Below are 275,428 nucleotides of genomic sequence, written 5' to 3' on the forward strand. Positions count from 1 at the left end.
TTTGTACCTGTGACCGACTGGAGTCTGACATTCTGTCTGTTGTGGTCGCGTGAACGCATCGTGCTGAAACCCAAAACATTCTGCGGCGCTGCCTTCCAGCGTGCGTGACCCTGAAGACGCTCGGCCTCCTCTTTATAAGACAAACACCGGACTGAATGTGACACTGAGCCGATTCTGCTGCAAACAAACCGGCGCTGTTGTTGCCGTTCAGGGTCGGTCTGGGTGAGAAAAGCAGTTTTATGTAGGATGATTGTGGCTGAGGGGGGGTCGGGGGGGTTTCCTGACATATTTAGAGTTGGAGGGACCACATGATTATTCACAAGCCTGAAAAGACTACTTCTTCCAGCAGCCCCACAATTTTTTATGCTTCTCCTGCTCAAGTTCCCTCCGCCCTCGTCATCTTCTGCCTTCTGGCTCGGCTCCTCTCCTTCACCCACTCTCTCCATTCTCATTCACTCTGCCTCGCCCTTTTTTTTCTGCCCTCTCCACATTTCCACTTCAGCTCTCCCCGCTCCATCTGTTTCTTTCTTATTTTCCCACCTCTCCTTTTCCTGCTCTTTCTTTTTTTTTTGGCTTCCTTTCAGCGCTGCTCTCTTTCTCTCTCCCACTTTCCTCTCCTCCTCGCCTCCCTCGTCTCCTCTGCCCTCTCTTCCTCCTTCCTCCTCTTGTGCTTCTGTGCAACCTTGAAGAAAATGGATTAGAGATGGAGCGGGAGGGGAGGGAGAGAGCCGGGGAGAGAATGTCGCTTTTGTGTTGAAATGCTATCTCACAATGAGGCAAACAAACGTGTGTGCTCCTTTCTGTTCTTCTCCTCTTTTAACATGACCTCCTCTCTCCTCCAAGGTGTTAGACGACAGAGCTTTTAGAGCAGAGATGTGCAAAGAAATCGGAGATGCTGCAGAGAGAAAACAGCGGTGAACGCACAGGAACGTATGTCAGCTCTAAGCCTATGCTAAGTTATGCATTCACTCCTCCATGATCTTCTGGCAGCTTGACATGTGTGTGTGTGTGTGTGTGTGTGTGTGTGTGAGGACATGTCCGGACAATTCAGCTTCTCAACTTCAGACTTGGTTTTAGTGTTCAGGCCAGAATCAGTTTTAAGTCAGCGTCAATGAGCGTCCTCTCAGTGTGTGTGTGTGTGTGTGTGTCTATTAATAGTGAGTGAGGTAAGCTGCTTGCAACAATCAGAGCCTGTAATGGTCAATGTTGCCCCTCATGACCTACTTTACACACACTGCAGAACCACACACACCACGGGTGTGTGTGTGTGTTAAAGTGCCATCTGCTGCGGCCTGTTCAGGGCTGCCTGTCTGCACGTCTTGCAGACTCGTCGGCCTTCATCGCAGAAGTCACTTTTCTATCCAGCTAAACTGAAGCAGCCGACATGTCTGCTGGGCCCGGCGGTCCGAGGCCAGACGTGTTCAGACGTAATCGAAGGTGGAGTTCAGGCGTTTGGGTCGGGGGGTGAAACGCATGACCGGCCGATTCAAGGCGCAAATAAAAAGATGCTCGTGGTTCACCTGAGCAAGAACGTCGTCCTGACTGCAAATCCTGCAAACAACTGAAAGAATTTAACTTTAAAAAAAACTGCAAGTTTTTCGCATTTTACGCAAATTAACCCAGTGACAGTGTTTTAGGTAATGAAATACAGATTTCTTCAGATATGACTGAAAACTTTAATGCTTTCACACATTTAAACAAAAACATAACAATAATAATATGTTCCACAACTTTGGTGAAAAGATCAAATCCACTGTGAACTTTTACATTTTTTCTGTCCCCATGCTCTTTGGTTTTTCACCGATCACTGACATCTCCATTGAAGTACAAGATAGTCAACCTCTTTGTGTTCAGCTCAGTGAATGACCCGTGGGGGGGGGCGTGCGTTATTAGTGATCCCTGCGGAGATTTTCCTTTTTATTGCAAAAAAAAAAAAAGAAAAAAAGTTTATGTAAAATGTCGGCCATTTCTGTTATTCTGTGTTTATACTGAATTAGTTTTTTTCGGGATGGCAGATTTACCAAATGCCCCGGAAGGCCGAGCTTCACCTGAGCTTCAGTGTGCAAGGTTTGCAAAATGAAGCACTTTGGGAACCCATTTTTCACTGCACCATTTTTTTTTTTTAAATAAAGAGACTTTTATTTTTGTTACTTTGCAATATGTGATATTCCATCTGAGCATGGATAAATGTTTAAAACGTAATAAATGTGAAAAAGCCTCCATTTGTCATTCTGTCAGACTGGAGTAGATCAAGAGGATCCTCTGCACACCTACAGACTGAAGCAGAAATCATTATGAATCGAATCGAATGGAAAACCCCTAATGAATGAATGCATTTGACAAATGGAACGAATAAAGGAGGGTGTTGGCTTCTCTTACACACCTGGCTCTGGAATGACGCGCAAAGTTTTCCTCTGAGCTGAATGTTATTAAAGAGTCCGAACATAAGAGCCGTCGGAACCAGAACAGACAGACCAGAGTTTATAATGCTGATTATTAACACAAACACAACTTTCAAATGTTCAAATGTTAATGAAGTGGAACTGTTTGATCTTATCAGCACGACGTGGTTTAAATTAAAGTTCCAGCTTTCACACACAAACAGAAGCTAAACGTGGGAAACGTGTGTGATTTGTATCGGCTCATTCTGAATCCATCTGTGTGCTGATCAGACGGTAAATTACAGTTTGACTGGAGCCTAATGAAATATGAAGCTGGGTCGTGGTGGTAAACATTAAGACGAAGACAGAAACATCTTCCTCTCAGCTCAAGGTGAAGAGCTGCTGCCACCGAACGAACCCTTTCCAACGCAGTCTTACATCCAATCTTAAAGGTTTAATGAGAAAGTGTGTGTGTGTTGTCGAGAGTCAACAGAGTGAGACACACACAGCTACACACAGCTACACACAGCCTGTCTGAAAAAAATCACAGTACCGGTATGATAAATAACACAAGGCGGCACGGTGGCATCGTGGTAAGTGCTACTGCCCCATAACAAGAAGGCTGTGGGTTCGATTCCCTGGCCTGAGGCCTCCAAAGACATCATGTTTGGGTTCATTGTCCGTAGGTCTGAGTGGTTGTTGGTCTCCGACTGGCGACCTGTCCATGGTGACCCCGCCCCTTGTCTAATGTGAGCTGGGATTGGCTCCAGCTCCTCCTGCGGCTGCTACAGAAGATGAATGAATAAATAACCCCCCCACGTCACCCGACCCCTTCGGCAATGTCTCCATCCTTTAATGCACTATAAATGTGTTTGTGTGTTTAAAGTAAATATTTCCATGTTGAGCGCCTCAGGATTCAACACATGACATTAGAGTTGTGCGTCACTGTCACTCAACGCGGCCACAATCTGATCTGCACCACCACGGTTTATCCCGACACGACTAAACTGTTGGTTTGTTGTTTTGCTTTGTTTTTTTAATTAAATGACGCTTTAGTCCTCTCTCTGGAGCTTTCGCAACAACAGATGTGTGAGCCAATCAGAAGAGAGGATCGGATCTTTTCCTGGACCGGACGTTAGACAGAGTTCAGCTAACGGCCGATGATTCTTCACATCTTTCAGAATAAAACGTTTTAAGAAAAGTGGAGCAGGATTTTTTTTTTTGTATTTTTCTGTGCTGTCAATATTTTTCCTTTCTTTGAAATGACAGTTTACAGACGGACCTTCGGCAGCTCTTCAGCCGTGTCTATGAGTTTATCCGATCGGTTGATCTCTTTTACGTCATGAAAAATGAGTTGCGGGGAAATACAGCCTGTAAACCGTCAGCGACGGTGGCCTGAATTTGAACCTGCACTTTAAGTCGACCTCCTTTCTCTGCATTTTTGCTTTGTTTGTTTTTGTTTTTTTCAGCTGTCAGAGTTTTATACCAGGAAGATGCTGCTGACTGCTGCGGTACCAGCAGAAGTTTGTATCCTGGAGGGACTCACGCTGAATTAGGTTCTCTCTCTGTTTTTGGGGTTAGCCATGAAACATTGATGGGGGGCTGAACTCTATGTAGGCCAGTCAGGAGGAGCTGCAGCTTTAATGTACTTTAATGTATTGTAGTCCGCCCCGCCGGGGCACAGCAGGAACTCTGACGGGGAAGACCACGACGTGGTTCGGTTTGGGAGCCAAATCGTCTCTTGGTTTCTCTCCTTCTGTCTCTAATTGGTTTTTCAGGAGTTCAATAATTGACTTGTTTTTTTTTTTTGTTTGTTTTTTTTTTTTTTTTTGGGGGGGGGGGGGTAAAGCGAGGAGCAGATCCACTCTGTTCCAATTAAAATCTTAATACTTTCACATTCTCCCCCCGGCTTCCTGTCTCTTCATGGTTTTGCTTTCTCTTCGCCCCTCCCAGCATTCATCTTCTCCCTCCCTTGATATTTTATCCATCAGGCAGTGTAAAGTGAATTCATATCAATGCTTTATGAAACTTCTGTAATGCAAGATAATTACTTCCTTACTGACACGGTTGGTTCTTGAGTGAATAATTAAGCAGCATCACTGCCGTATGTTTGCCAGAGAGTCGGATTTTCTTCACGCAGCAGCATGAAATGTACTGAGCTATGACACTTTGGAGCATCACACAAAGGCCTAAATAGCAGCTCCAGTGAAGCGATTTACTTTTTGATCGTGGCGTGTTGAATATTGATGGCAAAAATGTAATTTTCATCTGTCTTCAAGGTGGAGGTTAGAATTAGGGGCTGTGGTCTCGGGGCTCCTGCAGCGGTCCCAGTGTGAAATCCTTTCCTCAATGTTGTTCCTTCCTTTCTGACATTTACTGACATTCGTCATCTTCTTTTATTCATTTATCAAACACCTTGAATACTAAATATTACAGTCTCAGTCTGTAAGTTTCACGTTTTCCCCTCCTAATGCGGTTTGTTCTGGGTTAAACATGATGGCTGGAGGCCAGACTGAACACACTGGAGGCTTTGAAACAGCAGCTCACAAACCGACGGGTGGCGTCATCGTGGGCTGACCCTTGATCCTGATGTTGCATTATGGACTTCCCCTAACTGAGTTAGTCTGTTAACATCCACCGAGGGAGCAAATTAACCGTCATCATCTCTCCCCCATTTCACACATTCCGAGTTATCATGTGAGGCCAGTGAAATTCATATATTTACATATATAGCGGCCGCACACGCATGAAGACAGCTCCAACTGTGTGGGATTGTACATAATGTCCCACAATGAGTGGGTCTTTAACTTGCATCTTCTCAGCTTCAAGTAAAAACTAACATTAGACAAATCATCTCGTCATTGACACTGACGGCCTCCTCAGCTGGGTTTCGATTTTTAGTTTGCTTAGATGTAGAGCAATTAGACGCAAATGAAATTTCCTGAGCGTGGTGTCTCTCTCGAATTTTATATGAAAGATAAAGTTCATCGTTTAACCCTCCGAGCCTGAAGGCCTGCAGAGTCAATTAGTTGAAGGTTTTGATTATAATCTGGTTCCGGTTTCTCATTTTCTTGCGTAATAAAAGACCTAAAGGAGGAGCTGAGTCAGTTTTATAATAAATACTGAGTCAGTTTGTTCCAAATCAAAAAACACGGCTCTGCAGACGCTGCAAACGTCCGAGACGTAGTCAGCTTGTGATTTGTCTTTGGCGTGGAGCACAGGCTGGCTGTGCATCATCTCCTAAGAGGATACACGCTGCGGTGCACATGACAACGGAGGAAAGGAGAAAAAAGAAAAAAGAGTTGATGCTGCTGCTTCCTATTCTACGTTGGTATGTAAATCACAGGGTTATCCAGCCAGCGGTCGGTGTATTCCTCTGACATCTCCACGTTCATCCTCTCTCATCATCATTCTGTTTGTGTCTCTGTTCTCCACCTCTGCTGCTTTTCTCCCTCCCACAATCAGCCTCTCATCTTCCTGACTGCGGGTCTGTTTTTCTGCTCTCCTGCACCCCCCGATTTACACACACAGTCCCGCACCTTTTCTCATTTACTTAATGTGGATTTTGGTACGAAAACAAAAACAAAAAAAGGTAATTCAACACAGGAGCATGAGATGTTTTCACATGAGGCCTTTGGGCTCGACTCGTTAAACGCACATTATTAAAATAAACTAAGATTGTGTCGACCTTAGACAGTTGTGATTAAGTTAAAGGGGCGTGTTTCAACCTCTCTGGAACGTTTATGTCCATAATGTGCAGTGATCCAATACAGAAGATGGTACATACTCCTGCAGGATTGGACGGCGGCGCCTGGTGGGTGGGGCTATAATCAGCGAAGACTTGGACATCCACCTTTAGACCATATGGACCTTTAAAGTCTGCATTTAGACCACATGTGTCCTGAATAAAGGAAGAGATTTCAGAAAAAGTGAATACTTATTTAACTACAGAAGTCGAATATGTCAAATATTCTCTAGTTCCAACTCTCAGGAGAAGGTCAGCTGCTTTTATTTGTTTTCAGTTGTTATAAAGTGAATATGACACGTCACCCTCCGTATTTGTTCAGTATTTCACGGACTAAACCATTAATCCCTGCGATAATGAGTAGATTTACAGATAATGAAACTAATCCCTCACGGTTCCATCGTGTTTCGCAGTAGAAGACTCGGTACATGTTTCCTCTACAGAATCCCTCCACGAGTTTCAGTGTCTGTTCTTCTTCCTTCTCCCCCTTTTCTGAAATCAAATCTCCAACCGTATCACACCTTCTGTCTAATCACTCTTTCTTCATCTCTCACTTATCTCCAGCCCATCCTTTTCAGTCACTTACTGCAGTGTGTGTGTGCGAGTGTGTGCCTCCTCCAGCTTGCGGCTGTGTCTGTGGCCTTGAGAGGTGAAAGACAATGCTGGGAGCCCCTCCCTGCCTGCCTGCCTCCCACACACACACACACACACACACACACACACAGGAGGAACACAAAGACCCAGACTGTAGCGCTGCTCTCCTCCTCAACCTCGCTCTCTGCACCACTCCCACACAAACACATTCCCACAATAAGAGCCACAAAAACACACACCGACTCTCCGTGTTCGCTTTGACTTATTGAAGCAATAACCGTCTCCACATCGCCAGCGCCTCCTCGGGTTCCTACGTCTCCCACAGCCCCCCCCCCCACCAAACCCTGGAGCAGCCCTGTACCTACTCCTAACTTCCCCCAGGAGCCCCACACGCCTCCACCCGGCCTCCTGACGACACCTAAGTCAGCTCTCATTAGCGCCCCCATCTTACCCCACACCTGATGGATTTACCCCCAAACTCCACCAAGTGCCTGTTTCTGCCCGTCCTAACACCCCGACACCCCCAATCTACCGAAAACTCCCCCCTCAACTCCTCATACACCACATTTACACCTCCTTCACTAAAAGCTGCTGAGCTGAAACCACGTCAAGTCGAGCGAGCGGTCACGTGCTATTAAAAAAATAATCATCACATCATGAAAAAAATTTTTAGCCCCGCCCTCTTTCCCTTCTCTGCTGTCCTCGTCAAGTTCGCTGACAATCAGGAGCTAAAAAAACAAACAGATGTTTACATGCTGTATATGTTGATGGACCAATGTGATAATAAATTCAGTTGCAGCATCTGAAATCACAGCTTCGAACATTTTCCCCCCGTGGTTTGAAATTTTAACGACTAAATGATGAATAAAGGAAAAAGGAAAATCTATCTGTAGTAAATATAATTATTTACTGCAGGCCCATCATCTCCAAACTGAATCAGTCTGCTAAATCATGCATTTTTAAGTCGAGTGTGACAAAGACATTTAAAAAGAGACGTCTGATTATCGGTTAATATTGATTAACATTTCATGATATATGAGCCATCGTGGATGTTGTCCACCTCCATTGTACTGATGTTGATGCAGGTTGTTTTAAAGGTTTACTACCTAAAACTTCCAATACAAGCAGCGGCAGCGGAAAGCGCTTCTTCTTCTTTATTTATTTATTTTTTATTACATCCGAACCAAGAAGAGCTTAATATAATTAATTATCGATGATCAATTCAATATATCAATGTCAGCATCGGGACTAAATTCAGACATTATATGTGCACAGTATGCACCAATATATGATCACACTGTTTTCACCTAATGGAGTCACTCGGAGGAGAGTGAAGGAGACGTTTCCTTGACAACCATGTAGGGGTTACAGAGTACACGCTACAGAATCACATAAGATATTATATAGAGTATTTGCTGGTTAAAGACACAGGATGTTTAACTGTTGTGCTGCTGGATCGTGTTTTATCAGAAACGGAAGACAGACCATGCTCCGAATGTGGAAGAAAATGTTTAAATTCCAATTGATCAATAAAATGTGAAAAAGGTTAAGTAGACCAAGTTTGCAGAAGTGGAACTTCATGCGCTCCCCTCAGGTCTGTATTGACTGGTGATTCTGTTCCCGTCTTACAGCCACGAGACACAAAAAAATAACAATCCTATTTAAAGCTGCTGATATTTTCACTGTAAAAATCGCTAAACGCATAATGAGGCATTAATGAGATTCAGCTAAAATCCCTCATTTACATGATAACAGGTTTTATGTTAATTAATGCTCCTGATCGGAGCGTTTCTGTCTGCAGATGTTCAGTCCACATCATCGATGGCAGTTTTATTTCTGATGTTTCCCTGCTCTTTCTCAGCGTTAACGACGCTCATTTCCATCGATATCCTCAAGAACAAAGTCCGATAAGAGTGTGATTAATCTTCTTAAGCTTCCATCCATCGTTTCACATCCTCCATCTTTGATGGCGACATCGAGAGTCACGTCTCTACAGCGGACACTCTGATTGGTTGTGGTCTCGCCCATCAGAGGCCAAAGTGAATCCATCCTGTATTTTTCTGACCTCAGAGTGAGGAGAAGTTGATGAAGCAGAGAATAAAGACAACAACATGAACACTCAATATTTAGAACTTTAGAGACTCAGAGGAGCTAAAAAGTTGGTTTGCTTTGTTTTGTTTTTCTGGTTTATGAGCTATTATCTGTTATTAAAGTGTTCAGAAGTCTTTATGGACTGACATATAATTTGTGCTGACTTTTAGTGTTTTACTCACTTGGTGACATTTTTTAAAATGCCATCTTTATCAGGGAAAACACAAAGGTGGGACGTCTCCGGTATTTTGATTTGATTTATGGCTCATACTCGAACGAGAAGGTTCAGGTTCTGGTCAAACAACGTCAGACGATTTGATGTGCGTTCGATGTTGATTGGTCAGGTGTGTGGTTGCGTCGCAGATACACAACCGGGGCCAAGGCTGCGGGGTGCTGGTACCACCCTCCTATCTGTCTTCAACAGACAAGGTCAAGGACTGCCGTTCATAAAACACACTGCCCAGCCTCCTCCTGTGTGCGTTTTCACCCCTGACACAAAGACAAGCCGGCACCTTTCCTGTTTGTTCCTGCTGGTTCCACCTTCATTTATCTGACCTTCACATCAGTTAGCCCTTAAAATGTAAAGCTACAATCTGAGCATCCACCGTTTACGGAGGGAGGACGCTCTTACAATCTGTTTCATCGGACAACAAATAACCACAGTGAACTAATCGACGAGCAAAAAGATCAATTTGATGATCAAGTCATCATTTAAGCCATTAAATAACTTACATTCTGTCACCCTTTTATTTCTTTAAACTTTATTATTATGATACCTTTATTTGATGATGTTTTTCTTCATTGTCTCCACTGAACCTTTTAATTACTTGTGTGCATGTCTGTGTGCGCACATGTCCTGCCGGGGGGTTGTGTGTCAAATAACGTTGTTATAGTGACTATTGTTGCTATTATTTCAGGTTTATGCTGACAGATTATTTTTCAAATATTTACTCATTACTTACGTGAATAAAGAATAAACACACCTGTGCTTTAAAAGGATGTGACTGTGAGTGAAAGATCGCACATCCTCCTTCCAGAGATGTCGCGACATGGCTCTGAACCAACAGAGGAACAGGACGAGGAAGAGGTGCATGCTGGTTTGTGAGAGAAAACCGTTTTATCCTCCGACTCTGAGCCGCCCTTCACTCTGCACACCTCGGCTTCAAAATCCCAAAACGTAAATAAATGAAGAAGTGAGGAGGACTGAAATCCCTAAAAATAGAAGAATCGGCTCGTTCATCGGAGATAATACAACAGAATCAGGACGACGGATGAGACGTCTCATGGCTGTGGAGGAGGGAACGTCCACGAGGGAGAATAAACAAATACAAAGTCCCTGTAACTCCGATTACACAGCGTGATGAGCCACAACAGGAGACTGTTTTTAACAGTCGAATCTGCACTTCATTTAAGAACTGAGGTGGGCGGGGCTTTGCTGTGACATCACAAAGTCGAAGAAGTCCTGACGGGTGGTTTTAAAACTCAGTTTCTGAATACAGGCTGTGAGCATTTCTCTGTGGACTGAGACCTTTGATACTTTTACAATATTAATCTACAACCTGGACCTGATTTGCATTAAGACCACATGGAGGTCTACCATTTAATTCGTTCACAGACAGATTCGGAGTCTGGAGGCTCAGAGGGAGTAGCGTTACGAGCGCTTCCTGTTGGACGCACATCAGCAGCATAAATAACCAAACAAAGCTCAGCACGTTACACAGATTACACATGTTTGAGTCTGAATGCACAGAGAGGAATCGAGCTAATAGTGTTAGGACAGGATTTATCTACTGATGCTGCTAAAATCCACCGATGAATACTGCGCAGGTTTGTGTGTGTGTGTGTGTGTGTGTCATGGTACATTATCTGAACTGAAGCTCTCTGATGTGTGGATGGTAATCCTTACCAAATCTGTGTTAAAGTTTGTGTGTCCGTCGTGTGCGTCAACATGTGTAAAGGATGAAAAGCGTAAATCTGCCCCCAGATTTGTGTGTGTGTGTGTGTGGGGGAGGAAGCAGAGCAATGAAGATGATAATTATTTTCAGGGTTTGGTGGGTTTAGGTTTTGTGTGTTTAACTATGTGAAGGATTGAGGGCAGATGATGGCGATGGGTGGAGAAGGAGACAAACATGGAAACGAGGAAATGGAGGAGAAGCAGAGGAGCTTGAAGCCGTGGGTGGATGGGGCCACAGTGAGCGGAAGCTTAAACATCTGGGTGGTTTGGATTGGAGGGTCAGAGCCCATCCACCCCTCCGTCTCTCTAACATCTGTCTCATCCGGTCCACCTCCGGGCCAGGCCTCCACTCTTAACCTCCACCCGGTGTGCTCCACAGCTCCTCTCATCTCACGTTAGCCTCAGATCTTCTGGTTCACTAAACTCTCTCTTTCTCTCTCTCTCTCCTCACATCTTCGATTCAGCGAGACTCACACTTTGCAATGAATCCTGGACATATACACACAAACAGCCATTCACACTTTAGAGTCAGCACCTCCTTCTCGCTGCGCTAATCACTGTTCCACCGTGCCACCTGAATGAACTGACTAATAAATGTAAATAATTAATGCTTCGTTTGTGATGGCAATTTAGATTTCAGCGTTTCCGTTGTGTCACACTCACACTTCCTCAAATGTATATATGTGTGTGAGTTTATTGTGAGAGCACATCATCACGCACTGAATAAACCACGACTGAACTAACCACAACAGAAGGAACCAGATGATAACACAAACACAAAATAATCACATGCTTCAAGCAACAGTTAGCACAGCTGAAAGAACCAAGATCCAAAGCCCCCCAATCAGCCCTAACCCCTCAGTTAGGAGCTGCTGCACATGCACGTTTCTACCATTGTGTGTGTGTGTGTGTGTGTGTGTGTGTGTGTGTGTGTGATGCCTTATGTTCCCAAGGAGGGGGCCGGCTGATAACCACGGGTACAAATTTCAGATTGGGACACATTTTATTGAGCAACCTTTGGATGGTCAACCCTTCAAATCATAAAACAACAAGAGAGAGCACACCCTCACCTCGCCCCCCCCACCCCACCCCAATCTCTCCACACAAACACACACAAACAAAAGAGCTATGGCAAACACACACCTTGAACCTTGAGGGTTTGTTGAAGTGGGTCAGTGTGGACGGCAGGAAAAGGGTGGAGGGTGAGAGATGTGTGACACTCTGACAGGGAAAAACAAGGAGTGGTGTTGATGGGGGGGTGGGGGGGTCGGTGAACGACACAGTTCAGTCCACACACACACACACACACATGTCCGTTTCTATCAATCTGTAACAGCACAGACAGAACGGAAACCTCCAACTTTCCAGAAGACGTCTGGTCTGTCTGCTCTTTAAACATCGCTCCGGGCCTCCAGCGTCAACGTGGGCAGAAAAAGGGTGTTTGGGGGGGGTCCAACTTTTTCTCACTTCACTCTGTCGTGCTTTTAAAAGTTGAGAAGTTGATTCCTGCAGACAGCCTGTGTGCGTTTGACTACATTCCTCTTGACTCTCTCTCTCTCAGTTTCCAAAACTTCCTTAATTCATCGAACGCACACACACACACACAGCAGACACTGTGACGTGAGTGTGAACACACAAGTTGTCGAAGAGACGCAAGCGTACACGCAATGATAGTAACTTACTGAGGAAACAACACAAATGTCAGAGCATTTTCAATTACTCCTTTCTGATGAATGAGGTTCGTCCTGCTGCTGAACCAACAACGCACGGCCCTTAAATGAAGGCGACATGAGTCAGAGCCTCCAGCTACACATACAGCATCAAGTTCTCCAAGCTAAACACTAATACGCTCACAACAACAGGGGGTAATGACCTGCTCGCCTTTTTCATTTGCATAGCAACACCAGTTAATTAGCAGCAAGCACAAAGTTGAGCTGAAGCTGATGAGACAGTAATGAGTTCATTCCTTAATGGAGGGACTGGACAGATTAAAGTTTGGACCTGACTGCGAGCTACACGTTCAGAAAGTTATTCCGACCATGATATCTGGGAATCACCTCGATCGACCAAAGTGTTTACCATGACAACTGATCCCGAATCATCTGGAGGCTCATTTCACATCACCCTGCTTCCTGATTGGTCGGAGCTCCAGAAAATCACACCTGCTGTCGCTGCAAATTGACTTTTTTTCATTCTCATAAAATCAAATCAAAAGTCACACAGCGAATTGGACGCCGCGGCACGGACGACAACTGGTTTGTTCTGGACTCCGTGGAGCTGACATCTCACAGCTCCAGAAGTCATTACAGCCAGGAGGGAGGCTCCTGCTCTCCACTACAAGTCCACCAACTAATTGCAATTACAACAATGACACAGTGCACACATGCGCACACACGCAATACAGACAACTTAAATATCCCAACAGGTTATGTCAAAGCTGGTGCTCCTGTGAGCAAATTGTTAGGCTAGTTACGACTCTCACTCCCTCTGTGTGTGTGTGTGTGTGTGTGTGTCTGTGTGTGTGTGAGTGTGCATCTACCGTACCCCCATGTAGTGAAACGCACACACAGTATATAATGAGCATTCAGTATAAACATATATGCGTGTTTATCTGCAGCTTGATGAGGCAACTTAGTGCAAAAACATGCAAGCACACAGTAATGAATGTGCATAAATCAAATACACAATCATGATGCAACGAGAGCATGTATTAACATTAACAAGCCCGCACAAAATTGGTTGGAAAAACACAAAATACAATGGTGCGTACAATGGAAATGTCACATGTTAATGCATCTGCATTTTTAATGTTGTTTCCATTAAGTTGGACGCTGGTTACTACCGCAATGACCTAAAAGTGTGCGTGTGTAGGTGTGTCTGCCGGAGAAATGAGAAATCTCCAAACAACGCACTGCTGTAATCTGCAGTTCACTGGGCTTCAGCAGCATGTCATTTTCCGTTATCCCTAATAGATTTAGGGGCGAGTCGAGTCATAACTTTGAGCTGGTGCCACATTCGAAGGTCTGACAGAGAAAAAGAGACTAAAGTGTTTCACGAGAGTCTGCAAAGGGAGCCGAATGTCACACATTTCGCTTTAGTGTTTTACAAAGTGGGCCATGATATTATTATTTCAATATCTAGATTGGAAAGAAACAAGCTTTGTTATGTCTCATGGAAGAACACTGTCTGTTGTTATTGTATTCATAAGCAGCTTAGACTGCCACAATATGATATGATAATAATTGTAATAGAAATAATAGATTTAGTTTGTAGGAACCTTTCAAAGAAACAAAAAATAAAATATGAAGTTTAAGCACGAGGCATAAAACACGATATTCTGAACGTGCTTTCTCTGCGACAAGGCGACAAACTGAAAAGAGATCCGAATTAATTGTGCCTGCTAAAAGACTTACATGAACGCAGAACTCAAGGGTCATAATTAATAATTAGCATTCATCTTATTTAACTGTCTTTATTGGCTCGCCTCATTCCAATGTTAATATTTTTACAGCTTTGCTTTCATTATTCTTTTGCTGCTCATTTCAGATTTTTCCTCCACTTCGTCTCAGTGAAGCACAGTTCAGATTTCTTTATTTGTTTTTAATTTGTAATCAGGAGGGACGGACGGCCGTCAGTCTGAGCTGACGTCAGGGGAACCGGCAGGAATTTAGCCGGGCTGCGGTCAATAAAGACGAGAGCAGAGCTGAGTTTAGCTCCCTGCCTGCCTCCCCACTCAGGGACGACACACACACACCGGCACTAGGAAGGAAGCTGCCTGCCTGGAAATCTCCACAACACTCACACAAATATAAATATACACACACACACACACACTCACACACGTTGGTGCTGTAGACCAGTGGCCCACATAGTCTAATGTGTTAAAGCATTGCATCAGAGGAAAGTAGGACAGCGGGAAACAAACGACAGGATGACTTTGATCCCCTTCCTCCTCATCATCATCCACCAGCCCCCTCATCCCTGCTACCCGGAGCCGAGCTGGGGGGTTAAGAGAAGAGGGTCTGAACTGCAGGATGGATGGATGGAGGTCAGGCATCCAGCTGAATTAAACGGAAAGGAGGGTGTGCTGGATTAAATCATCCTCTCTGTCGCTAGTGGCCTGGATGTTTGCTAAACAGACAGGAGACCACAGGAGGGACGGTCACCGTGTGTCTGCATCGTTTGCTTTAGAAAACATCAACCTGCTGCACCGGCAAAGTTCGGCAGCAGCTCTGCTCCTAACGTAGAGAGGAGTCCAGGCACCAGGTTCATTTACAATAACCACGTAATCCAAAGTTTATGGAACAGTCCAGTATTTGTTTGTCAAAATATCATATTAGCTTCTAACAGGTGACACAGCACATCTCTGAACTACGACCAGAAAGGTGCCGTTCGCTCACAGACGCTTTCATCTGAGTTGTCTTTAAAGGTCTGAGGAGGAAACGTCCGGCTGCAGAAGATTCCGATTTTCTTCTGCATCCTTTTGCAGTTCACAGAGAACATCTGTCTTCTTTGTCTTCGGAGTTAAGTATCGAGGGACATCCCACTCGTACGTGTTGCAGCATTTTGATTTATTTCACTCATGGCCATGATTGATTTTCAAGGCCTTTGGCATCACGTCCAGCGAGCCAACACGTTTAACGATACGATACGGATTAATGCAGGTTTGTACAGTTCTGACGGATCCTTAAGATGTGGAGTGTCAGCACAAAGTGTGATCTCAGCCATCTTGGTGTTCTCCAAACCACAAGGAGGAGAAGGTGAACCTCTATCATGATGGCACAGGAGACACAGATTAAAACACAAAAACGACTTGGTTATGTTCCGGGGGAGACGCAGGTTTAAATATATTTAACAACAGAACAAACGACAGAACAGCGAGTGACAAAGTTCCCTCCTTGGGTTCATTCATACAGTGCTTCAAGTCTTTGGTATGAGCTGAACGCTTGTCTCAGTATTCCAGATAATACCACCAGATCTCATATTCTATTCAGTTTTTCTTGTAATAGAGATGATGTGGCTTACTGTAAAGGGAGGATGCAATTTACATGATCCGTCTACTGAAGACGGCGTTGCAGAAGGATCCTAAATAATACCGAGGTAATGCTGCGTTTAAAGGCGAGGGAAATAAAGATGAAAGGATGAAAATTGCACCTGAAGCTTACAAACAGCAATTTTTTTTTTTTTTTTTGCATAAGCAAGTGTAAAATGATCCTGAAATGATCCTCAGAGATCGGAATATGATCCGTGAGCGCGTTCGGAAAACAGCGAGAAGTGCTAAAAGCTAGTCTGTGAAATGATGGACGGATGGAGATGGAGGGAAGGAGACAGAGAGGAGGCTGGTGGTGGGGGGGGTGGGGGGGTGGAGGAGATAAGAGGCATGCAGGGATGTCAGGATGAGAGTCCACTAATCTGTTTGACCCGCTGTGTGTCTCTCTCTCCTCTATTAGAGAGAAAGAGGGAAACTGGTTTTACTGGAACGTGTAATATCAGCGGTCACCGGCGACGTCGAGCTCTGGATGTCAGCGGATCAATATATTGGCGGGCATCCCTCCACCTCCCCCCGCCATTTTCTTCCCCTTGTTTCCATGCACTCCTCTTCTCTCTCCTTCCCACATGACGTCACCTTCAACCCCCCCGCCTTCTCCATCTCTTTAGTTCATCCCCCGTGGAGAGGACCTGTAATGTCATCTCCATCGCCTGACAAGCCCTCTTCATCACTCCCCCTTTTCTACAGAACAGGAGGGCTCCAGGAGACGGAGGCCCGGCACTTTGCTGCTGCTGCTGCAGACGGCAGCCTCTCGGGTGGAGAGGTCAGCAGCACAGAGGGGAGGGAGCGGTGTGGATGTCTCTGTGGAGCTGCAGGGAGGGGGTGAGATTGAGAGGCAGTGGAGGGGCTACTTCTGAAGACCCTCGGAGCCAGAGAGAGAAGCAGAGTGCGCACACGATTTTTCATACATGCCCACACACCTTCCTGGGAAGCGCCATGAGATGAGGCTATGGCCAACGCGAGCAGGCCTGGTGACCCAGCTCCAGCTCCAGCTCCAGCTCGCCTGCCGGCCACAGTGAGCTCAGTTCAAGGTTAGACCCTGTAGCAGCGGGTGAATGAATTCAAAGCGACAGCCGGAGTCACCTCTGGCTCTGGTTTCCACCAGCGCCTCATTTAAGAAGGAAACACACATCTTTCAGTTTCACCAGACTGCTGCAGATCTAAAACACACAGACACTCATCCGTTTCTCAGTTTGTTCAAATGCATTTAAAATTATTAAATGAAGGCAACAGTAACAACTCTCTCTCTCTAGTTTCATATCTGCTTTCAAAACTAAGACGGCCGACAGACAAATTAAAAGCTGCTTCAACTGCAGTTTAAAAACTATGAACCCCCTTAAAATCTCCCTTCTGCTGCGCCCCTAAAAACCCCCTCAGTGGGGTCATGATTGCGTGCTCACAGGATAAATGATAGTCAAATTAAACAAAGCACTACGTCACCTGCGAACAGTCTGTGTGTGTGTGAGCGGCCAGCGGACTTGTTTTTTGTTTTTTTTTTGTCTTTTTTTTTTCCGGACTCATCAGTCCGTCTTCAGTCACGGGTTTCAAACTGTCAATCTCCCTCGCCACAGTAAAAGCTTTTCACTTTGCTTGTCATCGTCAAGTTGAGTGGAGTAAAAAAAAAATGGTGGCGGTCAGGCGCTCTTTAAAGTGATTTAGTGGCTTTTCTGAGCTGGACATGGATGTATGTATGTATGTATGTATGTATGTATGTATGTATGTGTGTGTGTGTGTGTGTGTGTGTGTGTGTGTGTGTGTGTGGACCATCTGCTGTGTTGAACTGAGCTGCCTACTCCAGTTGAATGCGCTGACAGCTTGCTGGTTAGGAAACACCCACCTGATATTAACTCTGGAGTCAGATCAACCACAAGCTCTTTGGCTGTGTGATCCAACCGAGGCAGCAGCAGCAGCAGCTCCTCCATCACCTCCATCATCTCCTCGCTGTCAGAGGAAAGAGCTGCTGCCGCCCCAGTGAGCTCCCCAAAGCGCTGAGAAATATTTCAGCGCTAAAGGAGATCACTCAACGTGGCGACGGCTCTTGCAAAGGGACCATTAAAGTTAACGGGTGCATTAACAGGGGCTGTCGGACTCGAACATGAAAGCGAAATAAAAATTCATCGATGTAGACCAAAATTTATGGCAACTTCAAGCAAATCATATTTTGACTTAAAAAAAATAATAACAATAATGACCCCAAGGAAGTCTGAGTGTTTCTCCTGCAGGATCCATCAGCCGTACCAAACCAAACCTCAACCCGCCCGAGTGTTTTCCCTCCCGTGCATTAGAGGAAAGTCGCTGCGTTTCCTTCTGTCGGAGTTTAATTGAGCAGAGAAGGCACTCGGACTGCGCCTCTTCGCTCCTTCTGAGTGTTGTGGCATTTGGACGCCTACAACCCTCCTCTGGCTTCTGGATGAGGAGGAGGGAGCAGAGCAGAGTGACCTTTTAATGACGGAGCCTCACACACTCAGCCACCTACTGTACTTCCACACACACACACACACCCCACGATGCCGTCTCCTCTTACTCCCTCATCTCATGCCAACGTCTTTCCAACCAGCTTCCTCCCCCACCTCCTTATTTTCATATAGTTTCACGTCTGTTCCCGTCTTTCATTCAGCCCCCCCCATCCCCCATCCCACACCTCCTATTAGTAAACTGCATTTTTATTTTTTTTTTTTATTTGTTAACTGACAGTGAGAGGCAGAAAAGTAAAGGTGGTGTGACTCAAAAGACTGAGCTTTAATGCTCCACCAGGGTTTTCTTTTCTGCGTGCTTATGCATGAAACTCTCTTCACTTATCCAAACAGCTGCATATTCTTTTAATCATTTTATGATTTTATGTGTATGAAATGCGCTCCATAAATAAACTTGCCTTGTCTGACAGAAAATCTCATGGATCGATGGATCAGCAAGTCGGTCTGTCATGTTGTTGCGTGTCATTTCTGCTGCCTCTTTAGCTAAACAGGACAACCAGAAATAAGTTCTCTTCATTGGGAAACACATTGATCGCAGTTCAACACCAAGTTTCAAAATCCGGCTGCATTTAGTCCGACCTGCATCAGAACGTCCCATTTTATCCAAATTTTCCGAGCCAACTCTTAATTTTGATTAAATATATTTCTGTCAATGTGTCATTTCATGTTTTACTTGCACACGTAATTAATATGATGAATCTCAAGTTTGTATTTTCTTTTGTGCCGTTCTCTCCGTCTTGGTTTATGTTTGTCTATGTGATCATGTGTTGTGTCGCTGCGGTTTGTTTTGTTATACAAACGTGCGTTTATTCTGCGAACTACTGCGTCAGTTCAGCGGCGATGGCATTAGGAGAGCAGGAGATGAATAAATCTATCAATAACGATGAATAATGGTGCTGTCTATTTCCTGGCGCGGGTGACACTTTGGTTCAGGCACAAAGACGAGCTCTGCTCCGCAGGAAGTGGAACAACATCATTTACAACAACTCAAGTCAAATTGAGGCCAAATGTTGCTGTCAGGTAAAAGATAAATACGAGTCATTTTTCCTCATCTGAACGTACCGTCACACTGAACAAATGATTATTCTTGAGGACATTGCTGCTTCAGGGGGCTCATATTTACAACCTGTACGTTGTGACACGAACGCAGCAGATCCATTAAAGCTGATGTGCTTTAAATCAGCGCCGTAAAATCATAATTATACTATACGAGAACAATCATAAAAGTTAAAAAGCTTAAAAAAGGTGATAATGAAAAACAAGTTAGGATATGAATAAATGCTGAGTGAAATGGACAGGAATATTTTACAGCAACACTGATTTGGCAGCAATTATAATGATCAATCAATTGTTAATTTCATCCTTTAAAGAAGAAATTTAAACGATTATTTGGCTCCGGCTGCGGCGGCAAGAAAATGTGTTAGAGAGAGCAAGAGGGAGAGAGAGAAAGGTCTTGATGGAGATTGGTTGGAGCACTTACTCCTGCCTGGCACTAAACCATCAACTCAACACACACACACACACACTCACTCACACACACAAACACACACACACACACATTTGTTAAATTAGAAGGTTATAGCCGTATCCTTCCAGCGTTATGAAACAATACGGCTGCCTTCAAAAGAGAGAGGAGTGAGAGAGTCAGGTAGAAAGTGTGAACGTGTGGGAGGACAGAGAAGAAAAAAGAGACGCTGAGTGACAGAGGAGAAGAAGAAGAAGACGAAGACGAGCGACGGCTCAGTATGAAGCAGCAACATCCTCCTCCTCCTCACCATCATCATCCTCACCACCATCATCATCATCATCATCATCGTCATCCTCCACATCACCATCATCATCCTCACCACCATCACCATCATCATCATCATCATCGTCATCCTCCACATCACCATCATCATCCTCACCACCATCATCATCACCATCATCATCCTCCTCATCATGATCATCATCACCATCATCATCCTCCTCATCATGATCATCATCACCATCATCATCCTCCTCCTCTTCCTTCTCATCACCATCATCATCCTGTTCCTTCTCATCACCATCATCATCCTCATCATCATCCTCACCATCATCATCCTCTTCCTCCACATCATCATCATCATCACCATCATCATCCTCTTCCTTCTCATCATCATCCTCACCATCATCATCATCATCATCATCATCATCCTCATCATCACCACCATCATCCTCCTCACCATCATCACCATCATCATCATCATCATCATCATCCTCATCATCACCACCATCATCCTCCTCACCATCATCACCATCATCATCATCATCATCATCATCATCATCATCATCATCATCCTCACCATCATTATCATCATCATCATCATCATCATCATCCTCATCACCACCACCATCATCCTCCTCACCATCATCACCATCATCATCCTCACCATCCTCCTCCTCCTCATCCTCCTCGTCCTCATCAGCATCTTTATTATTAGCTTTATTATTTATTACGTTTTTCTGAGGAGCAAACGGTCAGATCTACATCCTGCAGATGCTGAAGAGCTTTTGAAAGAACATTCATGATATCTCTTGAAGGTGATTATAAAAAGAAGTGTTGAAGTCAATGGGGAAATGGCCGTACTAATCACTCACACCATCTTCTCCTTCAAACGTGGCTTCCTCTGGTTTCAGAAACAAAGATGGCTGACAGCCAAATTGCAAACTGGAGGCTTCAAAACGGCAGCTTAGAAATCGATGGGTGGCATCACAACGAGTCAACCGTTTTAAAGACGCACACAATGTGCTGCTTCTACGTTTGTGATCATCAACAAACCAGACAGTGAGATTTCAGGATGCTGTTGTTTGAAGGCTGAAATCATGACGAGGTTACAGTGATGAAGTTCATCAGATGAAAAGGTCTTTATTTTTTATTATTTATTATTATTGTTGTTATTAATTAACTGTTGAAAGTTAACGGTGACTTTCAAACAAACAAGACCTTCTTTGAGATGTTTGTTCAGGCTAAATGAAAAGGATGGGAGGTGATGCGGGGCGGAGGAGGAGCTGTGATTGGGCAGTTCCTGCCAGTTTTCTCCTCCATCTGAATCACATTCACTCGTATCAGAGCACGCCATCACTACAACGAACACACCACACATCTACACCCGCCGAGCGTTTTAAATACCTACAGATTCTTCTACAGATCTGAGCCAGCAGAGGCAGCTTCGTGGGGTGAATCCAAAAAAGGCGTCACTTACCGTCGTCCTCCTTGCTGTGTGCGTTCTGGGAGCTCTGGCGGACCATCCTCTCCCCTCGGCTCGGCTTGCTCGGGTCTGACGCTGCTCCCAGATCAGCTGCTAGCCATGTAGGCTCGCTCATCTCTGCCTCCTCCTCGCTGCTCAGTGAACTGTCATCCTAAACAGAGGAGAGCAGACAAGGAGCTAAATTTACCCCTCCTGGTTCACATCACATTGTAGAGTAATCAGACCGTTTAAACGCTGGATGCCGCAGCTACAGATGCAGATTGTTTGGTGAAATAAGACGCAAACAGCCTTTTAATTGATTCACAGAGGAAACAGGAAAACAGAGCATTTTCCTTCTTAGATCCATCCAGCCAGTGTTAGTTTCCCCACAAAAACAAAACGAGAATTAACAAAAGCATTGATGTCTGAAACTTTTAAACATTTAAATCCACATCAACAAATGAAAACTAGATGACAAGTTGGAAATAAAGTCATTCAGAATGTCTTTTTGAAGTGGTGGGGGGAGGAGCTCAAAAACTTCATGTACGGCAGCTGTTCTCTTCAAATTGTCTTCATGGTGCTGACACCAGAACTTGGTCGGGAGAGACGAGCAGACGTCTGACACAATTTTAAGATTTGTCTAAATAAAGGCTTCTTCCGAATTCAGTTCCCTTCCCAATGAAAACACTTTAAATTATGCATTAAACTTAAACCTTCTAGATTTTAGTCGACTAAACCTACAATAGATGAAAATCTGACGAAAAACTAACAACTAAAACCAAATGGCATTGTTGTCAGAAGGCTAAAAATAAAAATAAATGAAAATTCCCCACCAAAATACTTCGAAACTTATGATGACACACACACGCACACACACACACACACACACAAACGTTAAAGTTAGTTGGTATTTTTAAAATGTCTTAACCTTCACTCAGGTCAAATCCTTCAATCTAAAGCAGCAGATTTTTTCTGCAGTAAATTCCTGATAAATCACACTGATGTCATGTGGAAGATGAGAGGGAAGACTTTCTCATTAACACCGTCCCCTGGAGACGGCAGGCGGCCGACCAGATTGTTTACTTGTTGTCATTTGTCACCTTCTTCCACTTCCTGTTTTATTGTGACGTGTCCAACCTTTCGCTCTTGTTCCAGATTGACACTTCCTGCCTTTGAGTGTGTTTCCTGCTCCTGTGATTATCAACGCCGCCCCTGATGTGTTTCACATGTGTCTAATGGTCTCCTCCTCCTCCTTCCTCATCCGGCGGGTTTGACTGGTAGTGAACATGCAGAAGAAATCCTAGAAAGCGCAGAGACGCCTCCAATAATCTCTGAAACGCTGTCAGTTAATTTAACTGATCTGTGCGGCTGCATAAATCCATCCAAACTCAGATTAGCTGTGAATGAAACCGTGTTCGCCCGCTGTTTTAAGCCATTTCTAATCTTTTTATGTACCACTTCGTCGGGCCTCAGTATCCGGGAGTGACAGCTGCTCAGAGGAAACCAGAAAGGCGAGGCAAAGCGGCGGCAGGCGGGCAAATGAAACACAACACGGCAACGGCCTCTCAGCGCGCGGCACCTGAAGGCCTCGCCGGCGGGGCCAACATCACACTGAGATTCTTCCTCTAAACTCAGAGCCGTCCTCCTCCCCCTCCGCTCCGTCCAGACGTGCACACAAAGCGTTCAGATCGATAGAGCTGAGAGAGATATAAGCTCGGTTAGCTCACCGACTGACAGCACCAGAGTGGAGATTTCTGGATTTCAAAGGATGGAAGTGGAGTTAAAGGGAAATTCAACCATTTTGCGTTCACTTTCAGGATGCCGTGGAGCGGCGGGGAGTGGGCAGAGTCTGTCTGAGCCAGGAATCAAACAGAAACAGGAATCTGCAGACATTTTAACACAGGACTTCACTTCCTGTTCTGCCCCTCAACCCCAACAGCAGAAAGAAACGTTTGGCGTTTGATTTGGGTTGGGTTGAAGGAAAGATTCATCATCATGGTTAAAAAAGTGACAACTACTGGACTTAAACAGGAGACAAACCGCCGCCGTCCGTCCACACTGACCTGTTGGGATCACATGATAAAAAAAATGGCAGCAGTAAAACATGGGCCATAACAAGCTGCTGAGTAGACTCTCATCAGGTTTGGATTATTAGATTGCCGTCAGTGATCTGCTGCAACATGTTACGACAGGAAAATCTAAACATCCATCGACTCGGCCGTCACACCTTTACTCTCCGCCTCCTGGCCCCGGAGGACGGATTGTGGGCTGTCAGACCACATCATCCAGAACCTCCATCCCCGGCACTCGCTTCACTATCAGTCACTATCTCGCGCGCACACACACACACACACACACACAAACACTAATGAGCCTAACCTGTGTCTCCATTTGGGGCCGTAGCAGACTGACAGGTAAACAACAACATGACGGTGACGATGGCACAAAACGCACAAAACAGAGCTGACAAAAGAAATCCGAAGTCATATTTTCAGCTTCTCTAAAGAGCCACATCATTCTCAGAGCGGGACGATGATACATAATTCAACAGTTCACGTGTGACAGGAAGAAAATGTTGAGCTAATGATGAGAGCTGCTCTGCTGCAGGAGGCTGAGGTGAGGAGCGACACACTGAGCGGAGCGGAGGTAAAGAAAACAGATGCACGCAACAGCAGGAAAAAAAAAAAAACAGACAGACAGCTGTCCGTCATATATATTGTCAACATTTATGTTTTTATATGTATACGGACACTTTCGTCTCATTGTACCTATCAGATGTTTACTACACCAACAAGAAAAATACTGTTCATCACAGCAGACACCATCTGTGCTAAATCCAGATCCTGACTTGGTGCTGGTCCGTCTCTACCTGGACATCCTCACCTTTGAATTATTCCTCTGAACAGTCATCTGTCACCGACAGACAGTCAATCCTGTCTCCAAAGTCTCCACAAATCAGCACAACTCATTCAGTTGCTGCTGCGACTTGACGCCCAGCAAGAAATCAAACAAGTGCAGTTTGAATACTTCTTAAACAGGCCCTTTCTCATTAAAACATTAAGTCCAAATGAAAAATCAAGAGCCTATCCACATGCGGCAGCCGAGATGGATTTAATTATACATTTGTTTTTTCATGTCTGTCACATGCATCAGAATAAGCCTGGACTCAGAGTCGACAGTGAAACATGCAATATTACCATTATGATGTAAAAATGACCGTCAGCATGTCTTTTCTCTGTTTATGTACAATAACTCACACCGGCCGTGTGTCCCCTCTTTTACGTTAAAATGGGCGCCGACGTGATAACCAGCACGGGCGAAGGCCACCACGTGTATGCCTGCCTGCCAGCGTGTCTCCTGTAAAAGACCTGTTGTTTCAATATTACAAAGAGTAATCTGGAAAAATGCTCTGAGCCACCTTCTGCTGAGAGACAGAGAGAAATCAGCCTGAGCATGGAAACAATATTTGATTTGGAGATTAGCATTAAAATTTAAAGCTGCAAGACTTTTCTATCAGGCTTTGTGGCGGGAGGCCTCCTTTTAAAGTAACACGCCACATATCGACTGCGGATAATTTCCACTTGATCCCGATCAGACGAACAGTCTGGACTTCCAGCAGCTTCACACATTTGTATTCACAGTGTTTGGTGAGTGAAACACAGAGCGCAGACTGAAGAGCCATAATTTCCTCTTCCTATTTATTCCAGGCTGACACCTGTCTCTGCTTCTGGACACACCGAAACACACACATCCATTTTCCCAGAAGGGAGATTTGTCTGCAGCTGCTTCAAGTGGACGATGGAAAGCTTTTACAAACTGAATGTCAATCCGAGCTGCAAAACACGGCTGTGCACACTCAGACCTGCCTCACCTGCCTGCCGGTAAACCACATGTTTACCGGCAGGCAGCATCCATCCGCTGCCGGGACGCCTTTTAAATTACGTCTGTTAAAATTTCTCTCTGAATCAGCAGAAAACTTTGTTCCTTTCACTGCTCAATCAGTTTAAAAAAAAAAAAAAAAGTGAAACTGCAGGAGATCCTGGTGTTTCTATTTAAAGAAATACACACACACACACACACAGCTACCTCTGCAGCTCCCGTAGAGTGTGTATGTGGCAGCGCTGACCCATATCTGTCTATTAAAGATAGTTCTCACAGGAGGAGTTTCCCTGGGCTCATCACACTGGATTAGCCTCCTCGCTGCAACCAGGCAGCCAGCCAGAACGACTGCGCACGCCGGCGAGGACGGGAGGCAGGACTGGAAACACCCGGAGAGCTGCGTCATTAAATCAGAGAGGCGTCAGTCCAGAGCGCGAGTCATAGAAATAGATAAAAGGGTTCGTTTTCAGGTGACGGGCGCTCAGCAGATGACGAAGAGGATGGAGGGGATGCTGGTCCTGGATCAGGCCTCGTCATCCGTCAGTCTGAAGCAAAAACTGTTGCCCGCTTGATTTATTAGCACAGATGAGTTTACGGTCTCGGTGTCACTTTTCAGGTCTTGAATACAACATGGTGGATTAGAGTTTATTCAGTATTATAATTATTATTAACATTCAAAATGGAACCGGTTTATAATTACAGGGCACTGAATTTAAAGCAGCTAATATACAGAAGTATGGAAACAAAGCGCAGAACTGTGAGTTAACGCTGGTGTAAAAAAACATGGCCGACCTGAGTGGCCAGTTTCCAGAGCTGAGATCTAAAAAGACGTTAATCAGCTCGGAGTCTCTTCGCAGGCCGTTAACTCACCACAGCCGACGAGAACGAATCCACGCTGACGAATGATCAAATGAGACCTTATTTTAATCTGCTCTTAATTCATTTTCAATTACCACCATCACCAGCTCTCGTTACCTCATTTTCAATTACCGTATAATCTTGGCGGTATAATCAGTGGTGAGCCGGCGTGTCTTTGTTGTGGCGCACGGCGGCCGAAGAACAGATCTGGGATTAGAGCCGCAGAAGCTATCTGACGGGTAAATCTGTCTGACTTCACTCTTCATAAAGACTCCTGGAAAATGAGCCGAGGAGTCTCGTTGCTCAGGCGGCGTGCCCTAATGTGGAGATTTTCTGACGTTTTCTTTTTCCTTCCTGCCACATAGTAGAGAAGTCTTTCCTCAGTAGTGTGTGTGAAAGTGTCCATCCATTACCATGCACACACACACACACACACACTGCAGTTTAATCAGGCTGAAACCCTCCTGCACCGATCTGCTGCCTTCATATATTCACCACGGTGTGGATTAATCCTACGCCCAGCACACACAGGCCACCGTCCACCTCCGTGTTCAGCTCCTGTCTCTCACCACATGCAGATACACACACAGACACACACACAGACACACTGGGCGGGTGGATGAGAGAATTTCATGCCAGCGTCTGATTCTTCAGTCAGATTATTCGATATGACACTTACAGATGTTCGAACTGTCAACTGTTTACTCTAACTGCAGTGTTTCTCCTGCCGCCCCCCCCCCCACCGTCAGCCAAACTGAGGAGCTGAAAGTCTCCTCTTCTTCTTTGTATGGTGTGGTGTTTATTAATGGTCTCAGTAATGAGCTGTCCTCATCTGCATACAGATGAACAGCACTGTTCCTGCCTCATAGATTAACACACCAACACAATTCGGAGCAAAGGGACCGACTCAGTAACACACTTTAATCTCTCTCTCTCTGTTTCTAACTCTTTCTCTCTCTTTTTTTTTTAAGAGTCTAAAGAGAATTAATTACGCAGCACACGCAGATGGGCTTTATGTATGCAGAGACACACACTCCTCCAACAGTGCGATGCAGCAACAGTGTCGAGATGAGTGGCTTCAAAGTTCTTTGTTAATTTACTTTGTTAATGAGAGCAGGCTCAATCTGTTTGTCCCGCTGCACGTTGATTCATTCAGACGCTGCAGCGGCTTCACTTTCTAAACTTATAAGCAGCAAAACTGAAGCAGTTTGTGGAACTGATAAGTGATGATGACAACGACCGTGGCGAAGCGTACAAGAAGTGCAAAGCAGTAAAACAGGCCCAAGATGAATAATTAACAGCTGCTTTTTCTGCCATTGTCTATTTTATGTCTTTGGTTTTTTTTTACCAGAGTGAAGGTGACAGGAGAAACAAAGGAGAAGGTTTGTAGAACAGAAGAAGACAACAAGAGGAGGAGAAGGAAGGACAGCTCAGTAGATATAAGTCACCTAGACTCCAACAGACTACGCTAACGGGGCAGACGGTGAAGATGGGAGGAAGAGGAAGACAACAGTGAGGAAACTGAGGAAGAGGAAGAGTAGATGTGGAACAGCAGGAGGAGAAAACTGCCGGAGGACAAGTAAGTAAAGTAGGAGACAAAGATGAGAAGTTGTGCCAAGTGGAGCAGAAGAAGAAGACGAAGAGGGACGAGGCAGAGAAATGAGGGAGGAGGGAGAAGAAGAACAGGAAACAGAAAGAGTGACACAGGACGGATCAAATTCTTCCCTCAGCCGAGCGAAGAGCTGAGTGCAGATTTCAGAAGAGATTCCTCCATCAAACACTGACGAGGTTCACAGGTCTGACTGTAGGTTTTTATGGCAGGAAATATAAAAACCATATTTTTTCAGACTGGCTCCACAAACCTCTTGACAGAAGTCTACGGACGCCAGGATACAGATCGTTGCTCTAAAAGTGGAGCACGACGGGACTGCAAATTACCCTGCACGTGTGTGTGTGTGTGTGTGTGTTTCCAGAGAGCAGAGCAGCCGGATCTGGTCCTATGGCATTGCTAAGCTAATCAGGTTAGCCACCGGACAGACGGAAGGAAGCATCTTTCTCTCTGCGATCATCTCCTCCCTCCATTCACACCCTTCCTCCCCCATCTCCTCATTCCTTTCCTCCTCCTCCATCATCTCTCTCCTTATTTCCTTCTGTTGTTCCCCTCGCTCTCTTCTTCTGCTCCCCCATCAGCTCCCCTGATGGGAGAAAGCAGATTTCTCTCAGGAGTTCCCTCCTCCCTTGTTCCCTCCCTGACAAACATAGCTGGTGACTTGACAAAAGGTCAGAGCAGATACATCACTGTATACCTCTAAACAATCTTCCATGAGCATGAAAACACATCTCCAATAGAGCCGCTGTTATTTTACCAGCTAATTAGACATTTTGTTGGGTTTCTGATCTGCTCCACAGCAACATTGCAAACCTCCAGCTCCCAGCCTCTGAAGTTTCCCCTCTGTAGAGAGTAGTAATCTCTCGCCTTCAGCGCCGGTATCCCCACAGACAGAGCCAACGGAGGGCTGTGAAGACTCTTTATCCGCGCACACTACACAGCAATACGACGTTTTACCCCCCAGAATCCTTTTTAAATAACAAATCAGCCAACCATACAAGGGGAAGCGCTGAAAATCTAACTGTGTTGATTAAATACAGCGCAGGCTTTTCAGATTAACTCAAAACTCAACAGCTCCAGGGCGCATAAAAGTGTATTAGTTTATTGTGGGCCACCAATTACTGATTCTTTTCCACTATCAATTAATCTGTTTTTTGTTTTTTTTTTTTATGAATCACTCAGGAATCAGAACATCAGAAAATAAAACAGCAGCAAATCCTCACATGTGAGAAGAAGATTAAATAAAATAAATTGTGCAATCAGCCAACAACAGGAACTTTTACGTCGTCTCTGGTGTCCGTCCAAAAGATCACAACCTAAGGAGATGGATGGCGTGGGCCGCCGCCATTTTTGAGATATATATGAGTGGGAACGACCTCTGTCGGGACTTTTATTGATACCAGATCTGAATAAAGGCTCTGTGTTTTTTACTGGACTCACAAACTCTCAGTTTGTCCCCCATCAGAGCCGGGTAAAATGAAATTCATTAGGAAAATCAATTAAGGTGGACATTGTTTCCGCACATGAAGGAGATGGGGGGGGTGGTGCGTCTTCCCTCGGCTCAGCCTCTTTGTTCTCTTTGTTTTAAAGGCGGTGGTGGTGCAGAGCCGGACCCTGAAGCCTCCCTGGTTTGTCAAATTGGCATCCTTCCACCCACCTACCACCCTCCCCCAACCCGTCAATCCCCCACAGCCTCCCACCTCCTCATTTATCTGCCTTTATTTCTGCATACCACCCCCCCACCTCCCCCTCCCCCGACTATCCCTTCAACCTGCCAACTTCATCCCCATCTCTCGCTGCCCTTCTCCTCATCATCAGCCTGCCATCTCCTCCTCCCTCAATACTCCTTCGCCATCACCCCTCCTCCCCCATCATCCCCCTCTTTCTCGCCCCCCCCCCACCACCACCACGGTTGCAGATTTTTTTAGCCCCACCCTTCTGGCTTGCTCTCTTCCTGCAGTGCTCTTAGATATTCTTCATCTACAGCCATCAGAAGTAGGAGCTTCTCTCGCTCTCTCTCTCTCCTTTATGTCTTTGCCTCGCTCTCCCTCTCCCCCCATTGTGTTTGTTGGTTTCCATGGAAACTGATCCAGGTTGGCTGTTGCCTATAATGATGGCGATTCGATGAAATTCAGACTCATTAAAACAGATAAAATGAACAAAAGCGGAAGTACCGGCTCCAATCGTCATCATCACACAGATGACTGTAATCTTCAGCAGCTCTCATTACACACATTACAAACATCTGATTCCTACAGTGTGTGTGTGTGTCTGCGTATTCTGCTGCCGAATGAATCTGATGCACAAATCATCAGATCTGTGTCCATCAGGTAGTTTCAGGCGCTGAGTGACCCGTTTGTTTTGACTTCACACTGCGAGAAGTTCTGCAATTTCAAAGGTTTTGAGCCGCTTTGAGACAAAAGCAAACCGAAATCGGGGAGAAGTCGAAAAGATACATGAGGATGCGATGCCAGCGCGTCCTCATGTCTCCACTGACTCCAACAGTTTTTAAACTTTGCTTTGCTTCACGACGTTCAATAGATATAAAAACCAGATGGTTCATGTTGAGACTCAGTAACAGCCACATTCAGATATACAAAAAACAAACAAACAAACAAAAAAAAAAACTAACATGCAAAGTAAAAAGGCTAAAATTATAACCTGAAATTGTCTGAAAGAGTGAAAGAGTTGGAAAACATCGACGAGTGTACGGGAGTATCAGCAAGAGCAATCATAGCAGAAAGTTATGTGTGGGCTGAATATGAGACAGAAGAAAATGAGAAAACAGGGCCGGAGGGACGTTTTCTGTCAAAAAAGTTTATAACTAAGAGAAATGTAACATCAGAGTGTCATCTGAACGCTAACACACACACACACACACAGTGAGGTCAGCTCCAGCATTTTGACACAGAGACATCGTGATGTGACCCAGAGCCGTCGGCCCCTCCCTCCCCCCTCGTGGTTTAAGGTATCACACATATCCGTCCGCATTCACAATGTCCAACCAAACTTCCATGTCTGTGGACTGCAGGCGGAGACTGAAAATCAGTTCACGGTGACCACGACGCTCAGCCGAGGCCGTTTGTGACTCTAAAACTGCGACAGGTTCTTTTCCTGCCATCAGGCTGCAGCAGAAACTCAACCTGTTGAAGACGGACAACAAGCGACGGCAGCCGTGTTTCACAGCACGAGCCAACGCATCATTCCGACCGACACTCGACGGCACTGGAGGAAAATTAGGGCAGTAAGTCGCAGTCAGTCAACGTGACGGGCAGTCAGGATTCAGTCTGAGCTCTGATTGGAACCATCTCTCACAGAGATCGATGAGGCCTGGAGGGAAGAGCAGAGGGTCATTTCTGAAGTGAGAGAGAGAGGCGAAGATATTGATAAGCAGCAACTGGACACACACACACACACACACACTCACGTGCTGCAAGGCTTAACAGGGTGCAGGCCAAGGAGCTCCACTGCAGAATATTGATCGCTGAAAAAAGCAGCAATGAGGAGGAGGTGTGTGTGTGTGTTTTGTCCATGTGTGCATTTGTAGAAAGGGTGTGGGAGGTGTCGGAGGTTGGGGGGGGGCAATGCCATCGAAACATACACAAAAACTCCCCCAATCCTACTGAACGCACCGCCATCAGTGATGTTCAGACAAAGACAACGGTTGGACAGACAGGCAGCTGTGGAGGGTCTGTGAGCTCAGCAGGCTCTGTCAGGTTATAAAAAGCCTCGTACAGTATTCAGAGGAGACGATCAGCAAGAATCGATAAGCTGCCGCTGACCTTCGCTGAGCAGAGACACAGAGCGGCCGGTCACATGACAGCAGGAGTTTTAGAAGCCACCGGCGTCCTGTCACCACTCCGCCGTTCTGATGGATTGACCCAACTCTGCGTTTGTCGGTGGATTAGACAGAGAAGAAGAGCGTGCTGCTCTGCACGCACTCAGAGCTTCACCTCGCCAAACAGTCCGGCCGAGGGGCCTTCTCTGTGAATTCGGGAGCGCCTCTTAAAAACAGGGATCCATAAAATCTGAGCCATGCTTGGATTTAGCAGCTCCGCCGTTCAGCTCTCACGGCCGAGTTACCCAAAGATCACTGAGACGATTATTCAGAGAGGCAGCAGGGAGACGGCTGAAAAGCTAAAAGTCTGTTTGTCAGAAACATCTGTGTTTGATTTATCCACTTTTTACTACAGGTGGCACATTAGGAGACATAATTCCTGCATTAAACATCATTAGGGCCGGGCAATTAATCTATTCCATAACTTTATATTCCATATTTATCAATTTGGAAATGATTCATGTCCCACTTTCTGCGTCTCTTCAAAGTTCATCCCTGTATCCACATCTGGGTTACATTTCTGTGACTTTGTATGTTCAGTCACCAGAGACTGAGTGAGAAGTGACACTCAGCTTCTTCCTGCTGCGATGGGAACACCGCAGAAGAGAAGAACTGAGAACTGTCTGCCTGCTCTGGAAGTAACGAAGAGCAAAAGGACGATCTCCAAATGAAGGTGATCAAGAAAAACAAATAATATATTTGTCAGTGCTGAATACAGGGAGACTAAACTGTTTCAGTCCAACCATCGATTTGTCTCTTTCAATAAATCAATCAATCAATTACTTGTGAATAGAGCAAATCTTTGTCCAATAAACAGCTACATGATTCCAATAAAGACAGCAGGACTGAATGACTCCATCTATTTCAGAATGTTTTCTCTTTTTTTTTTCAAATCTCTTTTTCTCAGATGACGAAACCTCTCACAGTCAGTATTGACCTGTATCCAGGATCCGATCTCTGGTTGACATCAAACAAACAAAGGAAGCTCAGGTAATTTCAGCAGTTAGCGAAGGAGCCAGAATCAGCTGATGAGCGAAGATTAAAGCGTGAAACTAAACAACGAAGTGCAGACTGAAAACTGACGGGCACCACTGCACCGGACTGCTCCTGTGGTTTACACGGATCAGATCAGTGTGTGTGTGTGTGTGTGTGTGTAAGGGAGAGAGAGAGAATTAACACTCCACATACGTCGAGATCGAGGTGTGTAATGCTGAAACTGGGGGGGAGAGAGAGAGAGAGAGAGAGAGGCATAGTATGAATGGAGTGAATGAGGCAGAGATTGAGAGATATCTAGAGAAAGGAGGATCACATTCTCTTCATCTCACAGACAGATCGCGACCTTGTCCTGATATTAGATAAGCACTTAATGTGTGCGTTTGTGTGTGTTTATGTGTGTGTGTGTAGCTCTGACTAAAGGCATCCAAACCATGCATGTGTATTTACACTATCAGTGTGTGTGTGTGCGTGCGTGTGTGTGACTCCAATACATTCTCAGTTCCTGCCAAACAGCTGACTTCAGGTTTCTTCTCCTCAGGTTGTCGTGTGCTGTACAAATTGTCGACGTCTCTGCAGTGACTTGTGTGTTACCGGCTGATAGGAATAAATCTGATTGGCCGAGGCTCCAGGTTTCGCTCCTCATCCTGTCTCTCCCGTTTCCCTCCCCCATCTGCCCCCTCCTGCTCTGCTGTAAACGATGCTGTCGCTGTGTGCGATTCTTGTGTGTTTTTCAAACTACAGACGACGACAACCGAAGTCTGACCATTCAACAGGAATATGGTCGCTTTCAGACAACATGCAGAGACTGATACGACTCCACATAAGGGCGGCCCAGACCCGAGGACGTGCAGTCATAAATACAGTTCTCTCCGTCCTCCTCTTCCTCTTTCTGCTTATTAGTGTGAAACCAAATATCCACTTGAAGCAACCAAAATCTAATTTTACAGGTCAAAGAGAGCATCCGGATGTCAGGGCTCTTTGCTGCTCCACATATATTTATGTGGAGTGGCATATATTCATGATCAGTACGGTCCAATATCATCGGATTGAAGATAAACATCACATCCTCCATTTCTGCTGGAGGCGGCGGCTAACTTTTGTCTGCAGCTGATGAAGCCTGAAGACTTAACTGTGTGTTACATGTGAGTCTAAATTAAAGGCTCCTTCTTCTGAAGTTATCTCTTCACCAAGTTATATTATATATATATATATATATATATAGGTGTTTTGAATCTTGGACACTCTCACTCACACACACACACAAACACTCTCTCGAACCCATACAACAATAATGGTTACGTACTGATCGCACAACCAGGAGGGGGGACGGTACCGGTGGCGACTCCATCACGGAATAAACTTTAAGACGGGAGACTTCATCTTTGATCGAATTAACTCGCTGGACGCGGGCTGTCAGAGCCGGGCTAGTCTCGGCCGCAGCATCGTGTGTTGCTTAGCAACAGGCACCGCTTGTCACACCGATGGCTAAAAGGCACTTGGGGCAGCAGCTGAGAGCTGACTTGTTGGGCATTTTGTAATTCTACGATATCAACCTGCAACCCCGACCCCCCAAAGGTGAACAAGAGTCACTGGAAGAGAGCCAAGCTGTAAGAGCAAGGGGATACATCATTACGACACCAGAGCCGATGGAAGAGCCTACTACTGTCAGTCTGTTTGACCACGGCAACGCCACTGAGGATGAGTTCCTCGCCTTCCAGCTGACCAAACTCAACATTTTTATTCCAGGATGCAGCGTGTGTGTTTGTGTGCGTGAGAGGAAGAGAATGAAGTTGCCTACATTTACTCGTAACTTGGTCATAAGTCTGTGTGGGCACTGCTCTTTCTGTCTTTTCTGTCTTTGTGTACATATATGTGTGTGTGTGTCTCTATCACCAGCATGACTTATCACCATGGAAACTGATCTTTCACAGACCAGACAATGTATAAAAACAGAGTCCGATCCCCAAAGGCTGAGGTCATATCACAAACGGCAGCTGAGAGATTGGTGAGTAACAGAAAATGAAGCCTGATGGTTGCATGAACCAAACACACACTACACACACACAAAAACAACACTAATATGATCAGCTCTAAACAACCATCGCCACGGTCACATGACTTCACCTTCATCACCACTCCACCTCATCGCTGACCTCTTCGACAAAAGTTAACAGCCCTTTGTAGAAACACAACAAGGCTGTAAAGCAGTGAGGACCAGTGAGGAGATTCAAGGTCTGTTTAACTATCTGATGTCCTCATTTAGACACTTATTAGCTACGACGGGGATATTTACTGCGGGGAAATATCTGTAAACGTTTTCTTAACGAGCTTTGTCGAGTCTCGTGTTTCAACACGACGTTCATTGTTTATAAATGGCGGCCCCGTCTGGAGGAAAACAGACCATAAAGTGGGCTTCGTGACAGCAGTGATGCCACAAAGGTTTGGCGGGTTTTGTTTATTTTTGCTGTCAGGTTTGCTCAGAATCACCATGTTAGGATAACTTCACAAAGCTTCCTGTCGGTCAGCTGAAACCTAAAAAAACTGAAAAAGGACAAAAGCATGTCACTTTATAAACCGTCCCATTTCTCCTCATGTCGGGTGTTGGATCATTGTCAGTTCAAACTGAAACCACAACAAAAGGTTTAGCACATGAATTCTAAGAGGGCAGATTCACATTGAAGCTGAACAGTATATTTGAACAAGTAATATTTGACTACTTGTTTGTGTTTTATCTGTCATCTGTTTTCATGACTGTGAACGTATATTCTCCTAATTTTATCATCTTTCACCGCGATGAGCACTGACACAACAATCTACTTCATGCTTGATTATCTTTGACTCCATAAAAGAGAAAAATTAAAGCTCCACAGAGCAAATTGTTTAAATAAAAAAGGCTCTGACATCCTGATTGTGAGGCGTTATTCTGCCTCACTCGTTTTTACTTGAGACATCTTTTCACACACGAGGAGCACAGGCGCCACATGTGCAAATGAAAAATTTTACACAGAATTTTAAAAGTGTAAAATTGTGTAAAACCAATAAGGATTTAAAAAAAAAAAAAAAAAAAAAAAAGTGAGGACATAACAGCCAAGCTGCACACAGTTTTAACACCAAAGGCCTAAAAATACTGAGCAGCCTCTGCTAATCATTGACTCACAAAGTAGGGTGAGGGAGTGGGAGCTGTTGTAAAGTGTTAAATCAACAGTGAGGGTCAAATATAACAAGGTTTCTACAGCGTGTTTCTTCATAAAAGAGGAAGGCGTGCCTGAATGCACCGAGGTCAAAGAAAGGACTTTTTCCTCTGACTTTCTGCAGATTCCACGGAGCGACGTGTGAAGCTCAGCTGCTCCATCGTCACTCGACGAGTCAGTCGCTCACCTGGTCCGACTGGAGATAAGTCAGTCCGTCAGTCAGTCCTTCTCCAACAGCCAGCAGGAGCATGGATGCCGGAGATTAGTCGAGTGTCCAACACTCTGAGGCCCGCTTAATCCAGTCGGTCACAAATCTGCCCCAAGCATGACGATTAACCCCCCCCCTCCCGAAGGAAGCAATCCAAGGGAGCACACATTGTGGATTAGTTCAGGCAAAGGTCACTGCCGGACCAGGCCAGTTTCACCCTGCAGACACATATGTGCGTGTGAGTTTCACCTCGTAACCACAGCAGAGGTCGACATGTGCAGAAACTGAAGCACTGAACGCTGAAGCAAAGGCAGAAAAAGGGCGCTCACATGATCTGGATCTTCTCCAAGCAGAACTGGACCAGAAACAAAAGAGCTTGGACCTCAGCGAGCTTTTACGCTGCTCCTCGATGTGTACCTTTCCAGTGCCGGATTAGGGCCAGTGCTAATGTTGCCATGGTGTGAAGACACAAACAGATTTTGGCTTTTATACCCCCCCCCACCAAAAAAGAAAAAAGAAATACTTATTGTTGAACAGATCCAGCTGAGGCCAACCGCTCAGCCAGAGGGGTGTGAGTTGGTACTGGACTGATAAACTCACTGAATCCCAACCACGTGGCCCGCCTCCCACCGTTGCTGCAACATTAATTTTGTCCATCGTTTATTTTCCAGGCAACAAGCAGCTCTGACGTGCAGACCGGCAATGATCAGCAGTCGGGTCGAGCAGATTGAGTCGTCCATCTTGACTGCAGCCGGGCTCCCTCGTGACCACGGCCCGCTATCAGTTTATGCTATTACAAGTCGGCAATGAGACAGAGATTCGCCTGGAGGAAGACGAGGAGAGGTGGAGGTGGAGAGGGCTTCGGGGAGCAGTAGAGGAGCAGTGGAGGAGGAGGAGCGGGGCGGCGGAGTTCAGCTCCAGCTGTATTATAGAGCCGATTTCTGCAGGGACTCTCTGGTTCCAATGGTTGAGCGCTGAGCACACACAGGAGCGGCGCCGCGAGGCAGCCTTTACACGCCATAGACAGCCGAGGTAATTACACAGAAATACTTCCTGTGTAAGCCACTGCAGGATAACATACACAATACTTCATGATTGACACTTCTATCCCAGGGACCTCATAATATCACACTCCGAGTTTGAGGTAGGAGGCAAATCCGACAGCTTCAGACAGCCTGCAAACCGCTTTCTCCTTCGGCCTCCTAAGGAGCGCCAAAAAAAAAAAAAACACCCGACCTCCAACATAATCCCACCAAAATCAGGATTTAAAGACTGCTGTGATACAAACAGTCCAACTGCATCTGTTTATACTAGAAAACCTCAGAAACCTCGGGAATCGTGGCGTTCTGGATACAAACCTAAACACCAAAATTTAGAGCTGCACCGTGTGAAGTATGAAAATCACAGCGGCGTAAAGGTGAAATGTGTCATGTGCATTGTTGTGTTGTGTCCAGTCTATAGACCACGTTCAATAAATCACCTTTTCCGTGAAAATAAAATGTGAAAACACAATCTCAGTGGTTTTTGTTTTTTGTTTTTTTTTTTAAACTCCACCCATACTTAAGTCCTGAGTCTGTTTATGGCCCCTCTTTGTTCGCAGCCACTCATTTTATTACTTTGTGACACAGCTACAACCATCAGCACAAAACACAGCGCCGTCCTCTGAAACATCTTCGGGCCTGCACTTAAAAACGACTAATATTGACAAAGCACACAATGATTAACTGTGGAACAGCACAGGTATGATTATAATGTGTGACTTTTACTTTTCCCTGCTCCACCAACAGAGCAGCTAAATGGTTTGATCTTCTTTCAAAACTTCAGTTCTGAAACAAATAATAAGAATTCGAACTGTGCAGGAGAAATAAAGAAACCTCGGGCAGTTTTGAGTGTCTTTATCTACAGAAGAAAGAGGAAACCACCAAATATAACATGAATCCTTTAAACGTCACAGGTGACCTGAGCGACAGCGAGCCAGGCCACGTAGGAGGAATTATTCGCTACCGTCAGGAAGGCTCTGGAAATATTCTCTCCTTCAGAGAGCTACCACGACTGTGACGTTCTCCGTGCGGCCGATTCTCTCTGTTTATTATAATAATTGATTTTATTTAATAGCACCCTTTATGGGGGCTCGAGGTCACTTCACATCACAGAGGATCAGCGGTGACACGCACAAAGACTCGGCCTGCCGCATGAATGTGTTTACATTCACGAGTGTTTAGCTTGACCTCTCCTTGTTTTATAGCTGTGCTGTAAAGGCCGGGGATTTACACTCCGCCTCAGGCGACGCAGCTCGACGCCTGAGTTTGTGCACATGACGGGCCGAGCTCGCCAGTTTCACAAAACAAAAACCGGCAGACAGCCCGACATTGGGGTGATAACCACTGGTGTGGAAATGAAGTGTACCCCACTTCTGTGTTTGTAGGCAGAGAGATTTTGATTATTGCATCATTCAACACGTGCTAGACACAGTGATGAAATCCAAAAAATGCAACATTGAATTTATCATAAAACTAAACCTCTGAATTTATTATCATTACCAAGGTTTACAGGAAGAAAATGATAGAATTTAGATATTTGACTCTTCATACATTAATAACTGTAACACACATTCTGTCAACAGTTTAGACATTGTTTGAGGAGCTACTGTCACAATTTCTGATGGATTATGGGAGTGTTTTCATTCATTCATGGTTACCACGCAGCCTTTTTTAGTGAAAAACTAGATTAACTTGTTTACAGCTTTGCTCTGATTCACTCAGATTTTTATGTCACTGTAAACTGATTTTCACGACTTGTTACAATGAAATTATGCTTAAGTTGTCTGTTTCACGCACATGCTGTGCGTTTGTGTACTATTAGCCATGAATCCATTTTCATCCATCTAGCTCCAGGTCATTAAGAGAAATGCCCTCAACATCCCCCGATGAGCAGGATGAGGAATTTCCGATGCACTTTTGTTTCCTGACCTAACAAGAATGTCCAGATGTAAATATAGACCAGTCTTTGTGAAGCAGCACTGCAGCCATTAGTATCTAACGTTGCGTGTTCTACAACAAAACAGCAGCTAAAGAATGAGAGATGATTCTGTTTTAGTTGTTTTGTTGTCCAGATCCAAAGCAAACAATGGAGCCAACATCATGTGTCACAGCCAATCAGGCTGTTTGTATAGTTATTTATTTATAGACAGAAATAAAGGTCAGTTCGATACTTCCAGTGCTGCACACCGTACCTTTATATGAACCGCCTGCATGGAGCTGAGGTGAGCGCTGTCGCTTTGTTGGTGACTCATCTGCAGAGTTTTACATGGCCTTAAAACTGAAAATATCAACTTTTTGTTTGTCTCTAATGGCTTAATCTTCTTCTCTGGTGCTGCGCTCTGTGATGAAAATTATATCGAAGCTTATCAGCACACAGGATGTGAAGTAAATCACCCTCTGTGTGTGTGTTAATATCTACGCACAAAAATGGATGAATTTACTGAAGATATCTCCGAGCTACATGAAGGCAGACAAGAAGTGGTGGTGCTTAGGCTGATATAAAGGTGAGCCTCTCCATCTACTGCTCATTTAACTCCATAATTTTCAATGTGCATCAGCAACTCCTTACTCATGAATGTTCCCCCAACAGAGTCTCCAAAAAGAATCTTACCTCTAATCTCTACACTGATTGTACAGTACGTGGACAATCCACGTTAAAGCCGGCAGAATCTCTGCACACAAACAATGAAATGTCCACCCAAGAAGGCGCAGACATGCTGCTGTTGTAGTCTGACAAAGCCAACACAATAGCCAGCCTCTTTTTTTGTCAACATGGCTCCTCCACCACCTCACACTTACAACAACCAGAGCAGATTGTTTACAAAGCCGGCACGTCGGCCAAAGTTTCTGTTTCTCTGTCAGAGAATAAAACCGGCACTCTGCACAAAACGAAGAATCGGAATCATCAAACCGGAGAACATCAGAACAATCGGGTGTTTTCATGTTGTCAGCATTTTGTGTTTTTCATTTTCCTGACAGATGTGAAATTAGCTCCTCTGACTATTACTGCGATATTTAAATGTCCATGTAGCTGACCAGATAGAGCCGCTCCACACATTTGTCATACTTGCTTCAAATAAGAAACTGCTGAGTAGATTAATTTCAGTTTTAAATGTTCCACATTGTCCAAAAGTAGACATCATTCAATTATAAAACAGCCTGTATTTAAAAAACTAAGCCTTAAAACGACCCGTCAGAACTTCTGCCACTTTGTGATGTCATTTAAAAAAAACACCCTTTTTAGCCACGCCCACCAATCTTTTTTTTTTTTTCATTAGTCAGCCATCAAAATTAATAAAATAAAGATGAATTAAAGAACTGAAACAGAAAAAGGAAATCAAACTGACATGGAAGAAAAGAACAATGCAGAGGTCCATCCAGGGAAAAAAAATGGAGGTGATATTTCCTAGAAACACAGTATGACTTTCCTTCCAGGAAGGACCGGATAAAGGTCAAAGTGTCGAAACCCCGACGTCCAAAATCAGACTCTGAAAACTGCAGGAACTTAAGACATGAAAGTTTGATGATTCCCAGCACGGTGCTCCGTGCCTCAAGCTGATTGATTGACAGAAACTTTATCTACTTTGATTTCTGTCGCAGAAAAGTTTAAGTTTAGGTTCTTTTTACGACTCGTTGCTCGTGCACAGATGTCAAGTCGATTCTAGGAATGTGTGATGGGCAGCTTCTGACAGGAAGTGACGTCGAACAATGAGATGATGCTTCGTTGGCCAAAGGGAGTTAGTGACTGAACCTCAGGACGCCACACAAACAGGAAGTGAGCACATTGACAGAAAGGGAAAAGTCACAAAAAACCCGAGACAACAGACTCCAGAAATAGAGGGAGCGTAACCCGGCAGAAGGGAGGAGGAGGATGAAGGAGGAAAAAGGGGATTAGTGCCCTCCTGCTGATCTCACTGCCAGGTCAGGAGGAGAACCGGAGTTATTTTGGAGCAGAGCTGCGGAGCTAAGACGGCCCGCACACGAGGATTTATCCTGTCCGCTGGCAGACGGCTGAGGGTGGAGACTGTAACACCCTCGGTGCTGGAAGACAGGAACACGACGAGAACACGATAGAAACACGATGAGAACACAATAAAAACACGACGAGAACACAATAAAAACACAACGAGAGCACGATGAGAACATGATAAAAACACAACGAGAGCATGACGAGAACATGATAAAAACACGATGAGAACACAATAAAAACACGATGAGAACACAATAAAAACACGACGAGAACACAATAAAAACACGAGAACAAGATAAAAACACGACGAGCGCATGACGAGAACACAACGAGAACACAACTAGAACACAATAAAAACACAACAAGAGCACGGCGAGAACACGATAAAAACACGAGAGCACGATGAGAACACGATAAAAATATGACAAGAGCACGACTAAACACGATGAGAGCTGACGCGAACACAACAAGAACACGATGAGAGCACAACGAGAACACGACAAAAACACGATGAGAACACAACAAGAACACAATGAGAGCACAACGAGAACACGATGAAAACACGATGAAAACACGATGAGAACATGATGAGAACACGTCGAAAACACGACGAGAACACAACGAGAATACGCCGAAAACACAACGAGAACACGACAAAAACACGATGAGAACACGATGAGAGCACAACGAGAACACGACGAAAACACGACGAGAACACGATGAGAGCACAACAAGAACACGACGAAAACACGATGAGAACATGCCGAGAACGCGATGAGAACATGAGGAGAACACGGTTAAAACGCAATGAGAGCACGATGAGAACACGCCGAGAATGCGATGAGAAGATAACAAAAACATGATAAAAACACAATGAGAGCACGACGAAAACACAATGAGGACGCAATGAGAACACAACAAGACACGATGAGAACCCAACAAGAACACAAGAACAAGACGAGAACACAATTAGAACACAATTAGAAAACAACAAAAACACAATTTTTCATTTGAGCAACACGGTTGATCAAATTAGGGACAAAAGGCACGAAACGCAGTGAGGCGGATCTTCTGGTTTCAAATTTAAGTCTCGTTTCTTCCAACTGAAACTCAAAATCACAAGTTCATCTAGTATTTCACTCAAAATCAATGATAGAAAAGCCTGAAACGCACAAATCCTCACGGCACACAAAGTAAATGTTCAGACGGTTTGAGACCGACTGTTTCTGTTCTAAAACACAGAAAGTAAATGTACCGTTGTGGGGAATGAAAATGTGACTGTCGCATCCTGAGCCTGAAGAAGGCCTTATTCTGCTGGACCTGACTGAAGCGTCTCAGGAAAGTGTCCTCACAAAGAACCATCTCAGACTCGTCAAGCTATCGGAAAACTTCGGTCCGTTCACCAGCAGGAGAAAAAGTTCACACGTCCAAACCTGCCGACTCACGATCAATAGTTCCTGTTCGTCAGACTGACTCACGGCCTCGAAACACTGCCAGGAAAACTGACAGTTATGGAGTGATGTGAGTTTTCAACCGGCAGCCCTGCTGACCAGCTGATGGTTTCCCGGGAGACGCTGCCATGGAAACGCGTGTACAGTGTACAGTGATGCTCCTGATGAAGGGCCCCCCTCCAGAAAGATCTCAGTAGAACATCATCAGAACACACAGAGATCAGATTTATGACTGAATGAACGACAGACACACAAACACACAAACACACTGTCTGCTGTAGAAACCCACTTTCATGGCAACAAACCTTAAAAAAAAGAGGAAAAGGTCACGACTGAAAAATTCAGATTATTATTCCTTCATTTTAGTCCAGAAACGGACACAAGAGATGACAAAAGTTCAGTTAGTTTTTATCACTTTGGTTTAAAATCAACAACTGTATGATCTCACACACACACACACACACATAATGGTCCATTCACTAAGAGCCCACTGTTTCAATGCTTGGCACGCGCCGCTGATTGTTCCTCGGTGTGTGCGCGCTCATTCCGCATCAACACACCCACCAAACAAACACACACACACACACACCACGTTGAGCTGTCCACCTTCCCGCGCACGCGCGCGGGTCAGTGCTCGGCTGTCAGGAGCTCACGCGCCCTCCTGCGGCACGCGGTCATGAATGACAATCACGATCATAACCGTAAATGTCGCAGGACGGAAGCCGGTCGGAGACACACGAACGGCGGCGGCGGCGGCGGCTGCAGGCTGAGCGGAGCGGTGACAACAACACAATTCAACTTACTGACCCGCTCCGGACAGCAAACACACAAACACACAAACACGTGCACGCGCGCGCAAAGTGCGCTGCCGAGTAAGACTAACCGGCGTTTGGCTCCGGCGGTTTTTGATTTTTTTTATTTTTATTTATGTTTTTATGTTTTTTTTTACAGATGTAGTTTGGCATCCATTGTTGATCAGGTGTGTGATCGATAAGCAGGCGGCTCTGCGGAATAAAAATCGAATAAATAAAATCAAAAATCGCCTTCTTACCTTCACTTCTGTCAGATTACAAACATGAATCCTCCTCACGTCTTCTTCTTCTTCTTCTTCTTCTTCTTCTTCTTCAGCTGTTCGTTTGTCCGCCTCCAGCTGCTGTTGTTGTTGTTGTTGTTGTTTTATTTTTGTTATTTTAAATGGACAATATATCCTGCTGGATGTGGGGAGGGACTGAGAGCGCACGGCAGGACCCTCAAGACTGTGGCAACCGGAGGGGGCGGGGCCACGGCGATGACATCACAGAGAGAGCGAGAGAGAGCGAGAGAGAGAGAGAGAGAGAGTAGTTGTACTGTAATGTACTGTAGCTGGACACTGACTGAATCCATTAAAACAATGGAAATCACATTCTTCTTCCTCCTCCTCTTCCTCCTCTTCTTCCTCCTCCATCCTCCTTTGATTTGTGACATCACCCAGAGTTGACTGGATAATTCACAAAACTGAACCCCCCCCCCCCTTCCCTTCTGTGCAGACAGGTAGGAGCAGAGAGAAGACAATCAGACGGGGAATCAAACTGAGGAGTTCACCTGCTCATCGAACCGCTGGGCCACCGCGTCTCCCTCAAAGTTTTAATAAATTCAACACACATAATAGTGTATCATCACGCATATTCAGGGTGAAAAACAACCTGAGGGAGCTTATTTTCAGCTGTCAGGAGCTGTTGTTTATTACAGGGAAGTGAATTAATCAATTCTTTAAAGCAAAGATTGAGCGCTAATTTTCCTAAAGCATGAGCTCCATGTCTGTGAATGCAGTGAAGGAACTTATTAAAGGTATTAAGTCTGGGTTATGTCCAGAAACATATTCAGTGTGGTTACAGTGACCTTGACAGTTGACCTTTCACCACCAAGGTCTGATTAGTTGATCTCCGAGTCCAACTGGACCTTTCTGCTGAACTCCCTGAAGGCGTTTTTAATAAATATTGTGTGTTCGTGGAGGTGACGGAGAGGTGGTGCAGCAGTAAAGACGCATACCGTGTTTTCCAGTCTGGTCAGGTCTGACTTAATCACACACTGAGAATTAAAAAACAAGCCCGTGGCGGCAGGTACGACGCTGCAGATGCTGCTTTAATGTCTCCTGAATGAACACGGAGCCGTCACGCACCAACAGGACGTTTCACTCAGCTCGTTCAGGCCTCGTCCCCTTTCAGAACGCTGACCTTTACACTGGATCAGCAAAGGACTAATGTTTAAATACACACCAACCACCATACATACTCATCAGGTTGCCTGCCTCTGTGTGTGTGTGTGTGTGTGTGTGTGTGAGGCAGAACATCATAGCCACTGGTACATTTCCATGACAAACCTGCCACCTATAGACTGAGAGGGAAACTGCGGCGTAAGAAGCCGGAGCACGGCACAGTGTGTGGGCCGAGAGGAGACTGAACACCGTAACACAACTGGACTACAACTACAACTTTGAGTGTGAAGCTCTAAAGTAGCACAACAAAAGCGCAGATTTTCATTAACATAAATAAATTCGGCAGCAACTGAACAGGCAGAATTAATTCCCCCTTTTTTTTATAGCACTTTCATTCTTATACGTTTCAGAGGTGATGTTTATTTTCAGCCATGACCTGCAGTCTCTCCTGGAAAAGGTGTGACCTTCCTTCCACACAGATACAGAGAACATGAAACCACGTCGGGATCTTTCTCTTCAGCGGCAGAACCGACAACCCCAAAAAGCCAGCATCGTTCAGTGCTGTTGGTTTGTTTTGTTTTGTTCAATTTTCCTCACGCTATCTGACCTCAGGATCTGACCCTCCTCACCGAAGTGTTCCCCACCGATGTCACCGTTGGTCTTCGTTCCCATGGAAACTGTAGTCAGATGAAACTGAAGCGCTTGTCATCAGTGTCCCAACAGTGCTCCTCCATCACAGGATGCAGCGTTAAAGATCAGCTGAGCACGCTCCAAATCTTCACCTGCTGCCTGACAGTCAGTGATCATGTCATCATGGAGTCAGATCCACTGAGTGCTCACATATTACTGTAGTGACGGCGCACTGCTGAGTCCTTGTCAGTGAGGGGCGTCGTTATGTTGATGGCATTGATGGTATCGCTAAGACAAGCTGTAGGGATGTGAATCTTTCTGGCCGTTGTGTTTCTCCAGCAGATGATTGTTGTTTTAACATTAACACCTGTGTGTGTGTAGTAAAGAAGGACAGCTCGTACAGGTTTTCTCTCCTCAAGCTCCAGACGTCTGTCTTCCAGTTGTGCTGAACAAATGTTGTAACGATGAAGTCAACAGTTGGACATCTCTGGATTAAAGCAGACCTGACTGGATTAAAGCGACCCATATGAAGAGTCTGAAACACGACTTAATTTTTTTAAAAAGGTTCTGATTTCCAGGAAAACCTGATTCTGGATCAGCTTTGATGTGGACTAAAGGACTCGGTCACAGTTTCAAGGTTGTTCCAGGAGCCCGGCTTTCATGTAACATTTTGTTCTGCTGTCTTCTCAGCAGTCTTTTAGTAATTATAATAGACCAACCCCCAACCTATCTCCCCTCTGCATACCCCCCCCCCCCCCCCCCCCCAACACACACACACACACACCCCTCCTCCCAAAAATAATGAAATGTCTTTTCTCTGGAGGTAGCTGAAATAATGGGCAGAGAGCGGGAGAGGGGGAGACCATAAATGATAATGAACCACCTCATTCTCCTTTTTTAATTCCTTCTGATTCCCAACCCCGGCCTCCCCCGGCCCCAATACCTCCCCCGGCCCCCCTCCCACTTGCATCCCAACGCAGCCTTCAAATTTTCTCCTCTCTTATTTCCACCCTGGCCGAGCACATCCACCTACTCCCATCCTCATTTTCACTTCTCCTCCTCCTCCACCTCTGACTCTCCATCTTCCTCCCTCCCTCAGACAGACAGCCACCGCCTTGCCATCTCTTCACCCCCTCCCCATCCCCTCCTCCTCCTGAAACACTTCCCCATACCCCCCTGACAGGAAGCATCCTGGGTAATTTCCTCCTCTTATTGAATTGGTACGGGGAGCGGATGGAGGGAAAGATAAAGGGATGGGCAGATGAACGGTTGGGGATGAGTGCTAATGGAGCCGCTGTACGATTCACATGCTCCTCTTTTCTTCTTCTGTCATTTGACTCATTTTCTCTTCTGGGTTCAAAGCAGAGATGACCCTCTCTCTCTCTCTCTGTCTCTCCCATGTGCTGTCATGCTCGCTCACCGGCTCTTACTCTCTTGCAAAAATAAGCCAGACAAAAGACTCCAACCTTTTTTTTTTTTTTTTTTTTTTTTACAGAATGCTATTCAACTATGTGCTATTTCTGTGTGTGTGCTGCTCGGCGCCTAACACCATAATCAGCACACAAACACACATACACACAACTAAAACGTCATCTTTCATACAAGCCTGGATTCTGTCAGTCCGGTCTGACCAATAAAGATCACATACAAGTTCTGTGGAGGGGGTGTTGGGGGACGGGGGGGGGGGGGCACGGACATCCAAAAGAAATCTGCAGCAGCAGACGACTCATGACATGAGTTTTTCAGAGGAGCTGGACGGAGGAGAAACTATCAGAAGAGAAAGGCCGGTCATGATGACGATTGAAACTCATTCTCTTGATATTGTTTCACGGTTGGTCGTGTTTTTATTCTTCCGTGTATTCTGTATTGTATTTCATAACGACCTTTTTGTGTTATTTGTGTTTTTCAGGTAATCATTTACGTCATGTGACACTCGGGTACGCTGCTCATGTTATTTTTCCTTATTGTGTCTCTTCTTGTGTATCATGAATTGAAGCGATTGCACAGATTGCATCCATTTCCTGATTTGCCCACTCGCCCACTTTTGGGCCAAACAGTTTGGCCCCTCTCAACCACAGCCGCCCACACAAGTGCATTATGGGTGTATATTTATGACATTCAAATTGACCTTTAGCTGAAAATCCAAATGAGTCTTAATTAATTAATGAGCTGGGATTTTTATTATTGATCAAGCTGCCAATTATCTGTTTGATTGGTTGATAAATTGTCTGTAAAATGGCAGACAAAAGCATCTGTCACTTTAAAGTTATATATTTACTATGGCAGAAGGAAAAAAGTGACCTATGGTGGCTGAAGAGGGACAAATCCACTTGGAAATGATTCATCAATAATCTGTTTCAGCTCTTCTGATATTTTTTTATGTTTTTATGATTTTAATCTCTTCTTGATTGACGACCACACGATAGTTCAGCCTGAACAGAGAGATGTTGGATATTGGCATGGCACTGCTCCTGGGAGCTTAGTATTGATAACGATCAATCAATCTGTCAAACACCGATACGCTCCGCTCATCGTTCACCGGCGTTCCTCCTGAGGACAGACGTCAGCTAACTTCAGCTCCGCAAACGCACAATTATCAGGAGTTAAAGGGTCAAACCGCAAGAAGAAGAAAAGTTTGAACGACCTCAGCGTAAACAATGGAGAGAAAGAGCACAGAAAAAAAAATGTCAAGAGGAAATATATATTGCGTGGGTTTGTTGTTTTTTTTTTTTTTTTGTATAGATTTGCTGGATCCAAACACGAGGACGATAATAAGAATCACGTCTGGACATTGGTATGAGCTAATTAGAGCCGCTCTGACACCAAGTCACCACACACACACTGCTACAACTGCTGCAAAATAACTGGAGTCAGAGGTTGTTGTAGGTGTGAGTGCTCATCCTCATGAGTGTGTATCCGTGTGTGTCTGTGTGTCACTGTGTGTAGATGGGTGTATGTGTGAGGGAGAGAGGGGGCGAAGTGATGGAGCTGGGTGGGGGAGTATTGAACTGTATGTGTGTTTCTCAGATATGCAGCCTGTGTGTGTGGTTGTGTGTGCGGTTGTGTGTGTGTGTGTGTGTGTGTGTGTGTCTAGATAACGGGTGGGGGAACAGAGGGCTGAGCTCGTTCCAATTAAGCTGGGCCTCAGAGCATCGAGTTAATTAGCTGAGGAGAGAGAGAGACACACACTGAAGTGCCAATTTGCCCTGGAATGTCAATATATCTGCCTGTCTGTCCAAGACGCACACACACAGACGCACACACACACAGGGAATATGAGTGACAGCAAGGGTGTGATAGTCACAGGGGTACAGGGTGGTGGTGCTGTGGGAACAATATGGAATATACCAATCACCACCCCCACACAGACTCACACACAAACGCGAACATGCACGCATATCGCACACAAACACACAAAAGGACCTCCTCCAGGCTGCACATGACTGAACCATGTGAGGCTGAAGAAGCTGCTGATCCACCTCACCACCACTCAAGTAACAAGTTTCACACATAGTTTCTGTTTCTGTGTAAATCGCGACGTCAGAAAATGTGTCAGAGACCCAGACCGGTTGGAAAAGTCAGACTGTGTTGAAGTCTATGGGAATATGGCCAAACAGTGGGAAACATTTTCCTGATGAGTTTAGGGCCATTTCAAGTCTTCAACACAACACGGTCACATTTATAAGAAAACAGACCATCAGGATGGAGCAGGATGGAGCACAGAGCAGGCCAGATCCATCCTTCACTCCTCCTGAACTCCGCCTTCTCCTCCAAAGATGGCTTCCTCCATTTCCACAAAAACCAAGATGGCTGACAGACAAACCCGCAGCTCGAAAACCGGCAAAGAAAAGAAATCTGCTCTCTTTCTGCCATTCAGCAGACAGTAAATCCAAAAAGCCCCCCAGAGCTCATGTCACACAGAGTCTCCAGCTGGTTAACGGCAGCTTCACGTACCTTGTTGTTGCTCATGCACTGCAGCTTCAGCTGTTTCATGTAGGTGGTGGTGAGGGGCATGTTGTAGTCTATCACCTCCGACGCCAGAGACCTCGGCTGGTCGTTCTCTGCGGAGAAAGAGGGGAGATTTTTAGGTGTAAATCACAAAGAAAGGCAGACAGCTGAGCTTCACACTGACAAATATAGACTCAGGTGTGAGTCTGTCATCTCGATATTTTCCACCCGTTGTTAAATTATTGTGTCAGTGTCTTTTTCTACCCTCTGAAGACTAAAGAGGTGCATTGTCCTTATTTTGAAGTTTGAAGTAACTTTTTGCTGTTGCTGATTATTTTAGGCACACAGTCTTGTCCTCACTTGTCTGCCTTGATAATAACAGTCATGGTGACATTTGCGTACTTACAATAATAGGGACAATGAAATTTAACATTCATTAACCAACAGTAAAGGGTATGAAACTAATGTGTTGAGTACAATAGCACATTTTTATTGCTTCTTGGAAGCAATGGGGTTTTGCATAGTAATTAAAGCAGCCGACTTTCATTATCTTAAAACCACAATATAGAATACAGAATAAGCAATGCTTGGAAATCCAACTAAGTATGATTCATATACAGATGTACAGTGGAAGGAGACAACACACACAATTACCAAGACATCCGTTTGATTTTTGCATAAATTGAGTTTATTTGGATTTCAGTTGTGTTCTCAGCTCGGAGGCAGATCTATGATTTGGTATTCTGTAGTTGCCGTCGCTGAACGCATTTGTTCAAACATTGATGAACCAATCCGAGAAAAACAGAGATGAACAAAGCTCTAAGTAGCTGGAACAATCAGAAATTTTAGCAATTAGTATTTCATTCTATGTTAAATCGTTTATATCTAATAAATAATAAATTCTGCAGTTTCTGCAGAACTGTATTCAAGAAGAAAATATTTCACGTCAGTGTCCGTCATGATCTGATGTTACTTCAGTTGGGGGCTGAACCTAAAGGGATGGATTCTGCAGACATTAATCGTGATTCTCCAAGATAAAAATTACAGTGTAAGGACATGTAAAGATCCAAACCAACAGACTGATATATTTAAAGGTGCCCTTGATGGCATTCAGGGCCATCTTAAAACACTGAAGAGACGCTCACTGCAGTTTGGACCATTTCACTCAAACATTCCTGATCCCAAGTGAACAAAATCTGCTCGACAACACAACCTTAAAAACCGGCATGGAGCTGAATCAGCAGCAGTGAGTCTCTCCCGAGGTCATCTGTTTGGGGTGCCGTGTCACAGAGCCGACACTAGAGGACCCCGTTGAGCTGGAGGTGGAGCCACACAAAGGGGAGGCAGAGCGACTGAACCCCGAACCACAAACAAAAGATTTCCATGAATAAATAAATAAAAACACACGATCTGCTGCTCCCCTTCATGTCTGCTGTCAGCAGTCTATCTGCCGACCTCATAAAGGACGTGTCTAACGTCTGAAGAGTCCACATGAGGACGGAGCCTGAGATCAATATGGCTTAGCAGAATAGACAAAACTGTCATATTGATTGGTGATTGATAGTCTTGTACAAGGACATGAGAAAGTGACAGTGTGTGTGTGTCCTCCAGAGAACTGACTCCTTGATAACTGACCATATGACCAAAGCCATCATGTGAACCCCTGCACGGTCCAGACCCGGATCCTTCTGAACCAGATTTTCTTTTGTCTGTGGGGGGGCAAAGTTTAGAGCAAGAAGTCCAGGTCTAGATCTGAGACCTGATTCAGGTCTCAAACTACTTCGTCCTGGTGTTTTAGCTCTGATAAACTAAACTAAAACAGTGGAAGAAGAAGAAATCATTTTAAAATAGGAACAGCAAAAGAAGAAACATGTTTAAATACAAAACAGCAGAGGAGACGAGTTTATGACCAAAACACTAGAAGAAGAGACGGACCGTAATTACTTCAGTGTCTTTTTGGAATCGACCAATCAAAACCAGCTCCGGGATTCTGGATCCGTCACAGATCTTTGGTCCGTTTTATTCATCTGATATTCAGCTGATGTTTATGGTTTAATTCAAGATTCAGTTTCACAAAGTTGTCTCAACAGGCTACTTAGAGAAAAGAAAAGTCTGTGCACACACACACACACACACACACGCAGTCGGCCTGCTGCCCGTGTCAATTAAACATGGCCTGGTCCACACTGATTAATAGCATTTAATAATTCACAGCTGAACTTTAGTGGGAGTCACTTCAACATCGCCATAAAAGAGCTGAGGTTGTGTGTGCACGTAAATGTGTGTGTGTGTGTTGTGGAGAGGCTGAACCCCCACAGGGTAACAAGGCAATTAGTTGCTCCCTCTCTGAATGGCATCCAGTCATGACCCCCCCCCCCAACAAACACACACACACAGACAGAGTTCAAGTATCACTGATGTTGCCATTACTATCTGTGTGCTTGTGTGTGTTTGAATCTTTTCTCTTTATTATTCTTGTCTCTTGCAGTCAGTGGGCACTTCCTGTTTGTGTTCACGTTGTGTTGTAAAATAATATGAGTTCCACAACTCCACGTGAAGTGAGATGATCTGGTGTCGCCCTCCATCATCAGTGCTTCCTTAGTTTTGTGTGTGGAAATGTCTTTTTCTTTGTCAGTTCTCTGTGTCGTTGTTCAGTATAGCCAGCAGCAGTGATCCCCTCTCCCTCTCTGCCCCGGCTCGGTGGAAAATGAGCTTGTTTCCTGGGCCATTTTCTTTGTTAAAAGCCATTAATTAGGCTAATTGAGGAGAGAGACAGGACACTCCAATGACTCCCCTGTTTAATGAGCGACAAGGAGAATTAACGGGGGGGGGGGGGCGCATAGGGAGGAAAGGAGGGAGCGAGGGGTGGACGAAGGGTATAGGGATGGGTGGAGGAGGGGAAGGCAGAGATGGGACAAGAGGCCCGGAGCAGAAAAGAAGAGGGGGATGATGACGAGGAAGAGCTGGAAGCTGGATGTGGGGCTGCGTGGGCAGGATGCTCAGAGGAAGGGTGGGGGGGGGGGACCTCCAGAGGCACAATGCAATAAGAAGGACTGCAGCTTCATGATGTTTTTACACTAAATAAAAAATTGTGACAGATGTGGAAGTAAAGCATCGGGGGGAGGGGGGGGGGCTAGTTTTAGAAGAAATCTGAGGAAACTAGTTGACTGGAGGAAGTCCAGTATAACCAGCTCACAGTCTGGATCTACTTAAAATCCTCATCCTCAGCTGCAGGAGCTGCAGAGTTACAGAAATCTCTTTGTGTTTCCTTGTCGAGCTGTGACGGAGGGATTGTGACACAAAGAGGGGATTTCATAGTAAAACAGCCGCCGCCGTGGAAAACCTTTTGGCAGGACGAGGACTGCTGAGGCCTGCTGAGGCCTGCTGAGGGCTTTGCTCACCATTCCTCGGGAAACACACAACATCGAACAGCGAAACGACAAAATCAAACATCCTCAGTGTTTTTGGAGACGCGCAGCTGCAGCTCACAGGAAGTTCTGTCTCATCTGAAGTCCGATCGGGTTGAAACTTCACTGATCGGCCAACGAGCTGCTCATCAACATGACAGGCGAGGGGGCGGGGCTAACAACTCAGCTTTTATCAACATCCTGAGTGACGGCCGACAGTAACAGCTGTTTATGTCTTTCACATCCAACATGTTCTGTCTTCACTTCGAACTACAAATAACAGTTTCAACACAACATTACATTTGGTGACAGACTGCAGCACAGCTGGCAGCTTGACGAGGTTGTCAAAAACATGTACGGATGGAAAATGAACTAATAAAGAATACATATAAATAAATACTAAATTATAATAAAGAAGAAGGGCGAGTGGGAGTTCATTAGGAACAGCCATGAGTTTAAACACTGACAAATATGTTGCTATATATACGCGTGTGCGTGTGTAAGAATTCTAATCATACATCATCGTTTGATGATGTTTTCTTTTTTTCATCTGTGTCTCGGCTGCACTGCAGCAAACCGTGTTTTTGTTTATTCTGGTCCACAGCGTATTTTGTTGTTATGGTTTTGACCGAAATGTGTTTTTTTTTTTATTTTTTTAAAGCTTTTAATGCCAGAAAAAGTCCAGCACACTTTCTCATCCTCAAATACTGAATGTGGATCCGGTATCAGCGCGTCAGCCCAAGTCGACAACATTCGACAACCCTCTACTGCACTGAGTTGTGTTTAATCCCCGAGACAACATCAGGGCGTCACAAAATAATGAAAACCAACAAAGACCATAATTATACTCCATTCCATTTTTAGAGCTCCACAAATCATTACCCTGTCATCGAGCTGTTTGATATTCTGTCAAATTTGTCAAACTATTTTAATCAATTCTTCAATGGTTTCAATATTTTCTGTTTTTAACTACTAACGTAAATATATGTGAGTTCTGGACTGATGGACAGACGAAGAAAGACATAAAAGATAAAAATATATCTAAAAGAATAAATTCTTTCTTCGGACGCTTTCTCACTTCAGACTTTCAGATCTTCTACCGTCTCACCGACTCGCTGAATTCAGCACAATTTTAATTTTTGCATCCCAGCACAGTGATGAAAGTGACGGGAGGGTCGTCAGCAGAGTTCATGTCATGATGCTACACATCAACACATCACACTCCGCTGTGTGTCGAGACTGTCTGTGATTTCGGACACAGAGCTCTGCGTCTGACAGAGGAAACAGTCGCCTGGACGGTTCCACCGACAAAAAAAAAAGTCTCATTTGCTGCTTGTACCTTTGTAGTCTTGTCCTGTGGTGCTGATGTGCATCCTCTTCTGACACTCGCCACAACTCATCAGGAAGTGAGTCACCGCCTCTCTGGGCAGGAAGGCGTACGTCTCTGCTATCTGAGACGGAGAGAGAGAGAGAGAGAGTATGTTCAGAATAGAATAGAGTAGAATTTCCTTTATTGTCATCATACTTGGTGCATGACGAAATGGCATCAGCTTCCACAGTGCAGTGCACAATCAAGTAAAAAAGCTGATGAAATCTGTACAAAATTCTATACTATAAAAGAATATGATAATAATAGGTGACTGAATTAGCTGAATTCGCTGGAATAACAAACAATTCTTTTCACGTAAAGGTGCGGGACAAAAGTTTTATCAATAAAATTAACTTTAAACTGATCATTTGTCAGGTGCGTCTTGCTCCTCCCACCACCTTTAGCGTGATTTGAGCCAATCACGGGCAGGGATTCCCCAGGTCTATTTGACAACATGGAAATAAAATGTAAGAATTAACCTTACTACTGCACCTTTAAACGTCCAGACTGTCCAAAAGTAGATCTCAATGTGGCCTCTGATTACAAATCAGATCTCTGTACTATATTAATGCTCTGAAAGTTCTGCACTCTAATTTAATCCGTCACGGCACAGCTTCAGCAGTCTGACATCAAGTGTTTACAATTGTTTATTAAACCACTAAAACACTTCCTGTTGTGTTGTCTGCTCTTTGTCATTTGAGCAGCGCCGTCGACGTCTCAGCAAATAACAGAGCTGGTCCTGGATGGAGAGACGAGGCTGTTATTACCTTTTTCAAAACGTCTCGAAGAGAAACTGCTGCAGTGACGCTGAAGATATAAAGTCTATAAATCTGTGTGTGTGTGTGCGTGTGTGCATAAATAAAACATTTATTGAAGCAGAGAGGAGGAAGGGTTGGAGATATCCAGTGTTGGTGGTTGAGGGTAGCTGTGTGAGAGAGAGATAGAGTGAGTGTAGGAAGGACGGGTGGGGGGGTGGAGGCGAATGTCACTCACAGCCTTTGGAGGCCGAGGACCTGCAGCTATGTGACATGGTGAACTGGCTGCTGGCTGTTACTGTACTGTAGATATGTAGAAGGACACAGAGGACGACGGGGGAAGTCGGGGTGGGTGGGTGGGGGGGGCATCTGGGATAAACAAGTCCAACGAATACATCAAAACAAAAACCTGCCGTCAAAGACCTGAGGGCAGCAGGGGCCAAATTCTTACTGTGGATTCATGAACTTGTATTCTACAGTTATTTCTTCTGTTGTTTTTCTTTTTAACCGTCTAAACTTGGTCATCTTTGGAGCATCATTGCTTTGAGATGTGCAACTTGTTTTCTCCTCTAACTAGAAAATCAATTTTCAAAAATGGGGGTGGGGGTTATCGCTTCTATTCTGTAGAGCACTTTTCATTTTCCAAGTGTCCGTCTATCTACACTGACAATACAAGGCACAGAATGCATGACTGATGAAGGAGATGAAATGTAATGAAAGCATGAGTGGAACCTGCACTTCCTCTCTTCGACCAGAAGAGAGCGATGTCAGCAGCTGAGACAGAGCCAGATCCCTCACCGAGCCGCAAAAGTCTCCAAATCTATCTTTAAAATATTTGCTCCTGAATTCACTCTCGACTCTCGTTTGCAGAGGTTCTGTTTACCAGGGGGAGTTAAACAGATCGCATCCTGAACACCAGTGATGAGGATGATGACAACGAGGACACTTCCATTCTCTGCCTTCAAAAATCTGTTAACTTTTATTTTATTAACCGTCCAAAGTCTCTAAATTGTTGCGGCAGAGTTTCCAGTTTAATATCTTAGGACAAATAATTTCTTTCACAAGTCGCTAAAGAAATAAGAAAAGGAAGAGACGGTCTTTTTTTGTTTTTTCTGCCAGACACGAAAAGAGGAATGAAGCCCAGACGAAGAGGAAGAGAGAAAGGCAGAGGAGGCCGGTCGGTGTGTCACACAACAGACAAAAGTGAAAGAGATGATCCACCTCTACCCGATCGAGGAGATGACACAGTGAGAGAAAAATATTCAAATAAGAAGGTTTCGGATTCAGAGTGTGCTCATGACTGTGAACCTTTTCCTGCTCTGAACATGAAGCAGAAATAAAAGTGTCCTCACCGCTTTGTAGGTTTTCTTCTGGCCGGCGTGTTTGGGCACTTTTCCCGGATCCGTGCTGATCTCCACGTGCATAGCGTAGATGATGTCGAAGAAATCCTCCACCACCGCCACCCGCTTAAGGGAAGAGTCCACGCCGGAGTCCACACACTGAGGACGGACAGAGAGACAGAATGAGTTGTCAACCACAAAAATCTGACCTGAAAATGTCCCATCAGGACGTTCAGGTTCTCAGCATCACATGTTTAACCTGAAGAGAATGAACGGCGTTCTGTTTGTTTGACCTCTGACCCTTCACACACACACACAGATCCTGATGGATGGTCTGAATTTAATGGCTGAAAAAGTTTGATGGTCAGTAATTTGGACTCTCTGAACGTCTGTCAGCGACAGAGCCTCATTTAAATCTCATCATCGTGTCAGAACTCACCTGTCGCTCAACAGTGTGAACTAAAATCACGACGTATAATTAGACGTTAATGTCTCAGCAGCCTTGAAATAGACACATAGACACACACACACACACACACACACACACACACAGGTACAGCTCTGGAAAGAAAAAACTCCAAAGGCAAATAAGTTTGAGTGTGTTTATAGACAAAGAGAGAAAAAGAGAAGAAGAGGAGGAAGACAAATGCAGGGATGGATGGGGGGACTGTTACCTACACACACACACACACATACACACACACACACACACACACACACAGCTCCTCCCCCACTGCACACAGTGAAGACTGCTACTGCCATGGTAACCAATGAGAGGTGACCTCACACAGCAGGTATGTGTGTGTGTGTGTTTGTGTGTCTGTGTCTGTTTGTGCAGACTTTATTTTTGCAACAGTTCTTGTGTGTATGTGTGTGTGTGTCTGGTGTGTGTGTCACGCCTTCTAGACTACTGTTATGTTCCGTACTGACTCAGTTATTGTTAGATACACACACACACTCCGTCTCGATTGCGTTCAGTGTTCTCAGGTTTGTACAGACAGCGAATACGAAGCAGCAGCTTCAGAGAAATTCAGTTTTCTGTCCAAAGAAACGGTCCGGTGTCAACAACAAGACCCCTTGACGGAGACCGACAACAGGACGTCCTACAGATCTCCTGAGCTAACGAGTCAGGGATGGAGTGCGGCCATTTTCCCATAGACTTCAACACAACCTGACTCCTTTTTACCCCCTGGTGGTTTTTAGATAGAAAGCAGGTTCAAAATGAATGACGGGTCTTCTCTCTTTTATCTCGTTATCAGTTTTATTATTCCACAGTAGAAATAAACCTCAAGGCTTTACAGGCAGCACGTTCTGCCGCTCGCTCTGATGGCGTGGCGGGTTCAGAAGACGAGGCTAGAAGAGACACTTTTCTGCTCGCTCACGATTATTATTCCTCATATCAAAGAAACAGGACGTGGATCTGAAGCAGTTCTTTCATAATACTGCTGTAAAGTAAGTGTTTTAAACGTCCGCTCTGAGAGGGACGCACGTTTCTGTCAGGAAGAAAGGTTTAAAGATGGCGGCATCCATTAGAAACAAACAAACTCTAAGTGAATTAACGAGGTTAACAAACCTTCATCAACCTGCACTTCCTGCTCCTCATCTCCTATGCTCCCTTCTTTGTCCCCTCTCCTCCTCTTCCTCTTCCTCTCAGCCTGGCAGTTGTAATGGCATTGGGGATGGGTGGAGTAGGAGGGTGGGGGGGGGGGGGGCACATTAGAAACATCCCCATTGTGATAAGCTGCAGCTGGTCACCATGGCAACGCTTATTACCTGCACCCCGAGACAGGGGGTGGGAGAGAGCGAAGCAGTAATGGGTCGAAAGATTGGGTCCTGATTGTGTGCAAGTATGGATGTGCAAGAGCGCGCACGTGTGTGTGTGTGTGTGTGTGTGTGTGTGTGTGTGTGTGTGTGTGTGTGTGTGTGTGTAAAACCAAAGGCTTTAGCTCATTGACTCTTCATTAAAAGCTTGATATCTGGTGAAGGCCGTTGGGAACACAGCGTTACAATAATGAGACACACACACAGACCTGTCCTGGTGATCGTCCAGCTTCCTGTCAGCTGACAATCGTCACAAACCTAACAGGTTGTTTTATGTGATGTGATGAAAATACCTTCAGACTCAAAGGCTCATGGGTAAAGGCCACAGGTGGAAATAAAGATGGCGCTTCTCCACCCTGACTGACTCCGCACACTCCTCTAAACTGTCAATCAAAGAGGCCACACCCTCAATTCCACACAACTTCACAATATCACAAAGCAGGTGAGATAAATAAAATCATTAAGCCAAACATGATGACAGGAAGGAGGAAGAAACAGTTTTATGCTACATAAGAGCGTCACAAAATCAGTTTGACTTTTTATTTAATTTATTTGTTTTAGATAAAAGGAACCAGCTCGGAGCGTCGTGGCTGATTCTTACTCGGACGGCTCAAAGACGTCTGTTCGAGGTGAAATCGGCCGGCTCTCCAACCACGACGCATGTTGTCAGGGCAACGCCCTCCTTTGTGGATTTCAAACGGTGCAGGTAAAGTCAAGGTCTGTCCGAACGGCAGCGAGGAGCTGGTTGCCGAGGCGACGCTCGCCACTTGTAAAAACTTTAATTTAAAAAAATGAAACGATACTAGAAATAAAAAGATTAAAACCACTGGAGTTCTCATGCAGCCTCACTCTCTCTATCAGCAGTCGCAGAGTGTAAATCTGTAAAAATAATAAACTGATAAGCTGATCGGTTTGTTTGTTCCCACGGTGACACAAGACCTCAAACGTTACACTGAGGTTTTATGTCCTCCTTCGGTTGTTTACAGAGCACCAGGCCAGCAGTGTCCTTTCCCAGCACATCACAGGACGGCCAGGCCAGGCCGCTACACAACACAGCTCCAGGAGACACACACACACAAACACACAAAGAACTGAGGGAAGCGTGAGGACATGTTTGTCCTCCGCTGTCTGCTCCCATGTTCATTGTCTCTAATACCGGGGCAGATGTGACATAAAACCAGCACACACACACACACACACACACATCAAGCGATAAAACCTTCACATGCAGGAAAAAACTGTGCACCAATGTGCATCGATTCAATTACACACATGCACAGAGATGCAAACCAACATCACCCACACACACACACACACACAACCTCCCCCACCTCTCCTCCTTGCGGTTGTAGGGCACATCACCGGCCCGGGACTGTAGCTTATGTGACAGCACACACACACACACACGTATGTGGGCCATGGGGCGGGGGTGGGAGTGTTTAGGGTACACCTGAAGGCACAGCAGACAGGACAGCACAGCATGTGTCGGACAAATGAACACACACACACACACACACACACACACACACACACACACACAGAGAGCAACCCCCACCCCCGCCCGCCTCTTCCTCATGGCCGGGTCAAAGTCATAGAGGAGAGAGAGGAAGAGGTGCAAGCACAGAGCTGCCTGTCTGCAGGACACACTTGAGTGAACGCACAAACCAACACACAAACATGCACATCTCCTGCGGCTGCAGCCCAAGCACACACACACACACATCCATCCTGAGCTGCAGCCATGATGGCGACTTGTCCTGTAACGTCCAGAAAGCGGAACTATTTTTAGGCCCTTTTTCCTCCAACCATGCAGGCGCCATCATTGGGGGGGGGCATTTCCAGGTCTCATCCCACATTTTGAAAACACAAGTCTCTCTGTGGGGGACACCACACACACAATCCTGCTGCCAAAAATACATACTACAGCAAAACTGTGAATAATCCGCTGCTGAAAATACCCCCCCCCAAAGAAAACTTAAAAGCAGCTATTTTAGGGATTTACTTCCTCTTTAGTGGCAGCAAAGCAGTGCTTTAAGCGTTGTTACCCCACAACAAGAAGGTTGTGGGTTGGGTTCCCAAAGACATCATGTTTGGGTTCCTTGGTGACTCTAAACTGTCCGTAGGTCTGAGTGTGAGTGTGAGAAGAACTACAGCTTCAGCCCGGCTGACTGGTCCGGACTTTACAGAGTCTGGTTCCCAGCAGAGACAGTCTGAATCCAGTCCTGGTCCTGGTCCGTTATCTTCGGAGCTGTGAGAAGGTGAACCGAGGAGAACTGGAGCCGTCACACAAAGTACTCAATTTGTGTCTTCTTTTTGTTTCTCCCAATGAGGACTGTTGGATTGTGGAGGACTCTCTGTCCCAGGAAACTGTCCTGTCTCTTTCTCACTGCAGATACGAGAAGGGCATAAAAAGCCAAACAAAAGAATAATTAAAATAAAAAACTAGAGTGACTTGTATACTTCCACCACTTCTAAGTTCCAAGTCACATCCCTGTTTGTCCAGAGTGTCATAATAATATCTGTTTAATCGTCACACTGATGTTCATATTTCACCCTCAACCAAAATCTCAGCGTTTTGTCTTTAATTTTGAAGAGCAAAGTTTTTACAAAGATGATTTCCATCAATTTTTCAGATAAATTGATCCTTTTTCTTCAACATCGTCATCCTCACCTTAATATCTGAGCCTCCTCCTGACCAGCTGCCCCTCCACACATTGTCAGCCTCTCTCTCTCTCTCCTTCTTTCATTTCCTTCATTTTATTTATGTTTTTTTTTTTTTTTTTTGTGGGCTCTTTCCCTCCATTCGTCTCTCCATCACATTTCCACACCGGAGCTGTTGCTAGGATACACATGGGGTTCATTCAGCGAGAGCTAACTGCCCCTTCCACCACCAGCCACCCGCCTTCTCATCCTCTCCCCCTCCACCCGACACACACACAAAGCTCACACAAAGTGTGTGCTGAGCCTCCAGCAAGCAGCCGAGACAGTTACACGCACACAGCCTGCTGACACACCTACAGTGCACGTGCAGACACACGTATGCACACACAAAATCAACACAGACACACAACAGCAGCTAGACAGGAGACTGATCTGGCAATATAATAGATATTTAATACACACAGTGTCGTATCGGGGGGGAAAAAAAAAAAAAACAAGTCTGGGCGCAGTTCGACTTCACACAAACACACAAAAATACCTGGTTGCGTCATTACTGGAGACAGTTTCCCTCCTGATACCTGAACCTGTATCAGCTGACACTGACCTGATAGAAAGAAGCCAACAGCTGTGCGCTACCAATGCTGTGTTGATGTGTTATAATTGCTGTCATTGTTGTGTTGCGTGAAAGGATGCAGAGAATCATTCACTATCCTGTTTGACTTTCGCCACCTTTGCTGCCTTTGGCTGCACTGCAAAACTTCCTGTCTGGGCCACAGTCGGCTTTCAGAGCAGTGAAGAAGAGTCCGTGTGTGATAAGACTGCAGAAACTATAAAGTTTACTGATAAATATCAGACTTCTGACTCAGGAGACTGATGTGAGGAGAGAAGGATGGCATTTTCAATCCTCAGAGGGCTCAACAGGTAACACAGAGTGGATTTCTATTAAAAAGTGAGCTCGATCAGATAAACCAGAGTCGAGTAAGCGTTCTTAAACGACTGCGTATTAGAAAGTTTGTCAGTGTGTTGAGGGGTTTGTCAACTTCTCTGTAAATAATAATACTATTATGTTGATCATGAACTGGTGTTTCTCAAACCTTTTCAGATCTAAAGGACTAAAATTATCTAACTCCAATCGTAAAAAAGGCCCAAGATCCTTTTATCCAAAGCTGCATCTGTCCAGTTTCAGTGCAGCCGAGGATTTTGTTCTAAGTATTAAATCCTGCGTCGATGAAATAAGTGCAGAAACTCGAACTAACTGCTCGGTGGACGTTCAAGTTTTAGTGGAGGAGGTTCTCTCTGAAAAGATGAGTTTTTCAAGAGAAATGGGGGGAACGTCAGACCACAACAGTCTGGACTAAGATGGTCTCGTTTGCAGGGATGGAAATGTCAGAAAACTTCATTGGAGGAGATGTGTCCAAGTGGATCGTGCAGACCCTTGAGGCGGACAGGCCTACCAAGACCTGGACCAGGAGCTGGGGGGAGGACTGAGTCCGGTAAGGCTGATGCTCCTCTCCAACATGACAGAGACAGAGATGCAACATGGTCAGAGAAGGAAAGGTGGTTTCTTGTTGAAGCTCGAGGATTAGAAAAGAGAAATCCCAAAGAGTCCCGCTGACCGGGAGGGGAACCTGGACCTCAAAGTCTTTTTGCTTCAAAACATTCACACATTCGAGCATCAGATATGGTGACAACATCATATCAAGACGTTCCACCTGATTCACGGTGCTGATCTCAGAGCAGCTCGCTGTTCGACGTAAAAAGTTATTAAATGTAAAAAAAAATGTAAAAAGAGCCTCCATGTGTGTCAGAACGAATCTGTTGGCATTTAACTATTTTTCATAAATTGACGAGAAGAACTTATCTAATTACGTCAGTGAGGAACTACAGTTTGTTTTTTCAAAGCATCCGAGTGTCAGATGGTTTAACAGCAGGTGAGTGTTCAGGATCAGGATCAGGAGGAGGATGGGCTGAAAGCATCATCGACAATGAAAGGAGGTTTCAGTCTCAGTTTTGATAATAGAAAAAGAGAATCAATATGAACCGATCGATCGGTGATGATATGCTGACAAGACATCACAAAGGAAAAAAAAAAATCGATGTAAAATATTTTCAGTTCATTCTGAAACTGAGTCGGGACAAATTTGCCTCCTCAGAACGCCGTCTGAGAGATCTGATGTCATGGGTAGACCTGGTCTGACTGGGGCCGGAGACACCTGAGAACACTTCACCTGCATGTTGTTTGTTCATGTGTTCATCAGTTCTACAGTTTTTGTCGGTCGCACAGATTCAGATTCAGATGATGACGAAGTAGAAACATGAAATGAGCTGTTTCTACAACATGACAGTCTATATCAAATATAACAGTTAAGATGAAGATGTTTCCAGTATAATTATTATTATTATGGCAGTAATGATTGTGGTAATGATGATTGCAAAGCTGCTGCTGCTGCTGCTGCTGATGGTGTTGATTACAACCGCTGCAGACATAAGGACACACTCGCACATCTGAGAAGAACTGAGCTAATTATCCAGCCTTGTTGGCAGCAGCACAGAGAAAGGGGCATTGTGGGAAATAAGGAAGGTTTCAGTGGCGGCGGGGTAGATTTGTGGGGAGGAATGGAAGCTGGAGAGAAGCCGGAGGGAAGCCGGAGGGAGGCTTGGTGTGTGTTTTGGAGGGGGAAGGTGGATGAACAAGCAGAAGGAGAGATGTGATAATGAGAAGCCCATTGTCCCAGAAGAACATCTCCCTGTGCTTCCTCCTCCTCCTGCCAGAGACCAGCTCGGTTTAAACCACAAAAATCTCCCCTTTCCTCTGAAACAGACCTATCCAGATCAGAAAGAAAAGGTCAGCTCCGGCTCAGACATTTAGGTGGCAGGAAAGGAAACAACAATCGCAATACTCAGGAGGCTTTTAAAGAAGTTTCTGAAAGTGGCCGACTGGACCAGGTCGGTCCGACGGAGGACCAGCACACAAACTTTAAAAGGTTCGGTCTGAATAAACACAGCTGCAGTTCTTCATTTGATGGACAGATTCCGGCAGAGCGTTGATCTCCTCAGAGTTTCACCGTCTGTGAGTGCGGTCAGTAATTTCCTCCCACTGGCAGATTTGTTTTGCCAACTTTTATTAGAGCATATTGCGAGCGAGCACCTCGGCACAACAACACGGGAGCTGGACGGACGCCCCACCTCTCAGACCGTCGGTCCAGACTCACACTTTTCACACGTTCACTGCTGTTCCTCTAAAAGCTGCAGACTTTCTGAGAACTGCACCGGATTGGAAAAGGGAAAAAAAAAAAAAAAAAAAAATCAGTTTTTGGCTTTAGGAGGCTGATATGTGTTCTTCACCAACAGAAGCTATAAAGTCATTCAGTCAATTCTGTTTTTATACCATTTGATTGTATTTTCTTGACTGAGTGTCAGCTGTGTGAACATTGTGTTACATTAACAGAATGATCTGAGCAGTCGCACCATTCACACCATCAACAGACAGGCTGCTCGGAAAAGAAATCATTATTGAGCTGAGTTTGCTTTTTTATTTCAATGGTGGATTCACGGTAACTGGAGCTCCTTAAATAAACCATATAATCATAATGACATGAACTAAAATTGAGTTCATGCATTTTTTTTCCAATTCAAAACATCTGTCACCTTCCAAACCAAAAACAGTTCATGTTTAATTGTTTAAACTAAACTTTAACATTTAAATGATGATGAGCGGTGAAACGTTTTAAAAATGTCTGTCGGTGTTGTTTAGAAAGAATGAAGCAATCAGAGTAGCTGAAAAAACGTTAACTTCGTTCAACGCAAAGATAGAAATATTTCCAAATATTACATCAAATTTTGAGATGTTAAATTTGAGAATCTGCTTTCTAACGAGCTCAAGCTGGTTATTATGGTTTACAGATTTTTTATCAATGAAATAAGGAAATTCAAAGCCCATTTTTCTATTCTTTTCTTTTCTTCTTTTTTAATCACATCCTGTATTTCAGTGAACGGAAGTCTTTTTCCACGACATGTGTAATTAGCTGAGGTTGTGTGGATTCTGAATATGTTGAGCTCTTGGTGACATTTTCAGTGATTTATGGGAAAAACACAAACCTACAGAAAGTGTGACCGTGAAATTAGTGACAGCAGCTCAGTTCAGTCGACTCGTCCGATTGCTCTTCAGCACAGAAAGCAGCTAAAGAGCAAAAAGTGTGAACAGATGAACATTCAGCTGCAGACGAAGAGACAAAAACGGCTCAATTTTACAAAAAAAAAAAAAATGGCTTCAGACATCCTAACCCTAAAAAAAAAACATCACACCATGACCAAATATAATATCCCAAATCGCAAGAGCTGCAACTTAACCAAAGGGGGAAACTTTGCTTTGCTAGCATAAATATTTTTGGTGCTACAAAGACGTCATTTTTTTATCAAAAACAACATTCTCACTGAAAGTGCACATCATGATGGCAGCAACACAAAGCCAAATCGTTTTTAGTTTTTTGTCTTGTTTTTTTTCCAGGCTGGATGCTGCACTTTTCAAATCTGGACGCCGGACGTGTTGATTATCTAAAAGGGCGGGCTGCGACTGACTGGTCTCATTCGTTAACATGCAGGCTGCGTTCAGGTGGAAGAGGGGCATGATGGGAAGGAGGAGGAGGAGGAGGAGGAAGGTGGAAATTGAAGGTTTGCAGTGTAATTAAGACTGGTGTTAATTTCTTCCCATCGTCTCTGTGACCGAAGAAGCCGTTCACCATGGCAACAGGCCGTCAAACAAAAATAAACTTGTGTGTGTGTGTGTGTGTGTGATGCACACACATCCAAACAAAGCAGGGAAACTTCTTTTTTTTTTTTTAAACCTTTCTGCTCTCCATCTTTTCCTTCAGTTAGACTCAAACTGATTAACAGCTACCGAAAATCGCCTTCATCGCTTTGGGATATTTTTATGTTTTACAACAAGCACCAAAGGATTACATGACCCACTACAGGATGAACACGTCCTCACACACGTACAAGTTTAATTAAAAACAAAAATGTGGCTCACAGAAAAGGAGGGAGGAAAACACGAATAAATTACTTTAGGACCATATCTGTCAACATATTTGTGTTTTAATCTTTTTTTAATCCTTTTTTTTTTTTTTTTTTCAGTGAGCAGTTTAATTAAAATCTCCTTTTATTCCACCTCTCACAGAAATAATGAAAAAAAGCGACCACAGTGAGGTTTGAGAAGTGAAAGTGTGTATTTAGATACGACTAAGTTCATTACTTTTAATTAGCTGAGGTTACAAAACGAGTGACTGGGTTCATCACTTTAAACGCAGACGAGCTGCGGCTCTATTTACGGCCCAGGCGCTGAGCTGTGTTTACTGCTGGATGCTTGACGACATGGCAACCGGCTAAATTCATCCACAGCAATTAAGACTTTGAGCACAATCCGCAGAAGAAGTCACGTTCTGTTGGCTTTTTTTTTTTTTTTATCCAACCAATTAAAAAGAAAAAAAAAACTTCTCTTGAGAACTTTTCAGTTCTTCAGCCGTGTGAGAACAGACGCCACGTTTATCCTACCAATTAACCTTAAGTGTGTTTGACGATGAAACTTAGCGAGCAAGGACTCTGTTGTCAGATGTCAATTAGCGCGACACTGACAACACATTAATTTCGCAAGACTTATTTTAGATGGCCAACAGTGCAATTATGTGCGAACGCTTCCTGATTTTTTCACTTGTCACAGTTTCAACGAGAAGGAAAGCCACAAAACCTTTGATCTAATCGCCCCCTTGATGTAAATCCGGCTTCCGGCGTTCCCAGTTTCAATGAGACCTTCAGGATAAAGACAATAAGAGAAGCAGACTCTGGGTCTGAAAAGTGAATCCAACGGTGAAAGGTTTTTAACCTTCATTGTACTGAACACAGTTGTTTGGAAAAAGAAGTCAGATTGTGCTGAAAACGGATCTCTGCTGCTTTTTAATTATGTCTCCATCAGAGGCTGAGGAATAAAGATACCATCATCAGTTTGGATGTTAGCAGAGATGCTGGCTTCTTCCCCCCTTTTCTGTTTATTGGGAGCTTGGCAGGTCGACGTCAGTGTCTGAATCCTCTCGGTTGTTTTAGTTGTTTTGATCCAGGTAACTGATATAACCAGCTTCTTTATCTCCTCTCTTCAGTCATTATTCACTGTCTGAACTTTTTTTTTCCCGCTAAGAATGAACAAAAATCATTTCCCATAATGCATTTAGCCTTCCTGACAGATGAAAAATGATGCCACCTGATTTTGTCAGAATAAGATCACTGATTGATCACAGACCAGCACATGTGCGGAGAAATAAATCTGCTGCACATTGCTCTGAATGTTTGAAGGATTTAGTAGAAGTTTTATTTCACATTAAAAAAAAAAAAAAGGCTGGCATTCGCAGATCCCCAGCATTGGTTTAACGTCACACAATGAAAACATCAGCTGTTTTGGCAGAAACGCACATGACAGGCAGGAAAAAGAGACGCTGAGGTTCACACCATTTCCAGACCACATCTGGTTCCTGTGAACACACAACTACTTTATCAAAAACACAGAGCTTTGAAATATTATTATTAATTTCATCCTAAATAAATGACACAAACACACGTAGACTCACACACTCTCAGGACTCACATAATTACCCCACCAGTTAGCAACACACAGCTGCTAAGCAGGAGATTTAGCTGACCACAAAACACACACACACAGTCAGTCGACCCTTCTGTTTTCAAGCAGCGACACACTCCGGCACAGGGGAGTAGCCTCCATTGTGTTTCCAGACACCTGACACTTGCGCTGATCTGACAAACAAAGACAACAACTCTGAGTGTGTGTGTGTGTTCGTTTGTGGTCTTAAATATGTTTAAGTGCAACCTTAATTACTGACCCAGAGACATTCAGACAGACCGACAACACACACACACACACACACACACACACACACACACAGAGCGGGAATCATCATGGCTGACGGCCAAGCGTCACCTGACCAACTACTTCCTGTCTGCTCCAAAAACAACATCAGACACCCTGAATGACAACCATCAGAGTCTGTAATGACCTCCTGTCTCTGTAACTATAATATCAAAATGTATAACATACAGTATCAACATCATCACTGCGCTGTCCAACTGTTGAAAATGTTAAAAAGGTTATAAAAGGGAACTTTTAACAAGTGACAGTTTGTCTGCTGTGAGTTGTTGCTAGTCCAGTTATTGAGTTAAATTAACTACAGCAGGCCAATCAGCGGCAGAATTAAAGTTTAAACAGTCAGCATCGTCTCGACAGACACATTTCAGATACGTGCAGAAATTGTTCATTGCAGTGAATCCAGGAACAGTCGAATGTTGACCTTTGAACCCCCCCAACATCTAATCAGTTCATCGCTGAATGGATGTGTGTGGCAGATGTAATGAACGTCCCCTTGGAGGCATTCACAGGAACATTAGGGCAACCATGATCTTGACCTCCGACCTTTAACAACTAAAGCCTGATCAGTTCATCTTCGAGTCCAGGTGAACATTTTATCCCAAATTTGAAAAACTGAATCGAGCTCTGAGTGATTAAAGTTCACAGTGACTTCAGTAGAAACTGGTTTACTCACATTTAAAAGAAAATCTTCATGTTTCCCCAAACTTAAGCAAAGTGCCTTAGTTGACTAAACCTACAGGCTATTCTCCCATAAATCTCTGTAATACAAACTATTAAAAAGGAAGTAATAACAATAACAACAACAACAACAACAATAATAATAATAATAATAATAATAATAATATACTTAAAGCAATTATGAAAGAAAAAGATGAGGATCTTTTTAGAGCCACATTAAGACAAAGTGCTTTTACTATAAAATTGACCTTTTTGGAAATGTCAGGTAATGCTGCAGATATTCAGAATCAGCACAACCTAAACTAAATATAAATGTCACTCAATAAAGACTTATGTTCACTGTAACAGGGAATGATAGCTTGTAAAATGAGAAGCAAATAGGTATTGAATTTTATAGACGATCTGTGTAAAGCAGAACGACCAAAGAAAAGTTCCACTCATGTGATTGGGTCATTTCTATCTTTATCTGATCAGCTCAAAATATCTGACTGTCTTTATTCTGTCAACACAATAAACTCAGAAACATACAGGACCGATCCAGAGACTTGATCCAGAGATTGGCTGTGACATCATCCACCGGAGCCAATAGGACCATCCAAGATAGCGACATGACTCTAGATGTCAGTATCAAAGATGGAGGATGAGAATGGACGGATAAACACACAGAAGGAATCAGAGAATCGGACTGATCCAGATCTGAACCAACTTCATTCATCAGTCTGATTGAACAACGACACACCTCCAGCTCCAACCAACGTGGAGCAATAACACTCTAAAGACGATGTGATTTTCAGCAACACAGGCTTCTGTGAGCTCAGACAGTTAAATGGTTTAAAAGCACCGACCTGATCCAGCAACACATAAATATCTGTATTTATGAGGTTGTTATGATCATCAGCTCTTGGTGAGATTTAGAGAGAGCAGAAGAGCAGAACCACGTTTACAGATAAATACGACAATTAAAAGTTCAGTTGGATTAAAAGCTCTCTACTTGAGGTTGAGGCCGAAACGTGAGCCATTACGAGGTTAACAAAGGGGGCGCTAACTTTACCCAGAAGGCACTGAGGCCTCAGTTTAAAAAAAAAAAACTCCTCTGTGCAAGTTTCTTCATTTTTATGTGTCTATTGTTTCAGAGCTCTGTGCCCGAAGCTTCACCCAGAATTTGGCCCTCATATAACCTCTGACACACACACACACACACACACACACACAGGCTTATGACAGGTTAGGGTCAAAGGGAGGGTAGGACACACACATACACACCAGAGTCCAACCAATTCCTGTCAATTTAGGGTTTTTATAATGACAGAATAAGGGGCTCTTTGAGATAGAAGAGATCACTGGGACCTGATAGAAGGGGCCACCCCAATTAAGCTGCCACTGTTTCTACACACACACACACACACACACACACACACACACACACAGCCAAACTCCCAGATGCACACGACAGCACTCTTATCGAGTTTGTGTGTGCGTGTGTGTGTGAGTGAGCAGACCATTGGTTCATCCTTCCTCCTCCTCTCATGATCCTACACTGTGTCAAATTGTCTGTGCTGCAGCTAACAGACCACACACACACACACAGAGGTTTCATTCATCCATCTGTTTACCTAAACATACCATTTCCCATCCCACTCCGGCGCTGATAACGGCACAGATGAGCCTGGTTTATTGGAGTCATTTCCAAGTCAACGCAGCTCGGAGCAGCTTTTAGCCATGTGGGTATTGTTCTCATGCAGTCAAACTAAACTAACCAAACAAGCGGCCGGGAGGGAAAAAGACTGAGCAGCAATTTGAAAAAAATCAAATCTTCAAAGAGATGTCGTCGATACTGCAGCATCATTTAAAATGAAGGACAAGCTGCAATCACGTCTGCCACACGAACCTCCACTGGAGTCGGTGTTATAATAATTTCCTGTACAGGGTTTAAATTTTAATACGTAATCTGTTTAGAAATACAGAAATAAGAGATGGAGAACAGAAGTTCATTCGCAAGTCTTTCCTGAGCTGATAAACAAAGCGAGAAGTTTTCAGACTTCAGAGAGGTCGCCCCCGATGGTCATTAGAGCAAAAAAGGCTGCGTCGTTTTTTTGATGAACGCTTTGTTCACACGTTTCTGCTTCATCCTGCTCCAACTGCAGCCAGCGGAGAGAGAGAGAGAGAGAGAGAGAGGGGGAAGCAGTCATCACATGTACTTGACACCAGCGTCTAGATACCAACTATTATTAGTCCCAACAAACCACTCAGTGTTTCCTCCTCTAACTGGAGCCTGAAAGGCCTACAGAGTCTGTTTTCAAGCATCCAATGCCAAACTTCTTTTTTTTTTTTTTAAGCTTTACGATAATTATTCCAGCAGCTGAGGCCGTGACTGCAAAGTTGCCCTCATCCTGAGTCGCTGTAGCCGTTACTGTTTCCGTTACAGTTTTTCACAATATAAAAGCAACACAAAAGTACAATTGCAACTTGCAGGTGTTTCCTTTGAGGGGTGTTCTGAGTATGAACCGTGATTCTCACAAAGTCTATTCTCTCATGATTCTCGTCCCACGAAACCCCACTTTGAGGAAGATGGATGAAAGTATGGGCAGCAGCTGGTCATGAGACCCCGTATGTCACGTCCGCTGAGGAGTAAATACGAAAAAGGTGTTTCAGCTACCCTTTAGCGCTTCTATATCAATGTTTCTGGAAAACCACCTTAAAGCATTAAAAACATTTTTTTGACGATACGGGGTTCGAAATTCGCTGGTTTTTTGTAGCACTCTCTGAATTAGGGGTGATGGAAACGCTCCCTGTCAGATCTGGATGTCTTTGCATGATGCAGTAAAACTCGGTTTCTCCCTTCAGAAGACAAAAAACAAAAAGGCTGGAGAGGACAAAGGGAGAAATTCAAACGCAAATGGAGTCCATTAATGAGCGAACATCCACGGCTGAATCTGCAGCAGCGCCATTATGATCAAATCACTGATGCACGTATAATCATTAAACCATCTTCGTATAATTTAGTCGGATAATTTACTTGTTGGAAAACAGACAAGCTGATGAAGCTCGAGGTCAAACTGAGAAAAACTGTTCGGTTGCGACGGATCTTCACTCGACGTTTGCACAGATGCTCCTGGGTCCACCTTCACATGCAAAAAGCTTGTTGCACTTATGGCGACAAGGGCAACCGTACTTTTGAATATTAAATTCTTTCAGCAGGGTCTGCGTGTGCTTGTGTTACATTAGTGTGATAAAAACATATGAGGCAACATTCGTGGAATTATGTCAAACAGGGAATTTTCTTAATTCTTTCCTTAATTTCTCCAGAACGAAGAGCAGAACCAATAAACATCAACTCTGTGATCTGTGATTGACTGAGTTTCAGTTCCCATCCCCGCTCAAGCTGCTAAACTGTATATTTGTATTTTGTATTTGCATTTTTAGAAACTGTTGGAGCGACACGCAACAGAAGAGTAAGAAAGACAGAAACGTTATTAATCCATGAACCAATGAAATCCAATTAACATCAAATGTGAAGATGATCACACAAAAAATCCAAAATACAACACAATTAAAATAAACAAGTGAGAACAAATAAGCCAAGAGCTGCACAATCCACACAGCCGTGACTCGGGTGAACGACCCGATTGTCTGACTCTTAATTATCCGTCTTTACTATCTTTATCTTTCGTGAAGATGATATTGCTCAAACATCAACACACTTTTTAATCCCTGAAGCCAAAACCAAAGCCTAAAACTTCATCCTGGTTGGAAATGGTTGAGTCCCTGCAAATAATATCACAACAAGAAGGTGAAAGCGCCCTTAGCTAACCTCTGTTGTGAAATACAAATTGATTTGACTTTAACCACTCTAACATTACATGACATTAAACGAGGCAGATGAGAAGAGACACACACTCCTACATAAACGGTGGCTCTGCTTCTACCTCAGGACAAGTTTCTGCTCCAGGTCTCAAACCAAACGCTCCCCCACCAGCCAGATGGGCGGCTGCTCTGCTAATTAAGCTAATTAAAAAGTGCCCTCTGAAGTAACTGAAGGAAGGTTTTCCCATCAGTCAACCCCTCATTTTTAAAGAAACAAAGCCTTCTGTAGTCAAAACAGTGGGAGTCAGAGCAGGAACAGGAAACAAGGTCACCACGGTGGCTGTGGCGTTTCATCACGGAAACACACTGGATCCGTGAAGTGTGCGTCGCAGTTGCTGTTGTTGTTTTGCTGCAGTTTACAGGGTGATTAATTAATCAAAATGTCCATCACATATATCGGATTCAGCCCTGACACACTGTAGAAACTATGGTTTTGTTTCGTTTTTTTCCTATTAGACGCACAAATCATACATAAAAAAGTAAAGCCAAAGTTGAGACATTTCTGTTTCTGACTAAATCTTGTTGCACCACGTACAATGTGCCTCCATTTAACATGGACGCCAAAATAAAAGCCACGGCCGACACATGTGACTCACACCTCAGGAATAAACACAATTATACCAATTCTAACTTTTCAATCATCATTAATCTGCTAAACACATTCTTAACCCGCAAATTTATCTTTTGATCAGTAAAGTTACAGAGAAGAATAAAGGATCCATAACAACGGTGACATAATTTAGTGTCAGATCTGTTAAAACCTCAGACGTTCAGTTCATAACATCAGACGTTCAGCTCTAAAGAACAACCCTGACAGAATACATGTATTTTCCCTCGAGCTTAATTCAAACTCAAAAAACATCCACTATGTTTCACTTTGAACGATTTGTGAAACATATTATTTTCTTTCAACTGAGCTTTTATACCAAACAACAAACTGGTCAAATTGCACACATTTATTTAAAGCAGCGCAGCAGACACATCTTTAAACTGATGATTGTCTAAATCATGGGTGTCAAACTCAGGCCCGCGGGCCAAATGTGGCTCACGTGATCATTCCAAATATGTATTCAAGCTGGCCCGGCAGTATATAGCGCATACACCGCTAATACTACAAATCCCAGAATGCTTTGTGGAGGCACGTCAGCCGAGACCGCTCAGTGCCCCCTCCGTTTCTGTTGACAATCATTAGCATCCATTCTACCAGGCACACTGGACAAAGTTATCTCACCTGCCGTGTTGCCTAGTGCTCAGTTTGCTGAAAAACTCAGAGTTTACCCAGCGATTTGCCGACTTTGAAGCCCAGAAACGCAGATTCGTGCACCAGCCAACCTCTAGTTTGGTGACACGCTCAGGTCAAAGTATGAGTCTGTGGGTGCTCCCCAGGCTGCTCAAAGGCTCTCTGTGTGGGTTAGGGTTAGCTGATTTCCTCAGCTCAGAGCCTGACCCACACATCGAGGCACTTACATCTAAGGTGAGATGTCAGCTATCGAACCAATATCAGAGTAAATCAGAGCAAACTGAGCTTGAATGAATGTTGTCTTGATGCACTTTTTCTCCTCCATGCATTGACTGTTAATAGTTGAATTTTCATTGAAGGAAATTATTCTTATTTTTGGTTGTTTTGTTTTTGGCCAGTTAAACATTTACATTAAATAGGAACTTGAAAGGCTACAAATGGAGAGAGACATAATAAGAAACATACGACTGATATGTGTTTTATTTCAAATTAAATTTCTCGTGTTAATGATATTAAGCTTTGGTTGTTCCAGATTCAATGTTTAAGCAAAACTAAAGTTGTTTGCATATGAAAAGGTTTAACATTACATATCTGGAGAGAAGATGCACAGTTGCAGTCAATTTTTTAATAAATATTGAGTTTGGCCCGCGACTTCGTCCCAGTTTTTAATTTTGGCCCACTGTGAACTTGAGTTTGACAGCTCTGGTCTAAAATGTGCAGACAAGACATCGAGGAAGCCCGGAGCAGGTCGCACACAATCACATGGACAGTGTGTGACTGACTAATCACATACTTCATCAAAACCACAAACAACTTTCAGTTTGATCTCTTGACACAGACGAAGAGTTCATCAAGGTTCGAATGAATCTAAATGACACACCAAAACTAAAACTCAATGAAACATCACACACCCCAACTTCGGTAGCCAGGTGTCGATGAAAGCACGCCAGGTCTGAATGTGATGTCATAGTTTCAGTAGATTGTCTTTAACTGACTGTTAACTTCCTCTCAGACACAAAAAAAGCCACAAAAAAACAACAAGCTGACGAAGAGAAGCCAGACAAAGGCCACAATGAAGGTGAAGTTCAGGTTCAGCTGACCAACACACACAGACACACATTCACTGTCTGATTGGCCGTTGTTGCTGTCGGTCACACATCTCTCAGTGTGACTCAGGCGGGAGGCCGATTTGATCCATTAACACAACAAATCTAAGCTCCTGTGTAGTTCAACACATCATCGCCTCGCTCCACAGGTAGCAGGCAAACACACGACTGGAGGATGAGCAACAAATCTGTGTGTGTATCCGGAGTCGGAGATTTCTGACCCCACAACCCTCTGACTGTGAGGCTGACAGCAGCATCCTTTTCTTGTGAATTGTTCATGAAGTTTTGCTTTGGTTTTTATTTTTGTGTGTGTTAAATTGCATTTAAATATGAAGACAAAGTAAAAATAACCGATCCGAATGTTGATCCAAATAACAATCATGGCGATGATGCAGTGAAGGAGCATCCCCGCTGAGAGGGACACACACAGACACACAAGCACATACAGTGAGCTGCAGTCTAAACACAATCTACTGATACTGAACAGATTCATATCTACTGCTGCTGGGGGGGGGCGGTCATCTCTGCCAGGATCCCCTCTCTCCTGCTCACCTCCTGATGTTACTCTGAATATGAAATGATTTGGGACAGGGTGAAATTAGCTGCGCAGTAACCATGCCAACCATCGCATCAAGCTCCCTCCCGTCTCCACGGTGATCCTGCACTACAACAACCTGTGTGTGTGTGTCATTCTGCAGCTGCACGAAGACAACTTTCTGGCTCCAGAATATCACCAACATGTCACACACACGTTTTTAAGCCCACACCTTGAAAATACAGACAGTTCTGCGTAAAAACAGAGCGAATGTCACGATGTGGGATCAGACCGGCAGAGTCCGGACTACACAATCCGCCCTGGGCTTTCATCAGTGCATGCTACAGAAGTGAGAGAGTCCAGATGGCAACAGGTACATCATCTCTACCGTTTTCTAACTGGAAATATCCCCAATCTTCACCGTGTTTAAAAATAAATGGAGACACATCAATCATCAGTATTGCTCACTGATCTGTGCAGAAAGTGACGCCTCAGTGATGATGGAGAAGGTGGAGCCATCAGAAAAACATTTCCTGAGCTGATAAATCCAAATAGAACTAGGACCATTTTTCCATAGACTTCAATGCAATTGGAGTCTTCTCCTAAAGGATCCAGCTTTAAAGCTACGTCGCTAAGTCCGTGCGCCAAACCTCCAACTGTACTACAACCGACAGCCAACAACTTTTGTTTTTCGGATTTGGGTGAATCTCTGGATTATTAATTATCTATCAGTCAGTTTTTGTCTATTACATGTTCACAGAACACGAGCTGATGTGTTCTAATGCCTACAGCCATTAAAACATTCACATCTGAGAAGCTAGCAGCAGAAAACATTTGGTATATTTTCCTTGAAAGGACTCAACGTGTACATCTTGAATGATAAAGCAGTAATAGATGAGCTGGCCTGGAACAATAATGTGAATTTCTTTGGATAAAAAATAAACACATAACCTTTTCATGTATTTATGAAACACTTCATACGTCTGTTTTATTGCTCGTAACCGACGATGCAAAAATGATAATCGACCCCAGAACAACAACAACAACAACAACAACAACAACTCTCTCTACACAAACTGCATCAGGTTTGTAATTAATTGGTCTCACCATCACCATTAAAATTCCTTCTTTAGCTGCAGGATGTCCAAGATCTTCAGCACTTTGTCATTTCTGACTCTGTGATGCCTAAACGCACAAATGAGCACACCTCACACTTTCTCAACAAGGAGCTTTCATGAAATTCTCTCACCCGAAGGGAAGAAAAACAGTCTGACACGTATCCCGTCTGGAGTCACTCCATCGCCAACAAAAACAACTCCAGACTCTCAAAAACAGAAGCAGGATCGATAAATCGGCTTCACGAAAGTTAAAAAAAGAAAATTAAAAATGAGATTCATCTGTTTCTTCTGAATTCTGAATCTCTTCCAGCTGTAAACAAACACCAGAGGACAGCATGTGATGATGTGGGAGTAGGTGCCACACATGGCGGCCCAGAAGGGTCATTTGGAACAGAAATAAACTGGACTGACAGGACAAAAGTGAAACTGGGAGAGATAAATAAACACAACCAACTGAGGATTATTAAAAAAAAAACAACCTTTTTATGAATCTCAGGAGGATTAAACCAAACTGGGTCGACTCTTCAACATGTCAAGCAGACCATCATGGAACAAGTCTGTTAAAAGCCTGTAGGTGTTTCCTTTTCTTGGTTTCATGTCATCAGAAATAGAATATTGTGGGTTTGTAGTTTTTTGTTGTTTTTTTTGACAAACAGAGAGATTTCTGATGCCCTGAAACGGCCAGCTGTCATTCCTTCTCTTTTTCTTTCCTTTGACAGCCATCAACAAAGGGCAGCACGAATGTGTGCAAAAGTGTTTAAACATAAAAAAGCACCAACAGGCTCAGGTCTGTGATGGAACAGGTGTTTGCTGTAGTGGTGGCACCGAGCCAGGGAAAGTTGTGTTGTACAGCCTGAGGCCAGCACACACAGGCAAATAAGGGTAGCCCATGAAAACGGGACACACATGCACGCACACACGCAAACCACAGACACACTCAGTGAAAGAGGAAGGTGCACTAACCGTCGCCTTGATGGGGACGTACAGCACCGGCCGGTCCGACTGTCCGTGCTTGGAGTCCTGCAGGGACCCTATCTGGAAGCCCTTGGACTTGACCCAGAATTTGAATTTGGCGTTGATGTGGTTGTTGCTTTTCTCCCGCAGGAACACCCCGTGGCTGTTCTCCTCGTCCCCCTGGAGTAAGGTCTGCAGGATTTTGTTGTATTTGCGCCGGGTGACCGTCTTGGTCTTGCCGGAGTCCCCGTAGGTCCGCAGGCACCATTCTTGAAATTCGCCGAACATCTCCGCCCCTGCTGCCGCAGACGCGGACGCCGGAACCCCGCCGCCGAAGCCGCCGGGACTCCGGCTCCTCTGCTGCTGGTTCTGGAGCTGGTGGTTGGAGGCGGTGGAGGCCGCCACGCTGCTGGCTTTTCTCGTTGTCATGATAATTTCACAAAATAATAACAGTCACAACTTAAAGCAAAACAATTTCTTGAAACAATCCCGAGCCCACTTTGAATCCGGTTCGACACCGAACCGACGGCCTGTCCGTCTCCCTCCGTCTCCCAAGAAATTTGGCGAAGGTAAAAAAAAAAGAAAAACCTCATAAAATAAAAAAAGATGCTCAAATTTCCGCCGAAACTGCGATAAAACGAGTCCAAATGTTTAATCGACCTCCATTCCTGAAGAAAAGCCTTCCTCTGAGAACAAACCCCATGTGGTTGGTTGTTTAGTTTTTTTTTGTTTGTTTGTTTGTTTGTTTTTGGCTGTTTCTTTTTTTTTTTTTTTTTTGGGGGGGGGGGGGGTCTTAAATTAACGCCAGAAGACGAGACGTTTGGATCCGACCTCCTCCTTCCTCCTTTTACGCACCGATGGATCCCGACGGAGGGGACCAATGAGCGCTCACCGGGATGCCGAAATTGAACTCCACGCCAGAAACCCACGTTTGGTTGTAATTCGGTCAGGGAGGGGTGGAGGAGGTGGAGGAGGTGGGAGGGGGTTTAAAAACAATGACTGACAGACCGGGCGGGCGGTGCAGATCGGAGCTGCGTGCCCTCCTCAGACACACCTGTTAGCGGCGTGGGGCGGCCGGCCTGTCCCGTGGGGGACGTCGGTCACCGCCTCCCCCTTCTTCTTCTTCTTCTTCCACCTCCTCCTCTTCCTCTTCCTTCTTACAAAGCAGATGAGCCTGCCTGTTTTTTATTATTATTATTATGACAAAAAAAAACGGAGGATTTCTGTCCGGTCTCCTCCGCGCCGAGCCGACGGAGCGCACGGAGAGAAAAGACGAATAAAAAATGTGAATTGTAAAAAAATGTGGGGAAAAAAAGAACAAAGCCTCCTAAACGTATTTTTTCTCAGTTGTTGATCCGTCGAAGAGGCCTCCCTGTCCCGGTTTGTGGCGGTTTCCTCCCCGCAGGCTGATGGGAGCCGACCGGACACCTGTTTGAATCCTGCCCGTCCTTCCTTCCTCCCTCACGGCGCAGCGCTACGCCTCATTTCCTCCGTCCTCAAATCAACCATTATGTCCCACAGACAGAAAATACACCACCGACTCCGCCGTTTCTGCAGCAGCACCGACCCGAAGCTGCGACACACCGACGGTCCGGGCCGGTGAGGAGATCCGGATCAAGAAGCAGGAAGTGTCCAGATGTCAGGAGGGGGTGTAACTCTGCCGGGGCAAGAAGGGAGCCAGAAGAGACAGAAAAAATCAAAGAGAAGTTCACAGAGATGAAGACCGAAGTATTTATTATCTTTACAACGAAATATCTCATCAAAAAGTTCATTTCTACAGCTCAACCCAGACAGGGATCAATTAATACGGATGGATTTAAAATAATTTGTAAATAATTATAATAATCTGATTTTTTAATCAAGTCAGGACGTTTTCTTTGAAATTAGATCATTTTACACTCTTTCTACTAAAATGGGACAGAAAATAGTCCCACTTTTAAGTGAGATGAGGGCATTTCCTATCAATTTAAATCAGATTATGATGATGATTTGGTCATTTTCTGTGAAAGTAACTTCCCTTTAAATCCAATTGGGCCATGTCCCATGAAAATAGTCCCACTTTTAAATCAATTTAGGTCATTTTCAATGATTTTAGACATTTTCTGTTGAAATGAAAATGTGTCAAAAGTCAAATTTTGACATCTTACACTTTGAAGTGACCAACAAGTGCACAGCAGACCAATAGAGTTTCTGTGGCTCTAACAGATAATTAACACATAACAGATGCTACCTTGTAATGACGAGGGGCTGAAGCCTGGGAGACATTTAATTATCACACATTAAAGCTATTGAGCTGTTTGCTCAAGGTAACTGCAGATTAAAATACAATAACAATAAAGCTTTATGAGGAAATGGGACCTTTAACTGTCTAATCATATAGAGATATACTTCCATAGTTTCCCTTGTTTGTGTTGGTGTGTTTACACTGATCCTGTTGTCGTCATTTGTATTGGAAATTCAATCAAGAAAGTTTGAAGTTTTAAACTTTTTTTTAATTCTTTCGTCATGTTTCGTTGTTGTCTTGAATGCACGTGCGGTTCAAAGGTCAGTTTCAAAGAACCCATGAAAAATAAAACCAATCTGCTTCCCAATGATGTCAGAGCTTCTTTCTTTGACGACCCCTTCAGTTAAATTACAGAAACTAAGACATGTAATTGGAGGTTTTGATCCCAAAGTGCTTCTTTAGAGCTGTGACTCCACACAGAGGGGATAATGTGTGTGCCACGATGGGATGTGACCAAAACATTGCACCTGGTTATACCTGGATCTGAAGGGGAGGAGATGAGCAAACAGACGCTTCTTTGTTTTTCTTTTGTTTTGCTTTGAGTCCCAGCCGTGTCTTGCCTTCATGCGGCTGTCAGGTGCAACCTGGTGGAGCGAGCGTGCAGAGACAGCAGGAGATCAGCCGGCTACCGTAGAAACAGCCACACACTTCAAAATAAGGAAGCTGGCAGTGAACCCAGTCTGCTGAACCCCCCCTACACACACACACAACATCCTCCAGCAGCCTTAAAGAGGAACACCACTGTCTGACAGTTCACATGGTCTTCTTCCTGCAGCCGGCTTTGTACACACTGATTCTGACTAATGTTGGTGTTAATGTTCACACAGCAGTATCTGCTATGCTGTGTCCTCAGCTGCCTCATTATTCCTGCCTTATAAACTGTGGTGGTGGTGGGGGTGGGGGCTCAGTCCGACCTGGAGCTGCTTCACTGGCGCTTTGGGGACTCACGTGTTTTACAAATCATCATTTGAAGTGTTGAAATGAACCTGAGTGAGAAGGCACAAAGTCTTCAGATGAGCAGATAGGACCAAAATAACAGAAAAATTATAATGGACATCAGATCATCTTAAAAAAACTAATTTAATATAAAAGTGCCACCTTCATTTGTTTCTCCAACGGCTGTCTGGCTGCTTGGATGGTAGATGGCAGATACTCTTTTTTAATCCAGCAGCTCACTGATGGAGTCAGCAGCAAAGTTCATGAGCTTTCTCCTTTATCTGAGGTGTGATACAAAGACGGGTGAGGATGGGGGTAAAGGATCTGCCGTTTCTTTGTTTTGTAACTTAATGACTCACAAATGAGTCACACTTTGGCTCATGTGATCTTCAAACCAGCAGGATGGCGGGATTGGTCAACCGCTCTCAGGACGGAGAGTCCCACACGAGGTTCAATATCCAGGACCCCCCCCATCCACACAGCCACACAAAAGAACTGACGAAACCTTTTGGATGAGAAGTGAAACGTCTTCCAGAACTTAAAAGCCTGAAAATCTGCTCCAACATCATCTTAAAGAACGCCGTAGTTGACAACATTGTCCAACTGCAGTGATTTTAATGTGAGGGCTTAAAGAAACAGTTTCGCCTGAACAGGGACTTGAACCCTGGACCCTCAGATTAAAAGTCTGATGCTCTACCGACTGAGCTATCCAGGCTTCAGGTGAGCACAACCAAGTCTGCAGACTTCTGGGAATCTGTTGGCAAAAGACTATTATTTATTATCTTGCAAACATATTTGGTATTTCACTGCAAATTTCTAAATATCATCACATTTCTGCGTTGAATACTGAGTGGCATGAAAAGAATATTGAGACATTTGTCCAGCTGAGTTGTCCCGGTGAGCCGGAGCAGACAACTGCTTCATAATGGACACAACATATAAATATATACTGTGTGTGTGTGTGTGTTTTAAGGTCGGTTGGGACTCTTCTCCTGACTTATACGGGTGTGTTTATGTGTTCACATTTTCAAAGGTGGGTTGCTGTGTATGAAGGCTGTTATAGTGGCTCCTTGGAGAGCATGTGGTGTCAACACACACACACACACAGAGACACACACAGACCCAGCAGTTAAAACATAACATCCCTTGTTGGTCTCCAGAGAAGAGCAGTGGAGAGACAAAGGGAGCAAAGAAGAACATGAACTAAGTGGAGGCCACAATAACATGAACACCAGTAAGATATAATATCTGCCCGTCTAAATCCAGACTGGATGAGCGTATTTCCAAAATTGTAACGCAACTGTGAGCATTTTTGTTTTTTTACAGGTAACTGAAGTTGATCTGAATCCAAAGTGGACTGTTAGATTTGTGTCTGTGTGCCTTATCTGAAGGCCCCCGGCTCTCCCCGAAGGAATAAGGAGATGGAGAGAAAAAACAAAGAGAAACTCGAGCGAGAGGATGAAAATAACCTCCCACCATGGGAAGTGAAAGTGTGTTTCAAAACACTCGTGTCTCTCTTCCCGCTCCCCCCTTTTTCTCTCTCTCTTTCTGCCGTTGTCCAGGAGGCCAACGTTCGCCCGTCGAAGGCAGCTGGTGGGAAACCAACTGAACACTCAACACAACAACTTCAGACGTTATCCAGTTTTAAACATCAGGACTTTGAGGCTTGACGTTGAAATTTATGGAAAAAAACAAAACAAAACCCAAAACAACCACAGCTGAGCAGCAAAGTTCTGTCCTTTATCCAAACGCTTTTTTTAAACAACTGTTTACTTATGAAACAAAGTGAGTTCAACATTTGAATCTGTTCTTTAATTCACCTCAAGCTCCATTTCTGGCTTCCATTTCTATCACCATAGAAGCTAACATGCTAAAGGCTAGGGCTAGCGGGTCTAATTCCTTTCTGATACCGAGTCACTGCAGGCTCCGTCCACACAAAGCTGACACATATAACCACATATTACCTCATCACTTATGGATGTAACAGAGCTGAAGCTTTTCCTAACACAAACAAATGCTAACGAGGCTATATAGTGATGCTAATAGCGAACGTTAGCATTGAACATTATTCAATGTTGAGTCCTAAAATAAAGAAATAATGAAAGAGCTGATCTAAAGTCAAATTCAAGGCTAACTTTAATATTATTTTATTGTCTTCTAAGAGTTTATATTGGCTACATATATTCATCTTTTAAATGTAAATGTATTCCACATCCCGAAGAGAAACACAATTTCTTTTCACGTTAAATTTAGTTTGATTTTAAATTCAAGAATACAGATTACAGCAAATATGTGTGCTGTAAGGACTGTGGAGAAAAGAACTGATAATTTTAATGTCTGCGTTTTAATAAATTAGGAGTCGTACTGCAGCATCACAGATTAGTGTACGGTTTGGTTTTTTCCTTTGGGGTTCTCAGTCCCACAGCAGTTCTTGGTTTGGACTATAACAGTGCATGTGTGCTGACTCCAACCTGTGGAACTGTGCTGCCTGTTGTTCCTCCATCGGCCTCTCTGTCACAGGAGTGTTTTTGAGCCCATCCAGTTTCATCCACCCTGGACAGGATTGTCAGATGTGTCTGGGGTCGTCCTGGGTTGGGCCTCTTGGATTTCCTTCCCTGTGAAACTGTCCCCTTCTTCTTCCTCTTTCTCATCTAAGGGTTTGACACACACACACAAACTTTAAGTGTTGAAATCGCCACTGATATTTTTGCTGAGGCCTTGCAGAGTTCGGGGAACTGTCCCAGAGCAGGAGCACGAGGAAGTGGTTTCTTCAGGACCAGCAGAGATGAGCAGTTCTCCACAACGCTGAAAAAGAAAATAGGTTCTTCACTCCCACTCGTCACCTTTTGTCTCCATTTCTGCTTTTTTGCATTCATATTAAAATTAGTTTAGTGTTTGGGTCGTTCTAGAGCTAATCTGAAGTTTCTGTCTTTATCTGATCAGGAGTTCTGCTCATTAATGATGAAAAATTAGCTCTAAATATCTGATTTGCTTTATTCTGTCAACACAATTAACTTCAGAAACATTCAGGACTGATCCAGACACTCTGATTGGCTGTGACATCACCAACCCATAAAATACTTTATGTTGTGTATGTAGCATGAACCAGCATCATGTGTCACAGCATTTATGCCCCAAGCTCATTTTTGACAACTTTAAAAAAAACACAAAACTGCAATTTCTCAACAACAGCACAATGAAAAACTGATGAGTTTCAAATGATCCCAGTCACGAACCGTTCTGAGTTTTGTGGATGGAGCTCCCTGATGAGAAGAAGCCATCTGTCCTGCTAATGTGACAGACAAGTTGAACATCAGCACATCTAATTTAAGGATCATCTATAATATGATGGCTCGCCTGAACAGGGACTTGAACCCTGGACCCTCAGATTAAAAGTCTGATGCTCTACCGACTGAGCTACCCAGGCTTCAGTTTTAGTCAAATTCTCACTTCTTAAATGCGTGTGCAGGCAAAACTACCCTGGACTTGGCTTTCTGAACACACAACCAAACTGTGACCTTCAGGACACTTTCGGGCAGCGCTGTAGTTTATATGTGCCAAAGTTGACCAAATAATGCAGGAATGTCTCTTTCAGACTTCTGAATGTGGAAAAGAGAACATTTTATCATCTGATCAGGGACCTGAACTTTAAAACAACAAAGAAACAGTTCAAACTCTGGAGTTGAATGTGGTAGTTGATGTCAAAGTCCAACTTCACAGTTTATAATGAGAAGTGCTAAAGTGAAGCACCTGAACAGGGACTTGAACCCTGGACCCTCAGATTAAAAGTCTGATGCTCTACCGACTGAGCTACTCAGGCTTCAGATGGAGCATTTATGTGCCTATATTTTCTATATTTACATCTGAGAATTTCACAGCTTTACTTGTCAGATACCTTTTACAGCTCCAGTCGGACCAGACCGACTGCTTGACCTCCATCTAATGAGGATTTTATCTGTTGTACAAGAAGCCAATTAGCAGAATCAACTCATCCAGTGTGGAAACAAATGGTGTCTTTGTGAGGCTTTTCCAGATCAGCAGGTAACTTATTGAGCTGGCTGGATTAATTCTTCAACTGTCAAAATCTCCCTGTTAGATCATTCATCTCTATTTTGTTTTTTCTTTCGGAGGCGGGGAGGTCAGAAGGTCCAGGCCCCCCCAAAACTGCACGGACTTATTGACCTTTATTGTCTAAGTGTGTGTCCTGTGGTGCGGTCTGAAATAGCAGCGTTGTGCCAGTGTTGAAGGGCGAAGCCTCTTTTAGCTTCATTTCTCGTCTGCTGCATCTGTGGCAAAGAAAAAACTCCACATTCTGACCCGGCAATGACCGAAGCGCGCACACACACACACACACACACGCCTCCAGACACACATACACACACTCAGAGCTATGCATGCCTAAATGAACATTCACCCTGCACACAAATACATATGTGCTCACTGTCATGAGCTAACACACACACAAATATGTAAACACACACAGTGTACACAATACAAACATGGACTGAAAAGATGAATCGGTTTGAGACCCACCTTCACACAGATATGGACACAAGAACACACACACACCCTGGCTGCCTCGCCTGCTCAGCTGGCTGGATCTCTCAGTTGCCATGGTGCCAGTCAGCTGGAGGGAGTACGAGTGGGCGTCGAGGACGAGGTCTTCAGCTGACTCCTGGCTGGGACACACACACACACACGCACGCACACAACTACAAAAACACACACAGAAGCACACTCATGCAGATGAGGGCAGAGTAATGTATGCAGCTATACAAACAAACATAGATGTAAAAGCATGCAAACACCTGTGGGCTGCCACACTGAAACAGACACACAGACACACAAAATGAGGGAGGAGCAGCGACAATGAGATGTACAAAGGCGTTACACACACACACAGATGAATGAGAATATAAAAGATGACTGAAATATTTGCTTAAACAGCTGATCTTATCATACCTGTGAGGACCTTCACCTTCAGTCCATCACAGCCCACATCCAGACCTAAAACTGGATCCTGATCCGACACCAGTCAACACACATGCTCACTGTCCTATCTGACAATAAGCACAAAAAGGACAAGTTTAGTCTTCTCTCCGCAGACAGAAACGTTGCTCTGCGTATAATTTATTAAATGTTTCCTGTGTATTATCAGGAAATAACACAAAAGATTGAACTGCTTCATCCTTCTCCAGATCAAGAAGAGTCCATCTTGACACATTCAAAAAAGATAAGACAACAAACCTGTATTAACAAATTACATAAAACTACAATTAGAATCTCAAAGAAAAAGATAAACAAACCATATGTTACTTACATAGTACTTTTCAAACACAAAGATTAAAAATTAGCTTTGAGGCTTTATTCATTATTGCTTTTATTATTATTTGATGATAAGGAAAAAGCAGTTTTCCATTTTTTTTTTATTCGCTGGACTCATTTTGTCCGTTTGTTGGAGCAGAAGCCATTTTTTCTCTGATAAATATTTAATTTGGGGACGGATCTCTTTATGTTTACTGTAAATAAAACATGAGAACATTCATAAGCTTGTTTTTCTTCGCATTGGGAGTTGGGAATAAAAACTGCAACAACAAAAAATGCTTTTCAGTGATAAAAACTCCAAGTTCACATGAAGTTTTATTCATCTCAACAGTTAATAATCAATGAAGGTTCATAAAAATGTACTTTCGTGTTTTATTTTTATATCCGCTGATACTTACATCTGTTCATAACTGGGACTTGTCATTTGGTTTAATTTTCATTCCTTTTTTTCTAGGGGTGTAACGATTCACTTTAACAATGATTCGATTCGAATCATGGTTTCATCGATTCAAGGACGATCTTGGTTCATTTAGAACGATTCAATATTTAATCCACAAAGTGACTTGAAATCAATTCAGTAACTTTTTACCCAAACTTTCAACCAGTGTGACTCTGAAATAAATACCTGGACGCTGGAGGTTTCCAGGTGAAAGGTGACGTTTCAGAGATCCCTGTTGTACAGGGCTGAAAGTACTCCGGCACCGTGCTGGATCTCAGGCAAGTGTTGTTGGACTAACATTAAAAAAACAAACCTGTTGATGTGGGACATTGTCCAGCTCGAGCAGTCATTTGAGTTCTCCTGTCAACAGAATTAGAGTAAATCAGCTTTCCCTCTCAACCAAAGTAACATCACTTAAGTACTGTACTACAGTACAGCTTTTGCGTATCTGTAATTTAATTGAGTATTATTTATTTAATAATAATATTAATAAAATTCATCATTTTTACTCCACTACATTTCTATTGATGCTCTCCTTACTCGCTACTTTTGTGCTAGTCTAACATTACTGATCATTGTTTCAATTCTAATGGTTTTTGTAACACACACACCTCTGTGTGTGTTCCAGATAAGAATATGACCACGATGTATAATCCTCATCCTACCTGGATTATTTCTCCACAAAGATCGGCTCATTCTTCATTTTACATCGTGGCCGTATTATCACCTGGAACACACATTAGCTTGTAGCCAGAGTTTGGATGTCTTCTGTGGACATCAACAACTTAAATAAACCTCCTTGTCACTCTCTCTGTTACCTGACTGCAGCTGGAGGCCTCTCCTCTCTGTCTCTTCCTTTCTGATGGAGCTACCAAACGCAGCGGTTTCTGTCCAAGACAACGTTTTGAGTCGGGCTAAGCTAGGCTAAGCTAAGCTAGGCTAGGCTAATGGACGTTAGCATTAGAGCTGGACAGCTAGCTTACGTTACAAGCTAACTGTGCTGTTTCTAACCTTGCTCTACGTTTCTCGTCGCAGCTTCACCGTCACCACCTTTTAAAAACATTTGTTCAGAACATTTCTTAACCCTTTATTCTCTTTTCTTTTCCTTTCTGGTCTCCGAACCGATGCTGACCGGACATTTTCCTACCGAACTCCAGACAACAGGAAACAGCCTGACATAGCAACAGTAACCAAGGGGCGGGGTTTAGCGCAGGATCGGTGGGAGGGGTCAAACTTTGATGCGTGAGTTTGACAGATGAAATAAATTAATAAAGCACTGCAATTAATTGATTGAATTGTGAAATACTTTACATTTAATGAACCGGCATATTAAATTCTGTCCGTTTTTCCTCCATAAATAAGTCATCTCAGAGGGTGATTCCTTCTGTTTTTTTTCCTGGTCCATATTCTCCGGTCTGGTCCGGTCCACTCCGGTCTGATTCGGTCCGTTTTAATCTCAAAAATCAAGTTCAGTCAACATTTCTTCAGGAGACGTGCCTGGACTGTCGGTGTTTGGTTTAATCTCATGGCCCCTAAGTAGATGGTTGGCTTCTACATATTTTCCACACACACAGGATCGAAAAGGTGGCTTGTAAATTTCTTTCTAACCCCATCTCCTCCGCCATGCTGCGTTTTGTTGTAGCGTTGCTCTGGACGCAAGAATAAATAGGGAAAAAATAGTTAAAGAGGATTATTTTCATTTATATCATCTCTGAGATTAGTTTTGTCCAACCAACAGTATATAAATTGCATGTTGCATGCTCTCCCTTTCTCTCTCTCCAATGAACAGCTAAATGTTAAATCACAATAAATCACAATAAGAGCAGAAATTGAATAAAATAAAAACAAAGAGCATTTCCTCTTTTACATCGATGTCCTCAAATCACTTTATATGATAATAATCCACAGAGCAAATAATAGGACAGTGAAAAAGGGAATAAATCACAGAACTTGTTCCAGATAATAAAACTGTAAACAGCAACATTTAGAGAAACCAAATAAAAACAACAAATATAAGCAACCATATAATCTATAATAGGTAAGAAAACTGTACATCTACTTTTAGGTGAACCCAGCAGGTGTGCGATTTGGATAATGAGCCAGATTATCTGTTGCTCTCCTTTCCCGCCACACCAGAGAACAGACAAACCGCTGTTGGCTGGTTGTGTTCAGATAAAACCTGAAACTGTGTCTTTGTGGTTCAAACACAAACGCTACCTGTTCAGCTCAGACAGCATTTAGAAGCCCCCCCCAAAAAAGATAACCTCAACTCTAGGAAGCAGCCGGCCTCATCCAGGACTGAGTCTGTGCACGAAGACCTCCGTAATGGGATTTAATTCAAACACACACCAGGGAAGACATTTGTTTTATTTATTGGAGCGACTCAGACTGATGTCTGTCTGTAAAGACCCTCAAACCGGGTCTGGGTCTCTCTTAGACCAAAGAGATAGAAGCAGCTGGAATGGACTTTTCTGTGTTCATCAAAATGTTTCATCTCTTATTTCTGAGTCAGGCTCAGAGCCAGGATCCGAATCAGAATTAGAATCTGACTCAGAATCAGTAACCAATTTGGAATTGAAATCCAAATCTAAACTGGGATCAGGATCAGGATCAGGATCAGCCAAACTCTGATGTCATAACAACCCGCTGACCAATAGGCTCGCCTGATCTGAGTCCATTAAAGTCTGCATTACTCTATATGCATAGTGTGATTACTGTGTGCTGCAGAAAACACGCAGACAGACACACATTAACATATTGCATACATTAGCATGTTTGTGTATCTCTGTCACCCTCACAGCTGCCCAGTAATGAGGCGCTCCATCTGAAATATGTTTATTCATCCTGTGTCGACTGTTTTCTTTCCACGGACACCGCCTGATGGTGAAGTGTGACCCCGCCTGCAGCAACATGCCTTCATTTCAATTTATTTAATCTTGCCTCACTATGACAACAAGACACAATCAAAACACACAAAAAAAAGGAAAAACAACAAAAAGGAAAAACACAATCAACAAGTCAAAGGCAGCACAAATACAAAAAACAAAACAAAAACACTTGCTGGAAGAATCACAAAAAAACACGAGATTACAAAACGTAGAATCAGACACACACACACACACACACACACACACACCCTAAGCTCCCTGTTTAGTAGGTTTCTTTCAGTGAAACCTGAAATCATTGTGTTGCTGTAATTCCGGCACATTACATTGTTCATATTTCTCACAAATACATTCACAAACACACAGATCCCCACTGTGTACACACACACACACACACACACACACACACACACACACACACACACACGCCCACACATATTAATGAGCCGCAGTGTGAAGTCTGTTTACTCACCCCTATGGAGGCTTCTTTGCGTTCTTGAACACGCTAGTGAAGTGTGACTTCCAACGATGCTCTGCCAAGACCAAACACTGAAATGAACACAAAAAAAACACAACATTGTTGTTTCACAGCAGTGTTTAGTTTTTGTGCAGTTTCTGGTCATTATTCAGTTTCTAGTTTTCACTTCATTACTTTGTTTGTCAGCATTGTTGTCAAATAACACACATGGATGATTGTTAGAGGTGTGAAAGGTAAAAGTTGAGGTAGCTGTTCGTGTTCGTGACCTCACTGACCTTCATCGTTATCCTAAAGAGTGAAATCAAGCCCTGATAATGATGATGACAACTCCTGGAGCTGAAACTGTTTTTCACTCTATCAAAGAATCAACAGAAACTTCACAGTTTCACAGACAGCTAATCAGACGATAAAGAAGAATTCAGACTGTTTTTATTTGTCTCAAATTAGAAATTGATGAACAGATTCATCAATAATTACACTCGTAGTTGTGACCCGCAGTGACGTTACGATCAGGTGAGTTGGATAACGTGGATTATCTTGTTGCCATGGATACGTGTCAGCAGGTGGGATGTCTGAGGTGGCAGGTGAATGTTTAGTCCTCAAGTTGTCGTGTTGAGGCAGTAAAAAAAAAAGACTAAATGGTGTGTCAGGGCATCTGTTCCCGGTCTGGGAAGTGGTTGGAGGAAGGAGAACCTCATGGGCCACCGATGGTCATGGGAAGTTGAGGCTGGACCGTTCTGACAGAAGGTGTGTGTCTGTCTGGTTAGTGGGGAAGACAGTGTGACGCTTTGGACAATGTCCTGCTGGGAAACCTTCGGTCTGGCCCTACATGTGGATGTTACTTTGACCTAAACCTGGTTCAGACCGAGTCCCAGTTTTAAATCAGGAGCGACAACCAGATGAAGGTCTTGACCCGGTTCTACATCCCCCAGATCTCAATGCAGTCCAGAATCTGTGTGATGAGCTGGACCGACGAGTGTCAGGGTCTCAACATGTCGTACACAACATCAGGCAGGTGGTCATAATAAGACACATTTCCCTGAAGACCTCTCCTCGTTTAAATAGTTCATTTTGAATCATTTAGGATAATCAGTCTTTAGATGATGAGTCTGAACAGAAATGATTATTTTTCCTATAACAACTCCTCCAGTTTACAGCTGCAGTGAATCATTTGGTTGTTTTGATACTCAGGTGTGAAATTTGTGTTTTCTTTATTTTAAACTCATCGTGGCATTTTTATCTGCATTAGAGATGATGATGATGGTGATGATGAGTCCTTGTCCCGGGCTGTTTCTCATTAACCAGCAGCGCTCTCTAGTGGTGAGAGACAGTATAGTTTCTCTGTGGGGGTAAAAGAATTAAATAAAACATCTCAGAGTGGTTCTGTGTGATTTCTTTCAAAGTGTCTTTTTGACTCCTCAAGGTCCTCGGAGTGCAGAAGCTTGAATGAATGAATGAATGAATGAATGAATGAATGAATGAATGAATGAATGAATGAATGAAGCCCTCATCCCTACCCAGCTCCTGCCGGTGGGGCGCATTCAGGTGAATAAACAGGTCATTTTCTAAATTATTCATCCAGAGTTTGCTCATGTTAGCAGGCTGTCTGTGAGTATATTAGCACCCCGGCTGGATGGATGACACACAAACACACACATACATACAAGGCAACGCACACAGTTGTGCAAACACACAATACAATCAACTAGGAAGTGAGGAAGTGAGGAAAAGAAGTGAAGTGGGGGGTTGAAAAAGGGAGGGAAGGTGAGCAACAGTTTATAACAAGCACCGTGGGTGGGTTAGAGACAGGTCTGGTTATTAATGAGGTAACCTCACACACACACACACACACACACACACACACACACACACACACACACACACACAGGCACTGCTCCTTCCGGGTGGTGCTGCAGGTTTCACAGTCAAATAACAACCTGAAGCTGTTAACAGGTGTGTGTTTGTGCAAGTGTGCCAGTGTGTATCTTAGTGTAGCAACCCTGTCCTCCCCACTCGGAGCTGCTGCTGCTTCTCTGTGCTGGATGGGGGGGTAGGAGGCACAGAGGTGGTGGCAGAGGGGGGAGGGGACTGCCTAGGGATAACATTATATCCCTGTGTGTGAGTGTGTGTGTATCCTTGGGACAGGCCCACCGTAACTGTGCGGCCACACAATGGGATGGGTATGGTTGCCAAGGTAACTCCATCAGCTCAAGCAACCGTGGCAACTGGTAGCTAAGTAACAGGAACCTGGCAACAAAATGGAGAAGGGGGAGTTCGACAGGTACCTCTGAGGGTGTGAAATTATGGGGCTGCTGTGTGTGTCTGTGTGTGTTAAACTCAGGTTCCGCTCACATTCAGGACCCAATTTACAACATGTCCATTTCCACTGACTCATTTGGAAACACACAAAGAGGAGCCAGGAGCTGGAACGTTTGGACCCATCTTCAGCTCATGTCCAGTGATTACACGCACACCTGCGTTTTCCTAATGGCTGTCTACTTTCCTGGAAACAGGACCAACATTTAAAATATTTTTTCCTGAGGGATGCAATAACAGGGCAGAGACCATGAACCTGTTAGGAAAATGTTTACTGAGCAAATAAATCCAGGAAGAACTCGAAACATTTTCACATAGACTTCAACACACTCTGACCTTGAAAGTCAGAGACCCCCCTGATTCCTGATGCCTTGATAAAATGCAGCTGAGTTCTGTTGCATAAATTTTCATCTTTCTCTCTATTCGGGTGTCTGTATCGACAAACACTTCAGGTTTGCAGCCCCATTTGTGTGTGTGTGTGTGTGCGTGTGTGAGACAGTGTACTATTTGAGTATATGGTGGCAGTTTTCTCACAGTTTGGGGCAGGAAGACATTAATTACCATCAGCAGAGAGCAAAACCACCTTCTCAGTAAATCCACATGGTGGGTGGGTTCTGTCGGCCGAGACAGGCCTGCCCTTATCAAAAAGATTCACACGCACACACACGCACACACACGCACACACACGCACACACACGCACACACACACACACACACACACACACACACGCACACGCACACCATACACTTCCCCAAGGCTAGTTATTCCCCCTCAAAGTCGTGTTCAGGTGTGCTCATCATAAAGCCGTCAATATCAGGTGGAACAGGAGGGGGGGGGGGGGCGCAGACAGGAAACCAAACAAGGTCAAAGGTCATGTGTGAATTCTGAAGTTTCCCTTCATCAAATCAATCAATCAATCAGGTCAAAGGATTGAAGTCATCCTGCATAAAGAAGGAGATAAAGGAAATCTAAATCTATACATCTATCGATAAACGAGTTCCCTGATCAATACTTCATGAGTAGGATATTCATTTTGGGATTATTTAATGTGATCTAGCAGCAGCTGCTCGGTCCTCGTCAAAGTCAAACTCACTCACATCGTCACACCTCACCTCTCAGTCATCAGTGTGTAAATAAATATCAAACTGTGTTACTAATAATTAGAAGTTGAAGAGACACACAAACACAAATACAATGAATAAATAACATAAAGAGATAAGAATGATATAAAGCAGGTAGAATCCAAAATGACGGAGCGTTTCAAGGAAGTCATTCTTAAAGCGGTTTGTGCTGAAGGACCTGAAAGCAGCTCTTCCAAGGTCAGGATGAACTTCAATATGAAAGTTCAAATGTTCCAAAATGGGGGAGTTTCCTTCAGCCATTATTATTATTATTATATTCCCCTAAAAGAAATATCAGCGGGGCAGATAGCTGAAAACATACTTGTTCAGTTTGGCTTTGAACTGGTTCGTAGACTCGAGATTTTCAAGGTTAAACTTGATGGTCCTTCAGTGAATAGCAGCTGTATGATGAATGAAACTTAGTTCTCCACAGTTACAACCAACCAGCAGAGAAAGAAAAAAACGAAGCCCATGCTGCAGAATAACAGGCTTCATTAATGTAACGATTGGGTGAAGAGTGCCAAAGAGGATTTTTTTAGATTTGAAAGGACTTTCCTGCGGTGAAGCCTGTTTGACATGTCTGAACACAACCTGCCCTAACAGACCCCCACCCTGCATCATGACCTCTGATGAGCCCCCTCCCCCTCCATGGGCTTATCTTTACACACACAAGCATCATCACTTTATGTAAAACCCAACAAAAGACCACCCACCGCTCTCTGTCTGTCCCAGGGACAAACACACAATACCTTTGTCTACATAAACAGACAAGGAGTAAAAAGAACTGGTTGTGAAAGTGAGTCAGATTCTATTGAAGTGTATGGGAAAATAGCTTACAGGCACACATTCTTGGCAAACAGAGCTGAGGGGACTGTGACATGTTTACTGATGGCAATATGATAAGAGCTTTTACGAAGAACTGGACAACACGAAGAATAAGGTGCTTTCTTCTGCTTTGAAGATCAAGACAAGTTAAAAGTCTGAGTCTAAAAAAATTCATGTGGAAACAAAGGTAAAATTAAATGTGTGGTTCTGATGTTGCGTAGTTGGGAGATGTGAAACAAGAAGGAGACAAGATTTAAGGTGATAAGACGTGACAGTGATCCCTGAGCCGGGGGCCTCCACCTCAATTTGTGTTCGTTCAAGAAATGAGGAAACGGATATTCTGTTTTTGACTCTGCTGGACAAAGAAAATTATAAATGTGGACAGGTGTAGGTTCTTTACTAATGCTGTGGAAGTAACAACGCTCTCAGTCCAGAGAGCCTGAATTCGGAAACTGAGCCTTAAAATGAGCCGTCCGAACTTCTGGGAGTTTGTGATATCACAACAATGTGATCACAGCCAGCAAGTCCTGGCGCCGCCATCCAACATCGCAGGGTCTGGTTTTCGGAGGCCGATATTTCCCACAGACAGCACAGTCAGTCATGGTGCCGTACGCCCACAGCTCCTCCGAGGAGTGGAATGGTGAAGGCTAGTAGACACATGTACTCTGCCCCAGGGGGGCATTTTTAAATGTACCAGTTTGTGTCAGTTATCACGTTTCATCTACCTCTCCTCTATTAGAGCTGCTAATTACTATTCCTCAACATCAGGCTGCCCCAACACGCCTCCAGCTGATCCAGGACGCCGCTGCACGTGTGCCAACAAGTTCACGTCTCTCACCGAGGCGTCCTGCTCGATTACCCCACTGACACACCTCCACCTGTCCTGCATGGTACCCATTCAACCTGGTTCTGTCTGTCAAACACAATTTATCTGACTGTGACCATGATGACTTTAACCTCATGGCGAACAGAAACAGCTTAAAAATGCTACTTTGACAGGGGAATCGAACACATCTCTCCGGTGTGTTCCGACGTCATTCGACCACCACCTCGTCCATGCGTGGACTTTGCTAATTCTCGGAATGACTACAACCCTTCCTTGTTGTCTGGCACCAAAACTCCACGATGAGTTTGCAGGCGATGGCCCTGATGATGATGTCAGGACTCAGTCAAATAAAACCGGGAAGAAAAATGACAACTTTTGTGTTGTTTGTCTTCTTGTGTGAATTAAAACAGAGAACGTCTTCCTCTTCTTCTTCATTTTTATTGGTAGATTTCAGTATAAATGACTGGAATTAAATAACAGGACTTGTTTTTGTGTTTTGCTTCAGTCACTGCGGGCTGGCAGACAGACAGACAGACACACACACGCACACACACACACACACACACTCAGCTGAAGCAGTCCATGCTGGCCTTGGCTCTCTCCATCTCGTGCAGGAAGTTGTAAAACTGGGGGAGTGTCAACTCTGGAAGAAAAAAGGAAACCAAAGCAGATAAACCAGACTGAGCTGAAGTGAGAACAGCTCTACTAAATGACACAACATAAATGAACGTGTCTTGCTACTTCTCATTTTCACACTTTGACATAAACAACAACAACATGTGTGGTGGCTTTTCTCGTTTGTCTTTCGCGGCTCTTTAAAGCGAAACTCAAATTAGGTGAAGAGTTTCAGTCGTGGCTGCTGAGGATGAACAGATGAAGATGACGCTCTTTTGGAAACAGTTCATCACATACATCTCTTTTATTTGCACGACTGTAACTGATGCCTGATGTCTGTTGTGTGTTGTGTGTCCTCTGCTATAAATCAAACATCCCCTTGAGGGACAATAAATACCTCTGGACTCTGAACTCTGGTACTTTCCTCGTGCAAATAAGATGCATCCCAATTCCACAATGCACAACTTTTTTTGCTCACAGAAAGAAGAAAAAGAGGTTTTAACGCCCAAATATACAAAAAGGTTAAATCCTTAAGATCTCTGTTGTTTTCTTGCTGCCAAATTAGTGAATTAGTGCTAAGGAGTAAATCTTTGTGTTAGTTGGCTGAAGATCAGCTGTAGAGACCGACCACTTTATTAAACCTCCAGACGAATGCAATAAATTTATTGGTAACGGCACAAACTCTCTCACCCATGTAGACGTTCTCAGTGGAATTCCCCCGTCGCACCACCAGCTTCAACTGCAAAAAGGACAAAGAGAGGAGTCATTGGGTGTGTGTGTGTGTGTGTGTGTGGTGTTTACTGTGTGCTTTCATACCTGCAGAAAGATGTTGCCGACTTTCTGGATCTCACTGGTGCCGACGGTCACTGTGTGGGACACAAAACACACCGTGAATCTCCAGTTCCATCAAACAGAACCAATACTCAAAGAGTTGTCACCTCAAAAGGTCAGACACACATGTTTGTGGGTCTGTTAGATGAATTGTGTACTCAACATAACAACATTAAATCATGACACATCAGAGCTCCCCTACTTCTAAATCTTACAGTCCAGAAGTTATCGTTTTCTTGTTGTACAAAGAACCTTTCACCTTCATCTTATGTCTTTCATGGAACATGCCAGTTTGATACATTTCCCCTTTCTACAGACTTCATTTCCAATTATCTGATTGCACAAGCCACTGGTTGGAAAGGACGACTTTGTATCAGGACACATCAGAATAAAAAATACGACATAAAAGTCCAGTTTCCACCTGTCTTTCTTGGGAACTGGTAAAAAAGAGAAGTGAACCAGAGTAATTTTTTTTTATCCTTGACCAGTTATTTACATTTTTAAAGATCAGTCTTATTATTTTTTTAAATCAAAAACTGATTAAATAAATACATTTGTCTCTAGTCACCACTCAGGAAATCAGCATCCAGCTCCTCAAACACTGTTCACCCTTTTTAAGGAGTTGGCTATTTGGTGAACACGCCACAATAAAGGAGCTGGATGTTCTACACTTTATGTACGACAGTGTCCATATAATTATATCAGCTGTGCCACTGGCCAAGTCTCCAAGGGGCCGACCGGATGCAGCTGACTCAGTGTCTGCATGCAGAGACACAGGCCCTTTGTCTGCACTGAGGTTTTTACATCACAACACACAGCACCATGCTGCCCTGACACTCCCTGTCCTCTCCTTTCATAAGCCGGAGCCACCTCAGAAGCACTTTAACGTGACGCTAATGATGCTACTGAACGGCTCGTATTTCCATTTCAATCTGATGTGCGTCGTCACAAGTCATTAGTTTGAATGAACAAACAGAGGCCTCACAGAGACCTGTCATGTGGACTATCAGAGGACTTAAGACACGCTAACGACAGTTAGAGCTTTGTGCTCATGAATATACATAGTAACTCTGAGCGGAGAGAGAACAGCCTACACAGTGTGTGCAGAAATAAACTTGGAGTCAACCTATAATTTCTAAAGCTAAATTTGTTGCGGTTTTACCTCCAAACTTCCACTCCATGTCCACCAGCTGGTTGACCATCACGGTCTGTCTCACAGCCAGTCGGGACAGCGCAGCATAGTGCTCCCCCCACTGCAAAACAGGGCTTCAAAACATCAGATGAACGGTTGTGCTTTGACAAGAAAGATATTAGAAACACGGTTTATGTTCTGAGGCATCAGCAGGCTATTTTTTCTTCAGTAATTAATTGTATTTTTTATTTTCCTCCATTAAAAATAAATCAAAAGGTACCTTCTGTGAGAAGTGAGCTGCCTTGTCTTCGTTCAGTCCTGAGGTACAGAATGGAAAACCACACAGGGTCATAAGAAAAACACAATCCAGCAGCTATACTTAACCCCCGTTTAAGAGCTGACCCCGCTCAGGAGGGACCCGGTGATGAAGGGCTCGGGGGCCTACCTAGAGCCACAAAGTCTTCTTTGATCTGCTCGGCTGTGAGGTTTTTCTTCAGGGCTCCTGAGGAGGAAACAGGAGTCAATGCTGTCACTGAGACGGAAACTTTGTCAACGTAAAGCTGAACTTTGATCTGTTTTGGATTTACAGTGTCATGGGAAAGTTCAGAAGTGACATGCATGAGGCTGTCAGGCCTTGAGGAGAAAGGAAGGAAGGGTGGATCTGCAGTGAGGTTTGAGTTTTTGACTTTTGTCAACGGAACACTGGCTACGCTGGAACTCCTCCTGCAGAAATAATGCAGTGATGTCAAACAGGAAAGGCAAAAATCAGCTCCTGGTCTGTGCGCCATCTGGATTTAAGAGTCTCTACTAAACTGTTAATTACAACCCACTGTGGCCACCTATGTAGACTCAGAGCCACATAGGAGCAACGGCAGCTGTGATTGGTCTACATGGACTGCTAGCACTTTCTTATGCTCGTAGAGAAAGTCATTTATTTAATGTCAAAATAGCAGAAAACTTTAAAAGCATAAACACGATGGTATCAATAGGTGAAAATGACTAAGGTATAAACTGATAAGACAGGCCAGAGGAGAACCAGAGGAGGACCAGAGGAGGACCAGAGGAGAACCAAAGGAGAACCAAAGGAGAACCAGAGGAGGACCAAAGGAGAACCAGAGGAGAACCAGAGGAGGACCAGAGGAGGACCGGAGGAGAACCAGAGGAGGACCAGAGGAGGACCGGAGGAGAACCAGAGGAGAACCAGAGGAGGACCAGAGGAGGACCAGAGGAGAACCAAAGGAGAACCAGAGGAGGACCAGAGGAGAACCAGAGGAGAACCAGAGGAGGACCAGAGGAGAACCAGAGGAGGACCGGAGGAGGACCAGAGGAGAACCAGAGGAGGACCAGAGGAGGACCAGAGATGTTTGTGTGTTTGTGTTTGTGTGTGTGTGTGTGTGTGTGTGTGTGTGTGTGTGTGTCTCACCCTGTGGCACCAGCAGGACGCTCTTCATCAGGTTCCTCAGAGGACCTGCACTCATCCCATGTTCCCCAGCAAACTCAGCGAGCTGCTGCATGAAGCCCTCCGTCTACATACACACAAAATCCGTGCATTCATTTGTAATGACCATGACACATGAAAGGAAAGGCAATGCAGTTATCAAGGCTGGTGACTGAATGCCAGACCCATTGAAATCAAAATTGTGTGTGTGTGTTCACCTCTTTAGGCTCCAGGAGGAACTGGAACAGAATTTCAATCAGTCGATGAAACTGCTACAGGAAATAAGAAAAGGAAAGTTGTGGTTTGCTCATGTCACGTCAAGGAAAAACAACACAAAAACTTTTTGAGTCTTTGTTGTGTATTTTGTGACTCTTGTGGACTCCTTGGTGTTTCTCCCTGGTGGGTTTTCAAGTCTTCATCGTCTGTCTGTGGTCTGCTGGGTCTCAGACCTCCATAAATACAAGTGCTGGTTTTAGTAATTAGAGTAATTCTGATGACAATAAATCAGTATTTTAATTTAAATAAATTCAGAGTACACGATGTTACTGTAGTACTTTTAAACTGTGTTAGTGTTGTATTTACTGTAGTACTCATTCTCATTCATGTTAATGTTACTGTAGTATTTATTATCACATCACTTGAATCTCCTGCTGAGTTCACTCACAGCTCTGATCAACCAGATCTTCCTCATGTATATAAACTCAGACACAAAACAGTCTTTCTCTCTCTCTGTCAGTCTGTCTGTCTCTCTCTCTCAGTCAGTCTGTCTGTCTGTCTATCTTTCTCTCTCTCTCTCAGTCAGCCTGTCTCTCTCTCTCTCTCTCTCTGTCTGTCTGTCTGTCTGTCTCTCTCTCTCTCAGTCAGCCTGTCTCTCTCTCTCTCTCTCTCTCTCTCTCTCTCTCTCTCAGTCTGTCTGTCTCTCTCTCTCTCAGTCTGTCTGTCTCTCTGTCTCTCTCTCTCTCAGTCAGTCAGTCTGTCTCTCTCTCTCTGTCAGTCTGTCTGATTATTTAGAGGAAGTCTTTAATCCCTGTCATCATGTGAGCTCAGATTAATAATCCTCCCCCACCTCCCCCGTTAAAACCGTCTGTTTACCTGCTGGTTAAGTTTGTTCAGGTTCTGGAAGTCGGTGCTGACGGAGTCCGGTAAAACGTCTTTAGTGAAGTGAAGCTGCATGTTCCGTTGTTTCCAGTTTTTTGTTTATTATTTGGTTTATTTTTTTTTTGCTGAAAAACGGTCAGAAACTCCTCCGCTCTGTTTTGGACTCCTCTTCCTGGTTCTCCAATGCGCATGCGCACCAAGCGGCAGCCCCAGTCTTCCGGCCGGAGGAAACTCAGAAATAAAATCAGAAATGAAAACATCGGTGACAAAAATGCGATTTAAACCTGAACAGACTTCACTTTTAACGCATCTTTAATCTGGATGTTAGGTTGAAGTATTAATCAGGTGGAGGTGGACAGAGGAAAAGTTAAATTCATATTCTGTCGTTAAAACAACGACGTTAAAAGGTTCACTTAATGATTTTGGCTCCATAGTTAACAGATTAAGTAAAATCAAAATAGCTATCTTCACCTCAACTATAAAACATACACTTTAAGTAGAAAGTATTAGAATCAAAAATGAACTTTTGCAGCAAAAATAAAAAATTCTCACAGGTTTTTCTACAAGCTACAAAGCTGTGGCTGCACTTGACTTCTCTCTTTACATTCATTTAAACTCTGTTTCTTTCTTATGTAAAGTCAAAACACATGACTGTCTCTATAGTTAAGTGATAATAATACAGGTTTTAACATGTACTGACGTTAGTCAACACTTTTTAAAGTAAGCATTTTTCTTTTTTACATTTTTGCAGAATAAAAAAAGTTCTAAAGTATAATTTATCACGTTTCACCACCGGTTTAACACATCTTAACACATTATTACTATTATTATTATAAACAATATTAACACATCAGATTTATCATCTGAACACTTTATTTGATTCTGTCACGGCTGTCAGAAAAAAAAACTTTTTCCACTTTCTGCTGATATAAACTTTATTCTGTTTGAACCAACTTCTGAAAGTGAAACCCGGAGTGTGTCAGGGGGAAAACACACACACTTCCTGTCTCACTCAGATTTATAACGAAAGAAGATAAAGAGAGGTTGAGTAATAACCACAGAGTGGGGGAAATGAGTAGGGTGGGGGGGGGGGGGCGGAGGAAGAAAGTAGTTCCCACTCTCGTTTTTTTTACATGAAGGGGACAAAAAGTGGGAGGTGACCTCCTCACCTGGAAAACCCTGAAGGGACCAATCACCGCAGGTCGGATAAGTGTGAGAGGGCCGAGCCTGAGGGAGGAGTGGGGGGGGGGTTGGACTTCAGCCAGGCTGCAGAGAGGAGGGGGGGTAAAAAGGAGAGAGAGAGAGCCTGGCACACATCAGGAAAAGGAGAGAGAGAGAGAGAGAGAGAGAGGGAGAGGGAGATCTGCAGCAGCATGCTCCACTAAGAGGACGGAACTAGACCGACCTGATCCGGACCCGACCTGAAGTTCAAGGCTGCTCTTATCAAAGACCTCCTCTAAAACACCCGCCCGACCTCCAGCACCGTCTCCCGCCGCGGATGAGAGCGAGAAACTCGGATTGTTATGTAAGTTTGAGCCGTTTTCGGACTTTTTTTGTTTGTTTTTTTTTCAGGATTGAAAGCAGAAAATTGCCGAGAGTGTAATTAAAGTGTAACTAATTAACACTTTAGATTGTGTTGCGGTGCAGTTTGTGGAGCCGGACGTGACCCTGTGTGTGTCTGTGTGTTGTGTTGAAGTGTGCAGGTCGCTGGTCCATGAGCTCCATGTGCACACTGAAACACACAGATGTTTGTGAAGTCGTTTAACAATCCGGCCCACGCTGAGCGTGCACGCGGCTGCAGTTTGTGTTTGTGTTGCTTTTATGCTAACACAACTGTCTCACAATAATGCGACAGTTTGCTGACTGGTAGTTTGATTCAGATGAGTCAGAATTATTTGATCACGATTTAAAAAATGAAGCTGATTCAAGGTTTTTTTTTTTTTTTTTGCTGAGGTGGTTTCCTGGTCGTGCCCGCGCACTCCTCCGGTGCTTGAACACGCACCGGCGTGACGTCACCGTTTACCTGGTTGGGTTATGGTGTCACCTGGGGGGGGGGGGGGGCGCTCCCTGCGGGGTGACAGTGCGGGAGCTGGCAAGCAATGATTCATGAAGGGGGCGGAGTCAAGTGGAGGAATGCTGACATCACTCAGGTGACTGAGTGTTGGCGCCAAACGAGCTGTCAATTATAGCTACCTGACAGGTTCCACAATAAAAGCACACAAATATGTAATATTATTATGTGTTCTCATAATTTAATAGGAAAAAAATCAGAGTAGTGCTGATTTGTAAAGGTGTGTGTGATGTATATATCATTTCTCTTCGCTGTAGTTACTGTTCATATCCACTCTCAGCTGATGAAAATGAGATGGTGGCCAAAGAGTTTGGGTTGACATCTGGCAGCAGTGAAATTCAGAAGCTGGAGTTTTGTTTTTTCTCTGCTGTGGACAGAAGTGTTGAGCTGACCTGCCACATCCCGAATCCAGGGTTAGGGTTAGGGTTAGTCTTTGGCTGCCAGTTTTATTTTGGTCCTGATTACATCTGCAAAGAGAGAGACTGGATTTCAGGGGAACAGCTTGTGGAGCGATAAATGAGTCACACTGTTGTTTTAATGGGATGATGACAGTTGTCATCAGTCAGAAGTGGAGGAAACAATCGTTAATGTTTGTTTTACTTCATACATTAACAGGTTGACAACGTGCCATGAGGAAAAGTCAATCCCGTTAAGAGACAAAACTTTGTGCAAGAGCCACGGTATGATAATTCAAATATGTTAGTTCATAGGTTGTCATTTATATTCATTGTTTAAGTCGACAGAAATTAAAAGGCATGAAAGAACTGAATTCATTTATGTTGTGCATGCAGGTGAGACAGAGCATTTCGTATTTTTCCTGTGACTGCGTGCAAGGTTGACAGTTTTCATTAAAGAGATAATGAATTGTATTGTATCTCCCGTCATCTGCGTCAGAACAAGTCAACGTGCCTGCAGTGCCTTGAGTGAGCTTTGAACATGTCAGCAGGAAGGACACTACACCTTAATTCAGCTATAATTTCCGAAGCAATTATTTTATTAATCCTGAGAGTTTGCAGTTTTTCCTGTTGCTGTTGTCACCTGCCTGCAGGCGAGCTTGTTGGTAATAATTTCGTGCCATATTTCCACAGGAAGGGGACATCAGTGTTCCTGTAGCACTTTTTTAAAGATGATTGCTCGTTTTGCTGAAGCAGGCCATCGTGCACTGGGATGCTCAGTGTGTTATTAAACAGTATAGCTCAGCTGACTGTGCCTGTGGTAGCTAATCATAGTTTTACGCTCGCCCACACACTCAACATGCCGACATTCGGCCACGTGTGTGAATCTGAAGGTGGCTTGCATGCTGACAGACGGCTCTTGTGTGTACTATGAAATCAAATCCCGCCAACGCCAACAATCTGCAGCATTAGCCGCCATTCACTGCTGGTTAATGCAGCACGGCATGTTTTACTCATACACGCTGCTGTGGTTGAAAATAAACTCATATGCATCAGCGGTCAGGGTGTGAGATTAATGTTTATTCACTGACGGCATTCAGAAGTTACCCAAAAACAGACCAGAAGTAGTAATGATCGTCTTGGTGGGTTGTCATAATGGCAGCAGGTGTGTTGACGCCTTCGGTCACATTGATCTGTGGTTGTGGGGAAAAACACAAGACGTGATGACGAGATACATCATCACACATCTGCATGTGTTTAGATTCACTGTGGGCAACAGGTTGAATTTAAATTAGATGTTCTTGTCTTCCTGTCATCCAAAGCGGGTGTATCATGCACGGTGCAGGAAGAAGGCTCACGATAAAGTCTGTAATGACTTCTAATGTGTTTGCCTGGAGGCGGTGATTAACTTAAAGGCGATTCTCCGGCTTTGCTTCAAGGCAGAAGTTGGATTACTTCTTCTAATCGCTCATTTGTCCTGGAAGTAAGAGATGTCTGTGTGAGCTCAGTCTGAAGTGACTGTTGATTGGTAGTGATGGAGAAATAAAGTATGAAATGACTGTGAGGCACCGCCCGCTGAAACCTTTTACATTAGAGGTTGAAGGTTCAGATCTGTGTCTTCCTCTCAGACTTTGGCTTTGAGGCTTAGAAATAAGTTTTGGTGAGCACACAAAGTGCTTGTCGTCCTCTTCCTCCTCACACACAGTGAACAGGTCCATCAAGCCAACATCAGCCTCTGTTTGTTCAAAATGCACTAAATACGGCAGGTTAAAGTTCACAACAACGCCATACGATACAGCGACTTCAGTATCCAGAGTTCAACATCAATTTCATGAAATCAGTTTTAACAAGATGACATTTTATTTCTCATCTCCTCCTTAAACCCTTTACATCCCTCAGCGCCTCCTCAAAAAAATCAACACGTCTGCTTTTTCAGGCAACAAGCTCGCTCCCAGCTGACGGCGTGCCCAAAAGTAGAAAACGTACAGCGAAGTGCGTCGCTGGATTTGTTGTGTTGCAGCTCTGGGCCTTAATTACCGGCTGTAAAGATGTAACCTCACTTCCTCGACACAGCCAATCACCAGCATTTTTAGATAACAGCGCATCAAGCATGCTGCAAGCTTATTGGTTCTCTGACGACATTTTTTGATACTCAATGGTATCGAGGGGGGAAAAGAAAAGTAGAACTTTGATACCCAGCTGCTGATAAAACTAAATTTGACACAAACTTATACACTGACTTATAATGCGTTCACTCTCTCTCTCTCTTTATATATATATACACACACACACACACACACACACATACACATACACACACTATGATTTGTTAGTCCTTGCTGGGCTGAATGAGTTGTGAGTCTTGATGCGATTTGTGTGTCGACGTGGTGCAGGTCCATCCTCAGCTGTGGTTTCTCCTCATGTTTGAAAGCTGTGTGATGGTTTTTGGTCTGGCGAATAAACACTTTCCTTTCCATCTAGAGAATACGAAGCCTGCAGCGTCTCCGGGATATTGCACCGGCCACACCGGCCATATTGTAATTTCAATTATTTTTCAAGTAATTGTGCAACTTTCCACACAGTGAAGGTCTGTGAACAATGTTACATGAGCAGCATCGGTGAGGTTTGAAGTTCCGGTATTGACTTGATTGATAATATGCAGATTTTTTTTTTTTCCCATTGACATGTGTTTTTTTTGTTTTGTTTTGTTTTGTTTTTGTTTTTTTTCATAAATGATATTTTTGTTCTGCACCACGATGGTCTGAGTCAAACCTTCATTTAGCTGCTCTGTAAACTTTCACCACCGTATTTTGTTTATCGTCGTCCTCGGCTCCACCTTCTCCTCCGAATTTGGTTGTTTCCAAAAACAAAAGGATGGAAACAGGCAAATTACATACTGGAGACTTTGGAATAGCAGCTCCCAAAGAAATGGCTGGTTGACCACAGAGAGCAGCGGATACATAATCTATAATCTGGTCACGTGACACAGCTCCGGCGTGCTGATTGGATGATGGCTGACTGTACGAGCTCAGGCCGGACAATGGGCAGCAGAGTTTAAACCGAAGGGCTCGATCTGAGCTGGAAGGGGCCATAAAGTACATGACAGATGAGGAATGCGGCCCCCAGAGAGACCCTGAGGCTCTGCCCCCCCTCCCACCTCCAGCTCACTCACCCACACCCTCTTTTGGGGGGGGGGGGGATGAACAATCCCCTCTTGCAATGTGGTCCCTAATCTCTCGCCACCAGACACAACTTTGATGTGCCGCCCCCCCTCGCCGCCTCCTCTCCCGTCTTCTGTGTCCCCTTTTCAGGGGCCCCTTGGTCTACCCTCCATCCTTCCTCAGTTCTTGGGTCTTTCTCACTTCCCTCTCTCTCCCCCTCTCTCTGTTTCTGCACAGACACAGTTACAAACGTTTTGCACACGGGGCTCGACGTGTAATTTCTCTTTCTCATTTAAATCTAATTTTTAATTTGAAGCTTTCTCAGACTTCATTACCTCCTGAGACTCTGACGCTCCATACAGTTGAGTTTGTTCGGGGCCTTTAACGATAAATGACTCCTGCTTTGTATCAAACTCCTTTCTGTCTCTGCATGCACACAACACGGAACAGAATAATGATGGCCATACAATGTGTTTGTGCAAGAGGGAACTAATCCAGACCCGAATGTGGACTGACAGTGAGCAGGTACCTGTTTGGTCTGTGGGTGAAAGGTCAAAGGCATGGGGAGTGGGAGCGGGAGCTGGAGGGGGTTGGGGGGCGAGGCTCAGCTACATCCTGTATGAGTGATGAACTCCCTCACCTCTGCGTGCAGGGAGAGTCCCTCACTGATTAATATGCACGAGACGGTATGTGTCAGAGGGCAGCAGTCTCTGCAGACTGACTCACACCGACCCCCCCCAATGGGATGTGTGAATCGCCGTATAAATGTATTCAGTCACATTGTGGTGGATCACCTTCCAAATGGGGGATTTGCGGGGGGGCACAAAGCATATCCTTGGAGTTTCAAGCCAGATCACAAAAGCTCGCTCTGGATCCGTAAGAGTAAAGTACACACGTGTCCGTGTCTTTGGCTTTTCTGTTGGGTGTTTTGTCTTTACCGTGCAGCCAACAGGATGTGTCTTGTCCTTGTGGCCCGATGAGGAAATACTGCCCCGGGGGTGTTGGGGCAGAGGGGGGAGTCACACACACAGCTACAGACTGAACTGCAGGATTTCTGCTCAAACCAGCACTGTGGGAGACTTTGTCCCGTTTGTCACTGCAGTTTGAGCACAAGTGGAAAATTTGAAGCGTTAAAGGCGAGCTGAGAAGTGGAGGTTTCCGTTAAAGTTGGTATCATAATAACGTAATGGAAGTGTGTGTGTGTGTGTGTGTGTTTGTCCGTCCTCTGTGCAGGATGCACCTGGTCATCTCATTTAAGTGTTTCTTTTGTGTGCCGTGGTGAAAACCTTCATATGCACATAAAAACACACACCAGGTCTGTGCAATCTGCATCCACAGCTGTCAGTGAGCTGTGTGAATTCAAAAGTTTAAAACATCTTCATCAGCTGTAAGTGATGTAAAATATTCTTATTTGATACCAGTTAGTCACATTTTTTTTTTTTCAACTTTCAGAGTTAGCAGCGTTTGTTTACCATGAGATGTCCAGATGTTTTTGTTGTTTGGTGCACATGAGCACAACTCTTGATTTCACACCACAAACCAGAATAGATTCCTTTTTGAAACTGAGACCAAAAGTTGTGTTGGTGTTTCTAATGTCAAGGAATGATTATGTTGAATGATTCGTGTCATCCAGCAGCCGCTTCATAACGCACACGTATGGCAGACTGTTTATTAAAATGGACTTTGGATCTGGAAGAACCTCGAATCTGTGTTTCATCTCTGTGCTTGTGTGTGAGTCTGTGTTGTCCTCACTCTACGCTCGGTCGTACTTGATGTTTGGCACTTGAGTGTCACATTACGGCTTTGCACAAAATAAAAGCGGTAGTTTGGAATGAGTCTTACATTTCTCATAAACTCTCATCTTGGAATATTAATTTTGACTGAAGATGCTGAAACGATCAGCTATCGTCACGTCACATGACTTGTAAATATAGAGAAAAGTGTTTCCACCACCGGCTTGTGAAATGTTTTAATATCAACATCTGAAAAACCAGCTTGTTAGAACGTAAAAACATTTTAGTGATAGTTGAAAGTCCTTTTTGAAATTCACCAGGTTTTTATTTCCCAGTTTAGCTTTTGCCCATTTTGAAGGGTGATTGAGACGCACCCACTGAGAGGCTTTTGTGTTCCCTCCAGGTTCCTCAGCTTCCTCCCACAGTCCAAAGACATGAACATGAACCGCAGACTAAATATCCTGGAGGTGGGAATGTGACCTGGGCCGTATCGTTTCAAAAAAAAAAAAAAAAAAAATCTTTAAAATATTGAATTATTTCCGAATTAAAACTACAGAGAAAGCCAATTTTTATTTCATTTTGATTTCCCTTCTGAGATTTTAAACAAAAATTAGGGTTAAAGTGGAAAAAGTCCTCATTTAGCATTTTCTCACGATTGAGTCAAGTTGGCGCCGGTTTTGTCGAAGTACAGTTACCGTACGTAGATGTCCAAGATGACGAACGAGCTCAGACCGCTCTGAACTACGGGAGCCTGAGGAGAGCAGGAGTGAAGCGAGAAACGACCATTCAAAACAAAAACAAATGAATCTGTTATTAAAATCTTTCCCAGCCCTGGATGTTTGTACCCCCCCACCCTCAGATAATATCTGCAGCAGGCTTCAGTATAATCCCCTGATACACAGCCGGACTTTCCACCGTTGCATTTTGAAACTCAACCTGACGGAGGTCTGCAGGCATTTTTCTGCCGGCCGGTTCACCGAATCCACCAATTGGTCTCTTCCCTGAAATTTAAACACACGCACACACAGTTGCTCAAACAATAAGTGCTGCATTCTTACTTTCAAGCAGGAACACACACAACGCACACATTCACTTAATCTGCTCTCTCACTCTTAGACGCACACACACACACACACACACACCCTGTGTATCTGTTTACTTCAGGTCTGTATGGACATGTCAGGTCTGCTCCCAGCCTTCCTCTTGTCCCACTGTTTTCTCGCTCCACTCGCTTGTTTCTTGAACAATCTTGAACGATTGGTTATGTCTGTTATGTGGCACTTTAAAGTTGAGCCAGAACTGTTTCTGCTTCAACATTTCATCAAAATGCCTCGCCTCCCATGTTTTTTTGTTTTTTTTTTGTTTGTTTGTTTGTTTGTTTGTTTGTTTTTTAAATCTTGTCTCATGACACTGAATCCGATCAGCATCACGTTCAACGTTGGTCCAGGAGATCGTGGAGTGAAGTGAAATTCAGAGTGTCGGACTGGAGCGTGCAGTCAAAATAAAACTCTTCTGATGAACGTGAAGCTGCAGTTTGAAGAATTACGGTTCCACATGAATGAAATGTGTTATTTTACTGTCTCGCGTTGAGATGATGCTGAACCAGGACTCCAGGTTTGATTCCTGCCTTTTGTTTGGTCCAGGTTTGAAAAGGAGTCAGGACAAACACTGGACCAGTCCACCGCCACAGCGATGCCTTCCAACAAGTACTCAGCTGCCATCATGGAGGAGAGCAACAACATGACCGCCACTGTGAGTCGCACACACACCAACACACAGATTTCACAATAGTGTTCACTTTCTTCTGTGCAAAGGGAAACAAGCTATTTAAGGCCAAATGGTTAATAACAACCACTCCTTCTCATTAGCCCAAATACACACACACACCACTCCCTGAACCATAAGCCTGCTGTGGTTGAAAGGAGTGAGTGTGTGTGTGTGTGTGTGTCTGTGTGTCGATGCCAAGGCAGATGCCTGGACAAGAGTGCAAGCATGTTATACGAATCTAATTGAGAATGCATTCATATGCGCGCACGCACACACACACACACCACAGCTGCATTTTAACATGAAAATAGGGGATAGATGGAAGCAGCAAAGGAAAGGAAACAAGGAAGTGCAAAAGGAGCTAGGGTTCAAGTATTTAGAGGACACACACACACACACATACACACTTAATCGCACTCTGGTGGTCCGTTAACTCTCCTTCCTCTTTTTTTTCTCCATCTCACACTTCCTTCTCTCTCTCTCATTTATCATCATCGCACTTTTAATCCCGCTCTTGTTTATTGTTTGCCCGTTTCCAGAGAAACCGGCCTCGCTTCCATCTTATTCATGCGTGAGGTGCAAACGGCAGCATCTTGAGGTTCTCGCTTCTAGCTGAGGTATCTTAGCGGCACAGCTAATCCAAATACGGCAGAAGGCCTTGGCGTGGACCAGTTTGTGGTCAACGTGCACTCACTCACCTGTCAGTTAAAAAAAAGCCACAACATCAGCTCCACATGAATTCAATCCGAAGACTTCTCCTTTTATTTCCACGTTTGAACACACCGGCTGATTATCACCTCGTGGGGATCGTATCGTGCTGCAACCTGTAAGATAAGAGTGAAAGTGAAACAAAGTTCTACACAACACGCACACACACACACACTGATGGGATCCTGAAGGTTTGTCTAAGCTGTGCAACACAAACAATCTCAGACGCACACTAACATCAACATTTCACACCAGGCCGAGACTTCGCAGACATCGCTGCTCGCCTGAAGCCGCCCGAGGCAGAAGGGAGAGACAAATAAAACACACTCCTGCTGTTGTAGGACCCCCCCCCACCTCCCCCACCTCCCCCGGTGACGACTAACTGCGTGCTGCCTGTTCTGACAGTCGCTTCAGATTTGCACGTCTAATCATTTAGGCCTCGCCAAGATGTTTTGACAGTCGGAGCAGCAGCCCTCAGGGCCCGACTGACGCTCGCTGCAGAATGTGTGTGTGTGGCAGAGTTCCTGCGTGCACACACACACACACACACACAGACTTATAGAATGCATGATGTATTAGCTAATACACACATGCCCCACACACTTTTTTTTTTTTTCGAACTTGCTGTAGACCAGTTTTGTGTAACACTGGTCGCCATAGCAGCAGGCGGAGGAGGAGGACGAACACGAAGACGAAGTTGCCCCCGTCCTTTTTTTTTTTTTCTGTTTTCAAAAGGAGACCAGACTTCAGAGGTGGGGAGCAAAGATTTAAAAGATTTAAACACAACTGAGCCCAACAGAGGGAATAATGGAGGAAGGCGAGGATGAGGAGGGCCGGGGTTTTGTTCCCGTTCGGCAGCGCAGAAGGAATTTGAAGTTGAATTTCTTCTTCAGGCTGTCGGAAGAAAGAAAAATAAATAATTAGAATCAGATGAAGCGGAGCAAGTAAAATCTTGGTGGAAATTATCAGCAGCTTCCTCTTCTTTGGTGGACTTACAAGCTATTGTATTTTTTTTTTTTTTTTTTAAGGAGGACAAAAAATGGTTAACTTAATTGTGTTTGTTTTCCATCAGTATGTCGTAAAATTCATCCCACCAGCAGACAACACCCGGACGATGTTCCGCTGCATCACTGGAGCAATGGAGCTGCTGAAATTTAGTTTCTTTTTCTTTATATGAGGCGAAAAATAAAGAAGATGCAGCTCCTGTTGCATCCAAAGTGCAGACTTTAACGGAACATTAATGACAATTACTCCAAAATAAATCAACCAGCATCAAAAATCCGAAGCTGAGGCTTCATGTGATTGTTTTTTGTTTTTAATTTCAGTTCACAGAGCAGGTTCGTTTTTATATGTGACTGAAAGTAACGGAAGCAAAGAAAATATCCTTAGAGACGGAGAACCAGGGGGAGCAGAAGATAATGTTGGTAAAAGCAGATATAAATCTAGATAATAATTTTCCCTCCACGCCCCCCAGCTGTGAAACCTCATCAGTCAGAGATGGTTGTCACTGCAGCCTGATCTGCAGCTGTTAGACAGAAAAAACCGTCTGTAGTACAAGCAGCAGGCCAATCACTGATTCAACTTTTAATAATTATTATTTTACAGATTAACGCCAAAGACCTGCTTTATGCTGCTCTTCCTGGTCTCAGACAGCTCTGCTCGCTTTGGGTTCAAGCTTTTACTGGAGAGGCCAAAATGATTCATTCAAATAAAGGTTAACGCTGGAAATCTGAAACTGATAGCTAAACGGGCCGATGAAATGTAGAGCTGGTGATCGATATGGAGGGGGAGAGATCGCTGCAGCGTTGATGATGTGCATCTCTTTATTTTCTAAGAGAAACGCAGCTCATTTAGAGCGATGATAACAGTTAATCGATCTAATTAGCAGCGTCAGACTGTCAGCGTGACTGTAAAGTCCCTAAACACCAGCAGCTGCCTCCGTCCTCCCCCCTCTCACGCAGCTCTCAGGTTTAACACCACAAGCGTGAAGCCTCAGCCCCTCCCTCCCTCTCCTGCCGCAGCTCTCGCTCGCTCTATGACCATCTTGAGCGCACAAGTTCAGCAAGTTCATTTATTATAAGGGAGGTTTGCCATCAAAAACACACAGACGCACACAAATGTTCCCTGTTTTAAGACAGCGAACAAAACGGCCAATCTGACAGTTCTCCATTTGTTTCACAGCTGCTCTCCTCTGGGCTCCACTGAACACTCCTGTACTTTTAATGCAATACTCGAAAACCTTGACTTGATTTATCACCACTGATCAAACTGACATCCACCTTTTAAATCTGATAAAGCTGTCAGTCTGTTCCTGAGTTTACTGTGTTCACAGAGCTGATTTTTCATCATTAATGAGCAGAAGATAGAAACGACCCAAACATATGAGAGGAACTTTTCTTTGGTTATTCTGCTTTGCAGCTTAAAAACAAAGAACCACCTGACGTCTGTCTTTTCTTTCTTCTTTGTTTTATCAGCTACTACTTCCCATTACATCGAACAGTGAAGTCTTTATTGAGTGACATATATAAATATCCGAGGTTGTGCTGATTCCGAATATTTGGAGCACTTTACTTTTTAAAACTTTTAAAATGTGGATGTGGATGTGGATATAAAAAGCTTCGATAAGATGTCATTTTACAGATCCCCTTTAAATTTTACGACCGCACCTCAAAAGGAGTTGTAGAAACACAAATGCAGTTTATTAACTTTTTTTTGGTTTGTCTTTTCTTGTTGACACAGAAACAAATCAAAGGTCTCTTGTGTGGAAATTACATCAAGTCTGAACCAATCCTGTATCTGCAACTGTCACAGATACAATAGACCACAGAAATCATTGTGGGGGTCAAGTCGTCGGACCTATAGCCACCACAGAGACCTCAGCTGACGGGAGGGAGATGAGGTCTCCTGTTCCCTGGAGCTGATCACAAACAAAACACATGACTCACCCTGGCAGGTGCTGCGCTGTCAGATGTGTGGGCATGCCCGACGCTCTCTGACATGGGTGGGTTTGGTTTTCTGTGCGTGTCGGGCAGCTGTCAGGAAGATTTGATTTACAATCGGCAGAAATATTGATGCTCCAGCTTCAAGGCCGGTTGTTGTTGTTACCAACGCTCCCTTTTTGTTTTTGCGTCTAAATGCCGGGATAATTATTTGTCTTCTGGCTTCTTAAACAGTGAACACGCTCAGGACAAAAAGTTGAAGCTTATTTGGGTTTTCATCAGTTGTCATGACGACCACAGTTGAAACTTTTATCTGAAGATTTGGGAATATTGAGCATCCTCATCCTCAGCTCGCGGTGAGCCGGCTGATGAAGGTATGTTGCTTCCTGTTTGTTTTGGCCTGAATCCAGCTGATGTACCTAAAGATGAAAGATCTTGCTCCGTGTCTTCAGCTCAAATTGGTATTTTGATGCTTTAGGTTCACATGAATTGGAAAAAAAAAAAGAGTTGGTTCTGACTCTGACCTGAAACTACTGAAGCTCAGTCAGGGCAACTGGGCAGACCCTGACACGGGTCAGGAGGGTCAGGAGGGTCAGGAGGGTCAGGACACAAGCTGCAGATCTGGTTTCAGATCTCGATCTCTGTTTGTGACCTGTCGGCTGTAGCTGTGGAGAGCGATGCCAAGTTGTTGTTGTTTTTTTTTTTTTAAACCAGAAAAGCTGATGTCAGCTAATCTGATGTTTGGTATGGCTTTAGTTCAACATTACCTCAGAGCCACCGTCGGACTCAGTCAAGATACAGTCAGTTAAACTTGCTCTGTAGTGATTTCAGAGTAAAACTTGTCAGATTGTTTAGTCTTGTCTGAGTGTCGTCCTCGCTGCTTCTCAGAAATTCTTTGGCTCTTGAGGAAAAACATTGTCAGATCGTAAACTTGTCTGTTTCAAATTGGGAGAGTAATGGATTGATTTCTATTCTCTTCTTTGTGGGAGACTCTATAAAAATGTTCTTGGTCATTATTTAGGAGATGAGCTTGTTAATAGTGTTTGATCGTGGCATATTTAAATGTCGTGGCGCTGCCCGCTTTACGTCTTCTTGACCCAGCTTTTCCTCCCCTCCCTGAAGGCGGCGGTGAACGGCGATGCATCTCCGACTGAAGCCCTGTCGGAGAACGACAGCGGTGTGGAACTGACCAACGAGAACAGCCCTCTGACTGCAGCCGAGCCGCCCTCCCCCTTCAGCCCCAAACAGAACGGAGACGCCACCTCGCCCCAAGGTCACACACACACACACACACACACACACACACACACACACAGTTATTACTTCATTATATCTGCATTTCCTAAGACTTGTGTCCTGCTGCAGGAAAACGTTGAGTTTGTCCTCTGCCATCTGTCTCACCAGCTGTTCATCTCTCTCTCCACAGATGATAATCAGTGTTCACCAGGAAACAGGAAGAGGAACAGGAAGAGGTCGGAGGGGGAGGAGGAGAGTACCTGGAACTCCTACAGCGAGGTGCAACTGCAGCCACTCGCCTGATTCGTGGTGAATAAATCATCCGTGTCCGTGTGATATTTAATCCTGTGTGTGTGTGTGTGTGTGTGTTTGCAGGAAAAGGCCTCAGGAGCGTCTCAGCTGGGCTTGAGACAGAGACCTCAACCCAGAACCATCTTCCAGGCCGGTCTGACGTCGCACCCCAACACCAAACCTCGCAGACAGAACCGCAAACAGGAGCACAGCACGTTAATGGTACACAAACACACACAGGAGTGGTAACACACAAAGTTGTGTAATGATTTTTCACTCTGCAGCTTCCTTCAGAAAACTCTTTCCTTCTGGGCTTTAACTCCATTTTTACTTTTCTTTCTTTGTTCATCTTATTTAGTTTCCGTATACAGTCAAGCCAAATGTAATTTTCTAAAGTTAAAATTCGAAGGATTTGCTTTCTGCCTGTGTAGCTGCAGCAGTTGCCTCCACCCACATATGCTCGGTGGCTGGGTGACCTGATGTCCTGTCATAGCCTTAAAAAGAGCAACCATTCAGTTCTTCACTCCAACAAAAAGTCCCTGATGGTTTGGTGACCTTTGATAGAATGTTTATTGAATTCCTCCCCTCCTCTCTGTGGCATTTGTAGGAATTACAGGTTGTATAGTTTCTGTAAAGTCGGAGGAAGAGGACGACTCTACTTTTATTTCATAGCTGTGACGTGTCCAGTGTAAACTACATAAATATTCACAGCATAGAAGCCGACCCAGAGGAATCTTTCCTTTTACACAAACGGGCCCTTCAGTCTAACGGATCCCTCCTCTTCCTCCCCGTCAGTGCGCCGGTGGCCCTCGGACGGCCGTGGTCTCGTCCGGCCAGGTTCCCGAGGCCCCACGTCTGGAGCTGATGGAACAAGACTCCAAAGACTCGGCCCAGAGCAGCAGCAGCACCACGTCCAGCTCCGAGACCCAGCCAGAGTACAACGTAAGACGTGTTTCTTCACTGATACAAATAGATTTATGGAACCCAAAGAAGCAAATGTGGTTCCAAATATAACATCATCTTCAGAACTTTGACAGTGACGTCGGATGCTCCTATTGGCTGCGGTGTGTGGCCTAGCTGTCAAAGTCTCTGGATCAGTTCCTGTATGTTTCTGAGTTTACTGTGTTGACAGAATAAAGACAATCCTTCATTAATGAGCAGAACTGGGAATGATGAAAAACTCATTTACTATCCCGCTGTTACGGTGAGTGACAGATCGAATCAGCTAATTCTGAATATGTAGACACTTGGTGGCCTTTTTACAAAGAACAACTTATGAGGAAAAGCATAAATGTATGGAAAAGAAGAAAAGCCTTTATGTGGATCTAAAAGGGTGGAATAAGATTTTGATGCTGATTCTGTATCAGCAGCTGCTGCAGTGATGTGGACCCAAAATGCTTTGCACAGATCAGGTGAGGAATCGGGAGAGATTTCAAACGGAAAGCAGAAGTGGTGAGGGGGTGTTGAATTTTACGGGTAACCTGCAAACGGCTCAAATGCTGGGAAAGTGTTGAAGGAGCGTCAGATGGAAGGGAAGCGTCCATGACACGAGGCGAAGGAGGCAGGAAGCTGCAGCAGAGAAAATGTTTTAAAAAGGGGAAGTGGAGGTTTGGCAGCAGCCGAAAGAGGAGGAGGGTAATTCCCTCCACAGAACCTCCTCCACTTGGGGTTGTGTTGGTGCAGGTGGCTGTGCGCACACATACACATACACACACACACACACATACACACGCCTTGTTTGCTCAGTATCAATGGTTCCATTCAGGTCATGACAACCATCACACCAACGCCTGAGTGTGTGTGTCTCTGTGTTTACGGTTACACAACGTGCACACCGCCTCCATTCACACACACTCATGCTTGTGAAGTGTGTTTTCACAGGATCCCAGCTGAACTCAGCAGAGCGTGGCATCCTTCAGTGGAGTCAGACTCCATTACGAAGCCTAATGGCTTTTTGCTCCTTAGACAAACGTGGTTGGTTTGTTGTTGTTGTGTTTTGCTGCGATGCTGCTGTTTTCCTTAAAACCTCTGCTCACAAAGAGGCCGAAGTGCAAAAGAAACCACCTGAGCAAATAAGTAAATCTGAGTCATTTACAGGCAGGTGTCGAGTTCAGCTGTTTCATCTTCGTTAGAGAAAGATCATTTATTGATTCATGAAGGGACATTCGCTCCTCTGCAGTGATATAAAATATCAAAACGTTCAAAGGTCTAACATTGTACAAAGGTAAACCTCCATGTGGATTAAAACTCAGGTCCAGGTTCTGGTTCTGTATTAATACGGTGAAAGCATCAGAGGTCAGGAGCTGTTGACACGTCTGAAAATTTGCGATGTCACAACAAAGCAGTCGACCCCCCCAATCCCAGCTCACCTGGATCCACCGGCCGACCCTGAAATCTGCTTTATATTAACAGGTAGTTCAAGTTGAAGAGGTAAATCCTGGATATTTAAATACTCAAAACTATTTTTTTTATTCTCTTCACGGTCGACATTTTCTCTTCGCTTGGAGTCTTGTTAACGTATCTTGTTAATGTATTTGTTGGAGTCGTTGATTTGGAGGGCCGGATTTTTTTTATGCACACTTAAAGTGTCAGATAGCATATTATGAAAATTGTTGCATATTTGGGCAGTATTACGATAGCCCATCACTGAGTTATTAAGAAAATCTTTTTCTCTGAGAAAACAATCATTTATCTGCTTGGTGATTTATTTTTTTATTTTTATTTTTTTGACACCGCTTCCAAAATGGCCTTTTCTTTCTTGGTTCACAGTTTTTGGGGAACTTTTTCACCACCTCTTTTTTTGTCCTCCTTTCTTTGTTCAAAACATGTAGGTTTTGGCATCAGTGAACTGCAAGTACAGACTATTATGTTTGTCTCATGTTTAGCTTTTGCAGAATAACAGATATAATTACAGGTTTCTGTCAGTGTGTCAAAACATCACTTCACTTTTCTGCGAGACAAAAGTCATTTTCTGTCCTGCTTCAAATCAAATCTTTAAGAATCTGTCCACGTCATCTCTCGAAATCAAACCTTTCATTGGGATCTCTTTCAATAAGTGCAATAAGAGAGCTTGCTCTGGTGAAAAGCGTGGCCTTCTCACTCAATCTCTCCCTTTCCTCCCCCATCCAGGACAACAAGGGTTTTGGCATTGGTGAGCTGGTGTGGGGGAAGATCAAGGGATTTTCCTGGTGGCCGGGCATCGTGGTGACGTGGCGTGCCACCGGCAAACGGCAGGCCAGCCATGGGATGAGGTGGCTACAGTGGTTTGGAGACGGCAAGTTCTCTGAGGTGAGGGAGGGAAAGAAAAACAGAGGGGGGGTTCGGACACGTCCTACTTTGTCTTGACGTTGTGTTTTTGTCTGCAGGTTTCCGCTGACAAGTTGGACTCCATCACTGCCTTCCCCAAGTTCTTCAGCCAGGCCTCTTACACCAAGCTGGCCTCGTACCGCAGGGCCATCTTCCAGGCTCTGGAGGTAAACGTCAGGCTGTTTTAGCAGCAGCTGCTGCTTTTTCTGTTTATTAAAATCGTCTGTTTGCTCACCAGAAGGTTCATAAGGCCTCGAATGCCAGCGGAAATTTAGCAGCTCGTTTATGTGGTTGAAAGATTTCCTTGGAAGGACAGCTGAGTGTGTTTAAGTGCAGCCAGACTTCAGGCCTCCAGGTGCTGCCGTTTGTCTCTCTCCAGCAGAAAAACAAAAAAATTCGATTCTCTTTTTTTTTTTTCCAATGCCGCTGATGTTTCAGCCTCTGCGTCTTTAAGCTTCCAAACGCCGTTGTGCCGTTGCCTGATGAGGTCACCCCCCTCATTCAGGCGTGAATCCTGACGCTGCGTTAGTGTTTTAAAAGTCAAACTGGAGGTTTGTTGTTAAAGATGATTTGTCTTAAACGTCACCCTGGATTAACCTGAATGGTTTATTTTCCTTTAAAAGTAAACTGGATTTAGATATGAGTTTATTTCGACATTTTATTTAACAGTATTTGTTTTAAGTGCTGCTCTCAGTCTGTGATGTCTGTGACCCTTCGCTCTCAGATGGCCAGCGTCCGGGCGGAGAAGACGTTCCCTCCCTGTGAGTCGGACAACCCAGAGGATCAGGTCAAACCCATGCTGGACTGGGCCAACGGAGGCTTCCAGCCCAAAGGAGAGGAGGGACTCAAACCTACGCACAGTGCCAGTGAGCAAAGCGGCGAGACTTCACGGCCGAGCTTAATTTATGCAGAGAAGAAGAGAGAAAGTGATCTATCTTTGTGTGTGTCTGCAGACAGTAACCCTCTGGACCACCACGTCCTCGATGTCTCACTGCCGGAGTATTTTCCCAGCGCAAAGCGGCCCAGAGTCAGTCTGTGTAAGAACAAAGCCGCCCCCGAGGAGTCCTACTGCAGAGGTAGAGGCCAAACTCACGCTCCATGTAAAATACGTTTGGGAATATGAGATTTTATTTCATTTTTATTTCAAAGTAAAAGTTTTTAGTTTTTTTTTTTTTCCTTTTCCTTATGAAAGACTCTAAAACATTATTAGCACAAGTGAAAATGTATAAATACATATTTTTTATTTTTTTTGGCTGGACCAAGAGTCATCTTTAGATCCACGTGATGGTTTGTCATTGTGTTGTTAGCAGAAAGGAAATCATGTTTATTTTTACTAATGACTGATGTAAAGATGATGTCTGATCGCGGCTGTGCAGGCGTTGACTGTGTGTCTGTTTCAGAACAAATGGTGAATGAAGTTCTGAAGAATAAATGTAGTATCGAAGGTGAGGACTCATTTTGTGTTTCTGTTGTGTTTGACTCACGTGGAGATTAGAAACTGTGTTGTTTCATTTTTACTGAAGTCAGCTGTTGGGTTGTGTGTGTGTGTGTGTGTGTGTGTGTGTGTGTGTGCGCAGAGTTCTGTCTCTCCTGTGGAAAGATGAGAGCAGCAACCTTCCACCCGCTGTTTGAAGGAGGCCTTTGCCAAACATGCAAGGTAGAGCAGCATCACCAGTTTGTCATCAACATTATCAATAAGCACAAATATCAGTCTTAATAATGTTGCTGAAACAATCAGCTGATGTTTATCATGCTTCACAGCCCAAAGTCATAAAATGATTCATTTCACGCCTTCAGCAGTTTGAGCCTCTTGTGAATTCAAGCCAACGCTGAAGATAGATGACCATCTGAGACGCTACTGGCTTTAAAAAGAAGTCAAATAGATTTAAGAGATTTAATCGTAAAAGAGAAACATGTTTGTTTGTTTTTCGTGGAAAATGTAGGAATTGTATTCACGAGTGTGTGTTTTAGGATGTGTACCTGGAGATATCCTACATGTACGATGATGATGGTTATCAGTCTTACTGCACCGTTTGCTGCGGAGGTCGGGAGGTGTTGCTCTGCGGCAACGCCAACTGCTGCAGGTCAGACACACACGCAGCGACATCATTCACCGCCTTCTCTGCCTGTGTGTGTGTGTGTGTGTGTTCACCTCCTCTCCTGTGGTTCCTCCTCCAGGTGTTTCTGTGTAGACTGTCTGGACATCCTGGTCGACCCCGGAGCGTCGAATAACGCTCGCTACCTGGACCCGTGGAGATGCTACATGTGCCAGCCGCTGATGCAGTACGGCGTCTTGAAGCGGCGGCACGATTGGAGCCTCAAGCTGCAGGATTTCTTCGCCAATGACAACGGACAGGAGTTTGTGAGTCACTTTTTTTGGTTTCATTTTGACAGGACACGATTTAGATTTATCACCAAAAGTGGCAGATTTGAAATCTCCCTAAAACTTTTAACTCTATCTTTCAGGAGAAACCAAAGATTTACCCAGCAGTGCCCGCCGAACAGAGGCGACCAATCAGAGTTCTCTCCCTGTTTGACGGCATCGCCACCGGTGAGGATGAGCCTAATTTGTTGACTGACCACATCGTCTAAAAAAATCTGAATTAAAAACACAGATCGTCACATGTCGCTGTTTCTCTCGTTTCTGTTCTCAGGCTACCTGGTTCTGAGGGATCTGGGCTTCAAGGTGGACCAATACGTGGCGTCAGAGGTGTGTGAGGACTCCATCTCCGTGGGAGTGGTCAGACATGAAGGAAAGATCCAGTACGTCCATGATGTCAGAGACATCACCAAGAAAAATGTAAGTGAGAAAAACTTCACTTGCTCCTGTTGAAATGTTTCACATTCCAGGAATGAAAACACGACACCGACAGACTAAAGCGGGATTTTGCCTGATTAAGCCCACAGAGGATTATCCCAAAAGGCAGTTACAGCTCCAAAAATCACAGTTATTTTCTCCTTAAACTGCAGAATCTTCTGCTGACGGAGTAAAGTTGCATCAGTCTGACCTATCTAAAAAAAAAAACAAGGAACAAACGGATGTAATTTTCATGTTTTAGCAGTGAGCAGCAGTGAGTGAGCAGTCTTTACTGAGTGCCGTGTAATTAGCTGGTGTTGTGCTGATTGTGGTGACATTTTCAAAAATGACAACTTAATAAGGAAAAATACAAGTAATGGAAAAACAGGAACGTTGTGTGTGTTTATAGAAAATAAATGTAAATATGACGCTGTAGATGATAAGTACTTCTGTACTTTAAGTGTATTTTGATATTGTAGTTTTGGCATGGAAGGCCGGGCTCTTCCCCGAGTTAAGTGATCCAAACACACACACACACACACAGAGGCAGACAGCTGCAGTGATGTGGAGGACAAAGAGCAGTTCCAGGAACCCTTTCACTTACACGTGTGTGTGTGTGTGTGTGTGTGTGTGTTGAGTTCATGCCCCTGCTCTCCATTATCTGTGACATAAGAGATTAATAAGACCATCCAGCCCTCCTCCTTTTCTCTCCCTCATTCTCTCCATTTCCTTTTCTTTTCATTGTGTTGACTGAAGGATTTGGGGGGGGGGGGGGTTGTGTAAAGGGGGCAGAGGTTGGCAAAGCAGATGTGTGAGCAGATGTTAAATTGGCAGCCATGATGTTTTGTTTTAAAACTAACTGAAGGTGACAGATTGTTTTACAGTTGCTTTTTGTTTGTTATAGACTTCCTCAGTGGTGGTGCTGTAAATATAAAAAATATTTTTATTTCTAACTTAATATTAACTTAACCCCCCCCCCCCATATAACTCCAAAATGAAACCAATCATGTCACACAACTCCGGCTGTATCACACAAACCATAACAAACAGCTGTCTCCTCCTCAATCCTCCCTTCCTCCCCAAAACGTGATACCAAAGGGATACCTCCTCATTTACTTATTCCTGTTTTCTCTTTTCTTGTATCTCAGCGTCGAGGCAAGTCAGCTTTACTGTCTCCATGAGGCTAAATATTGTGCAACCAGTGGTTATCCTCACAAACTCAAAACCATACAACCAAATGTAGATCTGTAATAACAAATACAGGTTATATATATATGTGTGTGTGTGTGTATATATATATATATAAAATAAAATAAAAGTTGTGTTTAAGTAACGGTGGAAAAGAGACGCTTTCACTTTACCTGTCATTGTGTTGTGTAGTAGTCTAACACTGGGTGGTGCTGTTGTGTGTCAGATTCAGGAGTGGGGTCCTTTTGATCTGGTGATTGGAGGAAGTCCTTGCAACGACCTGTCCATCGTCAACCCCGCCAGGAAAGGCCTGTATGGTAGGAACCTGTCGGGGGGGTTAGGGTCACAGACAGTGTTGTCGACATGTTACATCAGGTTTGTCTGTGACTAAACAGGCAGCGAAGCTGGCGTTTTCCCAGACTCTGATGATGTATTGTCGTTCCAGAAGGCACAGGGAGGCTGTTTTTTGAGTTTTACCGCCTGCTGAGCGAGGCCAAGCCCAAAGAAGGAGAGGACCGGCCATTCTTCTGGATGTTCGAGAACGTGGTGGCCATGGGCGTCAACGACAAGAGGGACATCTCACGATTCCTGGAGGTGAGTCACACAAATCTAACGTGTAATTTAGTCTGAGTTTATTGTGTTGACAGAATGAAGACTGAATCTATATTTAGAACATTTGAGGCTTTGGAGCTGATTTTTCATCATTACTGAACAGAACTCCTGATCAGATAAAGATAGTAACTTCAGATCAGCTCTAGAATGACCCAAACACATGCCAGGAACTTTCTCTCTTTGGTTATTCTGTTCTCTTTACAGATTGTCTCAAATGTTTTTTGGTTTGTTATCCCTATCCCCTGTTACGGTGAACAATCCTTTTTGAGTGACTTATATAGTCGTTAGAGGTTGTGCTGATTTGTATGTCAAGACTTAATGAAAGTCTTTAAGATTACAGCTTTATCCAGGAAAAAAAACGTAAATCTAAGTGTTAGAGGGTGGAGTCGCTAAAGAAAGTCACCTCTTTGTTGAAGGAGTTTAGGGATGAGCGCTGTGTTTTCTATATTTGCAGTGTAACCCAGTCATGATTGATGCCATCGAGGTCTCTGCTGCTCACCGCGCTCGGTACTTCTGGGGAAACCTGCCCGGCATGAACAGGTCGGCATGAACAACGCTTCATGTTAACTGTCCTTACAGCGGATCTGAGACTAACATGAATTGTTATCTGTTGTTCAGGCCTCTGTGCGCCTCTGGGATGGATAAACTGGAGCTGCAAGACTGTCTGGAGCACGGCAGAGTGGCAAAGGTCAGATTTCTCCAGAATAATCATGAACGATTGTATTTCTGCAGTTCTTAGCTGCACAGTTGCTGTTTGGTTGCATTTCAAGGGCGTTGTTGTCGTCTCGCAGTTTGGAAAGGTGCGTACCATCACAACTCGCTCCAACTCCATCAAACAGGGCAAAGACCAGCACTTCCCCGTCCTGATGAACGGGAAGGAGGACATACTGTGGTGCACCGAGCTGGAGAGGTGAGCCGAGCACGCACAAACACACTCATGGAAGGCTGTAATTAGATGACACTGGTTGTAATGATTGTCGTGTAATTTCTCCCCTCCAGGATCTTCGGCTTCCCTGTTCACTACACAGACGTGTCCAACATGGGTCGTGGCGCCAGACAGAAACTCCTGGGCCGGTCCTGGAGCGTCCCGGTCATCAGGCATCTGTTCGCGCCGCTCAAAGACTACTTTGCCTGTGAATAGACACCAGCAGATGGACGCCACTTGTCTATACACACCATCTTTTTCTATTGCGGCGCTGGCTTCATGTGCAAAAAGCTGGGGTCGGCCTCACTAAAAAAATAAATAGAAAAATTAACAGTGTAGCTGGGAAACTAGTAAAAGTAGAAGTTAGTTAGCATCTGATGATAACGCACCTGCAGCCTCAAACACGCATAACACACACTAACACACAGATAGGCAATTGCAGCGTAGGTGAACACCTTGGCTGTGGTTTCTCACGACAATAAACGGCGTCTGTGAGAGGGAAGGTCAAAGGTCAGGTGAAAGTTGAGCCAGTTCGTCCCACTGATGACATCATCTGTCGTTGAGGCTAGCAGAGTTAAAAAAAAGAAAAAAGAAAAAGGAAAGAATATGACGCCTTTTCCTTTTGTTTTATCTGTTAGCAGTAAGTCTGTGGAAAGATTTTTTTAGAAGGCTTTGTTTTTAATTTGACAACACTTAAAGGCTGTTAAATATATATATATATATATATATATATATATATATATGCAGCACCAATGGTACAGCTTTTCAAATCAAACTCTTATTGTTCATCTCGTGATCAAAGTGGCTGCTAACTGTTACAAAGACTTGAACCAAAGTCACCAGTCTTGACAAAACATTGTATATTTGTTTTAATTCTTTTTTTAATCAGGGTTTTTGAAATTGTCTTTTTAAAACACCAATACATGTTACTACTGTTTTTATTCCCAATTGATATTAAGAAAATAAGTGTGAAAAATAACTGTGCAAAGTGGCAAAAAGTAGAGCAACAAGATAAAATAACTATTTTGTTTGCATGCTGTCTTTCTTACTTAAGAAATACTGTCAAAGCCTCACGGGAGCTGTAGTTGTGAGAATCTAACAAAATAATGCCATAGTACCTCTTTAGAGTGAAATGTAGAAGGAAATGTTTTTCAAAAGACCAGTGGGAAAAAGCCCTCATGGAGAATTAGAAGCTCGTGGACCAGAGGTCAACATGGACATGAGACAGGAATCTGGTTTTCCACTTTTATACTTGGATTTTATTTGTTATGAAAGAAAAAAATTTTTGTTGCTGAGATGAGCAAAATAGCTTAGTCCAAAATTACCTTTTTATTAAAGATATTATGTTTAGATAGATAGCGTGAAACAGTCAGAGTGACGTGACAGAAACTTCTCCCTGAGAGCTGTATATAAATACTTGAAACAAGCCAATGAAAATACAAGCATCAAGAGAAAGTTGGGTTTTCTGGTCAAGCATCCTAGATGACATTTATCCTACTGTAGGTATTTTTAAAGAATAGAAAAAAGTAAGATTGTTTTAGTTTGTTTTAACAGCTAGATGCCAGTGCCTCCATGTGTGGATGGTTTAAAAAAAAAAAAAGTGTAAATTTACAGGTTTTACAGTCATTTATGTCCCAGAAAGAAAGGAAGAAACTGAAACACTGGTGAACACACAATATTTTTGTAAGACAGCACTGACTATTTTTTTTTCCTGAAAGGGGTTAGAACTAGTTGACAGGAGGACTGCTGTGATGCTTGATTCCTTCCCAAGTCTGTGTGCTGCACATACTTTTCTGTGCAGTATGTTTGGTGCTATTTCAACGCTCTTTAATGGTGACAAATGGTATGACTCTTTTGTTTTCCTTCACACAGTGATCTACCAGACAGTCGAATCGTGTATTTTCTCTTGGGCCAAAATTACAATTTGATGTAGTCTTTTTTTTTTTTTTTTTTTAAGTACCATACTTGTTATTTCGATAACTGGAAGATGTTTTAATGCTGTCAGCTGCCACCAAACCAAACTAAACGGGCATTACCTCAGGCAAAGGGGCAACTGTGCATCTCTCCTACAGGATCTCAGCTCTGTGAATATACTGAAGCTCTCTGCTCCCCTATGTCCTGTATATAAAGCTTATATTTTTATCACTGGAACTGTTTTTTAGTTTTTTTATGTTTTGTGTACTGTATCAATAGAAAGGTTTACAAGCGTTAATTCTCCTTTGACAAAGAACTACAATATTTTTATACAAAATGCACAAGGTAAATGAGGTTTTTTTTTTTTTTTTTTTCCATGTTTAACTTAATTAGGAAATGGACCCTTAGAGTGCCAACAGGAAACTTTTTTTTTTTTTTTTTTTTTTTAAACTTTTAAAGTAATTGAAAAACCAAAAAGTAATTGTTTACACATTTTACACACTGCTGAATCGAAATGTTTTCTTATGGCTTTTAGTAACAGCTCTTTTACATTGAGAATACTTACAGAATATATTAACACGGTTTAAAGCTTGCTTGAAATCTGTACTATTATAGCACAATATATAGCCTGTTAATCAATAGCTTTTTGATACCTTGTGTTATTAAGATGTATTTGTAGACTTGAGTGTAAATGAGGTCCAACAGTTTTGGTTTTTTTTTGTTTGTTTTTGTTTTTGTTTTTTTTTTACTACAGCCTTTTGTGCTTTATCTTTTATCAGAATCACATTTGCAGAAACGTTTCAAAAGAACAGATTCTGTGCTATTTTTATACTTTGGACTGTTAGTGGAAAAGTGATTTATTGTTCTGTTTGTGTACGTCTTATAGCATTCTATATAACATTTTTTACTCAATAAATCACAGACACACTAAAAACCTTTGACACTGTTTTGTTCGAAATGCTTATCCTTTTTGTGTGAATTCATCTTGTGTTAAATATTCTTCTCAGGCATTAAAGACTGGTTTATACAGGTCTGTTGAGTTGCCAGTAATTATTTTTCTTCATTGGTTAATCATGATTGGATGCGTTTATTTTCGATATTATCCTCCAGCATTTTTCAGAGGCTCTGTAATCTTAACAGTAATGACAAATTTTCAATATACCTTACTATTATTCTACTGTTCAGACGTAAAAACTGTAATTATTTGCTCAGGTTTGGGCTGATAAAGATTTGCTGGCAATCTAAGAATGTAAAAAGTAAAAGTTGAGCGAAATGCTGCCCACTAACTCTAACCCAGCTCCCAGTGGACGGGTTTCAAACTAACTGCAGCCTTTGACTTAGTCTTTTCACAGCTTTTTTTAGAATACTTTTTAATTTTACTTCTGGTAAACAAATAAAGAACAAATAAGAATCTCCCTTTGGGGGCCTGATGGGGAAGATGGCTGCAACAGCTTTTCTTATCAGTGAGTTACATTAACAACTGGAACCCAGATTGTGTTATAATGTGCGTAGTTGGGCCATCTGGGTCAAACACCCAGTGACAGAAGGTTTAATTCAGTTAAATAAAACTTGAATTCAAGCATTCGGATTCAGGTTTAGTTGCTGTGTCATATGTCATTTTTCAACATTGAGCTGTAAATACATTCAGGCTCCTTATTAGCAGCTAATTTCAGACTTTTCTCTCAAACCTCGCCATTTTGTAAAGTCGTGTTTGTGTTACACAGCCTGTTGCTCTCGGTTAACCCGAAACCTTTCTGTTTTTTTATAAAAAAAAATTTTAATTATTATAACGTTGATATAATTTTTACATAAAAGCGCATTAAAAATATTGAAAACGTATTGAAAAAAAAAAAGACGTCAATTAATGTCGAACAAAATGGAGGAGGCCGCAGCTGACGTTTGCCCTCAGTTAAACCGAAACTTTTGTTTATTATTATTAATAATAATATCATCATCATCATAAAGCTTACATCATCTTTAGATGAAATTGCATTTATACATTTTTATATTTTTTAATGACGAACAAAATGGCGGCCACAGCTAGCAACAAACGCTATCAAGGAGATAGCTTGGAACTGTCGGCCGTTGGTGAACGTGAGTCGCCATTTTTAGATGTTTGTTGTTGTTGTTGTTGTTGTTGTGATGGTGGTGGTGATGGTGATGGAGCACACGCAGGTTGCTTGGTTTAATGTTATTGATGTGTCTCTGATCCGGGGGGGACCGCGGACAGCTTGGCGGGGGGAGAGGAGGAGGAGGAGTGGGGGGCGCTGTGGAGTCTCACGCCGGTAGTTTAAAGACACATTTGGAGCCGGAGCGGTGAAGGTGAGTGGACGGCTAACTGTCGTCTTACCGCAGCTTTTTAATCTTCTTTTGTGGAGGTTTTAGGCGTCACATTTGGCGCAGTCATTCTGATCGTACACGCCAAGTTTAAGCGACACACGTAACAGTTTTTTGTTTGTTTTTTTTTATCTTTGAGCCACGTTAGGACACGTTCCGTTACGTTACTGTTTACGCTGCGTAAGAAAATTAGCTTGCGTTACATTAGCCACACCGGCTAGTGTTTTGGCTCGACCTTTGCTCGTTTATTAAAGGCCATATTAACCGTTTTTCGAAATTAAAGTTACTTAGTAATAACACACACAGCCTCTGTGTGTTCTTGATTAAACTTATAGATCAGTGTTTTTTGGACAGTTTAGGGCTTCACTTCCTGTTTGCGTGATTAAGTCGCAACCAGCTGTGTTTTCGACCTGTGTTTGTTATTTGGTAAATGTTGAGTTGAAAGAAACACACAGGTCTTCATTAATACATTTTATTTTATGGCTAAACTACTTTACCCACCTGAGCTAGCTCGTAGTTCGGGGACGTTTAGCTCTCAGTTTAATGTTTATGTGCTCTTGTTTGGACTCTTTATCGTTTCACTAACAACCGGCTGACTCCCCGCTAATAAAACGTTTGGCTGATGCCTTCTTGTCCTGCTGGTTGTCGCGGAAGTCGTGACAAAAGCGTTGCTCAGATCACCGTTTGTTTTCATTGAAGGCGACATATTTAAATAAACCGATCCGCTGGCCGTTCCCGCGACAGCTCCGATTCTACAACGCGCCTGCGCTGATTTCAGCGATCCTATTGGTCGGTATGTTACTTGCTCTGACGTGATTGGCCTAAACACGGAAGCATGTAATGAAGATGACGCACGTGGTTGCGCTCACATCCGCATGTTGACTTCGAAAGTTCCTTCGATAAAAGTAACAGTGAAAATGTACATGTCTGTAAACTGGAACAAGTGGTCAACCTAATTGCCTGATCACTTTTAAAGCCACTGACATGAATTTATGTAGTGCCACAAGAAAACATTAACTAGGTATAAGCTAAAGGAATCAGAATAAGTAAGTACATTGGCAAACTCAAGAGTCTTTAGTAGTAGCTCTGTTTTCTGATTGCTGAAACAAGAAAAAACATCAGATTCACATTATTATTTCAATATATTGTGTTTGTATTTGTATTATTGTTGGTGAAGTGTGTTTCGGTGCCAAACAGAGCACACTTAAAGCCTTATTCTGACAGCTCAAACCAGTGATTCTCCTTTTACCATATAGGATAGTTAGTCTTTTCAGTGACACTGTCCAAAAAGTGTAAGACCAGTAGTTTTAACATGTATGGACAGGTGGGAGTGATGTTATTTTTAAGTGCATAGTGTAATATAAAATAACTCATTCATTTTTTGCATCTGTTGTGGCTTCTATGTCAGAATTGTTTGTTTGTTTGTTTATTACCAGATTAGTGTTTTGTTTATCTGACTCTCACGTAAAGACATTCATGTGGCATTTGCGCAGGTCCATCCTTTTAAGAGATGGCAGTGAATGTACTTGCGGAAGCAGGATGTTTATATAACCGCTATGAGCTGCTGGCTTGGCTCAATGACACCTTACAGACCGGCTTCACCAAGGTGGAGCAGCTATGCACAGGTAGGTCAGTGTGTGTTTGTGTGGTTGTGTATGTGGAATTTATACCTCTAGAGGGAGTCATGAGTTCTGCTGTTATATTGCATATCAAGTGGAAAATAGAGGGTTAATGTTTTGTGATAGCAAGCCACAAAGTTTTTGTTTGGGTTTGTGGATATGCAGCTCATTACTTGACGTGAAAAATATGTTTTTTCAGTATCATCTCCATGTTTATATGGCTGGTACATGTTTGTGCTTTTAGGCCATCTTATCCTTTAATAATTTCCCATAAGGTCAGTGTGAAAGATAAAATTAAACCCATTATATTTTCATTTGTAAGTGACCTGACGTTGAAGTTGATGTTTAAGACAGTTTCTTTATTTTAATGATTTCAGACATATCTCAACTGTTAAACTGTATACAGTTTCATTCCTGGGACCAGTACAGGAGCAGACTGGATGATGTGCTGTTGCCTTAGTAAATCAGACTTTGAATATGTTTAGTATTTGGACTTGATGGCATGTTTTTTCAGGTGCAGCCTATTGTCAGCTGATGGACTGGTTATTTCCTGGATCTCTGGACCTCTCCAGAGTCCGGTTTCAGAGCAATGGCATGGTGGACATTATCCACAACTACAGTTTACTGCAAGCTGCATTCAGAACAGTTGAAGTGGACCGAGTGAGTTTCTCACCTCACAAATTAATTAGATTATTATAGATTAACTCGACATTCAGACAATCAGCGTTTATACTGGCTGAAGAAAATAAAGTGCAGCACAGAAATACTGAAGTTATTGAGTTCACGAAAAGTATCTCCGCACAGTTTGTTACTGAGGGAGCACTTACTAATATTTATTTAACGTGTTGTTGGCCAATTAAAGAAACCTAATTCAAGTCACCCTTTGTCAAAAATATTAATTTGCGTTTAATTAGCCTTTTTCCAATTTTCAAGGATGAATATATATGGGTCAAACAAAGCTGCCTTCCCCTGCTTTGTAATTTTCTTTAATGTGTTAATTTTGAAATACAGTATCAGTCAATATGAAATCTTCAAATTAGCACAAAATCCTGTATTGGTTGAATCATAGTACTGATTTCTCAATATTAGTTAATTTAAAGATCAGAAGGCACCAATATGGTGTATATGAGTTTTGTCCTGTCTCTCTCCAGCACATCCCAATTCAGGCACTGATGAAGAGGAATCCTGTGGCGTCTCTGACCTTCCTGCAGTGGTTTAAAAAATTTTTTGATGCAAACACCAATGGCAGGGAGTACCACGCCTTGGAGGCCAGAGGGGGAAGGAGTATGGTTAATGTGGCTGACTCAGGTGAGAGAAATGATTGTCCTTGGATTTTTTGGTCAATGCAAGGGGCTGAAAGAAATAACTAAAAAGATGTCTTCACTTTAACAGAGATGTTTAAATGTGCTGAATGTCTGTAATTCCATTCCAGATGACCTGTCTTCCAAAGTGTCTGATCAGGAACTAATGGACAGCCAAACAGTGGATGAACCATATCCAAAGAACAATTTGAACATGAGCACAAATGTGGTAATCATGATATCTGACGATGAGGGTGATGTTGGGAAGGAACAGGAAACTGAGAAAATGACGATAACAGTAAAAGGAGGATGTAAAGAGAGTCAAACAATGATGAAAGAAGAACAAGCAGAAGCAACAGTGGATGGTGATGATGCTTTTTTGAGCTTCATCAGAAAATACTGTTGTGACAATGTGGGTACAAGTACAGCCTCTGATGTCTCTGACCTGTCGGTTTCTTCCACGTTGAGACACCCTCACCAAGAAGAAATCGTCAAGACCTGCTCACGCATTCCATACTGCCTCTACCTTTACATGGGGGTTGAGCTGGCCAGAGGATGGAGGACAAGTGTTGTTCTAATTGGCTATTTTGACCAGAACTCAGGGGCCAGTGTGGTGAAGCTGTTGAACACACTGCAGCTGAGTGTTGACACTGCTGAGCCACAAACTTCAGCAGGCACGGACACCAACAATCCCACTTCTGCAAATGTGACATATTCTGACATACGCCTCCTGATTCAGATGCTGAGGAACTCTGGACTTGTTCTGTCCAACCTCTGTGTGTTTTACTGTGATTCTCCACGTCCAGAGGTGAGTCAGATGTTTGTGTCACATCTCAAGATTTACAACCCGATGCTGGTGTCGCTCTGTGGCCTTCCTGGGATTGCAGAAAGAGCGCTCCAGAGTGGCCTCCTTGCTTCCTTTAGTGGTGTGCTTGACTTGGTGAGAGATATCCACAATCACTACATCACCCACTCTGCCAATGACATCCTGAAAGAGCTATTCACTAATACAGTGTCTTATAACCCATCCCATCCCATCTCTGAACAATGTTTATTCATCAGCTGCACCGTGCAGAAGATGGTGAACAGCTGGAAGGCCTTACTGGAGTATTTTAAGGCATCGAGCCAAACAGAGGCTAAGCTGATCAGAGCTCAGCTGATGAACCATAGAGTTAAACTGCAGTTCATCTTCCTCGCTGAAAACTTGCAGCCCCTTCAAGCTATTCAAAGACTTCAGCAGTCCAGCTCAGCAGAAGTAGCTGTGGAGTTTCAGCTGGTTTCCATCTTGATTCAGACCTATGCAGTTAAAATTTTCCAACCGTCTGCTGCCGTGTACTTTCTCAAGAGACGAGACCTGCAACTCCTCTGTAATGAGAAGGCACTGTTCTCCATGGTGGACATGAAGGTGGGCTCCCGTGTCCGTGAGTTCCTCCGGACTACTACTATTGTGGATCTAGGGGAACAGGACAGGACGAACTTCTTCAAGAGTGCAATGGCCTTCTATAAAGCAGCACTGCAGAGTTTAGCGCAGAGTCTTCCTGAGCAGTTTGGGGATTTGGCGCTGAGGAACATCGCCACAGCATTGAAAAATCCTGTTTTCAAGGTAAAAAAGACATCCTTAATTTTTAAGATTTAAGTTTTTAAAAGTGGGACGTGGGGCTTCCATTTATATCTTATTTGTTCACCCAGAATTAGTAATGTAAAAAACAATAATTTAACAACAATTTAGCTTATGAAAAGGAGATAAAGTATAAATGAAGCCACTGTAAAATTGCTTTGCTTACATTTTGCACAAAGTAGCCCTGTACAAACTTACTTCAGATTAGATTAAATATCTACAGTGTGTTGTGAGCAGACGTTTGTTACAGATGTTTTTGTTGATATTTTCTTCTTCTACTTTGCACTAAGCTAGCTAGCAGATGACTGTAGCTGTGTATCTGTCAACATTTAATGGACTTTGTGTTTGTGTTAGTTTAGGATTGGCTTGTTTAAAATCAGATAGTTTTCATTACCTTTTGCTGCGATCTGTGTGTGTGTGTGTGTGTGTGTGTGAGACAGTAACTAATTTAGGCTTAATTTGTTTTACAGTGCACCATGTTTGAATTCCTGGAAACCTTAAAAAACTTTAACTTTAAAATCGGTCCCTAATGTTATTTTGAAGTAATCTATTTTCCTTACTTGTGTTTTACCTTTAGGATTATAAATTAGTCAGAAAAATGCTGACAGAGTTGGGGGTCCAGCTGGGTCTGTATAAGGCGGATTCTCTGCGCATGCATCAGATGATTGAGAGCTACTTGACTTTAATTTACAAAGTGAGGAGGCAACAGCTGAATGGAAAGAAAGAGGGCCACTGGTGGGCGAAGGTAAACAGAGATTTCCTTACAGCTCTTGAATGAAATGTCTAGATGTTTCATAGTGTTGAACACGCCAGACAGAATGCATTCCTTTTCTGGGTTCTTACAGAATTATAGAACTGTATTTTTCCTCTGTTACACTCATTCATGAGCAGTAAAACCCTCTGATTCCGTGTACATTAGATTTGGTTCATTAGCTGGTGTAGAAATATTTTCTTGAATGTCAATCGTCGTTACAGGAGCTTTCTCAATTCCTCCGTAGATGCCGAGAAAGCAGTCTCCTCTGCATGGACTGTTCCTCATTCTTCTAGCTCTGCCCAGCTCTCTAAAAAAGACGCAGGTGTTTGACAAGGTAACTGTGAACTACAACCTAAAACTAAATTGGCTGGCTTTCTGAATGCAGGTGCCATGGGAAAGTGTGATGAAATCAGCGAGGGAATTGCTACACCTTTTTTTTTTTTTTTTTTTTTTTTTTTTTTAAGGGTTAGGGTTTTTTAATGGATTAGTTAGTGATAAACTAAGATGGTGACACTTTATTGAAATAATGAAATGTGAGTTTGTGTGACTTCTCCTGTCTGAAGGTTTTACAGAGCACCAGGCTTATTCCTGAAAGTAGAGAATCTCCAGCGACCACAGCTCCACCAGGCTGGAGGGCAGAAAGAACCCAGCTTCACAGAAAGAAACTAGTTCCCCACAAAGGTCATCGTGGCATGAAGACAGTGGAGAGCTCATCAGAGAATGATGACGTCAACTCAGTGACCACAACCAGCCAGTGCTTTGTTCCCAGTCCCTACGTCGTGGTGGACTCTGACACAGAAAATTCCTCCGGTAAGACTTACAGGACCCTAATCATGTGGAGCTTAATCGATGAAGCAGATGTGAGTCACCCGCAGAAGTCCTTTATCATTATTAAGTGAGGGTGTTGTATTCTTATCAGATCTGGTCGACATCACTGAAGATAATAAAATATCTCACAAGACCATGCCAGATGCACAAGGTAAGGAACGTGTGTTATTGTTAGAAGATTTAACATGATCATCATTCTCCAAGGTCCCGTACTGTCATGAAGGTGTGAATGGATAGAAGCATGGCCTTATGAGTGAATGTAATTACCTTGAGCTCGTCGTTTGTCTGTGTTCGTGACTCGGATGAAGACCAGATCACATTTTATAACACTAGCTGGTACTGCAGGTGAACGGAATCAATCACCAGAGATCGAATACATCATAAGCTGCAATGATGACGACAACATGGATTTAACACCATCCGCCTCAGCAGGAGTACTGGTAAGGTTCTCTGTAATGTTATTTAGATGAATTTTGTTTGCCATTAATCATTTTTTGCACTCATATCCCCCTACACTCTATCAGGCGAACACAGTAGATTCATTAGGTAGTTATAAAATAAATCCAAGTCCAAATTACTTTTAATAGAAGGTTAATTGGTTGTTAAATCAAAAATCCTTCTAGAAATATTCAAAGTACATTAAGCAAACAAGATTTTAGCTTTTGAAAAGGGAGAATAGTCAGCTCTAACTGCATCAATTCACGCCTGATTTTAAAATGAAACAACCCATAATTGGATCCCACTTACTGCTTTATATGCAAACATGCAGGTAACTGGTGGTGTTGCATTGTCAACATGCTCGTGGGTTTGAGGGCGTGCATGTGAGAGTACAGAGCTATTGAGTGAGCGCTTTCTTTGTTAATGCTCAGCTCTGCGGTGAAATAAAGTCTCATCCATTTGAAACGGTGAATCTTTGCAGTTCATGGTGAAACTGTTGGGAATAATCAGTAACATAAACCAGAATTAAAAGGCACTGTATTATTCATTATTACCACAGGTGTGAAAGGGACCTGTCAGGAGATTTAGAAATGAACCGATATGCTTCATTTAGACAAATCACAGTATTAAACTTAACGTTCATGGAGTACCAAATGGAACTCATTTGTTTGTGGGAAGTTATATCAGATTTGTTCAATCAAATGTAATCAAATCAAATGTAATGTGTCTGTGTGTTCAGGGTGTAAGTGGGGAGCTGGTCTGGGGGAATGTGGAGGGCTTCCCTCCCTGGCCAGCCATCATCATCCCCTCTGAGAATGTGACTGCAGGGAAGAGGTTGTTGGAGTGGTATGGACAGAGGAACATCTCTCAGGTGAGTCAGACATTTGATGGACAAATATATTTATACTCTACAGCCATCAGGCACGTAAATGTTTCCTCTCCATAGAGAAGCCACGCCTTTTTAGTCGGCCTGTGCGTGTTGTGTATATATACACAAATGTTCACTGTATTGTTTTATCTCTCCTCGTATCTGCTTCCATTCTGACATCTTGGCCCTGATTTCTAGGGCAGTTTGCATGATCTGACATCATTTGCTGCATTCGATCAGCTATTCTGTTCCAAGTCCTTCGCCACCGTGGCCAACTACAAAGAGGCCATTCTCCTTGCGCTGGAGGTCAGTTTGGGAAGCTTTCTGCAGATTTTAATCTCCTGGTCTGTTGGTTATTTAGAGGAGGATCAAAGGAAGACACAGCTTTTATGTAGATGTTCATGTGTGTTAACATTTTTGTTCAATCATCAGGAGGCTGCACTTCGTTGTAAGAAACATTTTCCTGTAAATCCTGACGACACAGATGAGCTGCAGAAGCAGATGTTGGACTGGGCCCTCGGAGGTTTTCAACCTACAGGAACAGATGGATTCAAACCAACAGCTTCTGATGACGGTATAAACACCTGACTAAGCTCTGGGTAGCTAAAACTAGCCTCGAGAGACCATACGATTTCCTAATAACTCACAGGACACGGTGCTGCTTTTCAAACAGAAATATAATGCATGAAAAAGTAGAGCAACCTAAAAAAAAAAAACACATCACAATCATTATGCAAAAAGAACTGACTCATAGTAAAAGGAGGGAATAAGTATAAAAGAAGGCTGAAACAAAATAAATGGAACTTGTATCTGACATTAGGAAGGGTACAATAAAGATGCACTCAATAAATTTAGTTTAAAGGGGGTATATATGAGGGTGTAGGCTATTCAGCAGATAGCACATATCAATATTATATATAATTACATGTGATGTTCTTTCTGCAGGTGCTGCTAAGTTTTCCCACAGGAAGACAAATAAAAAATCCCCTTCTCCACCTACGAGCCGGAAGAGCAGTGTGAGCTATAAGTTGAAAGAAGTTTCAGTTTCCTTGAAAAATCTGTTGTGCAACCCCAAAGACACATACCTCCTGAAAGGTGAACTTAGAAAGACACAGGAAGACAGATTTTCTTTTGTGGCGAAAGGCCCCAAAGGAGGGATGGAGCGAACGGGACCAGGAGGAGGAGCAGCAGAGAAAGACAGGAAGAGAGGAGCAGACAAGGGTGACTTAGAGGGAGGTAGATCTGAGGTGAAAGGGGGCTGGGGAAGAGAGAGAGGTAAAGGAGGGAAAGGCCAGAAGAAGAAAAGCAGTCCATTAGATGGATTTGATGACGACATGTCACCTGACTTTGTGCCGCACAAGAAGAGGTACGACACTAAAATTCACAACAAGGGCGACGAGTCGGCCAACGTCTACACCCAGCCGGACCAGAAGCTCAGAGGTACACGACAATACAAAATAATACAACACCTCTTACACGATACCTACATGTCTGCTCATAACTACACCAGTTTATCTGTTTTTGTTATTGCATTGTACCAATTAATGTAAAATGGGATTTTAAAAAATGTTGCTGGAGATTTACTCAAACAGTTAATCTGAAAACAAAGAACAGTCGTATGGTCAGACCTGTTGTCTGCAGGTGTTGGACTCACTGAGCAACAGGTTTTATTTTATGTGGGAGCAGTAACATGATGATGATGATGGGCATCTGAATTTGTTCCTGGATGGTTAATTCTGTTTCTGTTCTTTACAGAGGAAACCATTCGAAAGATCACACTCATGAAACTGGACATTGAAGGTGGATGATTTTACTTCTACGTTTCTCCCTGTTGATGCATAAAAAATAATTTTGTCACGCTAAATGATGAAATGATCACTCAAATCCTCATCAGCTCAGATGATCAGTCACTGGATTAATGGCTGTTTGTGTCCACAGGATATAAAAAAAAATACTCTCATTAAGCTTTTACTCATTTTAAACAGATTAACAAGAAAGATGTTAGTGTTGTTTGTTGTATAGAGATATATATCTAAGTTCTTTGTTTCTGTTGTGTGTACAGACTTCTGTTTGTGTTGTGGAACTGAAAAGATTGAGATATTCCACCCTCTGTTCAAAGGCAGCCTCTGTTTAAAGTGTAAAGTAAGAAACCATGCACTTCTTTTCTTGTGACTGAAGCTTGAAGCTCAACACATTCAGCCCGATCATTTCAGTGATTAGACCTGACTCTCTGCTCTCCATCTGCAGAACAACCTCACAGAAACTCTTTACCGTTATGATGAGGATGGGTATCAGTCCTACTGCACCATCTGCTGCTATGGACTGGAGGTCATACTGTGTGGGAATGACAGCTGTTGCAGGTCCGTCTCTGCTCCCCACTTTAATAATATATAAGCTGAAATGATCTTCTCTTACCTTCCCTTTCTTCATCCCCTTCTGCAGATCTTACTGTGCGGACTGTCTGAACATCCTCGTCGGTCCGGGGACCTTTGACTCTCTGACTCTGTTGGACCCGTGGATCTGCTTCATGTGTCAGCCTCACCAGGCCCACGGAGCCCTGACTCCCCGGGAGGACTGGAGCATCCGTGTCCAGGAGTTATTTGCCAACAACAGCGCCATGGAGTTTGTAAGTAAACAACACAGCATTGCCATTTTTATATTTTTTTATTTGGACTACAGTTTGCATACACTTTTTTTATCATGTTCAAATGATCTGTTGTTAAAAAGATCTGAATCTCTTTGTTTCTTCCCCTGCAGGAGCCACACCGTGTTTACCCGTCCATCCCCGCCAGCCTACGACAACCTCTTCGTGTTCTCTCCCTCTTTGATGGCATTGCAACAGGTGAGTGCACGGACTGAGGCTAACTGAGTGATTTAATTTCTGAAGAGGTAGGTTGTATCAAATGTTTCCGATGCTGTGAATGTCACAAATATTGACAAAATGAAGCGTCCTATTCATTTAACAGTTCACAGCTTCACAATTCAGGTCACTGGCTGGAAAGTTGTTTCATTTTGCTGGTTGAGACAAACGTTGAACTCATGAAATCTAGAGTGAAGCAAAGAGTTCTTCATCTTCTCAGGCTACCTGGTGCTGAAGGATCTCGGCGTTAAAGTTGAAAAATATGTTGCTTCGGAAGTTTGTGAGGACTCTGTTGCTGTGGCAAGTGTCAACCATGATGGGAGGATCATACAAGTTGGTGACGTGCGGTCAATCACAGAGAAAGACGTACGTATAAAGAAAAACACTTGTATTATGTATTAATCATGCATTCATTGTATCATGTCTGTATTAATATTTTGATCATGTAGAATGTTTCATCTTCGTCGGGCCAGGGTATTTACTAAACTGACGGCTGATCTGCAGCTTTAAGTAAACAAAATTTGGTTGGATGTTGAATTTCGCCACCTGATTGACCTTTGACCCTCCAGATCGAGCGGTGGGGTCCGTTTGATTTGCTGATCGGTGGCAGCCCCTGCAACGACCTTTCCATCGTAAACCCCATCAGAAAAGGCCTCTACGGTAACTAGATGCGTTCAATGCACATCACCTTTCAACAGACAGATCAAGAATTAAAACATAATAAATTTCTCATTTTAAATTGAGTCCATTATTCCATCTGGAGAGGAGCAGCTGTCTCATTTAAATATTGAGGAACACTGATCAAATGATGAAACCAATGGTTAATAATCTTCACTTTCAGATGTAATTGGTGAATACAAAGCTGTGATTCTGTTGATCATTTTTAAAATCCCAGTTTTCAAGCAGATGTCTTGTCAAAATAAAAGCTCAAACTCTCCCCCCTCCCTGGCAGAGGGCACCGGCAGGCTGTTCTTCGAGTTTTATCGCATCCTCCAGCTGCTGAAACCCAAAGAGGGAGACTCTCGGCCATTTTTCTGGCTGTTTGAGAACGTGGTCTTCATGAACACACACGACAAAGTCAACATCTGCCGCTTCCTCGAGGTTTGTACAGTTTACTTCTCTTTAGGCTCTTTATCTTTTTGGGTGATGTGAGGGTTAATCCAGGCCTCCTCTTTTCCTATGTTCCTTCTCCTGTATCCACTGCTGCTTTCCTCCTCTCTCATCTTCCCTCCATCTGCTGTTTATTTTTATGAACTTATCTGGCTCTTGGACAGTGTAACCCGGTTCTGCTGGATGCGGTCAAAGTGAGTCCTGCTCACAGAGCACGTTACTTCTGGGGAAACATCCCAGGGATGAGCAGGTATTTCACATCATTACTATTTTTTTTTTTTTTTTTTTTTTCAGTTTTCTGCTCTTTGACAGGATGGGAAGACCACACCCCGAAAGAGTGAATAAAATAGACCTTTTGTGTCAAATCATGTTAGTTTTGTGTCTCTTTTTGTCACTTCTGAAGTTCTGGTCCAGGTTCTCCAACGTCCGGGAACAGACCTCACCCATCATATCCAGTGTTGGAGTTTAAATGCCTCTGTTAAACAATTCTGAAAATGTGTATGAATTGTCTGCTCCTCTTCTCTCAGGCCCATCATCGCCTCTCGGAAAGACAAGCTGAATCTTCAGGACTGTTTAGAGATCGGCAGAGAAGCGAGGGTCAGTGACTGGACCTGCTGTTCTGGTTTGATCTTTCCTCCTTTGTCATCTGCCGATCGCAATTAAAACCACAATATGAACTGCTGCATGTTGTTTTTGTTCCAGGTCACTAAGGTGAGGACTATCACCACCAATCCAAACTCTCTGAAGCAGGGAAAAGGTCTGAATCTGCTGCCGGTCTACCAGAATGGCAAAGAGGACATCCTGTGGATCACTGAACTGGAAAAGTAAGTCTCATGGAGCTCCTCTTTCTTAAAGAACATGCATTCTCAGTCACCCGTCATCAGTCGACACAATTGTCTTTACTTAATGAAACAATCAGAGATGGAGTTCACTCGTCCCTCCCTCCTCACAGAATCTTCGGTTTCCCCAAACACTACACGGACGTGAGGAACATGAACCGGCAGCAGAGGCAGAAGGTGCTGGGGAAGGCGTGGAGTGTCCCGGTCATCCGTCACCTCTTCGCCCCCCTCAAGGACTACTTTGCCTGTGAGGAGCTTTTGACCGCCTCCCTCTCTACTGCCCCCATGTCCTCACCTGACTCCCCAGACCTGCAGCTCCTGAAATAGGAGAGATGTGTTTTATACTCTGTGTGTCTGTGTGTGTGTGTGTGTGTGTGTGTGTGTGTGTGTGTGTGTGTTTCTCTACATGTGCTTTGTGCGACTATAAACAGCCTTTGTGTTCAGTCCAGCTCATGAACAGGCTTTTGTGGACCTCATCCCCGAGGCCATGTCTCCCTTCTGTCACACATGTAGTTTTTCTCCTGGACCCAAAGCTGGTCTTTGTGTTGGCCAGAAAATGGTGGACTGTGCTTTCCCGGATCGGAGGTCTGTCAGTGCGTAAGGTCAAGCTGAACGGTGCTGATTGGCTGCAGGACTCTGTGACATCAGCCACCGTCTCTGTGGTTTGTATTTTACATGAACCGTATGACGTTCCACAGGTATTTGAAGTTTTTAATCTGTTTTTTTTTTATGAGTCATTTTGAATGTGAGACATTTTCTCCTGTTAGTCGAGTTTTCTTTCAGATGTGTTGGATCATGAGTGACTGAGCTGATCTGAAGTCTGTCTCACTGCTTTATCGTCAGTTCAATCACGTTTCTTGTTTTCAGGAGAAAAACAGAACTTTCATCACTTTTCTATTACTTTTTGTATTAGATTCAAATCTAGCGTGGTTTTAAAGGTCTTTGATATCTGTGTTTTTAACTGGAAGTGTACATTTAGTATCTTTATTTTTTTAAAACACAAGCAGATCTGTAAACTGACAGTTATTTTTATTAGTAATTATTCTGCCATTAATAATGATGTTTTTACATGTCGTCAGATGCCTCAAGAAAACATTTTAACTTTACTATGTGACAAAATAAACGTGAATTAATTTGCCTCTGTTGAACTAAATAATTACCTCAGGGAAACAGAAATGACAATGATTGTGTGTATTGAGTTGTTTTGAATGTTTGTTTATTGCTGTATTCTTTTGAAGTGTGTGTGCACCGACACTTTCACACTACTTACTTACACACACATCCTGACTGAGTGTTTTATAAAAACTGAGATGTGTTCCCCATTTTTATCCATCTTTGATGACTAATTGAATGTATTTTGACTTGGGATTGTTGAAAAGACCAATACAAGAATAATGATTAAATAAAATTGATCTTTATTTCTATTCATCTGTGATAAAAAATAAAACTGTGGGTTTGTAGTAGTTCTTCATACTATAATTTTTTTTCTGGCAGCTATATATATATATATATATATATAAAGATATAGTCATGGTCAAATCATGAATAAATGATCTAAATACTTTATTCCAAAGATCATTTAGAGTTAAAGCTGACTAGTGACCTCAGTATTCGTAAAATCCTGTCATGAAAATATTTCAGGATACAAACAGTCAAATATAATTTATCACTATCAGCCAAAGAGCAGGAAACGCTTCAGAGGGATTCATTCTGTTTATGCACACAGATGTTTTATCAACAGAACATATGTGCATACATCACGCATGTCACATAATTCAGGCTAAAAATATTATCAGATAACAAGGCTGCTGGACTCCTGATAAAGTAGACACACCGAGCGACATTCATTTGGGAGGGGTCAGTCTGTTTGCTATTTTTCATCCAGCATCACTCACCTCACTTCTAAGAAAATAGAACCATGTTGAAAACGCAGCTACAGAGCCAGGAATTTTTATTTTCAATGTATTTATATTTTATTCTGTCTGAAGATGATTTATTGAAAGATCTGGATCTTTAGCAGATTTTATCTACTAACAAAACAATTGCAGCGTTTGATGTCTCCTCTGAGGACGCCTTCAATCAGAGCTGAGTGCAAACAGCTGTGTCAGCTGACTCTTTTTAAACCTCCTGAGGGAGCGGAGTGGACTTTTCTGACTGGCGCCATGGGAGAGGTTTGGGCTTTCCTGGTGTGTGTGCTGACTGCCTGGATTTCACGAGGTATTTTTGGCCCCTTCTGTTAGAAGCTTATGTTTAAAGTAAATAAAATAAAATGGCAGTGGAGCACATGTAGGGTAAGGTGAAGGGCGTTTGGTCAGAAATGTCATTTTTAGCTGCAGCAGGTTTCTTGTTGTTTAGTTGCACTCTTAAGATTTAATGAACCAATGTGGACTGTTCACAGGCTCCTGTTTGCCGATCAGTGGCACAAATGACGGCCTGGCTGATAAACCTCACAGGGGAATGCGCGGTAAGAAAATCGTAGGCCTAATCTTTACTGAGCTGCATTATGAAATTAACTTTCTTTGAATTTGCTTACCTTCCTCTTTAAATTGCAGACTTGTTCCCCAATGATAACTCTATAATGGAGGCCCTTGGACTTTACCAGTCAATGGAGTCCATGTTGGATCGATACGCTAAAGAAGGTGAGAAGGTGCTATCAAATGCAAATTGAAGACTAGTTGGCCCATCTTGGTCAAAAAAACCAAGTGAGAGAAAAACTGGTCGTTCAACCTTTTTTAGTTGTTAACTGATGCTCAAATATCGTCCCTTCAGTACAACTGGAAACAAATGAAGTGGAAGCCGGGATGTTTGTCGGCCGCCTGACAACAGGACAACAACTGAAGGAGGTCAAAAGTGACAACAAGATGGCCGACAACAAGGCTGCGTCCAGCATGACTGTTGGCGACGATGCGACTGTCGGCAACAATGCAAGTGTCAGCGACGATGCGACTGTCGGCGACAACGCCACGGCCAGGGTGCTGCGCTACGGCGGCGACAACGCCACGGCCAAACAAGCTGACAGTTACAATGACGGCGACAACGCCACGGCCACGGCGCTGCTCTATGGCGACAACAACGCCACGGCGCTGCTCTATGGCGACAACAACGCCACGGCGCTGCTCTATGGCGACAACAACGCCACGGCGCTGCTCTATGGCGACAACAACGCCACGGCGCTGCTCTATGGCGACAACAACGCCACGGCGCTGCTCTATGGCGACAACAACGCCACGGCGCTGCTCTATGGCGACAACAACGCCACGGCCAGACAAGCTGACAGTTACAATGACGGCGACAACAACGCCACGGCCAGACAAGCTGACAGTTACAATGACGGCGACAACAACGCCACGGCCAAACAAGCTGATAGTTACAATGACGGCGACAACGCCACGGCCAGGGTGCTGCTCTACGGCGACAACGCCACGGCCAAACAAGCTGACAGTTACAATGACGGCGACAACAACGCCACGGCCAGGGTGCGGCTCTACGGCGACAACAACGCCACGGCCAGACAAGCTGACAGTTACAATGACGGCGACAACAACGCCACGGCCAGGGTGCTGCTCTACGGCGACAACAACGCCACGGCCAGGGTGCTGCTCTACGGCGACAACAACGCCACGGCCAGGGTGCTGCTCTACGGCGACAACAACGCCACGGCCGAACACACTGACGGTCACACCAAAAATGCTTCAGCCATCATGACTGTCAGCAGCAACACGAAAGCAGACATGGCTGCCAGTGTGCACGTGGAAGGCCGTAAGGAAGCTGAGAAGGCCCCTGAAAGCGGCGCACAGGCAGACTCTCTAGATGGTACAACCTGATCAGAGTTGGCTTTTTAAAGTAGAAAGGATTGAGGGACCATGCAAGAGTTTATTGTGCATCTGCGATGTTGCTGCTTTGAATAAACGTAACATTACAGCCCTTTTTGTGTTGACTCTCAGATTACTACACTTCTTTACAGTAGCTTTTCTAACCCTGGCCACTTCTATGCTATACTGGTCCCACAGCCATCCACACTCTTCATGCTCTGTGCTGTGGGATGGAGTCTAGAAAGATGCGAACTCCCCCACAGCAGGTTCAAACCCAGAATCTTTCAGAGGTCACCGTAAACTAGTGTGCGTCCTTCTCCACCTTTCATTCAGTGCACATACAGGAGTGTGTTCTGGTTTCAATGTACCAACTCTTTGTGACGCAACTTAAAAGTTCCGTGCAACTTTTGGTCAAATGACCTCTTGACCTCTTAAAAGCACACACTTTAACAATTTGGCTAAGTAGTTTACAGTCATCTGCTTAAGATGTACCTGCCAATGGCACTTTCTCCTGAATACACCAAAGAATTTTAAAATGTGCACAAATTTAATTTCAAGGACAGTTTGATTTGAGGCACCTAGTTTCATCCCTTGCTGCTGCAGCCAGGATCTTAACCTCCCTCTGGGCATGTGTCTAGTATTTCCTCTTCTGACAATGTTGTCACAATGTGATAATGGCCAAAATAGCCTTAAGGAAAGGTGGAATGGCAGAAACAACAAGATGGGTCTAAAAGATGGAAGACAAGCAGAACTGAGTCTCTGAAACACCTCAAAGCTGTTTCTCAGAATATGAGCTGCTCTTGTGCAAAAAAGCATGAGATGTTATCTGACATTATCACTGCTTTGGGAATTTGTGTCGTCTAGAGGAAATCCTCTTTCCCCATTGCAGTTTGACTGTTCAGACTTTAAAACAGAATCTGGTCTTTGGTGATTCTGGGTGCAATCCATGTTATCACACCTTTTCATGTTAACTGAATCATGTTTTTTCAATAATCCAAACACTTCTACTTCATTTCGTCTCATCTGATCTTTTATGTATTTTTTCTCCTTTCACCTTAATGGTTTTTTTTAATAATAAAAATATTTTCTTTTAATTTTTTTGTGTGATCGCTGACGTCACATTTAGGCGTTACCCGTTTCGTGCTGACGTCATCAGTTCGGTCCTTCCGCTGCCGGTAGAGTGAACGTGAACGGCGAAGAAGAAGAAGAAGAAAAGCAGAAGAAGAAGAAGGAGGAAAAAGCAGAAGTGCGGAGGACGTCGAGACGAGCAGAGATCGGCTTTTAATGACACTGAGCTGCCGCCGGGACAGAAAAACGAACCGCCGAGAGAGCCGACCGACCCCCGGTAGGTTTGGAAGCCTCCCTCCGCGCGCAGCCGTTTGTTAGCCGGCATGCGAAGCGGAGGCTAAGCTAACGTGTTAGCTTGTGGAGGAGCAAAACCGACTCCCCGAGTTTGACCCGCTAAATCGGGCGATGCTTCGAGTGTAGCAGACCCGGGTTTTGTTTTATTTATTTATTTATTTATTAGAAAGCCGTTATATCCCGGAACTCCGGGACGGGAAGAGCTAGAAGTCTGACGCAGCAACGGTCGCTAAGCTAGCGGACGCCGCTAACGCCAAAGCTCGCCTGAGCCTGAGAATCAGGGCGGGGGAGACGGGCTAGCGTTAGCCGCCGACCGTGGTCGTGTCGACAGCGGCAGACACGTAGCTACGTCCCGGTGGCCAAGCGAGAGCAGATGGGCAGAGGAAGGACAGAACCGAACCCACCGGAGGAAACCCGTCAGCCGCATGGCTAAGCTAATCTTCTTCAGAGTCGGCTAACTGCGGCTAACGGGCCCTGTCGGATCCGACTGCTGTTTCAGTCCATCAGCTGGGATTTCATCAAGGAGCCGATATCATTCATCACCCTCTTCTTTGTTCACAATCCACCGATTGTTCCCCCTTTTACTAAATGTTAGCGTTAGACCATCACAGTGGACGGAACTATCATAGAAAATATCACTAAATATGGTAAAGAAAAGAGGGATTATAATAAATCCCTCTTCTAACTAGCCTCCCCCTTTTTCATAACACCTTTCTGTGGATTTTAGATTTACAGGTAAAGTTAATAAACTAATTAGAAACGAAAGAATGCTACTTCAAGCTGATTAATCAATCACTGTGATAGGAATAGGGATCAGATAAATCATCTTTGGGCCAAAGCTCACTAATAGACTTGCATCAGTAAAAAGGAAATGGAAATAAAAGTGACAATGAAGGACAAACCCTCAATACTGCCAGTAACCGAGATTTTAGCTGGTGAATTCCAGATATTATTCCAAATTAAACACCCAAGATGATCGTGGAATCATACCTATCACTCTTAATCCTCATTATCCCCGCCTTCGGCATGGTCTTCTTTGATGCAATTTTGTATTTTTAGTAAGTAATGATAGTTGGCATTGTTTATGATCTGGTGTTTTGTTAACACAATCATTGGCATACTGAGGAACAATGAGGTCTTGCTTATTTTTCTATTTGTATGAGAGCATCTGCAGTTTTATTTATAACTGTTTGTATTCCCGGTGGCATTAAAGCCGAGGTTTAGACCTGCTCTGACATGAGTCACTCTGGTCCAGATGTGCTGGCTTTTCATCAACTAAAAGCATTTATTTTGAAAATACTTGAGGTCATTTAGTGTTAAATAGGTATGACAAAGTCAAACATTTAATTCCACTCCCTTACTGCAGGATGGTGTGATTGACATTGATCACAATTTTCGGCTCGTAATGGACCCAATGAAAGTGTTGGTTGACACACCGTATGCATTAACACCTTCAGTTGATATGGATGCTGATCATATGATAGCTGTATTGGGTCGTGTGTTGGTGAATATTTTCTCTAACACATGAAGGTATTCAAATGAATGAAATCACCTTTCAGGATCCCTTTTTTTTTTTTAACATCAGGAGAAATGTCATTTCCTGCCTTCGTCTACTGGTCTCAGCTGGAAGTGGCTCAGTCTGAGCTGCAGCAGCAGGGACTGTGGATGAGCCTTCTCATCTCATCTCATCTCATTATATACAGGAGCCTGGATTTGCATACTCATTGGTGTCATTTCAGACTTCTTCAGGTGATAACAGTGCTGCTGTTAAACAGAATATACTTCAAGGAGTTTCCATTTAAGATGGATGTTTATGGTTCCTGTTTTAATGTATTGATCTGGGTGTGTCTGTGATTGACTGCAGAGACAGTGCTATCAGTAGCAAACTAAACACAATTTCTGCAGCAAGACGATAAAAACAATAAAAACATCCTTATGTAACAATATTAGCCTTCATTAATCAAATTCTCTTTATTTCAGGGGCATAAACTAAAGAAAAGGTTATCTATCTGATTGATCATCAGCATCTGTATTGGACCTGAAAAAGCCATATTAGTCAACTCTTCACTGTAATGCTAACTTTGTGTTTTACACCTGAGTGTTCTCAATATCTTTAAAAATACTAAGTCGTGTTATCTACAGTTAGAAGCAATGAATCAAGTTCAAGTTATTTTAACTTTTCAGTGCAGACACTTTATTTTAGAGTAGACAGTACTTGTTGCTCTATGTCACTGCAGAAACAGGGGATTGTTTAGAGTGCTTTGCTTATCTGAGAATTGGCTTCCTCGTAATTTGTGATGTTACTCTGGATGACTGTTTATTGGAAACCAGCATGAAGTGTAAAATGTCTCATGATAACGTCAAAGATGCAAATTGACTCAGTCCTCAGCCGTGCATGTTTCGGCTGTGAGCAGTTATCTATCCTCCTTCATGTGGATGTTTCTCTCCATCTGTCTCAGGTGACAGACAATGGCTGTGAACGTGTACTCCACCTCAGTGACCAGCGACAACCTGAGTCGTCATGACATGCTGGTGTGGATCAATGAATCCCTACAGATGAACCTCACCAAGATTGAAATGTTGTGTTCAGGTAAGAAATAACTTTCACTGTGAGTCTTCTTGAAGCAGATCCAGAGTGGACTTTTCATGTTGGAGGTGTGGTGGATATGAAGGTGTAACACTGAAGTAAATAAACATTTATAGGCCAGTACTAAAACTGTTTTGTTCTCTTGGGCTAAATTCCTGCTCCATGAAAACCAAACTGTAGAGGGTGGACTTATATTAAAACTGAAATTGGGGGCATGGCCTCTTTAAGTGGGGTCAACATACGCTTTCTAAACTGACTCTTGCCAAAGTGTCTGCTTCATGCACGCTCACCGTTGCCCATATTTGGATTAGCCCGAAGTTGGAGGCGGAGTCAGACACTGCCAAGATGGCAGCGGTGTAACAGCTCAATGAAATCTCTTTGTGGGAACACTGAGCTAAAATGAAAGCAGCTTAATACGACACTGCGGCGTAAATCTTAGACTTTATTCTTATTGTGCATTGAACAACATATCCAGAATCCAATCCAGCTGAATCAGCATGTCTTTTATGGTCGGACGGGTGTAAGCAGGTCTGGTGTTTAGTGGTAACTGGCTCCTGCCCAGTGAAAAGAGGATCGTGGGTGATGGAGGCAAGTTTCTGTCCTGTTGCTTGAACCCAGTGACTTGCTAATATCACTGATGTCTTTGATTCACACCCATCTGCCTGTACATGCATGTGTTGTACCTGTACAGATGTCAGAACCCTCAGTTTCTATATGTGTAATTAAAAAAGCTTGTCAGAACAGTAGATACAGTGAAGTTTGATTTAATCTCTGCCGGACAGATCAAAATAAGAGACTTTGGTTGGAGACGCTGCGTAATTATAACAAATAAAAAAACAGTCCAATAACCATCTGCAGCCTGATGCAGAAATGAGCTGCAGTGCTCAGCCTTTAATAATGCCCAGGAAGCTTTCTGTGAACCCAAGTTACAAGACTGTGTGATTTGTCCTGTGTTGTGGTGCGACACTCATCCCTCATGTGCATTTGTGTTTGATTTAGTTCAGATGATCAGAGCAGCGACAGTTGTCGACACTTGTGTTTACCAAACTCTTTTCATTCACCCAGCCAGGCAGTCGGCTGTCTGTTGCCATTCGCTGCCGAAAAAAGGTGTTTCAAAAAAGTTCTACATCGACAAGCGTTGTTTAAATAAAGTCTTTCATGAAATCAATAGATTATTATTTTTTTTTTTTAGCACATCAGTTCTGATCATGCAGCATTTTACTCAGTCCCAAAATAAAACCATGGATGAGTCCCAGTGTCATTTATTGAGTTTATCCTTTTTCTTCTTCTTGTCCAGGTGCTGCCTACTGCCAATTCATGGACATGCTGTTCCCCAACTCTGTGCCTCTGAAGAAAGTCAAATTTGGTGCCAAGCTGGAGCACGAATACATCCACAACTTCAAGCTTCTGCAGGTTTCCTTCAAAAAGATGGGAGTTGACAAAGTGAGTATTGACGCACCTACATGCCAAATTACACCCTGCAGAGGGTCTGGAAATGTTTGAAGGCTTTTCTAATACTGTATTAAAGGGCAGCAAAAGGCCAGTTTTCATAACCTGCAGCCAGACACGTGTTGTGTAAAATAAAAATAAATAAAAACATAAAGTCTGCAGAGCTCTGTTGGAGAAGATTATATTTAATGACCAAAATAAACTGATGCTGGAGGCAGTGTGGTTAAAATGTGTGATTATTTATTATATTATTATAATAATTATATAATATAATATATTATTTATGATTAAACAGTTATTTATTTATTTCACTTTTTTCCTTTTTAAACTGCCGATAAACTGAAAATATGTGGACTTTGAACTGATTGTCTTGTGTTTCATTATATCTGATAAGTCTGGATCAACTTAGGACACAGTATGAAAGTCGCCATCACATGGAAACAACTGCAGAACAGGACACTTGGACATGTCATTTTGTTTAACGTGCCTCAATGTTTATATCAGAAATAATCACGTTTCTGTGGTTTGTATGTATGTCGATACTGATAAAATATAATAACTCGATGTTAAATGTTGGTAAGGTTGAGCTACAGCTCTGAACAGTAGCCCTGAAAATGAGAGAGAATGCGAATCTTGTCTGATTGTTGGAGATTAGTGTGGACTCGGCCCAGATTAATCAGCAGGCCACCCACTCTTTCCTGTTCGGGGGCATTTATTTGTCTTCACACCGTCTGTTGTCACATGCTCGCTGTAAAGATAGGTCATTTAGAGAAAGACAGACAATAGCATGCTTTGTTAAGATGGTATAAAGGGTTACATAAAGAAGTGTTTAAAGTTCAGTGTTGTGGAACAACCTGCAGCTATAGGAACAGGAAGTGCACTGAACCTTGATCACTGTCTGCATGTTGTAACATGTTTTGATCTAATGGTAGACCTCCGTGTGGTCCAGGTACTTTATTCATACAGTTAAAGCTTCAAATGACTCAGTCCACACAGTAATGTTCAGAAACTGAACCAGCTGTCAGCACTTCTGTACCTTTGTGATGTCACCACAAAGCAGTGACCACGCCCAAGCCCTGCCCACTTGTCACAAATCCAACCCAATAGGATTTGGTTTGCCTGAAATCTTCTGTATTTTTATTGGCTCACTACAGAGTTTTTGGTTTTTAAAGCCCCAAATGTGTTTCTGCATAAATATCAACACCTTAAATAAAAACCAGAGACAAGTCGGATTCAGGACCTTTCATAGTGACATCAGTGTTTGTCCTGTCGTTCCCTCCCAACCAGCTGAGCTGCTTCTGCTTGTCCTGTCATGAGTCATGATGTTTTTATTAGCTCTTTGTTTGCTTATCTGCCCGGGGATCATGTTTTCATCGAAGACCAAAGTGCACATTTAGAAATACAAAGGAAAAGTTAGTGTGTTTTCTAAGCTCTGCCGTCTGCTGTCAGTTTAAGCTGTTTCTCCATGAATGAAGTCAAACTCCGCCCATTCTTCTGACTGAGTAGGAAATTAAATGCATGTTTAATCACACTGATAACTTCATAATGTGTTATATAGTCAACAAAAGGCAGGGCTGGTCCCACTTACTCATCCTTTGTTTTCAGACTAAACATGCAGCTGCTGGCAGGACTATTGACAAAGAGCTATAATTTATTCATGGCCCACCTCCTTCCTTCCTCCGTCTGTTTGAAGTCTTCACTCTGGTTCTGCATGCTGTTTCAGAGTACCTGGACTTTGTTAATGTTACATGCAGAGGACACTAATGTGTTAATGCTGAGGGTTAAATCTCAGACACTGGCTCTGTGTTGTGGACTTTGCCCTCGTTCATTCGTTCTTGTTCAGTTTGTATTGTCTGATTTTGGCTTCATCCATTGCTGAGTAATTGGGCTGACTGCTGAGCCATTTGCACTGAAAACTAGTTTCTTGTTTTGTTTTTTTTTTCCCTGCTCTCTTTGTCTGTGTGATTAAGATTCTGCCCTCATTAGAGTTTAAAGGTTTTTTCCAACATTTAAAAAACATTTTAACAAAGGTCCTGTTTTCTTGGTCATGTGTCCAACATAATGCAGACATTCCTATTTTAGTTATTTAATTTTAAAGGTCAGTGTTTTACCTGAACTGTTAATATCTATCAAGACATATTTCTCTGGTTTTATGAACCAAACCCTCTGTGTAGCTTTATACACTCTGATTGGCTGGCTGTTTTTCTGATTTCAGGTTATTCTGTGGCTGCTTTGTTGTGACATCACAAACTGACGGCTGGTTTTAATCTTAAGCTTTCTGAATCAAAGCTGAGCATCTCTTTGTGGACTTCACCATAGTAATCATAAACTACAGTACTTACAGTCTGTTTAATCAGAGCGCATGGAGGGCGACTTCTTGTGTGTTTTTGGGGAAAAAAGGAATTGACTTTTCTGCTGTTGATGGGGCAAAACAAGCATTTTCAATAAGTCGCTGATTTCTCCTCCTCCACTTGAAGATGATGTGAAATTAGAAAGCACAGATGTTGATATTTATGTTTGTGCTCAGATCATTCCAGTGGACAAACTGGTGAAGGGGAAGTTCCAGGACAACTTTGAGTTTGTCCAGTGGTTTAAGAAGTTCTTCGACGCCAACTACGATGGGAAGGAGTACGATCCAGTGGAGGCGAGGCAGGGCCAGGACGCCATGCCCACACCCAACCCCGCCATGTCGGCTCTTAACAAACCCCCTAAAAAGGCCCTCAGTCAAGGTCAGACCTCTGGTTGGTTTCAAACTGATACTAGTATATGGTGGGAAAGCGTTGATCGCTTCCTGTGCTCTGAAAAGTAATTTCTTTTCTGTCTCCTCAGCTCCTCAGAGGCCACCTGTTGCCAAGGTAGCGCCCAAGTTGGCTCCCGTCAGTGCGAGGAAGCCGGGGATGGGAGGAGGCGACGAGGAGAGGGCGGAGCTCCTGAATGAGGTCAGCATGCTACTAAGACCAAGAAATCACTATGGAAACATGAAGTGACTTTGTTTGAAACAAACAGCTTTAGCACCGTTTAGATAATATTGAAGTTTGACTTTTACCGCTTTGAGAGAGCAAATCTAACGTTTGCACGTTTTCCACCTCAGCTGGAGATTCTGAAATCAACCATTCAGGACATGGAGAAGGAGAGAGACTTTTATTTTGGCAAGCTGCGGAACATTGAGCTGATTTGCCAGGAGAAGGAAGGCGAAGGCGACCCCACACTGCAGAGGATCGTAGACATCCTCTACGCCACAGACGTGAGTTTCTTTTGCGATTCAATCCAATTTATCGATGCTCGGACAAATTACAAAACAAGTATATACACATTTAAAAAAAGTTTTATTAGATTTTGTTTCAACACCTCAGAAACTGTGAAGCAGGTTAGAAACACAGTAGAGCTGAGCGCTGAGGTGTTCACCAACAACAGGTCTGGTGATAGTCTGTGTTTTTCTTATTGTCAGTCAAATCCATGAAAAGACCAAAGTCAGCGATAACAGTTACAGGTATTTTCCTCTGAGCCTCCCGCTCTCTCTGCTGCACTGGGTGACCTGTTCCTTCATCACCATTTTCACTCTTTCACTCACACACACACATGTACTCTTCTCCAGCACCAAAAGTCCTCAACAAATTCGCCATTTCCTCCAGTTAGGGTGAGGTTCATTTAAATTTTCAGAGGCCAGCTGCAGGAAATTTGGGGAAAAAAGAATCTCCTCAGCGGGAACAGTTTGGTGTAAAGGGAAGGCTTTGAGTTACAGGGCTGATTTGTGACAACAAAACTACAGAATACGACCAGCCTCCGTCTTTAAACTGTCCCCTCAGCCCTTCTCTGCTCTGGGATTCGCTCCCAGATTAAAGCCCATTTGCTCAGCCGTTAACAACTGCTGCTGCCTGTGTGAATTCCTGCAGAGGAATGGCATGCAGCTTGCTCACTGAGGCTGAAAGATTTCACTGGACTGCCAACAATGTCCATGTTGTTCAGCGTTCCAGTGCACGTCTGATAATTATAGTTTGGATCGGTGTTTTTCTGATTCCTATTTTTGGATGAGTCTCAGATTTTTGTCAGTGACAGCACAGCTCCTGTCTTTAACTCAAGTCTGTTTTTTTTTTTTTTTTTTTTTTTTTTTTTTGGGAGCTTTTTGGCTTCTGAAACAGAGTGGCGGTCAGATTTGAGTTCCAGAAAGAACCATAAATACAATATCAACACACAGAACTTTAAATTTACTCAAAATTTAATTTAGCAGCCAAGTCTGATGGAGTGACGATGATGATGATGATAATTAATTTGTCCATCTTCTAATTCTTATCCATTTTTGGGTCATGGGGTGTGCTGCAGCCAATCCCAGCTCAAATTAGGCGAGGGGCGGGGTCACCCTGGACAGGTCACCAGTCTATCACAGAGCCCACTCACACTCAGACCTACGGACAAATTAGAGGCCCCAACAAAGACAGAGGAAACATGGAGACTCCACACAGAAAGGACCCAGGCTGGGAATCGGACCCACAACCTTATTGTGGAGCGAGAGCACTAACCTCTATGTCGCCTAACTGCCCATGATGATAATAAAAATAATAATAATAATAATTATTATTATTATATGACAAACAGAAAAGATAACCCTCATAAACACACCGTAGAGTAGGTTTATACTTCATTTTCTCTGACAGCTTTCCTCTTAATGAACTGAGACATGTTATTGATTTGTCAATAATTGATCTGATTGTCACATGATTAATCTTCCCCCTGTTTGTCTCGCCTCAGGAGGGTTTTGTGATACCGGATGCCGAAGAGCAGGAGGAGTTTTAATATTCAAGACTGCAAGCAACTTTTCACTTAGATGTCCTGGTCTACAAAACGAGATCGTCCCCCAAGCCAAGACAGCCAGTTTGGTTTTATATCCAACACCAAACCTGATCTCGACTTGTGACCCGCTTCCTCTCCCCGACCCCAACACGCCGGACTTCCTCCTCTAGCCTTCAGCCGCCACGTCATACAGCTCCACTCCTCCCACCTCCTGAAATATCCAATAATTGGCAAAGCCTCGGTCACTTCCTCTTCCCTCTCTTCCGTCTGCGACCCCACCCCTCACCTGTAAATCCCAAGCCTTCCCAAAACCAGAACTTGCAGTGTAAATCTGGTTTTTGTAACAGACTTGAGTGTGAAAAACACAGTGATGTTCTCAGCGTGTCTATACGTGTGCGTGTGTGTGGTTGTATGTGTTTAAAAAAACAAAAAAAAAGAAAAAAATTAGGAAAAAATCAATTTGAAACGAATCAAAAACGCGATGAACCTCCTGAAGACCCGGCTGCCGGTTCACCGATCGCCTTGTCTCAAACTGACCTGCCGATGGTTTTGGTTTTTCTGCTGACGATGATGAATCTGAAAATTTGACACTCCCAACGAAGGAGTGAGTGTTGTGTCGGTTTAAGCCTAATCTGAGATGTAGTTTCTCGTTTCATTGAGATGGGAAACTGAATGCAGGACCCAGGTGGCGCCGTTGGGGCTGAAACTACCTGGTCGGGCTCCCAGCTCAGTCTGGGACAAGGCAACAGTCGGGTCTATGGCCTTCTTTTACCACTGAGGACGCCGTCTTGGTCTTATCCTTTTCCACTCCTTGTAAACTGATGCCAGTTTTATTACTTTTTTTTTTTTTTTTTTTTGGTTGGTTTGTTTCAACTCCATTTTCTCCCCACACGTCATGTCGAGCTCACATTTTTTTTTTTATGTTTTCTCACTCAGTCAACGATCAGTAAGATTTTACTTGTGTGCAGGAACCCCCACAGTGGAGGCGTTTAGGATAATATAGTGGTTGTTTTTTTTCCTGTAGCAGATCAGCTGTCGTACCCCCCCACCCCCACCCCTCCTCACCCCACCTGCCACCACTCACCCTTGGTGTTCACATTTCAAGCTTTGCTAATGTGCAATTCTTTAATACTGGGAAAAAAGTGGCTTACTCCTCCACTCGATGCAAGACGATGGCGTTTAAGGCTTTTGCAGATGGCCGCCGCCTTTTCATCAACATGCCAGTGTTTATTAATAATAATCAAAAAAGACTGCACGATCAACACTGATTGATTTGTATGTTTGTTTTTTTTTTCCTGTTTTAAGGCAGATGCACTGTTTTATCCTACCAGTGGCCTTTTATCCGCCCCCAGCCAACATGATAAACACTGTGAGCTCTGGCTGCTCGGCGCCTTCACATGTAGCTGCCCGCAGTCCAGACCGTCGATGAAACATTGTGGGATCAATGTGAAACTAAAAGTGACCATTGCCACTCTGAAGGCAAGTCCCGGTCCCCTTCCCCTCCCCGATTGACCAATTTTAATACTAATAATATTATTGATCTAATTTGAGACCAGTTTTTTTCACTGTACTATATAAAACGTTGTTGGTTTCACACAAACCCTGTTAATACATAACTTTATCAATGGCCTTATTCATAAATATACTTTTTTTTTTGTCATAAACAGATTATTTTTTATTTTACATGGATGTAAGTCTCTGCTGTTTTTGGGGAAATGTTTGTCCTGTTACAGTTTTGTTTGTTTGTTTTTTTTTCCCCCCTTAAATGTCTTCTGGAGATACACAAAGTCGCAGGTGTTTCGGACAAAAAGCTCAGTTGTGTCAGGGGTGCAGCAGACCAGCCCGTCTTCCCTCAAACAAAACCAGTGTGTCCACTGTGTTTCATGTTAGTTGAAGGATTTCTGGTGAATTATTTTCTTGCCACCTGTTTTTGTGTTTTTGTTTTGTTTTCTCACAGTGATTTATAAATGTAGACTTTTATCACAGCTGCAGACGTACAAAATGAATTCTTGTAGAATTAAATTAAAGATCAATTGGCTTTGGGTGCTGAGTTGAACATGTTCATCATTGGATCAACCTTTAAATGTCGACGGCTCACGAGCCTTTAACCAACACTGAATGTTGCACAGAATCAGACCGGTGCTTATCATTGTTTTTATATTTTCTGGTAGTTGTCTTCGTATCTAAACACATTTCTACTTTGATCCTTTCAGACCTAATTTCTAAATCATCATTTCTTCAAATGTATTTGTCTTTTCTGAGCCGTCGCCCTCGTAGCCTGATGCTGTCTCCCCATCACACCAGCAGGTGACTGACTTTCAGCTTTAATTTGAGCTTCTATGGAGAATCAAGCAGGAAGCTGATCATATAGACCTGCCAGTGAGCAAAGTCATTTCTTCAATCTGGGTGTTTTCATTTCCAAAGAATCAGTAACATTCTAAAGAGCCCAAAATTCACTCTTTCCTTTCTGTGTTTTAAATACAACGTTGGTATCCATAAGTAAAGAGTTTATTTTGAAAAGATAACTTAATTGGAAATAATCTGACCTAAACTGATATAACTGTTTATTCATAAAATATTTTAAAATAACATGTTCGTATCCATAAGATATGTCGTCTTCCGAAAGCAGTTTTTCATTAAATGCTCATAAGATCACAAATATCAAAAATTGCAACGGTCTTTAATTTGGAGCCTGACTCGTGTTTCTCCTGTGGCTCCTCAGACGTCGACACAAACTGCATCAAATTAAAGCTGAGAGCTGACATACTAACCGCTAATGTGCTGCAGAACAGAGACAACACGACGGTTTCCTCCTTAAAGCTCACATCACTGTCTGGTTGAAGTCTGCACAGAAAATATACTGCAGATAAAACTGTGCAGACTGTCAGCTCAAAGTCCGATGAATCAATTATTTCATTGATGCTTTTACAATTTCAAATCAAATTCCTGATATTTGTTTGAGCATTAGTCTGAAATACAAGCAGTAAATGTTTGCTCAGAAAATGTTATAATATAGATATCGGTTATCAAAAAGAGCCCATTCATATTTTCTTGTGGATCTAATGGACTCAGTGTCGCATCTGCACCAGTCAGATATGTTAAAGGAGAACAAATGGTTGAAAATCTGGTGGATAAAAATGAAACTCCACCCATCTGACAGCTAGAGGTGGATGTCTGGCACCCCCACTGCTCACCACGAGCCCCGTCAGCGAAGCAGAACCGCCTGCTCAGACACTCGTGCCTGCTGACAGACTGGTGGCGTTGTGCGTCTCTGTTATGCACAATCAAAGAGGAGCGGCTGGTCCCCTTTTATTCAGTGGCCTCTGTACTGAACCTAGTGCCAATATCGACCCCCCCACCCCATTCTGTCACAAGTCGTGGTTGGTCCTGTCTCTGATTTTTCACAATCTTCTGGTTGCAGTCACTGAAAGTGTCTCACCTTGTTTGTCTGTGATGGCGAATTGTGTTACTGTTGGTGTGAACTCAGAGGGACGGTGTGTGTGTTTGGTATTGAACTAGTTTCCTTCTCACTCGGAGGTCGTGGTTGCTGTGGGAACAGGCAGTCGCTGAGGCCTTCATGTTGATTTAAATCAGGATCTTAATGTTTCTGTTGATGACGACCTGTCTCCAACTTTGGCTGGAGACCTGGAACACAACATGTGTGTGTGTGTGTGAGTGAGATGACTGAGATATGGCGACAGTGTGCGACCTCTGACCTCTCCCCTGTCATTGGTCTGTGCAGATGCATCTCCTCTCTGTTCTTTTCTGCTGGACTTTGATGTGTTCATTTTCTTGAATCAAGTTTTCGTACAGACAATAAAATGATATTTCCACATCAGAAGCCTGTTGTCGTGTTTGTGTTGACATCATCTCTACACTTACATTTTTAAATGTCTGAATGACATTAATTTGGTTTGAGTTCATTTTATTTAGGCTTAATGCAATTACCACTACTATGACAAACAATGATAATGTAATCTTACAATAATATTACCAACTACTTATTTTACCGATGATATCCAAGCAGCAGGGCCTTTTTTAATGGCTTACATTGTATGTTTGTTTTTTTAACAGTACAAACCAGGACCTGTGTCTGTAAGCTTTTATTCAGTTTAAACATCAACACAGTCAGCTATGAATCAAACATATCTTTAATTCAGACACACAATAAAGTGATTAAAACTAAACTAAACCGGTATATATTAATAATTAATGAGTAACTGTTGATGGATGAGGGAGATTTCACAGTGAAGAGTAAAGTCAAAGTATGTCACCTCAAATTATTAATTGGAAGGGTCATAAAATGTATTTTTATTAAATAAACTTGAAATATATTTAGAAAATAACACGTACACACCTGAGGAGTGAAGAAAAAGAAACTTTGAATTTGTACATCAGCCCCTAGTTTGAGCACTTTAGGACCAAGAAAGGCAAAAAAAAAAAAAAAAAAAAAAAGTCATCCATCACCTGATCATCCAACGAACATATGAAGGTCCTTTGGTGTTGAACAGGCTCATCTGGAGGAATCCACAGACATCCAGATGTTGAAAACTTTACTGCTGTTTTCGAAACTTGGAACAAGTTTTTGGAGTCTTTTCAGACATTTAGTTTGTCCTCACACGACAGAGCTGTGAGCTCCTCTGAGACATGAGAGACTACAGGGAACGATAATGTTCAACTGTAGAAGGAAACACCGCTCAGGCAGAGGATCAAGCTGCTGTGGAGAAAAATGGGACTGCAGCTCTGAGTGGGAATCCATTTCCTGATCAATCATCAGCTGTATCTTTTAATAAAAGAACTGATCCTTCAAATACAAGTGTAATCCACAATCAGGCCGGTAGAGGGCAGTAGAGTCTTTGACAGTACTGAGACTGTTACAGCGACACTCACTGTTCTTTAAAAATATAAATAACTTAATTTATTTGGCGATGTGCTGCCTGAATCTATAAGAAAAATAAATGTTGTCCTCTTTCTTACTTTTTCATATTTAATTATGAAAAAAACTCGTAAATAAAAAAACACCACACTTTATATCGGGGCTTTAAACGCATGGCGATCACTTGAACGCAACACGGCTTCGCCTTTACTATTGTGAGTTATGTGAATTCTGAGCCTATTTGGACGACACGAATGTAGCCCGTGCTCTGATTGGCTGCTGAGCCGGACCAACCGGAGCCGAGCTGAGAAAGTGACAGACGAAGAAGAAGAAGCAGCGGCGGCGGCAGCGAAGCGTCAACGCCGGGACAAAAACATCAGCTCCGGGACAAAAACATCTCCGTCGTCTGCCCGGAGAGCATGAAACGCTTTTTGCTGGCTGGAAACAACATTTAAGATTGTTTCCTGAAGTCCAGAGCAGCGAACTGCATCCCCTTCCTTTTCCTCTCCTGCTGCCTGAGTGAGTTAGCTTAGCCAGTTAGCTTAAGCTGTTAGCTTAGCGGGGCAGACCGTCACCGTGTCCGTGTGTGCGGGACGGGATTCACCCAGACCGGCACCAGAACCGACCCGGACTTTACTCCACGCATCGGCTCCATCCCGAGCTTCAGCACGCACGCTTTAACCCGCAAAACGCAAATAACGTCGCTCCACTAAACAAGGAAGTCCGAATGAACTCTGCTAGCATCCTGCTAGTCCTTTAGCTGCGTTGACTGCTCAGCCCAGCCTCCGGTGCTGGTGTCGGGTATCTGTGCAAGAGACGACGCGACCCGTTTCAGAGATGATCCCAGACAAAGCCCCCAAGGAGGACGTCTTCCACGGGTCCGAGGACATGAAGAAGTCGGCGCACGTCCCCAGTTTTGAGAAGTATAAGGAGCTGTACCTGAAATCCATAGAGAACCCAGGTGGTAAGTCACAGTTCAAGGGGATAAAACAAACCCAAGAAGCTCTTTAGTTTTTCCCATCATCCCAATTTATATGGAAATATCTGTATGTTTGTTACATAAATATAAATGTATCAGTCAGGATGATCCAAATCTGAACTAGGTTTTTTTTTCTTGAACAAAATCTCATTTTAGGATTAAACACACACACACACACACACACACAAAAAACAAACAGCTCCTCTTCAGCTCTCATCGTCAGTGTGATTTATTTATTTATTTTTTTTTTTTTTTTGAGCAGTACACTTTTGTCAGTTTAAAAAGTCAACACAATCCACTCCAGGCTTGCAGTCGTGTCCAGCTCAGTGTGTGTAACATCAGCTGATCCCTCTCTTCCTGTCCTGCAGAGTTCTGGGGGGACATCGCAAAAGACTTCTTCTGGAAAACAAAACACACGGGGCGGGTCTTCGACTACAACTTTGATGTGACCAAAGGAGAAATCTTCATCAAGTGCATGGAGGGAGCCTCCACCAACATCTGCTACAACCTCCTCGACTACAACATCCACGAGAGGAACCTCGGCGATAAGGTGGCCTTTTACTGGTCAGTACAAGTTCAGTTGACTTCCATTTTTACTTGCCAGCACTTTCCTTCTTCTTCGCTGTCTTTTTCTGGTGACTGGTGTGAAACCTCAATGACGTCATGGCGCTCCTGGCCTGACGGGTCCATAGAACTGTTTCTCGTCTTTTTAGAGGGGCAGACCTTCACAGCGAAACCCACAGAAGTGAAGTCTGAGTGACACAAACTTTTAAAACAAAAACTACTCTGCAGGTTGGGAGCTAGAGAACCTGGGAGGAACCCAGAGAGCATGTGAACCCAGAAGGTTCTTGCTGTGAGACGACAGTGTGAGCCACTGGCCCACCGTGCCCCCTCAGGAGTTTGAACTGATTATCAAAACGATTTTGAATCGGACAGTTTTACTATTTGTTGCAGCTCTGATCTTAAAGGTGTGTGTGTGTGGTGTGTGTGTGTGTGTGTGTTACCTCTGAACACAATGACAGGATCGTATGAATGGAGCTGCAGTTATCCATTGTCCTTTATCTTCCTTTCTGTTTCTTCTCATTCTTTCCTTTTCTCATCTCTCTCACTTTGTCTATTGTTTATTGTATGTTGTGCTGTCAGTGTTGTGTGTGTGTGGAATGCAGATTTCTTTTTAAATGAAATCCAAATTTACCTGAAAACCTCATTTGCTCTTCTTCCTCAGTTTCTGCTCAGTGGCCACTTAAATTGTAAAATTTAATTTATACTAATGCCTTTACCAAATGCAAATCTATTTTTAGGCTTTAGAACTTAATTTATCATGTTCTTTTACATTTATTTATTCATTTACACTTTTGTCATTTTTACTCCTTCGTAGTTGTTACAGCTCAGATGAGCCCTTGCTCAGGTTTGTCCGGGAAGCCCTTGTTTCCTCATGACGTCCGTCTCTGAAGTATCTCTGTCTCTTCTCTCTCCTCCCTCTTTGAGTCGTTTGCCTCTGGTTGCTGATGTGTCCTGAGCAGCGAAGCAACATAATCAAAAGCACACAGGTCTTTTAAATCGGGGTTGTTCAGGGAGAAGACAGTGTGATGAGTCACTGCATTGATGGAAACAGTTGAAAAGCAGGAAAACCTCAAAGTTCAGTAACAATTATTTTTAATATGGATTAATTTACACATAATATTTTTTGCTAATTAATAAGATTGATCTTCCTTCATCTTATTTAGGTCTTCTATTTTTTATAGGACAGTTATAGGAAAAAAGAAATGGGAAGGAGAAAAGGGACTTGACTTGCAGGACAGAGTCCAGCCGGGCGGCTGGGGATCAAACCGACACCTGCTCTGAGCATTTGTGCCCACACAGTGTGTCTCCTCATCACTTGTCTATCGATCACCCCAAATGTTTTGACTTTAATAATTGAGAAGCTCAGCTGCAAACGCGTGTCGCATCGTTCACAGGAAGGATTTACTGTTTGTTGCAGAAAGTACCTTTTTCAGATGGAGTAAATGTCTCTTTATTCAGTCCTCTTAACAAGCGTGTCGTCTTTCAATGTCATCATGTCTGCACACTCTGTCGTCGGTTTGGCCTTTCTGGTCTGTGAAGTCTGAACCCACTGTGCTGAAAATGGGTTACACTTTTGTGTATTTTTAGGTGTTCATGCTGCAGCTCAATGTTTGCGTGGTGTGTGTGTGCTGTTAATGCTCTGGGTCAGGAAAACAAACACACCCAGTGACCTTTTGTTGAAGTAGTTTGTTACTAACTCAGGCTGGAAACAAAGTGAAATGAACTTCCCATAAATCAATCATTTAAAAGTTTTATGTTTTAACTTCTCCAGTGTTTTGTTTTTGAAGAGAGCTGAAAAAGTTTGTTTTTGAATCAGAAACCAGATTTTACACAAAAAAAACTCCAATTTTACTCAAAGTGACTTAATTGAGGAATTAAGTCACTTTAGAAGTACAATCTGGCTATTTATGTCATATCTGAATTAAACAGAATTGTGTAGGCAAATTTCATGAAAGGTAATTTACAAAATGTATTAAAATGAGGTAGAAGTCTTCATTTCTATTGAACCTTCAGTGATAGTCAAATCTGAGTTCAGCTGCTGTTTTCCAAAGTCTGCCTGAAAATGTGTCCTAGTATAAATAATTTTTTGGTGTGTGACTGTTCTTATCAGAGCTGGTTCAGACTGAGGGTGTAACCTGATAGGAGAGCTCACTCTTCACATTCAGTTCAGTTTTTTACAGGGCCCGTATAAAAATAACCACAAAGACTCGTAATGCACAAAAAGGTGCATTTTGAAGTTCAGCAGTGTACATATGGGGGGCTGTCACTCTTATATATGGACAGGTGGGGCCAGGGGACCTTTTCCAGGTCTGTGCCTGTGTGCCCTGTTGTGCTTTGATCTGCCAGTGCTTGTGTGGCTGTGAATGCACAAACGTTAGCAGCTTGGAAAACACACTAGACGTGATTCTGAAGGTCAGAGCTTTGTCATGTTGTTAGTTATTCAGTGAATGCAACTCCCATCAGCCACCAGCACCAAACGGGTCACAGAGACCTTTCAGCTTCGCACACATGCCAACACAAAGTTACAGTTACAGATACAGTACACACTGTTGAGAAACTCTCCTGCAATCCTGTTGGCCGTTGATCCGGTTCAGCTTCATTGTGAGCTGTAAGAAATCTGGCTTTCTGTAACTGAAAGGGATATTTAGCAATCTTCAATTTGTGTGTGTGGGGGTGTGCGCGTGTGTGTGTGTGTGGTGTGTGTGCGCGCGGGTGTGTGGCTATAACACCGTTTATGTAGTGCAGCTATCAGCTTCAGGGCCAACTGATTGAGCAATGAAGGGAAAATCTGACCGTTCTTGCAGAAAAACCTGTTGACTCTTAGCTCTTTCGCCTCGGTTTTATCTTGATTATCTGTTTTATTTCTGTTATCTGAGATAACGTCTGGGGCAGTTTGAGGTCTGTCTGTGTTACAGACAGCTGGCATTAACTGGTTGGTCCTCAGGGAAACATTCTGCACCCTGATATTGTTAGATTATCAGTTTCATTTCTCTTGAAACAGAAACAGATTCCAGTTTAACATTTATCTGCCATTTTGACAGAGTCATGAAAACTCCTCAGGAATGCTTTTAACTGCAGGAACAATGGAAAAATACTGATTCATGATTACAAATCCGTTTACTGCAGCTCTGGTGTCTACAGAGCTACAAACTATGTAATCAGCCTTTGTCTGGCAGAATCTACAGTATCTCTTCATCTCAAATTAATTCCTGATTTATTTTTACTAGTTTATAAGCCTTATCTTTATCTTTATAAGCCTTATATAAGCTCAGCATCTTCTTATATCAACTCAGAAGGAATAAAAAAAAAAAAAAAGTAGAGTTTAATAAAGATGTTACAGAAGTCCTAAAATAAATGCATATAAAATCTGAGTAGGTTCAAACATGGAGATATCAGCTGATCAGTATTTCTGTGTTGGTCTTGTAGTAAAAATAATTAAACCAATTAATCAATACGACAATAACAGTGAAAATGTGCATCCATGTACGTATTTGGTTTTCAGGACAGAAATGGGACGCAGCTTCAGTCCGTCAGTTTTGTTTTCGTTCGACAGTGACTCAGGAGGCAGAGCTGTCGCAGCTCACCCTCTTCTTCATCATCAGTGTGAAGCTCTTAGTCCCACAAATTAGGTGTGTGACTTTCAATGATACTTTTGCAAGCATGCAGTTCCTCAAATGTCTGGGACGACAGTCTGTTGTGAAAATGGGGAAAGTTGAGAAGGGTGGAGTTTCACAAGGGATTTGCAACAAGGGAGCGTGATGGAAGTTAGTAGAGTTCAGAGCCGCTGATTTTCACAGAAAACTCCTGAAATATTTAAAACACATCAGCTCAATGACTCTGCTCACACACACACACACACACTCTCATCTGGCTTTCTGTTCACATTGTTCTTTTTCTATTCACGGGTTAATTTGTAACTTGAAACGGGTAACTTATTTTTTAGATGACGGTTGTGGTTGTTTTGACATGAAGTTGAATGAGTGATCAGTTCAGAGTTCAGCAGTAAAACCTTTTTTAGATAGTTTATGAAGCATTATAACAATCCAATATTCTTCTCAACATTAGCTTGTGAGTGTCCATTTGGAAACCAGCTGTTTGTAATTTGTGGTCAGGCTGTCAATGGCACTGCGACCACATCCCCTGACCCATCACCCATACGCCACGCTTTGTGGCGTATTTTCCTGTAAAAGGAGCCATCATTTAAAAAGATAAACATCATGCTGAGCTGAAGACTTGAAATTACAGTCATATTGCATCTCTCAAAACGTTGGAAAAGAATTACACGTTGATACAAAAAGAGAAAAATGCTGTGATATTAATTTTAGGCCGTATCTCCGGACCCTATCTTCATGATCAGGTAACACAGCAGAACACGTCACAATAATTATGATGAATAGAATGAAAATGAATCCTGTGTTTCAGGGAAGGTAATGAGCCCGGCGACGAGCTGACAGTCACTTACAGGGAGCTGCTGCGGAGGGTCTGTCAGTTTGCCAACGTCCTGAAGTCTCAGGGTGGGTGAGCGTGTCACTCTGGACATAACCTGTTAAACTCACACCTGTTGGTTTATAATGTTTGGCCCCGCCCCTTTCCTCTTTCTGACCTCGTCTGTAGGCGTGAAGAAGGGCGACCGCGTGTCCATCTACATGCCCATGGTCATCGAACTGGTGGTCGCCATGTTGGGCTGCGCCCGCATCGGGGCCGTGCACTCCATAGTGGTGAGTTAAAGGATGCAGGTGTGTGTTAGATTAGTGTGTGTGTGTGACATGACTTCAGTGCTTGTGTTTGTGTTTCCAGTTTGCAGGTTTCTCTGCTGAGTCTCTGTGTGAGCGGATCATGGACTCCCAGTGTTCACTGCTCATCACAGCAGGTCAGACAATAAACAAACAGATTTAGATATTTTACAGCAGCTTTGACACTATTGTCCCAGAATCCAACACAGCTCCACTGCATCATCTGTCACAGTCACCCCGAGTGACAAACAAACAAATGCAGCACAAACTCCCTGCAGTAGAAGGCCTTAGTGTAAATATTGTGTTCTACATCTTTTGAATAATAATTTCATAGTTTCAAGTCTTCATCACAAACTGGAGGCTTCACAGTGACAGCTCACAAACCGATGGTGATGTGATGACATGATGGAGTGACGCAAGGTATTTTAAAATCCACCCTGAAGGACACCTCTAGCCAAAGTCAGTGTGATGTAATGAAATATTTTGGACCCCGTTGGGTGATTTTTCAGAGATGATGTGATGAAACGAATGTTCCACCTGATCAGTGAATGCCACAAATTATTTTATTTGAACAGGTGCAAGAGATTATATAGGAAAGTGTGTACTAAGAGCTGGGTAGACAGTTTTTAAATGATAGGGTTAGGGTTAGTCTGATAGACTTCGGTCGCTTGTTTCAGCATCAGACAGACATGAAGTAGCACCAGTCTTATCATTCAGATTACCATAAATCTGAGGAACCAGTGATGAGCAGGAAGGCGGTCAGGGGCCGTCAGTAGACTCAGTATGGCCGGTTCAGGGCGTCTCAGTGAGTCCAGCTGACCGTTTGAACCCGAAGGAGCTGCAGGCTCAGACGAGGTGCTGAGTGGTGGCCAGTTATTAAAGTCTTATTATCCGGATTATAGTCTGTGGATATAATCCTGTTAATCCACTGGGTTACCAGCCTGGAAGGAGCCTCCACACACACACACACACACACACACTCTTTCTCATTCATTAAAGTCATGTAAGCGCATCAGAGAGTTTTAGGCTCGGGGCGTTTTCTCTTTTCTGTCCTTCTTTTTAAATTGTGATGTAGCGTTTTGTTTTGTTGTGGGTTTTTTTTTTATGTACCTTGTGAAGAGAATAGTTAATAATAAAATAATAAGAAGGGAGGGAAAAAAAAAACAGAGCTGGTCCTAAATGGATCCTGAGGCTCATCTGAAGTGAACAGGTCCAACGATCACAGCATCCAATAACGCTGTGACATCACAGGGATGTTATTTTAGGACGGACTATAATGAATTACAGCCTCTCATTTGATAAAAAGAATCACTGTCATCAGATGTTAGCGTGGTGGCCATCATGCATGTTAATGTTATTTAGCCTCTTCACTTCCTGTCTCTCTCTCTCTGTTTTCATCTCTCGCTCATTCAGATGGTTTCTATCGAGGAGATAAGCTGATCAACCTGAAGCTCTTAGCTGATGAAGCACTGCGGAAATGCAGAGACAAGTAAGCTACACACACACACACACACACACACACACACACACACACACACACACACACACAGATCTCAGACACGCTATCTAAGCATATAAACATCTAAGCAAAGACCCACAAGACAAATAAGTCTGTATTTCACTGTAGATCATCTGTTGGTTATTTAGATTTAGTTTTCACTTTCATATAAAAACACAAGAAAATTAAATATGTGGAAGATGATTTGATGTTTTGTTCAACTTCAGTTTTTACCTAAACAACAGCATAAAACCATATAATAGAACTAAAATCAGATTTGGCAGCTGAGCAGGTGAAACCAGTGTGGATCCAGTTTAGGTCCAGGAACAAACCCGCTCGTCAGCGACCTTTTCCTGTGCTGAGGACTGAGGTTGTGACGTGTGTGTTTGTGTGTGTGCGCGCAGAGGTTTCCCCCTGGAGAAGTGTATAATGCTGAAGCACCTGTCCAAAGAAGAAGAGACCTCAGTGGGCTCCCAGTCTCCTCCGGCCAAGAGACCCTGTCCTGACCTGCAGGTAAACGTCAAACTACAGACCAGAGCCGGGGCCTTTATTTTAAAAAGCAAAGCAAAGAAAGACCTTTGGATATAAATGTTGGTTTTTATTTATATCATTTCTTTTCTACCTCAGAATCTCTTGGATCTTTTTTTCTGTGAAACTGGCCTCAGACAATCAACTTTTTTTTTTTTTTGATGATCCATCCCGAAAAGCTCCTAAAACCTCTTTCTCAGTTTGACCTGACATTGTCCCCCTCCCCTCCCCTAACCTCTCCTTCCTCCTCCCTCCTCCCTCCCTCCTCTTCCTCTCTTCCCTTCGGTCCAGCAGGAGAAACAGACAGGCAGAGTAAAGAAAAGGCGTCCTGTTCCACAGGTATTTTCTCCCCCTCCTCCCTCCATGAAATCCCCTCCCTTTGTTTTGTCCCTTTTAAAGGAGAATTACACCCGCAAGCAGAATTTACGTTTTGCTTCTGTAAATGCAGGAAAAAAAATCTTGAATCAACAAATGAGGATTTTCAGGTTTATTGTTTCTACTGGGCAGCAGTATTATTTATTTATTTATCTATACTTTTGAGAATGTGGAAACTGATTAAAAAAAAAATAAATCAAACTAAATTTAGTGGTGCGGGAATGGACATAGTTCAAAGCAGAATTTATTCCACCACCAGTGGCTAAATCTCAGTGTAATGTTGATTCATCTGTGAAATGTTGATATTAAGTCTGTTTCTCAGTCGAGTCTTAACTTGTGGGAACGAAATGTAAATTCTGTGAGAGTGTGCAGCTGCATTAACACCGTTTTCTCCTTCCGTATCTGCCGTGAAATGCACACACTGTCCCGGTTGAGCACCTTTATTACCTGCAGCAGAGCTGAGCCCACAACAAGCTGCTGTGTTTTTTCTCTCACTAACACTTTTCTCCTTCACTGGCACACAACCAGGCTGGAAGAATCAGGTCTCTTTAAATCACAACACAATAACAACCCCGGATTTCCACAAACAGGATTTAAATGTGTCTCGTTTCTCGCCCTCAGTTTCTGTCTGAAACTTTTGATAATTTCACTGTATACATGTAGAAGCTCAAAGTCTATATGGATGTCTTCATTTATGGACCTTTCACATTTACTTCAGACTATATGGGACCTTTTTTTTTAAGTCATCACCTCATACAGCCAACAATAAAACACTTTATTTAGGCTAATTCGAATCAATAGATTTCAGCTTTATGATTTATCATTCCCACTTAAACTATGATTATTCTTAAAAACAGTATAGCTAACTCTTACTTGTATTTTGTCAGCAGATTCAGATTTTTAACTAAGAGAATTTCCTTCATAAAAAAAGAAAGATCCTGATTCTTCCTATTTGTACAAAGACTTTGGAAGCAGAGCCTTTTGTTTTCTTTTAACAGCCAGCATTGACTCAGTTTGTGCTGCGTGTAAATCTCATTTGGACCTGAACAGCTTCCAAAATGTTTTGTCTCTTTGTGCACAAAATATTCAGCTCATAAAGATTGAATTGAAGGTTGTTAAAGAGAAATCAGAGCATGAAGGAAATATGTCAGTTGTGATCGGAAACACGAGGCTCTGCTGGTTATGGCGTCATCTTTAAAGTGACGTTAACTGCTCAGTTTTATGTGAATCCCTCTTAAAGCTGGAGAGCTGCATTAAAGCAGACGTTCCTCTTTGTGAAAGACGCTGCGTGACGTCAGACCTGCGGTGATTGATTGTTTTTGGCACATGAAGGCAAACTGCAGACTGCAGGGTTGTGATTTATGTGACGTCTCAGTCTTTATGTCCTTGTTGTTTCCTGCTCGTCTCTCTTTCTCTCTGTGAGCTCACGAAGCATTCAGCTGATTAAAACAGGTAAAACTACTCGTGATGTTACAGGCAAAAAATGAAATCTCTGAGGCCAAAAGACTCAAAGACTCAGGTTTTTTTTTAATACATGCTGTCACTTTAGGTAGAACTGTATTGTACTATTACTGCTATAATTTTGTATATTCTGTTTACATACATGATTCTACATTAAAGAAATGTTATTTTCCTCTTGGACAAGAAACTCAACTGAAGCCATTTTTTTATTTTAATTTAATCTAATCCACGTTACTCCTTAAAGTACAGACACGTTTTACGTTGTTTTTTTGTGTTGCTGTTGTTGTAGTTTGAGTTTAGAGTGACCCAGCTCTGATGGACACACACAAAACTCAGCTCTTTGTCTCTTTGTTCACGCTAACTCTGCAGCTGTGTGCACTTTCTGCTGTTTACTGAACCAGACGAGACGTTTGCTGAACTAACTTTCTCTCACATCTTCTTTAATTTTGTGTTTTAAATCATAAAAGACGTCTGATTGTCTGGGATTTTTTTCTTTCAGTTTGTGTCCGTGTTCATCTGTGTTTTATTTCACTTCAGGTCCCGTGGAACCCAGAGGTGGACTTGTGTTGGCACAGTCTGTTGCGAGAAGCTTCAGACGAGTGTGAACCGGAATGGTGCGAGTCTGAGGATCCTCTGTTCATCCTGTACACCAGCGGCTCGACAGGAAAACCCAAGGTGGAGTGGATCTTTTTCACACAAAACTCCAAATGACAAATAAATTATTCCAAAGAAAGTTTTGCTCTCATTTTGTAAACATTTTCCCCTCTGGGTTAAAATGCCAAAGCGTCTAAAGTTTGTATGCCTCATTTCATGTTTTCTGGCAAATCACATTTTGGTCAGGCCTGTTTTTGTCCAAGTGGAGTTGTGTCCAGGATGGCACACCCAACTATGAAGCATCACTGCGCATTTTACAACTCACATTGGGTAAAGACAAGCTCAGGCCACTGAGCACTGATAAAAATCAATTTATCGCCTCCGTAAATATTTCTCTAATGAATTTATGGTCTCAATCTGGAGTTAGAAGAGGATTACTGTTTTATTCGCATCACAAAAACCAATATTCAATCCTCATTATCAGTCTGGAGATCTTTTGTTTTGAAAATATTTCTGTTTCTTTGGGTTGCCTGTCGTCTGCAGGGAGTTCTTCACACCATCAGCGGCTACATGCTCTACACAGCCACCACCTTCAAGATGGTGTTCGACCACCAGCCTGACGACATCTACTGGTGCACGGCCGACATCGGCTGGATCACCGGACACTCCTACATCACCTACGGCCCGCTGGCCAGCGGGGCCACCAGCGTTCTGGTGTGTGGCTGCCACTTCCTGTCTTTCCTAAACTTTGTGTTCATGTTTTCTTTGGTTGCTATAATTCACAGGATTTACTCTCTTTGGGATAAATATTAAAGGAACAGATAAAGAAATTGTGTTTTAACTGTTTAAAAAAAAAAAAAAAAACTAAATGGTTGAGTTTGTTGAGATATTTAATTAGTGATGAAACTGGAATAATTCTCAGATGACTGACAGGAAACAACATGTTTTAAAAGACAGCAGCTGTGTTTTATTTTGGTGTGTGTGTGTTTGTTTGTTTATTTGTTTCAGTTTGAAGGTCTGCCGACGTACCCAGATGTGGGTCGGATGTGGGAGATTGTGGACAAATATCGTGTGACGAAATTCTACACGGCCCCGACCGCCATCAGGCTCCTGACCAAGTACGGCAACGAGCCGGTGCAGAAGTGAGTCCGTCTCTTTGTCTTTGTCCCGTATCTATCGCTCTGTTGTTGTTCTGTTTTTTTTGTTTGTTTTTTTGTTCAAACAGACTTGTAATCTTAATGTGGAGTTGTTGTTGTTTAGAATATCATATTTCTTATGATTTTCTGAAGATAAGACATTTGAACACAACAGAGACTCCTTTAATTTAATCCCCTTTAGTCACTCTTCAGACTAAAAATACTTCAGTTCAAAGACATTCAATTTGTATTTAGGATAACTGAAGTATTTAATGTTGTCATGTGTAACAATACAAATATAGCAAACCTTCTGCAAATGTTAATTCTGCCTCCCTCTGCAGGTACAAACGGGAGTCTCTGAAGGTTTTGGGGACAGTGGGGGAGCCCATCAACCCCGAGGCCTGGCAGTGGTACTACTCAGTGGTGGGGGACAGTAGGTGTCCCATAGTGGACACCTACTGGCAGACAGAGACGGTGAGTTTTGTCATTTCACTCTGTTGAACTTTTGTTGGTTTGAAAGTGAGAAATGTGATCATAGAGATGACCGTCTGTCTTTCAGGGAGGACACGTGCTGACTCCTCTACCTGCAGCGACGCCCCTGAAACCTGGATCTTCAGTGAGTCAACAACACCACACAAGATTTTTAGAGCTTTTTCACTTTATAACAAGACAGAATCTGTATTTCGATGAAGAATTCATACATTTTACAGCCATTTCAACTCAGCAAGAGATAGACATCTTAGCCAATAGTGATTAAAAGTGAAAATAAACATGAGCATTAAAAGGTTGGGGGAATTAATCAATCAGAATTTATCTGTACAAATCATTTCTTTATCTTAGGAATCAATCATCCAACACTAAATGTAATGCACACAAAGAACTGTCAGTATTGTACTGAGACTGAGTTTCAAAGTGTCAGATATTTGAGGGTCAACAGACAAACCGGTGTCTCTTTCTGTCCTCCAGACGTTCCCGTTCTTTGGCGTGGTGCCGGCCATCCTGAACGAGTCCGGGGAAGAGCTGGAGGGGCCGAGCGAAGGATACCTGGTCAGGATGGACCGCCTGGGTGTTTGTCTCCAGAGCAGCCTCTCTCTCTCTCTCTGTGACCTGGTTATGTGTGTCTGCCTCCAAACAGGTTTTCAAACAGCCGTGGCCCGGCTTGATGAGGACCGTGTACGGAAACCACCAGAGGTTTGAGACCACGTACTTCAAGAAGTTCCCTGGATACTACATCACTGGAGACGGTGAGAACGGAGAACCAGATCAGGCCCACGGACGTGCTGAGCTCAAAACTTTCTCTTTCTTCATGTTTGACACGCATTTCTACTGACGAACTCATGAAGCGAGTTAATGAAGATTTGGATCAATCGGAGCCTTTAACTTGAACATGATCTTTAATCTCTGCAGGCGTCGTAGGTTTGAATCCCAGTGCAACTTTTTCCTGTTTGTCACTTTCCACTCTCTTCTTCACAAAATTATCAAATAAGGTTTATATTTGTTTTTCTGTTAATTTAAAGTTGAAGAAACTAAGTTGATGAGTGATTGTGTTAAATAATGGTCCTGTTAGTTTTGATTGATATTTTGATGACTGTGACAGAGACATAAAACTGTGCCGGCCTTCTTCCTTCCTGCTCGTTCTTTGTGGCCTTCAGGCATCATGATGATCCATTATTGTTTAAAAAAATCTAAGTATTAATCTTTTTTTTATCCTCCAGGTTGCCGTAGAGACAAGGACGGCTACTACTGGATCACAGGGAGGATCGACGACATGCTGAACGTCTCAGGTAAGGCGCCTGACTCGACCACGATAAGCTGAATCTGTGTCACGTGCAGAAACACTTCCTGTTTTCCCTCCAGGTCACCTGCTGAGCACAGCAGAGGTGGAGTCGGCCCTGGTGGAGCACGAGAGCGTGGCTGAGGCCGCCGTGGTGGGCAGACCGCATCCCATCAAAGGAGAGAGCCTCTACTGCTTCGTGACTCTGAACGAAGGCGTGACGTACAACCACACGCTGGAGGCCGAGCTCAAAAAACAGGGTGGGTGAACAGCTGATGGCGTCCCATCCTGAACTGGATCCACGTCCCAGAGGAACCCCAAACTGAACCCCAGTTCTCAGTCTGATGTGCTTTTTGTTTGGTCTCCACAGTCAGGGAGAAGATCGGTGCCATCGCAACGCCGGATTACATCCAGAACGCTCCGGGACTCCCCAAAACCAGATCTGGTAAATGGACCGACAATATTCAGCTCAGTGATTCTGTTAGAAGAAGCAGATGGCAGCTCATCAGAGGAAAACGCTTTTTAAGATTAGAGCTCGAGAGCTCCAGGTTTTGTTCACAGCGTTTCTTTGCTGCCCTCAAGTGGCCAAAGATGTAAATCATTCAATCAGCTGCTTTTTATTTTCCTCGCTAATTCTGGTCTTAGACCAACTTTAGAAAGCAGTCAGAACTGCTGAATGAAAGAAAATCCGCGAAACATCCTCCGTCACTACGACACGACCTCTGGATTTGATGCCAAGATGGCTACTTGAAACTCTTTTTGCCCCCCCCCCCCCGTCCTCCCTCATGTTCCCCCTCTCCTCCCTCCTCCCCCCTTCCCCGTCCTCCCTCCTCCCTCCTCCATGTTCCCCCTCTCCTCCCCCCTTCCCCGTCCTCCCTCCTCCCTCCTCCATGTTCCCCCTCTCCTCCCCCCTTCCCCGTCCTCCCTCCTCCCTCCTACATGTTCCCCCTCTCCTCCCTCCTCCCCCCTTCCCCGTCCTCCCTCCTCCCTCCTCCATGTTCCCCCTCTCCTTCATCTCTGCTTGCAGGTAAGATCATGCGACGGGTTCTCCGCAAAATCGCCTGTGATGAACAAGAACTGGGTGACATCTCCACGCTGGCCGACTCCTCGGTGGTGGAGCAGCTCTTCCAGAACAGATGCTGCACCGGCGTGTGACGCCCCCCACCCACCCCCCTCCCTCCCCTCCGCCCAGGATCTTCGCTCCGAGGCTGAAGAGCAGCCACAAACGCAGTCAGGGAAGAAGAAGGCAGCGGAGGAGAAACTCCACAAACTCGGTCTTGTCCAGAGAACAACCTCTAACTCCTGATGATGAGCCAGCAGCAGCTCATCGGCATCTCATCTAAACTAGAATAAAAAGAATATAAAACAAAGCGAGGCGGTGTGGTGTGACAGAGCAGGAAGCTGCCCTGCGGTGTCAGCGGACTCAGGTGGATCCAGGAAAACGCGTCATCTGGTTTTTGTCCTGGTGCTTCCGTCTGCCACGTCAGCACTCGGTGAAGGTCTAGATGCAGTACCTGTTCCTCTGTGGCTCCTGTGAAGTCCTGCCTGTAGATCCCACGGCCCCCATCACACCCTCCTCGCTCGAGGCCGTCGTGCTGATATTTACACTGCCGCTTAATGTTTCTACTACATTTAACTTCTATTGCAATTTTTTAAAGGGTTTGTAGATCAGTCTTTTATTACATCTGATTTCTGACATTAGGGTCTGTAGGGGATTTTGGTTTTTGTGTTCCTGCACACGCGTTTCCTTTTCACACCTTTGGATTGTTTTGGGGCTTTTTTTGTTTTTGGTTTGTTTGGTTTTTTTATTTTTGCATGCCAGCTTTGGTGTCTGAGACCATACAGGAACCATACGCTGAAAAAGGAAAATCATGTCATGTTTTTCAATAAATCAGATAGGAAAAAAAAAAAATTGTCCTCTTGGAATTAAGTCTATATCCAATAGATTTATAAGGGCCAAAGCACCAAAGAGTCCCTATTGAGATTTAATCCAAGAAATAAATCAAACTTCTTACTAAATTAAACAGCAGACTGAGTGAAGGGAAGAATAAGATGTTTAACAGATAAAGCATTAAGATTTATTATTATTCAGAAATCAGAACCAATTATGTACAACACTGACCTGTATGTGTTAGTCAGTTTTTTAGAAACAGCTGTAGAATGAGAACAGATGAAATAATTTCAAGTCCATCGAGAGAACATAATCTGCATTTCAGCCCTTTTCATTTCTTCATGTCTTGTAAATTGAATAATTTGGGGTATTTAGTCAGGATTTTGTCTGTTTTACTGTTTGTGTGTAAACGTCTGAACCTCATTTAGATCCATGATTAGTGTTTTTGTTTGTTTGTGTCTCTATGTGCCAACCGCAGTAACTGTGGAGCTGGATGTAAAAATCTAATAACTGTACCTGATGTCTAAACAAAGAAAAAAAAAAAAAAAAAGTGCAGCTGCGTGTTTGATTCAGAAGCATTGTTATCTGTAGAATAACTCGGTGAAGGAGAGAGGATTATTTTACTTTTTGTTTTTCTTTTGTTTGTTTTCATCTGTTAATGCTAAATTATGTGTTGTTGGTTTTTTTCTTCATTTCCATGTTTGTATCAAATTAGATGCAATGACAGTAAAAAGACATGACTACTGCCTCTCATCTGTCTCCTGCTTTTCTTTCAAAACAAAAACGTTTGGATTCAAGAGGATTTTATTATTATTCATCAGGAAGCATCAGCTTCAACCACAGATAACGAGCATCACAACGGTGGTTAGCTTGATTTGTCCACCCAGGCTTTCCTCGTCAGGTCCTGTGCACATTCACATTAAAAGGGACGTCATTTGACGTCATTTCCACAGAAAACCAGTCCGATTACGTGCTGCATATTTCAGCCACGAGGAGCAGATTATGATAATGGAGAGCTATGAAGTATTCAGAGCAATAAAAACAGATAAAAGCAACACTGTTACTGCAAACAAGACGAGAGTAAGCCTGGCAGATTGTAAATGAATATAGCCTGCATCATACTGTATATCATTATATGACTTAAATTCCCTCCCTGACGTCTCACAATAAAGGATACATGGAAATTGCTTAGATTAGGGACAAATCCAAGAGAAATTCATTTGGTTTGTCTTATTTGTCATAAAGTCTAAACAGTTTTCTAATTGGTGCCAGCAGGACAAAACGGTTCGTGGCACTTGACGCTGTAGTGTTGCTCAAGCCGCCAGCACACAGCCTTGCTGGCCGCCACACAGAGGTAACAGTCAAAGTTTTCATCCGCTCTCATTTCCAGCAGTCCTTTGTCTACTTTTTCAAAGTAATCCTTACCAAGAATGCACAAGTGAATGATGACCACACCAACATGGGTGAAAAGTCTATCTTACTCATCTCTGTTGCTTGATGTCTTATTAACACATGTTGGAGCAGGCAATGTGAGGGCCCTTAATAAAAACCATCTAGAGATAATCAGAAGAAAGAGCAGGAAATCAAGAAAGTAAAACTTGAGATTGAGCAATTGAGAAAAATGTCAGTCTTACTTTTACTGGATCTCAGTGCTGCATTTGATGCAGTTGACCACAATTTATTACTCAAACAACTGGAGAACTGGGCGGGTCTTTCCAGAACTGCACTAAACTGGTTCAAAACATACTTGGAGAACAGGAAGTACTTTGTGTTAATAGGTAACTTTACATCAGAGCAGACAAGAATCACATGTGGAGTTCCCCATGGTTCCATCCTGGGACCTCTTCAGTTTAACATTTACATATTCCCACTGGCACAGATTACAAAGAACAACAAAATAAACTACCATAGCTATGCAGATGACACGCAGATATATATTACAATGCCTCCAGGAGACCAAGGACCTGCACAGGCTCTTGGTAAATGTGTTGAGGACATTAATGACTGGATGTGCCACAACTTTCTCCGGCTAAACAAAAACTAAACTGAGGAAATTGTCTTTGGAGCCAAAGAGAGAGGATTACAGGTCACCACAGAGCTTCAATCTATACACCTAAACACCACCAACCAGGCCTAAATTTGGAAAAACACACGAAGGCAACAACAAAGTCAGCCTACTATCACCTTAAGAATATATCAAGGTTAAAAGATCTGATGTCCCAGCAGGAGCTGGAAAAACTAGTCCATGCATTCATCTTTAGTAGGCTTGACTATTGTAACAGCATCTTTGCAGGTTTACCTAAAAAGTCAGTTCGACAACTGCAGCTCATTCAGAACTCTGCTGCTCCAAAAAAGTGGACCACATCAGCCCAGCTCTGAGGTCTTTACGCTGGCTGCCTGTCCATCAGAGGACAGACTTTAAAGTTCTGATGCTGATCTATAAAGCTCTGAATGGTCTCGGACCATAATACATCAGTGACCTCCTGACCCAGTATGAACCTTCCAGACCCCTCAGGTCCTCTGGATCCGTTTTTTTTAATCAGTCCCCAGAGTCAGAACCAGATGTTCCACATGTTCCACATGTCTGGAACAAACTCCCAGATAGCCTCAGATCAGCTGAAACACTCGGTGTATTTAAATCTGATTTTATCTATTGTTCTTATTTCTTTCTTTTTTGTTCAAATTTTAAATCGTGCTACGTTTGTTGTTACGTTGTCTCTTTAAAGCACTTTGACTCACCTTGTTGTCGAATTGTGCCATACAAATTAACTTGCCTTACCTTGTCCAGTAATAATGTCACTGTGGGTGTGCTTCACAGGTGGAAATCTCACCCCCCCTCCAATGTTCAACTGAAAGCTACATGCTTGGCTTCCTTGGTTTCTGGTTCCGCTGTTGGTGACACAGGTAAATCCAGTGAGGATCGGTGGAGGAGTGGTTTTCCACTGAAATTGGTTATTACTTAACACCTCATCACAAAGTCTGAGGCACACAAGAGGTAAACCACCTAATGCATAAAATTTAAAGGAGCTCAGGAACAATGAACTAAGTGGTGTTAAAATATTTTGACAGTTTTTTATCAGCAAACTGAACCTGAACAGTTTTTACAGCTGAAGTGACTAAAGTAAGAAAGTTGAGTAAGAAAACCCAGAGGACAGCCAAAAGGCTGTCAGCTTAAATTTTACAACTCAACTGCCCACAATTAGCCACCTTTTTTTGTAAATGCAGCCCTCACAACAGAATGTGGTGGACCACAGCCGCAGAATGCTCAGATCAGGGAGAGAGGTATGTTGAATACAGCCTGGAAGCTTCAGACATCCACTGAGAGTTTCTGCTGTTGGGCTGTAGCTGTAAATATCTGTGATTTAATCAGAAATACTATTTCTTATGTAGTCCATATTCAAGTGGCCGTGTGCAAAACTGCCATTGAGTTTTTAGTTTAAGCTTTTATTTGATTTATTCTGAAGTGTTTTATTGCCATTCTCTTTTTATATTCTTCTTTTAGAACTATGTGTATGTGTTTGTTATGTGTTGTCATGTTATATATACATACTTTGTGCGACTTATCTGCTTCCATAAATTTAGGTTCACACATCACAAGTGCGTACATACGCGTTCCTGTTTCCACCTAAAGGCCTAACTTTGAAGACATGTGTATTACATAACAAAAATCCAGTGTTATTATAAAGTCTGACCCTCTGAAAGAATGATGGAAAATGTAAAATCAGGCCTACTTACATGTCGGATATAAAGATTTATAATGATGATTGAAGGTAACATCATTAATCTCTCCTTCAGTCCGGTCATAACGGGTCATTGTTGGTGGGCTTCACAGGTGGAAACACAGGTGGCAACTCAAAGTTACGTCTTTGGTTTTTCTTCAGTTTGAACATCAGGTTATAAATTATATTTAACATGAGGCCTCTCAATCAGCTAACCTGTTTTTATCTCATTTATGGCCCTTCTGTTGATGACCGGTAAACGGTGCAATCTGGTTTGGAGAGGAGCGGTTTTCCATTGAAATTTGATATGACTTAATACCTCATCACAAACAAAGTGTGAGGCACACAAGAAGGGAAACCACCTAATGCATACAATTCAAAGGAGCTCATATATGAGGAACAAGGAACTAAGTGAAGTTAAATTATTTTATGACAGTTTTTATCAGCAAACTTTCCCTGAACCTGAATAGTATAACTTTTCAGCATTTACATCCGATTGTCAAAGTGACTAAAATATGTGTTTAGGAATCAAGGAAGAGTTTAAAATGAAGTTTAAAATGAAGTTTAAAAAAGAGTTTAAGAATGTAAAAGGGCAGAGTGATGGTGAGTTAACTGGCTCTTTATGTATTTGGGTTATAAATTTAAAAAGCATGAATTTAAAAGATTTGGTCCGGATTAGAGACAAAGGCTGCAGCTGTATGATCCGCTTTCGTCACACATCACAGACCTCTTCAGAACTTTACCTGTCTCACAAATGTTATCAAATTCAAACAGCTGATATCTTTCGTTGTCGCCAAACTGCATGAGAATGTTACTTCCTGCTGCCAGAGACTGTGGAGCGCTGTGCTAAAGTTTATTTTGCCTCACACCAAGAAGATTCTCGCTTTGAGCCTTTTAAATGTAAAATAATCTGACATGAATTCAAAAAGAAAATTTCTCTCTTAAAGCTGAAACTCCAGAAGAATTATGAGGAACAAACAAATTCTGGTATCAGTGTGATCTCAGGTTTAACTGCATCTCTCATATTTCTTGTGCTGATTGAGATGAAAAACAGGACAGGTGAGAAGGCGCTGATGTAAACTGTAACACGGGTTGTAGTCATGTTATTAAATTGCAATCACTCATATTATTCCACTTTATAATCCTACTGCATTAAAATGGGATATATTTTTAAATGGTGAGTGATCAGTAACTGATGCCAAATGCTGCATTTCATTAGAAACAAATTCACAGGAAACTCTTGTGTAGATTATATTTCCTGCAGAATAACAAAAAAGCTGTTGCAGATTGACAGACATGATTGACAAGCCGACGCTGTGACATCACAGTGGGCGGTTCCTTGGACATCACATAAAATGCTGCAGGCTTGTTGAAGCTCATCGCTCCTGAGAAACTTTTCTCACTCCAGGTGAGTAAATGATTCTGCTGCAGGAAATAGTTAAAAGGATTATTAAATGACTAAATATGTCACGTGGAAATAGATAACTGTAAATTGTGGCAGTTAAATTTGAATTTAAAAATATTTTGAATTTATTTCAAATTGGAAAAACATAATTACATTATTTATTAGTTAAGAAAAAGATATTTAAATCAGAAATATACATACTTTTTTATTTTCCACAGTTAAAAAAGATGATAAAATTAAAAGTACTTATTTCTTTAAGTAAAAAAAAAAAGTTTAATATGATTGACTTTTTTATTTCTAGAAAAACTGAATGAAATCAACGTGAAGTAATTCCAAAGATGATCCATCTGAACATATTGTTGTCTATGAACAGCTTGTCTCCGGTCCACAGACTAACTTTCATTGTGTTTCTCTGCAGGAAACTCTTATTTTGACACATCTGTGGTCAACGCTGCTCAAACAGCTGACAGGTGAGACACTGAATAACTCACTTTCTCCACAATTGTGTGTTTGTATTGAGTAACAACCTGCAGGTTGAGCATTTAATATCCACATGGTTTATTTAATGTGTTTGTATTTTCATATCAACAAGGATAGAGTCAAATAGACTTGATTCAGACTCTTTTTTTTTTTTTTTTTAAATTTTCTTTCCTAACAAGATCAACATGATCTTGATTTTGTTGATGAGGAGGTAAGATGAGGTATCTACCTCACCTTACCTCCTCTCAGTACCTTAAACCCTCTGCAACATCCACAGCCACTCCCAACTTTAACTTATTTCTTTATATGTTTATATATTTTCCACCTATGATCAGATATCTTTATTATAAGAATATAAACAGTTCACCTTAATCCTGTTGAGGTGTTTGAGTATGCAGTCCCGGTAAATGAGACCTGCTCATGTCAACCCGTCCATACCAGTCTCTGTTGTCATGGTTACAATAATACCACCGTGATCCAGGGATCATGACTGTGACCACTGGATGTTGCCTAGCAACCAAACCTAACCCTGGTTCTTAGTAAGCTGCTGACAGACGACCTGTCGGCTGGTTTTGTAAAAGGACAGCGTCACCTGATGGACACCTGAGTTACTGAGCTGTTTTCTCTGTTTGTCACCAGAATCATGAACAAGAACTCAATCAGCACTGACGAGGAGCTGCGTCAGGGGGAGTACCTCACCAGCTTAGATGGCAACTACAAAGCCGTCTTCCAGGTTGGTGGTCCAATTTTAATTACCTCCCAGTATTAGAGAACCTTCTGTACTCTGTAAATACACAATATAAATAAAACGATTACAATTTTTCCCTGTTTGATTTCCTCCCTGTTTGCAGACTGACGGCAACTTTGTCATCTACAAATGGACTCCTACTTGGGCATCAAACACATACGGCCAAAACCCTTTTCGTATCCTCCTGCAGCAGGATAACAACCTGGTTATTTACACCAAAGAAGATAAACCTCTGTGGGCCTCTGACACCTACACAAACCAAAAATCCACCAGATTGCGTCTGACCATGACCAACGAAGGTGAACTGGTCCTGGACAACAATGGAGTGAGAATTTGGAGTGCAGGCGAAAAGTGTTGAAGCTGATTTTAGACAGGATTCATCACATGATGGATGAATGAATGTAAAAGCCAAACGTGTAAAGAAAAGTGGTTTCCTCTGAGATTGAAATAAAGATCTCTCCTCTTGAATTACTTGCTGCTCATTGGTTATTATTATCGGTTTTCTTACTGATCCATCAGACAAAGTGATATTTTTCCTTTCATCTTATAATTTAACACAGTAAATATAAATTAATACAAGTATAAAAATAAAAACCAATTCTGCCATTTTTTTATTTATAAAACTCATCCATGATTCCTGAACATTTGTTTTATTCACTTTGATTATCAGATGTATATGTATAAAAACACTGAGGCCATGTTCAAGAAGCATGATCGGTGAAAGGACGGCGCTTTTTATAGCCGACTTTAAGATGAAACTCGGAACATAACCGGTCCGGACCAGTTTATGTTCACAGCATAAGTTACCATGGTGATATAGCCGGTTTAAAAGAGAGCCACCTTGGTGACACGGAAAAGTCTGGCTTTATGCTCAACATACCTCGCTAACACATCACTGTTTTTATTGTTGACGTGTAATTTAAATGGTTTTATCCCTGAATGAAGACAATAAGCTTCATTTATCTTCAGTTTGATCATCAAGTTATAAGTTATATTTCACTCTCAGTCAACAAACCTGTTTTTATCACATCCATTCCACAGCACCTAAACATCTCCAGTAGGTGAAGGAGATTATAAAGAGCACATTCTAAAATAATCTTCCCACGATGAAGCTAAAATATGCTGCACAATTCAGGTTTTTATTCATCGGCTAAGTTTGGAGAGGAGCGGTTTTCCATTGAAATTTGATATGACTTAATACCTCATCACAAGCAAAGTGTGAGGCACACAAGAAGGGAAAGCACCTAATGCATACAATTCAAAGGAGCTCATATATGAGGAACAAGGAACTAAGTGAAGTTAAATTATTTGATGACAGTTTTTATCAGCAAACTTTCCCTGAACCTGAACAGTATATCTTTTCAGCATTTACATCTGATAGTCAAAGTGACTAAAATATGTGTTTAGGAATCAAGGAAGAGTTTCTAAAGAATGTAAAAGGGCAGAGTGATGGTGAGTTAACTGGCTCTTTATGTATTTGGGTTATAAATTTAAAAAGCATGAATTTAAAAGATTTGGTCCGGATTAGAGACAAAGGCTGCAGCTGTATGATCCGCTTTCGTCACACATCACAGACCTCTTCAGAACTTTACCTGTCTCACAAATGTTATCAAATTCAAACAGCTGATATCTTTCGTTGTCGCCAAACTGCATGAGAAGGTTACTTCCTGCTGCCAGAGACTGTGGAGCGCTGTGCTAAAGTTTATTTTGCCTCACACCAAGAAGATTCTGGCTTTGAGCCTTTTAAAGGTAAAATAATCTGACATGAATTCAAAAAGAAAATTTCTCTCTTAAAGCTGAAACTCCAGAAGAATTATGAGGAACAAACAAATTCTGGTATCAGTCTGATCTCAGGTTTAACTGCATCTCTCATATTTCTTGTGCTGATTGAGATGAAAAACAGGACAGGTGAGAAGGCGCTGATGTAAACTGTAACACGGGTTGTAGTCATGTTATTAAATTGCAATCACTCATATTATTCCACTTTATAATCCTACTGCATTAAAATGGGATATATTTTTAAATGGTGAGTGATCAGTAACTGATGCCAAATGCTGCAATTCATTAGAAACAAATTCACAGGAAACTCTTGTGTAGATTATATTTCCTGCAGAATAACAAAAAAGCTGTTGCAGATTGACAGACATGATTGACAAGCCGACGCTGTGACATCACAGTGGGCGGTTCCTTGGACATCACATAAAATGCTGCAGGCTTGTTGAAGCTCATCGCTCCTGAGAAACTTTTCTCACTCCAGGTGAGTAAATTATTCTGCTGCAGGAAATAGTTAAAAGGATTATTAAATGACTAAATATGTCATGTGGAAATAGATAACTGTAATTTGTGGCAGTTAAATTTGAATTTAAAAATATTTTGAATTTATTTCAAATTGGAAAAACATAATTACATTAAAATGATTTATTATTTATTAGTTAAGAAAAAGATATTTAAATCAGAAATATACATACTTTTTTATTTTCCACAGTTAAAAAAGATGATGAAATTAAAAATACTGTCTATAAACAGCTTGTCTCCGGCCCACAGACTAACTTTCATTGTGTTTGTCTGCAGGAAACTCCGTTGAACTTATTTTGACACATCTGTGGTCAACACAGCGTCACCTGATGGACACCTGAGTTACTGAGCTGTTTTCTCTGTTTGTCACCAGAATCATGAACAAGAACTCAATCAGCACTGACGAGGAGCTGCGTCCAGGGGAGTCCCTCACCAGCTTAGATGGCAACTACAAAGCCGTCTTCCAGGTTGGTGGTCCAATTTTAATTTCCTCCCAGTATTAGAGAACCTTCTGTACTCTGTAAATACACAATATAAATAAAACGATTACAATTTTTACCTGTTTGATTTCCTCCCTGTTTGCAGACTGACGGCAACTTTGTCATCTACAAATGGACTCCTACTTGGGCATCAAACACATACGGCCAAAACCCTTTTCGTATCCTCCTGCAGCAGGATAACAACCTGGTTAACACCAAAGAAGATAAACCTCTGTGGGCCTCTGGCACCCACACAAACCAAAACTCCATTGCATCTGACCATGACCAATGAAGGTGAACTGGTCCTGGACAACAATGGAGTGAGAATTTGGAGTGCAGGCAAAAAGTGTTGAAGCTGATTTTAGACAGGATTCATCACATGATGGATGAATGAATGTAAAAGCCAAACGTGTAAAGAAAATTGGTTTCCTCTGAGATTAAAATAAATGTCTCTCCTTTTGAATTATTGTACTGATTATTGTGTTGTGCATTTTCATAAAGATACTGCGGCCCTGAGGTTCATGTTGTGGCAGAAAGTGGTAGATCAAAAGAGGAATCAGATGGAGAATCTCTTTAGTCACAGCAGCCCTGTACAAGAGACACATCCCACATTACTGGAGGTGACATGCCTTTTTGTATCCAAGTCAGGCTATGTGTGTGTGTTGGGTGGATACACTTCATTTTGCTCATCAGACCTTTATTGGCAATCTCAGCTTCCATGGAAAGCTCAGACTCCAGTGGTTACATAAGATCCTGTGTTTGTGTGTGTGTCCAGATGTTTCATTACTCTTCTGGCCTATATTACATATATATACATATATTAAGGTGACCATATTTTGATTTCCAAAAAAGAGGACATTTGGTCACACTAACATGGTTATACTGGTTTGGCACACTGGTTCGGATATCTTACTGAAATAATTAAAGGAAATTTGGGCCTCAAACATATTTTTTGTGTTTTTGTTTATCAGCGCCAATGACCACATAATAATGATGTGATATAATGATATAATAATAATATCGGCATGATGCCCCGCCCCCCCCATTTTCCTGTTGCACTTCCGTTTATGATGGCGGTGACTTCCGGTCCACTTCCTGTCCTACAATCTTCGGTTTGAGGCGGTTTTAAGATGGCGGACTCGCCGAGAGAACGGAAGTGAGGAGGCCGGGAGGAGAGCGGCACGTCTCGGATTAGGCCTCATGCTGCCTCCCCTTTCTGCCCCGCAGGTGTGTTAAAATATCGGCTGAGGCAAATCAAACCGGCTCAATGATAATCGATAATCGATCGATAATGAAACAAAGTGATGCTAAAGAATTATCTGCTCGGTTGTGTGTGACAAAATGGCGGATCTGATGGCGTGTGATCTAAGCTAGCAGTTTCCGGTTAACGGTTAGCTGACACACCACCTGTTTCTGAGCTCATCTCCAGTCAGTTTTTATTATATATAATTATATTTATTTATTTAAATTTTTTTTGGGGGGGGGGTGTAGCAGTTAAAACAGAGAGAGAACAGTTTAATTAACTGTTGAACTAAATTTGTTTGATTTACAGTTTTAATGTTCATTAGATAGCAATGACTTGGAATTTGGTTTGTGTAAAAAAAACAAAAAAAAAAACAAAAAAAAAAAACCCACCAACTTTAATGTATTTAAGCTACTTTTGTCATTTTATCATTAACTTCCTACAGTTCTCTGTTGGGTAGCTTCTGTGTGATGAAGGTTTATTTACAGAGGAGAACAAGAAAAACTTGTTGTCATTGTGGTTGGTACGATGAAATTGTGTTTGAGTCCAGCAGTGATACGAATAATAAAATGGAATAAAAATTACAATCAGATTGAATAGAGTAGAATAATAACTACACAAACTCAACACAGAAACTTTATACTGTGAATGTAAAAAACAAAACCCCAAAACAACAAAAAAACAGTAGCTTAGCTCATTACATTAAACTTTTTTAATACCACATTGTGCCTTATATAAATCTTCTGTATGTGTTATTCCATGAGCCATGTATGCACCTTTGATGGTTGCTTTCCTCCGAGCCACCAGAGGACAGTGAAGTGTCGTGGTGCAGGTTTTTATAAGTTTGAGTTAATTGTGTGCAAATTTGCTGAAGTGGAAGGAGCCTGACAGTTTTCGACTGTGCTTGGTATTCATTGTGATAGAAGGCTTATTGGAAGCTAAAGGAGCTGCCATCAGAAATAAAAGGCATTTTGAGTTAAATCACAGAAACTTCCGTTATGTTAAACTGAGTACACATCCGAACAATTTCATGCCCATCAGCTGGTTGTGACTAAGTAAAGGACTAGTCACTACAGGTCCATGTAGATGGGTACGACAAATTAAAAGTGTTTGGCACTAGCCCATCATCTCCCTTTTACCTCTTGTGGCTTCTGACTATTACATTTGTAACAGACGGTTAAACTGCTGGACTAATTAGAATTGCATGTGCCCCGTAATATTGCACCATCCTCTATTTGGACATAAATTACACACTTTCCTGTTGTGTTGCTGTTGCATGGCTGTTTGAGTAAATGTCATGTTCTAACACACCTAATATTTTTATTCATTTATTTTTTTAAGTAACACAACAAATAGTCAATCAGGTAAAGCCCGTCCCGCCCCTGCCAGTTTCTTGCTGCTCATAATTGTGTTTCAGACTCTAGTTTAGTTTGGAGACAAGTGGTTTTCTATGTGTAATTAGAAAAGGTTACCTTGTCAGACAGCCTGAGCCAGACTAAAGGGGAAATCACGCCCTACATAAAGTATCAAACAGTATGCAAGAGTCTTCAATTTAAATATGAGGAGCTAGGATCTAGGAGATATTAAAAGATTTTACAGAAATCTTTCTATTTACAGCAAAGGTAACAGGTCTCTTTCCTCTTTAACAAAGGTTATAAAATGTATATGTCTGAACTCTGATCTCTTTCTGTATCTCGAGTTGGCTCTTTCTGCTTGCTGTCACACTTGCAGACTGTTATATGCTGTGCTATAATTTATTATGGTTAATTTAGCCCTTTCCTCACAGCAAGAAGATTTTGGGTTGGAACCTTTTAAATGTAAAATAAGCTGACATGAAAACATAAAGAAAACTGGTCACTCAAAACTGGAATAGAGCCACAGTCTATCATAAAGAAGTATCCATTTCCTGTTCTGAAGCTAAATTTAAATCGATTTGAGACACAGTCATGAGAGTATCAACTGATGTAAACTTTAACACTTGTTGCAATCATATTGGCTCTTGCTGCACAATTATTGCCTCAGATGCCTTATTTTGGACGTTTTGCCCAATTTTTTTGCCCAATTCCATCCTGCCCCTTCAAGCTCCACCACATTACCAGTGATCAGCTATACCTGCGAAATACTATACTTACGTATATACAGTCATTTTATTCTACTGTATGATCCTCTTGCAGGAGTTGGTGTCCAGTGCTGCACAAACTAAAAATTGACAAACATTTTTAAATCACACTCTTATTTCTAAATTTGAGAAATGAGGATCTCGTTTCTGCAGAATAACAATAAACCTGTTGTAATTAATGCTATAACACAGACAACAGAAAACTGATGGGCCTGCGCCGCCCACTGTGATGTCACAGAGTCACAGCGTCCGTTGGACAGCACATAAAAGGCATGTGGACTTGTCGAAGCTCATCGCTTCTGAGAAACTTTTCACTCCAGGTGAGTAAATGATTCTAATGCAGAAAGTGTTTAACGGGATAAGGCCACATCATTAAATGACTAAATATGTCATGTGGAAATATAAATAATATGTTGCAGTTAAAAATTTGTTCAAACTAAATTTAAAAATCTTTATTTTCTTAAGTTAAATGTGAAAGTTAAAAACATAAATCAATTAAAATATTTATAACTTTTTTGTGAAATAAAAAAACCAAAATAAAACAATTACAAACTAACTAACTTATATAATTTTTTATTTCTAGATAAAAACTAAATGAAATCAACGTGACTGATAGAAACAGTCCTGATTCCAAAGATGATCCATCTGAACATATCATCTATAAACAGCTTGTCTCTGGCCCACAGACTAACTTTCATTGTGTTTCTCTGCAGGAAACTCTTATTTTGACACATCTGTGGTCAACGCTGCTCAAACAGCTGACAGGTGAGACACTGAATAACTCACTTTCTCCACAATTGTGTGTTTGTATTGAGTAACAACCTGCAGGTTGAGCATCAGCATTTAACAGTGAAACAACTGCTATAAAAGAGTGAAACATATATAGGTACATATAATTATAGAGTGTCACAGAATCAGAGCTAATTAAAAAACAAAACTATACAGAATGAAGAAAATCCCAATGAATGATAGAATTGCAAAGAAGGAGAAGAAGAAAAACTGGTAAAACAAAAATAGCAAAACAGTCAAACATTTGAAAAGTTAGGTCTTTGATTTGTGGAGGGATTTGAAGGTGAGAAGACACTTTTATCAGATGCGTTGAGGGATTGGACTTTCTGTAAAGAATTCTGAAGATTTTCATGTGGTCCTAATCCTCTTCCATTTCTGTTTGATTGTCCGACAGAAATTTTGTTTGTGTGTGTGTGTGTGTGTGCGTGGGAAAGTACAATTGTCAGCTATTCCCTGACTGAAAAGCAGAAGCTATTCAAACCACACATGCTCATGTCAAATAAAGCAACTAGATGGAAATAAGTACTTCCTAAACATGAAACAACTTCATAGAAGAATAATGACATCGTGGTTCAGGGATAATCCCTGTGACCACAGACCAACCTTTTTTCACCCTTTTGTCACCAGAATCATGAACAAGAACTCAATCAGCACTGAAGAGGAGCTGCGTCCAGGGGAGTCCCTCACCAGCTTAGATGGCAACTACAAAGCCGTCTTCCAGGTTGGTGGTCCAATTTTAATTTCCTCCCAGTATTAGAGAACCTTCTGTACTCTGTAAATACACTATAAATAAAACGATTACAATTTTTACCTGTTTGATTTCCTCTCTGTTTGCAGACTGACGGCAACTTTGTCATCTACACATGGACTCCTACTTGGGCATCAAACACATACGGCCAAAGCCCACTTCGAATCCTCCTGCAGCAGGATAGCAACCTGGTTATGTACAATAAAGAAGATAAACCTCTGTGGGCCTCTGGCACCCACGCAAACCAAGCCTCCACCAGAATGCGTCTGACCATGACCAACGAAGGTGAACTGGTCCTGGACAACAATGGAGTGAGAATTTGGGGTTCTGGACAAAGATGAAGATGATTTTAGACAGGATTAATCACAAAATCTTATTCCTGATATAGTAACAGTAAATAAATGTATTCAGTATTTAGACCAAGGTTTCCTACTGCACTGAAGCTTTATGATATCCCTCACTTGTATGTCTCTTTGGAATTCAGGTGTCTGCCGAATTAGTGAATGTAAAAGCCAATATGTAAAGAAATTGAAATAAATATCTCTTCTTGATGATTGTGTTATCCAGCAGATGTTAGGGACATATCATCAGTTCTGTGCATCAGCATGTTTGGGTGTCTGGGATAAGTTGAGCTACCCTTTGTTACTAGGAAACCATAACACAAACTGAGCTCATGACCAATGTTTTAGGAGGAAGGCATTATTTCATGGAGTATGTGAAGGTAAGAACCACATGGGTAAAGTGGTTACACATTTATGTCCAAAAAAACATTTTTCACCCAAAAAAAGTGAATTTAGTTGATAAGTTTCATGTTTTCGCTTAGACCAAAATAGATAAGTTTGAATTTGTTTTAAACATACATTTTAGTATCTATAAGCAACAAAAGTAGCTACTCAACCTAGCATGAATGTGCACAATTTTAGCTGTGGGGGCTAATAAATTCAATATGGTAGCTCTAAGGTTAGTTGACCAACTCTCGTGGGTGAAAAATATTTTTTTGGACATAAATGTCTAATCACTTTACCCAAATACATATGTATTTATAGCCATATATTTCTTGATTGAGGTACATTGATAAAAAAGACAAAAACAGGCAATGATCAAGTCGCAGAGGCAAAAGAGGTGTTCACAGACTTCATGGTGTCTGAGATTGCAAAACATTAAAGATCTTGCTGATCAGTTTTGTGGGCTTTCTAGCCTGATGTGTAGGGAACTTGCCTTTGAGTTTGAAAAGAAAAACAACATCAAGGTCCCAGACAGCTGATCAAGACAGGAACGAGCGGGTAAGAGATGTTGAACACATTAACCTTCCTAAATTTGATATTTGGAGGAGAAAAATAAAATATGACAATAACTCAGTTGGAATCTCAAAATGGGTCAACATGACTGATGCAATATAGGGCACGGTACATAGATTATAATGTATGACCTTCCCATTCACTGTAATAGGTGGCTGCGGTGCGGGACCGACTGCAGGTCCGCCAGAATCATAGCAGACGAAACAGCCGAAGACTGACCGGCTGTTCGGCCTCCTAGGCCGGTGTGTCAACTGATTTGGTTCCCCCAAAATTCCGGTTCCCCTTTACGCTGATTTACTGCTGAGTTTACTGCGTAGTTGCTAAGTTACCGTGCGTACTTAAGGAAGAAACACAAATAGAAACACAGCTGGATGTACGGAAAGCGCAATGGAACAAGCCAATGTGTAGGTTACTGGTATGGTATTTATTATATAACAAAATAAATTGAGAATGCATTTGTTCGGCCATTCTTTGTGTAAATGGATACCAGCTAGCATATCTGTGCGAGAGTAGCCTACGTTAAGTAAACCTCACTGCCGGATCACTTACACTAGTTAGTAACTTCGAAATGGACTGCTAGCTAACTGGTTAGCTAACTGGTTAGCATGCTCAGCTGACGAACTGATGACATTATTTTTGACCTAATAACGTTACTACAGCTTACTGTTCATTTGGAAACGGGCAGAGTGAATGACATATTTCTGCTCCTCGGAAACACCCACCGGATAGAGTCCGTATGTTTCAGAATTCACGAACTCGTTGAACACAAGTTTGTCCATTTTACCGTAAAGAACAAACGCTCATCCTGGCTGCTCTTTGGGAAACTGGGTTGGGAATTAGTTTATGTCCTGGGTTGGTTCCAAGTAAGGGGATGATTTATAGGAAAGTCAATGATCCATTCACTGAACACTTCAAATATTTTATCACTGAAAGCCTTCACATCTGTTATCTCTTGGGACGATTTTTGGACTCACTTAAAAAATCACTGAATATTCTCAGTCACAGAATAAAATTAGGGATTTCAACAAATTCTCATTTAAGGAGGGGTTGTTTTTAACTGTAGTTACTTTATTTGAACTGTGTAAATACGTTTTGACTGGGAAATTGCAATGTAACAGCAGCATTACATATAGGGAATAAAATATATAAAATATATACAGTAAAGTGCGCAGTGACTGTAAGTAATGACCAGGGTAAGAAGAAGAGGTCACGTGGGATGCTGGAGCCAATCGCAGCCCACTCTGGGTGACACGTCATCACGGTTAGGTCAGGTGACGTAAATGTGAAATGGTGAAGTAGCGCAAATGTTTGCTGCAACTCGAGCAGCGCTGTGGCGCAGCGGTAATGCTGCCGCCCCGCACCTAGGTGGCAGGGGTTCGATTCCCGGCTAGGGGAGGTGATGTAAATGTAATGTATGATGTAATGTAAGGGGTAATGATGATGTTAATATGTATACATGATGTAAATGTAATGGTGATTGTATGATTTACTGTAATGTATGTAATGTTGAATATGAATGTATATATGTAATGTGTATGTATGTAAAGGTCCATTCCCGGTGTGGGCACCTGAACGTGTCTACGGAGTTAGTTGGTTGCGAGTGATGGACTGGGCTAATGCAGATACGGCGCCCCCCCCAGGACCTAGGCCGAACCAGACCTGACGGGTGACGGCACCCCTCCAGGAACGGACCGAGACCAGACCGGAGACAGGACGCGTCCACAGACTAGACCAGTAAAGCGAACATCCACTGAGATGAACTATTTTAGTGAAAGCTTATGTAATATTTCAGTATATTAACTTGTTTTCTTGTTTTCTTCCTAATTGTAACCCCCCCCCCAAAAACAAATGGTTTGGCCACCGAGCCTTCGCTAAGCCCCGCCCCCATTGGTTACTATTGCTATGCTAGCCTGTTGTCTGAAGTTCGGTCGGAAAATGTCCAGTCATTTTCAGTTCAGTGATCAGAAAGGAAAGAAAGAAGAATAAGAAAATATAATAATGAGAATTTTTCTATACAAATGTGTTTTAAAAAGGTTGTGACGGTGAATTTGGGACGAGAAACGTAGAGCAAGGTAAGAAAAAGGGTCGTTAGCTTGTAACGTAAGCTAACTGGACAGCTCTAATGCTAACGTCCATTAGCCTAGCTTGTATTAAAGCCGACAAGTTATCTTTGACAGAAACAGCCGAGTTTGGGAGCTCGACCAGAAAGGAAGAGACGGAGACGGAGAGGAGAGGGCTCCAGCTGCAGTCAGGTAACAGAGAAAGTGACATGGGGGGGCAGAGGAATTTATTTGACATGTTGGCTTTCTCCACAAAGATTGACCGCAAATTTAGAAGAAGTACTCCACCGCTTCAGACACAACACACACAAGGACATTACTAGTTGTTAATGTTTTGGGTGTGTGTGTGCAGGCACACAAGACATCCAAACTCTGGCTACAAGCTAATGCGTGTTCCACGATGTATAATGAAGAATGAGCCGATCGTTATGGAGAAATAATCCAGGTAGGATGAGGATTATACATCGTGGCCGTATTATTACCTGGAACACACATTAACTTGTAGCCACAGAAACATACGGACTCTATCCAGTGGGTGTTTCCGAGGAGCAGAAATATGTCATTCACTCTGCCCGTTTCCAAATGAACAGTAAGCTGTAGTAACGTTATACGTCAAAAATAACGTCATCAGTTCGTCAGCTGAGCATGCTAACCAGTTAGCTAACCAGTTAGCTAGCAGTCCATTTCGAAGTGACTAACTAGTGTAAGTGATCCGGCAGTGAGGTTTACTTAACGTAGGCTACTCTCGCACAGATATGCTAGCTGGTATCCATTTACACAAAGAATGGCCGAACAAATGCATTCTCAATTTATTTTGTTATATAATAAATACCATACCAGTAACCTACACATTGGCTTGTTCCATTGCGCTTTCCGTACACCCAGCCTTCCTGGATGGAATTTGAGAAAAATGTATGTCTGCCATGACTGTCTCAACGAGTTAATTCTTGTTCACTCTGGGGAAGTGTGGACCAAAATACATCAACTACATAAACTATCACACTATGTACAAAAGTACGCCTCCTTGTGGAACGATCCTGGCATACATACTACAGCAGACTTGTATAAACATGGTTTTTTTTATGTCTTACGCTGACTTTGCTCATTAATTAAGGTATATTGGAAATACCTAAAAATTAGACATTGTGTAACTTCCAAATTTAGAGTAATTACAGAAAATCACATTCTGGATTACCTTGAAATGGCCACACAGCTTCACTATTTTGTAGACTAAGTAATTACAATGTAAGTGGGGTTTCATCCAATGTGACCCCTGAGGACAGGGTTTACGCGGGAGAAATGGTTGGGGATTATTTCAGGGTGTGGGAAATATGTTAGGGAAGCAAGAGGAAAGTTCATACAGTATAAGATTAAAGGTCGCTATTACTACACCCCAACAAGACTTCATGGGATGAAACTGATGAGTAACAATCTGTGTTGGAAATGTAAAACAGAGGTGGGAAGTTTTCTGCATTGTATTTGAGAATGAGCTCTAGTGATGCCATTTTGGGTTAAAGCTGTAGAAGTCTTGAGTAGCTGGCTTGGCTCAATGATCCCTCTGACTCCTGATTTATGTCTATTAGGGGATAAATGCCAAATAGCTGATGTTTCAAATATTATGGTTGGTCTGGTTACTGCAACGAGAATCATTGTGAGACATCGGAAGAGAGTTAAACATCCAGGTGTGAAAGAATGGACGGACTGCGTCATGAGTCCATGCTTAATAGACTTAAAGGAAACGTGGAAGGAGGCATCACCTCCTGGGACGATTTTTGGACTCACTTAAAAAATCACTGAATATTCTCAGTCACAGAATAAAATTAGGGATTTCAACAAATTCTCATTTAAGGAGGGGTTGTTTTTAACTGTAGTTACTTTATTTGAACTGTGTAAATACGTTTTGACTGGGAAATTGCAATGTAACAGCAGCATTACATATAGGGAATAAAATATATAAAATATATACAGTAAAGTGCGCAGTGACTGTAAGTAATGACCAAGGTAAGAAGAAGAGGTCACGTGGGATGCTGGAGCCAATCGCAGCCCACTCTGGGTGACACGTCATCACGGTTAGGTCAGGTGACGTAAATGTGAAATGGTGAAGTAGCGCAAATGTTTGCTGCAACTCGAGCAGCGCTGTGGCGCAGCGGTAATGCTGCCGCCCCGCACCTAGGTGGCAGGGGTTCGATTCCCGGCTAGGGGAGGTGATGTAAATGTAATGTATGATGTAATGTAAGGGGTAATGATAATGTTAATATGTATACATGATGTAAATGTAATGGTGATTGTATGATTTACTGTAATGTATGTAATGTTGAATATGAATGTATATATGTAATGTGTATGTATGTAAAGGTCCATTCCCGGTGTGGGCACCTGAACGTGTCTACGGAGTTAGTTGGTTGCGAGTGATGGACTGGGCGAATGCAGATACGGCGCCCCCCCCAGGACCTAGGCCGAACCAGACCTGACGGGTGACGGCACCCCTCCAGGAACGGACCGAGACCAGACCGGAGACAGGACGCGTCCACAGACTAGACCAGTAAAGCGAACATCCACTGAGATGAACTATTTTAGTGAAAGCTTATGTAATATTTCAGTATATTAACTTGTTTTCTTGTTTTCTTCCTAATTGTAACCCCCCCCCCCAACAACAAATGGTTTGGCCACCGAGCCTTCGCTAAGCCCCGCCCCCATTGGTTACTGTTGCTATGCTAGCCTGTTGTCTGAAGTTCGGTAAGAAAATGTCCAGTCAGCATCAGTGATCAGAAAGGAAAGAAAGAAGAATAAGAAAATATAATAATGAGAATTTTTCTATACAAATGTGTTTTAAAAAGGTTGTGACGGTGAATTTGGGACGAGAAACGTAGAGCAAGGTAAGAAACAGGGCCGTTAGCTTGTAATGTAAGCTAACTGGACAGCTCTAATGCTAACGTCCATTAGCCTAGCTTGTATTAAAGCCGACACAAAGTTATCTTTGACAGAAACAGCCGAGTTTGGAGCTCGACCAGAAAGGAAGAGACGGAGACGGAGACGGAGAGGAGAGGGCTCCAGCTGCAGTCAGGTAACAGAGAAAGTGACATGGGGGGGCAGATGAATTTCTTTAACATGTTGGCTTTATTTCTGCACAAAGATTGACCGCAAATTTAGAAGAAGTACTCCACCGCTTCAGACACAACACACACAAGGACATTACTAGTTGTTAATGTTTTGGGTGTAGAATACAGACCTGTATTCTGTGATGAGGAGTTGGACCGTGTTGTTGTCAGTGATGTCCACAGAAGACATCCAAACTCTGGCTACAAGCTAATGCGTGTTCCACGATGTATAATGAAGAATGAGCCGATCGTTATGGAGAAATAATCCAGGTAGGATGAGGATTATACATCGTGGCCGTATTATTACCTGGAACACACATTAACTTGTAGCCACAGAAACATACGGACTCTATCCAGTGGGTGTTTCCGAGGAGCAGAAATATGTCATTCACTCTGCCCGTTTCCAAATGAACAGTAAGCTGTAGTAACGTTATACGTCAAAAATAATGTCATCAGTTCGTCAGCTGAGCATGCTAACCAGTTAGCTAACCAGTTAGCTAGCAGTCCATTTCGAAGTGACTAACTAGTGTAAGTGATCCGGCAGTGAGGTTTACTTAACGTAGGCTACTGGTATCCATTTACACAAAGATTGACAAAGAATGGCCGGACAAATGCATTCGCAATTTATTTTGTTATGTAATAAAAACCATACTAGTAACCTACACATTGGCTTGTTCCATTGCGCTTTCCGTACACCCAGCCTTCCTGGATGGAATTTGAGAAAAATGTATGTCTGCCATGACTGTCTCAACGAGTTAACACCGCAAACCCAATTCTTGTTCACTCTGGGGAAGTGTGGACCAAAATACATCAACTACATAAACTATCACACTATGTACAAAAGTACGCCTCCTTGTGGAACGATCCTGGCATACATACTACAGCAGACTTGTATAAACATGGTTTTTTTATGTCTTACGCTGACCTTGCTCATTAATTAATTATTAATTAATTAGGTATATTGGAAATACCTAAAAATTAGACATTGTGTAACTTCCAAATTTAGAGTAATTACAGAAAATCACATTCTGGATTACCTTGAAATGGCCACACAGCTTCACTATTTTGTAGACTAAGTAATTACAATGTAAGTGGGGTTTCATCCAACGTGACCCCTGAGGACAGGGTTTACGCGGGAGAAATGGTTGGGGATTATTTCAGGGTGTGGGAAATATGTTAGGGAAGCAAGAGGAAAGTTCATACAGTATAAGATTAAAGGTCGCTATTACTACACCCCAACAAGACTTCATGGGATGAAACTGATGAGTAACAATCTGTGTTGGAAATGTAAAACAGAGGTGGGAAGTTTTCTGCATTGTATTTGAGAATGAGCTCTAGTGATGCCATTTTGGGTTAAAGCTATAGAAGTCTTGAGTAGCTGGCTTGGCTCAATGATCCCTCTGACTCCTGATTTATGTCTATTAGGGGATAAATGCCAAATAGCTGATGTTTCAAATATTATGGTTGGTCTGGTTACTGCAACGAGAATCATCGTGAGACATCGGAAGAGAGTTAAACATCCAGGTGTGAAAGAATGGACGGACTGCGTCATGAGTCCATGCTTAATAGACTTAAAGGAAACGTGGAAGGAGGCATCACCTCCTGGGACGATTTTTGGACTCACTTAAAAAATCACTGAATATTCTCAGTCACAGAATAAAATTAGGGATTTCAACAAATTCTCATTTAAGGAGGGGTTGTTTTTAACTGTAGTTACTTTATTTGAACTGTGTAAATACGTTTTTGTGGCTCGGGGAAAGTTACTTCTTGCCTCAGTGTTTGGACAACCATCAGTTGTCTGTAGGGCTAGATCCAAATGAGTGTGTTATACACAACAGTGATCTTGAGTTACACAATAAAAAGATACCACAGTTTTGTTTGGTGATGATGCAAAAGTGGCATTTACATTGCAGACATTTACAGTGAACTTTTGTGGATGCTGAAGTAAAACTGCATTCTTTCTAATGGCCACTCGCTCTTTGTAAAAAGTCAGATTGTATTCAAGTCTATGGGAAAACTGCCCTACTTCTCACTTTCTTTACTAACTCCGTAAATGTTTTCTTCACGAGGTTTTCATTTTCCCCTCAACCTCCAGAGGAGAAAGCTGATTTGAGATCTGTAAAACGTTGTTCATGCTCAGAAACAGTCGAATGGTGTGTGTCTGTGTGTTTAAAGAGTTTGTGGAGAGGGAATAGTTTGTACGTCAACTTACAGAAACACAAAAGAGCTTTTTGGAATTTGATCTGTAACCGTGGTGTATTTCCCTCCTCAGTTCCAGCTGATAAGGACGATGTGCACATAGAGAGAATAAATACCAGGAGTACTTCCTCAATACCCTATAGTCCACCTCTTCACCTGAATCCTGATCCTCTGGGACCATGTTCTGCTCCAGACCAAGAATCACACTGTGTGAGTACATAATATGGGGTCAAAAATCACTGCTGTTTTTTCCAAAAAATGACAAACATATTTACATGTATGTTGAGTAACTTCAGACTGTTCTGATGTCACTAAACGCTGGGCTGTCATATTGATTTATTGATTCAATTCTACACGTTTGACGCCAAGCTTGGAAGCGGAAAAAGACTCAGAAAACATCATTCTGTGTTCTAAAGCTGCACATCTTAAAAGGGGAATCTTTGGGCACAGATTCGCTGTTGTGATTTAAGACAACCACAAAGAGATGCAAAGGTAATACAAAGCCATATAAAAGCAGTAAAAGCAGAGGTGGAAAAAACAACCCAGAAAGAGAAACAAAATGGCTCTCAACCTGCAGATCTTTTGGTCACTTGTGTCACCCTGACAGCAAAGCTTTTCTCAGGAACTCACAGATCGCTGTTATAACATGGAAAATGAAATAAATCGTGTCTAACACAGTGTTTGTCTTTCTCTTTCAGTGCTTGCAGCAACATGTTTGCTCAAAAGTTCAGGTAAATGATATTTCATTGTTGAGTGGACTTTTTTTTTTTTTTTTTATAACTTTGATTGAATATTTTACTCTATTTTGAGACATAATTTTCATGCATTTTTCTGTCCTTTGTCCAAAGAACCATAGACTGCTCCATGGTTATTACTGTAAATGCAAACTATTATACTAACTAATTATTTACATCAAACAGCAAGCTAAAAAAAATGTCCAGAATAAGTAAATATATGAGATTAACATTTTAAATTAAAAATACTTAAAATAAGTAGCCCTGTATTCAGATTTGCCTTACCTGATCTGCACCATCTGTTTGCTGAGATCTCAATGGTTTCAGTGAGAAGCAGAGGAGCCGAGACTTCACAGTGAAATTAATAAAACAAACTTCTCATTGCAGCCCTCTCCAGCGCCCAGATGTCAAGTGGAATTGGGATGACAAGTTTTTCCACACAAAGGACGATCGCCTGTGATGGCTCCGACAATGTCCAGCGCCTCAGCTGTGGTATGTCACAGTACCACACACACACAGTGTTTCTGCTCTGGCTTGTTTGACATCTCCCTCTGCGGTAACAGAGGACGGACTGATCAGTGTGCAGGAGGCTCTGTATGGACGTAAAGACAGGGAGATCTGCAGTGAGGACAGACCAGCATACCAGCTCACCAACACTGACTGCTCACAGGTGGGCACTCTGGATGTCATCAAGAGAAGGTACATACCCACAAGTGTTTACTGAAAGACTCATTGAGGATGGAGAGAACGGAAATTATTGGCTGAATGAACCTGGTACGAGCTCCGGATTGTATCTGTGCAGGTGTGATGGCAAGAAAGTGTGTGAATTCAACACACAAATCCTCCATACCTCTGATCCCTGCTTTGGCACCTTCAAATATCTGGACACCACCTACAACTGCGTGCATGGCAGTGAGTTGCATTTTTGTGTAACTTTGTTTAACAAACCAAAAAGTTTGATCAGGCAGATCATTTCTAATGAGATTTCTTGTTACTTTGACAGTCCACAGTATCACATGTGAGCATTCTTTGGCCATCCTGAAGTGTGGTAAGAATTATTGTTTTGTTTTTTAAACGTAGTAAACACAAGTTATTATGTTTTTTTTGTTTGTTTGTTTTTTTTGGAGGGGGGGGTTATTTTACACTTCAAAACTTATCTGAATATATTGCTGTCCCTTCTCCTCCTCCTCCTCTTCAGATCAAGGGCTGGTGATTCATGTCCAGAGTGCTAATTATGGACGCCATGACCAGACCACCTGCTCTTTTAATCGTCCTCCTCCTCAGCTCCAAAACGTCCGCTGCTCACATCCCATTAACAAAGTGGCCGAAAGGTACAGTTTCTTTTCTGTAGAAGAGAATGGATTGATGTCGCACATGCGCTGTCACACAAAGTCTGCAGTGTGCATCCAAGCCTGTATTCACAAACGTCTCTTTGCCTCGACAGCTGTAACGGGAAAAACAGCTGCATCATCAAAGCAAGCAACTCAGTGTTTGGAGATCCATGTTATGGCACCTTCAAGTACCTGGAGGTGTCTTACACGTGTGACTGTAAGTAGCCTTAAAGCCTTTCTGGGCTTCCACCATCTAATGCTAGTCTGTGGTCCCAAATTACAAAATATCAAGCAAACTTGGCACATGTTTACGGCTGCTTCTCCACCAGAGGGCCCAGAGAGCATGTTACAGCATTACCAGTCAATGATAATCATACCAAGTACAATATTATATTAACATTAACATTAGATGTAGAGAAGGTGTGCAGCTGATTGACTATTGACTAAAACATGAATAACATTAAACTGCATTAGTGAAGCTTCCCTCAAATGATATCTACAGTATAATGGCCGTTAGTTGGTCCATTGCTAGTTAGTTTACAGCTAACACTGAAATTTATCTGGCCCAGCTTAAAAGTCAACATTCTCACGATCTGCTGATCTGCATAGAAGGTTGAAATAATAATCAGCATTGATTTCGTTCTGCTAGCTAGTTGATGTGAGGATTACCGGCATAATATCAGAAATATAAAAAAAGAAAACCTTCTCCATCTTTGTTTATAAAAACATGTAACTTATAGTATTTTAACATTTTTATGTTAAAATACGAGTAAATAAAAAGTCAGTCTACACTTAAAGACAGCGCTAAATACAGCACAATGTATGTCTCAGTGTTTTCAATAATATAACCTTCATAACCTTCAAAATAAAGGTAATAGTATAAATATTGTACTATGCTATTCTAGCTAGTGAACTAGTCATCCAGACATGCTAATGTTTTAATTTCTGGGTTTAACAAAGTGAAGTAAACTTTGCAGGCCTTTCAGCACATCGTGGTCTTCAGCAGTGAGATGTGTTAACGGCTATATGAGATGTGGACTTCTAAATTTGCATTCTTTTTTCTTTTGTTCTTTTACAGATTCTTCACCTGACGAAAATTGAAGTGAAACCAAAATCTGAGACTGACATTTGTCCGCATGATCTGAGTTTACTTTCAGTTCATGCTGTTTGGATTTTATGTTCTTGCTAATTAATGCTTAAAAGTCCAAATCCAGATTAAAAAATAAAAAAAAAGAGCTTTTTTGGGTTAAAGCCTGTGTAAAAGAAAAAAAAAGGACATACTGGGTTTTAAAAATTGAAGCCATACTATGATTTAAAAATACAACAAACAAAAAAGATGGCCATCCAACAACTTACAAAGCCAGGTTGACTTCACAACAAGACTGAGTTTGACAAAAAAAATTACACTTCTTCTCACTGATGTTTTATTGGGGTCACAGCAGCTGCACAACACGACCGTACTCAGGACCTCACATCATCGATATTCACCACAGAATAAATTAACGCAACGGAAAAATAAGAGTTTCACATTAGGCGTATTTCAGTGCACGTCAGTTAAGAGCTTAAATTATGGCAGAAAAAATAAACAATCCTGTTCAAAAACAAAAACTTCAGACAGCTATGAGGAGGCTTGACAAACATCTGGAAATGTCAGATTCTGATGTTCATCAGCACGTCCCTTTGACCTAAAGTTAATGGAATGCTATGAGACGATTGTTCATCCAATCAGAAAATCTGTTCCCTTCTATATACAGACAACTTGTAAACACAAAAACACAAATAACTGTAGTTTTACCAATAAATAGCATTTCATAGTTCATTTTATAATTGATAAGTTATTTTGTTCCTTTATGTCGTCGTTCCCTTTCGTGTGGGACATCTTGATCCATGGCCTGAAAAGAGGACGCTTCAGTCTCAGGATCCAGATTTTAAACATATAAACACACGCTATGACGGATAGACTCTTATTCTGATAACATCACTAATTGGTCTGTGTAATGCCCAACTACAGATGGATAGGGAGGGGGATGTAAAAGGGAGGAGCATTTAAGAGACAGATGGGAGGAGGGGCGGCGTGTCACTCCGTCTGGGGCACAGAGATGGCCGGGCCCTTGGGGTCATCAAAGCGGTCCATAGTGCGGAGCTGCATGATCATGTGCAGACCATAGGTGAGCACCAGGACCATGAGGAGGCTGGTCATCAGACCCATCCAGATGCCGGGAGAGAAGAAGCCAGCACAGTCGCTGGCATAAGAGAAATCACTGCCGCTCACGTTAAAGCCCTGGATCTGTGGAGGGGAAGGTGTGTGTGTGTGGTTCTGTATGATCGATACGGTGTAGAATATAACAATCAGAGTGACTAAAAGTCTCCATCTTACCTGGAAGTCTTCGAAAGAGACCCTCCACTGATTGGCTGGGTCTTTGGGTGAGCGTGGGATGAGCAGCGGCCAACGGAAGCTGGTGACCGACTCGCAGCGGTACGAGTACTCAGCGGGGGCGTAAATGTTCCTGCTGCCGTTAAACGTGGCCTTGGTCCCGTTACACTCCAGCTCCACGGCGTCCAGTGTGAACCAGCGGCGTGCAGACACTTTGTAGTGACGCTGGCTCATAGCAAAGCTGAACAAACGCACACAGATTGAAAAGGGCTCAGGAGAAGGTGGTTCTATGTCTACGCTGATCCATCCAAAGTCTCATCATTTAAAGGAGAAAATAAGATGTTACAAATACACACTGTGTGAAGTGTGCAGACTTACATCAGTTTAAAGCTGGAGCAGCCGAGCACATTCTCATAATTAAGAACCAACCTACAAAAGAAAATAGAATGAATAAAACAAACGTGAGAAAATCAAATGAGAGAAGATGACTAAACATCCACACAACACTTACTTTTATGACTGTTAGATTGAGCCTTTCAATTTTCTGCCAATTATTTACTCAGTTTATTTATTTACTGATATTGATTGACGGTTTGGTCTGTGTAACATCAGCTGTAATAATGTTCACCAGACAAGGAAAAGCAGAGACTGCTGACAGTGAGCGATGGGGTCTAAATATCTTACTTTGCTTTGGTTTTGTCGCAGCTCGAGCCGTGGAGTTTTGGGCTGACGCCCTCCCCAAAGGTAGACGGGGTGAGGTCGTGGTGTTCCCAGTAACCGCTCTGCTGGATGCCCACTGACAGGCGCTTGGCCCACAGGAGGATACAGGTGTTTTCCCCCTCCTGTGGGGTGAGGAAGCAGAAGTCAAGGAGGGAGATACGAAATCTCTGATTCAACATTTTAAATGATAAATATTGAAAAAAAAAAAAAACAAAACATCAGCCAGCAGTGTTTCTGCAGCTATTGGTGGTTCAGAGCATAAAACTTTAAAAACAGCTCATAATTACTTTTTGAGGAGCTGGCTGCGGTCATTCTTAATAAACAATGCTGCTGATCTGGTGAGTTTTGGGGACAGCAGGAGCTTGTGTCCTATCAGAATATCTCCAGGCTTATCTTTGATGGCTGCAGAAAATCAAATGCCATAAAAGATGTAACTGTGTCAGTCCACCTTAAACTCCACAGGAGCGTAGATCCTGGCCCTCTCTTTAATCCTCTGCTGCCTCTCCCGTTCTCTCTCCCTGTATCCCCCTCTGGCCTGCAGCAGAGAGCGCCCTCCACCCACAGCTGCCTCCATGGAGAGAGACGCTGCCTCCTGTGCAGAGACAGACAGACAGACGATACATGAACTCATGAATTCAAACTGAAAACTTGTGGATGAGAGACCTGACTCACCCTCGAAGGCTGCAGAGCAGTGTAAATGGCTGTGTATGGGACAGACTGGGTCTTCATGATGCTCAGCACCTGACCAATCACCTCATCTGAAACACAGGTCAACATGCTGACGGCTGCATGATAAATAATAATGTGATTATTAAGTAAAACATGCTGCTGTTATTGGCAGAGATTGTTTGATGAAATTATAATTTCTGCATTTTATTTTGACTGAAAAAAGTATAAATCATTTTTATTGTTGTACCAAACAATGATTTTCTTTCTGTCAGGAGAATCGAATTTGTTTGGCCGGGGATTGATGATTTGGATGGTGTTATAATGAAGTGTGCAACCTCTTGGTCGATACAGACCGAGGCAGACTCACCGTTTCCACTGAGGATCTCTTTAACTGACACCAGATCCGCCCTGCAGGAAATTCAGACAAGATAATGAGCAGTGGCACATTTCAAAATAAAAAAAGCTCTGCTTTCACTGTGAAAATATAAATCTGAAACATGAATAAAATAACAGATTTGAAAACAGAAATGCCAGCAGTGATCTGAATATGGGACTCTTACAGGTGTGCACAGATAAAACTACACTGAGTACGATTTAAACTCATTTATAAACAGATCATGTGTTTTTGTTGTCATTTCAGCAGCATGTTTCGATTTTAGTCCTGCTCCTCTGATGACTGTACCGACCCGATGCCATAGGGCAGCCTGAACACCAGCAGGGCAGGGGAGGACGCGTTGAGTCTCAGCTGGCTCAGGGTCTCCGGGTCCATGTACAGAGGGGAGGTTTCCAGCTGGTCCTGCAGCTGGCCAATCATGGCGTTGGAGGCGGGCCAGGACACAGAAGGTAACACGAGAGGGGAGGACGAGGACATCAGAGCCCCCTGTGACATGGGAGACATGCATCATAACGGTGACACACGCCTGGAGTAACACAATAACACACCACAGATGATGACCTCAAACATAGTAACAAGTTCTCACTTCCTGCCACGTCTACCTGCGACACACTCCAGGATTCGTTTAGTGTCTTACCTCCAAGTTTGGAAAAACACTGTCCTGCTTGTTTCCAAAAGCTCCTCCATACATGGTGAAATCCTCTATGCTCATCTGGAGCGGAGACAGAGAGCGGAAAACAGATCAAACTATCTGGAATAACTGCAAAGTTCAATAGTTAGAGTTTGATAATTATTTTAAAAATAAAATGTAAAAATACTTTAAGTACATTTGATATAAAAAATATAAAGTTGTACAATCTTGTCTGACAAAAACAAGATTTTTTTGGGTCTGCATTTGTCTTCATAGTTTAACACCACAAGGTGTCAACTTTTTATGAGACTGATGAACTTCTAGTCTTGCTGCTAAATATTTTATGATTTCAGTGTGTGTATGTGACCAAGATCAATCTTTTTCCTTGGTTACAACCCAGACATTTAGATTTAGCAGACTTGGGAATTTTTTACAAAGTCAATGTTCTTTTTTTAGTTCCATCTTAGCTGTAACAGGCAACCGAGACCATGACAAAAATACACATTGGACGACCGTGCTTATATTAAATTGGCAGATTCAACTGGCAGTGTGTCGGTGTTTCTCTGTGTGTTGTACCTTATCTTGAAGGAACAGCACTACATTTCGCGGGCCCACACTCAGAGCTTTCTCCAGGTAAGAGGCGAGCTGCTGCTGCCCAACAATGTGACCTGCGGTGGGGGGGGACTGACTTGGCAGAGAGATCCTGGAAGAGGAGGTGAAAAAAGTTTTTAGATCATTTAATGAGTGTAAAAGTGATTTTAGTCAGCTTAAAGTGCAAAAATGTTCTCAATCGTAAGCGAAGGTGCGATATAATGACGAGTTCACTGCTTTATTTTTTTATTTGATAATATCTTCTTTGGTTAGTCATTATTTGGTTCTTAATTACAGTAAATTTTGGTTTATCATATCTTAATTTCAGTAACATTAGGTACATTAGATTAATCTGAATTAGGACATATTCCTGTTGCTGGTCTAAAAGCAACAAATGCAACAATTTTATTCTACTTAGGGCAATTAAACCTGTAAAAATAAATCCTATTAGGCATAATCGACTTTAATTATATTTCAATTATTTGTGCTGCTCACTTATAGTTTAATGTTCATTGAAAAAAATGAATATGAATGTGACACAATAAACCTAAAAAAACAAACAAATAAACATCTGTGATTTGGTTATTGCACTTGGCCACATTTTCATTTCTATCTTTCATACTTAGTTCGACCCAGATTACATTTCTAATGCACACCGTCACATTCTGTCGCTGAATAAATAAATAATAAGCAGGTAAAGAAAATAAAATGTGACGCCCTCCAACATCACAGCTGTCTTCTCCTGCGGCCTTAAAATAAAAACGTGTGTCGGAGTCCAGATTATTATTTGCGTTTGTCGGTATTTCGGCTCAGAAAGCGGACCTTCCGGGGCCGTCGGGCCCGGGCAGCCGCCTCCGGTTAGCGGGGGGGGGGACTCTGGGAAGGAGACGGCCTCTCACCCTTCGCTGGTCCAGAGGAGGAGCGGCACCTGCTCCCCGCCTTTTCCGACATGAAGGAGGCTCAGCAGGCCGAGGAGGACGGCCCAGGCTGCGGGGAAGCGGCTCCGCTGCACCGTCCGACGAGACGCCATCTTTCCGCTCTCTGACAGCCGTTGGCGTGACGTAGGGTCGCGGCTCCACTGACGTCACGAGACGTCGCGTAACGTGACGTGACGTAACGGAACGTATGGACGCCGTTAATTTTTTTTCCAAATTTTTTTTTTAGCATCTCTGCAGACATTTTGTGTCGTCATGCTCACTCTGTCTGTTTTAAATCTAAATTTCAATTTGCTTTGTATTTTTTTTTATTGATTGTCGCCACTTTGATTTCCATTCTTACTTGACTGGTCGAGATATGTTGCATCCATTCTTCCTCATTTTATGCATCAGTTATGTTTTTATTTCAACATTTTCTTCATTTTGTGCTCACTTTTTATCTTTATACGTTCCTTTTAGGTTGTTGAATAAAAAATACTAATTTTGTGTCTCTTTGTTGTCAGTTTATTCTTTGTCATGCTTAATTTGCAATATCTTATATTATCTCTGTTGTTAGTGTATTTTATTTGCCTTGGTATTTTTTGTTCCCATTTTGCATTATATCTTCTTTGAGTCTGTTATTTATTATTTGTCTTTATTGGAGACTATTATTCCTAATTTTGTGTTTAGGGTTTGTTTTTATTCTGACTTGTCTGTAGTTCCTTTCACAGTTTGTAGTTTTACTTTATAATGATGAACTAACAGAATCATTAGCTGAAAATTAACAAATGGAGAAAAAAGTTATTCTTTGTTTTTGTAGACTCTGAATTCATTGGTCACAGTCTAAAGCTGAAGATAAGATTTTATCTTTTTCTGCTTTTGTAGTGTTTTGATCAGCTGAAGGTTCAAGCTCATGAGCCATACACGAGCACAAAGTGTAAAATTTAAAAAAAGTGAAATATTTTATTGGCATTCACTTACAGTAGGAAAGAGTGGTAATCACAGTAAGGAATTACATTTATACATGAATTAAAAAAGAAACCAACAATCACTTAGCCCTGACCTTCCCTCCCCTAAAAAAGCACCTGACCTCTGTGATAAATTAGGTTCTATAGTCCTGTGATAGCATTCAGAGAACAAGATTGACAGAAAACTTTGTATTTTATCAAAAAGGAGCCATCAACAAAACTAAGAAATGGTTTGATTGGAGAGATTTACAGGATTAGCAGGATGCACTGTGACATTTGGGGATGTGTTACTGTACTTTTGATAGGTTTAGAGCCTTAAGGACGAAAGAGAAAAGATAAAATGGTACATTTACCATCTGTTATAAATCTGTACCACTCCATGCGTCCAAGCACAGAGGAGCAAATTGTATAAGAATATTTAACATTTCATCAAACAGCAGTTTTGTGTAATGTAGTAACTTTACATTCTGCAAAGCCTCAACATTCAATAACTTATGTATGTTACATCTAACACTAATATTTTTAAAATTCATAATGTCTACATTAATTGTATATGCCAAATATTACAGCAAATAGAGTGATTTCACATTGTGTGGTCACACTCCACACAGTTGTCGTCAACGCAGAGATGGAATCTGCTAATTCGTCACTGTGTTTAAATCAGCTGCACACACAGGAGGGATTCAGTCCGGTGTTACCGTTCACTCCCCATCACCACAAACTGGACTAAGTTGTTGCTAATGCTAACCCAACATTTCCAACACATAGCTACTTCCCATTGGCACTAAAAGTTGGCATCTGATAAATCATGATGTGTGGAATTGCCCAAAATTGATGCAGCTCCTTACACCTAGAACTTGGCTGATGGTGCTGGCAAGACAGCAGTGGAATAACCTTTTTGTCATTTCTGTACCTTCACGCTGTTACTTGTCTGTCCTGTTAAAAGTGCTCTACAAACGAAATGTATTATTATTATTAGTTAGCAGCACAATATTGCAATTCCTTCAAGGCCAATCTGCCGTCAAAATTCAGATGAGGGGCTCCAAGAATTCTAATTCATGTCTCAGTCTTCAGGACATTTTCAGCAACTGCCAGCATGGATTGTTATGATTTCACGTAACTCAAACCTAACCTGTTTTTCCACTCATGGTGATCACAAAAAAGATCTAAATGTTCTTCAGTTCAAGTGCAGTAAAGGGTGTGGATACCAAGATGAGGTAAAAGCAGGTAAAAGGCATTACCCTCAGTTTTAGGGTAAAGTTCTTCTTGTCGTTCAGGATTTTGTGGATATCTGTGCGTGGAGAGCCTCGGCCTGGGCTCTAAGGCTCCTGAACTCCACCTGGATGAAATCAGTCAAGGTTTTTCTCATCTCCAGCTGAAAGACAAATCCAGAGAAGGATAAATACTCAATAATCTGCAATATTTTCTTCTACTGTCTCTCTCTCCTTTTCTGACATATCGCTGGAGGTCAGGTTAGCAGATTTCAGGTAAAAACTCAGAGAAACTAAATCCTGCAAGAGCCAAGCTGGGCGGCTTTGGGGGACGGTGACTGCTTTGTCATGAATTTGTTACAATTATCCACAAATCCTGTACACAATATATATTAACTTCATCATAAAATGCAGTAATAGTTCCACTATACTCAATCTGTGGATGTGAAATCCATTCAGTCCTCACCTGGCTCTTGTTTTCAGCTCGAAGGGATTCAACAAGCTCTTTCACACTGAACGGTTTCCCCACCAGGACTGTGATTTTCTAAAAGTAAACCACCAGTTACATCTACAGCACATCTAAAGAAAACTACCTTGATAAATGACGATGCTGGTGTTATATCTCAGTGTTCCTACCTTGCCAGTCCGAGGAATGTAGGGCGTCACGTTCGGCAGAACATCATTCAAACCTGAGACAAAGGCAGAGCAGAGAGAAGAACGATTACACACTTTAAGCTACCGCTTCTTTCCTGATGCTTCCTGGAGGTTAACCCATCTGAGGCGTGCTGTCATGTGGTGATTGGTGGTCACTCACCCACATGCCAGAGGGGCAGGATGATCGGATTAAGGGAACACTCTGCTATCAACCGGCCCACACCTAAAACACAAACATTTACCCTTTAATCACATGGAATCACTTCAACAGTGAGATGTGACATTCACGCACACACTTTAATACACTGATCAGCCATAACATTATGACCAACAAGCTCACATTATGCAGGCCCACCACAACAGCCCTGACCTGTCGAGGCCTCTGGTGTAAACATCAGATCCTTTCAATCCTGGCAGTTGTGAGTTATGGCCTTTATAGATCAGACTTGTTTGTTCAGCCCATCTGACAGATGCAGAATTGAATTCCTGAACTGTTGTTGCAGTGTGACAGGGAGCATTATCCTGCTGAAACAGGCCACTGCCATGTTTCCATGAAGGGATGGACTTGGTCTGAAACAGGTTTAAGATGGTGCACACACTGCTGTCACTGTTCTAACTTTTACCTGTCAGTGGTGATAATATCATGAATGATCAGTGCAGAGTGTCCGCAGCATTCATCTTTAGACTGTTATCTACATTCTCTGACTGCATGCTGTCATTCTGGTGGAAGACATGCGCTGTGCTCACCCCACTTTAGTCGTATGAATTCTTCAGTCATGTTGATTTTTCCTGTTAAAGAAGGAACAAGACAGAAGCTCTTATTCCCACTGAAATAAAAACTAAATCTAAAGGCCTCAGAGAGCAGGAGGGTTTTACATACCTTCTGGAAAAATGTGCACCCATTCTCCTTTGTTCAGCTTCTCCAGAACAAAATCCATACCCTTTTGGTAAACACCGTCGCCTAAAGGAATCACAACTGTTAATCCAACAGGAAGTAACACTCAGCTCAGGCAGCATACAAACAACTGAGGCAACTCTCACCTCTGCAGACAGGAATGCACTTTCCACGGCTGAAAAACCTGGAGTGCAGCTCTTTGGTGAAGCAGATGTCAGATGCTGTCGGGGTCCTGTCCAGTTACAGCCAGGGAATTACTCATTATCCAAAAACACACAAATAAAACAATTTTTGACCAGGTGGTGAAGAAATGATAAAACTCACCACCGCATCTTGTTGAAGTTCCACACATGCCTGAACTTCAGGGCACCTGTTGAAAAACAGACTGGATTATTTCCGATGTTGCAGACTGACAGTATTGCGTGCTTTCAGATTGTGTATCTGTCCTTACCCCAGATGTGTGGGTCGTCCATACAGGACTGGTGATTGCACAGAGTGATGAGGGGTGTGTCAGATGGTCTCTGGTCAATCAGGTCCAACAAAACCTCGTGGTTGTGGACGGTCAAACAGTTCATGTACTCTGAAGATGGAGAGTGGAAAAAAACGAGAGCCAGTGAGAAAGCGAGATGACTTATTTTAGATTTTTGGTGGACTGACGCTGCCAGTTTGTATCCAACTTACTGGTCCACAAGTATGAATAGGAGCCCACCATGCCCATGACCAGTGAGCTGGAGATCCTCCATGCCAACGCAGGGCGGCATGGGAACGGCCATCTGACCTCCAGGGGCATCACGGCTCTCCACAGACACTACATCCACACAACTTAACCTGACAAAGGCAACAACAGTCTGTCACTCCAGCTAAAGTCAGCTCAGACAGACTCAAGTTATTTTGTATTTTTAATGATCACCTTTTGCATCTACTTTTACTTGTTTTGTATCTTTTATTAGTTTGTTATTTCATAGATATTTCATAAATGGTTTTTGGATGTCCTTATTTTTTGGGAGTGCAATTTCATCCGGTTATTTGTTTCGTGTCTTTCTGAAGTATTTTCATTTTGTCGACTAAAATTGTTTTGTGTCTCTTTTTAGCTGTTGTTTTTGTGTATTTAAGACTGATGTGATTGATTATAACTATCACCATTGCTTTACACAACAGCTCTTTCTCGGTTGTCTTCTCATTTGTTTGTTAACAAACAAACTAAAAAAAATAAAAAATCCTAGAAATAAAACACAAAAAAACCAAAAGCCTGAAATTAACCAGTTTAATCTCACAGAATACTCACATCCAGAGTGGTGAATCTATCTTGACTTTCTTCGGATAAAAAGCAAAAACACTGAATCATCTAACACGCTTTGACCCGAGGCTGAGGTCAGGACATCAGCAGCTAGCTGTGTTAGCATGCCAAACAAAGTTTACTCCGCAGTTGGAGCCATAAAACGCTGATTGTGTGAAGAAGATAAACTAAAATAAAATAAAGAGGATTTATTGGTGTGAGCTGCCGTTTTCCGCTTTAACTGTGTTTTTCACCGTGATCGCGTCAAAATGGCCAACAAATCGCCGCTTTTACACACTTTAAATATAACTTTAACTCACAGATAACACGTTGTGTTGACACACTGAACCTCTTTTAACACGTTAAAACAGCTTAAAACACAGAAAGTGAAGAAAAGACAGCAGAAGATGGAAAATGTACCTCAACTTCAGCTTCCTCCTGCTGACAGTCACCAACACCGGAAATTAAAGCCCCGCGCTGAATTGTGGGTATTGTAGTCTTTGTGAACGGAGACTCTAACTGTATGCTGCGTGTTTCGAACAACGTGTTTTTATTTTTATTTATTTTTATTTACTTTTACTGCGTTTTCAAGATTTAAAGATTCAGAAATAAAATTATAGGAGGTCATGTTTAGTCCTATAGCGGCTCCACTGAGGAGAAATAGATTCATGGGAAATGTAGGCTGTGAAGTAGGCCAAAGGTGAACTGTTTCTGGCGTGAGGAGCTCCTCTTTTCTATTTCCCCTTCATTTGAATTATTCAGGAATAAAATGAACTCATTTGATGTTGAATTTTGCACGGGATACATTTATCAACGAGCAAACTGTACAATATATAATATGTTATTAATAATAATAATAATATATAAAAATAAGATGGAAATGTATTTATTTATTTGCAAGAATAATAAAAACAAATTATAAAAGAAAATAAACAATAGCTTTAATTGTTTTTCTCTTTTCCACTATTTAGGGTCACCACAGTTTTTACACCGGATGCCCTTCCACTCACAGCCCTCCCCATTTTTCCGAGCTTGGTCCCCCCACAAGCCTACCACACAATAATTATGACAATACCTTTGTTTCTATAGCATTTCAATAAAAAATTTATCAGACAACAGCTGAAAACTATTTATTTAGAAAAAAATAAAGATAGTGGCAAAACAATCACAATTCTAAAACTCTACTCTTTATTACAGCAGATACAGCAGCACTACATTATACTGTGCCATAAAAACATTTTCATTCCAGAATAATAGATTTTCTTGGAACGATCCCAAAATAAATATTTGATTGAGAAAGACCTCTGTGAATTTGTAGTCTGGGTCAATGATCAGTGTGTCGATTTGGCTCACCGGGGGGCAACATTGAGCTGGACTGGAGAGTCCTGCACTGCTTCGGCTTCGGTCCCAGAAACTGTGTCTGAATTCAACAGCAGTATGAGTGTAAACATAAGTTTGCCTCAACAAGACAGGCCCATATAATGCAGCTGCCACAAGATGCTGATCATTTCTTTTAATTGTGTTTTACTGGGGCAGAATATCAGAAAATATCACAAAGTAACTGCCAAACAGACAACCTTGATTGGAAATCCAGCCGAATATTTGAAAAAGGACATAAAACTCCTTATTTAAAAACTTTATTCTCAAAGCTTACAAAACTCCTCCCCTCGCCTGTGCACGAGCCAAACAAACCCACTCGCCCCAGATATATTCACAATGACTTTGTTCATTCAAAAACATATTTAAATCCATAGGAAACTAAGAAAGCCTAATTTCTTTATCTGGCATTATACAAACATCGTAATTAGTGTGTGAAAAAAATCTGTGAAAAAGGTAAGAAGTGTCTTTTTCCTAGAAAACATTACCAAACAGACGCCATCTCCAAATCATACATTCATGAATGTGCATGTTCATTATAGCACTGCTCACAAGAAGTGAGAATAACATCATGGTCACAATTAAGATAATTAATTTGTAAAATTAAATGTAAGATACATTTAAGAGTACAAAGCTTCTTACAGACGTAAGAAGCTCAGAGCTTTATCTCGGTGAGGTCCGGGGCCAGACTTGAGACCAGTTACAGACAAACTGGCTTATCTCACCAACTGGGAGCAAGCACGTTTAATCCTTTTAGCGCCACCTCGAACCCCAGAAAACAGGCCTGAGAGAGCGGGAGAGAATGAGGTCAGTGAGGAGATAAAGGCCAGTGGTGGTGACGAGAGGAAGAGGAGATGTAACGTTACCGCGTTGGCAGGGAAGGCTCTGAGAAAGACGGCGTTAAATCCCTTATACAGGCCTTTAGGTCCTTCTTCTCGTAGCAGCGTTCTCAGGACGTCCACCAGACCTCTGTACTTTCCATCTGCAGCTAAACTCACACAAAGTTTCAGGACATTTACTTCTTTGTTTGTGCTTTATGTGTTAAGTGTTCTGTGAACCTCTAACACAGTTTTATCAGTATTCAGAGCGTTTGGTGAACCTGGAGACGGAGACGGACTACCACATGGCCCTTTTGGGAAATTATTCAAAGCTTCCGTCTTCCTCTCTTCATGCTAACGTAACCAATGTAATTTTTTCTTTTCATTTCTTTGGGGGACTTTGGGGGACAGACTGCATGCTGCAGTGGAAGTAAACTTTACTTTAAAGCATCCAGTATGTAATTTGTCCGTCGAACATGTGGATATTTCTTTTTTTACTTGAGGAAACCATATTTGGAGGAGAAGGTGGAGCTGTCCTGCTGTGTACTCCATCCCGATTGGTGGTAAAGTCTGTCAATCAGACAGTAGCCACATGCTTTACGCTGCTTTATGGTCTGTTTTCCTCTAAATGGGACATTCGTTAGGAAACTCAGTAGGAAAATGTTTACTGAGCTGATACTTCACGTGGAACGTCGCCCTATTTTCACATAGACTTCAATACAATCTGTACTTTGTACACCCGATGGAGTCGCCTCCTGATGGTCATGAGATAGATTGCAAAATGTGATCTTCTGCACAACACATGAGCGTGAAGTTTGCAGCAGAGAGCATTTGTCTATTTTCGCCTCTTTAACCTTGAACAAGCTGGAGGAGCTCTACGGCTCTAACCTGTCTGAAAGTTGGATTTGAGGACGTCTGGAGGGAGAGCGATGGTCCAGTTTAATATCCCGGCTACGCCGCCGGCCAGGAGGATGTTGGGAGTGCTGAGCTGGGACACACTAAACCCATAAAGACACACAAACACACACGTAAAACAAAGATCTTTGTCCTCTGCAGGCGTACGGACCGTACCCATGGTTACTGACCTTTGACCCTCAGGTGTCAGGAAGTTTTTGAGGTATTCGTACGTCAGGAAGTACAAACCATTAGAAGGCACATCTGATAGAGAGAGATGGGGGCCAGGGGGCTGTTAATCCATGCTGCCCTTTGGATTCAACTATCACACCTGCAAACACACGCCACAGATAAGAGTACCTCTAATGAGAGTAAGCACAGTCCCTTTGTAGACACTGCGGATCCCCTGCTCCTTATAGAGCCTGACTGCACAGTCAAGAGGGCCTGCGTACTTGGATTGGCTGCTGCTGGCCTGCACCTGGAAAACACACGTCACCACCTTTAATCATCCTGTTTGAATCGTTTGTAATTCTTTTTTAACACAACAACAACAACTGATTGCCTGTATTTGATCTGAATATGAGTCCGATGAGCCGCCTTTTATCTCTGTTTTTGGTCTGCACCAACTCCTGAGGGAAAACATACAACATCATGATACATTATTCACTTTTTGTAATTTGAGACTTTTTCCGTGTGTTTTATTTTTAATGATCGTCGCCCAAGGTTAAAAAATCCAGTATCTCAAAACATTAGCGCTCCGTGCAGCGTAAACACCAGGCATCGCTGCGTAGTTCAGATCGATTTCAAAACATATGAACTTTTCAAACATTATCTGAATTTGATATTCAAAGTGCTGCATCTATTCAACAAGTGCACGGAGATTAAGTAAAGACGTGTTTTACCCAAAAATGTCTTTAGACTGTGGAAGGAAAACACGCAGAAACAGAATCCTCTTGATGAGGCGGTTGGTTAATACAGAGACCTGCTGTTCTGTTGGAAGATGCAGTAAATGTTACCTGCAGTAAACATTTGATCCTCTCTCCTGGAGCCACGATCACCGTAGTGAAGACGCCTGCCAGGCAGCCCGACAGGAAGATTTGACTGTGCCTGCACACAACACAACAGAATCACATTCAGAAAACACGAATACACTAAGAGGAGCGTGATGAAGCGGTTCGACTCCCTGAGCTCGAAGATGAGTTAAACATCTCATCTGACCTGGGAACCCCTCGGAGGAAAACGGAGCTTGAAAAAGTCGAGGATGTTTTTTTTCTTCGGTCACCTGGGACTACCCAGGTTACCTCAGATTAACCAGCTGCGGATGAATGGGCGGATTTAAAAAGTACAAAAGTCTGCATATTATTCAATCTCAGATTTGTGAGGCCTCAAAAACAGAGCAGAGTGTGCAAGCAGCTGATGAAAGGCCAACTTTCCAACTTTTCTACTCTCAACAATAAGACGTAACACACAAAAAATGGACGTGGAGTGTCGCCAGGGAGGGGGGCAGGAGGGACGGGGGGGGCTGGATGTTGTTCTGAGAAACGCCAGGACGACAGCTCGTGTGACACTGCTGCATACTGTACACATGTATAAATATAAAGAGACGGGGAGGGGGCAGGGTAACACGAGGAGGGGGGTGTAGCTGATAGGTGAATGACAGCAGGTGGTTATATATAGAGCTCCTTTTCTAGGTATTACAAGATCACTGAGTGTGTGTGCGTTCACTGACATCAGGGGTTTGTCAGGATCCGTCTGCTGGAGCTGTTTTCCCAAACCGAAGCCAAAGAAACTGATGGCCATCATCGGAGCCACGCCAGCCAGGGGGGCCCCCATCCCTTTATACAGGCCAAGGATACCCTGTACACACACACACACACACAAAGTTAGCATATGTGGGCGCTTTTCCATCCCAACTGGACTAAACGTGTGTGTGTGTTGACCTCTTTGGACACAGTCTTGCGGAAGCAGTCGTACGTTCCTGTGTAGAGCACATGCTGAGCGCAGGAAGCTTTGGGCTGCGTTTGAAGCCTCACCTGCAGAACACAATCAGTCAGGAAGCTGAAACACACACACACACACACACCTCTACACCTCTACAATCAGCCCAAAGTGTTACTGACTAAAAGCTGCTCTGCTCTCTTCTGAGTCATTTTTGCTCTTTGCTCTGTTAAATCACATCCATTTAATCATCTCTGTCTTTGTTTTAATGCTCCTTTTATGTCTGTCTGTTTTCGTCTGTTAAGCACGTTGACCTCTTTGTGCTACACAAACAAATTGGTCTTTCTGCTGACTGATGAACTTTTCAGGAGCGAAGGATTGTTGGGAGTGAGCGACATGATAAAGGAAACACCCATCAATGTCTGATGGCTGATAAACAAACAGGGCGGCTGCAGGTTGTGTTCTGTGTGTCTGACGGGGGGGGGGGGGGGGGGGGGGGGGCACTGTGTAAAACCTGATCCACTGTCGTATGAAGCAGCATCAAGCTACAAAATAAGAGAGTAAAGAAACAAACACAAACCAATGACAACAACAACGATAGGAGAATTCACGTGGAGAGTTTAGCTATGAATAGACAGCTGTGACCACGACCCCCCGACCTCTCTGTCCTCCACGGCCACTGAAATAGAAATTAGATTGTGACTGGAGAGATGAACCTGCAGCCTCCGACTCCAGTGTTTATTAGAGCTGGACTTATGACCTGATCAATCCATCAACAGTAAATTAACATATTCTGGTTTCAGCTGTTGTTTTTCTCAGAAATCAGGCTGCAACTATTCGTTTAGATAGTTTATCAAGAAGAAATATGTATATATATATTCTGAACTCAACTGAATGGAGTATGTTGATTGAACATTGAACAAGTGCAAAAATGAGATGCATGTTTTTGTTTTTTTGTCATATTAAAGTGGTTATTTTTCATATTTCAGATTGTAGAAATGAATAATTTTTCTTTTCTCTGTAAGTCTTTGGTGACATTTTGAGCTTATCGATAATCCAACTAACACCAACATCTGATCACCGACATTTCCCTCATGGGACAACTAAAACAGAAGCAGCTGACTCCGTCACCTTGATGGTGTCCAGCGGGTGTCCAGCCAGCAGCAGACAGGCTCCTCCGAACCCCCCGGCCACGAAGTTCTTCAGCGGAGAAACTCTCTGCTGCTCCCCCATCCGGGCTCTGAGACCTCAGCTGGACCTGATCCAGGATCCCTCAGACCGACAGGACCGATCTGGACTCTGGACTCTGATCCAGGTTCCGTCCGTCTCACTGACTATTTCAACGGCACCAGAAGGCGCCTTGTTGGTCAGAGGTCTCTGAAAACCGGGAAACAGAGACCTCTGTCGATAACTTATTCCTTTATTTTAGAAATATATTCTTCAGGTTTTTAACAGCAAAGAGGCAGGAACAGTAAAAATGTTTAAAACAAATTTATTGGTTTTCTCTTTTGTGAATTATTCTTCGGACAGTAAATAAAAAGGTGTAATAATTAATTTATCCCTGATTGATCTGAAAAGAAAGAATCTTCCACATATTAAAAAAAAAACTACGTCACTGAATATGCTATATGATATTAATGTGAAATATAAATGTGTAATATATAACTATACATACATATAATGAAACATATAGAATTAATTGCAAGTGAAAACAATTAGTGTACAAAAGTGCGATCAATGTTTTAGGAAATGAAAATGTAAATAAGCTTTTGTTTGTTTGCTGAGGCTGAATATTTCCCTTTAAAGGGATTTCCAAATAAATAAAAATGTGGCTCTGAGTCAGTCAGTCAGTCTGAGAAGATTTAAAGGTGTGTTATTCCTTTGGGCACCATGAATACTGTTTTTATAAATCACGTTTCCTGGCATGCATCCTGCCAGCTATTAAAATGAAGGAACCCCCTCCCCAAAAAAACAATAGGTCTCTCTGGATGTGAGGGGAATTACCAGCAAAATAATCCAGCTCCAAAAAATCCCAAATGTCATTATTATTATTCTCATTTTAATCGACAATATTAATAAAACAGTTTGGTTTGAAAAAAATTGTACCAAAGGAAATGCAGGAGTGACAAAAGTCTTAATAACTGTCATTTAACCTTTTAATTGAATTACCCAGACACAGATACAAACATAAACAGTTAATACAAACAACGTGTTTTAATTTCAGTTTGATAGTTTGAAGTTACTCTTAATATGCAACCAGTTTTATTCCAATAACAATAAAGATATCCAATATTAATAATACTTTTTCTCTGGATTTTCACGAGAAAATCCAGAGAAATGTTTCAATTCTTGTCAGTTAACGACGGTCACCTCAGAGTTGCTCCTCTTTTTTCTTCTTCATCTTATGGATGTAGAAGAGCAGCAGCGAAGACGCCAACAGCGTCACACCGACTGAAGAGACAGCCACAACCGTGGGCAAAGAATTAGGCGGGATGTTGGAGGAAGAATCCTGAGCTGTGTGGACAGAGAGGGAGGACACTTTAGTTTTTCACACCTCTTCTGTAGAGATGACAGATTTTGTGGGGTCAGTTTGTCCTTCACCTGTAAACTGATAGGCATCTGCAGTTGCTGGGTCGTGGCTCTCTTTCTGGGAAACTGGAGAAGTTGTTGAGCTTCTAGAATGGGTGCTTGGAGTCTGCGTTGTTGTTGTTGTTGTTGTTGTCGTTGTTCTTTTGGAGGCTGATAGGATTGAGAAAAAGTCGAAGAGTTCAGCTTAATTTTGAGGTAGCTGGAGCTTTTCACAATGAAAACACAAATAAGAACCAGATACTGAATCTACAGAGGAAGAAGAAGAACAGTGACCAACAAAAGCTGCAAAGGTCAGAAAATGATTGAAGCTGAAAGTAAATCTCTGTGATGTTTTACCTGCAGCTGCAGGCTGGTTGGTGCGTTCAGGGAGAACTGGTGAAGGTTCGGAGCTCAAACTCTGTGTTGTTGGTGTTGTCGTTGTTGTTGGTGGTGGTGGTGTTCTTGTTGGTGGTGGTGTTGTCGTTGTTGTTGGTGGTGGTGGTGTTGTCGTTGTTGTTGTTGGTGGTGGTGTTGTTGTTGTTGTTGGTGGTGGTGTTGTCGTTGTTGTTGGTGGTGGTGTTGTTGGTGGTGGTGGTGTTGTTGTTGTTGGTGGTGGTGTTGTTGTTGTTGGTGGTGGTGTTGTTGTTGTTGGTGGTGGTGTTGTCGTTGTTGTTGTTGGTGGTGTTGTTGTTGTTGTTGGTGGTGTTGTCGTTGTTGTTGTTGGTGGTGTTGTTGTTGTTGTTGGGGGTGTTGTCGTTGTTGTTGTTGGTGGTGTTGTTGTTGTTGTTGGGGGTGTTGTCGTTGTTGTTGTTGGTGGTGTCGTTGTTGTTGTTGGTGGTGGTGTTGTTGTTGTTGGTGGTGGCGTTGTTGTTGTTGTTGTTGGTGGTGTTGTTGTCGTTGTTGTTGGTGTTGTTGTTGGTGGTGGTGTTGTTGTTGGTGGTGGTGTTGTTGTTGTTGTTGTTGGTGGTGTTGTCGTTGTTGTTGGTGGTGGTGTTGTTGTTGTTGGTGGTGTTGTCGTTGTTGTTATTGTTGATGGAACTACTTTTGTGAAAAGTTGGAGAGTTTGGCTTGATTTTGAAGAAGCTGGAGTTTTTAACAAAGAAAACACAAAGAAGAAGAAGAAGATGCAAATCTACGTTCACAACTTTAGGAGGCTCTACTTCAGAGAAAGGAGGAGAAGCCGTAGCAGTAAAGTTTGGAAGAAGGGTCCAGGTTTTTCATCTTGGCCCTAAACTTTGAAATTTCACGTTTTACCTGCAGCTGCAGGCTGGTTGGTGCGTTCAGGGACACCTGGTGAAGGTTTGGAGCTCAAACTCTGTGTTGTTAGTGTTGTTGTCAGTGTGGAAGCTGATGGAACTGATGTTGTGAGATGTTTGAGAGTTTGGTTTGATTTGGAAGCAGCTGGAGAAGAACCAGATACTGAATCAGCACAGAGAGAGGGAAAGCTGTAAAGTTTTGAAAAGTAAAGTTAGAAATGACATCTCCACGATGTTTACCTGCAGATGATGGCTGGCTGGTGGCTTCAGGAAAATCTGTCGACATCGTGGACCTTCCTGAACTGAAGCTAGTTGTGGGTTTGGTGGTCGGAGCTGTCGGTTTCATTAAAAACGACTTTTGGTCAGCTTAATGAAGGCAGAAAACTCGAGATATGAAATGTCAACACAAAACTTGTCATGATAATGCCAAAAGAAAAAAAAATCACCATCCACAAGGATCAGGAAACTTTCAAATGACTCTGGAGAAGAAGCTTTTCCGTAACCACATCTGTACTGTCCTGAGTCAGACTTCACCAAATCTGTGATTGTGGCAAACACAGAGAATGTGGATCCTTCTTGGTGCATGATGGAGTATCTGCCTTTCTGAGCGCTGCTCTCATTAGTTTCAATGAGAATGTCCTCCTCTCTTTCACATTTCCCCCGACAGAAGAACATGTCGGTTCTATTCATCCAGCGACTGCATGGACGTTTAACCTCTTTTCCTTCGATATTTGTGAGGATAAAATTGGAATTCCTATCTGACAGTTCTGTAGGGGAAAGAAACAAACCCAAAAAGAGCAGTCAACAGTTGGAATCAGTTCTTACTGTAGGATGCTGTACACTCTAAGTACACTTTTGACTTCATCATGTTCACAATTATACATCAAACATCCTAAAAAAATCAAAAATCAACTGTTTATTACGTCTGCTGTCATTTATTTTCATGCCAAATATGTCAACTCACCATTTGAAACTCTGATCTCAAAGTCCTCAAATGAATCTCGTCCTGTTGATCCACCCAAACCACAAAAGTACCATCCTGAGTCGGACTGGGTCAGATTTCTGATCAGCACAGACACAATTGCTCCGGCATGTGATTTTATCTCTTTATACCTGATGCTGTATTTGCCGTTGCTCGCCCAGCTCTTGTCTGTTCTAATGAGAATGTCTTCGTCTTTACATTTGTTCCTACAGAGTGACATCCTGCTGCCTGGCCGATTGAAGTGGCAGTTAATTCTACCATTTCCTCCTTCAGGTCCGGTAAAAAGGGGGCCGTTTGCACTGATGAGTCCAGATTCCCCACAACACAAAGCTGTCGAAGAAAGAGATGAGCATTGTATACTGAAGGATAACAGGTGTGATGTATTAAAGCTTTCTGTTTTGTTGAAAAGGGAAAATACAAAAATTCACAAAGTGTCTGATAAATGAGGGAATAATAATAATAAGATTTGGGATTTAAAATTAAATTTCAGAGGTTTAGTGGAGGTGGATCGTTTTTGACCTGCTGGATAAGGGGAGCTTTCAGAGTGTGAAGCAGACACAGGGGTGAAATGAAACAGAGAACATCTGGTTAAAAATACAGCGAGAGGAACAAAATGTTCGAAAGCAGCGTGTTAAAGAGCAAGTCGAGCAATCGGGCCTCACCGGAGAAGACGCAGAAGAGGAGAAGGTGGCTGATATTCATCCTGGCTCAGCTGCAGGTGAACAGCTTGGACCATTCACTCCTTCCACTCTTTGTCCGTCTGCTCAATGAGAAAGCTGAGCCCGCTCAAATCAATAATGAACCGACTTGTACTTTTCCATAATTTTTTTCAGTTTCACTCTGACTTGAAAAAAAAAAAAAAAAAAACTCCTGCCAAGTTGTTGGCTTCTGTCTTCTGTCCAACTACATGTAATCAGTGGTCCCGTGTCCAAGTGGACCTCACAAACATCCTGTTGAAACACGAATTATATCACATGAAGGAAGGAAGATAGCAAAGAACAGAAGTGCATATCGAGGCGGGATTCATCTTCCAAAATGGAAAGGTGCTTTGAACTAATGAATATCCTTGAATTGTTTGAGCTATCAATTCAACACACTCCACCGATAAGATGATAATTAAAAGCGTTTCCTTTGGTAACCCATGCCAAAAAACGAGGACATAAGCCCCCGACCTTTGACATATCTCTCCCCCTTCATCTGCTGCCATCTATCCTTTTTGGCAATGTTGAAAAAAAAAGTACACTTCCAGAGACATTTCCCTCTGAATGTGATTTTTAAAAAATTGGATCAGACAGTCCTTGGATTTCTCTCTGCTGGGTTTAAAAGACAAGGTCAGCTCATCCATCATTAGCCAGATAAGTTAAAATGTGTAACTGTAACTCGATTTTCTACTCGCTATTCAGCCTTTTACTCATTGTGTGTAATGTTCTGAATGCATTTTTGACTGGACCGCAACTGGATCCGCACAATAAAGACAAATGTGACCGACAAACTGTGAGTCGGGTGAACAAATAAAACACTAAACACATTACAGGATTAATCAGATTTTACAGATCAAATTTCAAGACTTTATGTGCATTCATAAATATTCATAATCATTCATCATTCATCATCAAAATTTAAAACTACATGACTGAGAACACTTTACATATAAAACACATTTTACATTTACAAAAATGATTTACATCTCCAAATGAATCATGAATACAAATTTAAAACTGTCTCCAAATATATTTAAAACTACCAAAGTCCTATTATTACACTGTTAGACTGATGAAAACACAAACAGGAGATAGATACTGAGCCAACGCCGATGGCAGCAGAGTTTTAAAGTTTTGGCTGAAACTACATCTCTATGATTTTTACCTGGTTGGTGGTTTCAGGGAAAACTGGTGAAATTACTTTTGACAAGTTTAACGGAGGAGAAAAAATTGTTCCTCATAAAGACAGAACCAACAAAACGTCACTTCAGGATAATGTGAAAAGAAAAAACTCCCCATCAACAGAGAGTAGGAACTTTTGACTCTGTACTGACCTGAAGCAGACCGGACCAAATCTGACATGGTTTTCATCAGGTTTGATGAGCGCGTCCTCCTGTTTTTTACTCTCAGTCTGACAGAACAACATTCTGCCTTCATGTGTGGATATGTGATGTTCTCTTCTGCAGTATTTGTATGAAGAAAAAACAGATTTCTTAAACAACAGCACTGTAAAGGTCGACAGTTATAATCTGTACTTCTGCAAAATGCACATAGAACAGCATAAATAACCTGTTTGTTTGATTCTGTTTTATTTCATCTAATCTCACTCACTAAAAGTCTCTGATGAAGTGAATACACTAAATATTTCAACTCACCAGAAACTTTGACCTCAAAGTGGGAGCACGAATTTGGAACCCTTAATCTGGCCAAACCCCGCCTGTACCGTCCGGAGTCCGACTCGGTCAGATGTGATGGTCACGGACAAAATTCCTCCTCCAGAGAAGCTGTATCAACATTTAATGATGCATTTGTCATTGTCAGCCCTGAACCTATCTGAAACACTTCCCATATGTTAGTGTAATAAGGAGGACAACAACTTGTTGTTTTACTCCGTTTCTGACAGTTTCCAGAGTTCATCAAAGCTTCCTGTTGGAAGTAAGATGTTTTTATTGAACATCACAGCCTGCTGGTGACTTTCCCTCTGTGGGTTGGGACATTTTGTCCTGACACTGTGGATCAAGGATTACATGAACTGCTGACCTACTTGCAGGTTTATAAATTATCCAAACTGATAAAAGAACTGATAAGAAAAACCTGCATCAGTTCTAAAACTGCTCCCTTTATGTAATGTGACAGAGAAGAGATGAGAGCTGAACAACTGAACTGAACGGTGAGTATGAAAAACTACAGTCTGCATTATTTTTTTGGTTTTGTTACCAACCGAGTGTGATTTTTTTTTTAGTTGGTGAGTGGCTTATTGGAAGATAATGACAAAATGACATTTATCAGTTTTTCACAAACTTGGCCAACTCCAACATTCACAACATGCTGATGGATGTTGATGTGATTTGAAGCAGTAGTTTGTGCTTTAAAGTTTTGTAAAATCATCAGCTGCCTGCATGTGCTGGATTGTTTGGTTTGACCTTTTGTGTTCAGTTGTTTAGTTATTTTCTGCTAAAGCCAGTTAATAGTTTAAGCAGAAATCATACTGACCTCTGGTTATTCCACTCAGCATATAGATACATATATCTAGGCTACGCTCAAAAGTCTTTCTTCTGGCCCGGTCGACTCTCCAAGTCAGGCCCTGACATAAAGTAGGTAGGTAGTAGGTAAATTCTCCGATAAGCTGAAAAGTCCCAGATGTTTTTGAATTTATTTGCAGCAGTTTAAAGTCTAGTTTTGTCTTTATTCTGTTTCTTAATGCTGATTCGGTAAGCTGGAGTTCATGATGTAGTCAGTCCATCCTTTGGTTTTCTGAAAGAGCAGGCGAATATAAGACAGATAGAAGAAAAAGATACCAAAAGAACAGATATTAACAACAACAACAAACCCCCTAACCCTAACAACAACAACAACAACAATAATAATAATAATAATAATAATAATAATAATAATAATAATAATAATAATAATAATAATAATAACAATAATAATAATAATAATAATAATAATAATAATAATAATAATAATAATAATAATAATAATAATAATAATAATAATAATAACAATATACATTATTGTATTTTTTAATGAAAAACGAGGTAGCCAAAATAATAAATTTTTCCGAGTTCACACTTTGTCCGGCAAGTGTCAGCAGCTTCCGGTAGTTTGTTTGCTAACCGCCGATAAAAACCACCGAAGAAGACGCGGAAGCAGACGGCGGGACAACCGACCGGGGAAGTCAGTGACCAGGTCGAGTCGGTGAGCTCTTCTGTCGGTGAATGTCTGCGATTTGCTTTTGTTTCTCTGCAGTTTGTCGAAAAGGAGAGAAAACCGTTAAAATACGTTAAATAAGACACTTCCGGGTCCTTTGCGCTAACGTTAGCTTAGCATTAACGTTCCACGTCCGTCTGCTCTGGGCCGCTGCGGCCGAGTCGTTGTTTGCTTGTTTGTTTGTTTGTTTGTCTGTTTGTTTGTCTGTTTGTGTTACGTTAAACACACATTCCTGACTGTGTGTTTGGTTTTGTTCCGCAGCGTGTCGCCATGGCCCAGAGGAGGAGGCAGTCCGCCCCGCAGAACCAATCTCAGGCAGCGGTGAGTTCGCTTTGGACGACAACAGCAACAGCAACAACAACAACAACAGCAACAACAGCAGCAACAACAACAACAACAACAACAACACATGTGCTCGGTCAAGATACAGATGTGGAAACGGCCTCAAACATCTGAAACCATCTAATGCAACAGAATTACAGCAACAACCATCAGCCTTCTATAGGATCACCTCTGTTGGCCGAACAATCTGTAACAAAGCAAAACACATTTCTGCAGAAATATCTGTAGCTTATAGGTTTATACATTTATTCTATTTCTCAAATTAACATTTGCCAAACTATCGATTTGATCTCTTACCACTTCATGATCCCTCTAAACAGAGTGAACCAGAAAGAAAACAAAATAGTGGTAAACTGCTGACATTCAGTCTACATATACTGGACTAAGTTTTCAGAGAATGTGACTCACATTTCTGCACGTAGGCCCAAGAAGAGGACGATGATCTGACCTTCACTCAGCCGAGTACGTCGCAGGTCCAGAGAGGACTGGAGAAGGTCACCAACGCACAGGTTGACCAAAAGGTGATGGAAATCCACGGTTTTATTTTAAATGATTAACAAAATAAAATCTAACCTTACTGAAGGATTTTTTTTCTTTATTTATTTAATGTCCAATTGCCCTTCCTGCAGACAGCTGAGGTGGTGCAGTACGTCCTGGTCAAGGACCAAAAGAAGATCCCCATACGCCGAGCAGGTAAAACTGCAAAACAGCAACCAGTAGAGTTGGTCATCATTCAAGACTCCACACAGCAATCATGACCAAATTTCATACAAATGTTACATGCAGGTGTGGGTCCTTGTAACAGTTACAACTTTTCTTACTTACCTCTGCATTGTGTAAAAAACCATTAGAGAACACACACAAGTATACAACTGTCACAAATTGGTGTTGAGGGTGTTTCATTTCTTTTTCTTTTAGACTTAGTGAAACATGTGGTGAAAGAGTACAGAAACATCTACCCTGAGATCATAAAGAGGGCAGTCCGGACTTTTGACCAGGTTTGTTCAGAGAGGATCGGTGGCAGCAACTGAACCAGCTCAACGGAAATATTACATTAATGAAGACACAAATCACAATGTCGCTCTTTCCTCACTTTTAAACAGGTGTTTGGTCTCAGCCTGGTTGAAATAGACACCAAAAATCACATCTACATACTTGTCAATAAGTTGGATAAAGAAGAGGGAGCATCACAGTTCAAGTGAGCATCACTGCACACATACAAACTTTTAGTTTATCTCCCAATGACACCGTTGTATAAACTGCTGGGTTTGTTTTAACCCTCACAGTAATCCAACCAACCCAAAGATAGGTCTGCTGTTTGTCATCCTGAGTGTCATTTTCATGAAAGGAGGTGTCGTCAGAGAAAGTGAGTGACAGAGCTTTGAACTCTTCATAGCTAGCTTCCTCAGTTGTGTTGGTGTGTTCACCATTTTCTCATATCAAGTCAGATTTATTTGTATAGCACCAAATCATAACAAAGTTACATCAAGGCACTTTACATGTAGAGCAGGTCTAGACCAAACTTTTGATAAGATTATTTAAAGAGACCCAACAGATCCCTTGATGAGCAAGCTCTTGGTGACAATGGCAAGGAAAACCTTCCTCATATCTGGTTGTTTTTACAGACCTTATCTGGAATACTCTGAAGAAGCTCCGTGTAGATCCTGGGTAAGATACATTTCACAAGTCACAGCTCATGATTCATGACTTGGCACATTCCTGAATTTTAATCTTTGCTCGTTTCGACGGCGTAATTTGTCCTCAGAGAGAAACACGAAGAGTTTGGAGATGTGAAGAAGGTGGTCACAGATGAGTTTGTTCGTCAGAGGTAAGAGGAGCTCTCTCTGGTCAGTTGGCATTGAAGAAGGCCTTCACTTAAATGAATCTCCCTTTTTTAGTACGAGTGGCTATAACCACATTTTTAAAATTGCTCCTGTTACATAGATTCCTGTGTGATCTGGTTTCATGATTTGCTCTCTGGGGAGATCCCAGGCCAACAATAGCTCAGTCCTTTAGTCCGGTCTGTCTGAGATCAGCAGGTCGCTGGTTCAAGGCTCGCTGGGATCACTGTACTGGTGTGTTCAGAGCTGGAGTCTGTCAGACCATAGACTCAGGTTTATACCACACCACAGAGCAGCTGGAGAGTGGGAGAACCCAGACCACTATGGCAGAGTGGCTGGACCACCACTCACTCCAAACATCATCCTGCCATCTTGTTTTTAGTCACTGAAAATGTTCTACTTCAGAGACTCTGCCACAAAACAGTTTTTTAATTAACCTGCTTAATCAGTTTGTCTTGTAAAATCCTGGCTGTTAACAAGTTTATAAAGTAAATCCTGTCCTAAAATGTAGGACATTATAAGTCTATAAAAGGTAAGTTTACTTTGATTGTGTGTTCAGGTACCTGGAGTATGCGCGGATCCCTCACACAGAGCCAGCTGAGTATGAGTTTCGCTGGGGTCAACGTGCCGACATGGAGGTGTCAAAAGCCAAAATCCTGGAATTCATGGGCCAAGTAAGTGCTTGTCTCACCTGCGGACTGTCACACTGCGTCTGCCTGCCATTAAATTGAACTTAAACTATGGGATCTCAACGTGTGTGTGACTGATGGAGACTTTGTGTTTGATCTCAGCTTCATGAACAGGAGCCTCAGAGCTGGAGTCAGCAGTACAGAGAAGCCCACTCCAGCTCAGCACAGACCGGGACCAGCAGCAGTCAAAGATAACTGTCCCAGTCTTACGCTTTATTTTTGCCTTGCTTTTTTTATGACTTTTTAAAAATATTTATTCTGGTTGTTGATACTGAATGAGAGAAGTTGTTACGTGGAGCTGCGTTTGTGTCATTATGTAGAAAGATGTAGTGTTAAAACAGGCAGGATCATAAAGCTCAGACTGATTATATCAAATTAAACTTGTACATTTTCATGAGTTTAATTTTATCTCACATTAATAACATTTCACAGCACAAATACATTGAATCAGGTATCAGTTTTTGACTTTATTGCCCAAACTTCAAGGTAACGTAATTATTCACTTTCAGACAGTAAAACTGTCTTTTAAAACAGATGAACATCAGTGATTGGCCCCGACTGTTCATTTACATACTCTGACTGCTGTTGGACAGACAATAAGCTTCAAGTACCACTTCAACACCCCACTTGCTACACATTACAGAACTCAGGATGCACATTGGCACAGAAGAATAGCAGCAAGACAAGGACGTGACTTTTTTTTTTTTTTTTTTTTTTTAATACAATCTGATCCTACTGAACGAGCACAAGTTTAACACTTCGACTCTGGACTTGACTGGTGTGTTTTAAAGGGACGACTTCATGCATAACTATCAGTTTAACTCATCACATTATGAGGAAAGAAAGGAGGTACATGGATTTTTTTTTCCCCTCCAAAGTAAGGGTCCCCCTGAGGAAAACCTTTTACCGTGGGGCCGGTGTCACTGAGCGAGGTTGGTTAGTTTTGGGCTTAACGCAGGTTTTCTAATTTATGAGGATGATTCATTTAACGGGGATATATAGTCAGAATACCGGAGCCTCAAATGGACAAAGTTTAGAGTTACTTTGCGTCTGTAATCACATTTGTAGAAAAATCCACTCTGGTTTTAAAAACTGGAATTTATAACTATAACTAATATTAATAATATTAGAACAGTTTAAATTTAAACCAGTAAATTACAAATGTGGTATTCCACTCAAAGCTTAAAAGTCTTTGGCAGGAGTCTCAATAGTTATTCTTAAATTTATGATGTAGCTTTATTGTACCCAAATGTCTAATGTGCATAATGTCTATACATTTATGATTGCCATAAATGAAAAAAGGACTTTCAACTGAATACAAGTTGTTTTTTTATAATTATAAATTTAGATATTTTTCAGCATTTCAATTTCTGTCTGTTTAAAGTGCACATTATACACTTAAACATTACACAATAAACATGTTTTTGTCTTGCCTCTATTCTTTTTTTTTCTGTTTTTGACAGAATATTCCGAGGGCTTTCATTTTACCATGAATGTGACTAGTTATTTCAGTATTTAATATTGAACACGGAGGGTATATATTAGGGCTTAATCATTTGTTTTGCTATTCATTTTGATTTTATTCTTACTGTTTTTAAAACTTACAACTTATTGCACTGATACAAGTCTTTTGATTTAACTTGGAAAAAAAAAATCTTAATATTTGCCTACAGAAAGTGTGATCCCAACAGATTATTTTTTATTTTACCATTTAGAGAGTCTGTGAGATACGTCTTTTTTTTTCCCTCATACAACCACAATAAAAAAAGTGTAAAAACAGTAAGAATGATGTCAAAATGAAGAACAATTACTGTCTCGTCGACTGTCGATTAAAGTAGGAGTTAAAGGAAACTTAATGGCCGTTTTAGCTGCTGTGATAAGTGCGTTTTATTTCTGGTGTGGTTCAGAACATCTTCGTGTTCCGGGAAAACCCAAAGAGAGCCAAACTGGCTTTGTGACACAGACCCCCGGACAACTAACGAAGTCACACGACGAGTTAGTCATCTTTAAAATATTTTCATATTAAAAAGAACACTGATGTGCTGCACCATGATTATTAGTATTGCACTAGATTCCGTTGTTCCTCCTGTCTGTTGAAACACACAACAGGACACACGCCGCATGTGAAGTGTGTGTCTGCGTATGTGCGGTGCATAGAGTTATCACGAGGCACATCATGGTGTCAGGCAGTTAAAGTGCCAAATGTCTTCAGCTGTGGTTGTGTGGTTTTGTCAGTGTAAAGGACCGGGTGGATATTCGGGGCAAATTCGTCCACCCTGGTTGTTTTCTCAACATCATTTAGATGAGAAGATGGAAACCACATTAGCATCCGTGTGCCTAATCTTAATATATGGACAGCATCAGGACTGGGAATGGGGAAGCTGCCAGCTGTGCTCCGTCCGAAGGTTACCAAACGAAATCCCACAAAGCTCCTTAACCTTTCACCTCATCACTGTTAATATAATTAAATGTAAACACGATCAAGCCAACTTTTTATTTTACTGGATCATATTGTGCAAACCAAACTCTCATTTCATGGGATTTCTAAAGCTTTCCTGGTCGGTTTCTGTGGTGACGGGTTCTTCAATGTGCTTGTCCAGTTTTGTTCAGTATATATATATATATATATATATATATATATATATATATATATATATATATATATATTAAAAAAATATACAGTATATACAATAATCTATGTAAGTTAAATACATCTAACTGAGCCACATTGTTGTGGACGGGATAAATAAATGAGACTTGATATGTTAATTGTGTTAGAGGTTTAAAACTTTTTACCTTCAGACAGAGCAAGACTTGCTGGTTCCCCTTAAGGCTCTATGCTATGATATATGACGGACATTTGGCCTGAGCCCGGGATTATAAAGTGCGTTTACAATGGATAAGAGACTACTACAGGAGAAACAACGACAACAATCAGTATTATTACTTCAATTACATTAAAAAAAGGCCACTTTACGTCATGGTGGATGGAAACAAAACAAGTTCCCTGGGTTTGTTGAGCTTCCTCCTCTAGATATGCTCTGGGACCGTCTCCAAGGCGTCTGCTGGGTCTCGGTCCACGTCCACGTTCTGAGGAAGAGACAAACTCAGCCATAAATTGGTTTTGTTTTTTCCCCACCCAACCGATTTCATCAGGGGGCCATTTAAGAGTGAGCACTTCTATGTTTGTTCTCAGAAAAACAGACAGCTCAGCTCAGAGACGTCCACTGAGGGGCGACCAATTTACCAACGTGTAAGAACGACTTCTGTATTGTTGTGAGAAAGTGGAGCTTGTTGGATTTACCACTGGTTTGTCTCTGTGTGTGTTGACAGCTTCAACGTTTAGGAATACAGAATCCACTTTACAGCCTGAGAGAAAAAGACAAACGGCAAAGTGTGACGTTCAGGTTCATGATGACAGAAATTTAGGCAGACATTAAATTAGTTACTCCGACTTGTATTACAGATTTGGACTGAATTCATCGAGTCTTTGGGGGGTTTGTTTACTTCGCTGCTTCCTGAGGGAATCTTACTTTTGTACACGTTTGCTTTAATAAATGAATAAACTTGTAAAATAACCCTTTGAGGTCAAAGTGGAAGTGAGAGGTCAACATAAAAGGACAAAATCTGAACTTCCATGAGAACACGGCTCAGAATTCACTTCTGTTTCCTCTTTCCGGCACAAAAAAAGAATTGTGGACTTTTTCCACCAAAATCAGGAAACATCAGCGGAGCACAAGTCACATTTTTCCAAAGTTTTCAATGATGGATAAAGTTAACATTTTGTTGTACAAAAGAGGCGACACAAGAAAAAAGGCTTTCTGATGTGAGGAGCAGATAAACGGGACTGACCGTAGGCCACTGGGGTGAGTTTGAGGACCGTGTGGAGAGGACACTTCAGGTAGGGGAGTTCATCTGACACACAACAGAGAGAAAAATACATGACATACATTTGACTGGAGGTGCACAAAGAAGAAGAAACGTGATCTGCAATTAATAAATAAAACAAAAAAGGTATTGATTAACCTCTATAGAAGATCATTGGTGAAAAAAGAAATGGAGATATGAATTAGACAGATTAAATATTTCCTCATTAGTCTCCGTTCTTGGGATCACTAACAGTTATGTTATTATCAAATCCTACATGAAGATGAAAATCTTTTTCTATTTTTTTTTTTATTTTAAGTGTAAGTGTAAATCAAATGAAGTGTTACTATCAGTGAATTCGTTGGGTACTAGTTTCAGCAGCAGATTTAATCCACATTTCCTGCACAACCCAGTATGGTGTGTGTGCTTATGGTTTTTGTCTTTTGGCTGGAGTTAACCATAATAATAATAATAAAAAAAAAAAGCAGGTGATTAGATTTCCCCTTAAAGAAAAATCTAATCTGTGCAGTTCTGAAGCTAAAGACGACAGTGGACCTGACTCTTCCGGTGTTTGACTGTAATGACGTTGCGTTTTCCTCACCAGCACTCTTGTCCAGGAAGTAGGCCAGCAGACACCTCATGACCGCCTGGTGACAGATGACCAAAACGTTCTCCTGCCTCTCCAGCTCCATGATGACCGGCTCCAGACGCTGGACCAGGTCCTCGTAGGACTGGTGCACGGAGAGGAGACAGACTCACATGTGAAGACTGGATCAGAGTCATGCTACAATTATTTGACTGATTAAATAATAAAGAAATAAATAAAAACAAATAGTAAGAATAATAAAGGAAAGTAAATAAACTGCATTTACTTTACTTCCAGCCACCAGGTGGTGCAGAACATTAATTTCTCTGGTTAAAGGCTAAAACACATCTCTTCTACTGTGTTTTCTTTAATCAACTCCACATTTTTCCAGACTTTCAGAAACAGCAAAGATTGAAAGCGGAAAGTGGGATGATGTGAACTAACAACTGACTTGAGGTTTGAAATAATCGTCTGCAGCGGCAGATCTTCAAACCATCTCGTGTGAAGGTGCTGCTGAAGTTTCTGCTCTCGGACTCTCACCTCTCCTTTCGGGTAACGGTAGCGATATTTGTCTTGGTCCCTCAGAGCAAACTCTTCTGGGAAATTGTTCTGGATCTCCTCATACGTCATCTCCTCACAGACCCCCTGAAGCAGCAAACAGAGAATTCATCCAACGTCACATGAACGTTCCATTAAAACGGCAACTCGTGTCCGTCACGCACACACTCACAGCATCGATCTCGTTGAGGGCCTTCCACTGTTCGTACTGGACTCCCAGCGCCTCTGCAGTCTGGATGGTCCTCTTCATGTGGCTCGTCCACACCTTCAGGTCTCGGATGCACTGCCCACGCATGTACGTACCCAGAGCACTGGCAAACTGACACACACAGAGAGGACGTGAGCACGAGGACCGCATCCGTGATCCACCAAGCCCCGCCCAAACAGTACTACAGTGTCCTGACCTTTGCCCCGCGAGGTGACAGCCCGGAGTCCCCCCCGATACGACCCGTGAGGTTGAGTTCGCTCTCCCCGTGGCGGCTCAGGTAGATGGACCTCGGGGTGACGTGAATGTTCATGAGGTAATAGACTATCCTGCTCTGAATGTGGTCCTGGACCTGGTTCACCAGGTATCTGCTGCCCACGTTGAAGATCTTGATATAAGACAAGTTCCTGAGTAAAGACATGGGTAACATAATCTGTTACCTCTTTTAGCTGTCATTTCAAACTAAAAGCCCTCGGCAGACACTTTGCACCAACCTTCAATACAACACGACAAAGTTCTGGTTGTTAACAGATACCTAGAAGGAGTATTTAATTCCAGTCTAAAGATGACGTCAAGCTATTTTGTTATTTCACAATTACAGTTTGTATCTGTGATGAACCTGTTGATCCACCTCTCTGACGTGGAATGCTGGTCTGGGATCACAGACACTCACCTGTCTTTGTTGTTGTCCAGGGGGACGTAGGTCAACTTGTAACAATCGATCCTTTTCAGGAAGTCGGCCACAGCCTCCTCTTTGTCACAGTCTATGTAGTCCGGGCTGCTCAGCTTCACTTGCTGTTTTAATAGCCACAGAAACATGAGGAAAGTCAAATCCTCATCGGAGGACACAGATGAAGGCCACAGGCCACAAATACATCACTACGATTATTTTGTGTACTTCAAGTTTTGCTGGAGTTTTGACCTTTCTCATCCTCTGTCCAACAACACAGCATTTTCATTTCTTGTGTTGGTTGGCAGGTCTGTGTTTCCAGTGTTTCTATAATGATTGAATCAGACTCAACACCAAGTTGTTTTGTTGACTTCCAGCTGGTTTGGTACGGTTGTGATCAAAGGCATTTCATCTTAACTGATGCACGCTGACCTGACATGAACTGATAGTACACATAAATAAAAGGAAGAAGGAAACCAAGGGGACGATTGTTCTCCAAAAGTGCAAATGAACAAAGGCTGGATCAGGTCTGGCCAAGACACACAGGACCTGGCAGCCTGGGACCGGCACTCAGACCAAGGCCCAGCTCACTGCAGGGTTTCCCAGCATTAACAAAACAGAAACTGAGTCTTGGCTCAAAAAACACAAAGCTGTTGGCTCCCAGCAAAGATCTCACAGCACAACTTCCTGCACGCACGCGCACATACACGCACACACACACACACACACACACACACACTCACTCCCTTACTTTAATATTCTCAGCGATGATCTCCGGGTCGTCACATATCGACTCCACAAAAAAAACCTAAGCAGGACGGAAAAAAAGAGAAAGACGCTTTAAAATTAATTTGGATGATATTTTAATAAAATTCTCTATTTTATAAATATATAAATTTATATATAAAAATATATATATATATTTTATTAATATAAATAAAACAAACCTTATAACCGTTTTCTTTGGCAAAGCTGATAATGACCTCCCTCCGCTCTGGGGTGGTGTTGGTGGCATCAAAAACCTAACAGCAAGAAATGAACTTATTGATCACATTAAAATTTTATGTTCTAATATCAGATTTCACTCACCACAACCTGACCCTGCTCCCTGGTGAAGTAATCACACACATCTTTCAGGGCAGTGACGACGCAGGTTCTACGCACAAAAATAAAAAACATCAATAATGTCGAACATTATTTCCATTTGTGTTTTAGTCCACGTGAGGTTTGACATACTTCCGTATCTTCATGGCCTCCGTGTTGTCGGGTCTGAAGAACTCGAAGCTGTTGTATGAACATGTGGCTTCCCTCCTGTACTGCCCAATATTGAACACTGTCGATCAAAGGGAGAGAAAGGACATGAAAGCACGCACTCACTCACTAAATCATCATTGTGCTAAAATATTAACCTTCGCTACCTTGACAATTACTGATAATTTGAGACTTTGAAAGCACAAAAAAAAAAGAGTTAATTTATGTCTTTAGTTGATAGCAGTTCCACGTCAGGGACCATGAACATCTGTGGTGACACATATTGATCCAAACAAGCGTTAACCCATCTTTAAATCAGCTGCTGCTGCTGATGATGATGTTTGAGATCGATAAAGGAAATCTCTCTTTCTCATGCAGAATGCAGGTTAAAAGGTCTTCAGCACTGGCTTCCCCTTTCAGACACGCACACTTTTATAAGAATCTGAACACAATCAAGAAGGTGGAAATGACGACAACCTCAAAGCCTCCACATCACAACAACTTTATGTGTAGGCGCAAATTCAACCCAACAAGAAGCATGTTCATCCCAACGGTAAAACATAAAGGTAACTCCCTAAATTCTCCTACAGATCTGCTGTTCCTTTGGAAAAGTTAAGTTAAGAAGGATGTGTTTAAACTCGCATTTCATGAAAAATTAGGCTGATACGTCTTATACCTGTTTAGACCTGTTCCCTGTAAAACCAGTGTATGCCAACTTGATTTAGCTTGTTGATTTAGCACGGTTTACATGCACCGTAAACAATAGATACAAACAAGGTTCTGTTTGTTCTCACCGTGAAGTCACCCCCTCGGTTTGAGAGCTACCCCAAACAGCTGGGATTGGCTGCAGCCAAAGGTTGTCACCTACATAACTACGAATGTATTGTTACAGTCTAAAGCTTTGAATTTTAGATTCACCCAAACTGGTAGTGCACATTAGCATTAAGCTAGTAACATGTGATAATATGACAGATATGCTAACGCATGCTTAATGCAAAACCACCAGCATAATTCACACCAACCGGCCACAATTAATCTACACAATCGCAGTTTTAATTATCATTAAGAGGAGACTTTTTTAATGATAAGGCTTCAAACTGAAGAACAGGAAAAATAAGATACATTTTAAATTTCGATGGAAAGAGACTTCCAAGTATTTCTGCCTAAACAATGAAATCCAGCTCCAAACAGAGTCCTGCACAGTCAGCCGATACCTTTGGTCGTCACTCCGATCCAGTTCAGGTATCTGGTGAGCTTTTTAGAGATGTAGGTTTTTCCTCGTGCGGGGAGTCCTACCATCACTATCATAGTCGGGGAGTTGGTGAACTGGGGCACCGACGCTGAAACACAAAAACACACAAACACAACGTTACACTTCCTACACTGCAAACAAAGACATGCTGAGTTGGGTTGCAGATAAACTGCTTATTTGCTTTCTGACCAACCAGGAGGTGATTCGTTTATTTTTGTATAAAAACAGGAAAAAAAAAAAATTAAAATCACTGATAATTGTCCAAAGGCTCGTGCTGAAATATCTTGCACGTAACTTGATGTAAAACCACCAATCTTGTACAGATTAAAACAGAAAGACACATCGTAATTACCAATATTCAGAGTAACTGGTAGACAGATCAGTTCAAGTCTTCATGCTAACAGCAACAGAGAACAATTATTTCACTATTTGTCCTTTCAAGGGGCTTTTTAAAAGTTAACTATGCAGACCAACAGAAAAACTTGCAGAGAGCTTTTAATTTGCTGTCAAGGAACACAACAAAAGGAAAAATGATCAAATAATACTGACAACTGTGTTCTTATAATTAACCAGACTAGTCACTTCTGTAGGCTTAATAACTGAAACCAATGAACGTTTAGATTTAGATTAGATCTTCTATTTTTGTTATTTTTTTTATCTTTATTTGTTTTTCTGTAAAACAACAAAGTAATAAAATGAATTTTATGACTACTACTGATAACTGTTTTAAAACATACTATAATTTTTTTCCCCAATCGAACAGCCAGAATTTGTCCACACTGACCTTTGACCTCCAAAATCTAATCAGTTCAGCGTAAGCGGCCTAAAGTCAGGGGATTCCCTTGAGGTGTTCTGACATATTATCATAAAAAGCTGCATTTTGTGAGGTAGCCATGACCTTTGACCTTTGACAACTTAAGTTAAGGAATTCTGAGTTCACAAGAGCAGGATGGGCCGAAAACAATCAGTCCATTCTGTCGCCGCAGCGGAGGCAGACTTTCTTTGGTGACCCCTACGTTGGGAACCAGTTTACTGCAGCAGTGAAGTTATTAAATCAACTTCACCTCAAACAGATATGAGTTAAATATTAATAACGTGGAGACATTTCAGTCACGACGGAGAACAGATTTTATAGTTGTTGTAAAGCAGTAATTATTTTAGCTGCTCTGTGTTTAATCATTACCACAGTGCAACATTTGCAGGGAATGGGCAGCACAGTGACCCTCTGAGGTGAACGGCCCCCTGGTCTCAGGCCCCTCAGCGCAGACCTCACGACATGCTAACAGACTGTCTAATGAGGCGAAGCTGTTTTGACACATCATGTAACCGACAAGTGTGAACCTGTCACGCTGTGTTAAAACGCATCCACGTGTCAGGCTGTGTGTGTGTGTATGTGTGTGTGTGTGTGTGTGTGTGTGTGTGTGTGTGTGTGTGTGTGTGTGCGCGCGTGTGTACTCACAGCCTCTGCGTTGGCTCAGTCTGCTTTTCATCCACGGCCCCCATGTTTTCTCCAGAGGATTTTGAGTGAGGGCTCTTTGTGTTTCTGTCATGGCTTTAACAGCCAGGTGAGCGACTGTATGTTTGTGTGTGTGTGTGAGAGAGAAACGAAAACCGGTGAGCAGATTTTGAACTTTCTGCGATGACCTCAGTGTGGGAGGAGCCTGAGTGGTCTGGCAGTCAGCTAACCTGTTAAGTTGGCTGCTGAGGATGAGAATGCCTCTGATTGGCTCAGGCAGCCGTCAGTCATGCTGACTGCACCGGTGACGCTCCTCCAAATCCAAACTTCGCCCCGCCATAAGGAAGCGGCTCTGCGTGACATGAACAAACTGCACCGAACTGCTCGACTGTCAGTGATGATGTTTAACTTAAAGTCTCACATCCGCCCAGCCATCTGAGATAATGTGTGTGTGTCTGTGGGGAGAGAGGATGTGTACTTTATTTTGGGGAGTAGTTGCGGGTGTTGTCACAGTGACACATGAGAATGAATGTCAAACTCTTAAGTTGCACACAAACTCCCCCATGAACTAAACTCAAAGGCGTCATTTGTGTGTCATTTCTGTTGTGATATTATTTTGTTGTTGTTGTTTGCACCATTTCCTGTCACATGCACTCAGGGCGGACATTTTGATTTCAGAGCTGATGCGCTCTCTCCAGCTACCACACTGAAAAGGAGCACATAGATGTTCTTTATGGTGGTACTCTTCTTCTTCTGTGCTATTTCTGACAGAGTATTTCTCAGTCAGAGAGGAGGAAGCAAAAATACCACACTGTGAGAAATACAGCTGAAAGAGTTTATGTATTTTAAGGAAAATGTGACTGTGAGATATAACTTTATATAAAAAACACATCATCAAGCAGCGAGAGTTCAAGTCAACAATGAAGGAGCATCAGTGACTAACTGGATTTGGGCGAACATGGAGCAGCAGATTATCTCGAGGATGTGATGAAACTGAATATTTTCCAGTTCTGTCTTTAATAAAAGTTTAGAGCTGATGTTGACGCAGAGACCTGACGAATATGTCTCCAATAGAAGTGATGAAACATTCCTCCTCCTCCTGAGATTTTATCAGATAAAATATGAGTCAACCAAACTTTTCTAAACTGGAACCGCTCAATGATTGTTCTGTTTTCACGCTTAAAATAAGTCACAATTTCAAATTTCTGGTTTCTGCGCACAAACACAAACAGGAGGAGCAGCGACAACAAGCAGTAGCTCTTTAAAGGTTTGGACTGCAGATCCAGGACTTCAAGAAGAACTCAGCTGTGGATTTTTACTTTTTTATACATGAACTCAGAGAGCACTGAGGCTGCTGTGTGTGTGTGTGTGTGTGTGTTCACATGTACTACAGATAGACTTACAGTGTGTATGTATGTGTGTGTGTGTGTGTGTGTGTGTATGTGTGTTCACATGTACTACAGATAGACTTACAGTGTGTATGTATGTGTGTGTTTGTGTGTGTGTACTACAGATGGACTAACAGTGTGTGTTTGTGTGTGTGTGTGCTACAGATGGACTAACAGTGTGTGTTTGTGTGTGTGTGTGCTACAGATGGACTAACAGTGTGTGTGTGTGTTATCACATGTCCAGCAAATGGACTAACAGTGTGTGTGTGTGTGTGTGAGTGTGTGTGTGTGTATGTGTGTTCACATGTACTACAGATAGACTTACAGTGTGTATGTGTGTGTGTGTGTGTGTGTGTGTGCTACCGATGGACTAACAGTGTGTGTGTGCTACAGATGGACTAACAGTGTGTGTGTGTGTGTGTGTCATTGATCAGACCTCACCTGTGCTCTCACACCGCCGCCTCGGCCGCCTCACCGGAAGTCGGTCCCGTTTGGCCTCCATGTGTGTGTGCAGGCTCAGACCCAGAAACGTGGCTCCTCTCGGCGGGGCTGGCCCCAGAATAAACCCCTGACCCCCCCCAGATCCTCTGACCCCCCCAGGTCCTCCGACCCCTTCGACACTTCGCACCAGACATCTCCACTCGCCGTGCACGCTGCCGGTGCGCGCCCCCGCTGCAGCGGCGCATGTTGCTGTGTACGTTGTCCAACCCCGCCAAACCCCTCAGGCCTCGGGGGAAACACCGCGAGACTTACACAAACCAGTGTGTGTGTGTGTGTGTGTGTGTGTGTGTGTGTGAGAGAGAGAGAGAGCAGCACTCAGGCTGCCGGCCACGCGCTTCGCCTTACATCAATGAAAACAGTTGCGTCACGTGGTCAGTCAGCTCCGCGGACGCACGCGCAACACGAAGTTATCTCGTAATAAGTTCTTGCATGATCGCCCGCTCGTGCACGCGTGCGTGCGTGCGTGTGTGTGCGTGTGTGTGTGCCACTCACCGTGCGGTCTCCTGAACCGCAGCGTCCTCCCCGCGCCCCCCTGCGGCTGAGCTCCGTCTTGCGTAATCGCCGGTCTGCTCATCCTCCGAATCTATTCCTGGTGGACTGTGTGTGTCCGTGTGTGTGTCCGTGTGTGTGTGTTTAATGTATGTACACACTGAGGAGGCAGTGCGGTGATGGTCGGTGTTTGCCCAGCTGTTGGTGCTCCTCCTCAGTTTGGTCCCTCCGGTTTAGTATTCCGTCTTTGGCTGCTCTCTCTCTCTCTCTCTCTCTCTCTCACACACACACACACACACACACACACACGGTAACACACTCACAGTGCATCAGGGAAACCAGTCCTCCAGGTTTAACCTCCTCTTTAATCATCACGGACAGTAAACAACCAACCAGTTTGAATGATCATTTGTTTGTTTTTTTCCAGCTTTTCCTGCTCCTGTGGAGAGAATCACTGACACACATCAACACTACTGTAACACACACAAAACATGTTGCACAACTCTCTCTAGAACTTCTTAAAAATAAATTCATATTCTGGACATGCAGCTCGTCTGAGTCATAACTCAGGATCATCATCCGGATGTTTACAGAAACAGCTGCAGAAAAAAACAACTGTTGAATGTCATCTAGCATTTCCCACAATGCATCATTCCTCCTGATGTATCTGATTTATTGCCACAGATGTTGCTGTAGTCTCACATGTTAGCATGACCAGCTGTTTACTCCAGACTTCATTCCTTCACTCAGCTGAAGGTGTGTCCAGTCAGTGCTAACTTGTTTAGCTTAGCATGCTAACTAGCAAGCCCCGCCCACCTGTCCACCTGTCCACCTGTTAGAAATATAAATACAACCATAAAGACAGCAGACAATCTGGAGAATACAGCTTTTAATGCTAATGTTGGCTATGTAGCAAAGACAAAATGTGCACCAGGTCCTGGAGTCCAGGAGTGTTTTATTATTTTAATAAAAGTGAAGTGGCAGCTGTGTGAAGTGTTTCCATTCTTCACTTCATTAAAAGGTGTTTTTAAAAAGGTGTGAAAACAGAGATGGAATGATGAGCTTTAAGTTTTGTTATTGATACACAGCCAGCGTTAGTGTTAGTATAAGTTTATTTAGAACTTGTGAGTCAAGCGTCAAACTTCATTCCTTCATTCTCCAGATCTTCAGAAATCTCTGATCTTGGATTTATTGTTTGGCAGATTACATGAACAAATTCAGTCTCCAAAACTCTCTCCTCTTCCTCTGGACTCACTCTGCTCTTCTTCCTGGTGTATTTCCTGTTTCCTGCAGAGGTTTTGCTGCCACACTACCAGGTACACTAGCTGACAATTCAAAGCTTTTATTCTAAAGGACAAATAGAATAACTACCACTTAAATGTTTCTTTGCCGTTTTAGATGTAGATATTTAAAAATAAAAACCCTCTACTGACCAACACAAATCCACGTGATGCAGATTACCGACCACTGAGACTTCACTCAGTGAAAGACTCTTTTCTTTTTGTAATATTTTGTACACAATAATATTTTCTGAGTTTAGCTGAATTTATACAAGCTACTCCTGCTCTTACTTCCAGCATCAAGATTGTGTTCAAATCTTGCTTTTGTAGCGCCTCTGACAAACAAAATAACGGGACAGAGGAGGTTAACTCTCAAATTGGTGCCTTCAAGCAGAGCTCGTGGAAATTTGAAAGGAAGCGAATTCGACCAAACCTGAAAGAAATCTTAAAAAAACATGTGAGAAGAGCTCTTTTCAGTGCAGGAAGGTTCTACTGTTCAGCGATGACAGAAGAAAACCATCCCAGGTTTCTCTTCAGCGCTGTGAACAAGCTGACTGAGAGTCAGAATTCATCAGCTCTTTCCTACAACTGGCATTAATCTGCTCATGGAAGGCAGCAAAGGAGCTGTGATTTCTGACAGTTCTCTCTCTTCTCTGCTGCCACTCTGTGACTAAACCATGCAAGTGCAGTTCAGAGTCAGGAAATCAAACAAAACTGACCAAGTATCTGATTCTGAACACTTTGGACTTTATTCTTTATCATCAATACACTGTTGTGTTTCAGTGTTTCACACTCCAAAGAGATTCTTGAGAGAGAACATTAGTGGTTGTGTAGTCATTTTGTTGTTGTTTTGCATTATTATATCTAATTGTGTTCTGTCTCTGCAGTCATTCTACATTTCTTTTTTTGTCATTTTGGCTCTTATTTCTGCCTTTTTTTTTGTTAAGTATGGGCTCAGTTTTACCTGGTCATGTGATTAGATTGATAACTGAAATACATTTAGTCTTTTTTTTTTAAAATCTCACTACAGGTACAACACAAACAAACAAGACACCTCAAATGTCCCCAAACCTAAATATCTCTCTTTGTGATGTCTCTTCAGCTCACAGGAGCAGATTCCCCCCCAAAAATCCCACATCCTGACTTCCTGTGTGGAAGACGAGCTGTCAAAATAAAAGCATAAAACTAAATGGAAGTTTAAAAAAAGGGGGCTCCGGCTGCCATTTGAGACATAAAGTCCATACAAAGTGTGTTTGATCATAAAAAATATATCCCCCCTGTTTGTAATTATTCTAATATGGAACCTGTGGCTATATTTAATCCAAAGCTCGATTTAAAAAAAAAAGGCAGTTTAGTTATTAAGATTCTCTAAAATTCACAATTTCTGTAATTTATACATTTAATTTAAACATCCCCATCGGTGGGAAATCCCAGATAATATCCACCCTCCATGTCCTTACAGGAGCCGGTTGACCTTCCTCTGCTCACGCGTTTGCACCGCGCATGTTTGTGCGTGGCTCGTGGCGTGATGTAATCGCGTTTACACATCGATTTTAATCGCGACCATCACGCTCGAGTAAACGAGTGAGCAGCTTATTAGCATATGGATTAGCCTTTTTTGTTGTTGTTGTTGTTGTTTGTTTGTTTGTTTGTTTGTTTTCGTGAAGAGGTGGTTTCAGCACCGGACAGCTCCGGATGCTGCTGCTGCTGCTGCTGCTCGCGTGAAGAGATGATGCTGAGCGCGAGCTGCTGACATCCTCTCTCTCTCTCTCTCTTTGTCTCTCTCCCTCTCTCTCCCTCTCTCTCCCTCTCTCTCCTCTCTTCTCTCCCTCCTCGCTCCTCTCCTCCACACGCACAAAACGCTCTGTCATGGCGTCCTCCAACCATGTTACCCCCACCAACTGTAGCTGGTGGCCCATCTCAGCCGTGGACGAAGACGGCAAAATCACAGACGGGGAGGAGTGCGAGGAACCGACGGCAGAGCCCAAACCCTTCAATAGAGACAGGCTGGTTTTGTACCACTGGACGCAGTCTTTCACCTCCCAAAAGGTAAAAAAAAAAAAAAAAAAGCACAGCTTGAAAATGGAGGTGGCTCCACGTCCCTTTGCATGGCACGACGCTCCGGCGTGTTTGTTTCTCTGTGAGCTTTCTGTTGTGCATGTCTGTTCCTGCACATACCTCTGGAATATGAATCTGATCCTGCAGCTGGGCAGATCTTCCAGCTGAGGCGTTCGGGGGGGAAGAGCTGCAGGAGGAGGCTCATTTCCTCGATGTAAAGCAGGATTGGTGATCAATCAGCCCTCAATTCTCCTCTCTATCACCTCTGCCCTTTTATTGACATGTGGAAGCTATAGATATATATTTTATCATCCTCGCAGCTGGTGGCTGTGGTAACAACCTATGTGCTCTGACACATGACATCTTAAATAATTGATTAAAATGATGTGCAAAACAAACCAAAGGCCATCTCTCCCTCCTCTGCAGCAGAATCGCACCATATGTTGTCACTTTTGGGCTTTCTTTAGGTCTACTTTGAATTACCCTGCGCCTCTCCTGTCACGTTAACACGGAGGGAAGATTATAAGAATGTTTTCATTCAAAACTGGCAACAAAAGACTACATTATAGCCTCTGCCACATATTAAAGGGACGCTTCAGTGCCTTTGCAGGTTAAGACCAGTTTTCTCATCCCAGGGAGGGTGACCCGGCCCGTGGAACAGCTGTATAATGTTTCTGTCGTTCCAGAACAGCAGAGAAAACAACCAACGTTCACATCACAGAAGTCAGACTTGATCTTTTTGTTGTCGGAGGTTCACATTCATGCTTGTAGGTTGCGTGTGTCCAGCTTTGGTGTGACCACAGTAGACGTCCCAAAGTGCCCCGCATGCCTCAAGAAGCTTTAACAGAATTCATACGCTGATATCAACAATAAGATCGTTGTGCGTATCAAAAGTCACGCCTGCTGCAGGTTTATGTCCGAGCTGTCCAAGCTGTGAGACAACAATCCGTTCTGACAGCGCTCACACAGCCAGAGATCAGACCCAAATCTGATCTATTCACACTTTCTCAAAGATATCAGCTCTCCAACATGTAAAGTGGAGATCAGACAAACTTCCAGTGTGGAGTTTGGTTGACATTTCAAAGGCATCCAGAAGACTGGGGAGGTCACAGTGATGAATCAGGAGAAAGTATTTTGAGAAAGTTCCAGCTTCTGACCTCTACGACAGCCAAGACTGTGAGCCAACCAAAAGGTGGCAGAGTCCGTCAGTAGGAGCACCTTTGCTTCCAGAAAAGGAGAAAAAGAAATGATTCTAATTTTACATTTATATCGAATTAATCCTGGTAATGAGAGAGTAACAGCAGCTGTGGAAAAATCTGATGTTCTGGAGTTTCTGAGCAGACTGAACGTCATCGTCCGTCTTACAAACAATGAAATGAGCTTCATGTGAATTTATAGGTTGAGCTCAGGAAGCTCTCTTTCCACAAAGGCTTAAAAACTGCCTCTGTTTTTTGTGGTTCAGGCTGAAAAATGGACTTTTACCATTTTGAAATGAGAATTGGCAACAGCCATGTTTTGCTCATTGACTGCGATGTGTAAAATAGGATGATGCCCATGATTTACATTGTGATGGTGAGTTTTAGAGCCTGAACACTTTGTTGATCCATCAGCAGACTAAAGGAGCACATTGCTGACATTTTAAAGACCAAACAACGAATCACTCAATCAAGCAGATAACTGCCAGATAAACGGATAATTAAAGTAGTCTTTAACTGAAGCCTTAATGGCCCCCTCCCCGCCCTGAGGAGCGGCACAGCGTGTGCATCATTGGAGGCCGATTTCTCCACATTGCTTATGCAGGATGCAAACGGCTGAAGGTTGGTCTACAGTGAATCCCTAATGTATGTCAGTTATGACGCTCGGTTTTTGGCTAAACTAGATTAGATTAGATATGTTGTGTATACTCGACACAGAGAAACCTGCTTGTCACTCAGCAGAGGTTAAACACCGGCTCCGCTGTCATTATTGCCACCTCACAACCTGAAGCTGGAGTAGCTGAAGTGCCTCCGCCAGTAATCGCACCATGAACTTGGACTTTAAGCAAAATGACTGCTCTGAATTTGACATGTTTTTGCACAATCTTGAGTGGCATTTGTTGTTACGCAAGCCGGTGTGTGCTTTAAATGGCATTTTTTGGGGAACGGCTTTTAAAAGCTTAAGAGGCCAACTGCTAGTTTGTCCACAGCACTGGAACTCTGCTGCATGTTTTGCAACTTTAAAAATCACAACTGCTTGCAGTGTGACTGGTGAAAATCTCTCAGTAGAACTGTGAAAGGTGTGTGTTATATTTAATCGTTCGTGACTGGCAAAATACTTTTTTTTCTGTAAAAAGACAAAAACAAATCCCGAAATAAAAACCAAAGAGACACTGCGGACAAAGGAGTTTCCTCCTCAGCAGATCGATGGCTGTTATCTCTTTGGAGACACCGCCGCCATCAGATGTTCAGGGATTTATTTGTTTGCATCAGCAAGGTCCTGGAGACTGAGAGGAGCTGTACCATACAGCCCAACACTACGGCCGACAAGCTGGCCGTATATTCATGCGGCCCAGCTGAGTGATGCACTGTGAGCGCAGCAGATAAAGATAGAGACAGATGGAGTACGATATTCAGGAGTTATGGCACATTTGCGGATCAATACAGCGCTGGCAGCCTCCGGGTCTGCAGGTTAGAGATGAACACCTTCAGGTTTATCTGCCTGCTGAGATACAAAAGCACACAAGGCCACTCAGTTATCACGCTGTTTCCTGCTACAATTAAAAAAAAAGGCATAATAATTCACATTAGCTGTAAAGTCCATTATCCTCTGTATTTATTTGGGTTTCATGAAATATTTGTCTGACATGATTCGACTGAATGATCCTGCTCTGTAATGCTGAGATGGCTTTTTCATCTGGAGACTTTTGATTTGGGAAGAGTCACAGGAGAAACCTGGCAGCTGAGACAGAGGACGCTGACTCCAGGACAATTGATTTTTTTGAACCTTGTTATAATTCATGCAGGTGTGTGTGAACCTCACAATCGTTTGGATTTTATGGTTACAACCCACTGCGACATCACCTGTTGGCTTGTTTGGAAATTGGCCATCACCTTCTTGGTTTTTTCATTTGTTTGTTTCTTTTTGGTCTTTTAAATCAGAAGACTTGGTTTGGTTCTTCTAAAAGGTCATGAACTCATAAAATGTAAAAGGTCTGAAAAACTTCAGGTGCACATGACATTTCTAGAAGAGCAATGAATTTGTCTTAGAATTTCTTGCAGCAGGTTGAGATGCATCAAATTGAATCTATACAGTCCATTTTATTAGATTTATCTATCACACCTTTTTGTACGTAAAATATGAACTGTGACAATACTTGATGTAAAAATGGAAGCATTCCTCCGAATTATCTGTCAGGACGGTGTTTCCCTCCAGCAGTCACATCGCTCTCTGGCAGCAGATGTTACTGTACATTATTAAGTAAAAGCTCACTGGCAGATGAACTACTTGGCATCATTACTGAAGATTGACTAATATTATTATATAACTAACTTGGTGTTGCAGCAGTGACTGTGTTGTTGTGGGTGTCACTGAGGGACCTGTGTTTCATATAGAAAAGTGTAGACATCTTGTTGCAGCTGTATTCAGACACTTGTCCTCCCCGTCCGGACCGACGCAGTGATTACTGCACTTGTTCAGCTTTATTTCATCGTACAAATCAGGAACAAACTCTCACATTGCTCGTCTTCCTAAGCGGCCAAATGTAAGGCTTTATACACCCGCGTGTCATCTCCTTTCATTAATCTTCAGCTCACTAATAGCTCTCCATGGACCTTGGCTTATCCTTCATCCAGCGAGCAATGGATCCTGACTGTCCTGGATGGTTTCTACTCAAACTTGGTAGAATATCTCACACCAGGCCACCCGACTAATCCAGGAGAGCACATTTGTTCTCTAAAACAGAAGGATAATCACCCTTTTTTTTGTCATAATTTAAGAGGTAAAGCTCTTTGCTGCTCTGCTTTAATAATACTGAAATAACTCTTTTCAGCAGCAGAGGACGATGTTTGTCAGATTTGTTCAGATAAAATGGATCATCAACCTTTTCGTCCTTTTTTTTCTGGAGGATATTTTAACAAAAACAAACTTCCCAGCATATTATTTGATACAAAAATTCACTTGAAGGGGATTTACTCCATTAAAAAAAAAATTAAAAAGTTTTGTGGCGTGTTAAAATCTCGTTCCTTTTATTGCTTTTACCTTTTTTGGTTTTCCATCCTGGAGCAAAATTTGCCTCTCATCAGCCACGTCATTGCTGCAGCCTGGATGGATGCAGCAGAAGCAGGAGCTTTAACTTTGTCCTTGCTGTTGCAGGTCCGTCTGGTCATTCACGAGAAGGGTCTGGTCTGCGAGGAGAGGGACGTGAGCTTGCCGCTGCAGGAGCACAAGGAGCCGTGGTTCATGAGGCTGAACCTGGGCGAGGAGGTGCCCGTCTTCCTCCACGGCGACAGCATCATCAGTGACTACAACCAGATTATAGATTACCTGGAGAAAAACTTTGTGGGAGGTATGGGACAGTCATGTAATGATGATCACGTTAAACTTGGATTTTTGGATTTACAGATTTACCTCATTTCAAACACAAAGAGGCCCCCAATGCTGCTCTGTCTGCTCAGCCAATGACAGCGGGGCCATTTATTGGTTAGAAGCCTCCAGTTCGTCATTTGGCCGTCGCCATCTTGTTTTTTTTTTAACCAGAATAAACATATTTAGGGGAAAAGGATCTGACCTGCTCCCATCATTTAAAAAAATGTAAATCATGATGTATTGAAGGAGACGCCACAGACTGGCACCATAAACTGGTGAGGAAAACATTTACTGAGCTAATACATCAAGTGAGAAGCATTTTCCCATAGACTTCAATCCAATCTGACTTGGTTTGTCCGAATCCTGAGAGGCTGAAAGACGTTTGAAAACACGAGTGATTGCTCAACGGCCTCGTCACAGCTTCAGTAATGAGACTCCCCAGTGCTGCACTGCGATACCAGCTGCTGCGTTTTCAACAACAACAAAATATAAAATAACTGTGTTTTCTCCTCGTCAACACAAAACAATCCCCAAAAATTACATCTACTAACCTGATTTTTGATGAATCCGCCCGAGTCTTTAATGTTGCTGCTCTGTTGGGTGTTGCTTCGAAAAAAGAAGCAAACAGGAAGTTAACTGACTGACCAACTTACACACATCAAACCAAAGGCCTTCTGGGATTGGCTCGGTTATCAGGCAGCGTGGCGGCAAAGACAACTGGAAGGCCATCTGTTGTGCTTCTACGCTGTGTGTTAATGTGCGTATTGTGTTGCAAACCCATCTAAGTCACTGCAACAATGTCTCTGCGCTAATCTGACAGAGACGGCCTCTCTGATTAGATTAGACAAACTGCAGCGATCCCACGGGGGAAATTTGTGGCAGATGGAGAGATAAACACGACGGGGAGGCGAATTTAATGAACGAAGAGGCAGTTATTACGAAAACACAGAGTCCAGTCAGTGAATAAGTCAATAACAGCAGCGATTTAATTATGATTCCAAGACGCGAGACGAGCGTTGTGAGGCCGTGACGAGTTTGCGTTCGCACAGTTAAGATGGTTGCATTGACTCCTGTGTGTTATTGTATCCGTTTGTGGCTCATCTTATGGCTGAGACTTCTCGGGGGCCTCAAACCAGTAAAAGCCCCCTGCCCCCCCCGAGCCCCCCCCCGAAGGGGAAGTTGGCCAATAACTGGAGCTCTTCCGTGTCTTGGTTTAGTTAGCGGTCACTCTTTCAGCAGCCACGCTTGAACGTTTTGCAGACCGTGTGTCTCGCTGCTCGCTGGGTGATGAAAGGCTCCGAGGTTGTGGGGCATCTTTTTCTCATTCGTACCAGTTGGGCCCAGCTCTTAGAGGTTAGGTGTGCGGGTTTGTTTTGGAACAAACAGGTTCGAATTTGGACTTGAATCCTTGAAATGATCTTTGGAATCGGTCGGTATTTTCCGTTACGGCGTCTGTTTCTGTTGAAGGTTAAACAGCTCCACCACATGATTCAGAACCAGACCTCACGCAGGACATGGTTTAGTCAGAGGTCAGTCAGACAGGGGGGGGGGGGGGCAGTCTTACATGTTTTTTCTCTGTATCTAATCCCCAAATGAATACTGGCAACACTGACTGCAGCTGGCCTGGAAAGTGCAGATGTCTCGGAAAAGAGACTGAAAGTCCAGATCAGTGATATGCGGCGCCAAAGCAAACAGCTTCACCGTGTCACTGAGGTGCAGCAGGCGGCTCTTAATGTGCAGAAGCTGTTTGTTGACCGATAACACTCAAGCTACCGGGGGGAGGGGTCAGAGAGGCCACACGCTCTTTCTGTCGCCTTTTAAAACTGAAAGTGTCTCTGAAACCGGTCGGAGGTCGCTCCTCAGACGCTTCTGGCCTTCACTTGCTGATGTAATATTTCCACCACAGTGCTGCAGCAGACCACCTACAGCAGCGCCGCTTGGCATGCCCAGGTCGGCATGTTGGTCCTGGGACTGATTACTCAGCCTGCTGGAGCTCGGCCAGGCGCAGCTCCACCCTCCTCCAGCTTTGTCTCAGGCCTGAACGTCCTCAGGCGGCAGACTGACGATCTCTGTTTGTCAGCGGCGTCCCGTCTCTGCGTTCTGCTGGCTGTGACCGCGTTCAGAGATAAAAGCTCTCTTACCTTCTCTTCACTTTTAATACTGGATCTAGGCAGCAGGTCGTTATGTTGAACACCAAACACCCCCCCAAAGACATGCGGCACATAGCCAGCCACAAGATTTAAGCCAGCAAAGAAGTATGTTTTTAAAGGAGCAGTTTTTCACTGTGCAAAAAACAGAAAGGAGGGGAAGTACAGGAGAGAGGTCTGATATTCCACTGATGTAGGTTAGCTTAGCATAAAGCAGCTAGCTAGATTTGTTCTGGTCAACAACGACAACATCCTGTAACTCCAATTAATCACACGGGTACCTCAAATCAATCAGTCTGATTAGTTCATCGCTGTTCAAGGCTGAAAGAGCAAGCTGAGGAAAAGAAAGAGGTTGAAGTGATAAGATAAAAATGTATCATGCAGGCATTATCCTATTAATCCAAATTTTTTGCCGTTCTTTGGAAGGTTTTAGTCCATGATATGTGCTTATTATATCCCCGATAAGGGAAGTAATGAGAACCTGCCTCGGCCGGTCGTGAGCTGGTATGTTATTTTCCTGTTGTGGGTCATGTACCTGACTCTTTACTGCAGTTGGGCAGTTTTCAGGAACTAGCAGAAAGTCGATCCTCAGATACATCAGCCCCACAAGCTGACACTTTTACGTTTGGGTTTTTGTAGAGATGTGTGATTTGTGGTACATCTCGGCTTTTTTTTTCTCTCCTAAACTTTATGGTGGTGCGATATTTAAAAACACTGACGTACCGCCTTTAAAGAGCAGATGCTGTATAAGTGTTATTCATCTTCTGTGTGAGTAACTCAAAGTAAGCAAATAAATTCATTTTTATTGAAGCAGATAAATACAGCAGAGCAGGTCAGCAGGCCGCATGTTCATACTTCATATTATTGTAGTTTTGTCCATCTGGGTCGGCCTTTTTAAGGCAAATTTATTCCTTCCCCAGGAAAGGTTTGGATTTAAAAAACACCCACAGAGGTTTCCTCAGCTCCAAAAGGTTTTTCTTTGGTTTCGTTCAAATGTCAGGCTTTGTGAAACATGACTGCTGGTGTGTTGCGGAGACTGAGGGGTTGTCATCTGTTGCCAGGTTACTGTTCAGTCTGAGTGTCTCTCTGACAGCCATTGGAGGGAGAATGGTGAGAATGGTGAAGCAGGGAGTAAAAGAGCTGAAATGTTTTTATTTACACGTCTTGGTGACAGAGCTCTGGGCCATATTGTCTTTCTGTCTGCAGACACGGTGGCTCAGCTGATCCCTGATGCAGACTCGCCTCTCCACGAGCGTGTGCAGCAGTACCGTCAGCTGCTGGACGGGCTGCCCATGGACGCCTACACACACGGCTGCATCCTGCATCCAGAGCTCACCATCGACTCTATGATCCCAAAGTACGCCACCGCAGAAATACGTAGTAAGTGACGCCAGCTCACTGTTCTGTGGCGAATAAACATTTATCACCCCACCTGGTTACCACTTTACGAGGTCAGCAAGCTGGAAATGATGCAGTTTAAAAAAACAAAAACGAACGAACGATTCATTCGAAGGACGGGACTCGAGATGAACCCGAGTGGCTCAGAGATAACACAAAAATTCTGCCACACAACCGGACATCTCTATAAACTTTGTGTTTGTGAAGTACTGATTATTTTAACCAGTAAATACATTTTGGGGGCCTATCAGGTATCTTAATAGCTCGTTTTAAACAGTTTTTAAAAAGAAATGTCTAGAAGGGGGCAAAAAGGTTTGGAAATCACTGGTTCAAATATTAATGAGATGTTTGTCATGGTTTGTGTTTTTGCCAAATCTTAATCTCCAAATGAACTCCAGTCACCAGACAAATGAAGTCTTTCTGTCTGAAGTCCAGCAGATTAAAGCATAAGGGAGCAGAAGCTGCAGCACTTAGTTAAGTGTGTAGATATGAAGATGTAAACAGTGTTGACTGTCACACATTTTGTTGTGTGATGTTATTAATGAATGTGTGTTAGCTTAGTTACACAGTCAGCCAGTGTGCTGCGTGTTAAAGCTTTTATTTTATTTATTGGCCACAGACAACAATAATTATGTTGATGGTTCAAATGTGTAGCTTGACAACATGAGCTGTTGTTGTTGATGCGAAGTTTGTGTCTGTGCCTTTTCTTTTTATTTCGAGACAGAATATAAATATATGTCGTTGCACTGAACTCCTTTTTCTGAACATTTGGAAGCACCAAAAGTGAACGAGCTTCAACTTCAGCTCGCCTGCTGCGAACAAAAACAAAAACAGCAACGCGCGGGTGAAGCTCCTTCTCGTCCTCCCGGCATTCTCTGCATCCTTTGAAAGCAAATCTCTGTTTTCACGTGTAAGACGCGATCAGCACAGTTTGTAATTCGACGCTGCTCAGTACAAAAACCCCTGAACGCAGCACAGTGTGGAGATGCCAGGTTTATATTTACATCTGCTGCAGATATCAGGCCTCCCGCTCTGAGCTGCAGTGCTCTGTTCCATCAGGTGATGTCCCGGGTATGTAAATCAAAGCACCCGTCTGGGCCCGATGAAATTCTCTTACAGATCTAATCATCGAGTAAAACCAGCTCAGGCTGTGTTGTATCTATAAACCTGACTGGATGGAATATTAAAAAGAAACAATCATCGCCAAAGTTTCTGTGTAGTTATCCACCAATGTTTGTTTTATGTAGATTAATGTTTCACATTTATATATATAGATATATCTTAGGTTACCATGAATATCCGCTTACACCATCCAGATAAAAAGGCAGATTTAAATTGTCTTTTAAAGGATAAAACTAGTGACTTCAGAGGTTTTTGTTGTTTTGTTGTCAGCAAATTGCCATAAAATCTTCTCTTTTCTGTCCGCGGCTGCTGGCTCCTCTTCAGTTTTGGTGAAACTCAAACGCGAAGAGTAAACAGTTCATTTATCTGGGACTGTTTTATTAATATGTTCATCATCGTGTGTGTGTGTGTGTGTGTGTGTGTGCGTGTGTGTGCACTTCAGGACACCTGGCCAACGCTGCAACAGAGTTGATGAAGTTGGACCACGAGGAGCCTCAGCTGACAGAACCGTACCTGTCCAAGCAGAAGAAGCTCATGGTGAGTTTAGGTGCAGATTTATGATATTTTATAGTTTTAAAGGATAAAAGAAAGAAATGTAATAATAATTTAGGTGTTTTTTAAGATTTAGAATTCTTTAAAATTGACTAAATAATGAGGTACAAAATGGAAATTAAAGGTGGTTCTCCCATTAAAGCAGCTAATCCCCCCACAGACAGTTTATTTAATTATCTCCAACTTGCTGTTTTCCATCAATAGCATCTAATTTCTGACCATAATAATTCATCTTCTGTTTCTGAGTGTGGATCACCATGTTCTTTCTATTTACATTCATTTTTAACTGAAAATCTAGCAGATCATTTTAATTTATTAGATGACCAGATTTCAGCAGTTTCCTCTCATTAGGACACTTTAAGAGTTAAAAAAAAAAAAAAAAAGAAAGAAGAGGAAATTAATATTTTGCAGTTTATAGATTCTTCCCTGGAGGAAAAGCAGATGCGCTGTTATTGTCTCCATCTGTTACTGTCCCATTTCACTTTCTGCTTGTCGTGGAAGGTGAAACATAAAGATTAAATTCAATAAATAAAATCACAAACCCACCGACAGTAAGGCCGTGTCGCTGTTTTTATAATGTATGTATGAACCAACATGAAGGGCCCATCAACTTTATCCATCTTGGTTGGTCTACACATCATTTTCTAAAGCGAAACGTCGCTCACGTTTAATAATAATATTACTTTTCATGACGCTGTGTTCCTCAACGGCTGTCAGGCCAAAATCTTGGACCACGACAACGTGAACTACCTGAAGAAAATTCTGGGGGAGTTAGCCATGGTTCTAGATCAAGTGGAGGCCGAACTGGAGAAGAGAAAACTAGAGTATCAAGGTACGTCCAGATGGTCGTTACCTTCCCAGTGGCATGAACACGCTCCCGACCTTTCTGAACGTTCTTGTTTTCGATTGCAGGTCAAAAGTGTGAGTTGTGGCTTTGTGGACCTGAATTTACGCTAGCTGACATCTGCCTCGGAGCCTTGTTGCACAGGCTCAAGTTCTTGGGACTTTCTAAGAAATACTGGGAGGACGGCAGCCGACCCAACCTGCAGTCCTTTTTTGTGCGCGTGCAAAAACGCTACGCTTTTCGCAAGGTCTTGGGCGACATCCACACGACCCTCCTGTCCGCGGTCCTACCCAACGCCTTCCGGATGGTAAAAAAGAAGCCGCCGTCCTTCTTCGGGGCGTCTTTTCTCATGGGCTCGCTGGGGGGGATGGGCTACTTTGCCTACTGGTTTTTAAAAAAGAAATACATGTAGTGAATGCCCTCTTGTTGTGTTAAATGTCTGTGTATTTGTGTGATGTTTCAACTTTTCTGTAACGTTTTATGACTGCAGGAAAACGATAATGAATCTATATAGAGAACACTATTACTTATCTGGGTGAACAAAGAAATATTAAAACATTCCATAACGAGAAATTCTTGACAGCACATTTTCTGGTTAATCAAAGGCCTTCATCAAGTTTAAATTTCTGGAAACTCGCAGCTCTCTCGTCGCCTGCGAGTCCTCGTTGAACTTTTGTTGGAGGCGGGTGCACTCGAACCGATAAAGCTAAAAAGTAGAAACCCAGACGAAATGTTAAACACAGTAACACCGACAGAGGTTAACTGACCTTCGCATGCCACTATTATCGTCATTACTCATCCCTGCTCTTCACGCCTCCGTCAAACCGCAGGAATACTGCCAGATCACGTGATGAAAGGATGGAGGCATTTTGGGAAATCAGCTTTAGTTTTTTTTCTTTAGGTGGGAAGTGAAACCTCGCCGTGCAAAATGTGAAGCTACCAACCAGCACCTTTAAAGCTCGCTCACATATTTTGTTTATTAATACAGAAATTTATTACTTTTATTTTTTTTTGACAATTTCCAGTTTCAGCCGTGATCTGAGCTTCTCGGGTTCTGGTCGGCTCAGTTTCTACCCTTCAGGGCTCCAGCCAGCTGTTTGTGCCTCTTGTGTGTGAACTTTCCATTTTATCATCCGGTTTTCAGAACAATAATCACCCAAAAAGTTGTTTAACGACTTCACTGCTGTTCTGAAGGTTTCACATCTGTGCACTAAGCTAAGCTAGATTTAGCTATATATATATATATATATATATATATATATATATATATATATATATATATATATATATAAAAGAACAATTTACTTTAGGATTCTTATCACTATAATTGATAACATTTCAAAATTTTTGTTCGAACTGTACAACCAAAAAAAAGATATTTGTTTGGATTAGAAATCTGTAAAAACTAAACAGGAATTTTATCGAGACAGATATTTCACAGGCTTCTGGAAGAAGAATAAAGAATAAAGTTTGGTTGTGTTGTCTGACCATGAGGGAAGGCAGAAGTCATTGAAAGAGAGCAGAAACGATTACCTTTAGAGGTTAACTGGACATTTTCGGACTGCCTGAAGAAATTACAAACTCAGAAGTTTTACAGTTTTAGAGTTTTGTAGGTTTTTCAGACAGAGTAGGGTTTACACAGCCGCTCATGAATGTACCATCACCACACAAGAGGCACAAACATTCAACAGAAACACACAAAAGGAGGCGACAATCTTCCCATCCAATGCTGAGAAACAAAGCAAATCAGCTTATTCCCCTGAATGCCGAAATATAACTTAATAAGAAAAAAACAAAAACAAACAAAAAAAAAAAAAACTGTATAAACACAATAACACACAAACACCCACACGCAGACACACGTGTGCGTTAAGTCAGTTTATTTAGAGCACCACAGATCACACAGCACACACTGGTCTGCTGTCGCCGAGGAGGAGTTGGGCTGTTTGAAAAGTCAACACTTGGCTGCAGGAATTGTAAATTCTGCGTCTATGACACAATAGTGTTGCATTAGTTTTAGGCTGTTTTTGTCGTTACGGTGCGAGGACACGGGAGGATTTAGTGTCGCCCCGGAGGCAGAATTTATGATCAAACCGTTCGATTTGTACACGTTGTGGTGCTAGATGTGGTGTGGTGTGGTGCACACGGCCCCCTCAGCGATGTGTTACTGCTGTTTTTGTTTGCTGCCAACTCCTCAAGACAGATGCAAGATTGTTTCTATACATAGAGATATTTTTAATTAATCATTGTCTCGTTTATTTTACCATGCTGAATTTTTAATGAGCTCAAAGGGTGTGTGAGGGGAACAGGAGGGGAACGCTGACTCATCTGAAGGCTAAAGGAGTCTGATGAAGGGGGGGAGGTAAAGAATTAAACCCCCCCCCGCTTTGTTCTTTCTTTCTTAGTCGGACCTCCAGGGTTTTGGACTGAATCCTGAACCACATGCTTTTTCAGGTTCAGGTTCTGGCCGGAGTTGTGAGCTGCTTTTGGTTTTATGGCCCGTTATGCAGACTTTAGGTTAGGACTCGACAGCTCGATGACGGTGATATTAATGCGTTTTCCTTTTCAGGATCGTCCGTTTAATCCAGCTACAGAAACTTTGTCTCTGCAGGTGGTGCAGCCGTGCAACACTGTTGAACCAAAGACGATGACCAATACTCCTTTAATAGCAGGAATTCCATTGCTGTGTTATATCTGCCAATTTAATCTGACTTCCATGATCAAAACGAGGAACAGCTGGAGTTCTTAGTGTCCAGTTCAATATTAAATGGATATTAAAAGAAACTAGGAGGTTATTTGGCTTCAAACTGAAATCACACAAATAATTAAATTAAAATCATATATTAGATATTCTTCAAAGTGTCAAAATAAGAAGGTGGTGTGAAGATTTAAGTAGAGAATTAGTGCAATTGTCATTTCTGCTGATTTCTTTTCCTGACAAAGAGAAGGTGACACTGTGAGGAGGAAATAAATTAAAATGTCATAATGTGTCATAACCAGCCGCTCATTGTGAACACATGTACCTTTTGATTACTGCAAGCACACTTGTTACGACTCCACCGCTTATTCTGACTGAAATCATGCTGCCTGAGGGGTTGGATCTGTGTTTCTTGGATCACACAAAGAGTCGAAGTGGAGAAATCCTAATTGTGATTTGTGGCCATATTTCACTATAGTAATTTTTTTATTTTTTACGTTTTATTTTTTATATTTCTATATATATGCATTTATTTATGGTGCTTTTTATGATGTTTGTTCATAAGCCTTAATTTATTCAGTTGCCATCAATGACAAATAAATAATGAAAATGAAACATCCACATCCTGTTTTTTATTCTCTGCTGCTTAGGACTGCAGAGCTGATAACTGTTTGTCCCTAGTGACATTGTTTTTAATATTGTTAAGGACTGCTGTAATTGTAGTGGCGTTTACCTAAAGTCCTCTGTAGAGGATAAGGCTGGTGGTATTCTGTAGGATCCTTAGTCATTGAATCCCATGAAAACATGCTACCAACATATTGCAGGAAGGTTTTCAATATTTACACAGCTCTACTTTTTAAAAAGTAAAATTAATTTCCTAAAACAACTGGGGAACAGTTTTCTTTTTTAGCAAACATTAGTCAGACAGAAACTTGACACTTAAATTGCTTTTCATGACAGTGAGACAGTGATGACGGTGCTCAGATCATCCTTTATCTGTCTTTGGGGGTCTATGGCACATAGGGAATAGCTTGGCAATCCTTAATTAGTCACTCAGATAAATATAACTTTGGAGTTAATGAGAAAATTTAAGTTTTAATCTGTTCTCATAAAAGATTACGATTTTCTGTGTCAATATGATTCCAGCTGTTCAATCGTGAGAATCTTCCGCTTTTATTTGTTTCTAAATTAAAAAGGGGTATGTTTTTAGATTTTAGTAAAAAAGAGTCAACTGATCCACATTCAGGTCGAAGATAATACGGAGTATTTCCAGCCTTATTCTTTAGTGGATAGTGACAGTGAGGGTGAACATTAGAGGGGCCAACCACCGCAGGGCCCGAAGTACTATGTCTTCTCCACAAACTTAAAATATATTTTGTGATAAAATAAAACAAACGATGGGTGAATAAAAGCCTGTGCAGGATGAGATGTACTCACACTGAGGTCTAACTTTGTTCTGAAGCTAGTTTCCTATAAAAACAGCAAACAGCTACTGTACATTGGTCAGCAAAATACATATCATCAAGGCTAAACAACTAGAGCTGTAAACATTCTCTACTGATCCCAGTCAGAAATCTAAAAACTATCAATCAAAGAGAAGCATTATAAGGCAACAAACCGGCATACAAATTATTGTCAAGCTCCCATTATTGGTGGGAGCTTGAGGTTGGACAGAAGAGCAGCAGGTTGTTTTTGTCTCAGATTACAAAGAGACGTTTTGGGAACAACAGCTGCCAAACACTGTGGAGGAACTGCCACCCCATCCTCCAGTACACAATGACCTTTCTGTGAGGAGGGAGCAACTTAGAATAATGCAGCCCAGCTTGGACCTGGAGACAGACAGCATCAGCTGTAGTGAGTTGGTTTCAGGATAGCTTCAGTATTAGCAACAATGTTGTACGCAAAGTATGAAAGCAGCTTATGCATGTCGTTTCTGTTTTTTGGAGTGATACTGTTGGGGGAGTCCTGGCGACCAAGGTTTTTCATACCAAATCCGATATGTCAGATACCAACCCAGCACGCCGCACAAGGTCCCAAGCAACTTGTGCCACATTATGTGGAAGTAAACAGATGTGCAGACAAACATAAACAACCATATGATCATGATCAGATTCAAGGCCACGTACAGCAAGTCGAGAGCCAACTTGGGACCTTTAGAATGGCTGGCTGTATTTATGAAGGTCATGGGGAACGTCTCCTCCATGATGAAAAGTGCAGAGTAGGACAGGATGAAGGAGTGCCCTGAGATGTCGATGCCGAGCCAGGAGAAGCCGGCGCGTCTGCAGGCTATTTTGGAAGTGAACTCCTTCTTGGGAACATCTGTGGCACCACTTTCAAAACAGCTGCCAGTCACTTCCTCAATATAGAAGAATGTCTCTGTGCAGATGTACCAGATGGCCGTTGCCACTGCCAGAGACGCCAGTCGCCGGACAAGGAAGGACACATTCTGGTTGAAGGACGAGTGCGAGAGGACGAGGAAGGGCGTCAGCAGGAGCAACGTCCAGCCCCATGACACTTTGACAAACCACCTGCAAGGACAACAGGACATCAAATTCGACATCACATTTGATTCTCTGCGTGTTGGAAGTATAATCCAAGATTGCTAACTCTTCATTCATAAATCTGTCAGAACCATTTAATGCTAATCTGGGATAATATCACACCTGCACACCCTTAATGTTATGACTGCACAAGGGTAGCGTCAGCAAATAACTAGTCTACTTCATTCAGCGATATTTACACAAATTTTCAATCCCCACCAGAAGCTCCTGGTCAGAAGATAAAACCCTCCAATGTATGGAACTGAGAAAAGCTGACTAATTTATTATTATTATAGTTTTTGAAGGCTCTCATTTTCCGCCACAGCTATAATCACTTTTCTATTGTGTCATAATGCGTCTTAACAAATTGATAAACTTGAGTGTTAACGTAATATGAATGTCATATAGTGAAATGACTTATATGCTGTGTACAGTACAGTAAAAAGGAGCATGAACTCATCAACGTACACATTCTATTCAGTGTAAAGCTTAGTGGGTTAACTTATGTTTATTTTCAACTGCTTCCATCATCTATAAAACTCTAAAAAAATCTAGAAAAAGGAGCAGCTGAGTCTAAGAGCTCTATTTCTTAATCAAAATACCCCCGAAAATTAAAACTGTTGTTGATAAACAACAATACACTGATTGTTTTAGCTCGGTTTTTTTTTCCTTGCCTTGGTTTATTTTTGATGTGATTTCAGGAACAAACTAAAGCTTAACCTTTAACCTACATCACTTCCGACTCGATGATATAAAACCCTCCGGTTTGGTCATTTAGCCTTCCCGGAGCTACAGGTGCGGCTGTTAGCTCGGTGCTAAGTGAAGCTAGCGGCTAGTTGGTGCTGCTTACACGTTCAGGAAGTTTCCGCTGCTGCTGAAATATGTTTCCGGGACCAAGTCCAGCTCCTTCAGGAGCGAGCCCACCACCGAAATCAACACAAATATCCAGGCGAGGTTCTGACGGACCACAGGTATCCTCCACAGAGCCACCAGCTTGTCCACAATGACACTCAACGCCTCCATGTTGGCGCACTGACGTCACAAACGGTTGTTCAAAAAAGAAAAACTTTATTCACAGAGAGGAAACGGAAGTACTTTCGACAGTAACCGGGCGAGACTATAATTGTTGAAAAATACGTTCAAATAAAATTAAAATTAATTTAAAAAAAAGGATACACATTGGCACAGTGACATTTACATAATAAATAATAATATATCAGAAAAATAAAATGAATCACAATCGATTTCCCAGCTTTTGGGTCAATACGTCCAGTCTGCATATTTTGTAATTTTTTTAATGTATAATTGTGTTTTTGAAAAATAATTAAGATTACACTTTTCTTATTATACATATTAGAGGGGGGGGGAAAAAGAAAAAGAAATAGTCCAGCTATGGCGACAGTCGTTCTGACGTCACGGTGTTTCAACCAAAGAGGCTTCCGGTTGCCACCTGCTGGTCAGACTGATGTCCAACTACTGCAGAAACTGAACACTTTGCCACAGAGTGGCTGTGGTGTGCAGCAGCGGAGGTAAAGGACGTTGATTTCTTTTAGTAGAATTAAGATTAAAAATGCAACTGCAAGACCTGATATTGAATTACAGTACAAATGTACAGCCTGTACATCAGATTTATTCTAACATAAAGGGCAAGATTTGGGAAGAAAAAATACTGGTTAAAAAAAATAATAATAATAATTCAGTGTCATCCATCAATTATTTCCAGATGTGTCAAAAAATGCAAAATTCAATGCCTTTACAGAAATGAAATAATCGTATTTTTGAGACAACCGCTTTCAAAGTGTGGAATAACACAACCTTTGAGCATGAGAGACTCGGCATCACAGACAGACACACACTCCTTTTTCTCCTCTGGGTCATGTTTGCTCAGACAGTCTTGTTCAGTGTGGCATGTGGATGCAAGTCAGGAGGTCACAGTGTTACGTTTCATAGCGCACGCTGACCTCAGTATGAAAACAACACAATCACAAACTCAGCATAGACAACCTGAAATTATTGAGTTATCTGACTCAGTATCAGTCTCAATTATAAAGAGGGGGGAGTTGCAAAATGCCTTCTATGTGCCATCATGTTTCTTCTTGGTCTATCCAGGCATCAGAAGACACACTTCATTTATCCGCACATCTGAAATTTGATTTGGACTCATTTCCACATGTAAATGATCTGAACACAACCAAAGGAAGGGAGATGACTTGTTCTTGAATTGCACTGCATTAATGGGTTCAGGAGGTGCATTTGTTTTATTTTATGCTACCACATACAAGGCCAAACCGCCAGTGTTTATTTGATGAATGCTACAGTGATAGGGTTGTTAACTTGTGGGTAATATGAGTGGTTTGGTACTGCTGAATGTGCTGCTTTATGTACAGGGATTCTCATTGCACTGATGTCAAAGTAAGGTGTTATTAGTGTACCATCTCCTCCAAGTTGTATCATTCATATGTTATGTGTTGAAAAAAAAATCTAGTGAACAACTACTAAACTATTTCTGCTCCCCAGTCTTATCTAAATAAAATAATTATCATGTCAGGTCACAGGACACAAGAAAAACTTGAGAATGCATTGATACTATGTGACACCACTTTCACCAGTGTGGAACAAATGCCTATTGTGTATTTGAAATCATGCATTGGTGTGACTTTCAGTTTGTCTGTGCTTATACTTGTGATGGTCATATTGACTGCGGCTCTTTCTGAGTCATTACAGTTGTGCCGGAGGATTATAAATCACGTCTTATAGCATTGGAAAGCGGGACAAAGTTTGCCCTTGATGCACTCTGACTTGGCAAACAAGCCCCTCCTTGAAGTGCATTTTTGCAGGCATGCTTGATTTTGGCTGATTGCTCTTTAAGTATCAATGCCAGACTTAAAACTCTGACAGCAATCAAATGGACTCAGGCGAGATAAAAAAAAAAAAAAAGCTTGTTATGCAACACAAATATGTGCACTAAAATATTGAAATTAGTTCGTAATTCTCCTGTATTGCTGCGAGACTCCAGACATCCCCATGCGAACATGCTGACAGCAAACACTGATGAATCCTTTTTTTTTAACCAAGCATGAAGATCTCAAGCAAACATGAGAAACCGGGATGAAACATAAAAACTCTCCTGCAGACACCTTGGCTGGATTGTCAAAGGCTGCGGCTTTTCCTGCGCAGAATGGAAAATGTCACCGTGAATTATTAAAACAAACTCTGCTGGGCTAAGCGCGGAAACACTCTGAAGGAGATGCTGCTCATTGACTGTGCTGTTTTACTATCTGCCTGCCTGCTGACACTGCAGAGAAACTGGCCTGTCATTTTTTTTGTTTGATCAGTACAGATGATTACACAGAGATTTATTTATATTTTATAGTAACACATTATGAACTTCATTTAAATATTATTATTTGGCCACTTTGTGACAACGTCACAGCATCCTTTAAACACAACATCAACGTATTATCATGTTGTTGTTGTAGTGAACTTGATGTCTATCTATAAATCTATGAATGAATGCAAGTCTAGTGGTTGGCGCTGTTGCAATCACAACAAGAAGTTTGCTGGTTCGATTCCCAGGCCTTGGGCCTCTCTGTGTGGAGTCCAAAGACATCATGTTTGGGTTTAACTCTAAACTGTCCGTAGGTCAGAGTGTGAGTGTGAGTGCTTGTCGGTCTCCGTCTGTCTCTGTGTGTTGGCCCTTCAATGGGCTGACGACCTGTCCGGGGTGACCCCGCCCTCACCCAATGTGAGCTGGGATTGGCTGCAGCACCCCCCGCGACCTGGAAACGGAAAGTGGAAGAAGATGAATGAATGAAAGTCCCAATGAAAGTCTGTTAGTTCTGTTTTGGGCTCCACCGGAGATAAATGTTTGTCGCTTTGCTATCTTGTTCCGGACAATTGAAGCATTTATGTTGCAAGATGCTAAAATGCTAAAAAGAGCTGAGGAGAGTTTTATCATTAAAAGTGAACCCAAATGAAGTTTCTTAACTTAACTTAAATGTATGCAGGATAAACGTTGATCCTGAGATTATTTCAGAGTGTTGGCTTCTGATCCGCAGAAGAAGCGCTGGCATCTGTGCGGTTACTCAGACGGGTCTGAAAGATCCAGATGAGACACGAAAAGCTGGAAGCTCAAATGCAGTTGGCGCAGGCTTTGTTTTATGTTCCTCCTCGGGCAAATAGAGGAGGCTGCTGCCTCACCTTTCAGACACGACAAGGTCACAGGGAGCTTTTGTGTGTGAGCACCAGACGGATGATGTCATGCTGCAGGGGGTGGCGAGGGAGGACCTCAAGGAAAAACTGTCTGGCCTGCTCCAGGCTGGCCAGAGAATCAACCCCGCTCTGCTTTTGACCCGTTTCTGACCGTCTCTGCAGAATGTGCTCAGATTTCCTGCATGTTTCAGACACAGCTCTGCAGAGATCACGTCGGCTCCCACCTGGACTGTTTTCCATGCTGTCGAAAAAATGTCTAATGAAAAAGAATCGGGTTGACAAAAATAATCTTCTTATGAAAATCTTCTTTTAATACTAAGGGATCTTAACCAACTGATACAACCACACAGTTGATGGGCTGGATGGGAAAATCTATGCTGGAGTGAAATCTTCCTAAGACAGTCTACTCTGAATGCAACGGTCAAATTTATGCTGCTGTCCTGTAAGCTGCTAAAGAACAAACTAGTTTCTTTTTTCAATATCCATCGTCGACGCTGCTGTCTGTCTGCACATCTTCAGCAGACAGACGGATCTCTTTTATACCGCAGCTCAACATTTCTCCCCTCTAGAAATATTAACTATGTGGCAGAAGTGACACGCATGTGAGCGGAGCGAAATTTAAATGCCACATTTTGCGAGTACAACGCTTCACTTTGAGCATGAGGAGAGATCCTCGAACTCGTCAAACTCTTCCATTCTACGTGATGCACACAGCTAGACTGCCATCAAACAGGTGAGCTGTTTGAGCTGAACACGTGGCCCCTAGATTAGGGAAACACGGGGTTTATGATTGGCTGTCCTTCAGGCGAGTGGAAAACCAAACTGGAAACTGAACTGGAAGATCCACATGAAGATGTGACCCTGGTTTTTTCCTGAACCTTCAGTGTGGTTGACCTTCTGTGTGCCGAAGGCCCCAGCTGCCTCTTTGATGGATCCCTCTGTGCATTTTGCACACAAAGTCACAAAGTCTGACAGCACTCTGCTGAGCCTGTGTGGAAGTAAGCTGTTAAAGCTTTGAAGGCTTCACTTCAGAGGTGACCCACGTCGGCCTGTGCCATACTGAACAAATCGACTAATTAATCCTGACGAATTGCTTTCAATCTGCGCAATGAGGCCAGCTTCTACCGTCAGAAATCCTACCTCGGCCAGGAGGTTATGTTTTCACTTGTGTGTCTTTAATTGTCTGGAGGTTTATGCAAAAAGAACTGAACCGAGTTGCACTGAGCTGGGTGGAGGGTCGGAGTGTGAGCCAGTGAAGGACCCATTAAGTTTTGGGGCTGTTCCGAACCATTGACCATGAATGTGATTTTTTTTTTTTTTTTTGCGCTCTGAGAAATGATGGATGTTGTCAGACATTATCCTTGGCTCAGGTCTACACTCTCTGAGTGCTCTTCCAGTTTATTATGTTGTTTTTTCTTCCTGAACCAACTATACGTTCTGGTCTTGCTCACAGCTCACACAAAGGTGACAGAGACAAATGCAAGCGCAGTTTATCACCTTTGAAAGATGAAAAGATTTACATGATGAAAAGTACAAATTCAAGATTAAAAACAACACATTGAATAGAAAGCACGTTGACCAAAAGCCTTTCTGGGTAAAGATATCAGGAGTGTACAGATTATAATGCCTGAAAAGCACCTCAGGTTTTATAGCAGGTTTGAGGAATGACCAGTCATCTCTTATATCAGGGAGGAGGAGGCTGGTAATATATAAAAATGATCACTTGTATTTAAGTAGGATATAAAACTTTTTTTTTTCATGTTTTTAGTTGAAAGCTTGATTTAAAAAAAAAAAAAAAAAGTCGTATAATAATCTAAATTAAAACACACAAACAAACAAACAAAAAAAAAAAGCATTGTTCCTAATCCGGGAAAAACTTTTAATTTCTAAGGGCGTACTAAGAACCACTCAAAGAGCCCTGCTTACTGCTGCTGCTTGATATTTAAGATCATGTTATTAAGGAGCAGTTATAAAAGTAGCAAATATTACTTTAAAATGGACTCTCCTCGGTTTTAAAAGAGCTGCAGGATGTGAAATCATAAATGATACGGGACGTCACTGTAACTAATAATCTTCCCAGGAGGAGGCATATATAATGAAAATGGCAGAGGAACCAGAACAGAAGCTCTGTGTCCGACATGAACTCGTCCACAGTTCTGAATCGTTTCCATTCGTTTTCCCGTCATTAAGTACTGCGCTTCATTTACTGTCAGCTCAGCTGTTGCATGTTCAGAACGTGTTTGCTGCTCGTCCACGGGACACGCTGACAGTTAAAGACTTTGTTTCATTCTGCGCTCATAAATTCACATTTCTCACAGTGCATGGCGTTATATTACACATTCCAGATGGGGTGGGTGTGCATTTCTTTGGGGGTGGAGGGTAAGAACATGTAATTTTGGGGCAGTGATGTGAAAAAATAATTGCAGTGGCTGTTTTTGTTTTGTTTAGTTTTTTTTAATACTGCGAATTGCATAATGGAAACAAATCATTTTGTGATGCCGTCACCTTCGTGGTTTTTAATGTCACGTCCCAGCTGTCCTCTCCGGTGTTTGAGTCCGGTGATCTCTTTGACCTCGATTGCTGCAGAGCCAGGTGGCGCGGTGTATCTTGGCAGGCTTTTATACGACTACATGGAAGAGTCTGCGGCTCTTCCAGAAACCAATAACAGCTGGAGATGGATGCTGACTCTGCAGCCACTTTTTTTATTTTTTTTAATATGCATTCTTCACCACATTGCTCGGTCCTTGCCCAGGGCGTGCTTATTTAAACATTTCATTGTATTTTATTGAAACAACTCAGGGAGGTCATGGTGCAGCCCAAACATGTGCTCTGCAACTACTGTAGCTGCAGACTCCTCTGAGGAAACACCAAGATCTCAGATGACAGAACTGCGCTGTAAATTTTGGTTAAAGCAAAGAAACTGGATCTCACATTAGCAGAGACACTGACACTGATTTATTGATGGCTTTAAAGAGGAGTGTTAGCGTTCATGTTCTGGATGTTGCTGTTTTAGTGACGCCGTTTTCAGGTTCATTCATATTTTGTTACCCTTGTGTGTCTGCTGTTAACGTGTCGTCGTTGTTATAGGCCACCGTGACTGAGACTTCGGAATAATGCCCTCCAGTGGATGTTTGAGCTCTGTGTTCAGTTTCCATGCAAAATAAATCAAATGAGCTGAAAACATGCAGTACAACAGGTCACATTTCCACCTTCCAGGATTTCTTCCAAGCATGATCGTTGCAATATATTAAACATTTATTGATATAGTTGTCAGCAATTGACAACCCTGACCCAGTTTATAACTGCTGAAAATGTAATCCACATAATGAAAGGATTAAAGTGTCGTTCATTTCTATTATTAAACCGACTACACACCACGCTGAAGCCAAAAGAAGTGAATGCCAGACGCTGATGAAAGGTGATTTCCTGGGCTTGTGATTTTCTCTGCAGCGCAGAGAAAGACAGAGACAGACTGGAGGATTAGGAAGGAAGGAGATGGAGCACACGGGCGGGTTTTTGTGCGTCAGAAAAACCTTCTTGGCCCAGTTAAAACTCCCCGACACACATGACACAACAGCTTGTTTGCAGAGGCTCGTGCTGAGGTGAAGGGTCTGCTCTTCTGCTCGTCTGCCTCCGTGAAGGGCTCCACTCATGAAGGTACGAGCTTTCCTTTTCTCTTTTATTATTATTCACTTATTTAGGGGAGTTTTGCATCAATATTCAAAATATTTCTCTTTAAGTCGGTTTATTTTACTTTATAATCATTGAAGTCCACAGAAGCATGCTTGATTTCTGTCTAACTTATTCTCCCAGAAAACATTTTTAAATGGAATTCCACTGATCTGAATAACAATGAAGCACTTTAATTATGTCGTCCCATCTGTCGCTGTGTGGTGTTGAATTAACAGCAGGTGAAATGTGATAAATGCCTTTTTCCAACGTCATTCCTGCCTTTAATAAACCGCCTGCTCTGCTCTGATGAACATGGTGTGATCTTTGGTGATCTCCTCCTGCTGCAGGGTTTTACGGGGACGCGGTGCAGCGGCCTCCTCCTCCACCTCCTCAGGGCTCAGCTGCTGCTCGCCGCCTCCCTGTGGACGCTGCCCCACACGGGGGAGGCCTCGGGGCTGCTTGGCTCCACCGGGGCCGGACCTGAGGCTCAGTCTGACGTCAGGATGCTCGCCGGAGCTCCTCACAGAAGGCGGAAGAGGGCGATTTCATCCAGAGAGATCAACGCCCTGCTGGATTATCACAACAGAGTCCGCTCCCAGGTCTTCCCCCCCGCAGCTAATATGGAGTACATGGTGAGCACAGACTCTATATACAAGGGGTGCTGGGGGGGAGGGGGGTGATTGAGTGAAGTCACTCAACTTCTCAGTTGATTTATTGCCTCTGTAAACATTCTCCTTATAAGTTTATGGTATCAATCACTTGTTTGACATCTTCAATAAAATCTGGGATTTGTATGTCGAGGAAAACAGAAGACAAATGAGAGTGTGTGAAGCTGTGATTGACAGGCTCACTTCCTCCTCACCTCCTCTTCAGAATATGGATGTATACACAGACACTAGAATATATCTGTAGAATGTAAAGGTCAAAACTCCAGATATCTGCACTCCCATGCGTCCTCTTTATCTGCTCAAAACACTCATTCACGTCTTAATGCCTCATGACTTTGCCTCATTTTGCGAGGATTACTTAAACAAATGTTGTGAAATGATGAATCTGCTACCAGTAATGTTACTGCACATTCCCTCAGAGACTCCACATTAAAACATTAAACCATTAAAACATTCAACAGATTTTCAAACTCTCTACGTCTGTCATTTGGTGGTTTATTATGCAGCTGTCACTATCAAATCCCAATCCAGTTTAAACTTGTTGAAAAAGAGTTTCAACTGAAATTTTAATTGTCCCTAAAGGTCAATAATATGACCATGGTTGAGTCTTTAAATCATTTTTGGCAAGAAAAGGGAGAACATCTTGGCTCCTGTATAGAAAAATGGATATATCAGTATAATCAGATCTATCTCATAATCATAACCCATCTCTAATTCTCATGAATGTGAAAAACAGTTTACTAGCAAAGGTGCTTTTGTTGCTTGACATTCAATTGGTTCAGAAAATAGCTGAAACAAATTTTATTTTATTTTCACTTTATTCTCACACTAGAAGAACATCCAGCCTCAGGAGGTTATAAATGATGTCACCTGACACCTGATGTCATAAATACGTACAGTATATCTGTCATCCACACCAATGGATAGACAACTTCCTGTTCTCCTTCACAAAACAGCAACACGACACAAAATGTCTTCCTTTATTCCACCATACAGAAATGTTCTGGCTTTTTGTGGCAGGAAGCAGAATCAGTCTTTGTTGTTTTCTTATTGAACAGAGTGAAATGAACAAACATCCATCTCCCGTTCTCCACAGCTCTGGGACGAGGGATTGGCCAACTCGGCCGACTCTTGGGCTTCACTGTGCATTTGGGATCACGGTCCGACTCAGGCCATGAAGTATATGGGCCAGAACCTGTCGGTGACCTCGGGAAGGTAATTCAGACTGCTGGATCCGATGTACCATAATTCACTGAGATAATTGGGGGGATTGATACGGATGAATGATTGACTGTTTGTGGGCTGCGACAGGTACCAGTCCATCACAGAGCTGGTCCGGTCCTGGTATGATGAGAGGCAACATTTCTCCTACCCGAACAGATGCAGCGGCTCCGTCTGCTCTCATTATACTCAGGTACAGCTGAGCAGTGAGTCCGAAGGGACTTTTTCCATTTTCTGCATTCAAAGAGCGAAATCTGATGTGAAACATATCCAGTCTTGGTTTGTCGCCTCACTGTGACGCTGTGTGATGATGATGTGGACTAAATGGACCTGCTCATGTGGACGACAAGACTGAATCAACATTCATCTTCCTCAAAATCTTTTGAGGAAGATGAATGTTTTTCATTTTTTCTTGAGACATTTTATACCAAAATGAAACACGTAGGAGTGCGTATGGAGAGAATAACTATCAGAAATGGGCTGGATCTAGTTTCTGGGATGAAATAATTGAGTTTGATTATTCAAAGTTCATTAACACCTGCAGAGCTGCTGTCTCAGCCAAGTTCACTAAGCTCCTTTGAAATATAAATATTTTTAAAAGACAATAAATTCTTTATTTATTTTTGAGGTATGGAGCTGCAGTTTTGTAAGTCTTTGCAGGGATTTAAAAAAGATTCTAATACCACATTGGTGGAATGATGGGTTTTATATAATTGCAGATTCTTTTTGCCAAATCTTTTCACAAATCGTCTGGTCTTTTTGGATGTGGACGTCTCTCAGCGTGTGATTGCAGGAATAACAGCGTGCTTTGTGCGTCCTGTCAGATGGTGTGGGCGAGCACCAACAGGGTGGGATGTGCCGTCAGGAAATGCTCCAACATGTTCGTGTTCGGGAGCATGTGGAGGGAGGCGACGCTTCTGGTCTGCAACTACTCCATAAAGTAAGAGGGAATACAAACACAGCAGCTGTGTGATGATTCTGGCCTTTCACCAAATTCCATTAAATTAAAGCACAATATCCACTCAAAGATGCTCCTGCAAATTCAAAACTTTTAACTCCTTTTTAAGCCACTGTATTTTGATTTATAACTGATATTTCCTTGACTTCAGGTTTCATTCATTCATGACATTTGCACATTTGTCAGATGATTTTTATCCTAAATAAATTATGGGCCAGTGTGATCAGTGTAATGAGCTGTATTATATATTATATTAACACTAACGTTTTTAGATTGGTTACTTCAGAAACTGACGTGCTACATTTGGTACCAGTTTTTAGGTACTTTAATTGAGTGTTGTTTTACTTTTCAATTCACTACATTTAATTGACAGATATAGTAACCTTTAATAAATTCATAATAATAAGGATTTATGATCTGTCAGTACGACAATTTAATGAACATATATTACATACACATTACTGAAGATTTTTCACACTGTGGTATTATTTCTTATTCCTAGATAAATAATAAAGCATCTTAATTTTTCCATCCCCATGCTGTGTGTAATCGTAGTGAAAGTGTTGTTACTCAGATCAACACAAAACAACCCCACATTCACAATTTCCCTTTCTTTATTAATCATTTAAGAAGTGAAAGCAGCTCAGAACGCACAACGCACCGCAGAGCTGCAGTTTCGCATCCTGGAAACACGAGCTCATCAAATCTTTCAGAAATAAAAAGAAATGCATCATAAGATCTCTCACCATGCTCTGGTGTGTTTCAGAGGAAACTGGGTGGGAGAAGCTCCCTATAAGCCCGGGAGGCCTTGTTCTGTCTGTCCGTCCAGCTACGGCGGCTCCTGCTGGAGGAACCAGTGCTCACCTAACGCCAGATCCAGAAGACTTCCCACATATTGACACCAAACAGTGTTTAAAGTGTTCATTAAATTGAAGAAAGAAGAAAAAAAAAAGATATAGTTACAATAACCCATCTTAAACTAACACAATAAGGAAGTAATGGATGCAGTTACCACTATGATTAAATCCACACACAGTGGAAAATGAATGTCTACCTTCTCAATGCGTTTGATTTTCCATGTTACCATGTTAAAATAACTGAAAGCAAAAGAAATGATTGGGTGAAAATGTTGCTTTTTTTTTATACTTCATGAAGACATTAGAGTTTTTGCACTGTTTTGATACATTTATTGGTTTTGAATAATTTTTTTTTGAGGCGCATTCACCAGAAACTAAGCACTTTTGTTGTACAGATTAAATTTACTGTAACCTTCGTTGTTATCGATTTTGTAGCCAACCTGATTAATAAAATATTTTTCATCACTCAGCGTGGAAAAAAACAAACAACACAAAAACCCTGAGAGTACATTTTCTTCTTCAAACCACAATGTGTGTGTTTTGCCTGACTGAGTGTTAATTAAGTTATAAATTACTGATAATGCTGTATTTCCCAGCAAATTATCTGCTGTTCACAACTCGTGTTTATGGTCTGCTTCTACTGCAGGAAATTTTCTGCCCTTCATTTCACCTCATTACAGCTCTGCATTTGCCCCTAAGAGACTTTCCCCGCCATAAAACGGGAGACTAATGCAGCTTTTATGGCCTAAACAGGAGTGAATCGGCTACGCATCATTACCAATCCGTGGACCCATAAACACGACACAGTTACCGACGGCAAACATGTGAAACATTAAATATGGAAACCGTTTCCGCCTGCGACACAAACAGAGTTCCTCAAAACAAGCGTACAGAGCAACCAGCACTTTGGTGACTGATCCTCAGTTTCATTTTTGGTTATGACATTATCGTTTTCATCCCCTCAAGCTGTCGTCATCACTCAGTACAAAACAAAACAAAGCAGGAAATAGGTCAACATTGTTGTGGAGTAGATGCGTTTTATTTCCTGTAAAAAATCATAATCGCTCTCATATGTAAAAACTGTCAGTTTCTGGTTTAGGCCCAAAGTGCAATGAGATTGTTGACAAAGAAATAATTACTTTAACTTGCTGGTTTTTTGGCGGTTTTGTTGCTGTTGTCTGCACTCTGTATGCTAAGCTACGCTAACCCACTGCTGGCGATCTCTAATTATAAGTGCTAGTTGTGTTCAATCAGTAATTGAATCATATTGACAATTAGATTTTTAAGTTCAGCTACATAACAATGTCAGCATTTACTTTTGTTTACTCAGTCTGCCAGCTTTAACTGTAATTTGCCCCCCGCCAGAAAGCGGCAAGACAAAGCCAGCTAGACAACTAGCTGAATTTGAAAAGTTTCCTCCTGACTTGGAGGTAAACGGCGATGAATGCCAACGATGGTGAAACGTACAAACAGTGTTTAAAACTGTCGTTATTTTGGAGAATAATTTGAAACCAAGTGAAAAATCGGAAAAGCCAGCAGCAGCATAGTTTTGTCTCAAACGTCCACGAGTGTCTGACAGCTGTGGCTGCAAATGACTTTTTCTTCCTCTCAGTCAAAACAAAAGTGGTGCCACCTTCAGCACACCCTCCACTCCTGTCTTTCATACGGCTCTCCACCCTTCTGCCTTTCTTTTTCCTTTTCTCTGTAAAACTCTGCTTCTTCTTCACTCCTCCCTCTTGCGTCTGGAGAAAAAGACTGTTTGGTGATGAGAAAGAGGAAAAAAGCACATAATAACTTTATGTCTATTTGAGTTTCTATCATCATGTTGCCATAGTTACAGCTGCTATATAGATTGGTGTCCATACGAGCCTGGTTACTGTTTAACCTCCCCACCCACATTTGCCCAGATTAGGAAAATCAATAAGATAACAGCAGCAACACCGGCCTTACCTTACACCAACAAAACCCCGCTCTCTGCGCAGCAACCTGCGCCAAACTTCCACATTTTACACCTTATGGTGAGGCAGGAAAAAGTGGATTTAAGACACGTGCTTGAGAGGAGGAATAGGACGACATGGTCAATGTAAACACACAAGTCAGTTCAAGTATGGAACTTCCATTTGGTGAGTACACACTTTTTATTTTTTTTTTTTAATTTACTCTGCTCGCTGGCTTCAGCGGTTTGAGGTCGAATGTGACAGCCGGGGTGTTTTTCTTCCATTTGTACGGTGGATTTACGGAGGTTTGTGTAACGTTTGTGAAGCTCCGGAGCTCTGCTGGATCACAACATCAGAGAGGGAAAATATCCTCGCCATTTGTGTCTGGCTTTTTCACACGGCTGTAATCCTGGAGGTGTGTCAGAGATATGGAGGCTGTTAAAAGAGGCCATGGGAGCCGGGCCTGATGGTGATGATGTTAGAGCAGAGCTGGACGGCTTTACGGGATCATTTCACAGGATTTAAGTACGATGGTCATGTTGGGAGCAGGAGTTTTAAGTTTTAAGGCCTTTATTCTGGACCTGGAGAGATGAAAAGATCATTTCTGTTGATTTAAGGTTCACTCTAAAAAGGCAGAATTATTAAAGTCAAAATGAATCGGATGAAGTTTAACATTTGCTACGGATGATGATGATGCTATTTGAATTCTTTTCCATCACAGAAATCTCCATCCAAAGGCCCCATTGTCCAACAGCTGGAGTTTTGTTTTTACTCCAGTGCTCTGTCATCCAATGATTTGCATTTGAGATGCAAATCCATTTTCATAAAACCATGGTTAAAAAAAAAAAAAAACCTAAAAAGGGGACAAAAAAGATTTTCTGGAGAGTGACGGCTCAACTCAAATGTCTTTCGACCTTCTCTATGCATTTCTGCATTCTTATGGGTTTTTTTAGGATCTTACATAAATGTTGACATCTTCCAAACTTTGCACCTCATAAAAATAAGATTACTGGGTGAATAATGAATGAGACAGCTCACAGGTTTACTTGGCTGTTTAATACAGTTGAGTTCTGCTGCTAATCTGTCCAAGTGGCTACCTGAAGTATTGCAAAAAAAAAAAAACAAGGTAATTGATCACCCCCTTTGTTATGAAGTTTTTGTGAAGGTTTTCTGTTTTTTTAAAACACACTGGGCCAAGATGTGCGACAGTTCAGCTTCTTTGCGGTTTTTGCTGTTATCCCTTCCTTTAAATATATCTCCATAAGCTCTATGCCAGAGATGTATAATAAATAAAACCATTTTGTCGAGTAGTTTATGAACTGGAAAAGGCAGGTAAAAAAAAAAAAAAACAAACTTTACATGCAGCTAAATAAGTTACATTAGTTTCCTCCATTTTGTGCTTCACCAACATCAACGGTGCAAATTTATGGATTCAGTTTGTACTTAGTGGCACTCAGTTAATGCAGATTACATCATCCGATTCTGATTCTGATGCAACACCGAAATATTTGCAGAAAAGATTTCAGTCTAATGATTATCATTGAAATCTCCATTCAAGGATAAAAATTGAAAGACCGTTTCAAATATAAGCCCAATCACAGCACTGATGACATGTTCCTTTATCAGTTTAAGTCTGTCAGCCTCTGCTGCTGTAGCTGCTGGTTGGTTATTATGGTAAACCCTGATTTTAAAATCCAGTGACTGAAAATGTTCCTGAGCCTGAATGGTGACCGTGACTCACTTCTGGCTTTCTGGATTGCTAAATTGTTCTGTGTTTGAGTACAATAGTAAGATTTTCTGAAAGGATTTATTTACAGTATTATTTTTTACATTTATGTTACAAATACATTCTTCAGCAGCTGCCCCCTCTAATCTTCTCTCTGGCCTAGATCGGGTTAGAACCTGCTGCTTTGTCCAAATCGCCGTTCTTGTTGTTGAAACTTAAATATCCACAGCAAGTGTCGTGCATATTGAAACAGTGTGGATTTCTTTTATCCTTTAGCTGATGACTGCACTAATGTAAGATTGATGGCTAAAGGCAAAGCTTTTGAAACGAATGGGCCGCCGATATTCATCAAACTATTTACAAGCTGTCAGGCCTTCCCCCTCGCTCGCAGCTCAGCCAAGGCAATTCACATTTCTTGGTGTCAGACACGCGGGGTTAATTGCTCAACGGTCACAACCTGGACAAACTCCCCGACTCCGCTGTTGGCAGAATGTCATGCTGAGTGTAAACACGACAGCAGCCGTTCAACAGCTTCTCAGCCGATATCTGTTTGCCTACAACGCTGAATGACCTGACAAGAGGGGTGCAGGGAGGCCTGGTTCCTCTATAACCGAGGAATCAGTTGAAAGCCATCACGCCCGAGAAACAAGTACCTGAGAGAAACTGCTTTTGTGGCGTAGATGTCATGAGCTGCTATGACAGAGGTTGGTCAGAGAAAGGCCCCCGAAAGCAGCACCTTTATTCAGAGTTTGCAACAAACTGAGACATGATCAAATTTAAAAAATCAGCCCGAATGGAGTCAAATCTGCTCAAACCAGCACAGTTGGCTCATAGATTAATTTACTACATCATGGTTATTACTACACAGCTCTTTGTTAATGAGTGACGCCTTCAATGAACTGCACGTTTCGAGCAGTTTCCGCCACTTCTCAAAGTCGGCACTATTGTCACATCTGTAAACGGAGGGAGCAGCCATCAGGGGTCACTTTGGTTCAGTACCTCAGAGCCAACCCAAAGATTTGACTAAATGTCAAAGTGACAAAATACTTCCAGAGAAATTTACTTTTATCCAACTTAAAGTTGTCAGTTTTATGAAATATAGCTGCCCAAGTCTAACACACGCACACACAAGTGTGTGTTTGTGACACATAGCTGAAAAAAGTACACACTTACAGAAATATTTCTGTGTATAAAGTCAATATTACAAATATCTGTTTGTATGAATTTTTCAGTGATGTTTTAGTTCAACAATGAGTTGTTTTTTTCATGTAAATTCAAAGATGCTGCTGATTATACTTATTAAATAAATATGAAAGCTTGGCACCTCAGAAATGTAGTTGATTTCCTTTTTACTACTTTAATCACCTGGATAATTTGAGTTATTTATTTTGAAAGCGACCCCACTGATGTTGTCGTTTCTCCTTCAGCATGCTGTCTCCACCTCTCAGATATAACAGCGACAGACACACATGAGTCTGGATGTTAGAATAAGATCAGCTGCCTCTCCGGCGTTGGACGGAGGCAGAAAGGCCGGTTAGCTGCCTGTTTGGACGATTACATTACAGCATTACACACTGTGCACTTGACACTATTAATCCGGCCGTTCAAGCCTCCAATCAAATCTCATTGTGACAAGCATTAGGGGATTATCCCCGGGTAACGTGGGCCCTTACAGCAGGAAGACAGCAGTGTCTAAACGTGGCCCTGCCTCAGCCTGGCCGGGCCTGAGAGCGCCACAGAGGCTGATGGGCCTTCGCTCAGCTGGCCGGCTCACCGTCGGGGCTCGGCCTTCACAGGGATGTTTGGCCAGGATGGGACGCTGCACTTCAACAACCCAGGTAAAAGAAACACAAAGGACAGTTTCTAGATTAGAGGGTGAAACAACAAAGCTGCTGTTTGTGGGTCTGACGAAGGTAAAGCTGCTAACGACAAAACCGATGAAAACGTTCCAACAACAGGGATGCTGTTTGTGTTTCACTGCTGCTTCGAACTTTTAGGAGGAACATGTTTGAAAAATATTTGAAGGCCAAATAAAAATTGGGGAGAAAAATTAACAACTAATTCACGCAGCAAAATCTCCACAGAGAATAACTTTGACTTCACTTTGTGGCTGAAACTTCTGATCTTTGTGTGCGTCCACATGGTGGCAGTAGTAAGCAGTGATTTCATGGACGTCAGAGGGAAACTCTGCAGCTTTGATACAGTTCTATTTTCTTCAGGGCTTTGAAGGACTGAAATGCTTTCGTTTCAAAGGGAACGTTCAAATTTCCTTTTTGACCTAGTTTAGTGAATATGCTCCAGATTAAGTAAAATGCTCCAGAAGTGTTAATGCATTAGCACTAAAATCTAATTCAGTGCATAAAAATTCAAAATCTCATCGTGAATACTTTAATTTTGAATGCACTGTTGAAGTCTGCGCTGAAGTAGTTG

The 275,428-nt window shown here is 42.5% G+C and overlaps 18 protein-coding genes and 3 non-coding genes across 34 annotated transcripts in view; 10 read left to right on the forward strand and 11 right to left on the reverse strand.

Annotated features, from left to right (window-relative positions):
• Positions 1-78,720, reverse strand: part of LOC115046719 (nucleolar protein 4-like) — a 102,826-nt gene extending 24,106 nt beyond the window's left edge. The window contains exons 1-5 of the mRNA XM_029507276.1: positions 77,099-78,720; positions 56,197-56,343; positions 54,060-54,171; positions 49,320-49,426; positions 21,517-21,673 (exon numbers count right to left, since the gene is read on the reverse strand). Of these exons, the coding sequence (XP_029363136.1) occupies positions 21,517-21,673; positions 49,320-49,426; positions 54,060-54,171; positions 56,197-56,343; positions 77,099-77,518 (943 nt within the window). The 5' untranslated portion in view covers positions 77,519-78,720. The remainder of the gene's footprint in view (positions 1-21,516; positions 21,674-49,319; positions 49,427-54,059; positions 54,172-56,196; positions 56,344-77,098) is intronic.
• A 2,231-nt stretch (positions 78,721-80,951) lies between these two features.
• On the reverse strand, positions 80,952-81,024 carry trnak-uuu (transfer RNA lysine (anticodon UUU)). Its single transcript has one exon. It is a non-coding gene; the product is annotated as a tRNA-Lys (tRNA).
• A 2,639-nt stretch (positions 81,025-83,663) lies between these two features.
• Positions 83,664-83,736, reverse strand: trnak-uuu (transfer RNA lysine (anticodon UUU)). The gene has a single exon. It is a non-coding gene; the product is annotated as a tRNA-Lys (tRNA).
• Positions 83,737-84,056: 320 nt separating this feature from the next.
• On the reverse strand, positions 84,057-84,129 carry trnak-uuu (transfer RNA lysine (anticodon UUU)). Its single transcript has one exon. It is a non-coding gene; the product is annotated as a tRNA-Lys (tRNA).
• Positions 84,130-94,960: 10,831 nt separating this feature from the next.
• On the reverse strand, positions 94,961-99,837 carry commd7 (COMM domain containing 7). 2 transcript variants are annotated; one of them, XM_029506691.1, is made up of 9 exons: positions 99,634-99,837; positions 98,760-98,810; positions 98,527-98,629; positions 97,549-97,605; positions 97,384-97,421; positions 97,134-97,224; positions 95,957-96,006; positions 95,831-95,879; positions 94,961-95,168 (listed from the first exon to the last, which is right to left on the reverse strand). In XM_029506691.1, exons 1-9 carry the CDS (start codon positions 99,712-99,714, stop codon positions 95,092-95,094), a joined length of 597 nt encoding a protein of 198 aa, XP_029362551.1. In that variant the 5' UTR covers positions 99,715-99,837; the 3' UTR covers positions 94,961-95,091. The 2 variants fall into 2 exon arrangements, with proteins under 2 accessions (XP_029362551.1, XP_029362550.1); XM_029506690.1 differs by having other exon boundaries at positions 98,760-98,813; positions 99,634-99,836.
• A 1,132-nt stretch (positions 99,838-100,969) lies between these two features.
• dnmt3bb.1 (DNA (cytosine-5-)-methyltransferase 3 beta, duplicate b.1) lies at positions 100,970-125,679 on the forward strand. 2 transcript variants are annotated; one of them, XM_029506012.1, is made up of 22 exons: positions 100,970-101,164; positions 108,643-108,751; positions 113,536-113,686; positions 113,840-113,928; positions 114,025-114,162; positions 114,736-114,882; positions 117,070-117,228; positions 117,306-117,413; positions 117,971-118,112; positions 118,200-118,322; positions 118,647-118,691; positions 118,824-118,903; positions 119,218-119,330; positions 119,425-119,608; positions 119,713-119,797; positions 119,901-120,046; positions 121,458-121,548; positions 121,677-121,825; positions 122,298-122,383; positions 122,462-122,531; positions 122,635-122,753; positions 122,843-125,679. In XM_029506012.1, coding segments are annotated over exons 1-22 (2,478 nt in total). In that variant the 5' UTR covers positions 100,970-101,162; the 3' UTR covers positions 122,985-125,679. The 2 variants fall into 2 exon arrangements, with proteins under 2 accessions (XP_029361872.1, XP_029361873.1); XM_029506013.1 differs by having other exon boundaries at positions 121,680-121,825.
• A 2,850-nt stretch (positions 125,680-128,529) lies between these two features.
• On the forward strand, positions 128,530-139,773 carry LOC115045764 (uncharacterized). The gene is made up of 25 exons (XM_029505623.1): positions 128,530-128,644; positions 129,153-129,298; positions 129,790-129,946; positions 130,071-131,542; positions 132,135-132,302; positions 132,556-132,645; positions 132,875-133,121; positions 133,231-133,290; positions 133,485-133,579; positions 134,317-134,448; positions 134,644-134,751; positions 134,878-135,019; positions 135,391-135,885; positions 136,201-136,245; positions 136,508-136,587; positions 136,693-136,805; positions 136,888-137,071; positions 137,203-137,287; positions 137,526-137,671; positions 137,875-137,965; positions 138,258-138,406; positions 138,580-138,665; positions 138,943-139,012; positions 139,118-139,239; positions 139,368-139,773. Exons 1-25 carry the CDS (start codon positions 128,530-128,532, stop codon positions 139,579-139,581), a joined length of 4,812 nt encoding a protein of 1,603 aa, XP_029361483.1. The 3' UTR covers positions 139,582-139,773.
• Positions 139,774-144,240: 4,467 nt separating this feature from the next.
• mapre1b (microtubule-associated protein, RP/EB family, member 1b) lies at positions 144,241-155,298 on the forward strand. Its single transcript, XM_029505515.1, has 7 exons — positions 144,241-144,411; positions 146,888-147,018; positions 148,313-148,458; positions 150,992-151,193; positions 151,294-151,403; positions 151,556-151,708; positions 153,211-155,298. Exons 2-7 carry the CDS (start codon positions 146,898-146,900, stop codon positions 153,253-153,255), a joined length of 777 nt encoding a protein of 258 aa, XP_029361375.1. The 5' UTR covers positions 144,241-144,411; positions 146,888-146,897; the 3' UTR covers positions 153,256-155,298.
• A 3,156-nt stretch (positions 155,299-158,454) lies between these two features.
• Positions 158,455-174,412, forward strand: acss2 (acyl-CoA synthetase short chain family member 2). 3 transcript variants are annotated; one of them, XM_029505512.1, is made up of 19 exons: positions 158,455-159,092; positions 159,476-159,671; positions 164,094-164,185; positions 164,286-164,389; positions 164,469-164,541; positions 165,818-165,893; positions 166,307-166,415; positions 166,722-166,769; positions 168,804-168,941; positions 169,404-169,574; positions 169,869-170,002; positions 170,338-170,470; positions 170,556-170,612; positions 170,963-171,043; positions 171,132-171,240; positions 171,712-171,780; positions 171,854-172,030; positions 172,141-172,215; positions 172,798-174,412. In XM_029505512.1, exons 1-19 carry the CDS (start codon positions 158,966-158,968, stop codon positions 172,923-172,925), a joined length of 2,097 nt encoding a protein of 698 aa, XP_029361372.1. In that variant the 5' UTR covers positions 158,455-158,965; the 3' UTR covers positions 172,926-174,412. The 3 variants fall into 3 exon arrangements, with proteins under 3 accessions (XP_029361372.1, XP_029361373.1, XP_029361374.1); XM_029505513.1 differs by having other exon boundaries at positions 166,725-166,769; XM_029505514.1 differs by lacking the exon at positions 166,722-166,769.
• Positions 174,413-178,697: 4,285 nt separating this feature from the next.
• On the forward strand, positions 178,698-180,481 carry LOC115046264 (mannose-specific lectin-like). Its single transcript, XM_029506523.1, has 4 exons — positions 178,698-178,788; positions 179,204-179,255; positions 179,905-179,998; positions 180,117-180,481. The coding sequence occupies exons 3-4, from the start codon at positions 179,909-179,911 to the stop codon at positions 180,369-180,371; spliced, it is 345 nt and encodes a 114-aa protein (XP_029362383.1). The 5' UTR covers positions 178,698-178,788; positions 179,204-179,255; positions 179,905-179,908; the 3' UTR covers positions 180,372-180,481.
• Positions 180,482-186,458: 5,977 nt separating this feature from the next.
• On the forward strand, positions 186,459-188,219 carry LOC115046265 (mannose-specific lectin-like). 2 transcript variants are annotated; one of them, XM_029506525.1, is made up of 4 exons: positions 186,459-186,469; positions 186,863-186,914; positions 187,566-187,659; positions 187,776-188,219. In XM_029506525.1, the coding sequence occupies exons 3-4, from the start codon at positions 187,570-187,572 to the stop codon at positions 188,025-188,027; spliced, it is 342 nt and encodes a 113-aa protein (XP_029362385.1). In that variant the 5' UTR covers positions 186,459-186,469; positions 186,863-186,914; positions 187,566-187,569; the 3' UTR covers positions 188,028-188,219. The 2 variants fall into 2 exon arrangements, with proteins under 2 accessions (XP_029362385.1, XP_029362386.1); XM_029506526.1 differs by having other exon boundaries at positions 186,460-186,469; positions 187,515-187,659.
• Positions 188,220-195,041: 6,822 nt separating this feature from the next.
• Positions 195,042-198,631, forward strand: LOC115046822 (L-rhamnose-binding lectin SML-like). Its single transcript, XM_029507447.1, has 9 exons — positions 195,042-195,074; positions 196,467-196,483; positions 197,040-197,072; positions 197,473-197,567; positions 197,639-197,774; positions 197,878-197,987; positions 198,079-198,123; positions 198,274-198,406; positions 198,520-198,631. Exons 1-9 carry the CDS (start codon positions 195,042-195,044, stop codon positions 198,629-198,631), a joined length of 714 nt encoding a protein of 237 aa, XP_029363307.1.
• Positions 198,632-199,819: 1,188 nt separating this feature from the next.
• Positions 199,820-204,835, reverse strand: LOC115046325 (V-type proton ATPase subunit S1-like). Its single transcript, XM_029506624.1, has 11 exons — positions 204,685-204,835; positions 203,771-203,897; positions 203,201-203,275; positions 202,856-203,049; positions 202,537-202,577; positions 202,173-202,258; positions 201,949-202,092; positions 201,465-201,622; positions 201,159-201,209; positions 200,784-201,021; positions 199,820-200,693 (listed from the first exon to the last, which is right to left on the reverse strand). The coding sequence occupies exons 1-11, from the start codon at positions 204,813-204,815 to the stop codon at positions 200,484-200,486; spliced, it is 1,455 nt and encodes a 484-aa protein (XP_029362484.1). The 5' UTR covers positions 204,816-204,835; the 3' UTR covers positions 199,820-200,483.
• An 802-nt stretch (positions 204,836-205,637) lies between these two features.
• Positions 205,638-210,166, reverse strand: tafazzin (tafazzin, phospholipid-lysophospholipid transacylase). The gene is made up of 11 exons (XM_029506358.1): positions 210,124-210,166; positions 209,109-209,255; positions 208,879-209,007; positions 208,752-208,797; positions 208,574-208,659; positions 208,413-208,493; positions 208,280-208,321; positions 207,693-207,755; positions 207,515-207,567; positions 207,345-207,422; positions 205,638-207,042 (listed from the first exon to the last, which is right to left on the reverse strand). Exons 2-11 carry the CDS (start codon positions 209,215-209,217, stop codon positions 206,941-206,943), a joined length of 789 nt encoding a protein of 262 aa, XP_029362218.1. The 5' UTR covers positions 209,218-209,255; positions 210,124-210,166; the 3' UTR covers positions 205,638-206,940.
• A 698-nt stretch (positions 210,167-210,864) lies between these two features.
• Positions 210,865-216,039, reverse strand: LOC115046369 (mitochondrial carnitine/acylcarnitine carrier protein). Its single transcript, XM_029506692.1, has 9 exons — positions 215,862-216,039; positions 214,733-214,825; positions 214,522-214,649; positions 213,809-213,899; positions 213,153-213,270; positions 212,984-213,056; positions 212,787-212,896; positions 211,947-212,068; positions 210,865-211,864 (listed from the first exon to the last, which is right to left on the reverse strand). Exons 1-9 carry the CDS (start codon positions 215,961-215,963, stop codon positions 211,802-211,804), a joined length of 900 nt encoding a protein of 299 aa, XP_029362552.1. The 5' UTR covers positions 215,964-216,039; the 3' UTR covers positions 210,865-211,801.
• Positions 216,040-217,022: 983 nt separating this feature from the next.
• On the reverse strand, positions 217,023-220,291 carry LOC115045758 (uncharacterized). Of its 2 annotated transcripts, XM_029505607.1 has the most exons (6): positions 220,199-220,291; positions 219,519-219,866; positions 219,001-219,321; positions 218,795-218,887; positions 217,332-217,469; positions 217,023-217,244 (listed from the first exon to the last, which is right to left on the reverse strand). In XM_029505607.1, the coding sequence occupies exons 1-6, from the start codon at positions 220,236-220,238 to the stop codon at positions 217,102-217,104; spliced, it is 1,083 nt and encodes a 360-aa protein (XP_029361467.1). In that variant the 5' UTR covers positions 220,239-220,291; the 3' UTR covers positions 217,023-217,101. The 2 variants fall into 2 exon arrangements, 1 of the variants encoding a protein (XP_029361467.1); XR_003840902.1 differs by lacking the exons at positions 218,795-218,887; positions 219,001-219,321; positions 219,519-219,866; positions 220,199-220,291 and adding an exon at positions 217,656-217,807.
• A 3,086-nt stretch (positions 220,292-223,377) lies between these two features.
• Positions 223,378-227,753, forward strand: ndnl2 (necdin-like 2). Of its 2 annotated transcripts, none has more exons than XM_029505608.1 (11): positions 223,378-223,438; positions 223,712-223,771; positions 224,215-224,313; positions 224,422-224,485; positions 224,711-224,790; positions 224,896-224,990; positions 225,079-225,158; positions 225,418-225,460; positions 225,558-225,620; positions 226,193-226,307; positions 226,425-227,753. In XM_029505608.1, exons 2-11 carry the CDS (start codon positions 223,721-223,723, stop codon positions 226,515-226,517), a joined length of 783 nt encoding a protein of 260 aa, XP_029361468.1. In that variant the 5' UTR covers positions 223,378-223,438; positions 223,712-223,720; the 3' UTR covers positions 226,518-227,753. The 2 variants fall into 2 exon arrangements, with proteins under 2 accessions (XP_029361468.1, XP_029361469.1); XM_029505609.1 differs by having other exon boundaries at positions 223,389-223,429.
• Positions 227,754-228,996: 1,243 nt separating this feature from the next.
• Positions 228,997-238,099, reverse strand: LOC115045756 (6-phosphofructo-2-kinase/fructose-2,6-bisphosphatase-like). Of its 4 annotated transcripts, XM_029505603.1 has the most exons (15): positions 236,398-236,847; positions 236,171-236,284; positions 234,674-234,799; positions 233,445-233,541; positions 233,298-233,364; positions 233,156-233,230; positions 232,960-233,016; positions 232,212-232,333; positions 231,738-231,945; positions 231,506-231,652; positions 231,316-231,420; positions 230,791-230,920; positions 230,175-230,237; positions 229,627-229,691; positions 228,997-229,412 (listed from the first exon to the last, which is right to left on the reverse strand). In XM_029505603.1, exons 1-15 carry the CDS (start codon positions 236,528-236,530, stop codon positions 229,353-229,355), a joined length of 1,569 nt encoding a protein of 522 aa, XP_029361463.1. In that variant the 5' UTR covers positions 236,531-236,847; the 3' UTR covers positions 228,997-229,352. The 4 variants fall into 4 exon arrangements, with proteins under 4 accessions (XP_029361463.1, XP_029361465.1, XP_029361464.1 ...); XM_029505605.1 differs by lacking the exons at positions 236,171-236,284; positions 236,398-236,847 and adding an exon at positions 237,997-238,099; XM_029505604.1 differs by having other exon boundaries at positions 236,174-236,846.
• Positions 238,100-241,592: 3,493 nt separating this feature from the next.
• On the forward strand, positions 241,593-252,921 carry gdap1l1 (ganglioside induced differentiation associated protein 1-like 1). Of its 4 annotated transcripts, none has more exons than XM_029506936.1 (6): positions 241,593-241,874; positions 246,234-246,426; positions 249,800-249,973; positions 251,556-251,650; positions 252,383-252,497; positions 252,578-252,921. In XM_029506936.1, exons 1-6 carry the CDS (start codon positions 241,695-241,697, stop codon positions 252,919-252,921), a joined length of 1,101 nt encoding a protein of 366 aa, XP_029362796.1. In that variant the 5' UTR covers positions 241,593-241,694. The 4 variants fall into 4 exon arrangements, with proteins under 4 accessions (XP_029362796.1, XP_029362793.1, XP_029362794.1 ...); XM_029506933.1 differs by having other exon boundaries at positions 241,695-241,873; positions 246,224-246,426; XM_029506934.1 differs by lacking the exon at positions 249,800-249,973 and having other exon boundaries at positions 241,695-241,874.
• A 1,460-nt stretch (positions 252,922-254,381) lies between these two features.
• Positions 254,382-258,770, reverse strand: fitm2 (fat storage inducing transmembrane protein 2). The gene is made up of 2 exons (XM_029506645.1): positions 258,598-258,770; positions 254,382-257,735 (listed from the first exon to the last, which is right to left on the reverse strand). The coding sequence occupies exons 1-2, from the start codon at positions 258,768-258,770 to the stop codon at positions 257,126-257,128; spliced, it is 783 nt and encodes a 260-aa protein (XP_029362505.1). The 3' UTR covers positions 254,382-257,125.
• Positions 258,771-265,550: 6,780 nt separating this feature from the next.
• r3hdml (R3H domain containing-like) lies at positions 265,551-269,762 on the forward strand. Its single transcript, XM_029506966.1, has 6 exons — positions 265,551-265,616; positions 265,979-266,263; positions 267,396-267,514; positions 267,611-267,713; positions 268,345-268,460; positions 269,245-269,762. The coding sequence occupies exons 1-6, from the start codon at positions 265,611-265,613 to the stop codon at positions 269,375-269,377; spliced, it is 762 nt and encodes a 253-aa protein (XP_029362826.1). The 5' UTR covers positions 265,551-265,610; the 3' UTR covers positions 269,378-269,762.
• The last annotated feature ends 5,666 nt before the right edge of the window (positions 269,763-275,428 follow it).

Source organism: Echeneis naucrates, chromosome 7, assembly GCF_900963305.1.
Source record: "Echeneis naucrates chromosome 7, fEcheNa1.1, whole genome shotgun sequence".
Taxonomy (NCBI): domain Eukaryota; kingdom Metazoa; phylum Chordata; class Actinopteri; order Carangiformes; family Echeneidae; genus Echeneis; species Echeneis naucrates.

What these genes read in the sequence shown, in the direction of transcription:
- commd7 (XM_029506690.1), bottom strand. Translation starts at nt 99,714, where the DNA reads ATGCAGCTTCACTTCACTAAAGACGTTTTACCGGACTCCGTCAGCACC. An exon ending in CATGGAGTGGAAGTTTGGAG is followed by an intron (nt 96,007 to 97,133) that starts GTAAAACCGCAA and finishes TGTCCCACACAG; the next exon opens with TGACCGTCGGCACCAGTGAG. An exon ending in CACTGAGAACGTCTACATGG is followed by an intron (nt 95,169 to 95,830) that starts GTGAGAGAGTTT and finishes TTTTTCTTCCAG; the next exon opens with AGTTGACACTCCCCCAGTTT.
- tafazzin (XM_029506358.1), bottom strand. Translation starts at nt 209,217, where the DNA reads ATGCCCCTGGAGGTCAGATGGCCGTTCCCATGCCGCCCTGCGTTGGCA. An exon ending in GGACGACCCACACATCTGGG is followed by an intron (nt 208,798 to 208,878) that starts GTAAGGACAGAT and finishes GTTTTTCAACAG; the next exon opens with GTGCCCTGAAGTTCAGGCAT. An exon ending in ATTCATACGACTAAAGTGGG is followed by an intron (nt 207,756 to 208,279) that starts GTGAGCACAGCG and finishes TTTGTGTTTTAG; the next exon opens with GTGTGGGCCGGTTGATAGCA.
- ndnl2 (XM_029505608.1), top strand. Translation starts at nt 223,721, where the DNA reads ATGGCCCAGAGGAGGAGGCAGTCCGCCCCGCAGAACCAATCTCAGGCA. An exon ending in ACGCACAGGTTGACCAAAAG is followed by an intron (nt 224,314 to 224,421) that starts GTGATGGAAATC and finishes CCCTTCCTGCAG; the next exon opens with ACAGCTGAGGTGGTGCAGTA. An exon ending in CAGTCCGGACTTTTGACCAG is followed by an intron (nt 224,791 to 224,895) that starts GTTTGTTCAGAG and finishes ACTTTTAAACAG; the next exon opens with GTGTTTGGTCTCAGCCTGGT.
- LOC115046264 (XM_029506523.1), top strand. Translation starts at nt 179,909, where the DNA reads ATGAACAAGAACTCAATCAGCACTGACGAGGAGCTGCGTCAGGGGGAG. An exon ending in ACTACAAAGCCGTCTTCCAG is followed by an intron (nt 179,999 to 180,116) that starts GTTGGTGGTCCA and finishes CCCTGTTTGCAG; the next exon opens with ACTGACGGCAACTTTGTCAT.
- LOC115045756 (XM_029505603.1), bottom strand. Translation starts at nt 236,530, where the DNA reads ATGTCACGCAGAGCCGCTTCCTTATGGCGGGGCGAAGTTTGGATTTGG. An exon ending in TCATCGCTGAGAATATTAAA is followed by an intron (nt 232,334 to 232,959) that starts GTAAGGGAGTGA and finishes CTATTAAAACAG; the next exon opens with CAAGTGAAGCTGAGCAGCCC. An exon ending in CTGGACAACAACAAAGACAG is followed by an intron (nt 231,946 to 232,211) that starts GTGAGTGTCTGT and finishes GTCTTTACTCAG; the next exon opens with GAACTTGTCTTATATCAAGA.
- LOC115046265 (XM_029506525.1), top strand. Translation starts at nt 187,570, where the DNA reads ATGAACAAGAACTCAATCAGCACTGAAGAGGAGCTGCGTCCAGGGGAG. An exon ending in ACTACAAAGCCGTCTTCCAG is followed by an intron (nt 187,660 to 187,775) that starts GTTGGTGGTCCA and finishes CTCTGTTTGCAG; the next exon opens with ACTGACGGCAACTTTGTCAT.
- mapre1b (XM_029505515.1), top strand. Translation starts at nt 146,898, where the DNA reads ATGGCTGTGAACGTGTACTCCACCTCAGTGACCAGCGACAACCTGAGT. An exon ending in TAAAAAGGCCCTCAGTCAAG is followed by an intron (nt 151,194 to 151,293) that starts GTCAGACCTCTG and finishes CTGTCTCCTCAG; the next exon opens with CTCCTCAGAGGCCACCTGTT. An exon ending in ACATCCTCTACGCCACAGAC is followed by an intron (nt 151,709 to 153,210) that starts GTGAGTTTCTTT and finishes GTCTCGCCTCAG; the next exon opens with GAGGGTTTTGTGATACCGGA.
- LOC115045764 (XM_029505623.1), top strand. Translation starts at nt 128,530, where the DNA reads ATGGCAGTGAATGTACTTGCGGAAGCAGGATGTTTATATAACCGCTAT. An exon ending in ACCAACAGCTTCTGATGACG is followed by an intron (nt 135,020 to 135,390) that starts GTATAAACACCT and finishes TTCTTTCTGCAG; the next exon opens with GTGCTGCTAAGTTTTCCCAC. An exon ending in ACAACAGCGCCATGGAGTTT is followed by an intron (nt 137,072 to 137,202) that starts GTAAGTAAACAA and finishes CTTCCCCTGCAG; the next exon opens with GAGCCACACCGTGTTTACCC.
- dnmt3bb.1 (XM_029506012.1), top strand. An exon ending in CCTGGAACTCCTACAGCGAG is followed by an intron (nt 113,929 to 114,024) that starts GTGCAACTGCAG and finishes GTGTGTTTGCAG; the next exon opens with GAAAAGGCCTCAGGAGCGTC. An exon ending in GAGACGGCAAGTTCTCTGAG is followed by an intron (nt 117,229 to 117,305) that starts GTGAGGGAGGGA and finishes TTTTGTCTGCAG; the next exon opens with GTTTCCGCTGACAAGTTGGA.
- acss2 (XM_029505512.1), top strand. Translation starts at nt 158,966, where the DNA reads ATGATCCCAGACAAAGCCCCCAAGGAGGACGTCTTCCACGGGTCCGAG. An exon ending in GCGGGGCCACCAGCGTTCTG is followed by an intron (nt 169,575 to 169,868) that starts GTGTGTGGCTGC and finishes TATTTGTTTCAG; the next exon opens with TTTGAAGGTCTGCCGACGTA. An exon ending in ATACTACATCACTGGAGACG is followed by an intron (nt 171,241 to 171,711) that starts GTGAGAACGGAG and finishes TTTATCCTCCAG; the next exon opens with GTTGCCGTAGAGACAAGGAC.
- gdap1l1 (XM_029506933.1), top strand. Translation starts at nt 241,695, where the DNA reads ATGGCGTCCTCCAACCATGTTACCCCCACCAACTGTAGCTGGTGGCCC. An exon ending in GGAGAAAAACTTTGTGGGAG is followed by an intron (nt 246,427 to 249,799) that starts GTATGGGACAGT and finishes TTCTGTCTGCAG; the next exon opens with ACACGGTGGCTCAGCTGATC. An exon ending in CCAAGCAGAAGAAGCTCATG is followed by an intron (nt 251,651 to 252,382) that starts GTGAGTTTAGGT and finishes AACGGCTGTCAG; the next exon opens with GCCAAAATCTTGGACCACGA.
- fitm2 (XM_029506645.1), bottom strand. Translation starts at nt 258,770, where the DNA reads ATGGAGGCGTTGAGTGTCATTGTGGACAAGCTGGTGGCTCTGTGGAGG. An exon ending in AGCGGAAACTTCCTGAACGT is followed by an intron (nt 257,736 to 258,597) that starts GTAAGCAGCACC and finishes TTGTCCTTGCAG; the next exon opens with GTGGTTTGTCAAAGTGTCAT.
- LOC115046325 (XM_029506624.1), bottom strand. Translation starts at nt 204,815, where the DNA reads ATGGCGTCTCGTCGGACGGTGCAGCGGAGCCGCTTCCCCGCAGCCTGG. An exon ending in TGCTGTTCCTTCAAGATAAG is followed by an intron (nt 203,276 to 203,770) that starts GTACAACACACA and finishes TCTCCGCTCCAG; the next exon opens with ATGAGCATAGAGGATTTCAC. An exon ending in CTGCTCTGCAGCCTTCGAGG is followed by an intron (nt 202,093 to 202,172) that starts GTGAGTCAGGTC and finishes GTCTCTGCACAG; the next exon opens with GAGGCAGCGTCTCTCTCCAT.
- r3hdml (XM_029506966.1), top strand. An exon ending in CAGCTAATATGGAGTACATG is followed by an intron (nt 266,264 to 267,395) that starts GTGAGCACAGAC and finishes CGTTCTCCACAG; the next exon opens with CTCTGGGACGAGGGATTGGC. An exon ending in CTGTCGGTGACCTCGGGAAG is followed by an intron (nt 267,515 to 267,610) that starts GTAATTCAGACT and finishes GGGCTGCGACAG; the next exon opens with GTACCAGTCCATCACAGAGC.
- LOC115046369 (XM_029506692.1), bottom strand. Translation starts at nt 215,963, where the DNA reads ATGGGGGAGCAGCAGAGAGTTTCTCCGCTGAAGAACTTCGTGGCCGGG. An exon ending in TGTGCTTACTCTCATTAGAG is followed by an intron (nt 213,057 to 213,152) that starts GTACTCTTATCT and finishes TCTCTCTATCAG; the next exon opens with ATGTGCCTTCTAATGGTTTG. An exon ending in CAAATCCAACTTTCAGACAG is followed by an intron (nt 212,069 to 212,786) that starts GTTAGAGCCGTA and finishes GTGTGAGTTTAG; the next exon opens with CTGCAGATGGAAAGTACAGA.
- LOC115046822 (XM_029507447.1), top strand. Translation starts at nt 195,042, where the DNA reads ATGGTTTTTTTATGTCTTACGCTGACCTTGCTC. An exon ending in CTACAACTGCGTGCATGGCA is followed by an intron (nt 197,988 to 198,078) that starts GTGAGTTGCATT and finishes TTACTTTGACAG; the next exon opens with TCCACAGTATCACATGTGAG. An exon ending in ATTAACAAAGTGGCCGAAAG is followed by an intron (nt 198,407 to 198,519) that starts GTACAGTTTCTT and finishes TTGCCTCGACAG; the next exon opens with CTGTAACGGGAAAAACAGCT.
- LOC115045758 (XM_029505607.1), bottom strand. Translation starts at nt 220,238, where the DNA reads ATGAATATCAGCCACCTTCTCCTCTTCTGCGTCTTCTCCG. An exon ending in TGAGATCAGAGTTTCAAATG is followed by an intron (nt 219,322 to 219,518) that starts GTGAGTTGACAT and finishes TTTCCCCTACAG; the next exon opens with AACTGTCAGATAGGAATTCC. An exon ending in TTTCCTGATCCTTGTGGATG is followed by an intron (nt 218,888 to 219,000) that starts GTGATTTTTTTT and finishes TGAAACCGACAG; the next exon opens with CTCCGACCACCAAACCCACA.